This window comes from Artemia franciscana, chromosome 9 (assembly GCF_032884065.1).
Source record: "Artemia franciscana chromosome 9, ASM3288406v1, whole genome shotgun sequence".
NCBI lineage: Eukaryota > Metazoa > Arthropoda > Branchiopoda > Anostraca > Artemiidae > Artemia > Artemia franciscana.
In genome coordinates this window covers 11,861,603-12,149,960 of record NC_088871.1, presented here as the reverse complement: position 1 = coordinate 12,149,960, position 288,358 = coordinate 11,861,603, and the positions used below count along the sequence as shown (strand labels likewise).

The 288,358-nt window shown below is 35.5% G+C and overlaps 1 protein-coding gene across 1 annotated transcript; it reads left to right on the top strand.

The window, feature by feature from the left end:
• The first annotated feature begins 58,122 nt into the window (after positions 1–58,122).
• Positions 58,123–281,865, top strand: LOC136031004 (FERM domain-containing protein 5-like). The gene is made up of 10 exons (XM_065710166.1): positions 58,123–58,285; positions 71,652–71,756; positions 78,656–78,698; positions 108,148–108,327; positions 117,184–117,437; positions 146,742–146,909; positions 226,077–226,165; positions 236,954–237,177; positions 276,397–276,603; positions 281,206–281,865. The coding sequence occupies exons 1-10, from the start codon at positions 58,217–58,219 to the stop codon at positions 281,829–281,831; spliced, it is 1,965 nt and encodes a 654-aa protein (XP_065566238.1). The 5' UTR covers positions 58,123–58,216; the 3' UTR covers positions 281,832–281,865.
• The last annotated feature ends 6,493 nt before the right edge of the window (positions 281,866–288,358 follow it).

The following is a 288,358-nucleotide window of genomic DNA, read 5'->3' as shown; positions in this document are numbered from 1 at the left end:
GGTCAATTAAAAAGGGCACTAGAACTTTTCATTTCCGTTAGAATGAGCCCTCTCGCAACATTCTAGGACAACTGGGTCGATACGATCACCCCTGGAAAAAAAAAACAAACAAATAAACACGCATCCGTGATCTGCCTTCTGGCAAAAAATATAAAATTCCACATTTTTGTAGATAGGAGCTTGAAACTTCTACAGTAGGGTTCTCTAATACACTGAATCTGATGGTGTAATTTTCGTTAAGATTCAATGACTTTTAGGGGGTGTTTCCCCCTATTTTCTAAAATAACGCAAATTTTCTCAGGCTCGTAACTTTTGATGGGTAAAATTAAACTTGATGAAACTTATATATTTAAAATCAGCATTAAAATGCGATTCTTTTGATGTAGCTATTGGTACCAAAATTCCATTTTTTAGAGTTTTGGTTACTATTGAGCCGGGTCGCTCCTTACTACAGTTCGTTGTCACGAACTGTTTGAAAGGCCATAGCCTATTAAATCTAAGACCAGCAGAAGTAAATTCCTATAGTAATTGAAACTAAGAACGACAGAAATTACCATTCAAGAATTAATGAAACCCAAAACGAGCAGAAATTAAATAAACAATCATAAAGGCACTAATATAAATGAATAAATATTGAATAATACAAACCAAGCTTAGAACGAACAAAAATCACTACAAACAAGGGTTTGGTAACTGTCCCCTTCCTTGACTGTAAAGGTCTGAAGCCTACTCTGTCATTAGCGCTTTACTAAAAACTATATGTCTCTTTAACTATCCTGAAAAGAACTAATAAAATTAAAGTGAATAAATAATATATATAACAATATTGAATTGCTGAAAGCTCATCAGTTCACGATTTTATTTCACTGTATTTTTTGTGTTCAACGTTGTAATAAGTACAAAAGAAAACATTTGTAATATAATTCGTGCAAGACCGGATTGTTATGATGTATACAGCTGCTTCATTTCACGAAAATTTAGGGGGAGGCCAATTTGTCATTTGTTCTACGAAATACCAAAGAAAGCCTTTTTAAATGAAAATACTCCAAAATAGATATATTTCAAAATCTAGGATTCACATGCCCCCATCCCTCCCCACAATTGAAGCCACTGGATGTTTGTATTGTAATCAAGCTTTTTTTTTCTTTTTTTTCTACTGATAAAGATCGCTCTTTAACTACCGTCCGTAACTATAAACGGCTTAAACAGAACAAGGGGAGTCCATTTCCAGAAATCGCGTAAACCAGGTGGAGCGTGCCAAGCCTGGTGAAAGTGTGCCAAGCATGGCGGGAACAGTATCAAGCGTGGCAGAAACTATAGCAAGCTTGGTGGAATTTGGCAGCACACGTGGCATTTTGAAATCTACACCAAGTGACAGAAGGTGGGCACTCCTTCGAAACAAACATAGGCCATTGGCAAATTCCAACGTTTACTAACCTATTACCTTTCAAACGTTTGAACTGAAAATTATACTGTCTTCACTGTCGGTGAAACCCTACATTGTTTAGAAAATACGCCTAAATGAACAAATTTTCCAAATAAAAAAGCATTAAAAAAAAACCATTTGAAAATTTGCAGGGACGCCAATTCACGGAAACTTGGGGGTGAGGAGGATTAACAAAAGATACCAAAAAGGTTATTTCAAAATCTTGGTGAAGCCAGTTTTGCTGTAATTTTCTATTTTTTTCAATAAATACCAAAAACTACCCCCATGCCCCTGATAGAACGAGAAAAGAGTAAGCAGGTTATTGAGGGGAACAGGTGTCTCACTCATATTGTGAAGAATTTCAGCCAGTTCTAAGTTTTAATATTGTTCTTTAAGTTGATGATAAAAAAAACTTTTACGTCACGCTAGCATCATTCATGTAAAAGTTACCCGATTCCGGAAACCTCTTAGTTTTTTTTTTTTTTTTTTTTTTTCTACCTTTTAAACCAGCGAATTAAGCCAGGAATGTTATTTCTGACAATAAAAACGAGCTTTATTGTTCGTTTAAGTCTGTTGAATTTCACTTCTTTGTTTGTCAATAAAACGAGAGAGAGAGAGAGAGAAAGAGGGGGAGGGAGAGAGAGAGGAAGGGGCAGAGACCCAAACATAATAGAGATAATTGTTCAAAATGCAAATTGTACAATCATGAAATTACAAGAAATGGATTGAACATTCACTACATCCGTTTTCCGCTTTCTTTCAACAACTCTTTAAAAACCGCAGCAGAAAGCGTCGAATTCTTTGCAGTGTAAGAAAATCACTACAATTTCTAAGATTAACATTACTCCCAAAACAACTACAATTTTGTTTGTTCCTATCTAGATAGTGAGTTACTTTTAAGGCAGCATTCAAAATAAAATTTGCGTAATATGCGTGCTTAAAGCAGTGAAACAGCTCCAAATAAAAGATTAATGGAAACAGAGACAAGGTTTTGTAGGAAAACAGCTGAGGGGACTAAAAAATGATGATGACCCTAGTGCCACAATCTTCATTATTATCCTTCTCTCACCCCCTCCCCCACCCATACACAGTTTTACTGATAGAATACCCCCTCCCTTATCCCACCAAATTACCTAGAAGAGTTATCTCATTACATCTAAGGCTATGAAGTTGCTTATATCAGCAAAGGCTATCCGATCTACAGTTCTTCATTAATATAGCCCGAATCCTTCATTTCACAACTCATGATATATACATTTCCAAAAATACTTAAATGCGAACCAGTTATTGTCAAGCTATGCAAAACTAATTACTCAAGAAAATAACTGTTCTCTGAGATAGAACAAAACCATAAAAATCGAAGGCAAAATTACAGCTAGACTTGTCAAGTAGCAAAATATTGCCAGAAAACAAAAATCAATCTTAAGCGTCTTGGCGCCCCTTTTTTCATCGTCTTCCTCAGTGGCGACGTCACAATTTTTTTCCCCTTAGTTCTGTGCCCGGAGAAGGATTGGCTTATGCTTTTTTTGCGTCTTCTTTTTTTCGACCAGTCTCGTCTGCATATGTTTTTTGCTTAGTTTTTCTCCGGGCTCTTTGCAGAGTTGGCAGGCCATAACTGATTAAGCCTAATTCAACTTGAAAGCTATGTATCTTGCAAATGAGTTTTTATGTCTAATCACTCATGTGGTTATTGACATGATTGTGTAATTCTAACTTATACGATTAAGACATTTATATTACTGAATGATGCAGAAAGATGAATATCACCAAAGATAGTATATTTTGACAATAGGGGACACTCCGTTTCCGAATTTGTAGCGTAAAATAAAATCTTGCTCGAAATTATTCCCAGGGCCATATCCAGGTTTTTGTTCGGTTAAGGGTTAAGAATTTTTTACATGCATTTCCAAGACCAATTTACTAATCAGGTTGAGTTTCTTAAGAAACCCAGTCTTTTCAACTGCATTTTAACCATCCATTCACGAATTAGAGAGACATTTCACGGGGGAGGGGGGGTCAAAAATCAATAACCCAATCCCTCTGGATATGGTCTTGCCCGGACCATATAATCTCACTTGTCGATAAAACTCAAATCATGTAGGACTACAAAGTTAATATTTAAAGCATAGTTGTTGCGCTGCCTAAGTAAAGAACCATGTTGGCACAATGTATTATTTATTTTTGTTTAGACATGCACTTCGTATCGAAAGGAGCTGTCGTAGAAACTTCAAAAAGGGCTCATTCTATTGGAAATTGAAAGGACTAGTGCTCTTTTTAATAGTCAAAAGTGATTGCAGGGCAACTAACCCCCTCTCACGCCTACCATTTCTGCAAACACATTAAACCAAAATTTTGAGATAGCAATATGGTTCAACATAGTTGAGAGATCCGGAAATTATTTCTTTGAGGGTGAACTCCCTCCCCAGAGCCCCCAGGGCAAGGGTTGTAAGTTATGCCCTGGGGGAATATAAGCATTTTATAGAAGGTGTTATTTTAGAAACTTCAAAAAAGGCTCATTCGATTGGAAATTGAGAGAGCTAGGGCCCTTTTTAATAATCGAAATTGATTGGAGGGCAACTAACCCCTCTCTCACGTCCACCATTTTCCTAAAACATCCAATCAAAATTTTGAGATAGCCATTTTGTTAAACATAGCTAAAAGGCTAGGAAATTATGTCTCTGAAGATGACCCCCCCCCCAAGTCCTCAAGGGCAAAGGTTGTAATTTATGCCCTGGGGGCATATATGGTTTTTATAGAAAATATTGTCGTAGAAACTTCAAAAGGATTGTCGTGGAAACTTCAAAAGGATTCATTTGAATGGAAATTGAGAGGACTAATACCCTTATAAATAGTCAAAGGTAATCGGAGAGCGAATCCCCCCCCCTGGCCATCATTTCCCTAAACACTTTTTGTCATCATTTTGATATAGCCATTTTGGTTAACGTAGTTGAAAGGTCTGGAAATTGGGTCTTTGAGGATGACATCCCCCTTCACAACCCTCAGGACAAGGGTTGTAAGTTATGCCCTTGGGGCATATAAGGTTTTTATAGAAAGCGTTATCGCAGAAACTTCAAAAAGGGTTCATTCGATTGGAAACTGAAAGAGCTAGTGTCCTTTTCAAGAGTCAAAAGTGGTTGGAGAGCAACTAACCCCCTCCCACACTCACCATTTCCCCAAACACATTCAATCGAAATTTTGAGATAACCTTTTCGTCAAACGTAGTTGACAGGTCCGGAAATCATGTCTTTGAGGATGATGCCCTCCCAGAATCTTCAAGGGTAGAGGTTGTAATTTATGCCCTCGGGGAATATAAAGTTTTCATAGAAAGTGTTGTCGTAGAAACTTCAAAAAGGGCTAATTTGATTGGAAATTGAGAGGGCTAGTGCCCTTATTAATAGTCGAATTTGATCAGAGGGCGAATGCTTCCCTCACGCCCATCATTTCCCCAAACACTTCCAATCAAAATGATGATACAGCCGTTTTGTTTAATGTAGTTGAAAGGTCTGGAAATTGTGTCTTTGAGGATGGCATCCCCCCACAGCCCTAAGGACGAGGGTTGTAAGTTATGCCCTTGGGACATATAAGGTTTTTATAGAAAGCGTTATCGTAGAAACTTCAAAAAGGGTTCATTCGATTGGAAACTGAAAGAGCTAGTGTCCTTTTCAAGAGTCAAAAGTGATTAAAGAGCAACTAACCCCTCTCCCACGCCAACCATTTCCCCAAACACTTCCAATCACAATTTTGAAATTGTTATTTTGTTCAACGTAGTTGAAGGGTCCAGAAATTATGTCCTTGAGGATAACAAATCCCCCCGAGCCCTCAGGGCAAGTGTTGTAGGTTATACCCTGGGGGTATATAGTTTTTTTTTACAGAAAGCTTGGTCACATAAACTTCGGAAGGGGCTCATTGGATTGATAATCAGAAGTTCTAGCGCTATTTAAGAGTCAAAGTGATCGGAGGGCAGCTACCCCACACACACACAAGTATTGTTCCGAAATGCATCTAATATAAATTTTGAGAGAGCCATTTTATTCAAAACAGTCTAAATATCATATAACAAGGCTTTTAGGTTTGAAACAAACCCCAGAGCCGATGGGCAGGGGTTGTAAGTTATGCCCAGGGGGTTTTTAAGGTTTTTATGAAAGGGCTGGCTGTAGAAACTTTAGGGGAGGCTCATTTGATTAAAAGTTGGAATTTCTAGTTCTCTTTTAAGAGTCAAAGTAATGGAGAGCAGCTAACCTTCCCCCTTCCGACAACCCATCTTAACCAAACGAATCTGATTAAAATTGTGAGACAGCAATTTTGCTCAAAATTATCCAAAGAACTAAAACAATGCCTCTAAGGTTAACACAACCACCAGTGCCCTCGGTTTAGGGTTGTAAATCATGGCCTAGGGTCATATAAGGTTTGTATGTAATGGGTGGCCGCATAAACTTGAGAAGGGGCTCATTTGATTTTAAATTGAAAGTTGTAATGTCCTTTTTTAAGAGTCAAAGTGATTTGAGAGCACCCCCCCCCCCAAAAAAACTCATCATTTCCCCAAAGACATCCAATCAAAATTTGGAGGTATAAATTTTGTTTATTGTAGTAGCAGAGTCGTAAAATTATGACTTTCAGGAAGACATCCCTGCCACCATAGCTCTCAGGGCAAGGAATGCAAGTTATGCCCCAGGGGCATGTACGGTTTTTTATAGAAAGGGTGCTTGTATATACTTCGGAGGGGACTCATTGGATTAGTATTCTGAATTTTTAGTGCCCTTTTTAAGAGTTAAAGTGATGAAAAGGCAGTTAGCCCCCCAGCCCCAACCCCAAAAAACGTCGTGTTTTCCCGAAATACATCGAATAAAAAATCTGAGACAGCCACTTTATTAAAAATAGGCCAAAGATCCTATAATAAAAAACCCATTGCATAAATAACATTGCAATAAATAACCCGAGTCAAACTAAAAAAGAGCAGGAATTAACATGAGTAGGGTTCAAAACCCCTATGCTTTCTAAAAGCCGGGATATAATTTGCATTTTAAGGAAAAAATTCTTTTTAATGTTTTCACTTTTATAACTTTAAGAAGTCAAAAATTAATTAAGATTTTAAGGATAAAATATAAGCATATGTATATTTAACTTACAATGCACATTCATTTGAATTTTTTCAGTAAAGCGCAAATTATATTCTGGCTTTTAGAAAGCATTAAATAAAAAAAAACTAATTTTTTTAGCTGAAAGTAAGGAGCGACATTAAAACTTAAAAGAACAGAAATTACTCCGTATATGAAATGGGTTGTCCCCTCCGCAATCCCTCACTCTTTACGCTAAAGCTTTTAATTGTTTTAAAAAGTAGAATTGTGGCAAAGAGTCAAACTTTAGCGTAAAGAGCGAGGGATTGCGGAGGGGACAACCCATTTCATATACGGAGTAATTTCTGTTCGTTTTAAGTTTTAATGTCGCTCCTTACTTTCAGCTAAAAAAATTAGTTTTTTTTATTTAATTTCTGAACGTTTTTGAATTAATGCATGTTTGGTTTTGGCTCTCCGCACATAAATTATTAAAATGAAATTTGTATATTAATTCTTTTTTTGGCTAAATGGCTTTCTCTTAGTTTTGATCAGATGATTTTGAAAAATAAGGGGTGGAGAAGGAGGCCTAGTTGCCCTCCAATTTTTCGGTTACTTAAAAAGGCAACTAGAACTTTTAATTTTTAACGAACGTTTTTATTGGTAAAAAATACACGTAACTTAAGAATTAACTTACGTAACAAACTTTCATAACCTTATATTTTTATTATTTATACGAGGGGGTTTGTACCCTCGTTAATACCTCGCTCTTTACACTTTATCGTAAGTTTTGTCCCAATTCTTTAAGAATGACCCCTGAATCAGAAAGGCCGTAGAATAAATAGTTGAAATTACTAAAAATAAAAATACTTTAGCATGAAGAGCAAGGTATTTATCTCCTCCTTTAATACCTCGCTCTTTATGCTAAATTATTTTTAGAACCCCTCATATGCGTAATAATCTCTGTTCATTTTAAGTTTCAATGCTACTTCTTCCTTTCATTTGAAAAAACGTTTTCATGTTTATTTTCCTTTGTTTTCTTATAGTAATGCTAGAGAATCCTGCACCCTTTTCATTGAATTTTTCTTCCCCCATGACAGACTCCTCCAAGGAAAGATCCTCCAACATAACCCCCTCTCCTCAGCTCCATCCCAAAACAAAATAAAATCCCCCTGTAAACGTCTGTACACTTCCCAATAACCATTACTATATGTAAACACTGGTCAAAGTTTGTAACTTGCAGACCCTCCCCCGGGGATTGTGGGGGAGTAGGTCATCCCCAAAGACATAGTTGTTATAGTTTTCAACTATGCTGAACAAAATGGCTGTCTCGAAATTTTGATCCGTTGACTTTGGGAAAAAAATGAGCGTGGGAGGGGGCCTAGATGCCCTCCAATTTTTTGGTCACTTAAAAAGGGCACTAGAACTTTTCATTTCCGTTAGAATGAGCCCTCTTGCGACATTCTAGGATCACTTGGTCGATACGATGACCCTTGGGAAAAAAAAAAACAACAAATAAACACGCACCCGTGATTTGTCTTCTGGCAAAAAAACAAAATTCCACATTTTTGTAGATAGGAGCTTGAAACTTCTACAGTAGGGTTCTCTGATACGCTGAATCTGATGGTGTAATTTTCGTTAAGATCCTACGACTTTTAGGGGGTGTTTTCCCCCTATTTTCCTAAATAAGGCAAATTTTCTCAGGCTCGTAACTTTTAATGGGTAAGGCTAAACTTGATGAAACTTGTATATTTAAAATCAGCATTAAAATGCGATTCTTTTGATGTAGCTATTGATATCAAAATTCAATTTTTTAGAGTTTTGGTTACTATTGAGCCGGGTCGCTCCTTACTACAGTTCGTTACCACGAACTGTTTGATAGGGGTTTTGAACCCTAGTCATGTTAATTTCTGCTCGTTTTGAGTTTGACTCGGATTATTTATCACAATTTCTGTCCGTTTTGAGATTCCAGGAACTGTTGAAATTTTTCACCAACGCAGAAGAGGAGGCCAATAGGCTACGCTCGTTGTACAACCATCTGGTTTTACGGTAGGTAATAGCATGAGCGGACATTCATATTTTTGTGGAAAGGTTCCGGGGCGAAAGCTTGTCCAGAAAAGCAACGGCAAAGGTTCAGCTAGTTCAGCACTAGAGGATTTGAGGACAACATTTGGTATGTTGTCAGGACCTGTGGCCTTGGTCACGTCAAGATCCCACAAAATACCAAGGATCTTAGGAGCAGAAAAATTCACTCAGGGCAGGACAGTATTGGTTTGGCCGTAGGTAGTAACTAATTGAAACTCCAAAAAAAGAGTTTTGATAACAAAATATGCTTCAAGAGAATCGGCTTTCAATGGTGATTTCAGATATATAAAAGCTTGTATGTTTGAAATTTGCTATTGAAACTTAATATTTTGAGATACTTTCAATAATTTTGAAAAGTAAGCCCCTCCCCCCCCCCCACACACACACATAAAACACACAGTGATCTTGATAAAATATAAAAATTACATTATATCAGCAAATCCTGCTACCAACACTTGAAGCCCCTATCTACAAAAATTACAGAATTCTGTATTTTTTCCTGAGATGGATGGTCATAGATGCATGTCTTTTCTTTTCTTTTTTCAGGGGACAAAAGCGGTCACAAATTATTAGCAGAGGGCTCGCTCAAACGGGAATTTAAAACACTAGAGCAGCTTTAAGAAATAAAAGAGACAAGCCATACAGTAAAAATATGTAAATAAACACCCAGTTCCAGATGAGAAACTAACACAGGGTGGCACATTTGGCCCTAAAAATATATGCAGTATATAGAAAATTAACCATTATTATGGAGTGTTTATCCAATAGAACTGAGGGATATAGAGCATTACATAGCTGTATACAAACTGAATGGATTTTTATGGTAAGGAAGGGGGTTACCTAAGGTCTAAGACAGGGTGTTTTCGGGCCAAATTCTCTATCAGTAGTGCTTCAAGGGTGTTTTCTATCAGTAGTGCTAATCTATCAGTATTGCTTTTTATCAGAAGTGCTGATAGAAATAATATATCAGTAATGATATATTAACTGATATATCAGATAATATATCAGTAGTGCTTTCTATCAGTAACTTTCTAACAGTAGCTTTCTATCAGTAGTGCTTCAAGTTATTGTGAAAGTGGTTTACCACTGACCTTTCTTCATTTGGAGATATATACTTCATTGAGGCATACATTATGGGTAATGACAGGGATGGGCAACTCCAACTGCAAATCTGATTGATACAATCAGGTATATTTACCTATATGTATATTTACATTTAGGTATAAATTTTGCTTATTTTTATTCATGTCTTTTAGTTTTACTGCTGATGATGAACAATGTATATGTGTTCGAAATATCCAGTTAAATAATTTTATATTTCACCGTCAATAAAAAGGTATCATCCCTATTTTGAACTGTTTTACTTTCGTCATGGAAAGGCATTGTGGTCTTCGAAGTTATCTAATATTTATCGTTTTTAAAAGACTCATTTAAAGGTAAGTTGCACTCTTCAGACACACAACCTTCTGCAATAGCACATGGCAATCTTAGCCGAGTACATTGACTTTTATCAAGATACATTTTAACAGGTAATTATTAATCAGTAGTAATTAGCACATATTTAGAAATCAGTATAAGCAATTTCATGAGAAATCTGCAATATATATATATCCTCTTAAACTTTTTTTTAATGCAATCCGTCTTGGCTGAAGACTATAATTGAAATAAATATTTCATAAGCTTATTTGGAAAATGAAAGAACTACGATTTAATTTACTTTAATTCTAGACAACTTTCGAAACTAAATAACTCCAAAACTACTGAACACTATGGGCATCATTTGTTATGGGACAGGAGGGAGGGGCAATTGCCCCTCCCAGACCTAAGGTTACCTCCCAGACACAAGTTTGCCCCACTAGCTGAGTTTCTTCAAAAATAATTCAAGCATCCAGAGAAACGGGTCAGTTTTCTTTAGTAAATCTTTGCCTTTAAAATAGCTCTAGTTTTTAATTGTTTTAAAAAGTAGAATTGTGACAAGGAGTCAAACTTTAGTGTAAAGAGCAGGGCATTGAGGAGGAGAAACTCCTTTCATGTATGGAATACTTTTTCTATTTGTTTTAAGTTTTAATGTTGCTCCTTACTTGCAGTTAAAAAAACTTTTTTACTTAATTGCATCCTAGCCCCCATCCCATAATGGAGATACATATAGCCCTGGGGTATGTAGATTAGAAATGTTTGCTGATACTGCTGTTAAATTTTTGTAGAAGTCTAGGAGATACTCTAATAAAAAAAGCAGTGGGCTACTATTTGATTCCCAAACTGATACTCTTTTCAAATATCATATTTGCTGGTAAATTTTTTATTGTTCATATTATTGACTTACAAATAAAGTCAACATACCACTCAATGCATTTTTTAAGGTCTTTATGAATATAATAATTGCTTCTATTGCAAATTTAAGCCCTTTTAGAGCTCTTTAAAATGACAAATATTTCTAGTTTTAAAAAAGGATTAAAACATTGGTTTCAAACTTAAAACAAACAATCTAACCTTTAAAACAAACAAAATTTGCAATAGAAGCAAATATTATATTTGCAGAGAAAAAAAAGGCATTGAGTGGTATGTTAACTTTATTTATAAGTCACTAATATGAACAATGAAAAATTTATCTATTGCTACCCTAACAATGCACCTCATACCATTGATTGTCCTAGATATAGTCATAAATAACATAGCCCAAATCTCCATTGTTTTTCAATGCTTGATAAGTCAAATGTTTTTGTTACTGGGCTTAGTTTCCATAGGATTCTCAGTGCTATTGTCTTAATGCAAGAGAGTTTAGATCAATTGGATAATTTAAAAATATGGAAGAAAACATGACAATCTGATTTATACAACAATGCTGCACACACTAAAGGAAAAATTCAATTAACTTGTGTGTCCTTTTAGTTTTAGGAATATATATACAAGATTCCCTTACTGACATAAACTACTGGTCTGTAAACTCATGGAGGGAATTCTTAGAGATGGCATCATTGAACATGTACTGGAAAATAAGCTGATCAACCCCAGCCAATTTGGCTTTCTACCAAGAAAGGGAACCATGACTGCACTTCTTGAAGCTTTAAATGACTGGACAGAAGCCTTGGAGAGTGGAAAGTCTGTTCTTACTGTATTCTTTGATGTGGAAAAGGCCTTTGACTCAGTCCCCCGCTCTGAATTACTAAACCAGCTCAAAATCTTCAACCTGGCACCCTCCATTACCACCTGGATAGAGGATCTCCTCAAAAGCCAATCCCAGCAAACAAGAATCAATGGGATTTTCTCTGAGCAAAGTCACATAGAAAGCAGTGCCATCCAGGGCAGCACCCTTGGACCCACACTGTTCCTACTCCACATAAACTCTGCCACCACAGGGCTAAGCAGCCCCCACAAATCTATGCAGAGGACACAAAAGATCTACTGTATGTACAACAGCCAAGACTATGTAGACATCCTGCAAAGAGACATCAACATTTTCACTTCAAACCTTTCAAATCTTGACCTCAAACTCAACATCATGAGCTGCAAAGTAATGTGGATTGGAAGTCCAAAAGACAGCTGCCCCCCTCGTCTAATGATTCAAGACAAGCTGGGCTAGACACACACTATACCAGTCAAAGACAAGGAAAAAGACCTTGGCATCATCATTGATGACAAGCTCAAATTTCACCTCCAAACCAACTCAGCAGTCAATAAAGCTAATGGGGTACTGTCATTGATCCACCAATCCTTCAAGTACTTCAGCAGTACGACACTCACCCAGCTGTACAAAACTCTAGTCTGGCTGATCATTGAATATGGAAACATAGCCTGGGGGCCATCCTACAACAGGGAATGCACAGCAATGGAAAAGGTTCAATGTAGAGCAACCAGAATGATGCCAGATCTAAAAGGGAAGCCATGCAAAGCCTGCCTAAAAACTCTTGAGCTATCAAGTCTGTTGTACAAACATAAGCAAGGAAATGTCATCCAGTTGTTCAAGATGAAAGCCAAAACAGAAAATCTGCCCTCCAAAATGTTCTTCAGGAGAACAGCTATAAACCAAACCACAGGCCACTCTATATTAGAAACCCAGGTTACAACAATCTGCAAAGTAAAGCCTAATATAAGCACAAGTGTAGCATAGCGAAACATAAGCTAAAGCATATGCACAACATAGCAAGCAGGAGGATGTTACATCTCCTTTCTTCTGGACACTTTAACATGACAACAAAACTTAGCCAAAATCTTCCATTTACGTGTATCCACCCTTTCTTCCCCAAAAAGGGAAAAGAAAGGAAATAAAAACAAAAAAGAAACAAAAAAAAACAACAACAATGACAACTTATAAATTAAGCCTTTTTGGAGGTTTGATTATTCTCCCAAGATGTGTCATGGCGGGTGGTGGTACTTTGTCCTGAATGTGGCTACTGACTTTTGGGCTTGACCCTGGGGCTTGAATAAGGACAGTTGGGGGTGGGCTTTTTAACGGGGTTGAGAACGCGTTTGGAGATGATGTGGAACTCAACTGTGGTACCCCATTTGAGTTGGTATGCTGATATTGTTCTAGATCTGTGTCATCTGGGGACATTCTCAGGTATTTTCGGTTTCAACGATATGCTTTCATATCTTGAGTTTGCATGACGTATGTGCAAACTCAAGATAGATACTTTTGCGAAATGGTTCATTTTGTTGCACTTGCTGTAAATTTTCCCTTTTGTGGGACATTTGTGCATGGGTGAATAATCCCCACCACACAAATAGCAATCTTGTCTTCTCGCCATGTTGGGTCTGGCAGGTCCTTTGGATTGTTTGTTATACTGGACAAAGTCGATTTTCTGCTTGATTTGTATTTTGTGGTTGGATGTCGCTGCTGTTGACATCAACTTTAGTTGTGCCTGGGTTTCTGTGTGGGCTCGAGCAGTAGTGATTGCTTGGGGAAGAGTTAGTGTTGGTCCCATCTGCAGTAGTTTTTCACGTATCTTTGGTGACTTAACTCCACAGATAAGTCTATCTCGTACCATTTCATCACGGATTGCAGCACTGTACTTGCAATCATGAACCAAAAGTTTTAGATCTGTCACATACTGTTCCACAGTTTCAATGTTGTTCTGATCCTGTTTGTGGAAAACATAACATGAGAAGATTGGATTTGCAGATGGACTAAAGTATTCATTGAACTTTTGTGTATACACTGCAATACAGTTTTTTCAGCCTTGGTGAGAGACCAGGTGCTGAAGGTGTCCCGTCCTTTCTCACCAAGCCATATTAGTAAAAATGCACATTGAACATTCTATGTCTTTCCACTCAAGGGGCCTGCAAACATGAGTGTTGCATGGCTTTTGAATCTATTCCAAGCTGGATTCCATTTTTCTGACACCATGTAGAAATTTCCATCTCATCAATTGTTAAGCAGTATATTAGAAACCCAGGTTACAACAATCTGCAAAGTAAAGCATAATATAAGCACAAGCATAGCATAGCAAAACATAAGCTAAAGCATATGCACAACATAGCAAGCAGGAGGATGTTACACCTGTGCAAACTTTTTCTCAGTGCAAGGAGTCTACACATGGAACAACCTGTCTGAACATGCCATCAAAGCACCAAACATCAATAGCTTCGAAAACAGAGTGGACATGTCCTGGGAGAAACACAACAACAAATTCAATGCATTTGCTGAGTGGTCAACATAACTTAAAAATCAACCAACTACAAACCCATCAAGCAAACAGAGGGCACCAAACAGGCAGGTCAACTGCCAGATGGCACTGAACAACTTTAAGTATGTAAACTATAAGAACAAGGAACCCACTAGCCTTTTCACTCACAAAAGCACCCTACCCCCTCATAATAGTCTTATATATAGCTTTAATTAATATATTTTCTGTTTGTTTTGCATCTGTTGATGCTTTGTTTTCTCTGTGAACTGGTTCTATGACCAGTTAAAACTATTAGACCTAGCCTTAATTTCAAAGAATTTTAGTTCTGTTTAGCATCAAATATTACCTTAAATGGTCTATGGATAACAATCAAAGCAACAATGTGTTTAATAGAAACATTCTGTGATTTATAATTGGTAAAATTCTAGTTGATTGACTTCTTGCTATCTCAGAAATGGGTTAGGAAAATAAAACTTTCAGGGATGGGTCTACAGGCTAAAGTATGTCCTGGGAGGGTATTTTGAAGTATCTACCTCTACTCCTTCTCCCTCTAGAGGGCCCTGACCTTTGATGGCCTTCAAAAATATGCATGTTATAAAAGTGAAACCTTGCAAAATAGATCTTCTGCTTAAATGAAGTACAACAAAATTGTTTTCAGCTTCACAACTTTGCTCAATCCCAATTTATAAGGTTTCAAATATATACAAATACATTTCCTAAATTTTGAAAACAAAACATTAATATGGCTCAGAATTCTACTCAAATAATAGGAATTGTATTTTCAGAACTAAAGGCAGAGAAAAAGCAAATGGTAACTGAAAATTAAAGTAAAATGTTTCAATAGGTATAGACCTGTTATGTAGGCAAATTTCAGGGCTCTCTAGAGGGAGAAGTGGAGGTGGGTACTTTAAAATACCTTCCTGGGATATACTTTAGCCTGTAGGCCCATCTCCAAAAGTTTCATTTTCCTAACCTAACCCCTTTCTGAGATAGCAAGAAGTCACTCAACTAGAATTTTACCATTGGTAAAATTCTAGTCAATTGACTTCTTGCTATCTTGGAAAGGGTTTAGGTTAGGAAAATAAAACTTTCAAAGATGGGTCTACAGGCTAAAATATGTCCCGGGGAGATAATTTAAAGTACCCACATCTACTCCTTCTCCCTCTAGAGGGCCCTGAAATTTGCCTACATGACAGGTCTATACCTATTGAAATTTTGACAAAACAATATTTAACCTTAATTTTCAGTTACTAGTTGCTTTTTCTCTGCTTTTAGGTCTGAATGTGCAATTCCTGTTATTTGAGTTGAATTTTGAGCCACATCAATATTTTTTTCAAAATTTAGGAAATGTATTTGCATATCTTTAAAACCTTATAAAATGGGATTGAGCAAAGTTATGAAGCTGAAAAAAATTTTGTTGTACTTCAATTAAGCAGATGATCTATTTTGCAAGGTCATCAAAGCTCAGAGCCCTCTAGAGGGAGAAGGAGTGGAGGTAAGCACTTCAGAATACCTTCCCAGGACAAACTTTAGCCTGTAGACTCATCCTGAAAGTTTCTTTTTCCTAACCTAAACCCTTTCTGAGATGGCAAGAAGTCAATTAGCTAAAATTTTACCCTATTTTTACCATAGTATTTTCTTCAGAATGTAGTTTTCTCTAAAAGACTTAATTATTTCTTTAACTCAATATGTTGGCATTATGAAAATCAGCAAACTTTTGTAGATAGCCTAGGGTTAAATCTGGCCTCTTTAGGGATGGAGGGAGGACGCATGCAACATCAGTAATTGTTGTATTTGGAAAGAGCATTAGATGGATAACATATTGGTATAGCCAAGCCCTTTTTCTTCCTTTTTTCTATCTGATTCCTAGGTGAAAATTGCCTAAGCTTAAACCAACAATTGCCTTAGGCCTAGTAACAGCCCCTATATGTGGAAACCACTTTGAATGGTAGGCTACAATACTTCATTATTATAGTGTCTAGTCTAGTTCAGAAAAGTAATCCTGGCACAAGGTTAGCCCACCAAGCCCAAGGAGAAACAAAGGTCATACCATGCAAATTGATAGTACAGGTTGTATTATTTCCTCTATCCAGAACAACAACACTTGTTGGAGCAGCCATACTCGATGTGGAATACATGGTGCCTCTAGACGTATTGTTCAGACAAGTACCTCAAAAACAGGCCTCTCCAAAGTCTCCTGTTTTTTGCATGTCAAAATTCACCGCTCAATCGGTTTTTATCTGCCACCTATTTTCAAATTTTAATAGAGGCCATAGTGGGACAAAGGTGTAAGACTCCGTTCACACACATATTATACTTTTCAAACCAGCCAAACGAGCCGATTTACCAACTATAAGGATTGCTGTGTAAGTTTTTAGAAGTAGAATTTGTAATTTCTTCAGTTAATATTTTCTTTTCTCACAGAAGGCACAGTATGATTTCCTCATTAATAGTTCTGTATTCCCACTCTCCAAAAAGAAAACTATAAAATCTCTAGAATGGTTTTGAAACACTTTAAAATACTTACTATTATCATTTCTTAAAGTTAACCAAAAACTTTGCCCCCACCTTCCAGTGGCAAATAAACACCATTAATTGAGGATACCAAATGAATCTTCAACACTTCTTCAAGAATTCAGTTGCAAAGAAACAGCTCAGTCACTAGGACTGACGTTATAGGGTGATCTTTCCCTTGCGTGTACGTAGGATTAAAAATAGCCTAGTGTATTTTTCATAGATAGTAGGTGGTAGCAAATATGTCATAGTAATAAATGATAAGTAAAAAGCCAAAAAAGAAAAGACGCAAAAAAGGTTTCGCGAAAGAATACTCTTGGGATTTACGATGAAGAGCTTGAAATTAATTTAAAAAATAGATCGATCAAACTAAAAGAACACCATTAGAATTGCTAGGGTTATAAAATCCTTAGCTGCAGATTTCCCTTCCTTCATCCTGGAAACTAGAGAAAATCATATTTTACTTACTTTTATTTGTAATGGCTGCGGGGGCAGACGCTGACGCTTCTACCGGCACCTAGAAGGTTCCACATGGTTGACTCCCATTTGTTTCAATGTTATGCCGGCTGTTTAATAAACCAAAGCCAGTAGTTCTGTCAAGCCCGACCTAGCCTTAAAAATCTGCAAATGGGATTGAGGCTGTTTTTTTTACAGTTCCATTAATTCTTGTAAATTCCTGGCAAAGGAGCAGCCAGAAGCACTTGCTTGATCATGTAATACAGTCTTCTCAGGAAATGGCCGGTCTAACGTAATCTTCTCTATTTGACAATCATGGTGGGGGGCTCGATGTTAAAGCAGCGGTGGCGCACTTCAGATTTTGGAATTTTGTTATAACATCAAATCCTCAGGATATTATGGAGACAAGAGTGGTCAAAGACGTATATATGTTGGAAGTAAAGTACCTTCAGTGGCCAAGCCTCGACTGCATAGATGAAAAAAAATCTAATAGCCGTTTTATTCATACAAATTTTTGTCTTCATGCCGATCACCTGCTGGTAACCACAAATGAAAGCAAACCTGTGAAAAAATATCTCAGGCTTGACGATCTGCACATCAAGGCAACAGCCTCCACTAGAGTCGATTAGTGCGCTAAGATTAGTGAAACTATCGACCTTTTCCATTTTCAGTTTGTACATTACAAGCTGATAATTCAACATAGTAGGCCTTCACCAGCCTTATGAATTCAACCAGCGTACCATCCTCTATCATGATTCACCAAAGGCTTTTTCAGGCTACTGAGTTGAAAGCAGCCACAAAATGCAAAAACTGGTTAATTATAAGAAGACCTTAGCGTTCGCACTGTTTGAGAATAAGAGGTAGAACTAAGATCTGGTTAGTGCACCTTCTCCCTTTTTGATATCCTCGTTGATTTCACTTTCCACTCATCACTAGCTCCTCGAACCTTTTTCAGTAAAATCATCACAAATACTTCGGTAGAAATATCAATGAGTGATATTCCTTGGTAGTTGCGACTGTCCCATTTATCTACTATTATTACAACTACTAGCAACTCACCACAGTGACAAGCATCATGAGGCCAACACAGCTAAGCACGCTCCTCCTGCATCCCAATCCATTCAGAGCCTCCCTCTTTACACCATTTTCAAGAAGTTCCCATTTCTTTTAAATCTTTTTTTGTTGCATCCTCCCACCCCAGGCGATGACGACCTGCTTTCCGTTTAACCCTAAAACAGTTGGCTGAAAAGGAAAATCTACGGCAGTCTTTCATCCTTCATTTGCAAAAGGCTCCCTATCCATTTCAACATTTCTTTCATTATAGCCCTAGAGAGCTGCATTGAACCAAACTTTTTCGTAAGGCCTACTGTTTGAAATACGATCAGTCAGCCGAGTACGCAGAACAATCCATAGGCAATTTCTCTGGAAAACATCTAGTAAATCTTCATCCACTTTTTGGAGCGCCCATGCTTCAGAGCCACATTTGACTTCTGTCATCATTGTACCTTCCAATATTCTAATCTTGGTTTACAGACTTATTTTCCCATTCTTCCAAACCTTTTTAATTGTGAAAACACACCCAAAGCCTTGCCTATTCTATTTTTAACATCTTCACTGCTCCCACCTTCTTTATTAATAATACTACCAAGGTAAGTGCAGCAGTCCACTTGATTAATCTTTTCGCTACCAAACGTCACCTTTTCATCTTCACTTATTCCTAGCCATAGTAACTTAGTCTTCTTGATATTAATTTTCAAACCTATTCTAGCACACTGAACTCGCAAAACCTCTAAGAGTTCCTTCATTTCACTCACACTTTTATTTAGGATGCTTAAATCGTCAGCATAGTCTAAGGAGAGTTTTTCCTCGCCATTTAATTCCGTGGTCTCCGATTGCCTTTCCTCTGCTCCTCAAGACAAAGTCCATCAAAATGATCCATATAAAGGGGGATAGAACACAACCCTACTTAGCTCCTGATTTAATACAAAACCAGCTGCTAACCTCATTTCCAACCTTAACCACAGCAGTATCATTCTCGTACATATCAATAGTCACTTTAATGTATTTGTCTGGTATACCATATAAGGAAAATTGCTAAGGCTCTTCTATCAACAGAATCGAACACTTGCTCATAATCTATAAAACTTCTCAATTATTAACTTAAGAGTAAAAATTTGGTCGACACAACCTCTCCGCACTGCTCTTCTCTTAGAACTTTGTCTATACCATCACTCAGTCTAAAGAGCATCATATTACTCTGTAATTTGCTACCTACATAGACTAAACAAAAACCTCGATAATTACAATACTCACTCTTATTATCATTCTTATACAGTGATTTAATATAGGTTTTCCTAAAATCGTTAGGTACTTCCCCTTTGTCAAAAATCCTATTCATAATCTTCAATAGCATATTTATACTATGCCGTCTAGCTGCATCTTCCAGATCCTCAGAAATTTTATCAATGGCATCCACTTCACACCTCCTTAGTTGATATTTTAATGATTCCTCCGTTTTCTTTACATTCCTCTTGTTTTCATATGATCTATCGATCAGATGATTCTTGTACAAACTATTTAATAGACATTAAGTTTTTCACTAAAATTCCTAGCTGCAGTCTTAACTTTCTTCCCTAAGACACCATCAGCAACTTCACAAATTATTTTCCTAAAATTATTCCAACCATCTTCCACATTGTCAAATTTTAAACTCTCAAGTTTAGTATTCAAATGATCCTGCTAAGTTTCTCTCAAATTATCCCCTTTTTAAACCCCGGGATTATTACTATACCAACCAATCAGACAAAAAAAATCTTCTTCTCCCGTACTGAAGAGAAGTTCTGGTTGATCCGCTATAAGTATTGCGATAACTTGTAGGCCTCAGGAGGGAGACCATCTTCGCCAGGTGACTTATTGTTTTTCATCATGTTGATAGCGTTTAGTATTTCTGAAGTCCAGGGTGGTATTATTAAAAACAATAGACGATCGTCAAAATGACGCCATTAAAAATTAAGCAACAACTGAAAAGTAAATAACAACTATTAATCTCAAGAACAGCGAAGTAAATGTTTAGAGTAGCCAGGTTCATAGGAATTAAAGAACCAAAAAAATAAATTAGTAGTTCAAAAAGGGAAAAAAGCCCAGTCAGATACAAAAGGAATAAAGAAAAGTATAGCCGATGGGAGGTATTGTGTATGCATCCCTTTTATGTTTATTGAGTACATGTGGGATTATTCTAGCTACCATTTACCTGCCACTTACCCTCTTAATCATTTTAACGCAGAGTTAAAAGTTCTTTATTAATATTTGCATTAGATTAATTTTGTTTTCATGTTCCATTTTGTCTATTGCGCTTTTAATTTTCCTGGTTTGTTTACTATATTTAGCGTTTGTGGTTTCAGGACTTATTTAGAGAATATAGGAAGGGTTTGAGTGGTATTTTTAGGGAGCATGACATATGTTAACAGTGAAAATTAGTAATTTCTTCAGATCCACAAGTCTTCAGCGTGAAACCTTCCAAATGAAGGATATGTAAATGATTAATTAATATACGGATAATTGGAAAATAAGGAAGATATGGATACTAAAATATGAATAATTTGTAAATGCCCTTGACAGGAAAGACCCATAAAACACTTTGCAGAACAGAATTTGATGAAGCAGAACTAAAAGACTCCGCTAGTAAAAACAACTGCCATATTCCATAAAAATTTACCATAAATGATGTATTAACCCAGTGGGTGGTAGCCCTGAGTGTCTTCTTCTTTTTCATGTTGTGGATAAGTAGTGAGATGGTTTCGTATAAACTCATCACCAAAAACAAATTTCAAGCCCTGTAGTGTGTTGCTGCGGCTGAATTTGAACTCTGTTCCCATATTGCCAAGCTGAAATCAAATCCACTGCGATGCTACAGGACATCCCTGAGTGTTACGGATTGTGGCACAAAGTGTATTCATCTAAGCTAGCCTATCTTGACTATCGTGTCCAGCAAAAGAATTTGTTTTGGTTTTTCAATCTTGATCCAACATAATCAAGATTTGGCAGCCAAAGCCTTAATCATCGGTATCCGGTCATACTTGACTTCTTTTTTTTTTGTATTAATTTTTGTACTGAACGTCATTGTGCTTATATACTGTCAAGAGTGGATATGAAGTACACCAACGCTAAGATAACCAAGAGCTTGAAATTGGACTTGCTCAAATTGGATTCTGAATCACTTACATACGTTTATTGAGTCTACCTCATTGATGGCTTATATCTGTAAAGTTTATATGTTTCATTCTCTTTTGTCCCAACCAAAACAATGATAAGGAACTAGAAGGCATCTAATAAAAGTAGGCATTCTTGTTGTATGTTGCAATGTTTATGCCACAAATAATCGGAGCCATGGCGTAGTTCACCGTTGTCTGTCCCAATTGGGGAAATGTTCCAATCAAACTTGTGGTAGCCTAAGTGATTTATATTGGTTTAACCTAGGTTTACCATAGGAAAAAAGTTTAAAGTGTTGTACTCGGTGTGTTGCCTATTGCGCGGTGTCCTAGATCCAAAACGTTTTAATTTTGAAATGCACTCAGTTTAATTTTAACAGATCGGAAATTTTAATAAACATGACATCAACATCCGGGTGACTGGCGGAATAAAAATTCGTTCTTCGGTACCTATTGTGGCTCATTTTGATCTGGGCAGTGACTTGCTAGTTTTGACACACAAACAATCAAAAAGTTTCTGAAATCGTGGATATCCCGTGGTAGCAGAGTGGATTGATACTCTGTTTGACAGTTCGGTTCCAGCTGCCACATGTCTGGGTGACAGGTTTGCTACCTGTCCTTGTAAAGTAACCCCAGTAACTGAAGCGTCTGTTTGACACCCTATGCGCAGTCAGTTAGTATAGAGGATCTTTATCCTTCTTTTTCAAATCAAGAAAGTCAATTGCCAGCTTTAATATTCAAAAAAATAAAATAGATGGCGCCACATTATCTCCAAAGAAAAAGTATACCTGGGATCCTCACTTGCTATGGTTCTTATGCTACGAAATCTTAAGTCAACAATATAGACAGGAGAAATACAGAAGAAATATTTATTGATGTACTACCTCCACCCTCACCTACCCAGAAATTAAAATATAAAGTAAAAAGGATTACAATTTTCCTTATCCTATGAAGCATCCCTGGCTGCTCTCGGAAAGAGAAAAAGCTTGAGGATTTCCAAGAGACTTCACCTCTCGGAATCCAAGTTGCTAAATTACTAGGTCTAAAAACTAAGGAGCAGAGGAGTTCCTCAAATGCAGAAGTATTCTACCCTGCCATGCTATTTTGTTTATTCGATTTCCTCAGGCAACAGAATCAGCACTCCCACCGTCGATTTTAGATCCCAAGGAAAACCGTTTTGGCTACTGAAGACTCCATGTTAGCACGAATCTAATATGGCAGATTCCCAAACAGCCGTCCAAGTAAACAAAACCAGGAATCAAACTTATAGAACTGAAAACGAGTGATTTAACTGAGAAGCAATTTTTTCAATTTTATTCATTACCACAAATTAAGCTTGAAATTTCATAAAATTTACATTGGTCTAGAATAGCTGAAATTATTCAATTGGAAAAAAGAATTTTAGAATTCTTTCATTATTTCAAATATCTCCGATCGAACAGATTTTTGACAAAAATTCGAGTTGCCATGAAGTGTGTTTCAGACAGATGTTATGAAGAAAACGACTCCTCTCGAAGGATTTCATTTAAGAAGGGAAAATAAGAACTCCAAATTGTACGCATATTATTCCTCTTTGCACCTCTATGATAGCAACTTAACCATAATTTAGTTACAACTAATGCTAGCAACACTCTACAGCACCAAGCCACCTAAAGCAAAATAGCCAGGCACGTTCCTCCTCTACCCCATCATATTAAAAAAAATTTTCTTTATCCTTTCGCATGAGCTTCATTCCAATTTCATTTATATCCTGCCTAATATCCTCTGCTTACCACGATCTGCTTTAAGTTAGTCCCCATATGAATGTCCAGGAATCACACTTTAGTTAAGTAAATTAAATAAAATTTATTTTTTTTTTTAATTGAAAGTAAGGAGCGACATTAAAACTTAAAATGAACAGAAATTACTTCGTATATGCAAGGAGCTGCTTCCTCATCAACGCCCCGTTCTTTGCGCTAAAGTTTGACTCTTTCTGTCAACTTTTCTTTTTAAAACAGTAAAAAGCTTTAGCGTAAAGAGCGGGGCGTTGATGAGGAAGCAGCCCCTTTCATATACGAAGTAATTTCTGTTCGTATTAAGTTTTAATGTTGCTCCTTACTTTCAGTTAAAAAAAACTTGTTTTTTTATTTAATTTCTTAACGTTTTGAATCAATGCATGTTTTGATTTTGGCTCTTCGCAGAGGAATAATTAAAACAAAATTTGCATATTTTTTTTTTTTTTTGGCCAAATGGCTTTCTAATAGTTTTGATCGAATGATTTCGAGAAAAAGTGGGAGAGGAAGCCTAGCTGCCCTCCGATTTTTTGCTTACTTAAAAAGGCAACTAGAACTTTAAATTTTTTACGAATGTTTTTATTAGGAAATGATATACGTAACTTATAAATAAGCTTACGTAACCATGTTTTGTATTCTCATGTTTTTATTACGTATATGAGGGGGTTCACCCCCTCGTCAGTACCTCGTTCTTTACACTAAAGCTTATATTTTGTCCCAATTCATTAAGAATGACCCCTGAATCACAAAAGCCGTAGAATAAATAATTGAAATTACTAAAAATACTTTAGCGTAAAAAGCGAGGTATTAGAAGGAGGTGAGCCCTCATATGCGTAACAGTTTCTGTTCTTTTTAAGTTTTAATGATGCTCCTTACTTCCAGTTGAAAAAAAAACTTTTTCATACTTATTTTTTCATTGTTTTTTTTTAACAATGCTAGAAAATCCTGCACTCCCTTCATGGAAATTCTCTTCCCCCATGACAAATTCCTCAATGGAAAGTTCCCCCAACATATCCCCCTCTTCTCAACCCCTCCCCCAACCAAACAATCCCCCTGAAAACGTCTGTACAGTTTCCAATAAACATTACTATATGTAAGCACTGGTCAAAGTTTGTAACTTGTAGCCCCTCCCACGGGGAATGTGGGGGAGTAAGTCGTCCCCAAAGACATAGTTATAAGGTTGTTCGACTATGCTAAATTTAAATGGCTATCTCAGAATTTTGATCCGTTGACCTTGGGAAAATAATTAGCGTGGGAAAGGGGCCTAGGTGCCCTCCAATTTTTTCGGTCACTTAAAAAGGGCATTAGAACTTTTCATTTCCGTTAGAATGAGCCCTCTTGCAACATTCTAGAACCACTGAGTTGATACTATCACCCCTGGGAAAAACAACAAACAAACAAATAAACACGCATCCGTGATCTGCCTTCTGGCAAAAAATACAAAATTCCAACTTTTTGTAGATAGGAGCTTGAAAATTCTACAATAGAGTTTTCTAATACGTTGAATCTGATGATGTGATTTTTGTTAAGATTCTATGACTTTTAGGGGGCGTTTCCCCCTATTTTCTAAAATAAGGCAAATTTTCTCAGGCTCGTAACTTTTGATGGGTAAAACTTAACTTTAAAATCAGAATTAAAAAACAATTTCTATTGATGTAGCTATTTGTATCAAAATTTCATTTTTAGAGTTTTGGTTACAATTGAGTCGGATCACTCCTTACTACAGTTCGTTACCACGAACTGTTTGATATATATTTTCTAGTCTTTCTCATAAATTTAGTTAAATATGATAGCAGTGTGCCTATAGCCTCTCCTAACTCAAGAGAGGCCCACCTAAAAAATAAAAGGAAAAACATCATTTTCATCAGATATACCGCTTAGGTATTTTCGATTTGTCAATAGGAAATCGGCTGCTTTTTATATCAAACACAAGAATAAAAGAAAATAATTTTTGAATAATCTTTTCTCCGTTTCTCGAATGGGTTCCTATCTCTAAAAAAAAGGTATATCAGAAACGAGGGAATAAAGTTTTCTTTAGTCCTTTCAAAAGAGCTATTTATTCTAATTAACGGCCTTTGTGATTCAGGGGTCATTCTGAAGGATTTGGGACCAAATTCAAACTTTAGAGTAAAGAGCGAAGTATTGACGAGGGGAGAGTCCCCTCATATACGCAATAATTTCTGTGTTTTAATGTTGCTCCTTACCTTCAGTTGAAAAAACTTGTTTTATATTTATCATTTACTTAAGGTAATTACCACTAGGCAAGGTCATATTGAGGGTCTATGTTTAGATTTTTCCCCATTTTTATTTTGGGAAAGGGGTTACAAAAATAGCATACAAAACGCAGCAAAATTTCACGGTAACATATATATTGTATATAATATAGTATATACTATGTTATATGTTTTACCATAGAAGATCATATATTAGACAAGATTGTCTTATTAAATTTCTCCTGATCTAGGGTTCTTAGGTAAGTTCAAATTGTGTTATATTTTCATTCAGAACTGACTATTCTTTTAGAGTGCTTTCAAATCTTAGATGGGAGAAGGGTAATTTTTTTTTGTATCAATTTTTTCAGTGAAAATATCAAAAGTGGTATTTTCAATGAAATATAAAAAAAAATGATTTTTAGAAATCCGTTAGAGGAGTATTTTGGGAAGTGAGGTCATTGCCCCTCCTCCTGAAATCTGCGTAGCTGGGTGACTTTCCCACTTTTCTAATAATGTAACCACAGTTCCCTTTTCTGGCATAATCCGCTATGCTTTCTTAATTACCAGTGTTAAAAACTAAAAGGTTGTAACTTAAACAATGGGTCATGACAGACTAATTCTGTTACTATTGGCTTGTTTCTGTGCAAAAAAGTATTTTATTTTGTTTCTTAATTTTCTAGAAGTTCCTGTTACCTTTTTTTTTATTATATTTAAAACCAGTGAAGCGAAAAATATGTTTTATAAAAAGAAACGTGAAGGCACGTATGCTAGAAAATTTCTAGGTACTTGAGGTATGACAAATTAGCATTCGTGGCTTGGGATCAATTACTTAATATTTTGTGGTATATTATCAGCGAGATTATAAGAATACATTGCGCAGTTTACTTTCAGTCCCAATGAAGACAGTTTTTATTTATTGTATAGCTGCTATTGTTTTGAGTATTTTTAATGACTATTATCAATTTGTTTGCATGAACTTGAGGTCGTATATATATATATATATATATATATATATATATATATATATATATATATATATAATTATATATATATATATATATACTAGCTGTTGGGGTGGCGCTTCGCGCCACCCAACACCTAGCATTACGGGAAAAACCGATTAGCGTATTCATAGGAGTCTGAGTATCCCCAAGAAAGTTCGTCGGGTAGGTCATGTTTACCTCCGACAAGGTTAGTTTTGAACTAATAAGTATAAAAAAAGAAAATATATCAAATTTAAAACCCCATAGAAGCGATCCAATACTAAGTTGGTTCGTTTTGTAGACGATTGTCGGAATGGATTCTATGGAAGCAACTGAATTTAGGTTTTGGTAAACCAAAAACCTAACAAAGACTCTCTAATAGTATTTAGTCTAGTAGTTATAGTTTTTAGTTTTTATATTTTTTAGTTTTTTTTCTTTTTTTGGATAAAAATTGCATTAAATTACATTACATTAAAAATGCAATAATTAAATTACAATAAAATTGCAGCAAAATAAAATTACATTAAAATTGTAATAAGGAAGCTTTCATTTCAGTATTTTGCAAAAGCAAAAATTGCGGCTCTTATCAAATTATATTAAACTGTTTAAAGAGTAAAAAACTGGTAATTGCAAAAATATTTGAATATATTTTGACAATGAATTAAAGCAATTCAAAATTTTAAAAAAGAAAACCAAAATTTTGGAGCTTAGTAGATATTATTCTTATAAACTGGATTTGTTTTAGTAATCAAATATCTTTGAAAAAACCGCAATATGAAAAGACAGCAAATTGTCTGCGGTTAGAATATGCAGCTTTTGTCCATTTGTCCGTCTGAACTAATAAAAAATAAAATAAAATAAAAAATAATAAAAAAATGTAATTTTTTTAAAAAACTAAAAAAAAGTAAAAAAAGGAAAAAACTGAAATAAACTAAAAAAAAGAAATAGGACAACAGGTTTCAGTTCTTCTCCATTTTCTCTATCACTCTATATTAATCATATATTCGATAATACAATCTAAATAAGTAGTTACCGTAGCACATTGGCTTTGATACCCTCTTTCGAAGTTAAAGGATGTAGGTTCAAGTCAATTTGCGGTAACCTAGATCCGGTGTTTCCTCTTGGTGTGCTCTTTTTGATGTCATTGTAGAATTAGTGGTACTTTCTCTTTGAGCCGCAAACATTTATATTGAATAAGACATCATGTTTTATATGACATCATGTATTAATATGAAAGCGTCCTTATATTGCAATGACGTCATTATGGACATGACTTTATATGTAGATTTTTTTTTACTTTTTTTTATTTTTTATTTTTTAAATTTCTTATCTATTTTGATTTTTAATTTTTCTTTTTCTTTTTTTGTTTATTTATTTTTTAGATTTTTTTCTTTTTTTAATTTTTTTAGATTTTTTTCCTTTTTCTTAATTTTTTTATTTTTTGTATTCGAATGAGAGCATTAAAGCCAATGTACTGCGGTAACTATTAATAAGGATTGTATTATTGACTAGCTGTTGGGGAGGCGCTTCGCCCCCCCCCCTCAAGCCCCCCGCGCGCGTAAGTCGTTACCCGCCATATTAGTTACGCGCCATTGTAGTTGTGTCCCTGTGTACCACCTATGAATATAGATAGCATGTGTTTTGAACTACGTAAAACTTGCGAATATACAACATTCTTGGCTTTCCCATTGTCTGTGCATATACAAAGCCGTATGTACTAATAATGACGTCATATACAAACGCTCTTTTTACAAACAAACAAACATGCATACACACAACTCGTTTTTATATAGATAGATAGATAGATAGATACAATACAAATTAACTGCGTAAAAACTTGCGAATATACAACATTCTTCGCTGTCAAATTGTCGCTGCACATAAATAGATTGTCAGGTTTACCGACCCTCGAACACGCAACGTACAATTGTCCATGGGAAAAACAATCAGTATTAAGATCTATACCACATTTTTCTATTGATTGACCTTGAGCTTTGTTAATGGTGATGGCAAATGCTAATCGAATTGGGAATTGCAATCTTTTAAATTGAAAAGGCAGATCCGTTGGAATCATGGGATTGCGAGGAATAAGAACAGCCTCACCCTTAAAAGGCCCTGTCAAGATTGTGGCCTCTATTAGGTTTTCCATTGTTTTTATTACGGCAAGTCGCGTGCCATTGCAAAGCTTTGGTGGGTTGATATTTCTTAAAAGTATTATTGCTACGCCTATTTTTAGTTGTAGCACGTGTGGTGGAAACCCTGAAAGATCTATGGAATTTAAAAATTCAGATGGATAATTAACCGCTTCATTTGGTTCCAAAACTGTGTCGACTGACTTGTAAAGGACTGCCTGGTCTCGAATCTTGATCAAAACAATATTGTTGATTTCGTGGACGTCTACATTTTTGGGAGCGGGAATCGCTCTTTCACTTAGCCATTTATTATTTTTATAATTTTTTAGAATAATCGGAAATACCTTTTCAATCAATTCATTTTTGGACGTCACTAAATTACAGAAATCAGCAGGTAGTTGTATAAGTCCTGAAATTGAGTCTACTGGGAGCTTTCCGTTTCCAATTGCCAGCAATTGATCTGAAAATGTTTGACCAGAGTCATCGTTTTGCAATCGGACACGCATATTTGTAGTTAATTTTAATATTTTTACGTGTGCCCATAAATTAGAATTTTTAAGGCAAGCATTCATTTCGTCTGCAGGAGTTAAACTACGTAAAAATTTCCCGCAAGCAATATTAATGTGCTGCCAAAGGGTTTCGACTTCCCTCTCAAATCTTTCAAGCATTGATCCAGAGCCTCGAGCGATTTTTTGTGTGCCATTGTGCACTCATCCCAAATAATAAGTTTGCATTGCTGCAATACTTTACCCATCCCAGATGATTTGGAAATATTGCACGTGGGAGTTTCTGTAGAATGCAAATTCAGAGGCAATTTCAAAGCGGAATGAGCAGTTCATCCAACAGGCAGCAATGTTGTGGCTATTCCGGACGACGCAATTGCCAACGCTATATCATTTTTTGATCGAATTGATGCCAGAATCAGTTTTATCACAAACGTTTTACCAGTACCTCCTGGCACATCCAAAAAGAAAATTTCTCCAACGTTGTTATCGACACAATGCATTATCGTATCATAAATGTCTTTTTGTTCCGACGTTAACTTGGAAATATTATTTTGTACATACGACAATAGATCACTCGTACTGTAACTTTGTTCACGATCCAATTCTATACATGTCGAAACAGCAGCGATACGGTTAGGTGAAGGCATTCCCAAATCCTGAAGAGGTTTGTTTGCCGTACGTACGCACAAATCTTCTATAATAACTAAAGTGTAGTTATAAATTTCTGATGTAAAATCAAAAGTCATATCTGACGTCTCTAACTGTTTTCGATGGAGTATATCTTCGGACATTTTTGACTTATATTTTTCCCATAACTCTGTTGGAGCTGATGGAGAGCAAGTTGTTAAAATGATGCCAAACAATGCACGAATTTGACTTGGGGTTGACGTTTCGCACGCGTCATTGATGCAGTTATCCCAGTGTTGGTCATTCTCCAATAAAATCAGAGCTTGGCATGCACTACGGTAAGTGTCATGTATAGTACCGTTTACAGTTCTCAAATACTCAAAGGATGTCGGACCGGGTACATTCACCAAAAGCAGGCGTAGAAAGAAGCATTCATGTTGATTTGGGTGAACGGTGTAGAGTCTTCCTATCGTGGTATCTTTGAAGATGGTAGGCTGGCCGTCGACTGACTTACCCTGTTTTCGACGTTCAAATACTTTATTTTTAGTATTCCACGTGTAATACGAAGGCACTTCAGTATACAGCAGTTTTTTTGCAAAAGAATCATTTTTGCAAAGCGAAAAAAAGCTGTTAATTTTGTATCCGGTGGATTCAGGGCTCTTTGTTGCACGTTGGTTTCCGAGAAATAAACACGTTGACCATTCTGTAAATGTACCGCTAAGTGAACAACAGCTGGACTACGTTCATGTATCGGAAATGAGAGAATTCGCCAAACGGCTTCATTACTGCTTATGTATCTTCCAGCCTGATATTGTACGATTTCGTCGAAATCTTTGATTTCGGGCTGCAAGCCAAAAACTGCCAAGTCACTGACTTTGTTGACGTATTTACATATGTATTTGATTGCCTTTACGGAGTTACAGTATTCAACGTTTAGGTGTGCATTAAATGTTTTTGATAATAATGGGGAATATGGAACAACCCACTGGTTATCTACTTCGATGGTGGTACCGTTACGCTTCTTTATTATTGCTGTTTTACCGCCATCTTCAGTAGATCTTCTTCTATATTGTGGGTAACCATCATTGCCAGTAATTGTGTTGGATACTAAAAGTCGAAGATATTGCTTTGTGCACCTTCCTTTGGACATGCATGGTGAATTTTCGTTCAGTGAACCGCAAGGTCCATGTATCATATTTTTTACAACAATATCATGTCACCCCTTATCGACATTTTTATCAGGTATTTCAGCGGAAATCACATCATCAATTTCGTTCGAAGTAATTTTTTTATGTAGCCAGATTAGTATATGTGCATGTGGCAAACCTCGTTTTTGCCATTCCACTGAGTACATCCAGCATCGCACTGACCCAAACACTTCAAGTTTTACTATGTAGTTTATCAGTGATTTCAACTTTTGCCGGAAGACACGGGCCGTAATGTCATGCCTATGAACCGCCGATTGTCCTTGAAGTAAAAGCTGCAGTATCTCGTCCCAAGATTGATTACATGTAAATGTAATAAACAAATCTGGACGACCATAGAGACGAACATACGCAATAGCATCTTGAGCTTATTCATGCATATGACGGGGACTGCCAGCATATGACGAAGGTAAAATTGTTAATGTTTCAACGTTTGTGGTATTACCGTCATTTATAACTGCATCTCGCAAATGAATGTATTCAGAGCGGAGCTTGGTCTGATTCAGGCGGATATATAGCAAACGTTCTGATTCAATTTTAGCGTACATATTAACGACAAATTGGTGAAACAATTCACGGCATTTTAAAATATAATTTTCTTCATCCTGCCGAATCATTAGTCTATAGGAATAATAATGCATTGCACTGCATTTCTTATTCATTTCTTTGTTAGTGGCTGGATTCATCAATTTAATATTAAAGTTATAGCCGTCGGCTCCATCCCAAAAAATGATAAGATATTGTAGGGCATCGTAGCATCGATGAGTTTCAGCAATTCTTAACAACTGAGCGTTTCGCTTATGAAGAATAATATCTCAAGGTAAAAAACTGATCACCGACCATAACGATTGCCACTTCGTCGATAGTTGGAGCATTGTATCTACGCACATGTTGGCCAGGAGGCGTTTTGTCAGCGGAAATAACAATTTTATGCATATCAGTAGGCATCAAATCGATGGCTGTTTTGAACAGACGCACTAAATTATTATTTTCGTGGAAAAGATGTTGCAATTGGGAAACGATTGTCCTTTCAACGTTGGGAGAAATTTCGCAACGTGCATTCAATTCAGAATTTCTATCACTGATGAAGTACAATTGTAAAAATTTATGATTCTCGCCTGAGAATGGTAGAAGGGACCCTGCTCTATTGTAAATTTGCCCTTTTACTTTGAAAGTAGACATAAATTGATCTGGATTTTCGATTTGGGCTCCAAACGACGTCATTTGGAAACATGAGTTGTATTTTCTGATTTGTGACAAAAAACGCTTAGATTCTGACGTAGTTCCAGTAAGGAAAGTCTTCAATGGCTCTGGTGGTGCAGCCAATAGAGGAAGTTTAATTTTTCCTGAGGCGCAACACGTTCCCATTGTTTCACCATTGAATTTCAAGGCCTTGCAATAGGGACAAATTTTAGACATTGTCTCGATTTGAACACATCTACTCAAGCTATAATCATCGACTGGGCTGTACCTGAATGCCAGGCGATAACTTTCAGGTTGCTCTGATTCCTCGGCACGCTTTCTTTTCTTACTTTCTCTATCAGCAGCAAGGAAAAAACAGGCAAGGAAACAGGCTTGAGGCTGATAGAGAAGAAAAGAACAGAAAGCGTGCCGAGGAACTACCAGAGCAACGCGGAAGCAGACTTGCTGCTAAAAGAGAAATTGAAAAAAGAAGGCGTGCCGAGGAATTACAAGAACAGCAAGAAATCAGGCTTGCTGCTGATAGAGAAAGTAAGAAAAGAAAGTGTGCCGAGGAATCACAAGAACAGCAAGAAATCAGGCTTGCTGCTGATAGAGAAAGTAAGAAAAGAAAGCGTGCCGAGGAATCAGAGCAACCTGAAAGTTATCGCCTGGCATTCAGGTACAACCCAGTCGATGATTATAGCTTGAGTAGATGTGTTCAAATCGGGACAATGTCTAAAATTTGTCCCTATTGCAAGGCCTTGAAATTCAATGGTGAAACAATGGGAATGTGTTGCGCCTCAGGAAAAGTTAAACTTCCTCTATTGGCTGCACCACCAGAGCCATTGAAGACGAATGAATGCTTGCCTGAAAAATTCTAATTTATGGGCACACGTAAAAATATTAAAATTAACTACAAATATGCGTGTCCGATTGCAAAACGATGACTCTGGTCAAACATTTTCAGATCAATTGCTGACAATTGGAAACGGAAAGCTCCCAGTAGACTCAATTTCAGGACGTATACAACTACCTGCTGATTTCTGTAATTTAGTGACATCCAAAAATGAATTGATTGAAAAAGTATTTCCAAATATTCTAAAAAATTATAAAAATAATAAATGGCTAAGTGAAAGAGCGATTCTCGCACCCAAAAATATAGACGTCCACGAAATCAACAATATTGTTTTGACCAAGATTCGAGACCAAGCAGTCCTTTACAAGTCAGTCGACACAGTTTTGGAACCAAATGAAGCGGTTAATTATCCATCTGAATTTTTAAATTCCATAGATCTTTCAGGGTTTCCACCACACGTGCTACAACTAAAAATAGGCGTACCAATAATACTTTTAAGAAATATAAACCCACCAAAGCTTTGCAATGGCACTCGACTTGCCGTAAAAAAAACAATGGAAAACCTAATAGAGGCCACAATCTTGACAGGACCTTTTGAGGGTGAGGCTGTTCTTATTCCTCGCATTCCCATGATTCCAACGGATCTGCCTTTTCAATTTAAAAGATTGCAATTCCCAATTCGATTAGCATTTGCAATCACCATTAACAAAGCTCAAGGTCAATCATTAGAAAAATGTGGTATAGATCTTAATACTGATTGTTTTTCCCATGGACAATTGTACGTTGCATGTTCGAGGGTCGGTAAACCTGACAATCTATTTATATGCAGCGACAATTGGACAGCGAAGAATGTTGTATATTCGCAAGTTTTACGCAGTTAATTTGTATTGTATCTATCTATCTATCTATCTATATAAAAACGAGTTGTGTGTATGCATGTTTGTTTGTTTGTAAAAAGAGCGTTTGCATATGATGTCATTATTAGTACATACGGCTTTGTATATGCAGAGACAATGGGAAAGCCAAGAATGTTGTATATTCGCAATTTTTACGTAGTTTAACTCCTGCAGACGAAATGAATGCTTGCCTAAAAAATTCTAATTTATGGGCAGTAGTAAAAATATTAAAATTAACTACAAATATGCGTGTCCGATTGCAAAACGATGACTCTGGTCAAACAGTAGACTCAATTTCAGGACGTATACAACTACTTGCTGATTTCTGTAAATTAGTGACGTCCAAAAATGAATTGATTGAAAAAGTATTTCCGAATATTCTAAAAAATTATAAAAATAATAAATGGCTAAGTGAAAGAGCGATTCTCGCACCCAAAAATATAGACGTCCACGAAATCAACAATATTGTTTTGACCAAGATTCGAGACCAGGCAGTCCTGTACAAGTCAGTCGACACAGTTTTGGAACCAAATGAAGCGGTTAATTATCCATCTGAATTTTTAAATTCCATAGATCCTTCAGGGTTTCCACCACACGTGCTACAACTAAAAATAGGCGTACCAATAATACTTTTAAGAAATATCAACCCACCAAAGCTTTGCAATGGCACGCGACTTGCCGTAAAAAAACAATGGAAAACCTAATAGAGGCCACAATCTTGACAGGGCCTTATGAGGGTGAGGCTGTTCTTATTCCTCGCATTCCCATGATTCCAACGGATCTGCTTTTTCAATTTAAAAGATTGCAATTCCCAATTCGATTAGTATTTGCAATAACCATTAACAAAGCTCAAGGTCAATCATTAGAAAAATGTGGTATAGATCTTAATGCTGATTGTTTTTCCCATGGACAATTGTACGTTGCATGTTCGAGGGTCGGTAAACCTGACATTGTATTTATATGCAGCGACAATTGGACAGCGAAGAATGTTGTATATTCGCAAGTTCTACGCAGTTAATTTGTATTGTATCTATCTATCTATCTATCTATATAAAAACGAGTTGTGTGGATGCATGTTTGTTTGTTTGTAAAAAGAGCGTTTGCATATGACGTCATTATTAGTACATACGGCTTTGTATATGCACAGACAATGGGAAAGCCAAGAATGTTGTTTATTCGCAATTTTTACGTAGTTTGAAACACATATATAAATCTATCTATATTCACAGGTGGGACACAGGGACACAACTACAATGGCGCATAACTAATATGGCGTGTAACGACTTACGCGCGTGGGGGGGCTTGGGGGGGCGCGAAGCGCCCCACCAACTAGGTGTTGGGGTGGCGCGAAGCGCCACCCCAACAGCTAGTATATATATATATATATATATATATATATATATATATCTTCTATATATATAAAAATAAGTTGTCTGTGGATGGATGGATGTGTCAGGTGACGTCACCTGAAAAAACTGGATCAGGTGACGTCAAAACTGAAAAAACTAAAAAAAGGCAAAAACTACAAAAAAAACTAAAAACTAATAAAAAAAATAAAAAAGCTAAAAAACTAAAAAAACTATAAAGGTAAAAACCAATAAAAAACTAAAAAAAAAACTGAAAAAACTAAAAAAAGGCAAAAACTACAAAAAAAACTAAAAACTAATAAAAAAAGTAAAAAAGCTAAAAAACTAAAAAAACTAAAAAAACTAAAAAAAGGTAAAAAACTAAAAAAAATAAAAAATAAAAAAAAACTAAAAAAAAGGAAAAAACTGAAAAATAAGCTAAAATAAAGGTAAAAACCAATAAAAAACTAAAAAAAAAAAAGGAAAAAACTAATAAATGACGACACTCAAAGAGAAAGCGACCAGGACAAAAGGAATGTTCGATTAGCAATCAACAAAGCACCGGGACACAGGGAGTATAAATGACGACCAGGACATAAGTAAAAAAAAAAAACTATCTATATATATAAAAATAAGTTGTCTGTGGATCTGTGGATCGTGGATCAGGTGACGTCACCTGAAAAAACTGGATCAGGTGACGTCAAAACTGAAAAAACTAAAAAAAGGCAAAAACTACAAAAAAAACTAAAAACTAATAAAAAAAATAAAAAAGCTAAAAAACTAAAAAAACTAAAAAAAGGCAAAAACTACAAAAAAAACTAAAAACTAATAAAAAAGCTAAAAAACTAAAAAAACTAAAAAAAAGGCAAAAACTACAAAAAAACTAAAAACTAATAAAAAAAATAAAAAAGCTAAAAAACTAAAAAAACTAAAAAAACTAAAAAAACGTAAAAAACTAAAAAAACTAAAAACTAAAAAAAAACTAAAAAAGGTAAAAACTAAAAGAACTAAAAAAGGAAAAAATAAATGACGACACTCAAAGAGAAAGCGACCAGGACAAAAGGAATGTTCGATTAGCAATCAACAAAGCACCGGGACACAGGGAGTATAAATGACGACCAGGACACAAGTAAAAAAAAAAATTAACAAAACTAAAAAGAAGGTAAAAACTACAAAAAAACTAAAAAGAAAAAAAAACTAAAAACTAATAAAAAAACTAAAAAATCTAAAAATCTAAATAAACTAAAAAAGAAAAAAAAAAGGAAAAAAATAAAGGAGAAAAACAAAACTAGAAAACGAATGTATATACAGACCGGTACACCGGGATACAAATGACGACCGGGACACAGGGAATATAAATGACGACCGGGACACAGGGACACAACTACAACGGGGACACCGGGGGAAACAGGGGGATATAAATGACGACCGGGACAAAAAAACTAAAAAGAAAAAAAAACTAAAAACTAATAAAAAAACTAAAAAATCTAAAAATCTAAATAAGCTAAAAAAGAAAAAAAAAAGGAAAAAAATAAAGGAGAAAAAATAAACTAAAAAACGAATGTATATACAGACCGGGACACCGGGATACAAATGACGACCGGGACCCGGGACACAGGGAATATAAATGACGACCGGGACACAGGGACACAACTACAACGGGGACACCGGGGGAAACAGGGGGATGTAAATGACGACCGGGACACCGGGACAGGGAATGGTCGATTAGCAATCACCATCAACAAAGCTCAAGGGCAATCATTAGAATCATGAGGTATAGATCTGAATACAGATTGTTTTCCCATGGACCATTATATGTTGCATGTTCAAGAGTCGGTAAACCTGACAATCTATTTATATGCAAAGACAATGGGACAGCAAAGAATGTTGTATATTCGCAAGTTTTACGTAGTTAAAACCATATATATATATCTATCTATATTCACAGGTGGGACATAGGGACACAACTACAATGGCGCGTAACTATTATGGCGCGTAACGACTTACGCGCGCGGGGGGGCTTGGGGGGGGGCGCGAAGCGCCCCCACCAACTAGGTGTTGGGGTTACCCAACAGCTAGTATATATATAAAAATAAGTTGTCTGTGTGTGGATCTGTGGATGGATCAGGTGACGTCACCTGAAAAAACTGGATCAGGTGACAAAACTGAAAACTGAAAAAACTAAAAAAAGGCAAAAACTACAAAAAAAACTAAAAACTAATAAAAAAAATAAAAAAGCTAAAAAACTAAAAAAACTAAAAAAAGGCAAAAACTACAAAAAAAACTAAAAACTAATAAAAAAGCTAAAAAACTAAAAAAACTAAAATAAGGCAAAAACTACAAAAAAAAACTAAAAACTAATAAAAAAAATAAAAAAGCTAAAAAACTAAAAAAACTAAAAAAACTAAAAAAAGGTAAAAAACTAAAAAAACTAAAAACTAAAAAAAAACTAAAAAAGAGGAAAAAACTGAAATATAAGCTAAAATAAAGGTAAAAACCAATAAAAAACTAAAAAAAAAACTGAAAAAACTAAAAAAAGGCAAAAACTACAAAAAAAAAACTAAAAACTAATAAAAAAAGTAAAAAAGCTAAAAAACTAAAAAAACTAAAAAAACTAAAAAAAGGTAAAAAACTAAAAAAACTAAAAACTAAAAAAAAACTAAAAAAGAGGAAAAAACTGAAATATAAGCTAAAATAAAGGTAAAAACCAATAAAAAACTAAAAAAAAAACTGAAAAAACTAAAAAAAGGCAAAAACTACAAAAAAAAAACTAAAAACTAATAAAAAAAGTAAAAAAGCTAAAAAACTAAAAAAACTAAAAAAAACTAAAAAAAGGTAAAAAACTAAAAAAAATAAAAAATAAAAAAAACCAAAAAAAAGGAAAAAACTGAAAAATAAGCTAAAATAAAGGTAAAAACCAATAAAAAACTAAAAAGAAAAAAAGGAAAAACTAAAAAAAATTTTCATCTAAAAAACTAAAAAAAACTAAAAAAGGTAAAAACTAAAAGAACTAAAAAAGAAAAAAATAAATGACGACACTCAAAGAGAAAGCGACCAGGACAAAAGGAATGTTCGATTAGCAATCAACAAAGCACCGGGACACAGGGAGTATAAATGACGACCAGGACATAAGTAAAAAAAAAAAACTAACAAAACTAAAAAGAAGGTAAAAACTACAAAAAAACTAAAAAGAAAAAAACTAAAAAAAGGCAAAAACTACAAAAAAACTAAAAACTAATAAAAAAGCTAAAAAACTAAAAAAACTTAAAAAAGGCAAAAACTACAAAAAAAAACTAAAAACTAATAAAAAAAATAAAAAAGCTAAAAAACTAAAAAACCTAAAAAAACTAAAAAAAGGTAAAAAGCTAAAAAAACTAAAAACTAAAAAAAACTAAAAAAAAGGAAAAAACTGAAAAATAAGCTAAAATAAAGGTAAAAACCAATAAAAAACTAAGAAAAAACTGAAAAAACTAAAAAAAGGCAAAAACTACAAAAAAAACTAAAAACTAATAAAAAAAGTAAAAAATCTAAAAAACTAAAAAAACTAAAAAAACTAAAAAAAGGTAAAAAACTAAAAAAAATAAAAAATAAAAAAAAACTAAAAAAAAGGAAAAAACTGAAAAATAAGCTAAAATAAAGGTAAAAACCAATAAAAAACTAAAAAGAAAAAAAGGAAAAAACTAAAAAAAATTTTCATCTAAAAAACTAAAAAAAACTAAAAAAGGTAAAAACTAAAAGAACTAAAAAAGAAAAAAATAAATGACGACACTCAAAGAGAAAGCGACCAGGACAAAAGGAATGTTCGATTAGCAATCAACAAAGCACCGGGACACAGGGAGTATAAATGACGACCAGGACATAAGTAAAAAAAAAACTAACAAAACTAAAAAGAAGGTAAAAACTACAAAAAAAGAAAAAAAAACTAAAAACTAATAAAAAAACTAAAAAATCTAAAAATCTAAATAAACTAAAAAAGAAAAAAAAAGGAAAAAAATAAAGGAGAAAAACAAAACTAAAAAACGAATGTATATACAGACCGGGACACCGGGATACAAATGACGACCGGGACACAGGGAATATAAATGACGACCGGGACACAGGGACACAACTACAACGGGGACACCGGGGGAAACAGGGGGATATAAATGACGACCGGGACACCGGGACAGGGAATGGTCGATTAGCAATCACCATCAACAAAGCTCAAGGGCAATCATTAGAATCATGAGGTATAGATCTGAATACAGATTGTTTTCCCATGGACCATTATATGTTGCATGTTCAAGAGTCGGTAAACCTGACAATCTATTTATATGCAAAGACAATGGGACAGCAAAGAATGTTGTATATTCGCAAGTTTTACGTAGTTAAAACCATATATATATATATATATATATATATATATATATATATATATATATATATATATATATATATATATATATATCTATATTCACAGGTGGGACATAGGGACACAACTACAATGGCGCGTAACTATTATGGCGCGTAACGACTTACGCGCGCGGGGGGGCTTGGGGGGGGCGCGAAGCGCCCCCACCAACTAGGTGTTGGGGTGGCGCGAAGCGCCACCCCAACAGCTAGTATATATATATATATAAATGTACTGTCCGTCTGTCCGGTAGAATTGTTTGATAATAAGCATATAGTTCAGGTTCAGAAAACCGTTATTTAGGTTTTTACATTGATTGTAATCTTTCGTGGAAACGCCACAGTGATGTTGTCAAACAGTTCGTGGTAACAAACTGTAGTAAGGAGCGACCCGGCTCAATAGTAACCGAAAACTCTAAAAAATGGAATTTTGATACCAATAGTTACATCAAAAGGATTGCATTTTAATGCTGATTTTGAATACATAAGTTTCATCAAGATTAGTTTGACCTATAAAAGTTACGAGCCTGAGAAAATTTGCCCCTTTTTTTGAAAATATGGCGAACACCCCTTAAAAGTCATACGATCTTAACAAAAATCACACCATCACATTCAGCGTATCAGAGAACCATATTGTAGAAGTTTCAAGCCCCCATCTACAAAAATGTGCAATTTCGCAGTTTTTGCCAGAAGACAAATCACGGATGCGTGTTTATTTGTTTTTTTGTTTTTTTCCCCGGGGTGATCCTATCGACTCAGTGGTCCTATAATGTCGCGGAAGGGCTCATTCTAACGGAGATTAAAAGTTATAGTTCTTTTTAAATGACCTTTTTAAGGCACCTAGGCCCCCTCCCACGCTCATTTTTTGTGGGAGGGTCTGCAAGTTACAAACTTTGACCTGTGTTTACATATAGTAATGGTTACTGGGGAGTGTACAGACGTTTTAGGGGGATTTTTTTTTAGTAGGGGGAGTTGAGGGGGGGGGTCATGTGGGAGGATCTTTCCATGGAGGAACATCTCATGGGGGAAGAGACTTCCAATGGAGAAGACACATGATTTTCTAGCATTATTTAAGAAAACAATGAAAAAATAAATATGAAAAGTTTTTTCTTCTGAAAGTGAGGAGCAGAATTGAAACTGAAAACGAACAGACAGTATTACGCATATGTTGGGTTTACATCCTCGTAACGCCTCGCTCTTTACGCTAAACTATTTTTAGTAATTTCAACTATTTTTTCTACGGCCTTTGATCATTCTTAGATTCAGATTCCTAGATTTCAATTGCTCTGATTCAGGGGTCATTCTTAAGGAATTGGGACAAAATTTAAGCTTTAGTGTGAAGAGTGAGATATCAAAGAGGGGCGAGCCCCTTCATATACGCAATAAAAAACATACGAATATAGAAGTTTGCTACATAAGTTAATTCGTAAGTTACGTATATTTTTTACTCATGAAAACGTTCGTAAAACATTAAAAGTTATAGTTGCCTTTTTAAGTAATCGAAAAATTGAGGGCAACTAGGCCTCCTCCCTCGCTCCTTTTTTCTCAAAATTTTCCGATTAAAACCATGAAAAAGCCATTTAGCCAAAAAAATTAATATACAAATTTCGTTCTAATTATTTATGTGCGGAGAGCCAAGATCAAAACATGCATTAATTCAAAAACGTCCAGAAATAAAAAAAAACAATTTTTTTAAATGAAAGTAAGGAGCGACATTAAAACTTAAAACGAACAGAAATTACTCCGTATATGAAAGATGCTTCTCCTCCTCAACGCCCCGCTCTTTACGCTGAAGCTTTTTACTGTTTTAAAATGTAGAGTTAAGAGAAAGAGTCAAACTTTAGCGTAAAGAGCAGGGTGTTGAGGAGGAAAAGCCCCTTTCATATACGGAGTAATTTCTGTTCGTTTTAAGTTTTAATGTTGCTCTTTACTTTCATTTAAAAAACTTGTTTTTTTTGTTTATTGCAACAAAGACTGCCCGTGGCCTTTGAGCAATTTAACTTTTTAAAAGTTTTTTACCTCCGAGAGTCTTATTGCTTTTATACCACACTCTGAATCATTCATATGTTTCGCACGTCTGCATGCTATGGACAAGCAATTTTTATGTGAATTTTAAACGTGTTCAGATTCTTCAAAATACAACAATTCGTCTTATTGGTGGAAATGTTGGTGGAGATGAACACAACACCACAGCATGGTTCAAAAATTTGCAAGTGCTGAATGTAGGACAGCTACGGGAGTACCAGGTTGGAATCTTTACTAATCAATGGTAGAATAATGCAAATTCAAAAGTTTTTCATGATTACTTTAGTGAAAATAGCACCCTTAGCTGAACTTTTCGAAGTTTTCGGATAATTTTTATTGCATAATTTTATTTCTGTGCGCTCAAATTTTATATTTATTTATGTGCACTCAATATATGTGTGATAATTTTATTTATGTGCACTCAAAAACACTCAGTTCTATGACGTCAGCGACTATAAATTACACAGCCACCGAATCTAGGGCAGTAGATCGTAATAAATTGTATCCGTATCAATGTGTTTAACTAACACAGGTCAACTGCATTAATTTAGGTTGGAACCGAGTTTCAAGTTCAATTAAATCACAAAACAAGTGTTACCACTCTGAAATCAAAATCAATAATGAACCTGTTCGCATATAGCATTCATTCAGTGAACATTCCTTCAGTTCGCATTCATTCAGTGAACATCTTAAACCGGATTTACTCTCACAAAGTTTTTGATAAAACAAGAATGCATTCGAGGTAAATACTCCTACTTTGCGTTGGACCGTTCATTTAGCGTTCAGCAAGGTTAATTTGCTGTCGAATGTTTTTTTGATAGATTCTGATGCCAAAACTACTCAAAGAGGTAATTAAAGGAGTTTTATGTGGTAGTATATTTCTACAGTCTATTTTTCTTTGAGTTCAGTTACTATTTTATATCATGGGAGGAAAGAGGAAGAAGGATAAATCTGACGAGTCTTTTCTCACATCCAGTCCTATGGAAGGAATCTCATTGAAATCACTAGCTGATAGTTTGAGTCTAGTTTTACAGACTGTTAAAGAAAGTTCAACTACGGTAATTGAGCTGAATGTTAATTTTAAAGGATTAGAACAGGGGATTTCTAAGATCGAAGAATCTGTATTGGAATCGAAATTGGAGGTGGAAGGTATTAAGCCTAAAGTGATCAGCATGGAGGTAGAAACCAAAGATTTGAAGAACCACATTTCAGCGCTGTTTGATGAAAATTCTTTACTGAAATCGTAGTTATCTAGCCTAAAGCATACAATGATGAAGCTGGAAAGTAAAGAAACAGATAAAAAACATTCTAGTATGGAACGTGACAGCGAATGATACTGTAAACGCTAAGGCGATTTTCGATAGCATAATTTCGTCATGCCTTGGAATTCTTGAGGGACCCAAATACACGATAGCTGATGTTAAGCCTCAAAAATAGCTGATAAAGGTTATCATGGAGAACAGGGAGCTGAAAGTGGCAGTTCTAAAACAGGCTCGAAATCTTCGTGGAAAAACTATCATGGGCAATCATAATGTTTTTTTATCCGATGATTCTCCCCCGTCTGTTCATGAAGTTCGAAAAAAACTTTTAGCTATCCGAACCAGTATTCGTGAAAAAACAGGTTTTGAAACTTGCATTACGAGATCCATACCACCATCTCTATGTATTCGTCGCCTTAAGGAAGGGCCAGTGGAAATGTTTTTGATTGATGAAATCCCACCGGACATTAGTAGCCTGATTCAAACGCAACGACAGCGAAGGCAAGGAAATGGCCGGGGCAATTCTATGGACTGGATTACATGAGTGAATATTTTTTTTTCTTTTTTTGTTTAGTGAGTTTGTGGAAGCCCGGACACTTTATGTGTTTTGATAGGAAAAAAGTATTACTTGAATTATTTGTTGAGTTAGTTTGGTCCGATGCAATAAAAATAGTAATAGTGACTTATGCTACAACAAACATTGTGTCTTTTTTATTGTATTGTTATCTGTTTTTGTTTTTTTGCACCAACAGTAGTGTTAGAACAAACCCATTTATTGTGAATTTTAGTGCCTTTACTTTTCAGTGGGGGAAGCATGGGGGAGGGGTACTCCTTGGCGTGAGGCCAATGCATGATAATGGTTTGAGTGATATTATTATTATGTTTATGAACGAATGGTTTATATTATCAGAGCTTATTATTTGTTTATTTCTTAGTTTTTCCTTTCTTTCTCTTTCCCTGGTTTTTCTTATTTATCCTTACCTTGAATATATAATCATTATTTATCCATACCTTGATTATATTACGCTAAAGTTTGACTCTTTCTCTTAACTCTACTTTTTAAAACAGTAAAAACTTTAGCGTAAAGAGCGGGGCGCTGATGAGGAAGCAGCCCCTTTCATATACCAAGTAACTTCTGTTCGTTTTAAGTTTTAATGTGGCTCCTTACTTTTCGTTAAGAAAATTTGTTTTTTTTAATTCAATTTCTGAACGTTTTTGGATCAATGCATGTTTTGATTTTGGCTCTTAGGAGATGAATCATTAAAACAAAATTTGCATATTTATTTTTTTTGGCTAAATGGCTTTCTCATAGTTTTGATCGAATAATTTTGAGAAAAAAGAAGTGGGGGAGGAGGCCTAGTTGCCCTCCGATTTTTTGGTTACTTAAAAAGGCAACTAGAACTTTTAATTTTTTTACGATTGTTTTTACTAGTAAAAGATATACGTAACTTACAAATTAGCTTACGTAACGAACTTCTGTATTCTCATGTTTTTATTACGTATATGAAGAGGTTCACCCCCTCGCTCTTTACACTAAAGTTTAAATGTTGTCCCAATTTCTTAAGAATGAACCCTGAATCACAAAAGCCGTAGAATAAATAGTTGAAAATACTAAAAATACTTTAGCGTAAAGAGCGAGGTATTAGAAGGAGGTGAGCCCATCATATGCGTAATAATTTCTGTTCGTTTTAAGTTTTAATGCTTCTCCTTACTTTCAGTTGAAAAACTTTTTCATATTTATTTTTTCATTGTTTTTTTTAACAATGCTGGAAAATCCTGCGCTCCCTTCATGAAAATTTTCTTCCCCTTGACATATTCCTCCATGGAAAGTTCTCCCAACATATCTCCCTCTTCTCAACCCCTCCCCCAACCAAAAAATCCCCCTGAAAACGTCAGTACACTTCCAAATAACCATCACTATATGTAAGCACTGGTCAAAGTTTGTAACTTGTGGCCCCTCCCACGGGGACTGTGGGGGAGTAAGTCGTCCCCAAAGACATAGTTATAAAAATTTTTGACTACGCTAAATAAAATGGCTATCTCAGAATTTTGGTTTGGTGACTTTGGGAAAATAATTAGCGTGGGAGGGGGCCTAGGTGCCCTCCAATTTTTTTGGTCGCTTAAAAAGGCCACTAGAACCTTTCATTTCCATTAGAATGAGCCCTTTCGCAAGATTCTAGGACCACTGGGTTGATACGATCAGCCCTGGGGAAAAAAAAAACAACAAACAAACAAAAAAATAAACACGCATCCGTGATCTGCCTTCGGCAAAAAATACAAAATTCCACATTTTTGTAGATAGGACCTTGAAACTTCTACAATAGGGTTCTCTGATACGCTGAATTTCATGGTGTGATTTTCGTTAAGATTCTATGACTTTTAGTGGTTGTTTCCCACTATTTTCTAAAATAAGGCAAATTTTCTTGGGCTCGTAACTTTTGATGGGTAAGACTAAACTTGATGAAACTTATATATTTAAAATCAGCATTAAAATGCAATTCTTTTGATGTCGCTATTGATATCAAAATTCCATTTTTTACAGTTTTGGTTGTTATTGAGCCGGGTCGCTCCTTACTACAGTTTGTTGCCACGAACTGTTTGATATTGCTGATCGTCTTGCATATAACGTCCGAAATGATTTGAGCAGAAATGTGGAAGGAATCTTTGAATCCCTTTTATTGAGATTAATTTAATGCGTAAGTATTTAGTTGTGGGTTTGGTTTATAGGTCCCCCAGTGGATTTATTCCTCCGTTTTTGAAAATTCTGGAAGAAGTTTTGGACTCAGTCCAAACCTGCTGGATCAAATTTCTGCTTCAACTATTGATTTTTTGTCAATGATGCTATCTTTGAGAACTCTACCTTCAGTTTGTATACCAACCCGAGTTACTGAAACACAAGCGTCTCTTATTGACAGTATTTTTTCGTCACTAGATGTCTCAAATAATATGGTGCTGGTTAGTGATATTTCTGATCATTTTCCCGCTATTTCCCGATATAAGAGTGCTGATCAAGCGCAGCGTATAGCATCACCATCTAATCTCCCATTTTTCCGTTATGGTAATACTGAGCTAAGTCTACTTAATTCTCGTCTGGCTGATGTACCATGGGGTAGTTTGGTTTCTGATTCATATTTTAACCACTCTTTTGATTCCTTTTGTGATTAAGTTAAAGAAGGAATCCTAGAAATTTGCAATCAGAGTCAGCGCCCCATAATTCGAAAAAGATAGCACCACTGAATCCATGGATGACTTCAGGTCTCCATAAAAGCTGGAAAAGGAAAAATTATTTGTGGAAGCTTTTCAAGGCTTCATTTATCTGTAGCTCATCACGAACGATGCAAGGCCTATAGGAGTATATTTAATTCTCTGTGTCGGAAAGCAAAGTCAGTATTATCATAGGAGATTTTCTGAATGTGGGAAGGATGTTAGGAAGACATGGTATTTAATTAATTCAGTTCTTAGACCTACTCCCCCTCTGCCTTCAGTTACATCAATGCTGATAATCGATGGTAGAACCGTCCAAGGAGATGTAGATGTTCAGCTAGAGCTTACCTCTTATTTTGCTAATATAGGAAAGGTAACTGCTTCCACTGCAAGCTCTGCAACTTCTCGTTGCAATTTCATAGCCTTTCTTGGACCCTCATGTTTGAAGTCGATGGTCTTGAATTCTATTTCTGAATTTGAGGTAGCTCGTATCGTGAATGCTCTTAAAGGATCATCCTCTTCAGGACCAGATAAAATCCCCCTACAAGGGTTATCCGTGCCATTCTGCCTGCTATTCTGTCACCATAGACTAAGCTCGTCAATCTGTCTTTCGAGAAAGGATTTTTTCCTGAATCTTTCAAGCGGGCTAAGGTTATAGTACTCTATAAAGATGGCTCTCGGAGTGATCCTGCTAATTATAGGTCAATTTCTCTCCTATCTGTTTTCAGCAAAATTTTCGAGAAGGCTATGCTATCCAGGCTTCTTAGTTTTCTGGATGCAAAGGATTTTTTGCATGGTTTCCAGTTTGGATTCCGAGAGGGTCACTCTATGGAGCATGCTTGCGCAGCTTTATCTAATTTCATTCATTCGGCAATAGATTCTGGTCATATCCCGGCAGCTTTATTTTTGAATGTTCGTAAAGCTTTTGATTCCTTGACTCATCGGATTCTTCTTTGGAAACTATCGCATATTGGTATAAGATCCGACGCTTATTCTTGGTTTGCTTCATATCTTCCTGCTAGGCTTATTTCAATTGTTCCACTTTTCCGGAGCCCTTCTGAAGTATATTATGGCGTTCCTCAGGGATCTGTTCTTGGTCCCATTTTATTTCTGATTTATGCTAATGATCTGATTTCGGTTGTAAAAAACACCGGGCCTCTGGCATGCTGCAAGCTGTGTCATCCTGATGCTCAATCGTGTTCCAATGTTTCTTCTAAAAAAGATTTTCTTGTTGCGTTTGCTGATGATACCACTCTTGGGACGATTGGGAGGACGGAATGTGATATCAAATATAATCTTGTAGCATTATTCGAGAGAGTTATTTCATGGTTTAATGCTAATTACTTGGTCTTGAATGTTGGTAAATCACATTTTCTTATTTTTTCTCGAATTGGTATAGCTTTCCCTCAGCTTACACACCTTCAGATGTCACAAGGCTCCTTGTGTAGACCAGAGAATTGGGTGGTCTGGTTTCTTGGTATCCTACTTGATGAGAACCTAACCATGTAGCCATGATCAGGGTTAAGGTCTCACGGAGTTTGGGTATCATTCAAAAACTTAGATACACATTTCCTGGATCTATTCTGAAACTTCTTTTTTCTGTCTTGTCCAGTCATATTTTTCTTATTGCCCCATTGTATGGAAGTCTACTTTTCCGTCTACGCTGCGGTCACTTTCCGTCATGTATAATAAAGCACGGTGTCTGGTTATGGACACCAACCATTCTTCACCAACATCGCTCTTAAGTCTACGGTCTATTTACATTATTTCTTGTGCTTCTTTTGTCTTTGATCAACTTCACGGCAATCTTCCAAAATCTCTTCGGGAAACTACTATGTTTATTTCTGATTCAGCTCCATATATCCTTCGTTCTTCAAATAATATCCACATTCCGCCTACCCCTACTGTTCGATCAGATTTCACTCCCCACATTGCTTGTCAACAGGTCTGGAATTTACTATCTTCTTCAGTGCAGAAATGCCACTCGTTTGGGACTTTTAAAAGGATTCTTAAGGATCATTTAATAAAGAATCAAATAGAATGATATTTTTTTTTTTCCTCTGAGGAGTTGATGTCCCCAGTGTTCTGTTCGTGGTGTGTGGTTGTCGTCTCTGCACTTGACTCCAAGGCCTCAGGTATGTTCTCTATGTTTTTTTTCTCTCCTTCTAGTTGTTTTTTATATTGTATCCCCCATAAATATAATGCCTATATTGAATTTATTGCTTGTATATTATGTTTTTGTTCTTTTCCCCCTTGTATCCGTGGCCATGGAGCCTTTCGAGGGGAATTAAGTGTATTGTGATTAGATTTTGAATTGTATTTTGTATTGTCTTTTATTTAATATTAATAAGCCTCTCTCTCTATCTCTTATAGAGGGCGTGTTCTGATTCAGTTTATCTTTCTCACTCGATAAATTCTTGAAAATTTCATCTTCTTACCCTTAGGTATGGTTGTAATAGCAGTCACAGTAGTATTACTGATATTAATAGTTATAGTATTAAATAGCGGCAGTACTACTAGTAGCAGAAGTAATAACCTATTGCCTTTTGGTTAGTCGAACATCCAACTTGTGAAATCCTGTAAGTTTCAATACAATTAGACCTCGCTATGACATTGCTGATATGTCCTTTTGATAACCTGTATGTTCATATACATCTTAAAATTTTCATCTCAATGCTCTTAGCCCTACAAGTAGTTCAAATACAGAAGGGAGAATAATGAGGACTTTTTTTCCCAAGACAGTGAATGAACAAAACCTATTTGAATATTTCAGCCCTATATCTAAAGGCCGTCTTCAGCATTGAAAATAATAAACAGTAACACACTTATAATAAAAGTTCTTGGTTAGAAATCTATTTTTTAAAAATAGCCTGGCATCATTACTTCTTAACGAAAAGTTTAGCCAAGACTGTGTGATAAAAGCTAACATTATACAAGCTAAAAAGGTTCATTCATTTAACTAACTGTATTTATTAAAAATTGGAATAATTTCTTATTGCGATGCTCGCCTTCTCTGCAGCTAGTCTTGTAGTTCTTTTGGGATTGGGATTCTTTTTATTGGTTCCTATTTTTGTTTTATTTTGAATTAAATTATTTTCTATGATTAATTTTGTGTACATAGGGTTGAGTGTGTATTCACCATAGTCTCTATTTAGGGATGTATTAATATTTAAGTTTTGTTTGATTTCGATTGCCTCGCGGACAGTTTGCTTGATTCCTAGGTCATTGCTAATTAGAATTGTTTCGTCAAATAGAACATAATGGCTTGGATTTTCAAAAATAGGATTGCTTAAAGCTGAATCGAAAGATATAGAACTATTTTAAGATTTTAATGCTTTTTCAATACTTTCTTTGTGTTGCGGGTATTCAGAAGAACGGATACCCAAAACATACTCAAAAGTTTGGTGTTTGGGGGGGGGGGGTTTACATTGGAAGAACCTGTCAACAGCTGGAAAATACAAACGCAAAATTTCAGTTTACAATTCTCTAAAATGTATCAATTTCTACATTTTAGTAAAGGAGGCAATTAATAAAGGACAAGAATAAAAATGATATCACTTCTTCTTTGTCTCTCCAGGGTTTTCCTGGAACATTTAGTTCTTTTTCCGATGAGTTTTTATTCTTTTTGTGTGGTTTTCTGGCCCAACCTAAAATGTGGCATAAGCCTTGGGGCTCCTTTGCCCCATGAATTTACAGATGTTAGTGTCTAACTATTGAAAACAAAAAAGGCCTTGATCTTTTCCGTCAAATCAGTACTTTTAGTGATAGGAAAAACTTTCAAGGCGACCGGTAAAAATAAGAGGCCATATTTTTGGGAGACTTTTGGTCCTAACGTTGGTTTTGTTTGTACATCGGATCCTTTTGGATCAAAGTCTTAAACGTTAGTTTCAAAATGAACAGAAATAAACTGAATTTGGTCTCTTCCGAAGCCCCTGGACACCATTCCCTAACCCCACAAGAATTCGAAGTCTCTTTAGTCCAGAAAAATGCATAGAAGTTTTGTGCTGGTCTAAATGCTGATTTGACGCCAAGAGCGGTCTGGTTGCGCTAAAATACATTAAGACTTTTTTTTTAATTATCGCCTTTTTATTATTTAGAATTTTATTATATTTTTATGTTTATTGTTTTATTTTTTATTATATTATATATTTTACATATCATATATTTTCATATATGTTGTATATTTTTTTTTTTTTATTATTTTTATTGTATTTTATTTTTTATTATTGTTACAGAAGCCTACAAACCACTGTGAATTACTGCAAACCTGTAAATAGGTTTTTGCATAAAGTATAAAATAAATTCAAGAGGCATCAAAAACGAAAATTTAGGAAAGAGTAAAAGTCAAAATTTACGACTTCAAAACTGACTATTTAATTTGTTGGAAATTAAATGGATTTTATTTAGAGAAAGCTAATGATTTTTTTCTACAAGTATTTATGGTGAAACGACTTTTCCAGTACTAAAAGTTGTTTTGTGACAAACTTACAATTTTATTACGTGCCTAGAACAAACTTCTAAATTTCACTCCAGAGAAATAATTAGTTTATATTTAAGTAGAACAAACTCTACCACCTAGGCCATACAAAAATTACACATAAAAAGTAGCCTAAAATAACCCTAAATAGACGATAAAAAGAACCATACGGAAAAAGTAGCCTAAATTAACCCTAAATAGACGATAAAAAGAACCATACGGAAAAAGTAGCCTAAAAAAGAAGCCTTGATTGATAAATAATCCGTATCCTCTATTGAATAAAACCACATTCTCACTATAGCAGTAGGCAATTTGAATGACGGAAACCTGATTGAGTATGTCATTATCAGCACTAGTTTGTGCACTAATTTTAGAATACAGTTTATTTTATTTTCCACCGGATTAAATATGAAAAAGGGAAAATTATGTAAGCTTGTATTTTTACCAATTTAGAAGTCTTCTCCAGTCATAAAAACTATGAGTGGGAGTTTAATCTTGTCCAGTTCACTAAATTACACATGGGATGAATCGCTGGGGTTCCTGTGGAGCCCCATAAGTTTTTTCGACAAGTTTGACGGTAGTTTGGGCTGGGCACACCTTTAAAGTAGATAGAATAGAATATATTTATTCACTACAATAGCCGGAGCTAGCATTAGTGTGTCATGACAATAACAATTGGTACCTTCAAAAACACTCACAGGAAAATTTAATCAAACATTATATTATTCAAACACGTATTAATCAAACATTAATTTTTTATTTATTTAAGAATTAACGACGCTTCTTGACTACTAAGGTCCCTGCGTCGGCTCTGCAATGCATTCCTGCAGCGTGATTCGATCTCTGGGTCCCGTATTACCAAGCTAAGGTCAAATCCACTGCGCCACCACAAGACTAATCAAACATTAAATATTAGTCATGTCAATATTATGAAAATGACGGGTAAAATATGGAACAAATGATTTACGATATCTCTTAGTACTACGGGCTGAGCAAGTCAGTACCTGTGGACAATTCTTTTTTATTTGTCGGAGTCTAGTAACTGGTCCTTCCGTTGGGTTCTCAAGGCTGGGTAGTAGACGATAATGAATAGGGAGTTCAAACAATTGATTCCAAATCTATATGTTAAGCCATGTCTACGACTATCAAGTGAGTCCAAATTGAGCTGTTTCAGTGCATCATCGTATTTTGAGTAGTTTTGTCCAAGTATAATTTTTACAGCTCTTTCTTGTATCGTCTTAAGTCTATCAGTTTGATCTTTTTTCAATTCCAGATGCCAAGCAGGACATGCATACTCAAGAGAAGGTCCAACATAGCTGCACTATACAGGCTTTAAAACCTCAGTTGGCATACCAAGTCTTTTTAGGTTGGAAAATGAATGCAAAAGCGAGGCGCCTTTTTTTGTCAGATAGTCAACGTGCGAATTCCATCTTAAATCATCGCCCAAAAGTATCCCAAGTATTTTAAAAGCTTTCTTTGTCGGCAGTAAGGAATTATGAGAAAAGTACTTGTTACCCTTTAGGAAGGAAAACTTCATATGAGAGCTCTTAGTTTCACTGACCGTCAGTTTTACCTTTCCTAATTCAGCTTTTAGATCATGATAGATTTCGAGAAAGTCAGACTGTTCAGTAGTCGGAGGGCTTAGTCGCAGTGATAAAACAGTCAAATAATCAGCAAATTTAAAATGCTCACCAATTGTTGTTAAAATACGGTTAAAAACAATAAGAAAAGCAAGCGGGCCTAATTTAGTCCCTTGTGGTGAACCACAAAATATATTTACAAATTCAGATTGCCCATGATCAGGGAGTTGGACACACTGAGATCTTTCAAAAAGAAAACTAGCGAGTCTTCTTACAACAAATGGAAATAAAGAGGCTGTCAAGCTTTCCTGTTTCTTTGATACCGTTCATGAAAATTCAATTAATCTGACATTAAAATGAATAACTTTTGTTTTCCTTTTTTTAAAAAGGGGACTCTGAAGTTGACAAATTCTCAAATGTTGAAGAAGCTTAATTTATTAGAAACTATTACTTTAATAACAAAAATCCATAGCCAGCCACTAAAAAAAGAGCACAAATACAAAAAATTAGTAATTCTGAATGTCGATTTGCTCTAGAAGCACTACTAGTCAGGTGTTTACTGATGTTTTCTAAAATTTCATCTGTTCCTTGTTCTGTAATTTCCGGTTCAGTATAACTTATATTTCCCAGCTCGTTGCCACTAATAACAGATGGGAGCCGTGGATCATCATTATTATTTGAAAGACCAGGATTGCAAGGCCAGTTTTCGTCGTCGTCTGTGACAGCTACAATCAGAGAGGCTTTAGGATTTGCCTGAGCAGGTAAAGCAATTTCAAAATAGGAAAATCCATATTTGAAGTTTTCTTTCAGTTCCACTTTAAATTTTCCTTCAGTACCATTTTCCTTCATGTTCAATCTCTGTTCATCAGTTAAAACTGAAAACGCTGTATTCGGTAGTTGATTTATTGTTACTTGCAAATTGTGTCCATCATAACTTACGCAATAAAGCAAATACTGAAAGGGTATTGCCGAATTTCCAGTTATATCAGACGGGTTTTCACCATTTTGTGGTTCTACATACGTGTTATACGGATCTGAAGAGGTATATCCCCTTGTTTTAACAGTTAATGGATTGTTAGGCTTCAAGATAATGTCTATATTACTTTCAGAAAATTCATCGAGTTTAGCAGAAACGACGAGGCCATTTTCATCTGGAGATGCAGCAAATAAAATTTCAAATTTTGTTTTTGGTTCCTCAGCCTTAAGTAAAGGGTAGTTAGGTCGAACTATTGTATGTGCTGATCGAATCATCGCCAATCGAATATGACGACATGCCAGACAATTAAATAAAATATCAGTTGCTGCATGGTTTTCTTCATTTAGCGTCGACAGTTGTACTTTCCTTGGATCCTGTGAAGCTTCTGCCATAAAAAAGGCGCTTTCCCCTTTTTCTGCCATCCTTTCAATGAAAAAATGAACGTCTTGATCCTTAAAGTGAAATTCGACTCGTTCCATGTACTCCTTGTACATGCCTGGCCTAAGACTGTTATACATACTCGTTGTCAGTATTGTAAAAGACTTTTCGGCCTTCCGCCCAAATTTGTTGACAGATATATTACTTTGCATGGCTGACTCAATGTGAGAGTAAAGGTTTTGGGAGGCATCAGAGCCTTTTTCAGGCCGTCTTTGACGAAATTTGGCTTCAACAAAAGACCTTGGTTTCGGGAAATTGTTGCCCATCACTATTTGTGCCTCGCTGAAAGTTCCAGGATCTGTTATTCCTCCTAAGTGAAACACGAGTTTACGATCTCCAGCTAGGAGATCCTGATCTATCTCTATATCCACCTTCTTGTCAGGTCCAACTCGTAGGCAACCAAGGGTTGTAGATATGTTGACTAGTAGTAAGCTAAGTGCTATTAATTTCAGCATTATTGTAAAGCTGTTTCTTATCCCAAGAATGCATGCACGTCAAAATGCACGTTTTTACCACAAAACTTACTGAACGTTCGACAATATTAGATGTTTAAAAAAGAATTTCTAAGCCTTCCTGCCATTTAAAGACAAATCAAGGAATTTTTTTTCGCATTTATTGTAATTTTTGTTTTGACAGCTAAATAACACTATTTGGATTTTACGTTTTCCTCATATTCTGAAATATGCTTCACATGTGCGTCTGCACAATTCTTTCAATGGTTTTTGTTTGTAGGAGGGCTGCTCCACATTTCGAAACTCTAACGATAAGTGCAAAATCATCTTCAAGAATATAACAAGAAAATTCAATAATCGTTTGTTACCATGACACATATCTATGAAATTGTGGAAGCTTTACGTTTTGGGTAAAGAGTAATAGCACTGAAAACGGAATCTTGGCTAGGTAAAAAAAAGCGGCAGAAACTATGACAATCCTAACGTTTACCATAGTTAGTCCAACAAAAAGAGCCTATAAGAAAAACCGAAAGAATGGGAGCCATCAGCGTTTTTAGGCTTGGTACACATTATAAAATAAAACTAAGTTAAATCATGAAAAAAAATTAACAAATACAGAAAACTCCAAGCATTTGACAAAGTTTGTAATAAGAAACTTTTGATTTTAAACGCCGAATTAAGTTTAGAAAAACAGTCTTCGAATCATGGCTGTCCCCAAAGGGGAAAACTAATAAAGAATGAGCCTGAGTCCATAGTATCCACGGATCGTAAAAACAAGTTTAAGAAAAAACGTCTCATAATGTATAAGGAAGCTGCCAAGTCTTGTTAGGTTGGGAATATGGTAATAATAGAACTTTAACCGGTCATTTTATTACTTAAAAAGTATAGGGTAATAGTCATAATAGTGTGTGCCGTTGTAGGACCTACTGAAGGAAATAGCAATGACTCAGATGAGTTTTACTTACAGTTACAGGAACAAATCGACATCCATAAAGCTGAAATTTCGGTAGGGTAAATATCCTCCAGGAAGCTATGACGTTGGTAGACTCCAAGATGAAAATTTGAGAGAAACGTTACGGGAACAGTTGAATATTAAACAGAATAATTTAAAATTTGACAATGTAGAAGATGGACGGAATGATTTTGAAGTTAGGATGGTGTCTTAGGTAAGAAAGTTTGGAATGAAGCAAGGAATATTGGTGAAAATTCTGTATGTTTAATAGAGAAGAGAAGGGGGTTGTACAAGAATTGTCTAAGCGATAGAACACATGAAAATAAGAGGAATGCAAAGAAAGTGAAAAAGCATTAAAATATGAATCAAGGAGGGTGTAGCGGAGGCAATGGATAAAACTGCTGAAGAACCAGCTATAGTACATAACAGTAAAATATCTTACTTACATGTTCATAAGGTAAGAAAGAGAGGTCAACTTGAACTTGTCCTAGTTAAAGATAGGAACTGGGCCACATTTAGCGATAAGAAGAGAGCTAAAGAGAGACAGGCAGAACATTTTGAGAATGTGCTAAACCGTAATAGAGTTAGTTACAGGAAAAGATAGGCTATAGAGGAAAATGAAAAAGTTTATGACACCTTGGATGAAATTGGAAGTACTAAAAGGATTGAAAAATAATAAGGTTCCAGATGGTGATAGTGTGGTAAATGAGTTTCTTAAATGTGGTAGATATGAGGCTATAAGTTACTGAAGATTATGAATAAGATTTTTGAAAAAGGAGAAGTGCTTAGCGATTTTAGGAAAACCCTAACTAGGCCTCTGCATAAAAAATGTGATAAGAGTAAGTGTGGTAATTATAGAGGCATTAGCCTGGTCTCTGTAAATAGTAAATTGTTTAGCATGACGATATTGTTTATACATATAGATGCAGTAGACAAAGTTTTAAGAGAATAATAGTGCGGTTTTAGTTAGGGTAGAGGATGTGTCAACCAAAATTTCACTCTTAGATTGATAATTGAGAAGTACCTAAGTAATGAAACACCTTTAGTCCTCAGTTTTATAGAATATGAGCAAGAATATGAGCAAGATATTGTTCCAAGTCTTGATCCGTCACGATGTCTACGATTGAAAAGGATAAAGTTCAAACGGCTGCAAAGTCAATTTAGTTCCTTCTTTCGATATTCTTTTGTTATTGTTGTTTTTCAACGCTGAGGAATAGCCTTTCATCATGTGATTACTGATCGCGTTCTTCTTTGAACATAACGTTTTAAAAGCTTCAATAGGCTGACAACTTCAGCATTTAACCGATAGCAAAGAAACAAAACCAAAGTGTTTCTCTCGCAACACTTTATTCGGCGAAGCCGGACAAAGGTTGCCGCAACACTTCACGTTGCTCAGGCAACGTAGGTCTAGTTAAGCTTTCTTTTAAGCTTAATCAATTGATTTGAAGCTTTCAAGGAACATTTAGGCGGATGTTAAACTAAATGAAAACAAAATATGAGCATGCAGAATGCCAGAAAAGGGGACAGAGCAATATCTCAAGAGTGGAACTGTTAAATCAGACCTTTTGCAGCACAAGTCCTTAGGACTTTCTTTTTGCTTCAATAGTTTAATAGTGTTGTCATTTTTTTTGTGGATAAAAATAAAACCTACCTACCTACCTTTAAGGGTAAGTTGTGGTGGATTTTGAACCTGCTAGAAGACACTACATGTATTTCTTTAATACTACCTTTGTGATTACTGTAACTAATGACACTAATGTGAAACTTTCAGGGAACATTTAAGGAGTTTCAATTTAACAAAAAGACTATATACATGCAGGTTTGCAAAAAGGTATATAAGACATATCATAGGCTGTGCTGCGCTATATTAGCTAGTAATATCACCGACACTTTTAAAAGAGCTAATTTGTTTGGAAATTAAAAGTTTTAGCGCCCTTTCTAACAGTCAAAAGTGATTGGAGGGTGACATAGAAATAGCAACCGAAAAGATATAAATATTATTTCCCTTTTCCATGAAAAAGATTATGTCAATAAAAAATGAATGGAAATCAATTTAATTTTATTTTCAGAAAACAGGTTTTCAAAAGAAAAGTAATTTGGACTAAAAATGAGCACAATAGTCTACAAATGGTAGAACTACCACAGATCACTATCAGTAAATAAATAAGTCCCAAAACAAACAGAAACTACATCAAACAAACGAGTCAACCTCAAAACGGGCAGAAATTAACATAGGTAGGGCTAACAACCCCCATGCCATCTCAAGACCAGAACATAATTTGCACACTGTTGAAACAAAATGAATGTACATTTTCAGTTTAATATACATAAGCTGATATTTATTCCTAAGAGTCTTTATAATTTCCAATTTATGTAAATTAAGAAGTGTATTTTTTTAAGTACAAATTACCTTCTGGTCTTAAGGAGACTTTGGGTTTGTCAATCCCACTTTTGTTTATTTTTTCTTGTTTTGAGTTTGACATGGTCATTTATTTAATGTCTGTTAATTTTATTGCTACTACTGCTAATACCAACTCCGCAGCACCAAGCCGCCTGAGGCCAACACAGCTACGTGCGCTCCTACTCTATCCCAATCTATTCAAAGCCTACCTCTTTACACTCCCCTAGGAAGCTGTAATTTTCCTTAAGATCTTTCTTCATGGCATCCTCTCATCCCAACCACGGACGACCTGCTTTCTGTTTAGCCCTAGACGGTAAGCCGAAAAGTACAATCTTTGACAATATGTCATCCTTCATCCGCAGAACATGGCCTACCCATCTCAGCCTTTCTCTCATTGTAGCCCTAGAGAGTGGGCCTTATTTATTCCTTGATAGTGATTTGTGGAAGTTTTACGATCATTAGATTTTTCTGTTTTATTTCTGCTCATTTTTGGTATAATCGTGTTCTTTATTTTTCTTTGAAAAACCTTAATTTAATGACTCGAAAGCTCGATTTTGTTTTGTCCTTGATGTTAATGATAATAATTACCCTACTTGAAACTAAATTTCAAAATGTAGCTTAATCCTACAAAATATGAACACATCAAAATACAGCATCAAAATGTAGCTAAACTAGAAGTTTTTTTTTGAATAAGTATTAAAACACATTGTAAATATCTTCTGGAGGATATGTTTCGATATTTCTTTCATATCTTTCGAGTTATTTCTCTGGAATCCTAACTTAAAAGACCAATTTTACCGCCTTCTGATTTAGCAAATGATTTTGCGCAGGTTCCAGTAACAGGGAAAAGGACGATCGAAGAATATTTCCCTAGTTTGAAGCTTGAAGTGTCCTGAAATGTTTTAAAATATCATCACTAGATCACGGGGAAATTTTGGGATAATCTGAGTTGATATACAAATATGTGGCTTTTTAGTGGAAATGTCGAGTTCCAAGTGTAATATTAGATTATTGGATGATGAGGAAGAGATTATAATTGTTGATTATCAGGTCAGCTTTTAGTTCTATCTGCCAAAAAATATCCTGAAGGTGGAAAAAAATGCCTTGCATTTAAACAGATTCTTGCCTGCTATTTTGCTTGTTCTTACAGTCCATTCAGAAGCTACCCTAATAATTGGGCAGTGGAGTTTTTATTATTTATAATAAATTTTGATGCTTGTATGATATACCCACTACCGCTCAAGTTGTTCATGCATTGACGCAGTGTAAACCAGTTTTTTTTGCTATTTTCTTTCACCTTAGTGTAAGAAAAGACAAAACGAAGTGATAGAATAGATTGGAAATATATAGTTTGGGCTATATATTAGAATGAAGTCAGAAATAATCGTCGCTAACACATTTTGCATGCAGACCCGCTGCACTTTACCGTACCACCTCCCCCTATTGTGCAAATATATCTTATTTGGGTCATACTTAGGCATATTTTATTAGGATTAACCTAACTTCACTTCTTGAGTGGTAGTGGATATGTCATACAAGTATCTAAATTTATATTAATTGATAATTGAATTTATTTAATTTAATTAATTAATCTAATTTCTCATATTTTTTATTAATTATTTAGTCCAAAGATCGGAAATTCTACATAGAAAATTGCTCTTCCAAGGCAGTAATGGGGTCATTAATATTAAATTTCCTTGACAAAAATTACAAGGTTCGTGTGGGGAAAGCAAAAGATATTTCATGGAATAAAATAAGACTGAACGAAGTTTCGACTTCTCTGAATTTGTTTAATAGTTTCCAGAAAGATGTAATGTACAGATAATTTGGTAAGGCAACGGAATTGAGAAATTACGAAAGAAGACGATGACTGAAGCCTATACCGTTGCTGTTAATGCTTTTTTTTTCTTTGCCTTGATACCATTATCAGCGATGTGTAGCTTGGTTATAGTTTGAGATGGTAATTTGAAAATTCAGCGATTCTTCCCAGGATGGGAATCGGGAAATAAAAAAGAAATTTTTTTTCTGAAGAACCAAATACCTAAGAATCTTTTGGGTAAGAAATAGAATTAGTTTGTTTCTAAAGTGAAATCCTGAATTGAACTTCTTATGGATCATGTAATGTCAGCCTACTCCAGAATGTCAGCCCCAATCTCGTCAGATCTCTTTGAGACCTGCGATGAATGCTGTCCTGAAAATCGTAAATTCAATTAAGATCAAATTTTCGATTTTGACTGAGTTCTTTGATATTTCTAATGAATTTCTAATGAATAAAAAGCTGGGGCTCCAAAGTAAGCTGAAACAAGAACAGATGAGGGATTAGAGTCACTGGTAGGAGAAGGGAGGGATGTTTTCATGAATCTTTTTGTTTGTATCTCAGGTAGACTTGACTGGAAGCGAAAGCAAACATTCAAGTGACTTTTTCTTCTTTTTTGGGGTTTTGGGCTACCAGACTTATCGCAATCTCAGGGGGGAACGGGGAGCCCCTGATTAGGGATTTAGACCGAATTAGCTGGAAATGGTAAACAATTTTATCAAATGAAGCAATCGGGGTAAGTTTATCGAAAGTTCGAAAAATTTGCCTGCATAATTCAACACTCATTCCAGAAATAGCAGTCTCTATCGTCACATTTACGCCTCAGTCTCCCTCCCTTCGTACTCAATTCTCATCAATGGTTGATTTTTAATGTCAAATCATGCAAGTTTGCAAAAAAAAAAACACAAGAAAATCATTTTTTTTTCATCACCCAGGGCTATGCTCAGGCATTGTGGGTGGAGGCGTATCTTTCATACAATCATTTCAAGTATAATTTTTGAAGAGAATGTCGAATGGCGAATCGAAAAGTATTCAGCTTTCAAATTGATTAAACATTCGGTGGTACTTGTATGATATAAACCCGACTTAATATTCTTCTAATAAGTGTCTCTGACGCTCAATCCTAACTAAATATACCTGATTTTGATAAAATATAACACTTTAGAAACAATTTTGGGCTATATATTTGCAAATTAGGGAGTGGGGGGTAAAATCCTGGGGGTCTGCATGCCTGATGTGTTAGGCACCGTTATTCCGCATATTATGTAGTAAGAAGTATTTTCTAACTTCACACTGTCTAAATTTTTTACCCCACCCCCTCCTATTATGCAAGTATATAGCCCACATTACGTATTTTCCATCTATTCTGACACTTCTCTTTGTCTTGTCTCACGCTAAGCTGAAAGAAACTAACGAAAAAAAGAACGGTTCTACAATGCGTAAATGAATGAACAACCTGAGTGGTCGACGGTATATCATATAAGCACCCTTTAGGTATACTTACCACCAACGTGATTAGGCCAATACAAAAGAGAAACATGACAGATATTTCGGACTTCACCTATCCCTCGGTCAGCGTCCGTCTTTACTGCTTAAATAAGGTAATTTGATCTTAAACAATAAAGATAATAAAGATTATTTGCGATATACAATTTATGACCTGTACATTGTCTTGAAAAAAAAACAAAACAAAAACAAACACTTACGCAACTGATTCAATTATTGGCAAAACGAGTGAAAGCACTATTTTTTTTCTGATTTTTTTTTACTTACGTATTTTGCTTTTCTATTTTACGTATTTCGCGTAATTAGTCTGTTGTATTTTGATTTTCAAGTTTCAGGTCATCAGCATATATGGTGATTTGTATATGATAATATTTTAATAATTTAAATATTAAGAATTATGTATTTTAATTAAGCACTGAAGACAGAGCGTAAATTAATAATATCTTGACAATTCAAATATAATACTACAGTAAAAACTTTGTTAACATAATGTAAATTTTTATAGGAATTATTTACTTTAATTAAGCACTGAAAACAGAATATAATTATCAGAGGTAAAGAACTACAACTGCATCATTGACTATATTAAAATTTTGACGAAACTAGATGAAAAGTAAGAATTATTTTCTTATCTATGAATTAGGGAAGGGGGGGGGGGGTCAGTATCCGACTGAACCTGAGCCAACTCTACTAATAAGTAGATCTAACAGAAGATGTTGTCGATCCTCAACCAAACTTGGTGAGGAGTAAGAATAAGAACCCTGGTTTTAGGGGAGTTCCAGGTTTATCCAGCCTCTGTAAAAAGGGTCCTATATTATCTCAGAATATTTACCAAAAAAGGCTTCTGAATATTGATCTTTCTGTTACTAGAATAAAATATTGAAGGGGGAGAAGGGTTTTAAATTCTTGTTGTAGAGACATTTAGCAAAAGGTGCTATTGGTTGTGAACTCAACTGTGGGTAATTCTAAGTGAGAGTTTTAGCTGGGCATTTTTGATGGGCTGAAATAACCCATCATTTCTGGGTGAAGAGGTAAGGGAGTCCTTATAATCTAGGCAATGGATCACCTCTCAGAAAAGATGTCTTGATCTCAACAAAACTTTGTCGGAAGTGAGTAAGAGTCGTAGATGTGCCATTTGGGGTCAAATCTGGATGTGATATTTTTTGGGACAAGAAAAGGAAACAGTCCAATAAAATTTTGTCACTAGGACATCCAGCAGTAATTGTTGAGATATTGACAAAACTTCGTCGTAAGTACGAGTAAGTTTTCAGATCAAAACATCATGCATAAGAAGTATTAGCATCCAACTGAACCTGACCGAAAGTAAATTAAGGCTCCTAGCTGTATCTTTCGGGGAGTCCTTCCTGATCTATATCTATGAATTAGGGAAGGGGGGGGGGTCAGTATCCGACTGAACCTGAGCCAACTCTACTAATAAGTAGATCTAACAGAAGATGTTGTCGATCCTCAACCAAACTTGGTGAGGAGTAAGAATAAGAACCCTGGTTTTAGGGGAGTTCCAGGTTTATCCAGCCTCTGTAAAAAGGGTCCTATATTATCGACTGTCAGAATATTTACCAAAAAAGGCTTCTGAATATTGATCTTTCTGTTACTAGAATAGAATATTGAAGGGGGAGGAGGGTTTTAAATTCTTGTTGTAGAGACATTTAGCAAAAGGTGCTATTGGTTGTGAACTCAACTGTGGGTAATTCTAAGTGAGAGTTTTAGCTGGGCATTTTTGATGTGCTGAAATAACCCATCATTTCTGGGTGAAGAGGTAAGGGAGTCCTTATAATCGAGGCAATGGATCACCTCTCAGAAAAGATGTCTTGATCTCAACAAAACTTTGTCGGAAGTGAGTAAGAGTCGTAGATGTGCCATTTGGGGTCAAATCTGGATGTGATATTTTTTGGGACAAGAAAAGGAAACAGTCCAATAAAATTTTGTCACTAGGACATCCAGCAGTAATTGTTGAGATATTGACAAAACTTCGTCGTAAGTACGAGTAAGTTTTCAGATCAAAACATCATGCATAAGAAGTATGAGCATCCAACTGAACCTGACCGAAAGTAAATTAAGGCTCCTTGCTGTATCTTTTGGGGAGTCCTTCCTGACTGTGGTCTGCTTAGGAGGAGGAAATCACTAAATCTTTGTCATCATTATTTCTATTAGGGTTGGTTGTTCAGTCCAGACAAAGTTGGTTGGTAGTAAGAGAGGGCGCCCTAGTTTTCAGGTGCTAGGGCCCGGTCAAACCCACCTGGAGAAGTGCGCACTTAAGTTCTTGTAATTTATAAATTTACCAGAATGGTTTGCTACCCCCTGATGAATCTCACTAAGAAAACAGAACTTGATTATATATTTTGGGGACCAGTAGCAAGCTCAACTCTATTGGGGAAGGAAAAATAGGCCCAAAATTTTTATCTGCAGAACAACGACTTGGCATGGCTCTGGGATCTCAACCAGTCTTAGGAAGATGCAACATTTAATACACAATTCTGCCTTTTGAAGTCAGGGAGCTGTTCGAGTAACATGGGAGAGGAGGAAAGTAGTGATAGGGGCAATACTCCGGAGTATACAGCCTGAGGCTCTGAAGAATACACCCTAAACCTCATTTTCATATACCATAAAGATCTTTTGTATTCCTTAACATTCAGACAATTACAATTACGTGAATAATTTTTTATTTGGGTTGAATGAAACTCGTCTTATGACACGCACTTGGGTAAAGTAAGCTAGATACATTTTCTAAAACAAATCGAATTTTAATGATTCAAAAAGCGATAAATCTACTGCCCTTTTTTCTTGTAACACGCGCTTGGGATGCTATTTTGTTTCGTAAGAATTAAGAAGTTTTTAAGAGTTCAATTAAAGCAAATGCATGGGAGGTGATTGGGAGGTCACTTTATCAAAAGTAACATCCAGGCATTTATTAGCTGCATTTTCAGATACCACTTGGGATGCTTGATCAGCAAAGCAGTCTCAGTGAAAAGCAAAGCTAGCATAACTCTTTTTCAGAATAGTGTAAAAATTATTTCATTTCACTTGTTGATAGATTCCTCTAATATTTCTTGCCACTAATTTTCGATGTAATTGGTTAAAATCTAGTCTTCGTTGGTGGTGATTTGATACAAATTGAACAATAGTTTCACCTGGGACTGAGACTTTTATTGAACAATAGTTTCACCTGGGACTGAGACTTTTAGACCTGTGTGAACGGAAAGCTTTTGCCAAGTCGTAATTGTATTCGCGACTAGGATGGACTAAGCCCTGTGTGAATGGCCAGTTATTGTTATCAGGTCATCATTTATAAGAGATATCAGCTTTCAACTGATCCTGACTGAAAGTAAGAGTAAGGTTCCTTGCTGTATTTTTTGGGGAGTCCTTCCTGACTGTGACCTGCTTTGGAAGAGGATATCACTAAATCCTTGTCATCGAAACATCTATCAGGGCTGGCTGTTCGGTCCAGACAAAGTTGGTTGGTAGCAAGAGAGGGCGTCCTAGTTTTACTTTTCAGGCGCCAGTGCCCAGTCAAACCCGCCTGAGGAAGTGCGTACTTAAGTACTTGTCATTTGTAAATTTACCAGGATGGTTTGCTACACCCTGGCAAATCTCAGTGAGAAACGGAGCTTTATCATATATTTTGGGGAACAGGAGCTATCTCAAATTAATTGGGGAGGGGAAAGTAGCTCCTAAATCTTCATCGATAGAACAATGACTTGGATGAGCTCTGGGATCTCAGCCAGTCTTAGGATGTTGCAATATTTGATGCACCATTCTGCCTTTTGCAGTCAGGGGGATATTCAAGCAACACAGGAGAGAAGGATGGGGATCATAGTTTCTTGTTAGGAGTAACCATAACCAAATTCAGAGGAGAAAAAGACCTAGTGTCTTCATTTTGTCTTTGTAGAGTCCAAGTTTATAGTGATCTTTCTGGTGGACAGAGGAAGGGAGTCCCAAAAATTCCATCATCAACATATTTACCAGTAAAGGACATTGGATCTTAAGTAAACTTAATGGAAAGTACGATTAACAAAATGGCTGATACACAAACATACAAATTTCAGCTGTTTTTAGTCAGTGCCTAAATCAACTTTCACACTGGAATGGGTCCCTCAATTTTCTTTTGTGATAAGGCTAAAACTTCTCACAAGATGCAAAAGAACTTGGTAAGAAGTCAGAGCTAGTTTTCTATTTTGGCTTTCTGGCGTCTAGAGTCAATCCTACATTTATGGGAAAGAGGGAAGGTAGATAATCAGGGCACCTCACAGAAGGGGCTGTAAAGTTTTCACAAAACGTGTTGGATAGTAATGGTTGGTTTTCGGGTAATGCATTTTGGGAGCCCAAGCCCGATCCGATCTTTACATGTAGAAAGAGCAATAGAACCTGTCCATCAGAACGTATGCCAAAAATGTTGCTTAGCTTCAACTAAACTTAGAGAAAAATACCGCCTAGTCATTTGATTTCTCTTTTTGGTATCCATAACTAATCAAACAGTTCGTGGCAACGAACTGTAGTAAGGAGCGACCCAACTCTATTATAACCAATACTCTAAAAACAGAATTTTGATACCAATAGGTACATCAAAAGAATCGCATTTTACTGCTGATTTTAAATATGTAACTTTCATCAAGTTTAGTCTTACCCATCAAAAGTAAAGAGCCTGAGAAAATTTGCCTTATTATAGAAAATAGGAGAAAACACCCCTAAAAGTCATAGAATCTTAATGAAAATCACACCGTCGGATTCAGCGTATCAGAGAACCCTATTTTAGAAGTTTCAAGCTCCTATCTACAAAAATGTGTAATTTTGTATTTTTTGCTAGAAGACAGATCACAGATGCGTATTTATTTGTTTTTATGTTTTTTTGTTGTTTTTTGTTGTTTTTTTCAGGGGTGATTCTGTCGACCCAGTGGTCCTAGAATGTCGTAAGAGGAATCATTCTAACGGAAATTATAAGCTAGTGCCTTTTCTAAGTAAAATAAATTGGAGGGCACCTAGGCCCCCTCCCATGCTCATTTTTCACTAAAGTCACCGAAACAAAATTCTCAGATGGCCATTTCATTCAACATAGTCGAGAAACCTAATAACTATGTCTTTGGGGACGACTTACTCCCCCACAGTTCCGTGGGAGGGGCTTCAAGTTACAAACTTTTACCAGTGTTTACATATGGTAATGGTTATTGGGAAGTGTTCAGACGTTTTCAGGGGGATTTGTTGGTTGAGGGGGGGGGGGGGTGAATTGAATTGAAAAGGTTTACGTCGGGGATCCTTCCAGGGAGGAATTGCCATGGAGGAAGAGAATTTTCATTTAGCATTGTTTAAAAAAAAAACAATAAAAAGTAAATATGAAAAAGTTTTTTCAACTGAAAGTAAGGATCAGCATTAAAAATTAAAACGAATAGAAATTGTTATGCACATGAGGGGTTCACCTCTTAATACCTCGCTCCTTACGCTAAAGTATTTTTAGTAATTTCAACTATTTATTCTACGGCCTTTGTGATTCAGGGGGGATTCTTAAGGAATTGAAACAAAATTTAAGCTTCAGTGTAAAGAGCGAGGCATTGGCGGGGGGACAAACCCCCTTATATACGTAATAAAAACATACGAATATAGAAGTTCGTCACATAAGTTAATTGGTAAGTTACTTATATTTTTACTAGTAAAAACACTCATAAAAGTTAAAAGTTCTAGTTGCCTTTTTAAGTAACCAAAACATTGGAAGGCAACTAGGCCTCCTCCTCTGCTCTTTTTTTCTCAAAATCGTCCGATCAAAAGTATGAGAATGCCATTTAGCCAAAATAAAAATTAAAATGCAAATTTGGTTTAATTATTCTTGTGCGGAGAGCCAAAATCAAAACATGCATTAATTTAAAAGCGTTTAAAAAGTAGAGTTGAGAGAAAGCCAAATTTTAAAGTAAAGAGCGGGACTTTGAGGAGGACTTGACTTACTTGACTTAAGTCTCCTGCCGGGCACTGCTCGGCGTAGAGAGTGACGTCTGCCTCCTCCACCCACTTCGGTCCATGGCGAGTATTTGCTCTTCGCCCTGTCTGATGTTTGCCATCGTCAAGAACTCGGACAGGCTGTCGGACCAACGTTTCTTCGGTTGGCCGCGAGGTCGCTTCAAACCGACTTTGATATGGTCAAAATTGTAGATCGTCTTTGTAGGTAGATGTGGTGGCATTCGAAGCAGATGCCCGAACCATCGTAAGGTTCGCTCGGCTGCTTGAGTCGAAAACCAAGACTTCTCTGTGAGCTGCAGAAGCTTTTCATTGCTGACGAAGTCGGACCATCGTAGGCCCTCAATCCTCCTCAGGCTCTTTGCATGAAATACGTCTATTTTCTTGAGGGTTGCAGCTGATGCTTGCCATGTCTCAGCTCTGTAAAGCATCACAGAGCCGACTAGAGCGTTGAAGATCCGCAGTTTCGTTTTGCGACTGATGTTTGGTTTTCGCCAGAGGTGACGATTCAGTCTACCCATGACAGAAGACGCTTTAGATAATCTCACCTGCAGCTCGGGGAGAAGTGACCCATTTGAAGAAATTACAGAGCCCAGGTAGGTGAAGTCTTTAAAAATCTCGATGCTAGTGGTGCTGTCCAGGCTAACTGGAGAGTTAACAGCAGGAAAAGACGGGTCTATGGCCATAATTTTAGTTTTATTCCAGTTTATATGCAGTCCTACTTTGGCAGCCTCTTCTCGCAGAATTCGGAGTGCTTCCAGCAGCTGCTCCATGGAGTCCGCCAAAATGGCCAAGTCATCGGCAAAATCAACAGCTGTGATTGTATGATCTCCAAATTTGAGCCCACAGCTGAGACGTGAAGTGGTTTTGTCATAACGTAATCTATGATGACAATGAAGAGCTCTGGGGCCACTGCAAATCCTTGGCGCACCTCTGTCGTGATTTGAAAGAACGGGCTGCGCCGACCATTTACTTGTACACAGCTCTCCGTCCCATGGTGCAGCGCCTTGAGAAGTCTGCAATATTTCTCGGGTAGGCCAGTCAACTCTAGAATCCACCAAAGAGCTTTTCGATCGACTGAGTCAAATGCAGCACGGAAGTCAACGAAGGCAATAAATACTTTCTGTCGGAACTCTGTGGTCTTCTCTACTATTTGTCGAATCGTGAAAATCTGCTCGATGGTTGAACGATCCGACATAAAACCAGCTTGCTCCGGTCGCCGGATTTTTCGAATGATGCTCCGGCATCGATCCAGCAGGACCATTGAAAACAGTTTGCCAGGGACTGACAGTAGGGTTATTCCCCGGTAGTTGGAGCAGTCGCTTCTTGAGCCTTTTCTCTTCCATAAGGGGATGATGACACCCTTCCGCCAATCCTCGGGAATTATCTCTGTTTGCCAGATTGTAGAGAACAGGGTGTGTAGAAACAGGAGCATTGCAGGACCTCCATATTTTAGCAGCTCTGAATTTAAGCCACAGATACCAGCAGCTTTATTATTCTTGAGTCTTTTTACTGCATGCCCAATTTCTGAGGGGCTGAAAGGCTCATCTGGAGGAACATCTATTCCAGGTCTTTGACTGCAAGGTTGGCTGGGACTATCATTAGGAGGCACAGACGGACCAGTATTGTTGAAGAGTGAACAGAAGTGGTCCTTCCACCGCTCAAGACAAGAACCTTCGTCAGAAAGAAGTGCACCATCCCTGGACCGGACAGGACCCAAGGTGGGAGTTTTATTTTCAGTGAGATCTCGGAGATCCTTGAATAGGCTGCCCATGTCTTTCTTTTGGGCAGCCTATTCAAGCATCTCCGAGATCTCACTGAAAATAAAGGAGGGAACATCCCCTTTCATATACGGAGCAATTTCTTTTCGTTTTAAGTTTTAATGTCGCTCCTTACTTTCAGTTAAAAAAACTGATTTTTTTTTTTAATTAATCACATATATGGGTAAATTCCATTCATCTGAGTATGCATCAAAAGAATTTGTCAAATCTCGCCCTTGCTGAATTGGCTTATTTTCTAGTTATGCAATTTCATTATGTGATATTAGTTGAAACTCTGTAGGGAAGGATGAAGAGAAGGGGAAGGTCCTAAGCCCAATTCGAAAGTAGGTCAACTTCTTTCCAAAAGTGGGACGCCAATTTTTGAATGAATTTTAAGGATATTTTATTTCATAAGAAACGGTAGGTTTCTCCAAAGGGTACCCCTATTAAGTATGGCAGTGAAGGGGACAGGTACCACTTCTTTTATTTGCTAGACTTATTCGTATTCTTATATCATTTAGAACTCTATAGGGAAGGATGAAAAGAAGGGGCAGGGCCCTGAACCCTAGTCAAAAGTAGGTTAGCTTCTTTCCAAAAGTGGGCTTTGTATGGGCCAAAGCGGGCTTTTTATCTTGATGTCTTAGAATTTAAATAAGATTTTTTGAATGGATTTTAAGGATATTTTATTCACTAAGAAACGAAACCTAAGTGTACCCCTATTAATTATGACAGTAAAGGGAACGGGTAGCACTACTTTTGTTTGCAAAACTTATTCATATTAAGATTTAATCTTATTTTGTTCTGTTGTTGATACAGCCTGTTAAACATAGAATTATGCTCTTGACTTTACAAAACTAAGGGGCGTCAGCCCTTCTCTTGCTTTTTATAATTTCTGTTTGCTTTGAGTTTCAACTGATTACTCGTTTTTATTTTGGTTGGTTTACTCATTTATAGTGATTTCGGCTCGTTTTAAGTTTGAATTATTAAATTTCTGCTATTCTTGATTTTGTTTCTGCTTTTATTTTTTTTTAATGTTCATTAAGATTCTATGACTTTTAGGGGGTTTTCCTCTTTTTTGAAAATAAGGCAAATTTTAATGGGTGAGACTAAACTTTATAAAACTTATATATTTGAAATCGGCATAAAAACCAAATTCTTTTTATCTTTCTATTGGTATCAAAATTCCATTTCTTAGAGTTACGATTACTATTGAGCCGGGTCGATCTTTACTTACAGTTCGTTACCGCGATCTGTTCGATTAATTTAAAGAACTTTTTCCACAAAGCAAGTTTTTCAAAGTAACTTAAAGATGTCCGTTAAACCAAAAAATGAGCAGATATACATTCAAGTTATATTCCAAGCATAAAGCTAGAACAAATCGCCATCAATAAATAAATGAAATTAAAATAAGTAAAATTTGTAATAAATAACCGAGTCAAACTCAAAACGAGCAAAAATTAACTTGAGTAGTGCTGACCTATGCCTTGTCAAGACCAGAACATAGTTTGCACTTTACTGAAAAAAAAACAACCATGGATTTCTGGTTTAATATACATGTACTGATCTTTATTGCTTAATGTAGCCAAATATATAATGTTGATAATTTTTTGTTTAAGTAAAAATGTGAAACGTTTAAACTATATTTTTTTTAGTAAGAAAAGCAATGTAGCAAATCGTTCTTTACTCTTTATTTATAATTTACTGAAAACAAAATTTATTTAAAAATTTTTCATTTTTTGGACTTTAATAAATAAAAAAAAGAGATTATTATGTATGTATATTGTACACATTGATAGGATGAAAACTTCTTGATATGCATGTACACTACCTTTGACAAAGGCGAATATTGACCGGTCATTTATTATAAGAATCTTATTTGTATTTATTTGTTGTTGTAACTACCTGTTTGTATAAATAAATGCGTGTGAAGTCATTTATTAAAAATAAATGTATTTTGTTTACAGAAATTCTTTGTTCTGAAATTATATTCGAAGTGACGTCGTGGCCGGAAATTTTAAAACTGATCAGTGAAATAAAAGAAGAATATTTAACACTAGTGTCTTGTGATTTAGCACTACCCTTACTCCAAATCCACAATTCACCGTCCACTTACCCCCAAGTATTCCCTAAAAGTTTCAATTTATTACCCAGAGTCATTCCCAAGATATTGTATATATAGCATTTAAAAAACCTGGTGCTATATAATGCCTTTTGATCTATCTTGTTACTTAACGGTGCATAAATCAAAAGTCTCAATAAGAATATATAAGCCAAAACAATCATTTATATAAGAATCAGAGAATAAATTTCTTCGCCCTTTCTTGCTAAATTAGAATTACGCTTGCCCTACTCTCCTAGCTTCCTTCCTCCAACACTGCCCGAAAGTCGTTCTATCCCCCAAGCTGTTACCAAGGTATGACAGACATGTTTCTTGTACCTCATTACATTTACTGTCTTTTGATTTACCTCCAACCATCCCCCTGCCTACTACGTCAAAGTGATAGATTCATGACCCTTCTATCCATCAATATCTTCTAGAAGTTTCAATTTGATCCATTGGGCCATTCCCAAAATACTTTAGATAATTTGAAACATCATGATTTTGTATTACTCAGATGCGTGTGTTGATTCCACGTTACACCAAGATTAAGAAACTCTCAGAATCTCCATCGGCAAACAGTCCGTAAGAGCTAACTTGAAATACAAGTAACTAGGATCAAAAAGCTTGTTGCATCATTTCAGGACCTCCTCACTCCCCACAAAATGAAGGATAGTCTTTGCCTTGAGAATCGTCTCCAGATTAATCAGACACCCAGGATCAAATACCCCTCCCCTTTTCCATTAAACAATCTATGTGTAGCCAATGGGCAGGTCACATAATTTATGGTCCTTTTTCAAGGGGTTCTGAGGGTCATGCCATTTTTAGATATATTTGTTGAACCTTTCGGCTGTTTCAAAATAAAATATTTTATTTGAATATAAAACGAGCGTGTCTTAAGGCTATGGGGGTGCGATAACTCCTCCAAAGTTTCATATACATGACTAATCGCCTAGAGAATCGTCTCCAGATCTAACCAGACAACCAGGATTAAAAACCCTCCCTTTTCCATTGCAAAATCTATGTGTTACCAATGGGCAGCTCGCATAATTTTTGGTCCCTTTTCAGAGGGTTCTGAGGGTCATGCCATTTTTCGATATATTTGTTGAACCTTTCGGCTATTTTGAACAAAATAGCTACATCAAGATTTTAATGTGGTTTCATTAAGGCTATGGTGGTTTGGTAACTTCTCCAAAGTTTCATATACATAACTTTTTAACTTCCTTCAAACTTCTTAGTTTTTTTTTAACTATATACATTTTTAATATTTTATTTTAGCCACGCTCAAAGGGTCAATTCCTATTGGATTACGTTTGCCGAGAACTGGGAGTTATTGAGAAGGATTATTTTGGAATTAGATACGTTGATACCAGAGGACAGAGGGTAAGTGTAGTTGAGGGTAAGTGAGGTAATGAGGGTAAGTGTGGGTAAGTCTAATTGACTCTTCCTTAATCTGTATAAATTATTCCCATGGATTGTGGAGGTTACGTCAACAAGACCTTTTAACGCTTTTCAACAAAATGACCATACAAAATTTGAACTCAAGGTTGCAGGAGTTTCAGGTGGTTGGTAACAGAAAAGGACACGGGCTGGAGACTTTATACCCTTGAATAGGTTGTGGTCCTTCAAAACGATGCTACTAAATATATGAAAGGGATTTTTCCTCCTCAACGCCCTGCTCTTTACGCTAAAGTTTGACTCTTTCTCTTAACTTTACATTTTAAAACAGTAAAAAACTTTAGCGTAAAGAGCGGGGCGTTGAGGAGGAAAATCCCCTCTCATATACGGAGTAATTTCTGTTCGTTTTAAGTTTTAATGTCGCTCCTTACTTTCAGTTAAAAAATATTGTTTTGGCTCTTCGCTCATAAATAATTAAAACGAAATTTGCATATTAATTTTTTTGGCTTAAAGGCTTTCTCACAGTTTTAATCGGAGGAATTTTGAGAAAAAAGAAGTGGAGGAGGAGGTGCCATCCGATTTTTTATTACTTAAAACGGCAATTCGAACTTTTAATTTTTATCGAACGTTTTCATTAGTAAAAAATATACGTAACTTACGAATTACCTTACGTAACGAACTTCTATATTCATATGTTTTTATTACCTATATGAGGGGGTTTACCCCCTCGTCAATGCTTCGCTCTTTACACTAAAGCTTAAATTTTGTCCCAATTCCTTAAGAATGACCCCTGAATCACAAAGGCCTTAGAATAAATAGTTGAAATTGTTAAAAATACTTTAGCGTAAAGAGCGAGGTATTACAAGGAGGTAAACATCTCATATGCGCAATAGTTTCTGTTCGTTTTAAGTTTTAATAATTCTCCTTGCTTTCAGTAGAAAAAACTTTTCATATTTATTTTTTCATTGTTTTTTGAAATAATGTTAGAAAATCCTTAAAAAATCCTAAAAAACCCTTCATTGAAATTCTCTTCCCCCATGACGAATTCCTCCATGGAAAGTTCTTCCCACTTAAATTCCCTTCAAATCTCCCCCCCCCCAAAAAAAAAACAACAAAAAATCCCCCTGAACTGAATACATCTTTACACCTCCCAATAATCATTACTATTTGTAAACACTGGTCAAAGTTTGTAACTTGCAGCCCCTCCCACGGGGGCTGTGGGGGAGTAAGTTGTCCCCAAAGACATATTTATTAAATCTTTCGACTATGTTGAATAAAATGGCTATCTCAGAATTTTGATCCGGTGACTTTGGGGGAAAAATGAGAGTTGGAGGAGGCCTAGGCGCCCTCCAATATTTTTGGTCACTCAAAAAAGGCACTAAAACTTTTAATTTCCGTTAGTATGAGCCCCCTCGTGATATTCCAGTACCACTGAGTCGATACGATCACCCCTGGGAAAAAAAAAGACAAATAAACACGCATCCGTGATCTGTCTTCCAGCAAAAAAAGCAAAATTCCACATTTTTGTAGATAGGAGCTTGAAACTTCTACAATAGGGTTCTCTGATACGCTGAATCTGATGGTGTGATTTCCGTTAAAACTGTATGACCTTCAAGGGGTGTTTCCCCCTATTTTCTAAAATAAGGCAAATTTTCTCAGGTTCTTAATATTTCATGGGTAAGACTAAACTTGATGAAACTTATATATTTAAATCAGTATTAATATGCAATTCTTTTGATGTAACTATTGGTATCAAAATTTTATTTTTTAGAGTTTTGGTTACTATTGAGCCGGGTCGCTCCTTACTCAAGTTCGTTACTGCGCACTGTTCGATCAAATTTTCAAAGAAAATTAAATAAGAATTTTCAGCTAGGTATCATGCTTATTCGTTGTTCTGGGTTTTATGAATAGCTAAGGATATGCGGACAATGAGAATCCGTAAACATTAGGGTTTTGTTGTTTTTTTGGGGGGGGGATAAATGGGTCCAAATTTCCTCACTCAGCATTTATTCCTAATCTGTAAGAGAAGTACAAAGAAATTTCGATTGGTCCTGCATTAGCAAGCTTCAAGAATTATATTTTCAAATCCATCTCCATTAATCGTCCATTAGGCTTGCAAATTGTATCCATAATTCTTAATCAGTTTGTAACATTCACAAAATATTGCTTTTAAGATATGAAAGATTCTTGTGAAAAATATGTATTGTTTAATGAGTGCTTTTAGTTCTGTAAATATTGATTGTTCTTAGTTCTACGCCAGTTTTGCCAAAATGGAAGGTGGGAATTTTACTTTCTCGAGCCCAAATTATGCCTTTTTTTGAGAAGAACTATGCTACAGTTTTGTTCTTTTTCCCAGATTTCTGAAACTAGTTTATCAGTTGTGTATTAACATTTAATCTTGTGAAAGACAAGTCGAATACTGTATTAGTTTAATAAAGGCTCTGAATAAAATATAATCAGACAATATTCTATTTCTAACTCACAAAGGGAACTAAAGCAGGATATATACAAAGAAAAGAAAAATGCAAACACACTGACTAAATCTAGAATAGAAACAACTGAGGTTGTTTTCTAAGTGGTTGACAGACTGAAAACATAGTGTCTAAGCTCATCATAGAAATTTTAATTCATATCCAACATAACTGAGTACATATAACTGAAAAACGCAGTACACATAACTGAGGTTTTTCAATTTTACTTTCGGACTTATCTTCTTGAAAGGTCAAGGGGCTTCATATTGGTTTTCAGAATTGTAAAGTCTCATCTGAATCTCTGTAGGGACATATTTGCAGCAAACCGTACCGTCTGTTCTTAGTCGTGATTTTATGACCTGGAGAGCCTCAATGCTCTCTTTTTTTCAACTGTTTCCGCTTTAATTTGTGTCTAGAAGTCACTTATCCAAGAAAAAATTCTTTCCGAGTCTGCGATCGAATATGATAGTAGAGCAACTTTTCGGTGAGTTCTGCCAAAGCAGGAAAAACTCTTTCGTCAGTAAAGTTTCTCGTTTCGGGTATAATCTACAATGATTTTGCTCAAATCTTCAATGAGAGTTCAGGGCAATCACCATTTAATTATTAATTGGTTAATAGTAACGAGCCACAGTAAGAAGCGGCTCTATCCAATAGGGACCGAAACTCTAAAAACTAAATTTTGTCAACAATATGATACATCGAAAGAATTGACCTATTGGCTTTTTGCAGATTCCAAAATATAAAATTCGTTATGTCTAATGTTACCTATTAAAAGTTAAGAGTCTAAAAAAAAACTGCATTTTTTGCAAAAAAGGGAAAATACAAGGAATCTTAATGAAAATCGCTCCATCAGATCAAACAGTTCGTGGTAACGAACTGTAGTAAGGAGCGACCCGGCTCAATAGTAAACGAAACTCTAAAAATCGGAATTTTGATGCTAAGAGATATATCAAAAGAATCGAATTTTCACGCTGATTCTAAAAATTTAAGTTTCAATTAATTTAGTCTTTGTCATCAAAAGTTACGAGGCTGAGAAAATTTGCCTTATTTTGGAAAATAGGGGGAAACATCCCCTAAAAGTCATAAAATCTTAACGAAAATCACACCATCGCATTTGGCGTATCAGAGAACCCTGTAGCAAAAATTTCAAGCTCCTATCTATAAAAAATGTGGAATTTCGTATTTTTTGCCAGAAGACAAATCACGGGTGCGTGTTTATTTGTTTGTTTTTTGTTTTTTTTTCCCAGGGGTCATCGTATCGACCAAGTGGTTCTAGAATGTCACAAGAGGGTTCATTCTTACGGAAATGAAAAGTTCTAGTGCCCTTTTTAAATGATCAAAAAATTGGAGGGCACCTAGGCCCCCTCCCACGCTAATTTTTTTCCAAAAGTCAACGGATTAAAATTTTGAGATAGCCATTTTGTTCCGCATAGTCGAAAACCATAATAACTATGTCTTTGAGAATGACTTACTCCCCCACAATCCCTGGGGGAGGGGCTGCAAGTTACAAACTTTGACCAGTGTTTACATATAGTATTATATATTTTACATATATTTACATATGGTTATTGAGAAATGTACAGACGTTTTCAGGGGTATTTTTTGGTTTGCGGGGTGAGGTTGATGGGAGGGGGATATGTGGGAGGATCTTTCCTTGGAGGAATATGTCATGGGGGAAGAAAAATTCAAAAGAAAAGGGCGCAGGATTTTCTAGCATTACTATAAAAAAAAAACAATGTAAAAAAAAACACGAAAACGTTTTTTCAATTGAAAGTAAGGAATAGCATTTAAATTTAAAACGAACAGAGATTATTACGCATATGAGGGGTTCTAAAAATACTTTAGCATAAAGAGTGAGGTATTTAGGAGGAGATAAATACCTCGCTCTTTATGCTAATGTATTTTTAGTAATTTCAACTATTTATTCTACGGCCTTTTTGATTCAGGGGTCATTCTTAAAGAATTGGGACAAAACTTACGATTTAGTGTAAGGAGCGAGGTATTAACGAGGGTAAAAACCCACTCGTACACATAATAAAAATATAAGAATATAAAAGTTTGTTACATAAGTTAATTCTCTAGTTATGCATATTTTTTACTAATAAAAACGTTCGTTAAAAATTAAAAGTTCTAGTAGCCTTTTTAAGTAACCGAAAAATTGGTGGGCAGTTATGCCTCCTTCCCCACCCCTCATTTCTCAAAATCGTCTGATCAAAACTAAGAGAAAGCCATTTAGCCAAAAGAAAAATTAATATACAAATTTCATTTCAATAATTTATGTGCGGAGAACCAAAATCAAACATGCATTAATTCAAAAACGTTCAGAAATTAAATAAAAAAACTAGTTTTTTTTTAACTGAAAGTAAGGAGCAACATTAAAACTTAAAACGAACAGAAATTATTCCGTATATGAAATGGGTTGTCCCCTCCACAATCCCTCGCTCTTTACGCTAAAGTTTGACTCTTTGCCAAAATTCTACTTTTTAAAACAATTAAAAACTTTAGCGCAAAGAGCGGGGTGTAGAGGAGGAAAAGCCCCTTTCATATACGGAATAATTTCTGTTCGTTTTAAGTTTTAATGTCGCTCCTTACTTTCAGTTAAAGAAACTAGTTTTTTTTTTATTTAATTTATCAAAGAACGCTGCTGTAGAAGTTTCAAGCTACCATCTGCAAAAATGAGGAGTTTGTATTTTTTATTTATTTTTTCTTTATTGTCGTTATTTTTTTTTACCACAATAGTCACGGTTGCCAGTTTATTTGTTCTTGCTTTTTTCACCAGGGTAATCATATTGAACAAGGGTACTAGAAAATCGAGTAAGGGCACATTCGAAAAGAAACTAAAAGTTCTATTGCCATTTTTGAGTAAGCAAAAAGATTGAAGGGCAACTAGATCCCTCCGTGCTCCTTTTTCCCATAGTCTTCCCATTAAAATTTTGAGAGAGCCCTATGTTCAGCATTGTTAAAAGGCCACATAGCCATGCCTCTGGAGATGCCATATCTCACAACAACCCCTGGGGAAAAGGCTGTAAGTTATAAATTTTCCCATTGTTGACATATAGTATTTTTTTTTGGGGGGGGGGAATTAAACAGAAATTTATCAGGTAGGATTATTTTCCTTCAGGGGGGAGGGGATATTTCCCACGGGAAGAACTTTTTGTGGGAGGATAGCTTACAAGAATGAGCTTTCAAGGGTAAGTTTTACAATGGACAATTTTTAAGAATTTCTTTACTCTTTTTATTATTATTTGTCTTACTTTCTTGGCCAACTCAATTTTTCATATGTAGATGTTTTGGGAGCATTGTCCAGGGATATTTTTTTAAAATGGGTTGGAATTGTATGGGAGATTTTCTGAAGGGGGTATTTTCTACCAAAGAGATTCTCCATGAGGGAGTTTTCTGTGTGAAATTTTTCTTGAGACAATTTTTTGCGGGAGAAACTTTCCATATGGGGAGGTGGAGGAGATTTGGATTTCATAAAATTTTCTACACGGAGTAGAATTTCCAGCATGAATTGAAAACAATAAGAATTTAAAGGATAAATTGTCTTTTATACAAATAAAAGTAGACTAAGAAGACCTTTACAGGTGGAATAGTCCGACAAAAATATTTTGGGGGGATTTTTGAGCGAGAATTGAATTGCCAGTTGAGCAGCATTCTACGCGAGTAGAATTTCCCATGGAGGGATTTTAAAGAGAGGAATCATCAATGAAGGGTGGTGGGGGGGCAGATTCCCGTAATTTTTTAAAAACATTTTGAAATTAAACATAAAAGACAGCTTTTTTAACTACAAGTAATGGGCAAGATAAAAACTTTAGACGAACAGAAAAATTCTGTATACAAGGGGAGTGGGGTGGGGTTTCCCCTCCTCAATACCTTGAACTTTATGCTAAATTTTGAATTTTTGTCCTAATTCTTTAAGAACGACTCCTACAACACAAAGTCCGTTTAATCAGAATAAAAAACATTTTTTCAAATACTAAAAAACTTTAGCGGGAAGAGTGGAGCATTGAGAAGGGAGCGGTCCTCCTTATATATGGCTTAATTTCTTTTTGTCCTAAGTTTTAATGTTGCTCCTTACTAACAGGTGTATAGCTTTTTTAGTTGATAACCATTCAAGGACAGGTTTCTATTTTAAGACCTCCCTAAACTTTCATTTTGGGTCTTAAGGAATTCAGTTTTTCAAAGTACCAGAAAAAAATCAGTTGTCAGCGTAATAGCAGATAAAAGCAATGCATAATTTATTTTTTAAAATTATTAATTAAAAGAAAACATATAGAAGCTTGAAAAGTCTGCTTTCCTTTCAGATTCACGAGATTCCTGTCAAGAATACTGAATATTTTAGAACACAACATACCGTTTTCAACTCAACACTATAATTTCAAGCATAATCTATTTTTCTCTTTTTTCTTTCAGCGATGGATGGATCTTACAAGGTCAATTTCGAGACAAGTGAAAGGTAAATTTCTTTTGTTCTTAATCTAGATTTTGGAATGTTTTTTTACAACAGTGTTAGAACAATTGTTATGAATTATATAAAAATAAATAAAGCCCTTAAACATCGTCTGATAATTATTGCCTTGTTATGGCCATTGCAGGAGGCCACGGCCAGTCCTGAGACTCATTAGGAGGCCACGCCCAGTCCTAAGTCCTAGTCGGTATCAGTGTGTATTTTTCCCAGGTAATTTAGTATTTTCTTTTCGTATTTTTTTTTTTTTTTGTATTTTAGTAGTTCTCTTATGTATTTTTCTTTAGTTTGTGGAATACCATGTATAGGTTTACACACATAATAAAATCATATCATATCATGCTTTTTCTTCTTTTTGTTTGGTTATTCGGTGACGTTACTGCATTATACCCTTACTGGTGAGTGACTTGTGACTGGTGACGTTACTGCTATCAAACAGTTCGTGGTAACGAACTGTAGTAAGGAGCCACCAGGCCCAATAGTAACCGAAACTCTAAGAAATGGAATTTTGATACCATTAGGTACATCAAAAGAATGACATTTTAATGCTGATTTTAAATATATAAGTTTCATCAAGATTAGTCTTACCCATCAAAAGTTACGAGCCTGAGAAAATTTGCCTCATTTTAGAAAATAGTAGGAAACACCCCCTAAAAGTAATACGATCTTAACGAAAATCACATCATCAGATTTAACGTATTAGAGAACCTTATTGTAGAAGTGTCAAGCCCCTATTTACAAAAATGTGGAATTTTGCATTTTTTGCCAGAAGACAAATCACGGATGCGTGATAATTTGTTTTTCAGGGGTGATCGTATCGACCCAGTGGTGCTAGAATGTTGTGCGAGGGGTCATTCTAACGGAAACTAAAAGTTATAGTGACCTTTTTAAAGTAACTGAAAAAATTGGAGGGAATCTAGGGCCCCTCCCACGCTTATTTTTTCCCCAAAGTCAATGGATCAAAATTTTGAGATAGCCATTCTGTTTAGCATAGTCCAAAAATCTAATAACAATGTCTTTGGGGACGACTTACTCCCAGACAGTCCAAGGGGGAGGGGGCTTCAAGCCCCAATCACGGATGCATGTTTATTTGTTGTTTTTTTTTCCCAGGGGTGATCCTATCGACTCAGTGGTCCTAGAATGTCGCAAAAGGGCTCATTCTAACGGAAATTAAAAGTTATAGTGCCCTTTTAAGTGACAAAAAATTTGAGGGCATCTAGGCCCTCTCCCACGCTCATTTTTTCCCCCAAAGTCACCGGATCAAATTTCTGAGATAGCCATTTTATTCACCATAGTCGAAAAACGCAATAACTATGTCTTTGGGGACGACTTACTCCCCCGCAGTCTCCGTGGGAGGGACTGCAAGTTACAAACTTTGACCTGTATGTACATATAGTAATGGTTACTGGGAAGTGTACAGACGTTTTCAGGGGTATTTTTTTGGTTTGGGGGGATATATGAGGGGGAAGGTTACCGGGGAGGATCTTTCCATGGAGGAACGTCTCATGGGGGAAGAGACTTTCAATGGAGGGGGCGCAGGATTTTATAGTATTATTTAAAAAAACAATGAAAAAATAAATAGGAAAATTTTTCTACTGAAAGTGAGAAGCAGCATTAAAACTTAAAACGAACAAAAGCTATTACGCATATGAGGGGTTTACATCCTTGTAATACCTCGCTCTTTACGCTAAAGTATTTTTAGTAATTTCAACTATTTATTCTACGACCTTTGTGATTCAGGGGTCATTCTTAAGGAATTGGGACAAAATTTAAACTTTAATGTAAAGAGCGAGGTATCGAAGAGGGGTGAGACCCCTCATATACGCAATAAAAACATACGAATATAATGTTCATAATCCGTAAACATAATGTTTACGGATTCTCATTGTCCGCATATCCTTAGCTATTCATAAAACCCAGAACAACGAATAAGCATGATACCTAGCTGAAAATTCTTATTTAATTTTCTTTGAAAATTTGATCGAACAGTGCGCAGTAACGAACTGTAGTAAGGAGCGACCCGGCTCAATAGTAACCAAAACTCTAAAAAATGAAATTTTGATACCAATAGTTACATCAAAAGAATTGCATATTAATACTGATTTAAATATATAAGTTTCATCAAGTTTAGTCTTACCCATGAAATATTAAGAACCTGAGAAAATTTGCCTTATTTTAGAAAATAGGGGGAAACACCCCTTGAAGGTCATACAGTTTTAACGGAAATCACACCATCAGATTCAGCGTACCAGAGAACCCTATTGTAGAAGTTTCAAGCTTCTATCTACAAAAATGTGGAATTTTGCTTTTTTTTGCTGGAAGACAGATCACGGATGCGTGTTTATTTGTCTTTTTTTCCCAGGGGTGATCTTATCGACTCAGTGGTACTGGAATATCACGAGAGGGCTCATTCTAACGGAAATTAAAAGTTCTAGTGCCTTTTTTGAGTGACCAAAAATATTGGAGGGCACCTAGACCTCCTCCAACTCTCATTTTCCCCCCAAAGTCACCGGATCAAAATTCTGAGATACTCATTTTATTCAACATACTCGAAAAACTTAATAAATATGTCTTTGGGGACGACTTACTCCCCCACAGTCCCCGTGGGAGGGGCTGCAAGTTACAAACTTTGACCTGGAAAGTTTTTTCCTGTTTTAAAATGTAGAGTTAATAAAAAGAATCAAACTTTAGCGTAAAGAGCTGGGCGTTGAAAAGGAAAAGCCCCATTCAAATACGGAGTAATTTCTGTTCGTTTTAAGTTTTCATGTCGCTCCTTACTTTCATTTAAAAAAACTTGTTTTTTTTTATTTAATCCTAGATCTTGAGGGACATTAGATTGAGCGCTGGCGAAGTTGAAACTTAAAGGACCAAAATTGTTGCTTGACTCTTTATCTAACATATCTTAAATAAAAAAAACAAGTTGTTAACTGAAAGTAAGGAGCGACAGTAAAACTTAAAACGAACATAAATTACTCCGTATATAAAAGGGGCTTTTCCCTCTTATTTAAGTTTTAATGTCGCTCCTTACTTTCAGTTAAAAAACTTGTTTTTTTCATTTAATTTCTGAACGTTTTTGAATTAATACAGTTTTTGATTTCGGCTGTCTGCACATGAACAATTAAAACGCAATTTGCATTTTAGGGAGCATTTGGGGGAAGAGGCATACTTGCCCTCCAATCTTTTGGTTACTTAAAAAGGTAACTAGAACTTCTAATTTTTTACGAAGGTTTTTTTAGTAGAAAATATACATAACTTACGAATTAACTTACGTAACGAACTTCTGTATTTGTATATTTTTATTACGTGTATGAGGGGATTTGCCCCCTCGTTAATACCTCGCTCTTTACGCTAAAGCTTAAATTTTGCGCCAATTCATTAAGAAAGACCCCTGGATCACAAAGGCTATCTATAGAATAAATAGTTGAAATTACTAAAAATACTTTAGCGTAAAGAGCGAGGTATCCAGGAGGAGATGAATCCCATATATGCGTAATAATTTCTGTTTGCTCAAAGTTTTAATGCTGCTCTATACATTCAGTTGAAAAAACTTTTCCATATGAGTTTTTTCATTGTTTTTTTTTTTAATAGTGCTAGAATATTCTGCGCCCCCTTTATGGAAATTACCTTCCCCCATGACAAATTCCTCCACGGAAAGATCCTCTCACGTGACCGCCTCCCCTCAATCCCCCTTCCAACCAAAAAATCCCCCTGAAATCGTCTGTACACTTCCCAATAACCATTACTACACTTAAACATTGGTCAAATTTTTTAACCTGCAGCCCCTCCCCCTTGGACTGTCTGGGAGTAAGTTGTCCCCAAAGACATTGTTATTAGATTTTTGGACTGTGCTAAACAGAATGGCTATCTCCAAATTTTGATCCATTGACTTTGGGAAAAAAATAAGCGTGGGAGGGGCCCTAGATTCCCTCCAATTTTTTCAGTCACTTTAAAAAGGGCACTATAGATTTCAGTTTCCGTTAGAATGACCCCTTGCACAACATTCTAGCCCCACTGGGTCGACACGATCACCCCTGAAAAAACGCACCCGTGATCGGTCTTCTGGCAAAAAAATACGAAATTCCACATTTTGTAGATTGGAGCTTGAAACTTCTACAATAGGGTTCTCTGATACGTTGAATACGATGGTGTGATTTTCGTTAAGATTCTATGACTCTTTAGGGGGTGTTTCCCCCTATTTTCCAAAATAGGCAAATTTTCTCAGGCTCTTAACTTTTGATGAGTAAGACTAAATTTGATTAAACTTATATATCTATAATTGTCATAAAAATCCAACTCTTTCATCTATTAGTATCAAAATTCCTTGTTTTAGAGATTTGTTTACTATGGTATTTTGGTATTTGGCCAGTTAACAACAGGTTGAATTAAGCCGGATTAACCGTGTAGTTTCGGAATATATTATAAGTGAAAAATGGCTTTTTTCTGGATATTAAGAAGCTGTTTGGCAAGTTTTTTTTTTTATCAATTATTTTAACTGGTGAAAGGAACAGTCTTTTGGCTTGATTATTATTCTGATTTTGACAGTGATTTGGATTGAGTGAAAGGATTGCTTTTAGTTGTTTAAAGTAACACAAATAGGCAAGCAGAAGAGGGGCAGTTCCCCGTCGCAAGCGCCGTTGTACCTGTGGGGAGAATCTCCCTTAAACTGCAGGGGTTAGGTGAACGGGGACTGACGATTCCCTTGCTTATCCCTTGTTATTCCCTTGTTTTTGTTGACCTATGCTCCACCCCCGACTATTCTGATTGGACATTGATTACGCTAGTGTTGGCTCTCGACAGGAGAAGTCACATTTGATTTTTCCCGTGTAAAACCGGTTTGTGATGGGCGATAACCTAGTGCGGAATGCAGTATTGAATTTTATCTCAAGAGCTATGATAGCAGGTTTGAAAACAAATGTTTTTACAAGGAGAGGGCACGAGTTTTTCAGCAGTTAAGCGATTTTAGAAGTGAAGGAAAGTATCTATCGCAAGTCGGACTTCGGGGAACGTGTAATAAACCATGTAAAGGACGAGGACAACTTACTGGACGTTGCGAAGATGTTCGCTCGCTGTATCCCGCTCCTCCCCCACCCCTTTTCCCCAAAATCTCCTGGTCAAAACTAAGAAAAAGCCCCTTAGCCAAAACGAAATTAAAATAAAACGAAATTAAAATGCACGAGTTTTTCAGCAGTTAAGTGATTTTAGAAGTGAAGGAAAGTATCTATCGCAAGTCGGACTTCAGGGAACGTGTAATAAAACATGTAAAGAACGAGGACAACTTACTGGACGTTGCGAATATATTCGCTCGCTGTGTCCCGATCCTCCCCCACCCCTTTTCCCCAAAATCTCCTGGTCAAAACTAAGAAAAAGCCACTTAGCCAAAACGAAATTAAAATGCAAATTGCGTTTTATTTGTTCATGTGCGGACAGCCGAAATCAAAAACTGTATTAATTCAAAAACGTTCAGAAATTAAATGAAAAAAAAAACAAGTTCCCGCCTACAATGAAGTGATCGCTGCTTGTGTAGTGTCCACCGTCAACGAGATGAATCGCAAGTTCAGTGGCCTGCTTGGCCGTTTGAACTAGAAACCACCGTGAAACCACCAGAAACTACCTTGGCCTGAAGGCAACCTTGTTGCTGCTCAAGCTAATGAGACGACCTTTTCTCCCCCGTCTTACTCAGTTGTCTTGAAAAAGCCTCTTCCTACTGTTGTTACCACAGAAGAAAGGAAAAACTTCCTGTAAACAATCAAGAGAGATAAAACTCTAAAAAAGAAAACTTAAAACGAGACGACGGCCAGTAGAATTAAAAGACTAAAACAACGCGGATATTTCGCCTGTATAAAACAAGGCGTCTTCAGCACAAGATAGAAAGTTAAAAGAAAACTAATTTAAAAACAAATAAAAACCACCACCAAATATAATAAATACAATTTGTCGCTACTTATCCACGTAGGGAAAAGCAGCTATGCGAGTTACTTCAATGAGAATCAAAGAGCAACTGAGGAAAATTTATGAAAATTGAAACTTAGTTAATTATTCTGTTGCGAAATAATCCTTTTGTAAGCTAACATTGAAGCAACTCTTTTTGGTCTAGTGGGTAATCTTGTCCCCTGGTGATTGTGTAAAATTTTAATTCCCCCATCGACTATTGGTTCATTTTTTAAAAGAATATCATAAATTGGGTCAATATTTAAATTCCCTGTGTCTCTATTTATTGAAATATTAGCAAATATATGTTTTTTAATTTCTATAGCCTCCCTCGCCCACTGAGAAAAACCTCTATCATTAGAAATAGCTGTAGCCTCATCAAATTGTATAAAATGTTCAGGATAAAAGAATGTGTGTTCAGCTAGAGCCGAAACAAAAGTTTCGGGAGGCTTTCTTAGTTGTAGGGTTTTTTCAATCGAGTAGCGATGCTCAATAAATCTTTCAGTAAATTGTTGGTGAGTTCTACCAAAATAAAACTTTCCACAGGAACAAGGAATTTTATATACTCCACTAACTAAATCCCCCCGGGTTAAATCATTCCCAGAATTAAGAAAACTACCTAATGGTCTCACTGATTGGAAACAAGTATCAATGTTATGTTTACCCAAAATTCTTTTAAGCATCTCCCCCAAAGTAGGTACATAAGGTAAAGAAATGAAACGTTTCGGTAAGTCCAATTCTGTGCACTGTAAAACCCAAATTTTGTGTTTAATGCGTTCTATTTCTTATTATTTTATAAATGAATTTAATCGGGTAACTATCAAGGAGGCACACTCGTGCCTCTATAAAGAGGCGACACACGACAATGTTAAGCGATCTTCGGTTACAGTGGTCGCAGAGGGATGGGGAGGAATGCATTTTGTAGCCCGAGCTCTAACTAAGAAACCTGCAAAATTTCATCCCCCTCCAACTTTTCCTTCATGGGGAAAATCTGGCTGAAAGTTGTGACCCGTCAACCCCAGCCCCCCTTTAACGTTGTCCGATCGGGCTGAAATTCACAAGTTAAGTTCCCCTAGGGCCCAGGAGCTTATCCGCGAAATTTCAGCTTGATCCGATAACTCCTTCCCTGTTTTCCAGAAACCACGCATAGCCACTTAAAATTCATTTTCTTTTTTTTTCTCGACGCCTACAGGTCACATCCGACATCAGATCTGGGTGTACGAGGACTAATTCGATGCGGAGTTCTCCGAATAAGTGCCCTTCAAAGTTTCGTAGGAAAATCTTAACCCCCCGAAAGTTTCGCCTCTTCTAATTCCTGTACGTTTTAAGGTTCGACTTTGGGATGCAGCCTCTTTAACTCTTTAAGAAAACGAAGTTTTTTTCATATTATTACAAAATAAAACATCCCTCAAATATAACAACTCAGAATCTAAAAACTCCCGGGAACAAATTCTGAAAGCTCTATCCACCAGTGCAATCACAACCCCTCGTTTCACTGAGATAGGGTGGCAAGAGTGAAAGTTCAAATACCTATCATTGTGGGTAGGCTTTCTATAAACTGAAAAAAGTAAATGGAACTCACTTTTGATCAATAAGATATCCAGAAAAGGTAGTTTATCAACTTACTGACGAATATTTGTGGTGATGCTTTGAATGATGACGATTTTGAACTCCGTCGAGGGAAGTACGAATGGCGCCTCGCAACTAAGAACAAACCTATAGCAGCAGTACTAGCAACATCTATTAGCGAAAATTTGCCTGAAACACTGGCAAGCGTTAAAACTCCCATTTTCATCGATATGATCAATTTTGTCCCAGCTCATATTAATGGTGACGCGCTTAAGAGAATTATACCAATTTGTGAAAAAGCTGATCAATGTGGCAAAACCAGACCCTTCAAATTACCCTTCAAATTATACTTCTCATCCCGCCAGCATCTGAACCACGCCATGAAAAACTCTCGTAAAATTGACTTGGAGTGGTACCCCATCGAGTAATTTATCTTTCTTCCAAAGTGTTGTTTTAACTGCCAGAATTTTTATCATATTTCTGCTACCTATTCTAACCAGCAAATTTGCTCTCGATGCGGAGAAGAAGGTCATGGCTCTAGCCCCGACCAGTCCTGTGGAAACCCTTTTAGCATGCGCCCTCTGCAAATCAAAACGCCACACTTGCCCTTCATTCAAGTACCCCACAATAATAAAAATCGTCAGTGAGCTGAAGTGGCCCAATGTCTAATAGCCCAGCCTGTGTCAAAATTACGTCATGGAACATGAACGGAGGAGTCCCCAACAAACTTGCCATAATTCAAAAATACTGTGCAGACTGTGACATTATGTTTATACAAGAATACATGTTCTCTCCTAACAATATTTCTTTCCTAAAGTTCTCGCACGAATTTACTTTTTACTTCGAGCCCACAAACATTCGGTCTTTCGGAGACCCCTCCGGTGGCTTGGTGATTATTTGTCTCCCGTATATTGAAAGTAAGGAGTTATTTACCGTATGATCACTTCTTGGCTGTATCTTAACGTAGTATCGCATTCTTCAACATATATCTTCCTACAAACTACCATGGTGATAAATCAGAGCGAAAGCTTATGAACGCAGTTCGCAAACTAGCGAAGTGCCTGAAGTCTGTGACCCAGAAAGATTTGCAATGCGTAGTCATGGGTGACATCAACTGCAACCTGCTTGACAGCACGTGTTCCCGTAGTCAGCTTCTAAACGGCGTCTTTGATGACAAAATTATCATCCTCCCAAAAAAGAGTGATTATTCCTTTGTTCAAAACTCACGGTCTGTTTCAAACATTGACCACACGGCCTGCTCTAAGAATATTAACGGAGGTGTAACTGCTCGAAAACACGCTGTATTCGCTGGGCACTCTTTGATGACAAACTTATCATCCTCCCAAAACACAGTGATAAATCCTTCGTTCACAACTCTTGGTCCGTTTCAAACATTGACCACACGGCCTGCTCTAAGAATATTAAAGGAAGTGGAACTGTTCTATACAACATTCGCTGTTCCATTGTCTGTGCATATAAATATATTGTCCAGTATACCGACTCTTGAGCATACAACATATAATTGTCCATGAGAAAAACAATCAGTATTAAGATCTATACCACATTTTTATAATGATTACCCTTGAGCTTTGTTGATGGTGATTGCAAATGCTAATCGAATTGGGAATTGCAATCTTTTAAATTGAAAAGGCAGATCCGTTGGAATAATGGGAAAGCGAGAAATAAGAACAGCCTCACCCTCGGAAGGCCCTGTCACGATTGTTGCCTCTTTTACGTTTTACATTGTTTATCTTATGGCAAGTTGCGTGACGTTGCAAAGCATTGGTGGGTTAATTTTTTGCAGCAGTATTATTGGTACGCCTATTTTTAGTTGTAGCACGTGTGGTGGAAACCATGGGAGATTCTCACTATATGGATTCTCATTGTCCCTTGTATTCTAACCGCAGACAATTTGCTGTTTTTTCGTAATGCAGTTTTTTCAAAGATATTTGATTATTAAAGCAAATCCAAATTATAACAATAATTTCTACTAAGCTTCAAACTTCTGATTTTCTTTTGTAAGGTTTTTGAATTGCTCTGATCTATTGTCAAAATATCTTCAAATATTTTTGCAATTACCAGTTTTTTTACTCTTTAAACAGTTTAATATAATTTAATAAGAGCCTCTATTTTCGCTTTTGCAAACTGCGAAAATAAAAGCTTCCTTACATTACAAAATATTTATTACAATTTCAATGTAATTTTATTTTACTGCACTTTTATTATAATTTAATTATTGTAATGTAGATTGGATCTAGAAACTTCTACGGTAGGGCTCGCTGATGTAATGAATCTAATAAGGCTATTTTCGCTGCACCGCTTGCTTTTTTGGGGGTGTTTGCAACAGGTTGTAACACCCCTGCTACGCGTTGCCTTAGCGCTACGCACCCTAGCAACATGTATACAAGGTAATAATTTCGAACTAAGTAAAACTTACGGATATTCAACATATGTACATATAACGGATATGTGGTAATTTTAACTGCGTAAAACTTGTGAATATACAACATTCTTCGCTGTTCCATTGTCCGTGCATATAAAGAGATTGTCCGGTTTACCGACTCTTGAGCATGCAAAATATAATTGCCCATGCGAAAAACAATCCGTATTAAGTTCTATACCACATTTTTCTAATTATTCCCCTTGAGCTTTGTTGATGGTGATTGCATATGCTAATAGAACTCGGAATTGCAATATTTGAAATTGAAAAGGCAGATCCGTTGAAATCATGGGAATGCGAGGAATAAGAACAACCTCACCCTCGGAAGACCCTGTCAAGATTGTTGCCTCGATTGCGTTTTCCATTGTTTTTTTTTGCACAAGTCGGTGCCGGTGGAAAGCTTTGGTGAATTAATATTTCACAAAAGTATTATTGGAACGCCCATTTTTAGCTGAAATCTCCTGCAAGCAATATTAATGTGCTGCCAAAGGGTTTGTAATTTCCTCGCAAATCCTGTAAGGATCGGTCAAGAGCTTCGAGCGATTTTCTGTGTACCATTGTGCACTCGTCCCAAACAATAACTTTGCATTGCTGCAATATTTTACCCATCCCAGATGATTTGGAAATGCTGCACGTGGGTGTTTCTGTAGATTGCATATTCAGAGGCAATTTCAAAACGGAATGAGCAGTTCTACCACCGGGCAACAACGTTGCGGCTATTCCGGACGACGCAAGGGCCAACGCTATGTCATTTTTGGATCAAAATGATGCCAGAAACAATCTTATTAGAAATGTTTTGCCAATACCACCTGACGCATCCAAGAAGAATATTCCTCCAACTTGATTATCGACACGATATATTATCTGATCATAAATGCCTTTTTGTTCAGGCGTTAACTTAGAAATATTTGTTTGTATATACGTCAATAGATCAATCGTGTTGTAACTTTGTTCACGATCCAATTCTACAAATGTAGAAATAGCAGCAGCACAATTATGTGAAGACATTTCCAAATGCTTGAGAAGTTTGTTTGCCATAGATAAGCATAAATCTTCAATCATAACTAAAGTGACGTTATAAATTTCTGTTGTAAAATTCAAGGTTATATCTGACCTCTCTAACCGTGTTAAGTGGAGTATGTCCTTGGCCATTTGTGATTTGTATTTCTCCCATAACTCTTCAGGAGATGAAGGAGAGCAAGTTGTCAAAATTATTCCAAATAATGCAAGAATGTTACTTGGAGTTGACGTTTTGCACGCGTAATTGATGCAGTTATCCTAGTGTTGGTTGTTTTCCAATAAACTCAGAGCTTGGCATGCACTACGGTAGGTGTCATGTATAGTCCCGTTTACAGTTCTAAAATGCTCAAAAGACGTCGGGCTGGGTACATTAAACAAAAGCAGCTGGATAAAGAAGCATTCATCTTGATTTGGGTGAATGGTGAAGAGTCTTCCTTTCGTGGTCTCTTTGAAGATCCTAGCTTGGCCGTCGACTGACTCACCTCGTTTTCGACCTTCAAATGATTTCTTATTAGCATTCCACGTGTAATACGAAGGCACTTCAGAATACAGCAGGCAAAAGAATCATTTTGACATACTGCGAAGAAAGCAGTTTATGTTGTAAGCGGTGGATTCAGGGCTTGTTGTTGCACGTTGGTCCGAAAAGTAAAAAAGTTGACCATTCTGTAACTGTACCGTTAAATGAACAACAGCTGGTCTTCATTCTTGTATCGGAAACGGAAGAATTTGCCACAGAGCTTCATTACTGCTTATGTCTCCCAGTCTGATATTGTTACCATGTCGCTACCTTTGTTGACGTATTTACTTGTGACGTATTTACTTGTGTATTTGATTGCCTTTATGGAATTGCAATATTACACGTTTATATGCACATTGTATGTTTTTGATAATAAAGGTGAATATGGAATAACCCAAAGGTTATCTTCTTTGATGTAACGGTTAGGCAACTTTATGATTGCTTATTTTCCGCCATCTTCGGTAGACCTACTTCTATCAATATGATATCCATCAATGCTGGTAATTGTGTTAGGTACTAAAATTCGAAAATATTGATTTGTGCACCTTCCTCAGTCCATGCATAGTGAATTTTCATTCAGTTCACCGCAAGGTGTATGTATCGTATTTTTTACCACAATGTCATATAAGCCCCTATCGACATCTACATCAGGCATTTCAGAGGAAATCACATCGTCAATTTCACTATCAGTAATTTTATTAACTAAGCATATTAGTATATGTGCGTGTGGCAATCTTTGCTTTTGCCATTCCACTGAGTACAACCGACATCGCACTGGCCCAAAAAATTTAAGTTTTACTATGAAATTTATCAGTGATTTCAACTTTTGCCGGAAGACACGGGCCGTAATTTCATGTCTATGAACCAGCGATTGTCCAGGAAGTAATAGTTGCTGTATCTCGTCCCAAGATGGATTACATGTAAATGTAATAAATATATCTCGATGACCATAGAGACGAACATACGCAAAGGCATCTTGAGCATACTCATGCAGACGACGCGGACTGCCAGTATATGACGAAGGTAAAATCGTTACTCTTCGAGTGTTAGTGGTATTACCGTCATTTACAAATGCATCTCGAAATGAATGTTTTGTTCAGAGCAGAGCTTGGTCTGATTCAGACGGAGCAAACTTTCTGATTCAATATTTGCATAGATATCAACGATGTATTGGTGAAACAGTTGACGGCATTTAACAATAGAATTCTCTTCATCCTGACGAATCATTAATCTATAGGCATAATAGTTCATTGTGCTGTATTTCTTATCCGTTTCTTTGTTAGTGGCTAGATTTATCAATTTAATATTAATATGATAGCCTTCGGCTTAATCCCAAAAAATGATAGGATATTGTAGGGTATCGTAGCATCGATGAGTTTCAGCATTTTTCGTCAACTGAGCATTTAGCCTATGAAGAAATAATATCTCGCGGTAAGAACTGATCACCGAACATAACGATTGACACTTCGTTGATGCTTGGAGCATTGTGTCTGAGCACATTTTTACCAGTAGGCGATTTGTCAGGGTAAATAACAATTTTATGAGTATCAAATATGAGTTTTATTTCCTGATGTTTGATACAAAACTCTTCGATTTAGACGCATACCCAGTAAGCAAAGTTTTCAATGGCTCTGGTGGGTTCAGCCAGCTGAGGAAGCTTAACTTTTCCTAAGGCGCAACACATTCCCATTGTTTCACCATTAAATTTCAAAGCCTTGCAGCAAGGACATATCTCAGACATAGTCCCGATTTGAATATCTTGACTGAAGCCATAATCATCGGAAGAGTTGAATGTCAGTTGAAGTATTGAAGTATATGAAGAGTTGAAGTATTTGAATGCCAGTTGATCATACACGCATTGCTTTTGTAATACAGTGACACGCCTTCTTTTTTTACTACCTACTGTCAGCCGCAAGCCTTGTTATGCGCTGCTCTCGTGGTTTCTCGATATACCTTCGGTTTTTTGCTATATCTATCAGCCACAAGTCTGGTTTCGTGTTGCTCTAGTAGTTCATCGACACGCCTTCTTTTTTTACTTTCTCTTTCAGGATCAAGTCTGGTTTCGCGTTACTCTCGTTTCTCCTCGACACGGCTTCATTTTTTACTATCTCTATCAGCGGTAAGCCTGGTTTTGCGTTGCTCTGGCAGCTCCTTGACACGCCTTAATTTTTTACTTTCTCTGTCAACTGCAAGTCGGGTTTCGCGCTGCTCTTGTGGTTCCCTGACACGCCTTCGTTGACGTAAATTGGACATTCCTAATCTAGTCCTTTCTCTTTGAGCCGTAAGCCTGGTTTTGTGTTGCTCCAGTGTTTCATCCTGGTGTTCAATTTTTGGTAACATATCAGGATAATTTCTTTTTGACATTAATTGACAATTTGACAATTTTTTGCAGCAAGCATTCTAAACTTCAACAATTTCTACAAAACTTCAATCTTTTGGTTTTCTGTCTTAAGGTTTTCGAATTGCTTTAATCCATTGTCAAAATATATTGAAATATTTGTGGAATCACCAGTTTTTTACATTTTAAGCATTTTAATAATAATTTCTTTTTGACATTAACTGACAGTTTGACAAATTTTCTTTTAGCAGAAACTTCAACAATTTCTACTTAGCTTCAAACTTTTGGTTCTCTGTTTTAAGGTTTTCGAATTACTTTAATCTATTGTCAAAATATATTGAAATTTTTGTGCAATCACAAGTTTTTTACGTTTTAAGCAGTTTAATAAAATTTTAAAAGGGCCTCAATTTTTTTGAATACTTATTATTCAAAAAAAGTATTATTGAATACTTGGTTAATATTGAGTGGTAGAGAAAATAGAAAAGAACTAAAGTTTATGTTTTTGGTTTTTATATATGATTGCCATTGAGCTTGGTTTTTTCTTTTTTTCTTTTTTTCCTTTTTTATTTTTTCCTCTTCTTCAGTTGTTCTTTTTTTAGTTTTGCTTTTCTTTTTTTTTTAGTTTTTCCTTTTTTCTAGTTTTTTTTCCAATAGCTTTTGTCTTTTTTTCGTTTTAGTTTTTTTCTTATTTTTCTTTTTTCTTTTTTTTGTGTTTTTTTCTCATTTAGTTTTTTCTTTTTCTTATATTTTTGTAGTTTTTTCTTTATTTAGTTTTTTTTTTGTTTTACTTTTTTATTTTTTATTTTTTTTTGTATTTTTAAGTTTTTCCTCTTTTTCTTTTTTTTTTCTTTTTTTAATTTCTTGTTTTTTTCTTTTTTTAGTTTTTTAGTTTTTTAAGTTTTTTCTTTCAATTTTTTTAGTTTTTTTACCTTATTTAGTTTTTTTAGTTTTTTTCTTCTTTTTCAAGGTTTTCTTTTTCTTCTTTTTTTAGTTTTTCTTTTTCTATTTTTTACTTTTTTAATTTTTCTTTTTTTCTTTTTTAGTTTTTTTTTCATTTTTAGTTATTTTCCTTTTATAGTTTTTTCTCTTTTTTTCTTTTTTTTCTTTTTAGTTTTTATAGTTTTTTTCTTATTTCTTTTTAGTTTTTTACCTTTTTTATTTTTTTTAGTTTTCTTTTTCTTCTTTATTGTTTAGTTTTTTCCTTTTTTATGGAAGATTGTGTAACGGACAGACGGACAGACGGCCACTACATTTTTATATATATAGATATGGATTTTAGGGCAGTACATTTTTATTCCTTTTTTTATTTTTCATTTTTTCAGAATTTCTCTTTTTTAGTTTTTTCTTTTTTAGTTTTTTATTTATTTTTTTTACTTTTTCTTATTTTAGTTTTTGCTTTTTTAGTTTTTTTTATTTTTCCTCTTTTTTTCCTTTTTCTCTCGTTTTTTTTGCTTTTTCTTTTTTTTCTTTTTGTTTTTATTTTTTTAGTTTATTTTCTTTTTTTAGTTTTTTTAGTTTTTTACCTTTTTTATTTTTTTATTTTCTTAGTTTTCTTTTTCTTCTTTAATTTTTGGTGTTTTTCCATTTTTTTAGTTTTTCCTCTATTTGTGTTTTTTTAGTGTTTTTCCTTTTTCAGTTTTTTGTATTTTTGTAGTGTTTCTTTTTGTTTTAGTCTTTTTATGAATGCTTGCCTGAAAAATTCTAATTTATGGGCACACGTAAAGACATTAAAATTAACTACAAATATGCGTGTCCGATCGCAAAACGATGACTCGGGTCAAACATTTTCAGATCTATTGCTGGCAATTGGAAACGGAAAGCTCCCAGTAGACTCAATTTTAGGACGTATACAACTGCCTGCTGAATTATGTAATTTAGTGACGTCCAAAATTGAATTGGTTGAAAGGTATTTCCGAATATTCTAATCAATTATAAGAATCATAAATGGCTAAGTGAACGAGCGATTCTGGCAGACAAGAATAAAGACGTCTACGAAATCAGCAATATTATTTTGACCAAGATCCGAGACCAGACAGTCCTTTACAAGTCAGTAGACACAGTTCTGGAACCAAATGAAGCAGTTAATTATCCATCTGAATTTTAAATTCCCTGGATCTTCCAGGGCTTCTACCAAACGTGCTACAACTAAAAATAGGCGTACCAATAATACTGTTACGATATATCAACCCACCAAAGCTTTGCAATGGCACGCGACTTGCCGTAAAAAAAACAATGGAAAGTGTAATAGAGGCAACAATCTTGACAGGGCCTTTTCAGGGCGAGGCTGTTCTTATTCCTCGCATTCCCATGATTCCTACGGATCCGCCTTTTCAATTTAAAACACTGCAATTCCCAATTCGATTAGCATTTGCAATCACCATCAACAAAGCTCAAGGGCAACAATTAGAAAAATTCGGTATAGGTCTTAATACAGATTTTTTTCCAATGGACAATTGTAAGTTGCATGTTCGAGGGTTGGTAACCTGACAATCTATTTATATGCGCACAGACAATGGGATAGCGAAGAAGAAAAGACCAAGTTCCGCTCTGAACAATACATTCATTTGTGAGATGCAGTTGTAAATGACGGTAATACCACAAACGTTGGAAGATTAACGATTTTAGCTTCGTCATATGCTGGCAGTCCCCGTCATATGCATGAATATGCTCAAGATGCTATTGCGTATGTTTGTCTCTATGGTCGTTCAGATTTATTTATTACATTTACATGTAATCAATCTTGGGACGAGATACAGCAGCTTTTACTTCAATGACAATCGGCGGTTCATAGACATGACATTACGGCCCGTATCTCCCGATAAAAGTTTAAATTACTGATAAACTACATAGTAAAACTTGAAGTGTTTGGGTCAGTACGATGCTGGATGTACTCAGTGGAATGGCAAAAACGAGGTTTGTCACACGCACATATACTAATCTGGCTACATAATAAAATTACGTCTAACGAAATTGATGATGTGATTTCCACTGAAATACCTGATGAAAATGTCGATGATATGATATTGTTGTAAAAAATGTGATGCATGGACCTTGCGGTGCATTGAACGAAAATTCACCATGCGTGGCCGAAGGAAGGTGCACAAAGCAATATCCTCGAATTTTAGTATCCAACACAATTACTGGAAATGATGGTTACCCACAATATAGAAGAAGATCTACTGAAGACGGCGGTAAAACAGGAATAATAAAGAAGCGTAACGGTACCACCATCGAAGTATATAACCAGTGGGTTGTTTAATATTCCCCATTATTGTCAAAAACATTTATTGTCACACATAAACGTTGAATACTGTAACTCCGTAAAGGTAATCAAATACATATGTAAATACGTCAACAAAGGCAATGACATGGCAGTTTTTGGCTTGCAGTCCGAAATCGAAGATATCGACGAAATCGTAAAATATCAAGCTGGAAGATACATAAGCAGTAATGAAGCTGTTTGGCGAATTCTTTCATTTCCGATACATGAACGTAGTCCAGCTGTTGTTCACTTAGCGGTACATTTACAGAATGGTCAATGTGTTTATTTCTCGGACCCCAACGTGCAACAAAGAGCCCTGAATCCACCGGATACAAAGTTAACTGCTTTCTTTTCGCTATGCAAAAATGATTCCTTTGCAAAAAAACTGCTGTATACTGAGGTGTCTTCGTATTACATGTTGAATTTTAAAAATAAAGTATTTGAACGTCGAAAACAGCGTAAGTCAGTCGATGGCCAACCTACCACCTTCAAAGATACCACGATAGGACGACTCTACACCGTTCACCCCAATCAACATGAATGCTTCTTTCTACGCCTGCTTTTGGTGAATGTACCCGGTCCGACGTCCTTTGAGTATTTGAGAACTGTAAACGGTACTATACATGACACTTACCGTAGTGCATGCCAAGCTCTGAATTTACTGGAGAATGACCAACACTGGGATCACTGCATCAATGACGCCTGCGAAACGTCAAATCCAAGTCAAATTCGTGCATTGTTTGGCATCATACTAACAACTTGCTCTCCATCAGCTCCTACAGAGTCATGGGAAAAATATAAATCAAAAATCTCCGAAGATATACTCCATCGAAAACGGTTAGAGATGTCAGATATGACTTTTGATTTTACATCGAAAATTTATTACTACACTTTAGTTATTATAGAAGATTTGTGCGTATGTATGGCAAACAAACCTCTTCAGGATTTGGGAATGCCTTCACCTAATCGTACCGCTGCTGTTTCGACATGTGTAGAATTGGATCGTGAACAAAGTTACAGTACGAGTGATATAATGTCGTATCTACAAAATAACATTTCCAAGTTAACGCCAGAACAAAAAGACATATATGATACGATAATACATTGTGTCGATAACAACGTTGGAGAAATTTTCTTTTTGGATGCGCCAGGAGGTACTGGTAAAACGTTTATGATAAAACTGATTCTATTATCAATTCGATCAAAAAATGATATAGCGTTGGCAATTGCGTCGTCCGGAATAGCCGCAACGTTGCTGCCTGGTGGAAGAACTGCTTATTCCGCTTTGAAATTGCCTTTGAATTTGCATTCTACAGAAACTCCCACGTGCAATATTTCCAAATCATCTGGGATGGGCAAAGTATTGCAGCAATGCAAACTTACTATTTGGGACGAGTGTACAATGGCACACAAAAAATCGCTCGAGGCTCTGGATCAATGTATGAAAGATTTGCGAGGGAATTCAAAACCTTTTGGCAGCACATTAATATTGCTTGCGGGAGATTTCAGGCAAACATTACCTATAATACCTAGATCAACCCCTGCAGACGAAATGAATGCTTGCCTGAAAAATTCTAATTTATGGGCACACGTAAAAACATTAAAATTAACGACAAATATGCTTGTTCGATTGCAAAACGATGACTCTGGTCAAACAATTTCAGATCAATTACTGGCAATTGGAAACGGAAAGATCCCAGTAGACTCAATTTTAGGACGTATACAACTGCCTGCTGAATTCTGTTATTTAGTGACGTCCAAAATTGAATTGGTTGAAAAGGTATTTCCGAATATTCTAAACAATTATAAAAATAATAAATGGCTAAGTGAAAGAGTGATTCTTGCACCCAAAAATATAGACGTCCACAAAATCAAAAATATTGTTTTGACCAAGATTCGAGACCTGGCAGTCCTTTACAAGTCAGTCGACACAGTTTTGGAACCAAATGAGGTGGTTAATTATCCATCTGAATTTTTAAATTCCGTGGATCTTTCAGGGTTTCCACCACACGTGCTACAACTAAAAATAGGCGTACCAATAATATTGTTAAGAAATATCAACCCACCAAAGCTTTGCCATGGCACACGACTTGCCGTAAAAAAACAATGGAAAACGTAATAGAGGCCACACTCTTGACAGGGCCTTTTGAGGGTGATGCTGTTCTTATTTCTCGCATCCCCTTGATTCCAACGGATCTGTTTTTTTCAATTTAAAAGATTTCAATTCCCAATTCGATTAGCATTTGCAATCACCATCAACAAAGCTCAATGTCAACCATTAGAAAAATGTGGTATTGATCTTAATACTGATTGTTTTTTCCATGGACAATTGTACGTTGCATGTTCGAGGGTCGGTAAACCCGACAATCTATTTATATGCAGCGACAATTGGACAGCGAAGAATGTTGTATATTCGCAAGTTTTACACAGTTAATTTGTATTGTATCTATCTATCTATCTATCTATGTAAAAACGAGTTGTGTGTATGCATGTTTGTTTGTTTGTAAAAAGAGCGTTTGCATATGACTTCGTTATTAGTGCATAAGGCTTTGTATATGCACGGACAATGGGAAAGCCAAGAATGTTGTATATTCGCAAGTTTTACGTAGTTCAAAACACATGCTATCTATATTCATACGTGGTACACAGGGACACAAATACAATGGCGCGTAACTAATATGGCGCGTAACGACTTACGCGCGTGGGGGGGCTTGAGGGGGAGGGCGAAGCGCCACCCCAACAGCTAGTCAATAGTACAATCCTTATTAATAGTTACCGCAGTACATTGGCTTTAATGCTCTCATTCGAATACAAAAAATAAAAAAATTAAGAAAAAGGAAAAAAATCTAAAAAAATTAAAAAAAGGAAAAAATCTAAAAAATAAATAAACAAAAAAAATAAAAGAAAAATTAAAAATCAAAATAGATAAGAAATTAAAAAAATAAAAAAAAAAATAAAAAAAAATCTACATATAAAGTCATTTCCATAATGACGTCATTGCAATATAAGGACGCTTTCATATTAATACATGATGTCATATAAAATATGATGTCTTATTCAATATAAATGTTTGCGGCTCAAAGAGAAAGTACCACTAATCCTACAATGACATCAAAAAGAGCACACCAAGAGGAAACACCGGAGAAACGCAAAACGTGATATTTAGCTCAAAGAGAACATTTACGACAAGAATATTGAAGAAATCTACATTACCGCAAATTGACTTGAACCTACATTCTTTAACTTCGAAAGAGGGTATCAAAGCCAATGTGCTACGGTAACTACTTATTTAGATTGTATTATCGAATATATGATTAATATAGAGTGATAGAGAAAATGGAGAAGAACTGAAACCTGTTGTCCTATTTCTCTTTTTTGTTTATTTCAGTTTTTTCCTTTTTTTACTTTTTTAAAAAAATTACATTTTTTTATTATTTTTTATTTTATTTTATTTTTTATTAGTTCAGACGGACAAATGGACAAAAGCTGCATATTCTAACCGCAGACAATTTGCTGTCTTTTCATATTGCAGTTTTTTCAAAGATATTTGATTACTAAAACAAATCCAGTTTATAAGAATAATATCTACTAAGCTCCAAAATTTTGGTTTTCTTTTTTAAAATTTTGAATTGCTTTAATTCATTGTCAAAATATATTCAAATATTTTTGCAATTACCAGTTTCTTACTCTTTAAACAGTTTAATATAATTTGATAAGAGCCTCAATTTTTGCTTTTGCAAAATACTGAAATGAAAGCTTTCTTATATTGCAAAATATTTTATTACAATTTTAATGTAATTTTATTTTGCTGCAATTTTATTGTAATTTAATTATTGCATTTCTAATGTAATGTAATTTAATGCAATTTTTATCCAAAAAAAGAAAAAAAAAATTAAAAAATATAAAAACTAAAAACTATAACTACTAGACTAAATACTATTAGAGAGTCTTTGTTAGGTTTTTGGTTTACCAAAACCTAAATTCAGTTGCTTCCATAGAATCCATTCCGACAATTGTCTAGAAAACGAACCAACTTAGTGTTGGATCACTTCTATGGGGTTTTAAATTTGATATATTTCCTTTTTTTATGCTTATTAGTTCAAAACTAACCTTGTCGGAGGTAAACATGACTTACCCGACGAACTTTCTTGGGGATACTCAGACTCCTGTGAATACGCTAATTGGTTTTTCCCGTAATGCTTACATGTCTTTTTGGTAACATCAGAATCCGAGTGAGACCTAGTTTTTGTCGCTTCGTCAAATTTTTGCATTAACTTTTCCTCTTGTTGTTCTTCTTTTAATTTGAGTTGTCTGGCTACCTGAGCTGCAGATTTTGACAGAGCTTTTGGAGATCCAGTTTTGTGAACTTTCCTTCAAAGTTTTTCTCGAAGCGCCAACCCTTCTGATCAGGTCATTTACTGTCGTAGTCCAGCTGGTTGTTGCATCATTTGTTTTTGTTTCAGTTCTGTTGGGGATTCCAAAGAGTAAAATCTTTTAAAATCTTCTGCTGGTGCAGGCTTTAAAAATCAAGTAAACTCCAGTCTTTGGTTCTTTAGATCTGTTGGTACTTGGGCCACAAGTGTAATCCCCACTCTCCAGAAATCCTTCATTTGCGTCTTCCTCGCAGTCTTGGGTGTGACTTCACCAACATTCCGGACAAGTTAGTAATTTTATTCCTGAGGTAAGTTCGATTCGGTGTATTCGCCTGTTCCTCCATTTGCAAATTCTTTGGTGGATGAACTATTGGGCTGATGGCTTCTGTAATGGTGGAGGGATTGAATGCTGGAGAAATTGGTGAACTCCGTTTAGTTGGAAAGAAATGTGCCTCTGGATCCTCGTCTCCAGATTTGACATCACTCGATTCGGCTGGATCTGACAAGTCTTCTTTCGGGTTGTATTGTTTCAGGAATTCCATCCAAGTGGGTGCTAGATACTCCTTTAATTCTTCCCATTTGTTATGATTGTTCAAAAGATCTAAGAAATGATACGGCTGATGCTTTAGAACCGGGGCTGCCATTTCATAATTATCCAAATAATTTTCCAGAACAGGTTTCACTTTCTATGGCTTGGGATAGAAACCAGGTTTGATGCGGTTATGGTGTACTATTACCTCTGTTTGTTTCTCTGAACGCCTCAAGATATATGTTAAATTGTTGGAAAGAGCCTTTATCACTCGGAAATGTCCATCCTATTTTTATTATAGCTTTTTTGGTCCTTCCAAATTTAGTTTTTGAACTCAGACTATATCTCCTATTTTATATTTCCTTGTATTTTTTATTCTACGATCATATTTGTCTTTTTGTTTACCTTAGCTTTTTTTAAGTTTTGAGCTACCTGTTCCATTGCCTTTTTAATTCTCATAGTCATTTCTTGTTTGTACTGACCCAGATTAGAGTATAAGCGCTCATTACCTATAGACTCCATACAAGTCTTGGGATCCCCCAAGTGCTTTATGAAAAACGGTGATTCTCCTGCAGTAGCAGAATAAGCGGTATTTATTGTGAATACTAACAACGGTAGGTGATCGTCTCAATGATTTGGTTCTTGCTTGGAATGAATACCGAACATGAATGCAAGCTCATGGTTTTTAACTATCTACTTTCCCATTACACATGCCCATATAAGCTGGTGCACACCAGCTCTTCATATTAAGGTAGCTGGTGACTTCGTCTAATAGTTTGGCCTGAAAACAAGGCCCATTCTCGGTTAGAACGGTCTTGGGAAAAATATCGTGTTCAGAAAGTAAGCGAGGGACCAGAGTTTTCGCAATGGTGCTTGCTTTTTTATTGGACACAGGGTAAGTGCATAAAAACGAGTTGAAATGGTCAAAGATGGTAAGAATTCATCTGTTTCCTCTAGCTGACACTGGAAGTCCATCACCTGATCACCAGATGTTAATTGACATCAAGTCTCCAAATCTGGATGATACTCCATAAGTCCCCAATTCTGCTCTTGGCATTTTCTGCGGTGATTTGTGTTTTGCGCAATCGTCGCAGCTCTGAGTAAATTCTAATGTTTGGAAAATAGAAATTTTCCTCGATTCTACCCATGGTTTTTGCTTCTCCCATATGGCAACCATTGGGCACATGTGAAAAATAAATGACTACTCCATTCAGACTCTTTGGTATAAATGGTATTAATCGGGTGTCATTTTGCCTATACGTCTGTAATGGCCTGTAGTACCTTCCTAAGACAATTTTGTCCTCGTCTAGTTCGTAATGATTTATGTCCTTCATATGATGCATGTAATGTTCAGGTAATTCCTGACCCTCCGCTATAAATATTTTCATTGATGAGCAATAATCATCTTTGTCCTGATGAAGTGTTATGTTTCTTATCAAAAAGATGGTGCTATCCTCCTGCATTTCGGCTATAGTCAGAGATTATTCTAATTTTTCTTATGGATTTCGAGACAGAAAATCTGGCAATATGCTACTACGCCCTTTGATGTCGATTGGAGTATAGTCAAAAGCTTGAAGATGAAGCACCCATCATGTTAACTTTGCGGAGTTAACCTTGTTAATCATTATGATTCTGAATGTCGCACCAGAATTCGTGATGGAGACAAAGGTTACAGAGGATATGGATCCCAGAGGCAGGACAATCAGCCAAATTGTTAACCCAGAGGAGAACAATCCAGAGAGTCTCCTTGAGGAAGGGGCAAATGACGATTTTTCAGACCATTTAGCGCTAACAGGAACATCCCAGGACCAAGGAAGATATACACACATGGAAGAGGTGGAGGACATTTTGTTAGAGAATTCATCCCTAGAAACCAAGGAATGGATAAGGCAAATGCAGCAGAAGAGTCATGGAACGATGCTACACCCAGCTCATTCTGGCCAAACTACATATCAGAAAACGATCATTGGGTGAGTTTAAACGAAAAGCCCAGTCTTTGAGGGTCGAAAAGGCTGCGAGTCACATTAGACCCTTGTACAGTCTTCAATGTTGCAATTTCAATAATTCTACAAATTTATCCATAGTTCGTTGTTTTAGTATGGAATGTCTTAAAAATGTACCTTGTTTTATTGATACGGGGGTTCCGACTTCAATGATCAGAAAGTAAGTAGGAGACTACCGTCAAATATACAAAATACAATTAAAAAATGTCCGAATAGCCTACCATCAGTCACAGGTCATCAGTTGAGAATTTTTTTGGGAATGCCATCTAAAACTTTATACAAATAAAGAAGGGATCATCGTGCGGATGATTATTTGCAGGAAACTGCCGTTTCCATGCATACTAGGGGTAGACGCACTTCGGAAATATGGTGAAATTTGGAATCTGAATAGTAATGAAATCAAAATCGCTAGCCCCACAATAAAGAGGGATTTTAGTTGCACAACTTTGCAAGATACTAATCCTTGCCAAAAGTATGAATTCAATAATCAGGTAAAAATAGAGGCAGGGACTTGCAGGGACTAAAACCTATTCAGGTTTTAGCACCGACAAATACTGAACCCAGTCAGTGAATTACAGCTTTAGTAGGAGGCTATACACTAGAGAAATATCTTTCTACTGTTGGTCGAAAGTTGGACCATAGAAAAAGGGACAGCGTACTTGAAAGTGTCCAATTTGAGAAATCAAAAGGTCAAGATTTCAAAAATTAAGCTAGGAGTAGCAGAACCGATTTCTCATGAAAATATCAGGTCACTTGAAAATTCCAAGTTATGGGTGAATAGCATACAGGATACATCTTTCAATATTCCGTGGTTAAAGCAGGAGGAATATGAAATGACAAAAACTAAATTCTTGGCACAGTTTGACCTTAAACATTTTTCGCACAGCACCATGCAGCAAGTAGTTGAGATTTTGTGTGAATACAAATGGACTTTCACCAGGCGTAAGTCTAAGTATGGCTTGACACATTTGATTACACACAAAATACCCACAGAAGGCCCAGCGGTTAGAAATCAACCATACAGACACTGTATCATCTACGATCGTGGCTGGACGAACAAATTAAAGACTTGGAAACACAAGGGGTCATCAAAGAAGCTGTTAGCGAATAGTGTTTTCTATTGATTATTGTGCGAAAGAAAGATAATATGTGGCGATATTGTGTGGATTTTAGAGCCTTGAACGCTGTTACAGTGAAAGATGTAATGAAATTCCCCGCAGAGATTTCATTTTGGACTCACTATTAGGATCTAAGTTCTACAGTAGTTTCTATCTGGCAAATAGCACTAGATCTGAAACCAACCATAAGGCAACCGTCATATTGGAGGATGGTAGGACATTCAAATTTCAGCGGATGCCTTTTGCTTTGGCTTTCAGTCCAAATTGTTTCAGCAGACTCATGAATTTAGTTCTGAAAGAGAACCACCAGGAAAAGTTCTCTCAAACCAATGCCAAAAAGAAAACAGACACACTGAATTATTTGGATGATGTCATTTTGTTCACTGAAACAGTTGAAAGTCATTTGGATGGACTAAAACGAATTTTGGGAATACTCGAGAGAGCATGTTTGAATGTAATCCCAAAAACTACAAATGAAACTGATGAAACTACAAATGAAATGAAAATTACAAATGATGGTCGTCTTAGGGATCATTTCTCTAAACCCAGATAAACTAGAAATTATCAAGCAAATAAAGCCTCCAAAGAATCAAAAAACTTGTAGAGCAGTAAGTGGATTATTAAGCTATTTCTGGCGCTATGTTCAAAACTAGGCTACTCTCGCTAAACCTCTTACCGACCTCCTTAAGAAATCTGGAAATTTCGAATGTCTTCCAGCAGCAGTAGAATCCCTTTTAAAACTGAAACAGGAATTGTTAAAAGCTCCTGTGTTAGAACTTCCCAGCTTCCCAACCTTTCTCTTGATTTTTGCTTACAAACGGAAGCATTGTCAGTAGGTAAGGGAGCCGTGCTCTTCAATATTAATCTTAATTGAAAGGAATCGATTATTCAATATGCTATTCGTGCTTTAACTGAGGCTGAAAGAAAGTATTCCACAATTGAACGAGAATGTTTAACTGTCTTCGTGTATATGAAGCATTTTCGACAATTTCTCTTGGCGAAAAAATCTACTTTGAGGGTAGACCAAAAATTGTTAATTTGGTTTCATACCATGCAAAACAGCTCCGCAATGTTAACACGATGGGTGCTTCGTTTTCAAGCATTCGATCATACTCCAATCGACATCAAAGGGCGTAGTAGCATATTGCCAGATTTTCTGTCTCGATTTCCATAAGAAAAATCAGAACAATATCTGACTATAACCAAAATGCAAGAGGATAGCGCCATTCTTTCGATAAGAAACATAGCACTTCATCAGGACAAAGATGATTATTGCTCATCAATGAAAATATTTATAGCGGAGGGTAAGGAATTACCTGAACACTACATGCATCATATGAAGGACATAGATCATTACAAACTAGACGAAGACAAAAATGTCTTGGGAAGGCACTACAGGCTATTAGACGATAGGCAAAATGACACCCAATTAATACCATTTATACCAAAGAGTCTTAATGGAGTAGTCATTTATTTCTCACATATGGTCAATGGTTGCTATATGGGAGAAGCAAAAACCATGGGTAGAATCGAGGGAAATTTCTATTTTCCAAACATTAGAATTTACTCAGATTAGGCTTTCCATAGTAATAGCAGGTGATCTCCTGTCTTTTCAGATTTGTCCTTTGGTCTCCTCTTTGGCCTTTAGTATGAAATCGCTTCCCATTGTCATTTGACTCCTCCCATCTGGGCCGACAAAATTTTCTACACCTGTCCTGCTGAGTTTCCTTCAAAAATCTTACTGGTTTCCTACCCCGATCCTTGTTATGCTCTCCTACTGTTATATCTATCAACATTTGTTTAAATTTTTCATTGTTTTATCTATTTGTATTTCTCTTTCTATGAGCCTTATGGCTTCTTCTGGTGATTCTGGTTTTTGAGAAAGTAAAAGTCTAATTAATTTTTTCGGCAATCCCTATGTAAGGAGCAACCTGGCTCAATACTAACCGAAACTCTAAAAAACGGAATTTTCATACCAATAGATACATGAAAAGAATCATATTCTTATGATGATTTCAACTATATATGTTTACTTTTATCCATCAAAAGTTACGAGCCTGAGAAAATTCGGCCTATTTTCAAAAAAAGGGAGAAACACCCCCTAAAAGTCATAGAGCCATAATGAAAATCACACCGTCAGATTCAGCGTATAAGATAACCCTGTTGAAGAGGTTTCAAGCTCTTATTTGCAAAAATACGGAGTTTTTTTTTACCAGAATAAAGATCTTGGATGCGTGTTTATTTTTTTTTTTTTATTGTTTTGGTTGTTTTTTAGTTACCCCAGGGGTTTTCGTGTCGACTCGGTGCTCCTAGAATATCGCGAGAAGCCTCATATGAATAGAAATTCTAAGTTCTAGTGCTCTTTTTAAGCGACCAAAAAAATTGGAGGTCAACTATGCCATCTCCAACGCTCATCGCTTTCTAAAGTTACCAGATCAAAATTTTGAGATAGCCATTTTGTTCAGCATAGTCGAAAAATCTAATAACTATGTCTTTGAGGATGAATTAATCCCCCACAGTTCCCGGGGGAAGGGATGCAAGCTATGAACTTCGCTCATTCTTTACGTATAGTATTGGTTATTGTGAAGTATACAGACGTTTTCAGGGGAGATTTTTTTGGGTGGGAGGTTGGGGGGCTACGTCGCAGCATCTTTTTATGGAGGAATTTTTCATGGGGAAGTTAATTTTTCCATGAAGGGGGTGCTGGATTCCCCTTCACTATTTAAAAAACGAGCAGAAATTAAATAAAAAAACAAATTTTTTCAACAGAAAGTAAGGAGCAACATCAAAACTTAAAACGAACTGAAATTACTGCACATATGAGGGGGTTTGCCCTCTCGCCAATACCTCAATCTTTACTGTAAGTTTTTTTAGTACTATCAAAAGAGCTATTTATTCTAATTAAACGGCTTTTGTGATTCAGGGGTCATTATTAAAGAATTGGAACAATATTCAAACTTTAGTGTAAATAGTGAGGTTTTGACGAACGGGTCATCCTCCTCATATATGTTATAATTTCTCTTCGTTTTCAGTTTTAGTGCTGCTTCTTACTTTCAGTTGCAAACATGTCTCCATGATGTTATGGTAGCCTGATAGCCCTGGTAGAAAAAAAGGAGCAAAAGGAGACGCATCAGTGCTGTTTGTTTAACAAAGTGGAGATCAACTTTGCTAATTAACTAATTTTGGTAATTAACTAATGGTAATTAACCACTTTGGTAATTAACTAATACAAGGTTTAATCGAGCATTCTGATTCCAATGATGATCTTTTTAATTCAATATAACGCCATTTTTGAGGGGTTTCAGGCTTTTATCGAAATCGCCATAAATTTGTTTTCCCAATAGACTTTAACTCTTGAGATTAATAGTTACCATTTCTGAACCATCGTCAGATGGCATATTTTTTTGTGGTAGTTTTTTTTTAATGTGTTTTTCATATTATTGTTACTATGGCTTGTCGTTCGCTCTTTGCCAGGTTGCGACTACTGCTACAATCATGATTGCTCAATGCCACTGTGTGGCCACGGAATTTGACATAAACCAACTGTTTAACAAGATGATTTTTATTCGATTTATTTTTAAGGTTATTTTTTTAATAGTTCCCAATCAATGAATACTAATGTTTGTCATTATTTCGAAAGGGGCAAGAAAATGAGATAGTGAGAGAAAAATTGGCAGAAGAGGATGATGAAAAAAAGAAAGCAAGAGAGAGAACAGAAATAGAAAGATAAGAAAGACAAAGACAGAGAAGACTTGGTTAAATAGTAATAATGACAGAGATATAGTTTTTGACAGAGAGAAAGAGGCAGACAAAGACACAGAGGGAGAGAGAAAGCCAAAAAGATATTCCGAATTTTAATTCTCTGCTTTCTTTAAGCATGGACCAACCACTTGTTTTCTATAATTAGTTGTACCAATGATTTTTAATTATTGTGTTTATATCGATTTATTATTGGATTCCATTATAGATTTTTCAATTTTATATTCGATTTACTTTTCAACGTCATCCTTCACTTACGCCAGAAGATGTTTTTTTTTGTTATATACATTCAAATCGGTGAATACCCATTTTTGTTATGATTTCGAAAGAGAGAAAAGAGGGAGAGAGAGAGAGAGAGAGAGAGAAAGGGGAAGAAGGAGATATAGGGGGAGAGAAAACAAAAAGAAAAGAAGTGAGCAAGGAAAGAGAGATATATTTCAAGAAAGAAATCTAAGGAAAGAAAGAGAGGGGTGGGTAAATGGAGATAAATTGTGTGTGAGTGTTTATGTCTGAGTGTGTTTGTGTGTATGTGTCTGTTTGAGAGAGACAGGGATTCAGAAGTTTTAATTCTCTGCTTTCTTTAGACATGGATCCAGTCGTCGTTTGCTTTAGGATTAAATATTATCCCCCGGAGCCATTTCGGTTGAGGGATGAAACACGGCACCAAATTTATTTGCAACTGAAAAGAGATTTACAACATGGACGCCTTTACAGTCCCGGTCCTGGACAGGAAATGGCCTTACTTGCTGCCTTATGTGTACAGAGTATGTACAATATACTATATTTATAACTTTTTATTTGCTACCATGCTATTTTGTCCTTGCTATATTTCAAATTTAATGGTGAAAGGAGAATAAAAAAAACTTATATTTTTATATTGTTGACTTTTAATAAATCTTAAAGCTCGTGCATACCAAATTATCAACCTCATTCTTCCAATTATGTGAGGACTCGACTACTCGACTACTCATATTCGACTACTTGACTCGTAAGTGAAGTGCTACTCGACTTTCTCATATTCGACTTCGGCTCCAGAACACCTTGAAACACAAATTCTTAAAGCACCAAGGAAAGTGAAAATGAAATTTGAATGTTTGAATCGGTTAATTGGAAACCATTTATATCTTGAAAAATTAATAAAAATTGGCAACTAACTTTTTGAAAACCTCCAAATGCATTTATGTGGTTTTAGGCTGTAGCGGTTTTTGGCTATAGCAGTTTTTGGCCTTATTTAGAAATCCAAAGACGAATTAAAAATCTACAACAACAAAAATTAGCTGAAGGTTTTTTTTTAAACTGTCTTTGGTATTACAGATTGCTAAAATTTCAATTTTTAGGAACAAAAACTGTTGCTGAATTTGACTAATTAGTTTCTCTTATTTGTTTTCATGGTTTAGCCTGACAACAGTGTTAGGAAATGTATTATTGTCCTAAAAACTTCATTACATTTAAATAACCAGAAGAAAAACCATAGCAGTATTTTGGTAGCAGTACGCCTAAGATGGGTTCAGACCGAATCATTGTTTTTATTTTGATATTCTTGGTTCGGTAAGAACATGCTGTTACTTTAAATTAATTAAAAAAAAATTCCAAGAAAGAAGTTTTCAAAGAAAAGTAAAGGCCATATTAAACTTAAGACCAGCAAATACAAATATCTGTTAAAATTCAAACTAGAAACATCAAGAAATTACTATTAAAGAATAAATGAAACCCAAACCAAACAGAAATTCAATAAAAAATCATAGCAAACAAACATACAACAAGTACCAATATAAATGAATAAATTACAAGGAATTAATATTAAAGAACAAATAACTCAAAACGAACAGAAATGAAATAAACAATCATAGAAAACAAACATACAATAGGTACAAATACAAATGAATAAATGAATCTTAAGACGAGTGAATCCTATGTTGAATAAACAAATCAAGCTAGAAACGAATAAAAATCACTATAAACAAGAGCGCGGGTTTTCTCTCCTTCTCTTACTGTAAAATTATAAACCTACTAAGTGATAGGCGCTTTACTGAAAATGAATTATATTAAAAATATTTTCTTGTGTACTTGTTACAACATTGAAAACAAACCTAAAAATTAGATTTAAATATAGAGTTAAAAATTAGGGTTAAAAATCATTTTGAAATGATGAGCTTTCAGCAATTAATACCATTAAATATCAAATATTCATTTTAATTCTATTACTTATTTCCATGAGTGTCCAAGACAAATTTAGTGTCACTGCAAACAAGAGTTTGAATACTGCACCCTTCCTTAGCTGTAAAAGCCTAAAGCCTACTGCGTCAATGGCGCTTCATTGAAAACAAATTATATTAAAAATATTTCCTTTTTTAGTTAAAAAAAAGTCATCATTGAAAATGAAAATGAAAATTACAGCGAAATAAAATCTTGAACTGATTATCTTTCAACAATTGATTTCATTATATATCAAATATTCTGTTTGATTTTATTCCTGCTTTCCAAGACTGTTCAAGACACATATAGTTTTCAGTAAAGCGCCAATGACGCAGAAAGTTTTGGACTTCTACAGTGAGAAAAGAAGGCAAAACCCACGCTATTGTTTGTGGTGATTTTTGTTCGTTTCAAGCTTGATTTGTATATTCAACTTAGGTTTCAATCGTCTTAATATTTATTTATTCATTTATATTAGTACCTATTATATGTCTGTTTACTATGATTGTTTATTTGATTTCTGTTCGTTTTGGGTTTCATTTATTCTTTAATAGTAATACTTTTTGTATGTTTTCTTGCCATGACTGTTTATTTAATTTCTGTTCTTTGGGGGTTTCATTTATTCTTTAATAGTAATTTCTTGTCATTTCTAGTTTGAATTTTAACAGGTATTTGTATCTGCTTATCTTAAGTTTAATATGGACTTTACTTTTCTTTGAAAAACTTTTTTTTCAGAAAGTTTTTTTACTTTAATTTTTGTTCGTTTTCTATTGTAAAAAGTTTCAAATTCTTAGAAAATACCTTATTTAAAAATAATTTTTTTTCAACAGCAAACTTTCATCAAAATATCAAAACTAGTATCAAAGCACCAAATTATAAAAAAAAAACAGCAAGCATCTAAGTAAACAAGGTATTAAGGTAAACAAAGTATCGATGTAACAATAAGCAAGCTTCGTAGCTCAGAGCCCTTTTCCTGGGGCTGGGAGAGCGAGAGGGTTCAAAACTGGTAGCAAATTTATTGTTTTGAACAAGATGGCCACCTCAAAATTTTGCCGAGATGCCCTTTTGGAAAGTGGGGCGTGGGCTAATGGCCCATTGATCACTTTTGACTCTTATGAAAAGGACTAAAATTTTCAATTTCTGATCAAATGAGACCCTTCCAAAGTTAATGCGGACTCCCCTTCCACAAAAAACTTATTTTCTAAAAATCGAAAACTTGCACAAGCTCCAATCCTTTCCCTGGGGGCTATGAAGGATTTCTCAACCCCTAAATATAGCAATTTGAATTTAGGACTATTTTGAACAAAACGGCTATTTCAAAATATTTATAGGATGCATTTGAGGAAAAAGACACAGGGGGGAGGGAGATTGTTACTTTTTGATCATTTTTGATTCTTAAAAAGGGTAAATAAGTTTCAATTTACGATCAATGAGCTTCTTCTAAAGTGTATGCGACCACACCTTCCATAGAAGCTTTATATTTTAACGATGGGCTGCTAGTAGAGCTCGCAGCCCTTTCCCCCTGCGCTGGGGGGGATTCAAACCCGTAACCATAGCTATTTTACATTTGGACGAATTTGAACAAAATGGCTAATACAAAATGTTGATCGAAAAACTTATAAAAAAGGCGTAGGGGGGGGGGGGGTTGCCTACCGTCTGATTACTCTTGAATTTTAAAAAGAGAGCTAGAACTTACAATTTAAATCGAACGAGGCTTATCTGAAGTCTATACGATTACAACAGCTTGCCAGTTGGAAGTTCCATGAAATACTTTGCGAATTTGAATTAAAGAGCTTGCTTTCTCATGCCGCAACCAAAGAAAGACCAAAGAGGAGCAAGGGCAAGTAAGGGAGAAACTGTTGGACTATTATATAAATGAGAACGTCGAGCTCTACTTAGATAAGAAACGTTTGAAGCCAGGGATGCATACGCAGCCTGTATCTTGCTGGCATAATTTTTAATTGCCAGATTTACAGTTTCTTTCAAATTTAGTCCAATAGGCATGCCCAGGTAAGCAAGGTTGCTTGTCAAAGGAACCTCAGAGATGGATAGACTTTTTGAGTTTCTATTCCCTTTATAGTTGAATCGTAGAACAACTGTTTTATCAGCATTAAAGATCAAACCAATGTGTTCGTACTATTCTTGGAGAAAGTCAAAGGTTGAAGAGCATCCTTAAAAAGTGCAGGAAAGGTTTAGTAGGTCATCCGCAAACGTAACTAGCGAAAGATCAATTTCTTTGAAGATAAATGTAGAGTTCAACTTATCCTGAGCACCAGTAACGCAATTATTAAACAAAACTGGAGAAGTCAGAGCTCCTTGGCGTACACCTTTTAGAATCGGAAATAGTTGAATACCATCTTTAATTCCAGCCTTCAGATTTCTACACATGTATCTTAAACAAGTAATTACCGCATCATCAGTACCTTTCAAAAAGGCCTCCAGCAAAACCTGCGAAAATATGCACGAGTCAAAAGCTCTTGCACCATCGGGTGCCCATAAGACCAAAAAATCACCTCTTTCTTCAATTAAATAAAAAAAAATAGTTTTTTTTTAACTGAAAGTAAGGAGCAACATTAAAACTTAAAACGAACAGAAATTACTCCGTGTATGAAAGGGGCTGTTCCCTTCTCAACGCCTCGCTCTTTACGCTAAAGTTTGACTCTTTTTTCTCAATTCTACTTTATTAAACAGTAAAAAACTTTAGCGTAAAGAGTGGGGAGTCGAGGAACAGTTGAAAATGTAATTGAAAGTATGGACATAATTAGAAGCCAGTTACTTGAAAAAAACATCTTTCCATACTAAAAATGGCTCACAAAATTTGAGCGCCAATATATTTAACTTATGGACTTTAAGAACTTTAGTTCAATTTCACTTTCTGGAGCACATGTCACATAAATACTCGTCAGGAGTGTCACATCCAGGAAATCCTTGATGTGCCCATAATGCACAAGAAGTGTACCGATACCACATCTCTCCATCTTTCCCTGTGTCTTCACAAGAGAAACTGGTTCCTTTACCCATATTTGTCAAAAAAAGCTCACTTTTTGATTCTTCTTCACAAATGTTTTCCTCATCGATCGATTCGCTTTTTTTTTCTTGAAGTAGGATTTTCATCGGTGTTGAAGTCAAGATCTGAGAATGTTGCTTTAGTCTCGCTCCTTTTCTTGGTTCATCAGCACAACTACTGCATCCAGGTAGAGGTGAAATCTCTTATATAGACACATCAATTTCTTTGTTAGGCTGAATATGAACTTTTTTAAATTGGGCTGAGGATTCTAAGTTTTGTTCAGTCATGACTTCTCCCTGTGTTTTTGAGCCCACTTGATGCTTTTGCAATCGTAGCAACTGGTGAATAGACCTTGTTGAATATATCTGCTACATTGCAAGGGATAATTTTTACTAAGTTCCTGATTGTCATGAGCAAATCACATTCCCTTTTGTAAGCAGCGTTCAAGGCTGAGTAAAATACTACATCCAGAAGCTGAAGCCTATGTGATGTATGGGGCGACAGCAACACTATAACAATCCCTTTCTCCCTACAAATATCCTAAGCCTCAGATGAGCAATGAGTAGAATGGTTGTCCAGAATGAGAAGCATTTTGTTGTCATTACTGACATGAGTAAACTGAGCAAAGTATTTTAACCAAATAACGAACAGTTCTTCATTGATCCTGCCTGTCTTAGAGCATGAGTAAACTGATCCAGGTGGTACGTTTTTTTTCTAAGAGCGGAGACATACGAGATCGAGGAAAAATAAACATAGATGGAGCATAAAGCCCCCTCAACTCATTGAACACGCAACTGTAATGTTTTTGTCCCTTCCCCAACTTGTTATAGAGCCCACAGGTTTTTCGCCCCGTTCTGCCAGTATTAGACCGGGGTCCTGCACAGTACTTCCTCTTTGAAGAAGAAGAAGAAGAAGAAGAAGAAGATAAGATTTATTCATCACGAAAACCACATACAATATTACATTTTACTATTTCCCCAGAGGCTCTTTGGCCTGTAAAAAAGGGGAAAATAAACGAGCCACTTACTCAGAGAAGAAATAAAAATTAAATAATCACTTACTCACAGAGAGAAGAGCAAAAAGGAGAAGAGAGGAAAATATAAATAAAATGAAAAACTATAGAAAACAAAACTAAATAGACTAATAGATTGAACAGACTAAATTAATTATGTAGATCTGTAGATAAAATAGACTCCAATGAAATAATAAGGAAATATATATGCATACATACACGCATAAACACATATAAAAAGAGATAAAATAATTTCTAAGAAACCAATGAATTTTTAATAGTTTTTTTGAAGAAACCGAATGAGTGGCACCTTCGAGCTGATTCGGGCAACTTATTCCATACAATATAACTCGCAATTAAAGGATTAAAGTCTGATCTTACACAAGGAGTAAAAGGAACTTGAATATGATTTTCGGTATTGCGAAGATTATAATTATTCTGATCAGAGATGAAAGATGGCTGAACACTTAGGGGAAGGGGAGGTCACTATGAAGGTGAGAAAAAGTAAAACATGCACACGAAAGAATATACAGTGACTCGAGATCAAGTAATGGGATTACTCTTGAACGGCTAGTTTCCTTAATGAGGTTTCTAGCTTTATTATAAACCTTAGAAAGTGGTTTTAACAGTGAAGGAAAGGTTGACATCCATACTATTGGACAGTAGGAAACGTAAGATCGGATCAAGGAGTGAAAAAGGATTTCCAAAATTGATCCAGGGAAAATATGTTTGAGTTTCCTTAAAATACCAAGACTCCTGCATATCTTCATTTTAATCAAATCAATGTGACGCTTGAAAGACAAGTTTTCATCAACAAGAATGCCCAAAAAAACGAACATATCGATCTTTAGATCCGTGAATTATCCCATTTGGCTGATGAATTTCTGATAACTTGGGATAAATCTGAGAAACGTGCGAAAATATCAAAAAAATTGGATTTTGAATAATTTAGGGTAAGAAAATTAGCATCAAGCCATGAAATTACTCTCTCAAACAAGTATTCCAAGTTTAATCGAAGCTCGGATTCACAGTTCCCCGAAGTGCCGAGTGTGCTATCATCAGCAAAACAAACAAGGACATCAGAAGATGGCGAACTATAGCTGGCACTATGGGCAAGGGAAGGTTTAGGATGACAGAGTCTACAGCAATGAATAGGTTTCTGCTTTTTTACTGCGTAAAAAAGATCATTTATATAAATCAAAAATAGCACTGGCCCTAAAACTGATCCCTGAGGGACGCCAAAATTCACTTGTGATTGACAGAAATTAAATTGTGGATTGACAGAAATTAACCTATCATTCAAACAAGATTGAAACCAAGAAAATACATTATATATATATATATATATATATATATATATATATATATATATATATATATATATATATATATATATATATATATATATAATGTATTATATATTATATATTATATATTATATATATTAACTATATATATAGTTAAGCATGACCCGCCCCCCCGCCCAAAAAAAAACAACAAAAACTAAAAGGCTTACCGTGCTTTTTACCAGAATTCCCTGGGATTTCAAAACTACCTATGTTACATATACAGATGACAAGAATTAGGGAGCCGACTTTCTTCATAACATCTAAACCTCCCTGTTTAAGCATGATTAGATACCTTAGTTTGATATCCATCAGCCTTTCCAGGCTTTTCTGTGATGACAAAACTCCACGGAACTCCTATCTCGCACATGGATCACATTTTTTATATGCTCCCCGTAAGCATGATTTGGATACTAAGTTTTCATTTTCTTTAAGTTTTGTCGTTAGCCGGCATCTAATTTCAAGTAGGTTTGTCACTGAACATATTTTAGAAAACGGCCTTATTTCCTTACATCCTATTAGAGCGGTCATAGCTCTGCGTCAATCTTCTTCTTGTCTCAAGCTTTATGAACATGTAGAGTCTCACAAAATATGACAAAACCCAAAAGTTTATTAAAAATGAAAAAAAAAAACTAAACTCACCGATTTATGGAATAACCTCTCTGCAACAATTTCCAAGAAATCTAGAATATTCCTCATAATGTCCCTTACTACTACCCTGGGTTTAAAATTTAATTTACTTTTTTTTGCGATTATGATTCAATATTAGTTTATGCGAAAAATCGAAAAAATGTGACAAAATGTATTTGTAACACTTTCAGACAAGAGCAAAAACTTCAAATTCCTAAAATTAAGGTCTATCAAAGATCTTATTAACCTAACTGATGCTTCAGATTGAGGCTTAGGACTTATTACGTTAAATATAATTTTCTGATATGCCAATTTAAAAAAAGACTGGTTTTAGAATATTTCTTATTCTATACCAGGTAACTGACATACTAGCCTACTTCTAAATTACCTCCCCAGCCAATTTCTTCTAGGACTTCCTCCCAACCTTTTGTGACTATGTTTTGGTTTTATTCTACTTTTGATTCTTTGAATACATCACAGGGTGTTTTCTTATACTCTAAATCAATCTCCCCTGTGTATGCGTTGAGCGAGAGACTATTATTCCCATATTAAATCAAGACTTAGTCTTGAGAAGACGGGCTTGCTGAGTTGACCAGTCTAGGAGCTGCAATCTGATTTTATACCAAGGGCAATTCCATGGATAGTCTTGAGGTTTAACCTTGTTGATTAATGTAGTCTGAAATAAGTCTTAGACTAAGTAATGAAGCTTTTTTTATAGCAGAAGCCATTTCTTGGAGTTTCTTTTCCAGCTTCAACATGCTCTTTACCCTGTTTATTTTCCCCTGTTTATCATGATCTCTTTCTATAGTTGCTTTTCCGGCTTCACCATGCAATTTACGGTTAAAGTTAAAGTTGATCGACTTCGAAGCTTTTTGAAATATCATTGAAACTAATAGCGACATTTATTGAAACTAAGATACAATCCGCAAAGAAACGTAAGCGGTTGTTTTTCACGTAAGTACACAGAAGTGGGAGCATGGAGCCACTGAGCAGTAGATCGAGTCACGCCAAACTCATCAACCTCAATCAGATATCGAAGGAGGTGGCCGAATGGTAATGCAAGTAGTATGCTCTCAGACAAGTACTAGTTCTTATCTTATCAAGAGAGAGAGAACTATAAAAATAGCCTAAGCGTATGAGAGCCTCGTTTTGAACTATGAACTGAAGAGGTACTTTATTCCACGATAAGCTTCAAACATGTATTTTGGCTTGTTTTTTGCACATTCTAGATGAATGTCTTAACCTTTTATTAATTAAAAAAATAATAATAAGAAAATAAAAATTAAAAAAAAACCTAGGTACTTCGAAGTCCATTAGTTCCTTAGTCATTAAGGCAATTCTACCAATTGAACTACTTCTGGTTCTCACTGCTACAAAAAAATGAAAAACAAGTTGATATCCAACTCTGTTTCTAATGAGGGTAATTTTTTAGTTGAGCTCGGGGACTTTGACCCTGAGCTCCATCCCAATGGCTACATATCAGGTATGCGTTTGCTCCTCCAACAATCAGAAAAACTAGAAGAAAAAATTGCAGAAATTCACCAAGGTGCCTCGACGCCAACGCCGAATGGAATTACAACTTCTACCCCAAACGTCAATGGATTGACTGCTCACCAAGCTCAAATTGCTCTGCTAAGGCGTAGTTGTGTATTAGATACGTATGGAGTAGACCCTCACGCAGTAAAGGTATACCATTACTTTTGATTTCTTCTTTCTATATATTTCATGATTATTGTATTTTTAAATTCCGAGGAATAGTGTGTTATTCTTCACCGTCCGAATCAATTCTTATTTCTGTCATTTCAAATGGTATTCAGTGTATTGCTGTCAAACGCATTACCTTCATTTAGGGAAGATTGGAGAGCTCTTCCTAATAAGCGTTCAAAGTAGAGACACCAACATTTTTGGGGGAGGAGCAAACTGCTCTCTCATAGATTTTTATCCCCTCCCCTCGATTTTCAGAAATATATTGTTTGTCCTGTTTTCGTTGAAAAAATAAATAATAAAAATTGCCTCCCCCCTCTTCGTAGATTAAAAAAAATAATTTTACCTTATTTTCATTTATAAAGATTGAAAAAAAAACTATATCCTCATTCTATATTGAAAAAAAAAACTATTTCCTCATTCTACATTTTTGTGAATTGCATCTTTAGTTGAAGAACCCTTAGCCCGAGCAAATTTTTTAGAAAAAGGTGAATTCCTAAGCAATTGAAGATTCCAACTTAAAAAGAGAAAAAAACTTCTTTTCATCTATATATATATATATATATATATATATATATATATATATATATATATATATATATATATATATATATATATATATATATATCTATATATATAAAAATAAGTTGTCTGTCTGTGTGTCTGTCTGTGGATCAGGTGACGTCATGTTTCTGTGTTGACTGACGTCATGAAATTAGTTGTCGTCATTTTTGCTTTGACGGTGACGTCATTCAAGATATTTAAGACATATGTTCACGTAGAAATCTATTAATGTTTAAGTTTACAATGACTGATGAACTTACCATGGCAAAAGCCGATGAAGATGCTCAAAGAGTCTATGTCAAAAAACTTGCTGCTGATAGAGAAAGTCAGAAAAGAAAGCGTGCCGAGGAACTACCAGAGCAACGCGAAAGCAGACTTGCTGCTAAAAGAGAAAGTGAAAAAAGAAGGCGTGCCGAGGAATCAAAAGAACAGCAAGGAAACAGGCTTGAGGCTGATAGATAAAGAAAGAACAGAAAGCGTGCCGAGGAACTACCAGAGCAACGCGGAAGCAGACTTGCTGCTAAAAGAGAAATTGAAAAAAGAAGGCGTGTCGAGGAATTACAAGAACAGCAAGAAATCAGGCTTGCTGCTGATAGAGAAAGTAAGAAAAGAAAGCGTGCCGAGGAATCACAAGAACAGCAAGAAATCAGGCTTGCTGCTGATAGAGAAAGTAAGAAAAGAAAGCGTGCCGAGGAATCAGAGCAACCTGAAAGTTATCGCCTAGCATTCAGGTACAGCCCAGTCGATGATTATAGCTTGAGTAGATGTGTTCAAATCGGGACAATGTCTAAAATTTGTCCCTATTGCCAGGCCTTGAAATTCAATGGTGAAACAATGGGAATGTGTTGCGCCTCAGGAAAAGTTAAACTTCCTCTATTGGCTGCACCACCAGAGCCATTGAAGATATTCCTTACTGGAACTACGTCAGAATCTAAGCGTTTTTTGTCAAAAATCAGAAAATACAACTCATGTTTCCAAATGACGTTGTTTGGAGCCCAAATCGAAAATCCAGATCAATTTATGTCTACTTTCAAAGTAAAAGGGCAAATTTATCATAGAGCAGGGTCCCTTCTACCATTCTCAGGCGAGAATCATAAATTTTTACAATTGTACTTCATCAGTGATAGAAATTCTGAATTGAATGCACGTTGCGAAATTTCTCCCAACGTTGAAAGGACAATCCTTTCCCAATTGCAACATCTTTTCCACGAAAATAATAATTTAGTGCGTCTGTTCAAAACAGCCATCGATTTGATGCCTACTGATACGCATAAAATTGTTATTTCCGCTGACAAAACGCCTCCTGGCCAACATGTGCGTAGATACAATGCTCCAACTATCGACGAAGTCGCAATCGTTATGGTCGGTGATCAGTTCTTACCTCGAGATATTATTCTTCATAAGCGAAACGCTCAGTTGTTAAGAATTGCTGAAACTCATCGATGCTACGATGCCCTACAATATTCTATCATTTTTTGGGATGGAGCCGACTGCTTTCACTTTAATATTAAATTGATGAATCCAGCCACTAACAAAGAAATGAATAAGAAATGCAGTGCAATGCATTATTATTCCTATAGACTAATGGTTCGGCAGGATGAAGAAAATTATATTTTAAAATGCCGTGAATTGTTTCACCAATTCGTCGTTGATATGTATGCTAAAATTGAATCAGAACGTTTGCTATATATCCGCCTGAATCAGACCAAGCTCCGCTCTGAACAATACATTCATTTGCGAGATGCAGTTATAAATGACGGTAATACCACAAACGTTGGAAGATTAACAATTTTACCTTCGTCATATGCTGGCAGTCCCCGTCATATGCATGAATATGCTCAAGATGCTATTGCGTATGTTCGTCTCTATGGTCGTCCAGATTTATTTATTACATTTACATGTAATCAATCTTGGGACGAGATACTGCAGCTTTTACTTCAAGGACAATCGGCGGTTCATAGGCATGACATTACGGCCCGTGTCTTCCGTCAAAAGTTGAAATCACTGATAAACTACATTGTAAAACTTGAAGTGTTTGGGTCAGTGCGATGCTGGATGTACTCAGTGGAATGGCAAAAACGAGGTTTGCCACACGCACATATACTAATCTGGCTACATAAAAAAATTACTTCGAACGAAATTGATGATGTGATTTCCGCTGAAATACCTGATAAAAATATCGATAAGGGGTTACATGATATTATTGTAAAAAATATGATACATGGACCTTGCGGTGCACTGAACGAAAATTCACCATGCATGGCCAAAGGAAGGTGCACAAAGCAATATCCTCGACTTTTAGTATCAAACACAATTACTGGCAATGATGGTTACCCACAATATAGAAGAAGATCTACTGAAGATGGCGGTAAAACAGCAATAATAAAGAAGCGTAACGGTACCACCATCGAAGTAGATAACCAGTGGGTTGTTCCATATTCCCCATTATTATCAAAAACATTTAATGCACACATAAACGTTGAATACTGTAACTCCGTAAATGCAATCAAATACATATACATGGCAGTTTTTGGCTTGCAGCCCGAAATCAAAGATTTCGATGAAATCGTACAATATCAGGCTGGAAGATACATAAGCAGTAATGAAGCTGTTTGGCGAATTCTTTCATTTCCGATACATGAACGTAGTCCAGCTGTTGTTCACTTAGCGGTACATTTACAGAATGGTCAACGTGTTTATTTCACGGAAACCAACGTGCAACAAAGAGTCCTGAATCCACCGGATACAACATTAACAGCTTTTTTTCGCTTTGCAAAAATGATTCTTTTGCAAAAAACTGCTGTATACTGAAGTGCCTTCGTATTACACGTGGAATACTAAAAATAAAGTATTTGAACGTCGAAAACAGGGTAAGTCAGTCGACGGCCAACCTACCATCTTCAAAGATACCACGATAGGAAGACTCTACACCGTTCACCCCAATCAACATGAATGCTTCTTTCTACGCCTGCTTTTGATGAGTGTACCCGGTCCGACATCCTTTGAGTACTTGAGGACTGTAAATGGTCCTATACATGACACTTACCGTAGTGCATGCCAAGCTCTGAATTTATTGGAGAATGACCAACACTGGGATAACTGCATCAATGATGCGTGCGAAACGTCAACCCCAAGTCAAATTCGTGCATTGTTTGGCATCATTTTAACAACTTGCTCTCCATCAGCTCCTACAGAGTTATGGGAAAAATATAAGTCAAAAATGTCCGAAGATATACTCCATCGAAAACAGTTAGAGACGTCAGATATGACTTTTGATTTTACATCAGAAATTTATAACTACACTTTAGTTGTTATAGAAGATTTGTGCGTACGTTTGGCAAACAAACCTCTTCAGGATTTGGGAATGCCTTCACCTAACCGTATCGCTGCTGTTTCGACATGTGTAGAATTGGATGTGATCTATTACGAGTGATCTATTTTCGTATGTACAAAATAACATTTCCAAGTTAACGTCGGAACAAAAAGACATTTATGATACGATAATGCATTGTGTCGATAACAACGTTGGAGAAATTTTCTTTTTGGATGCGCCAGGAGGTACTGGTAAAACGTTTGTGATAAAACTGATTCTGGCATCAATTCGATCAAAAAATGATATAGCGTTGGCAATTGCGTCGTCCGGAATAGCCGCAACATTGCTGCCTGGTGGAAGAACTGCTCATTCCGCTTTGAAATTGCCTCTGAACTTGCATTCTACAGGAACTCCCACGTGCAATATTTCCAAATCATCTGGGATGGGTAAAGTATTGCAGCAAAGCAAACTAATTATTTGGGATGAGTGCACAATGGCACACAAAAAATCGCTCGAGGCTCTGGATCAATGCTTGAAAGATTTGCGAGGGAAGTCGAACCCTTTGGCAGCACATTAATATTGCTTGCGGGAGATTTCAGGCAAACATTACCTATAATACCTAGATCAACTCCTGCAGACGAAATGAATGCTTGCCTGAAGAATTCTAATTTATGGGCACACGTAAAAACATTAAAATTAACTACAAATATGCGTGTCCGATTGCAAAACGATGACTCTGGTCAAACATTTTCAGATCAATTGCTGGCAATGGGAAACGGAAAGCTCCCAGTAGACTCAATTTCAGGACGTATACAACTACCTGCTGATTTATGTAATTTAGTGACGTCCAAAAATGAATTGATTGAAAAAGTATTTCCGAATATTCTAAAAAATCATAAAAATAATAAATGGCTAAGTGAAAGAGCGATTCTCGCACCCAAAAATATAGACGTCCACGAAATCAACAATATTGTTTTGACCAAGATTCGAGACCAGGCAGTCCTTTACAAGTCAGTCGACACAGTTTTGGAACCAAATGAAGCGGTTAATTATCCATCTGAATTTTTAAATTCTATAGATCTTTCAGGGTTTCCACCACACGTGCTACAACTAAAAATAGGCGTACCAATAATACTTTTAAGAAATATAAACCCACCAAAGCTTTGCAATGGCACTCGACTTGCCGTAAAAAAAACAATGGAAAACCTAATAGAGGCCACAATCTTGACAGGGCCTTTTGAGGGTGCGGCTGTTCTTATTCCTCGCATTCCCATGATTCCAACGGATCTGCCTTTTCAATTTAAAAGATTGCAATTCCCAATTCGATTAGCATTTGCAATCACCATTAACAAAGCTCAAGGTCAATCATTAGAAAAATGTGGTATAGATCTTAATACTGATTGTTTTTCCCATGGACAATTGTACGTTGCATGTTCGAGGGTCGGTAAACCTGACAATCTATTTATATACAGCGACAATTGGACAGCGAAGAATGTTGTATATTCGCAAGTTTTACGCAGTTAATTTGTATTTTGGAACCAAATGAAGCGGTTAATTATCCATCTGAATTTTTAAATTCCATAGATCCTTCAGAGTTTCCACCACACGTGCTACAACTAAAAATAGGCTTACCAATAATACTTTTAAGAAATATCAACCCACCAAAGCTTTGCAATGGCACGCGCCTTGCCGTAAAAAAAAACAATGGAAAACCTAATAGAGGCCACAATCTTGACAGGGCCTTATGAGGGTGAGGCTGTTCTTATTCCTCGCATTCCCATGATTCCAACGGATCTGCTTTTTCAATTTAAAAGATTGCAATTCCCAATTCGATTAGCATTTGCAACCACCATCAACAAAGCTCAAGGGCAGTCACTAGAAAAATGCGGTATAGATCTTAATACAGATTGCTTTACCAATGTACAATTGTATGTTGCATCTTTGAGGGTCGGTAAACCTGACCATCTATTTATACGCCCAGACAATGGGACAGCGAAGACTGTTGTATATTCACAAGTTTTACGTAGTTAATTTGTAATGTATCTATCAATCTATCTATCTATATAAAAACGAGTTGTGTGTATGCATGTTTGTTTGTTTGTAAAAAGAGCGTTTGCATATGACGTCATTATTAGTACATACGGCTTTGTATATGGTCAGACAATGGGAAAGCCAAGAATGTTGTATATTCGCAATTTTTACGTAGTTTGAAACACATATATAAATCTATCTATATTCACAGGTGGGACACAGGGACACAACTACAATGGCGCGTAACTAATATGGCGCGTAACGACTTACGCGCGCGGGGGCGCTTGGGGGGGGGGCGCGAAGCGCCCCACCAACTAGGTGTTGGGGTGGCGCGAAGCGCCACCCCAACAGCTAGTATATATATATATATATATATATATATATATATATATATATATATATATATATTATATATATATATATATATATATCTAAAAATAAGTTGTCTGTCTGTGTGTCTGTCTGTCAGGTGACCTCATGTTTTTTTGTCGACTGACGTCATGAAGTTAGTTGTCGTCATTTTTGCTATGACGGTGACGTCATTAAAGATATTTAATCATGAAGTTAGTTGTCGTCATTTTTGCTATGACGGTGACGTCATTAAAGATATTTAAGACATATATGTTCACGTAGAAATCTATTAATGTTTAAGTTTAAAATGACTGATGAACTTACAATGGCAAAAGCCGATGAAGATGCTCAAAGAGTCTATGCCAAAAAACTTGCTGCTGATAGAGAAAGTCAGAAAAGAAAGCGTGCCGAGGAATCAAAAGAACAGCAAGGAAACAGGCTTGAGGCTGATAGAGAAAGAAAGAACAGAAAGCGTGCCGAGGAATCAAAAGAACAGCAAGGAAACAGGCTTGAGGTTGATAGAGAAAGAAAGAACAGAAAGCGTGCCGCGGAACTACCAGAGCAACGCGAAAGCAGACTTGCTGCTAAAAGTCAAAGTGAAAAAAGAAGGCATGCCGAGGAATCACAAGAACAGCAAGAAACCAGGCTTGCTGCTGATAGAGAAAGTAAGAAAAGAAAGCGTGCCGAGGAATCAGAGCAACCTGAAAGTTATCGCCTGGCATTCAGGTACAGCCCAGTCGATGATTATAGCTTGAGTAGATGTGTTCAAATCGGGACAATGTCTAAAATTTGTCCCTATTGCCAGGCCTTGAAATTCAATGGTGAAACAATGGGAATGTGTTGCGCCTCAGGAAAAGTTAAACTTCCTCTATTGGCTGCACCACCAGAGCCATTGAAGAATTTCCTTACTGGAACTACGTCAGAATCTAAGCGTTTTTTGTCAAAAATCAGAAAATACAACTCATGTTTCCAAATGACGTTGTTTGGAGCCCAAATCGAAAATCCAGATCAATTTATGTCTACTTTCAAAGTAAAAGGGCAAATTTATCATAGAGCAGGGTCCCTTCTACCATTCTCAGGCGAGAATCATAAATTTTTACAATTGTACTTCATCAGTGATAGAAATTCTGAATTGAATGCACGTTGCGAAATTTCTCCCAACGTTGAAAGGACAATCGTTTCCCAATTGCAACATCTTTTCCACGAAAATAATAATTTAGTGTGTCTGTTCAAAACAGCCATCGATTTGATGCCTACTGATACGCATAAAATTGTTATTTCCGCTGACAAAACGCCTCCTGGCCAACATGTGCGTAGATATAATGCTCCAACTATCGACGAAGTCGCAATCGTTATGGTCGGTGATCAGTTTTTACCTCGAGATATTATTCTTCATAAGCGAAACGCTCAGTTGTTAAGAATTGCTGAAACTCATCGATGCTACGATGCCCTACAATATCCTATCATTTTTTGGGATGGAGCCGAGGGCTATCACTTTAATATTAAATTGATGAATCCAGCCACTAACAAAGAAATGAATAAGAAATGCAGTGCAATGCATTATTATTCCTATAGACTAATGGTTCGGCAGGATGAAGAAAATTATATTTTAAAATGCCGTGAATTGTTTCACCAATTCGTCGTTGATATGTATGCTAAAATTGAATCAGAACGTTTGCTATATATCCGCCTGAATCAGACCAAGCTCCGCTCTGAACAATACATTCCTTTGCGAGATGCAGTTATAAATGACGGTAATACCACAAACGTTGGAAGATTAACAATTTTACCTTCGTCATATGCTGGCAGTCCCCGTCATATGCATGAATATGCTCAAGATACTATTGCGTATGTTCGTCTCTATGGTCGTCCAGATTTATTTATTACATTTACATGTAATCAATCTTGGGACGAGATACTGCAGCTTTTACTTCAAGGACAATCGGCGGTTCATAGACATGACATTAAAGCCCGTGTCTTCCGGCAAAAGTTGAAATCACTGATAAACTACATAGTAAAACTTGAAGTGTTTGGGTCAGTGCGATGCTGGATGTACTCAGTGGAATGGCAAGAACGAGGTTTGCCGCACGCACATATACTAATCTGGCTACATAAAAAAATTACTTCGAACGAAATTGATGATGTGATTTCCGCTGAAATACCTGATAAAAATGTCGATAAGGGGTTACTTGATATTATTGTAAAAAATATGATACATGGACCTTGCGGTGCACTGAACGAAAATTCACCATGCATGGGCCAAAGGAAGGTGCACAAAGCAATATCCTCGACTTTTAGTATCAAACACAATTACTGGGAATGATGGTTACCCACAATATAGAAGAAGATCTACTGAAGATGGCGGTAAAACAGCAATAATAAAGAAGCGTAACGGTACCACCATCGAAGTAGATAACCAGTGGGTTGTTCCATATTCCCCATTATTATCAAAAACATTTAATGCACACATAAACGTTGAATACTGTAACTCCGTAAAGGCAATCAAATACATATGTAAATACGTCAACAAAGGCAGTGACATGGCAGTTTTTGGCTTGCAGCCCGAAATCAAAGATTTCGACGAAATCGTACAATATCAGCCTGGAATATACATAAGCAGTAATGAAGCTGTTTGGCGAATTCTTTTATTTCCGATACATGAACGTAGTCCAGCTGTTGTTCACTTAGCGGTACATTTACAGAATGGTCAACGTGTTTATTTCACGGAAACCAACGTGCAACAAAGAGCCCTGAATCCACCGGATACAACATTAACAACTTTTTTTTCGCTTTGCAAAAATGATTCTTTTGCAAAAAAACTGCTGTATACTGAAGTGCCTTCGTATTACACGTGAAATACTAAAAATAAAGTATTTGAACGTCGAAAACAGGGTAAGTCAGTCGACGGCCAACCTACCATCTTCAAAGATACCACGATAGGAAGACTCTACACCGTTCACCCCAATTAACATGAATGCTTCTTTCTACGCCTGCTTTTGGTGAATGTACCCGGTCCGACATCCTTTGAGTATTTGAGAACTTTAAACGGTACTATAGATGACACTTACCGTAGTGCATGCCAAGCTCTGAATTTATTGGAGAATGACCAACACTGGGATAACTGCATCAATGACGCGTGCGAAACGTCAACCCCAAGTCAAATTCGTGCATTGTTTGGCATCATTTTAACAACTTGCTCTCCATCAGCTCCTACAGAGTTATGGGAAAAATATAAGTCAAAAATGTCCGAAGATATACTCCATCGAAAACAGTTAGAGACGTCAGATATGACTTTTGATTTTACATCAGAAATTTATAACTACACTTTAGTTATTATAGAAGATTTGTGCGTACGTATGGCAAACAAACCTCTTCAGGATTTGGGAATGCCTTCACCTAACCGTATCGCTGCTGTTTCAACATGTGTAGAATTGGATGTGATCTATTACGAGTGATCTATTTTCGTATGTACAAAAAAACATTTCCAAGTTAACGTCGGAACAAAAAGACATTTATGATACGATAATGCATTGTGTCGATAACAACGTTGGAGAAATTTTCTTTTTGGATGCGCCAGGAGGTACTGGTAAAACGTTTGTGATAAAACTGATTTTGGCATCAATTCGATCAAAAAATGATATAGCGTTGGCAATTGCGTCGTCCGGAATAGCCGCAACATTGCTGCCTGGTGGAAGAACTGCTCATTCCGCTATGAAATTGCCTCTGAATTTGCATTCTACAGAAACTCCCACGTGCAATATTTCCAAATCATCTGGGATGGGTAAAGTATTGCAGCATGCAAACTTATTATTTGGGATGAGTGCACAATGGCACACAAAAAATCGCTCGAGGCTCTGGATCAATGCTTGAAAGATTTGAAAGGGAAGTCGAAACCCTTTGGCAGCACATTAATATTGCTTGCGGAAGATTTCAGGCAAACATTACCTATAATACCTAGATCAACTCCTGCAGACGAAATGAATGCTTGCCTGAAAAATTTTTAATTTATGGGCACACGTAAAAATATTAAAATTAACTACAAATATGTGTGTCCGATTGCAAAATGATGACTCTGGTCAAACATTTTCAGATCAATTGCTGGCAATTGGAAACGAAAAGCTCCCAGTAGACTCAATTTCAGGACGTATACAACTACCTGCTGATTTCTGTAATTTAGTGACGTCCAAAAATGAATTAATTGAAAAAGTATTTCCGAATATTCTAAAAAATTATAAAAATAATAACTGGCTAAGTGAAAGAGCGATTCTCGCACCCAAAAATATAGACGTCCACGAAATCAACAATATTGTTTTGACCAAGATTCGAGACCAGGCAGTCCTTTACAAGTCAGTCGACACAGTTTTGGAACCAAATGAAGCGGTTAATTATCCATCTGAATTTTTAAATTCCATAGATCTTTCATTTATTTTCTTTCACACTTCAGGCTTTGAACAGCCCCCAAAAGGCTAAAATTCAACTCACTCTAGCCTAAAATTATCAATAGTGGTTAATTATCAATCAACAGTGGAAAAAAAGAATAGACAACGTCTATAGTCAGGTCTGTTGAAATGTAGAAGATCTCTTTCGATTCTAATCCGCAAAGTTTAATTTGATGTGTCTGGTCTAATCCTTTAAATTTCCATGAAGTTACTTTTCCTTTTCAACTGTTTTTCTAAAAATCACAAGACACTGATTAATGCGATGGACATTTTACCTTCTAGGCTAACATTTCCTTGGCAAAGGGAATTAGTAAAGTCCATTGAGAAAATTAGGTCTTCGGTTTCTTAAGAAACTCGTAACATCCTTTTATATATAATTTCTAGATCTTAAAATACATTAAATTTCTCCGGCTTTTTGAAGAATCGCTTCGCAAGACAATTGATTTATAGAAGAAGGGAGAGCAAATCTAGAATTGTTTTCTAGACTAGTTTTTGCATAGTTAATTTCTAATAGATATACCAGATATTGTCTCTTGATGTACTTCTTGATAGTATAGATTCTGGGTAATTTAATATATTTCCCATTCAGCACATTAGAACCCACAGTTTTATAGCTTTAATAAAACAATTTTAATCAAATAGTTACCTGTACTGTAGTTTCGTAATTGAGTTGTTTATGGCATAGTTTCTATTACATATCATTTTAGAATAATGCTTTTAAAAAGCTTTTATTTATATAACCCTTATTATCGAAGGTTATAAGCTGATTTAAAAGTTTCTGAAGAGAGGATCTACTGAGTGAAATTGTTCTTCTTACCCAAGAAAATGGAGATTGTAACTTCTAATACAATTATAATTGTTGTTACCACAAATGTTTTAATCTTCTGAGTTGAAAGTCTAAACAATGGATGTCTATAATTGTCTTAACAATTCAAATTGTTGTTTATTATGAGATGCTGTAATATTCTGAGTATGTAAATTCGTCAGTAATCTTCTTATTATAGATAATAGCATGAGCTCAAACCCTTCTAATTCCTTTATGGAAATAGAGGATTATAGAACAATTCAACAAAAAGGAATATTAAAATATACAATAACCTTAAAATCAAAATCTAAGAAAATTGTATCGTTAAATTTAAAATAGTTGCTAAAACACACATAAGTAGTCATAAAAAAAAATTTCAAAAATACTTATCTTCCAAAAAATCCTGTACGTGCTTTGACTTCGACTCATTTGTTGCGTGTTTATTTTTGTAAGTTTGGAACTTTTTTTAAATTTTAGTTTACAACTGTTTTTAATCTTTATGTCTTAGGTCATGGGGCTTTTGAATCTCGTTTTTTGTCTTTTTTCATAGTAACATATCGTGCCCCTCAGGGCCATATCGTACCTTAATCTTTCTTCTTTATCAATAAAATGCTGTGGCTACTTTAGGCCACACTGGGGCTACATTGGACCTAAATGTTTCTTCTTTATCAATTAAATGCTGTGGTTGCCAGTGTCGCAAAATTTTGAAAATGTATGTCCCTAGAATAATTTTTTCTAACAAGAAGTTGATTGAAAGATCCATGGAGACTTTTCAGAATAATAAGTTTTTGCCAAAAATCTTGTTTTTTAGTCTTAGACACCCAGTAAATTTTATTACTTTTAAAATACCACATGTATCTTTTGTTCGCTCCAACGAATCTTTTTTTATATCATGAAATTTTCAATTTTTTACGATTTATTGAATAGCCAGAGTAATTTGCCTTCAGAAGAAAAAAAAAATGTTTCTTGACCTATAATGGGCATCTAAAACAAGTAATATTACCCATGACAAATTTTTAACCACGTGATTCCCACCGTTGCGCAGGCCCTACCAGTGAGGCATGGCAATATTTTGGTGGGTCATGGGCGGAACTTGCACCCTTCGACCGACTAAACTTTAAAGCCTTAATTTTGAAAAAAAACCTTTTTCATGTGAATGACGTCACATTCAAATGCTTTTAAAGAACAAAAAAGAGACATGATAGTATTGCAATGACGTTATCTATATATATAAAAATAAGTTGTTTGTCTGTTGACTGACGTCATGTTTGTGTGTCGACTGACGTCATTATAAGGATTGAGCTGTATGTCGTCATGAAGTTGTTTGTCGACTGACGTCATGTTTGTCGACTGACGAAATTACAGACCGGGACACCGGGACACAAATGACGACCGGGACACAGGAAATATAAATGACGACCGGGACACTCAAAGAGAAATTACAGACCGGGACACCGGGACACAGGGAATGTAAATGACGACCAGGACACTCAAAGAGAAATTACAGACTGGGACACCGTGACTCAAATGACGACCGGGACACAGGGAATATAAACGACGACCGGGACACAGGGACACAACTACAACATGGACGCCAGAGGGCACAGGGGGATATATAAATGACGACGGAGACACAGGGAATGTTCGATTAGTAATTACCATCAACAAAGCTCAAGGACAATCATTAGAATAATGAGGTATAGATCTGAATACGGACTTTTTTTCCCATGGACAATTATATGTTGCATGTTCAAGAGTCGGTAAACCTGACAATCTACATATATTCACAGACAATGGGACAGCGAAGAATGTTGTATATTGGCAAGTTTTACATAGTTAAAAACATATATATATCTATCTATATTCACAGGTGGGACACAGGGACACAACTACAATGGCGCGTAACTAATATGGCGCGTAACGACTTACGCGCACGGGGGGGCTTTGGGGGGCACGAAGTGCCACCCCAACAGCTAGTACATTATGTAAAATATGTTCAGACAATATTTTTATGAGTATAAAATATACCTGGAGGACGATCCCCCCCAAAAAAACGCCAAGTTAATTACCTTTTAATCTGACTTCAGGGGAACACGCGTAAAAGAGCATCAGAATTTTGAAATGCCTAGGTGAGGCAATGCCCGGAATCGGCTGGGACTCACTACTTTAATCCATTTGACCTTATTTTGAACGTACTATGCGATTCTCGCCTACAAGCTATTCTCGCCTACAGGCTATTCTCGATTACCCGGATGGAAACAAATGTTTCATAGTTTCAAACCCATACAAAAAGGAAGCATTAGGCCTATCAACGAGAAAAGATGACCAGAGCTTATAAGCTTGTTGTTAGGGGGGTAAAGGGACTCAATGTATACTTTCACTCATTCAGTGAATCATAAGTAACCCCAGTTAAAAAGAGGCCAACATGCAACGGAAGCAGCAGTGAGGCTGCTAAATCAACGGATGGTAGACTTTAGAGTGATTGTCGGAAGTCCGCACTAGAAGAGTTTTAAATTGGTAAGGTTGTAATTGACGGCATAGGATTGAAAAATCTAATATCAAGAAAACTCTACCAAAGTAGTTTTCTCACCACCAGCCTTCATAATCTAGGCTCTGGTAGAATTCGAAGTTTCATAATTCGGGAATCTTTATCTTTTGAAACATCATTTCGTTTGGATCTGTTCAAAAGGCAATATGGTTCTTTTTTTTATAAATGTTTTTGTTTTCTTTTATTTTTCTTCTTTTTAATATACTTGCTTTGACGTATTGTCCTTTGTTTTTCTTCATTTATCTATATTGATTGATTTTTTTCGTTTTTTTATATTTGTTCCGATATTTAATTTTTTATAGTTTCCTTTTTTAAATTTTGAAACCTGTGATGCTTATATCCTAAGGAACAGCATTATAAGATCTCCTTAACAAAGTCTTCTTCACTGTAGCTATGGGGCTACCAAATGTCAAAATCAAGACATTTTTTGGAGGAAGACAGGTGGGACGAAAATTGGCTTACACCCCTGATAATTCTTTTATTTTGCCCTCTTTGCCTAAGGTACTTGCCCCACAAGTTTCAAGCAAAATTGAATATTTTCTGTAAGTGTACGAGAAGAAACGTCAGCCTTTAAAAATTATTGTTTTCATGTCCCATTTGCCGAAGGTACTTGTCCCATAAATTTCAAGCCCATCGGTGAAAAGACATCCAACAGAGCATCGTGTCGTAAAGTCTTTTCTAACATAGACTAACTTAATCCATCCCACCTCCAGACAATTTCCACTTCATACTCAAGGATGAGTGCAAATCATCCATATTCTGTCCCATGAAAAAAAATTACGTATAGTTTTACATATATTTTTTTGTTTTCTTTTTTTCTTTTTTATTAACTTACTTTTATGTATTGTCCTTTGATATTTTAAATTTTTCTATATTTATTGTCTTTTGTTTTAATTTGTTCCAATATTTAATTTTTTATATAATTTCTGTTTTTTAGTTTTGAAACCTGTGATGCTTATCAAACAGTTCGTAGTAACAAACTGTAGTTAGGAGCGACCCGGCTCAATAGTAACCGAAACTCTAAAAAATGGAATATTGATACCAATAGTCACGTCAAAAGAATCGCATTTTAATGCAGATTTTAAATATATAATTCTCATCAAGATCGATTAAACCTATCAAAAGCTACGAGCCTGAGAATATTTACCTCATGTTAGAAAATAGGGGAAAACACCCCCTAAAAGTCATACAATCTTAACGAAAATCACACCATCACATTCAGCGTATCAGAGAACCTTATTGTAGAAGTTTACTCTTGAGGAATTAGGACAAAATCTAAGCTTTAGTATTAAGAGCGAGGTATCGATGAGGTTTGAACTCCCTCATATACGCAATAAAAACATACAAATATAGAAGGTCGTTCAGTAAGTTAATTCGTAAGTTACGTATGTTTTTACCAATGAAAATGTTTGTAAAAATTGAAAGTTCTAGTTGCTTTTTTAAGTAATCAAAATCTTGGAGGGCAACTAGGCCTCCTCCCTCATTCCTTTTTTCTCAAAATCTTCCGATTAATTACAATTAATGAATAATCAAATTTCTATTTAATTATTTATGTGCGGAGAGCCAAGATCAAAATATGCATTAATTCAAAAACGCCAAGAAATTCAGTAAAAAAACAAGTTTTTTTTTAAATGAAAGTAAGAAGCAACATTAAAACGAACAGAAATTACTCCGTATATGAAAGGGGATTTTCCTCCTCAATGCCCCGCTCTTTACGCTAAAGTTTCTTACTGTTTTAAAAATAGAGTTAAGAGAAAGAGTCAAACTTTAGCGTAAAGAGCGGGGGGTAGAGGAGGAAAAACCTCTTTTGTATACGGAGTAATTTCTGTTCATTTTAAGTTTTAATGTTGCTCCTTACTTTCATTTAAAAAAACTTGTTTTTTTATTTAATATCCAAAGGAACAGGGGATTTCTTTTGTGCATATATATAAGACTAAGATCCTATTTTGTCCCATGAAAAAATTGTGCATTGCTTTTTAAAATTTATTAGCATATTTTTTTTTTTTTTTTTTGCAGAGGAAAGGGAGAATAGCAAAAAATTTCAAAAATTTAGAATATATTTTTTTTGGAGGGGGGCGTACCCCAAGGTCCATATAATAAGGTTTGCAGCTTAAGCTATCTCTGAACACCACGAAGATTATACCTTTTCCACTTCTTCACAGCAACCAGAAAAATGCCCGCATAAAAAAAAACGAAAAAAACCCAAAAGAATTAAAGTGTTCCTCCCTCAACTCAGTTATTCTTGAGCTTTTCTTATCAGAAATAGACATGAGGAAGAAGTGTATCTGTAAAATTCCGTCTCGGTTAATATACGATCCAACCTCCTGCTAGCTTTCTTTTTTTATTACCTGAAATCTAAAAGCATACAGGTCTCTTGAATTACTTTTCAGATATGTTATTTAAAAAACTCTTTCCATCTTTTTTAACCAAAATTTTATAATGATGTGGCACTAATGTATATTTAATTTGTATCTCTCTTTTTGCTTTCTTTTCTATTTCGCTTTTATACCAAACAACTGCAAACCTCAATTGTAAGTAAACTATTCTTTATCACAGGGATCAACAAAACAAACAAAAATATTTATTAAGCGATTCAGGGACTCTTGTTTAACAAACATATTTGTCTCTTAGACTCAGTAAATATAGAAACAATTTAAAAGAGATATCAAACGAAGATGCATAAGTTTTGTCCTGAGAGTAAAACTGAAAAAGACCGCACGAGGGCCATGCTAGGAATTAAATTGAGGAAGGGCTGTCAGTTTTAAAAGGAGAGGGGTTGAGGATGGCCGTAAGGTTGGTTATTGCTATAAAAACGGCTGCAATCTGGTATTGCGGAATCATTTTGGTTCTCCAGGACTACACGCAGAATATCGCAGTAATGTTGATTTGAAATCAACCTTGTTCCCATGTTTATTAAGTTAAGGTTACAAACGTTCTCCAATTCCAAATTTGCTGTTAGTTTTCTAAGGAATTCACAATTCTGTATCTCTTGATACAAAAACACACACATACACACACACACACACACACACACACATATATATATATCTATCTATCTATATAAAAATAAGTTGTCTGTCTGTCTGTGGATGTGTGGATCAGGTGACGTCACCTGAAAAAACTGGATCAGGTGACGTCAAAAAAAAAAAAAAGGCAAAAACTACAAAAAAAACTAAAAACTAATAAAAAAAATAAAAAAGCTAAAAAACTAAAAAAAACTAAAAAAAAGGCAAAAACTACAAAAAAAACTAAAAACTAATAAAAAAGCTAAAAAACTAAAAAAACTAAAAAAAAAGGCAAAAACTACAAAAAAAACTAAAAACTAATAAAAAAAATAAAAAAGCTAAAAAACTAAAAAAACTAAAAAAACTAAAAAAAGGTAAAAAACTAAAAAAACTAAAAACTAAAAAAAACTAAAAAAAAGGAAAAAACTGAAAAATAAGCTAAAATAAAGGTAAAAACCAATAAAAAACTAAAAAAAAAACTGAAAAAACTAAAAAAAGGCAAAAACTACAAAAAAAAACTAAAAACTAATAAAAAAAGTAAAAAAGCTAAAAAACTAAAAAAACTAAAAAAACTAAAAAAAGGTAAAAAACTAAAAAAAATAAAAAATAAAAAAAAACTAAAAAAAGGAAAAAACTGAAAAATAAGCTAAAATAAAGGTAAAAACCAATAAAAAACTAAAAAGAAAAAAAGGAAAAAACTAAAAAAAATTTTCATCTAAAAAACTAAAAAAAACTAAAAAAGGTAAAAACTAAAAGAACTAAAAAAGAAAAAAATAAATGACGACACTCAAAGAGAAAGCGACCAGGACAAAAGGAATGTTCGATTAGCAATCAACAAAGCAACGGGACACAGGGAGTATAAATGACGACCAGGACATAAGTAAAAAAAAAAAACTATCTATATATATAAAAATAAGTTGTCTGTGGATCTGTGGATCGTGGATCAGGTGACGTCACCTGAAAAAACTGGATCAGGTGACGTCAAAACTGAAAAAACTAAAAAAAGGCAAAAACTACAAAAAAAACTAAAAACTAATAAAAAAAATAAAAAAGCTAAAAAACTAAAAAAACTAAAAAAAGGCAAAAACTACAAAAAAAACTAAAAACTAATAAAAAAGCTAAAAAACTAAAAAAACTAAAAAAAAGGCAAAAACTACAAAAAAAACTAAAAACTAATAAAAAAAATAAAAAAGCTAAAAAACTAAAAAAACTAAAAAAACTAAAAAAAGGTAAAAAACTAAAAAAACTAAAAACTAAAAAAAACTAAAAAAAGGAAAAAACTGAAAAATAAGCTAAAATAAAGGTAAAAACCAATAAAAAACTAAAAAAAAACTGAAAAAACTAAAAAAAGGCAAAAACTACAAAAAAACTAAAAACTAATAAAAAAAAGTAAAAAAGCTAAAAAACTAAAAAAAACTAAAAAAACTAAAAAAACTAAAAAAAGGTAAAAAACTAAAAAAAATAAAAAATAAAAAAAAAATAAAAAAAAAGGAAAAAACTAAAAAAAAAGGAAAAAACTGAAAAATAAGCTAACATAAAGGTAAAAACCAATAAAAAACTAAAAAGAAAAAAAGGAGAAAACTAAAAAAAATTGTCATCTAAAAAACTAAAAAAAACTAAAAAAGGTAAAAACTAAAAGAACTAAAAAAGAAAAAAATAAATGACGACACTCAAAGAGAAAGCGACCAGGACAAAAGGAATGTTCGATTAGCAATCAACAAAGCACCGGGACACAGGGAGTAAAAAAAATTAACAAAACTAAAAAGAAGGTAAAAACTACAAAAAAACTAAAAAGAAAAAAAAACTAAAAACTAATAAAAAAACTAAAAAATCTAAAAATCTAAATAAACTAAAAAGAGCTAAAAAAGAAAAAAAAGGGAGAAAAACAAAACTAAAAAACGAATGTATATACAGACCGGGACACCGGGATACAAATGACGACCGGGACACAGGGAATATAAATGACGACCGGGACACAGGGACACAACTACAACGGGGACACCGGGGGAAACAGGGGGATGTAAATGACGACCGGGACACCGGGACAGGGAATGGTCGATTAGCAATCACCATCAACAAAGCTCAAGGGCAATCATTAGAATCATGAGGTATAGATCTGAATACAGATTGTTTTCCCATGGACCATTATATGTTGCATGTTCAAGAGTCGGTAAACCTGACAATCTATTTATATGCAAAGACAATGGGACAGCAAAGAATGTTGTATATTCGCAAGTTTTACGTAGTTAAAACCATATATATATATATATATATATATATATATATATATATATATATATATATATATATATATATATATATATATATATATATATATATCTATCTATATTCACAGGTGGGACATAGGGACACAACTACAATGGCGCGTAACTATTATGGCGCGTAACGACTTACGCGCGCGGGGGGGCTTGGGGGGGGCGCGAAGCGCCCCCACCAACTAGGTGTTGGGGTGGCGCGAAGCGCCACCCCAACAGCTAGTATATATATATATATATATATATATATATATATATATATATATATATATATATATATATATATATATATATATATATATATATATATATATATATATATATATATATATATATATATATATATATATATATATATATATATATATATATATATATGGAGACCATCCAACACTTGACACTCAGATTAGATTTTCACAAAACTAGAATTTTTACAATTTTTCTCACATTCTTCACAAACTTTGCTTAAAAAAAAATATCTAAAACCTCATGGACTTTGGACTCGTTCCATGTGAAAGCTTGTACAAGTATGCTCTGGAAAACCATAGAACGGATGGGGATGGTCGAGTTTTCCCATTGAGGTTTGTAAAAACACCATCATTTCGTTACGCCTGTGTCTGTAGGTAAGGGTAAGTTACTTAAGTATGCTTTGAAGGGAAAGATGGGCAAACTTAATCACATAGTGACCTGGACTATCAAAAAGTTCGTGGTAACAAACTGTGAGTAAGGAGTGACCCGGCTCAATGGTAACTGGAACTCTAAAAAACAAAATTTTGATGCCAACAGATTTATTAAAAAAAAAATTTATGCTGATTTCAAATATATAAGTTTTATCAAGTTTAATCTTGATAATAAGCCTGACAATATATGCCTCATTTTTGAAAAAGTGGAACCCCTTACCCCTAAAAGTCATAGAATCTTACTGAAAATCACACTATCAGATTCAGCGTATGAGGAAACCCTACTGTAGAAGTTTCAAGCTCCTATCTGTGTGTATTGTATTTTTTTTTGCCAGAAGAAAGATCACGGATGCGTGTTTATCTGTTTTTTGTTTGTTTGTTAACATTTTCTTCCCAGGGGTAATGGTATCGACCCAGTGGTCCCAGAATACCACGATAGGCCTCATTGGAACGAAAATTAAAAGTTCTAATGTCCTTTTTACGTGGCCGAAAATTGGAGGGCAACTAGCCCCCTCCCGCACCCATTTTTTTCCAAAGTCACCCGATTAAAATTTTGAGATAGCCATTAAAATTTTGAGTTAACCATTTAAAAATCTATTAGCTATGTCTTTGAGTATGACTTAATTCCCCAGACTCCCAGGGGAAGGGCTGTAAGTTGTGAATTTTACCCATTGTTCACATATATTATTGGTTATTGGGAGGTATACAGACATTATCGGAGAGAATTTTTTTCTGGTGGGGGGCCGGGGGAGAAGGTTATATGGGAGGATCTTTTCATGGAGGAATTTTTCATTGGGGAAGTTAATTTTCCATGAAGTGGGGGCCGAATATCCCAACATTATTTAAAAAAGTATCAGAAATTAAACATATACTTTTTACAACCGAAAATAAGGAGCAACATTGAAACTTAAAGCGAAGAGTAATTATTACGCATAGCCTCTGAGGGGGTTCATCCCGTCATCAATACCCCACTCTTTACGTTTAAAGTTTTGTTAGTATTTGCAAAATAGCTATATATTCTAATTAAACGGCCTTTGCAATTCAGGGGTCATTCTTAAAGAATTAAAGCACAACTCTAACTCTAGCATAAAAAGCGAGGCATTGACAAGGTGGAGAACCCCCTCATACACGTAATAACTACTGTTTGTTTTAAGTTTTAACGTTACTCCTTACTTTCAGTTGAAAAAACTTGTTTTTAATTTTATATGATAAAAAGGTCCCTGGATAAACCTCAGTAGCAGTAAATTGTACCTTTTCCTATGATTTTTGTATATGATTAAATAAAAAAAAACAATTAAAAAAAAAAATTAAATATGAAAGGGGCTTTTCTTTCTCAACCCCCCGCTCTTTACGCTAATTTTGACTCTTTCTCTTAACTCTACATTTTAAAACAGTAAAAAAACTTTAGCGTAAAGAGCGGGGCGTTTAGAAGGAAAAGCCCCTTTCATATACGGAGTAATTTCTGTTCGTTTTAAGTTTTAATGTCGCTCCTTACTTTCATTTAAAAAAAACTTGTTTTTTTTTTATTTAAGTTTTGAACGTTTTTGAATCAATGCATGTTTTGATTTTGGCTCTCCGCAGAGGAATAATTAAAACGAAATTTGTATATATTTTTTTTTTTTTTTGGCTAAATGGCTTTCTCATAATTTTGATCGAATTATTTTGAGAAAAAAAGAGTGGGGGAGGAAGCCTAGTTGCCCTCCGATTTTCGGTTAATTAAAAAGGCAACTAGAACTTTTAATTTTTTACGAATCTTTTTATAAGTAAAAGATATACGTAACTTATAAATTAGCTTACGTAAAGAACTTTTGTATTATTATGTTTTTATTACATATATGAGGGGGTTCGCCCCCTCGTCAGTATCTCGCTCTTTACACTAAAGCTTAAATTTTGTCCCAATTCATTAAGAATGACCCCTGAATCACAAAAGCCGTAGAAAAAATAGTTGAAAATACTAAAAATATTTTAGCGTAAAGAGCGAGGTATTAGGAGGAGGTGAGCCCCTCATAAGGGAAATAATTTTTGTTTGTTTTAAGTTTTAATGCTGCTGCTTACTTCCAGGTGAAAAAAACTTTTTCATTGTTTTTTTTTTAAGTAATGCTAGCAAATCCTGCACTCCCTTTATAGAAAATTTCTTCCCTCTTGACAAATTCCTCGATGAACAGTTCCCCCAGCATATCCCCCTCTTCTCAACCCCTGTCTCCAATAAAAAAAATCCTCCTGAAAACGCCTGTACACTTCCCAATAACCATTACTATATGTAAGCACTGGACAAAGTTTTGAACTTGTAACCCCTCCCACGGGGACTGTGGGGGAGTAAGTCGTCCCCAAAGACATAGTTATGAGGTTTTTTGACTACGCTGAATAGAATGGCTATCTCAGAATTTTGAAACGTTGACTTTGGGAAAATAATTAGCGTGGGAGGGGGCCTAGGTGCCCTCCAATTTTTTTGGTCATTTAAAAAGGGCACTAGAACTTTTCATTTCCGTTAGAATGAGCCCTCTTGCAACATTCTAGGACTACTGGGTCGATACGATGACCCCTGGAAAAAACAAAAACAAAAAAAAACAACAAATAAACACGCATCCGTGATCTGCCTTCTGGCAAAAAATATAAAATTCCACATTTTTATAGATAGGAGCTTGAAACTTCTACAGTAGGGTTCTCTAATACGCTGAATCTGATAGTGTGATTTTCGTTAAGATTCTGTGACTTTTAGGGGGTTTTTCCCCCAATTTTCTAAAATAACGCAAATTTACTCAGGCTCGTAACTTTTGATGGGTATAACTAAACTTGATGAAACTTATATATTTAAAATCAGCATTAAAATGCAATTCTTTTGATGTAGCTATTGGTACCAAAATTCCATGTTTTAGACTTTTGGTTACTATTGAGCCGGGTCGCTCTTTACTACAGTTCGTTACCACGAACTGTTTGATAGAAGAATTCCGCTGAGAAAGTTGATGTAGATTATGACGGCTTTTGTCAAAACGCTAGTTATACAACTTGTTTTGAAGTCCATTACGCAAAATTTCTGACAATTATTAAAAATAAAAATGTATATTTATTTTTAGATGAAAGAAGTTTTTGTTCTCTTCTTAAGTTAGAATATTTAATTGCTTTAGATATTACCTTTTTCTGAAATTATGCTTGGGTTAAGGGTCCTTGAACTAAAGACGCAATTCACATCAATTAACTAAAGATGCATGCAATACATATATATATATATATATATATATATATATATATATATATATATATATATATATATATATATATATATATATATATATATGTATACTAGCTGTGTGGGGCGCTTCGCGCCCCCCCAAGCCCCCCGCGCGCGTAAGTCGTTACGCGCCATATTAGTTACGCGCCATTGTAGTTGTGTCCCTGTGTCCCACCTGTGAATAGAGATAGATATATATATATATATAAATATATATATATATATATATATATATATATATATATATATATATATATATATATATATATATATATATATATATATATATATATATATATATATATGTTTTTAACTACGTAAAACATGCGAATATACAACATTCTTTGCTGTCCCATTGTCTATGCATATAAATAGATTGTCAGGTTTACTGACTCTTGTACATGCAACATATAATTGTCCATGGGAAAAACAATCCGTATTCAGATCTATACCTCATTATTCTAATGATTTGTCCCTGTGTCCCGGTCGTCATTTATATTCCCTGTGTCCCGGTCGTCATTTGTGTCCCGGTGTCCCAGTTTGTAATTTCTCTTTGAGTGTCCCGGTCGTCATTTATATTCCCTGTGTCCCGGTGTCCCGGTCGTCATTTGTGTCCCGGTGTCCCGGTCTGTAATTTCTATTCAAACAATCCCTGTGTCCCGGTCGTCATTTATATTTCCGCCTGTGCCCCCGGCGTCCCCGTTGTAGTTGTATCCCTGTGTCCCGGTCGCCATTTATATTCCCTTGTCCCGGTCGTGATTTGTGTCCGGGTGTCCCAGTTTGTAATTTCTCTTTGAGGTTCCCGGTCGTCATTTATATTCCCTGTGTGTCCCAGTCGTCATTTGTGTCCCGGTGTCCCGGTATGTAATTTCATCAGTTGACAAACATGACGTCAGTCGACAAACAACTTCATGACGCATACAGCTCAATCCTTAAAATGAGGTCAGTCGACAAACATGAGGTAAATCGACACACAAACATGACGTTACTCGACACACACACACACACACAGACAACTTATTTATATATATATATATATATATATATATATATATATATATATATATATATATATATATATATATATATATATATATATATATATATATATATATATATATATATATTTACTAGCTGTTGGGGTGGCGCTTCGCGCCACCCCAACACCTAGTTGGTGGGGCGCTTAGCCCCCCCCAAGCCCCCCCGCGCGCGTAAGTCGTTACGCGCCATATTAGTTACGCGCCATTGTAGTTGTGTCCCTGTGTCCCACCTGTGAATATAGATAGATTTATATATGTGTTTCAAACTACGTAAAAATTGCGAATATACAACATTCTTCGCTTTCCCATTCTCTGTGCATATACAAAGCCGTATGTACTAATAATGACCTCATATACAAACGCTCTTTTTACAAACAAACAAACATGCATACACACAACTCGTTTTTATATAGATAGATAGATAGATAGATACAATACAAATTAACTGCGTAAAACTTGCGAATATACAACATTCTTCGCTGTCCAATTGTCCTTGCATATAAATAGATTGTCAGGTTTACCGACCCTCGAACATGCAACGTACAAATGTCCATGGGAAAAACAATCAGTATTAAGATCTATACCACATTTTTGTGTGTCATGTTTGTGTGTCGACTGACGTCATGTTTTTCGACTGACGAAATTAAAGATCGGGACACAAATGACGACCGGGACATCTATATCTATATATATAAAAATAAGTTGTCTGTCTTAGTGTCTGTCTGTCAGGTGACGTCATGTTTCTGTGTCGACTGACGTCATGAAGTTAGTTGTCGTCATTTTTGCTATGAAGGTGACGTCATTAAAGATATTTAATCATGAAGTTAGTTGTCGTCATTTTTGCTATGACGGTGACGTCATTAAAGATATTTAAGACATATATGTTCACGTAGAAATCTATTAATGTTTAAGTTTAAAATGACTGATGAACTTACAATGGCAAAAGCCGATGAAGATGCTCAAAGAGTCTATGCCAAAAAACTTGCTGCAGATAGAGAAAGTCAGAAAAGAAAGCGTGCCGAGGAATCAAAAGAACAGCAAGGAAACAGGCTTGAGGCTGATTGAGAAAGAAAGAACAGAAAGCGTGCCGAGGAATCAAAAGAACAGCAAGGAAACAGGCTTGAGGCTGATAGAGAAAGAAAGAACAGAAAGCGTGCCGAGGAACTACCAGAGCAACGCGAAAGCAGACTTGCTGCTAAAAGAGAAAGTGAAAAAAGAAGGCGTGCCGAGGAATCACAAGAACAGCAAGAAATCAGGCTTGCTGCTGATAGAGAAAGTAAGAAAAGAAAGCGTGCCGAGGAATCACAAGAACAGCAAGAAATCAGGCTTGCTGCTGATAGAGAAAGTAAGAAAAGAAAGCAAGACATTTATGATACGATAATGCATTGTGTCGATAACAACGTTGGAGAAATTTTCTTTTTGGATGCGCCAGGAGGTACTGGTAAAACGTTTGTGATAAAACTGATTCTGGCATCAATTCGATCAAAAAATGATATAGCGTTGGCAATTGCGTCGTCCGGAATAGCCGCAACATTGCTGCCTGGTGGAAGAACTGCTCATTCCGCTTTGAAATTGCCTCTGAATTTGCATTCTACAGAAACTCCCACGTGCAATATTTCCAAATCATCTGGGATGGGTAAAGTATTGCAGCAATGCGAACTTATTATTTGGGATGAGTGCACAATGGCACACAAAAAATCGCTCGAGGCTCTGGATCAATGCTTGAAAGATTTGTGAGGGAAATCGAAACCCTTTGGCAACACATTAACATTGCTTGCGGGAGATTTCAGGCAAACATTACCTATAATACCTAGATCAACTCCTGCAGACGAAATGAATGCTTGCCTGAAAAATTCTAATTTATGGGCACACGTAAAAATATTAAAATTAACTACAAATATGCGTGTCCGATTGCAAAACGATGACTCTGGTCAAACATTTTCAGATCAATTGCTGGCAATTGGGAACGGAAAGCTCCCAGTAGACTCAATTTCAGGACTTATACAACTACCTGCTGATTTCTGTAATTTAGTGACGTCCAAAAATGAATTGATTGAAAAAGTATTTCCGAATATTCTAAAAAATTATAAAAATAATAAATGGCTAAGTGAAAGAGCAATTCTCGCACCCAAAAATATAGACGTCCACGAAATCAACAATATTGTTTTGACCAAGATTCGAGACCAGGCAGTCCTTTACAAGTCAGTCGACACAGTTTCGGAACCAAATGAAGCGGTTAATTATCCATCTGAACTTTTAAATTCCATAGATCTTTCAGGGTTTCCACCACACGTGCTACAACTAAAAATAGGCGTACCAATAATACTTTTAAGAAATATCAACCCACCAAAGCTTTGCAATGGCACGCGACTTGCCGTAAAAAAACAATGGAAAACCTAATAGAGGCCACAATCTTGACAGGGCCTTTTGAGGGTGAGGCTGTTCTTATTCCTCGCATTCCCATGATTCCAACGGATCTGCTTTTTCAATTTAAAAGATTGCAATTCCCAATTCGATTAGCATTTGCAATCACCATTAACAAAGCTCAAGGTCAATCATTAGAAAAATGTGGTATAGATCTTAATACTGATTGTTTTTCCCATGGACAATTGTACGTTGCATGTTCGAGGGTCAGTAAACCTGACAATCTATTTATATGCAAGGACAATTGGACAGCGAAGAATGTTGTATATTCGCAAGTTTTACGCAGTTAATTTGTATTGTATCTATCTATCTATCTATCTATATAAAAACGAGCTGTGTGTATGCATGTCTGTTTGTTTGTAAAAAGAGCGTTTGCATATGACGTCATTACTAGCGAAGCGCCACTCCAACAGCTAGTTTATATATATATATATATAGATATGTTAATATCTTCAACTAATATTAAGTACTATACACGTAATTTTCCTCTTCTGACGCAGTTGCTGTTGCAGGTATGGGAATGTGGGGGCAGATGCCCCTCCCCTGTTTTTATGAAATCTGACATAAAATTATTTTGTTTTATATTTTTCGGCTCTTATTAAGGTATATTGCCCCCCAGATTATGAGGCCTGAAACCGCTACTGCCTTTGGGTGGTGATCTAACCATTAACCCCTGCTTATATTTACCGACGGTTCTGAAATTGTTATTATTAGCATTCTTTTTCGAGTAGTTTTACCTTAAAGATGATTTCTTTCATCTAGTTTATATTATACTCAAGAGAACCAGGGTTGCAGTCAGGGGCGTAGCTCCGAAATTTTATTTGGCTGACAAGAAGGGTATTCATCGCAAGAGTCAAGGGGCATAGGCTATATAATAATTTTTCTCCAAATTATTGGAGGAACAACTACCCCCCTACCTCTGAAACAGCGCGACTGGTTGCAGTTGTGGCTGCAACCTAGTAAAGAGACAATTACAGCCTATAGTAGGCGGAAGTTTAACAACACATTAAAAAAAAACTGTCCAGTGAGAAAAATAATTTATTTAATGGTGATCCACGAATGATAACTATTACATAAACTTTGCAAAATTAATACGAAAACGAATTTTCATGAATTTTGATAACGAGCTCGCAACTCCTTAAAAATGGCAGCAAAAATAAAATATATTTTTACACCATGGCAAAAATCCATGCACTGAAAAATTTGAGCCCCTTACTTTGAAGAACAAAAATAAAATGTTTTTTTCTTTATTAAAGATAATGTGTTTGATGGGTAGCTAATTTTTTTTTGTTTTGATTTTTCCTGTTGTTTTTTTTTTTTTTTTTTTTTGCCTGAGCAAGCAAGCTACCGTAAGGTCTTATAAGAATGTTTTATAGCTCATTGAAAAGTGACTAGTCCTATATCCGTGTTTTTCTTATAAATATAGATCAGGATGAAAGGACACGTTTCAAGTTAAAGGTGGGGTTAAAGGTCATGTTAGATGGGGCATTTAAGTTTTTCTTCCAGTGAATTTAAATTAATATTTTGCCTGTAATTCATTTTTCGAGTAATTTTATCAAAAATTTGTTATCTTTCATCGAATGTAAATTAAATTTTAATAAATGTAAATCAAGAGTACAGCCTTGTGCTTTAAGTTAAAGCTGAGCTTAAAGGTGACATTGACGAAAAGATGTTAGTTTTCTTCAATGAATGGAGACTATGGTTTGAAAGCTATGAATTCAAAAATATTTCCTCAGTCATCCAGCTAAACTTCATGTTGAACTTGTAATAGTTTTAGCTTAAAAGTTCTGTAAAAATTTGCACGCATGGAAAATCGAGTCACAAGATTAAAAACGAAAAAAAGTTTTTCATAATAATTCTAGGGAGACTTTAGACATAAAAACTGTCAAATCGTTCGTGGTACCGACTGTAAGTAAGGAGTGACGCGGCTCAATAGCACCCGAAACTTTAATAACCGAAATTTTTATATCAATGGATATAATAAAAATTTGATCATTATGCTGATTCCAAATACACAGATTTAATTAAGTTTAGTGTTGCCCATCAAAGGCTGTAAGTCTGAAGAAATTTGTCTTTATTTTCGAAAAAGGGGGGGGAACACCCCTTAAAAGTCAACAAATCACAATGAAAATCACACTATCAGACTCAGCATATCAGCCTCATTACAGTATATGCAAAAATGTGGAATTTTCTATTTTTGCTAGAAGGAAGATCACGGATGCGTGTTTATTCGTTTGTTTTTCTCAGGGGTGATCGTATCGACTCTATGGTTAATTGTCAATCAATGGGTAATTGCCCCGAGTAAATTTTCACCGTCATTATTGTCTCTAGATGATATTTTCGTGGGAAGTAGGGAAGTAGGAAGCCCCCCCCCCTCAATACCTCACTCTTTGCGTTAAAGTTAGAAATTGTCCCAATTCACTGAAGAGTGACTCCTGGAACACAAGGGTTGTTTAATTAGAACAATAAGAAGCTTTTTAAAAGTGCTAAAAACTTCAGAAGTTCCAAATTTCGTCAAACGACTCCTCAACCCATAAGAGGAGTGATTCACTCTTTTTAATAATTTCTTTTTTATTATTAGGACCAAGCAGGCAATCAGCTATACCTTGGTGTAAACCATACCGGTGTTTTGACATTCCATGGAGGACGCAAACAGCACCATTTCCGTTGGTGCGAAATAACGAAGCTCAACTACGAAGGAAAAATGTTTATTGTTCACTTTGCTATTGCTGAGGATTCTAGAACCAAGGTATTTGAAAAATAATTTGATTAAGAGTGTGAGAAACTGATAATAGTTGTAAAGAGTATGTAAAATTAGCTGAAGTGGGTATGTAAAAGTATATAAAGAGCATTAAGAGCTGATAATGAGTATGAGAAACTGATAAAACTTGTAAATAGTTTGTAAAGTATCCAGGAGTATATATGTAAGAGAATGCAAAGAGCAATTAGAGTTTGTAAGGGCCATTGGAAACTAATAAGAATATGTGCAGAGTAGTTAAAGTATGTAGGACTATGCATGTAAGAGTGAGTAAAGAATATTAAAAGCTTGTAACAAGTGTTGGAATAGTTTGTAAAGCATGTAGGAGTAATTATGAAAGAGAAGGTGAAAAATATTAAGGCTTTGTAAAGAGTATGGGAAACGGATAGGAATTTTTAAAGAATATGTAAAGTATGTAGAAGTATGTATGTAAGAGCAAGCCAGGAGCATTAAGAGCTTTTAAGGGGCATCGGAACTATTAAGGATCTGTAAAGAGTAGGTAAAGTATATAGGACTATGCATGTAAGAGTGAGTAAAGAGTATTAAAAGCTTGTAACGAGTATGGGAATGGTTTGTATTTAGGAGCATGCATGAAAGAGAAGGTAAAAAATATTAAGAGTTTGTAAAGAGTATGGGAAACGGATAGGAATTTGTAAAGAATATGTAAAGCATGTGGGAGCATGTATGTAATAAAGTATAAAGTATAAAGACTTTGCAAAGAATAAGTAAAGTAGGAACGAGAATTTCTGTAATAGTATTTAAAGAAAATTAAGAGCTTGTAAAGAGTTGGTAAAGAGTATGTATTTGTATGTAGAAGTGGATAGGCTATGAAAGAGTAGGCCTATGTAAAGATTATTAAGAGTTTGTAAAAAACATTGAACGTAAAAAGTTTGTGAAGAGTATGCAAAGTATGTAAGAGCATGTAAGTAAGATTATGTAAAGAATATTTAAAAAAACGTAAAGAGCATGGAAATAAGATATTGTAAAAAGCATTGATAATATGTACGAATATGTCTGTAATAAGTAAAGAGTATTAAGAGTTTTTAAGTAGCATAGGGAACTGAATGGGAAATTGGAATATGAAAACTTATACCGAGTGTTGAATTTACTGAAAATTTAATCGTATGTTCTTCGGAATGGGGGTTCAAGTACCGTATCACCGATAATTCCGTTTGGAACGAGGGTAATTTGTGTGGCTCCGTAAGCTTAACGAGAGTCGACTCAGCTCCAAATGTTTGGCTAGAGAAATACAGCAAAGGTAAACAGGTTGGGTGCATGAAAGCACAGGAGTGCTGCCCCCCCCCCCCCGGCTCATAATAGCACTTCTTGGCTGGAGAGCCAAAGAACAGATATCAGAACTACCGGTAGGGACTGTGAAGTACTGGGTCGTATCTTTTACCCTTTACGTTTTGACACTTCACGGTATTTTATATTAAAACATACTGTGGGATACATGTGTGCTATTCTGATTTAAAGCACAGGAAGGCTGGCCCTCAGCTCCTTATTACACTTTACGGCTGAAGGGTCAAAGAAAGGATACCAGCACTGCCGGTAGGGACTGTAAAGTATAGTGCCGTATCCTTTACCTCTTTTACGAAAGTAAAACAGTTCAAAATAGGCATGATACCTTTTTATTGACAGTGAATAGATATAAAATTATTTAACTGGATATTTCGAACACATATACAGTGTTCATCATCAGCAGTCTGATGATGAATGCTGATGATGAACACTGTATATGTGTTCAAAATATCCAGTTAAATAATTTTATATCTATTCATATCATCCCTATTTTGAACTGTTTTACTTTCGTCATGGAAAGGCAGTGTGGTCTTCGAAGTTATTTACCTCTTTTAAGTCCTGACCCTTTATGATGTTTTATGTTAATATAGACTTATGTTATGTACGATTAAAATTTTGATAGTGTTAAAGATTGAAGTTATATCCTTGACACAACAGTATCTCGTCAAAGAAACAGTGATATAAATATATACACATATATGTAACCTTCTATATAAACATAGTTATTTTACTGTTTAGGCAAAACAGGGTCTTATAACTGTTTTATCCAAAACAGGTACGGTAGTGCAAAACTTAAAAAAAAAAAAAAAACTAGAAAAAGAAAGAAAAGTACCACTTAGATGATACGTGGCTCTTTGACTTAATTCTGCAACGCTAGAATACATTTTTTTTTCTTTGGAGACATGTTTTATTTCCATCTCGCATCATTTTCCAATACTCTTTGAATGAAACATCTAAATTAGTCCCGTTTGTTCTTTTGATCGATTACACTATTATAGTTGACTCTTTTATTACTTATTACTTATTATCTTTTATTATCTTTTATACTTATAGTTGACTCTTTTATTCTTGTGATTGTTTTATTGAGCTTCTGTCCTTTGTAAAGTAGTTATAACATCACCAATTGTGTTGCCAATAGCAAACTGGAATTTGTATTGTTAATTATACTAACAATGCTATCAGACCACGTCCATGCGTAGACAGGGGCACCAAAGGGGGAGACGGTTAGAGGACGATTTTCTCCAATTGATGTTTTCCCCTTAGATTAAAAAATATACCTGTTGTGGTATTTATATTAAAAAAAATAAAAAAAGCAACAAAATTGTAAAGGATAAAGGAAGAAAATTTTTTCCAGAGATGAAAAATGATTTTACAGCTGTTCTTATGTTATTAAAAAAGAGTCACTTGTTAGCCTACTTGGACAGTAACTCATGCTGCCAGTACTCCCGTTAGAATCAGAAGTAGTCAGGAGAATGAAATCTGATTGAAGAAAGTGACTAGAATGGTAAAAAATAAGAGATGAAATAGTTCTAAAGGCTACAGGAACGTCTAAAAATAATAAAAAAGACAAAAATAATAAAATATAAAGAAAGTTCAAATCTAGCTGCTGTAAATTAACAGAAATATTGGTGTCATGAATAAGGTTCCTTACTTTGTTATATATCTTAGAGAGTGGTATCAAGAGGGAAGAAAAAGTTAGTATCATTAAAGTAGGCTAATAAGAGATAGATTCAATGAAACAATGTAGCAAAATCTTTTAAATTGACGTTTGAAAAATTCGTTTGAGCTTTCTCAGAACAGCTGGTATAATAAAATATTTTTTGAAAAGAATAATAATTTTATCTGATTTAGACAACGCACAAAACTTCTGCCTCAAGTCTTCATGCTCGTCCACTTTCCTCTCCTGTTGTCTATTTATAGTTGTGCCAAATTTAAAGTTGTCTGATCATATCTCAATTATGAGAATTTATTTCTAAATATCATGTTAAAATTATCTGACCAAAACATAACAGAAACATTTTGGTGTTTTGCTTATCTCATTGAGAAACTAAATCTCTCGTGGAATAAACTTATGATTAAAGTCCTTGGATTTTCTAAATAAAAAAGTTTGTTTGTTCAAACCATCGTTTATCTGGGAATAATAGTTTAGACCAAGAGTCAAAGAAGGAAAAAAAATGAAAGTATATTTAGCAAAGGATAAAAGTTTCATTCCAAGTAATCCCTGCTCATAATCAAAAACTTTAGTTTTTCTCATTTTTCTTAGAAGATTTTTAATGTCATATTTCACGAAGTTTATTATTTATTGCTGTTATAGATTAAATGAGCTGCAACGTGAGTCTTTTTTTTCATATGCCATTTATTGGTTTCACAGAAGTCGATGAAAGAGCAAAGTAGCCTTAAAGTGTACAATTTGGGACTAAACTAGATGCCTCGCCCTAAAACAATTGGTAACTCTGGAAATAAACTTTAAAATTCAAAATACTTTTGTCGGTAAAAGCCTTTCTGGATATTCAAAAATCAATAGTTCAAAGAAGTTTGGAAAATTGTACTAGATGTGTTTTTTTCAATGAATTATTATTTCACAAATAATAAAATAAATACGACAAATCGGTAAGCGAATGAGAAATCAAAAAGAGATAAGTGCAAACTCTTTCCCAGTACCTTAAAAGCAATTGTCTGGAACGTTAAAATAGAAGCTGCGGTGGGGAAATTGGACACAAAAGAAAAAAAAATATAAAATCTATCTAATTGACATTGGCCTTGTCTGCGAAAAAAAGAATTAGTTGAAAAATATATTTCGGGCTAAAGTGGACGAGAAAAATTTCGGCAACACTGAGATTAAACATTTAGGGTTGAAAGTAAAATTGTATCAGTAAAAATTATCTCGAATGCTAAAAATTATTACAGAAACTTTAATTTTTATAGAAGTATCTCTTACTCATGGATGATAGTAGGGTTAGTTGCTCTGCTTCGTACCACATTTCCCTATGAAGCAGGTGCAATCCCTTTTTGGTAGGTAGTTTCTGACAGATTGAATATGGAACATACTGAAAAATTTCATTGCAGGGTAGTAGGGCATACTGACACACCCTTTTCGGAGATAAGGGAATATGACAGCACTCTTTTGAGAGATAGGACATTCCTTGCGACACCGTATTGGACCATCCTCACCCAGTTGTATGGGACCCTTTTTCACGATATTATGTAAACTATTTTTCACACCCTTTGTCTTGCATTTAAACATATGTGTTCCCTTAACCTGAGAGGCAGTCCTTTAACCTAGTTCAAGACACACGCAATGATTTCTAACAGACTATTTGCCTCTCTGGGAGAAAAACCCCTTACTACGAAACCGCATGGAAAAAATGTTCTGCTAGCAGATATTTCGTTCCAAAAATTTCAGGAACTCATGTTTACTCGTGGTTACTAAAAATTTGTATATTAATCTCTTAGCATCGTTGATAAATTTTGGCCAGTTTGAAAAAGTTTGTTGTGTTTTGACATGGACAAGATTGTTGAGTTTCTCAGCGACTCGGATCATATTTTTAGAAAATATAGATTTGGATTCAATCTGTGGTAACGAAGCCCCTGCAATACAAAAAGGACGTATTGATTCATCTGAAGCTAGCCAAAGTGAGTTATTTGGCGCTGCAACTAACGGAATTAATAGCGCTTCATTGGATATACCTTATTCAACTACCCCAATTCACGTCGACCCAAATATTAAGATAAAAGAGACCCCAGTGACGAGGGAAAATATAAAACCATATCGGTGTAAAGTTTGTGAAAAACTTCTGCTGTTTCTGTTATTTACTTAAATGTGAACTTACACAGGAGAAAAACCTTACGCCTGCAAGGTCGTTACTAAACAATTTTCTGACAATTCAAATTTTAAAAGTCATTAGAGGATTCATACCGGCGAAAACCTATCTGCGAGTAATGTATTGTAAAATATTTTCCCGGAGTTATACCGTTTCTGCTCATATGAGAGTTCACACTAGTATAAGCTGCATACTGTATACATTGTTCTCCCCTTCCTGAAAATCACCCTCGCATTCTTGGTTATTTTTCATTTTTTTTTATTTGTCTTTTAACGCAAACTTGTTTCCAACGTATATCAAAAAGCGTACGCAGTATCTTTTCCGGCTGGGTGCCTAAGACACCAGATTGGGGTGTGTTTTAGACCATGGGACTTGACCTAGAAGAGGAGAGGTGTCTATCTCAGAGGACTGTAGCAAATTTGCCGTCTTCTGTTAGAGTGAAATTTTACAACCAATCCTGAACATTTCGGCGTGTGGTTGGGAAGGGGGCTGCCTTCCAAGTTACTTTCTCGTTTTTCATGCTCTAAATGCTCCTATGGATATGGCTACAAGAAACAACGGACATCTTTAGATGCTCCATGGAAGGGATAAGAGTAGGTGCTCTAAACAGAGTGAGACGGGTTTGGAGAGTTGCCCAGTTTATCAACCCAAAAGGGCTTGAACTTACGCCACCTCTGCAACAGTTGTAGCTGTAGTTGTGGGAGTCTATATCCAGTCCTGCTTTCTGTGCCTCTAATACTGTCTTCAATTCTATCCCCGTGCCTCCTACCATGCATTAACTCCTTTGGTGTACATGAAGTGACTGAATGCCTACCCCCTTGTTATTTTACAATTTTCAGGGATCCTCAAGAATTCTTTGTCAGTTTCTTTGACAAAGTTTCAGCTAAGGATAGCTTTTAGAGAAATTTTATTTTCACTCTGCTATCGTAAGAAATTGAATTGCTTCCTTCGTATTACAAAAGAGGTTGAACCGAGATTGTTTCTTTGAAAACTTTTCCGCCTCCAACAAATTGAACGTAACTTTTTAACCAGTATTATTCAATTTTTCTTTAAAAACTTTCTTCAAATAAAACGAAATTATTTCAAAGTGTGGATACCAATGAAAGGAAGCATGATAATCTGATTAATAGAAACATTATGCGCATAAAAAAGAAAAAATATCATTGTTTTATTGCTTTCTTTTGGTTTTTAATATGCCCTTGGGCTATATCTGGAACCATCAAGGGGAGGGGTACTTTATAAAAAAAAAACACCATAATATTTGGAAACAGCATGACATAAAAAATGGTGCTGCTCTTTTTGTTGTATGGGGTTTCCTTGAAAGAGCTGCTCCGATCCAATTGCACTATATATATATATATATATATATATATATATATATATATACTAGCTGTTGGGGTGGCGCTTCGCGCCACCCCAACACCTAGTTGGTGGGGGCGCTTCGCGCCCCCCCCAAGCCCCCCCGCGCGCGTAAGTCGTTACGCGCCATAATAGTTACGCGCCATTGTAGTTGTGTCCCTATGTCCCACCTGTGAATATAGATAGATATATATATATATATATATATATATATATATATATATATATATATATATATATATATATATATATATATATATATATATATATATATATATATATATATATATATATATATATATATATATATATATATATATATATATATATATATATATACATATACATATGGTTTTAACTACGTAAAACTTGCGAATATACAACATTCTTTGCTGTCCCATTGTCTTTGCATATAAATAGATTGTCAGGTTTACCGACTCTTGAACATGCAACATATAATGGTCCATGGGAAAACAATCTGTATTCAGATCTATACCTCATGATTCTAATGATTGCCCTTGAGCTTTGTTGATGGTGATTGCTAATCGACCATTCCCTGTCCCGGTGTCCCGGTCGTCATTTACATCCCCCTGTTTCCCCCGGTGTCCCCGTTGTAGTTGTGTCCCTGTGTCCCGGTCGTCATTTATATTCCCTGTGTCCCGGTCGTCATTTGTATCCCGGTGTCCCGGTCTGTATATACATTCGTTTTTTAGTTTTGTTTTTCTCCTTTATTTTTTTCCTTTTTTTTCTTTTTTAGCTTATTTAGATTTTTAGATTTTTTAGTTTTTTTATTAGTTTTTAGTTTTTTTTCTTTTTAGTTTTTTTGTCCCGGTCGTCATTTATATCCCCCTGTTTCCCCCGGTGTCCCCGTTGTAGTTGTGTCCCTGTGTCCCGGTCGTCATTTATATTCCCTGTGTCCCGGTCGTCATTTGTATCCCGGTGTACCGGTCTGTATATACATTCGTTTTTTAGTTTTGTTTTTCTCCTTTATTTTTTTCCTTTTTTTTTCTTTTTAGTTTATTTAGATTTTTAGATTTTTTAGTTTTTTTATTAGTTTTTAGTTTTTTTTTCTTTTTAGTTTTTTTGTAGTTTTTAACTTCTTTTTAGTTTTGTTAATTTTTTTTTTTTACTTATGTCCTGGTCGTCATTTATACTCCCTGTGTCCCGGTGCTTTGTTGATTGCTAATCGAACATTCCTTTTGTCCTGGTCGCTTTCTCTTTGAGTGTCGTCATTTATTTTTTTCTTTTTTAGTTCTTTTAGTTTTTACCTTTTTTAGTTTTTTTTAGTTTTTTAGATGAAAATTTTTTTTAGTTTTTTCCTTTTTTTTCTTTTTAGTTTTTTATTGGTTTTTACCTTTATGTTAGCTTATTTTTCAGTTTTTTCCTTTTTTTTTAGTTTTTTTTATTTTTTATTTTTTTTAGTTTTTTACCTTTTTTTAGTTTTTTTAGTTTTTTTAGTTTTTTTAGTTTTTTAGCTTTTTTACTTTTTTTATTAGTTTTTAGTTTTTTGTAGTTTTTGCCTTTTTTTAGTTTTTTCAGTTTTTTTTTTAGTTTTTTATTGGTTTTTACCTTTATTTTAGCTTATTTTTCAGTTTTTTCCTTTTTTTTAGTTTTATTTAGTTTTTAGTTTTTTTAGTTTTTTACCTTTTTTTAGTTTTTTTTAGTTTTTTTAGTTTTTTAGCTTTTTTATTTTTTTTATTAGTTTTTAGTTTTTTTTGTAGTTTTTGCCTTTTTTTTAGTTTTTTTAGTTTTTTAGCTTTTTTATTAGTTTTTAGTTTTTTTTGTAGTTTTTGCCTTTTTTTAGTTTTTTTAGTTTTTTAGCTTTTTTATTTTTTTTATTAGTTTTTAGTTTTTTTTGTAGTTTTTGCCTTTTTTTAGTTTTTTCAGTTTTGACGTCACCTGATCCAGTTTTTTCAGGTGACGTCACCTGATCCACGATCCACAGATCCACAGACAACTTATTTTTATATATATAGATAGTTTTTTTTTTTTTACTTATGTCCTGGTCGTCATTTATACTCCCTGTGTCCCGGTGCTTTGTTGATTGCTAATCGAACATTCCTTTTGTCCTGGTCGCTTTCTCTTTGAGTTTCGTAGTTTTTTAGCTTTTTTACTTTTTTTATTAGTTTTTAGTTTTTTTTTGTAGTTTTTGCCTTTTTTTAGTTTTTTCAGTTTTTTTTTTGGTTTTTATTGGTTTTTACCTTTATTTTAGCTTATTTTTCAGTTTTTTCCTTTTTTTTAGTTTTTTTTAGTTTTTAGTTTTTTTCGTTTTTTACCTTTTTTTTAGTTTTTTTAGTTTTTTTAGTTTTTTAGCTTTTTTATTTTTTTATTAGTTTTTAGTTTTTTTTGTAGTTTTTGCCTTTTTTTATTTTTTTTTAGTTTTTTAGCTTTTTTATTTTTTTTATTAGTTTTTAGTTTTTTTTTGTAGTTTTTGCCTTTTTTAGTTTTTTCAGTTTTGACGTCACCTGATCCAGTTTTTTCAGGTGACGTCACCTGATCCACACATCCACAGACAGACAACTTATTTTTATATATATAGAAGATATATATATATATATATATATATATATCTATATATATAAAAATAAGTTGTCTGTGGATGGATGGATGGATGGATGTGTGGATGGATGTGTCAGGTGACGTCACCTGAAAAAACTGGATTAGGTGACGTCAAAACTGAAAAAACTAAAAAAAGGCAAAAACTACAAAAAAAACTAAAAACTAATAAAAAAAATAAAAAAGCTAAAAAACTAAAAAAACTATAAAGGTAAAAGTTTTTTTATTAGTTTTTAGTTTTTATTTCTTTTTAGTTTTTTTGTCCCGGTCGTCATTTATATCCCCCTGTTTCCCCCGGTGTCCCCGTTGTAGTTGTGTCCCTGTGTCCCGGTCGTTATTTATATTCCCTGTGTCCCGGTCGTCATTTGTATCCCGGTGTACCGGTCTGTATATACATTCGTTTTTTAGTTTTGTTTTTCTCCTTTATTTTTTTCCTTTTTTTTTCTTTTTTAGTTTATTTAGATTTTTAGATTTTTTAGTTTTTTTATTAGTTTTTAGTTTTTTTTTCTTTTTAGTTTTTTTGTAGTTTTTACCTTCTTTTTAGTTTTGTTAATTTTTTTTTTTACTTGTGTCCTGGTCGTCATTTATACTCCCTGTGTCCCGGTGCTTTGTTGATTGCTAATCGAACATTCCTTTTGTCCTGGTCGCTTTCTCTTTGAGTGTCGTCATTTATTTTTTTCTTTTTTAGTTCTTTTAGTTTTTACCTTTTTTAGTTTTTTTTTAGTTTTTAGTTTTTTTAGTTTTTTACCTTTTTTTAGTTTTTTTAGTTTTTTAGCTTTTTTATTTTTTTTATTAGTTTTTAGTTTTTTTGTAGTTTTTGCCTTTTTTTTTAGTTTTTTGTCCTGGTCGCTTTCTCTTTGAGTGTCGTCATTTATTAGTTTTTTCCTTTTTTTTTTTTAGTTTTTTATTGGTTTTTACCTTTATTTTAGCTTATTTTTCAGTTTTTTCCTTTTTTTTAGTTTTTTTTTATTTTTTATTTTTTTTAGTTTTTTACCTTTTTTTAGTTTTTTTAGTTTTTTTAGTTTTTTAGCTTTTTTACTTTTTTTATTAGTTTTTAGTTTTTTTTTGTAGTTTTTGCCTTTTTTTAGTTTTTTCAGTTTTTTTTTTAGTTTTTTATTGGTTTTTACCTTTATAGTTTTTTTAGTTTTTTAGCTTTTTTATTTTTTTTATTAGTTTTTAGTTTTTTTTGTAGTTTTTGCCTTTTTTTAGTTTTTTCAGTTTTGACGTCACCTAATCCAGTTTTTTCAGGTGACGTCACCTGACACATCCATCCACACATCCATCCATCCATCCATCCACAGACAACTTATTTTTATATATATAGATATATATATATATATATATATATATAAGTGCACCCCCCATCAAATTCAATATAGACAATTCCATCCTCGCTGAGAATACCTCCTCCCTGTAAAAATACTTGAGGACGATTCAGCCTGAAAAACTCGCAACCTTTCACTTGGATAAAACTCTAATCTTTAATCGGTTTCTTGTTCACTCCTGAAATGCCCCCTTTCGTTTAAAATTTTTCTTGGAAATCAAATAACACGGAAAAAAGCCCCTGGATAATTCACCCGGAACACATGAAAAATTTAGCAAAGAGAATGTAAGACAATTAAAAAGAATTTCGTATAGTAATTCAGTCAGAGCCCCCCAGTGTTATATTCCCCCTAGAATGTTTAATCCCCCAGAAATTTATTTCTCCAAGGAAGATTCTCCCTATAGAAATCCACCCCAAGCACACCCCACCCAAAAAAAGTCTACATACTTCCCAAAAACAAATTCTATGCGTAAACAATGGACAAATTTCATAACTTACTGGCCTCTCCCCACGGACTGTGGGAGGTCATTTTACCCTAAAGACATAATGTTTGGTCTTTCAACTATAATGAACAAAATAGCTATCTCAAAATTTTGATCCGATAATTTAGGGGGTAAACGGGCATGGGAGGGGATCCAGTTGCCCTCCGATCTTTTTGATTACTTAAAAAGGGCACTAGAACTTTTAATTTTTGTTTGAAAGCACCCTCTCCCAATCTTATAGGACCATTATTTCGGTACGATAACCACTAGAAAAAAATAAACAAACAAAAAAGAAGTAGACACGCATCCGTGATCTGTCTTCTGGCAAAAATATCAAAATTCCACATTGTTGTAGATAGGAGCTTGAAACTTCTACAGTAGGCTGAATCTGAAGGTGTGATTTTCGGTAAGATTCCTTTAATTCTAAGGGTGTTTCTCCTCTATTTCAAAAATCAGGCATTCTTAGGCTTGTAACTTTTGATGGGTAACACTAAACTTGATGAATCTTATATATTCGGAATCAGCATAATAAATTGATCCTTTTGATGTATCTATTGATATTAAAATTTTGTTTTGCAGAATTCCGGTTACTATTGAGCCAAACAGTTTGATACTAGAGGTTTCAACTTGAAAATATTGACAACAATTTTTGACAGGAAAACTGGGGTCTGGAGGTAACAGTCCCCCCCCTGCCTCATAGAAAATTACACCCCTGTTTGTTAACCGTGAGCTTCCTCAGCTAATCATAGCAATCAGTGGGCTGGATCTCTGACTTATCCTCTTTAAAAACAAATCATCAGATAAAGAATTTCACTCAATAGCTGGTAACCGAATTTCATAATTGAAAGTAGATATTAGCTCCACATCACTCTTCAAGTTTGTAGTTGGTGTTTGGTAGGACTGCAACCTCCTTTACTAACCCTATTCCGAATAATCTAGAGCTGTGTCAGATTCGGGAGCTGTATTATAATGCGGGAAGCTATTTATGGCAGTAGCTTTTATTAAGGACCTATAGATGATTAAATAAATGAAAAAACAAGTTTTTGCAACTGAAAGTGAGGTGCAACATCAAAACTTGACACGAACAGGAGTTATCTATCTATATAAAAATAAGTTGTCTGTGTGTGTGTGTGTGCGTGTCGAGTGACGTCATGACTGTGTGTCGACTGACGTCATGTTTGTTGATTGACGAAATTACACACCGGGACATCGGGACACAAATGACGACCGGGACACCGGGACATAGGGAATATAAATGACGACCGGGACACTCAAAGACAAAGCGACCGGGACACAAGGAATGTTCGATTAGCAATCACCATCAACAAAGCACCGGGACACAAATGACGACCGGGACAAAAGAAATATAAATGACGACCAGGGCACTCAAAGAGAAATTACAGACCGGGACGCCGGAACACAAATGACGACCGGGACAAAAATGACGACCGGGACACTGGGACATAGGGAATATAAATGACGACCGCGACACTCAAAGAGAAATTACAGACTGGGACACCGGGACACAAATGACGACCGGGACACAAGGAAACAACAACAACGGGGACGCCGGGGGCACAGGGGGATATATAAATCACGACAGGGACATAGGGAATGTTCGATTAGCAATCACCATCAACAAAGCTCAAGGGCCATCATTAGAATAATGAGGTATAGATCTGAATACATATTGTTTTTCCCATGGACAATTATATGTTGCATGTTCAAGAGTCGGTAAACCTGACAATCTATTTATATGCACAGACAATGGGACAGCCAAGAATGTTGTACATTCGTAAGTTGTATGTAGTTGAAAATATATATATATCTATCTATATTCACAGGTAGGACACAGGGACACAACTACAATGTTGCGTAACTAATATGGCGCGTAACGACTTGCGCGCAAGGGGGGGGGCTTGGGAGGGGGGCGCGAAGCGCCCCCACCAACTAGGTGTTGGGGTGGCGCGAAGCCCCACCCCAACAGGTAGTTACGTATAAAAGGGAGTTTGCCCCTAGTTAATACCTTGCTCTTTAGGATGAAGTTCGAATTTCGTTACAGTTCTTTAAGAAAAATTTAATTTAATTTCTAATATTTCTTTAAAACCGAAAAAACTTCCCTCCCAACGGCCATTTTTTTTCTTTTGGACCCAACATAGGTCGTTCCGAAACTGAATTAAAAATGGAAACAAACAAGCTTCGGAAAACAAGTCTTGTCATTATTGTTGGACACAATTTTCTCAGATTTTACTTTTGGTTGTTATTACGTATAACAAAGGGAGTTGCCCCTTCTTCAGAATCTCGCTTTTTATGCTTAAGTTGTTGTGACTTTGTAAACAGCTTATTATTCAATTTAAATGGTCCTTGTGTGTCAGGAATCATTCTTAAATAATTGTAACAAAAAGTAAAACATTAGTGTAAAGAGTGAGATACTGAGAGGGGGGCCACCCCATCAAACACGTGATAATTTCTGTTCGTTTTAAACTTTGATATTTTTTCTTACTTTCAGTTGAAAAGAAACTACAAACAAATTATTATTTATATCGCCCATTATTTAACAAAATTCAAACTTTACCGGAAAGAGTGAGGAATTGACGAGGGTGTGAATTCCCTCATATACGTAATATGAGGGGTATCGTCCCCTCGTCAATACCTTGCTCTTTACGCTTAAGTACGAATTTTGTTCCAGTTCTTTAAGAATGACCCCTGAATTACAAAGGCCGTTTAATTAGAATAAATAGCTCTTTTGAAATTACTAAAAATACTGTAGGGTAAAGAGTGAGGTATTGACAAGGGGGTAACCCCCCCCCCTATATACGTAATAATTCTTATTCGTTTTAAGTTTTAATGTAGATCCTTACTTTCAGTTTTAAAAAAACGTTTTTTTCATTTAATTTATGATTATTTTTAAATAATGCTGGCAAATCCTGCTCTCCCTTCATGTAAATTCTCTTCCCCCATGAAGATATCCTCTATGCAAAGGTCTTCCCATGTAAGAAATCCCCCAACCCCCAGAAAAAATCCCCCCACCCTTTCTCAGAAGAAAATCCCCCCTGATAAGGTCTGTATACTTCCCAATAACCAATATTATATGTAAACAATGGGCCAAGTTCATAATTTGAAGCCCTTCCCCCAGGGACTGTGGGGGATTAAGTCGTCCTCCAAGACATAGTTATTAGATTTTTCGACTATCCTGAATAAAACGGCTATCTCAAAATTTTGATTCGATGACTCCGGAAAGAAATAAACGTGGGAGTGGGTCTAGTTGCCCTCCAATTCCTTGTTTATTTGAAAAGGGCACTAGAACTTTTAATTGCCGTTCAAATTTGCCCTCTTGCGACATTCTAGGACCACTTTATCGATACGATAACCCCTGGGGAAAAAACAAATAAACACGCATCCATAATCTTTCTTCTGGCAAAAAATACAAAATTCTATATTTTTCAGATAGGATCTTGATGCTTCTACGATAGGATTCTCTGATAAACTGAATCGGATGGTGTGATTTTCATTAAGATTATATTACCATTAGGGGTCTTTTCACCTTTTTTCGAAAATAAGGCAAATTTTCTCAGGCTCGCAACTTTTGATGGTGTAGAACTAAACTTGATGTAGCTTATATATTTAAAATCACCATACAAATTAAATCCTTTTGATGTATGTATTGGTTATCATAATAACATTTTTTAGAGTATCGGCTAGTATTTAACCGTGTCGCTCTTTACTCACAGTTTGTGACCAAAAACTGTTTGTTTGGCTGAACTTGGTGGTAGAAGACTTCTGGAGGAAATAATGACTCCCAGTTTTCTAGTGCAAGAAGATTAGATGAGATTGAGTTGAGTTGTCTAAGATAGCTTAGGATTACATATCCAGGGGGTGAATTCCATCAAATCTCTTGATGGTTTCATTCTTAAAAAAAAATAAAATGGAATGGCGCAGTGGCAACATAGATTGGGACACGGTTTGTTCTGTTTTATACTGAATCGAGGTTCATTATTCTTGGAGAAGCAAGATCTGAGAGAGAAAAGTGGAGTAAAAAAATAAGAAATAACGGATAACTAGGTAAACTCCAAATAAGCTATATGTATAAAAAAAAAACTCATTTAGACTGGTGATGTTTATTTTAATCCCCTTATCGTATGTATTCTAAAACTAATAAGTCTATGATTTCACGGAGCAATAAAAGTTTGTAGTCGTCGTTAGCCTTACATTCTAAGCACCTGTTTGGTGTTTAGATCATTTGGTGCTTAGATTACTGGTGCTTAGAACCTACTTCATTTGCAATTACATCAGATTTTCATGTAGCTAATTCTTTTAATGTCTGGATAAGTGAGAAATAAATCGAAAAAAGTTTTCTACTTTCACGTCAGATTAAAAGTTTTCTTTAGAAAGCTAAAGCTAATTTGTACAAGTCTGTTCGTCCCTCAGGCTAATCTTGGAAATAGTCCTGAGTGAAGAAAAGTGTAAATTAGATAATTTCTAATCTTATTGAGAGGAGAATCAGGAGCTAAAGAAAAACTTTAGTGCGGAAAAATATTAAATTCAGGGTATCTAATTTAAATATAGTCTTTGCTGTAAGCGTAATGAGTGAAAGGTTCTTTACTAGCATAATCTCTACTTATTAAGAATGAGTGAAAGGATCCATCTTTAATCTTTAAGATACATTACACATTAACTAGCTTCTAAGATTACACAGTGATATTACCTATATAGCCTGACTATTTTAAAACTAACTACTATCAAAAATGTAATAGCAAAATATCGAATCTTATTAAACGAAATAGTTCAAGATATATATATATATATTTCTAATTATCTGTGAGTTTTTTGTCAAAATGGAGCAATAATTTTTATTTTGAAAATAGATTACTGCCAATTTTCTACTATGAAAAACGATTTATATAGTTTACAACTTTGGGTTAATTCGTTTAGGCCATCAATTCTGGAAAAATATTTTTTCTTAAGAATGACGTCACAATAGTTATAATAAGTTTGACCAAAAATGAGCGTTTATAAATTATTTAAAAAACACATTAAATTTAATTTAGTTGTCAATAGTATAGAACTATTTTTCAGGATGAACTTTCAAAAATGATTGGCTAATAAAATGAGATTAAAGTTGCTCTGTGAAAGAGATTAAAAAAAAATCTTTCTTTTCATCGAGCGAAGCTTGGTTCCCATGTATCTATATATATCTTCTATATATATATATATATATATATATATATATATATATATATATATATATATATATATATATATATATATATATATATATATATATATATATATATATATATATATATATATATATATATATATATATAAATAAGTTGTCTGTCTGTGTGTCTGTCTGTGGATCAGGTGACGTCATGTTTCTGTGTTGACTGACGTCATGAAATTAGTTGTAGTTATTTTTGCTTTGACGGTGACGTCATTCAAGATATTTAAGACATATGTTCACGTAGAAATCTATTAATGTTTAAGTTTACAATGACTGATGAACTTACCATGGCAAAAGCCGATGAAGATGCTCAAAGAGTCTATGCCAAAAAACTTGCTGCTGATAGAGAAAGTCAGAAAAGAAAGCGTGCCGAGGAACTACCAGAGCAACGCGAAAGCATACTTGCTGCTAAAAGAGAAAGTGAAAAAAGAAGGCGTGCCGAGGAATCAAAAGAACAGCAAGGAAACAGGCTTGAGGCTGATAGAGAAAGAAAGAACAGAAAGCGTGCCGAGGAATCAAAAGAACAGCAAGGAAACAGGCTTGAGGCTGATAGAGAAAAAAAGAACAGAAAGCGTGCCGAGGAACTACCAGAGCAACGCGGAAGCAGACTTGCCGCTAAAAGAGAAAGTGAAAAAAGAAGGCGTGCCGAGGAATTACAAGAACAGCAAGAAATCAGGCTTGCTGCTAATAGAGAAAGTAAGAAAAGAAAGCGTGCCGAGGAATCACAAGAACAGCAAGAAATCAGGCTTGCTGCTGATAGAGAAAGTAAGAAAAGAAAGCGTGCCGAGGAATCAGAGCAACCTGAAAGTTACCGCCTGGCATTCAGGTACAACCCAGTCGATGATTATAGCTTGAGTAGATGTGTTCAAATCGGGACAATGTCTAAAATTTGTCCCTATTGCAAGGCCTTGAAATTCAATGGTGAAACAATGGGAATGTGTTGCGCCTCAGGAAAAGTTAAACTTCCTCTATTAGCTGTACCACCAGAGCCATTGAAGACTTTCCTTACTGGAACCACGTCAAAATCTAAGCGTTTTTTGTCAAAAATCAGAAACTCATGTTTCCATATGACGTCGTTTGGAGCCCAAATCGAAAATCCAGATCAATTTATGTCTACTTTCAAAGTAAAAGGGCAAATTTATCATAGAGCAGGGTCCCTTCTACCATTCTCAGGCGAGAATCATAAATTTTTACAATTATACTTCATCAGTGATAGAAATTCTGAATTGAATGCACGTTGCGAAATTTCTCCCAACGTTGAAAGGACAATCGTTTCCCAATTGCAACATCTTTTTCACGAAAATAATAATTTAGTGCGTCTGTTCAAAACAGCCATCGATTTGATGCCTACTGATACGCATAAAATTGTTATTTCCGCTGACAAAACGCCTCCTGGCCAACATGTGCGTAGATACAATGCTCCAACTATCGACGAAGTGGCAATCGTTATGGTCGGTGATCAGTTTTTACCTCGAGATATTATTCTTCATAAGCGAAACGCTCAGTTGTTAAGAATTGCTGAAACTCATCGATGCTACGATGCCCTACAATATCCTATCATTTTTTGGGATGGAGCCGACGGCTATCACTTTAATATTAAATTGATGAATCCAGCCACTAACAAAGAAATGAATAAGAAATGCAGGGCAATGCATTATTATTCCGATAGACTAATGATTCGGCAGGATGAAGAAAATTATATTTTAAAATGCCGTGAATTGTTTCACCAATTCGTCGTTGATATGTATGCTAAAATTGAATCAGAACGTTTGCTATATATCCGCCTGAATCAGACCAAGCTCCGCTCTGAACAATACATTCATTTGCGAGATGCAGTTATAAATGACGGTAATACCACAAACGTTGGAAGATTAACAATTTTACCTTCGTCATATGCTGGCAGTCCCCGTCATATGCATGAATATGCTCAAGATGCTATTGCGTATGTTCGTCTCTATGGTCGTCCAGATTTATTTATTACATTTACATGTAATCAATCTTGGGACGAGATACTGCAGCTTTTACTTCAAGGACAATCGGCGGTTCATAGGCATGACATTACGGCCCGTGTCTTTCGGCAAAAGTTGAAATCACTGATAAACTACATTGTAAAACTTGAAGTGTTTGGGTCAGTGCGATGCTGGATGTACTCAGTGGAATGGCAAAAACGAGGTTTGCCACACGCACATATACTAATCTGGCTACATAAAAAAATTACTTCGAACGAAATTGATGATGTGATTTCCGCTGAAATACCTGATAAAAATGTCGATAAGGGGTTACATGATATTATTGTAAAAAATATGATACATGGACCTTGCGGTGCACTGAACGAAAATTCACCATGCATGGCCAAAGGAATGTGCACAAAGCAATATCGTCGACTTTTAGTATCAAACACAATTACTGGCAATGATGGTTACCCACAATATAGAAGAAGATCTACTGAAGATGGCGGTACCCACAATATAGAAGAAGATCTACTGAAGATGGCGGTAAAACAGCAATAATAAAGAAGCGTAACGGTACCACCATCGAAGTAGATAACCAGTGGGTTGTTCCATATTCCCCATTATTATCAAAAACATTTAATGCACACATAAACGTTGAATACTGTAACTCCGTAAAGGCAATCAAATACATATGTAAATACGTCAACAAAGGCAGTGACATGGCAGTTTTTGGCTTGCAGCCCGAAATCAAAGATTTCGATGAAATCGTACAATATCAGGCTGGAAGATACATAAGCAGTAATGAAGCTGTTTGGCGAATTCTTTCATTTCCGATACATGAACGTAGTCCAGCTGTTGTTCACTTAGCGGTACATTTACAGAATGGTCAACGTGTTTATTTCACGGAAACCAACGTGCAACAAAGAGTCCTGAATCCACCGCATACAACATTAACAGCTTTTTTTTCGCTTTGCAAAAATGATTCTTTTGCAAAAAAACTGCTGTATACTGAAGTGCCTTCGTATTACACGTGGAATACTAAAAATAAAGTATTTGAACGTCGAAAACAGGGTAAGTCAGTCGACGGCCAACCTACCATCTTCAAAGATACCACGATAGGAAGACTCTACACCGTTCACCCCAATCAACATGAATGCTTCTTTCTACGCCTGCTTTTGGTGAATGTACCCGGTCCGACATCCTTTGAGTATTTGAGGACTGTAAATGGTATATACATGACACTTACCGTAGTGCATGCCAAGCTCTGAATTTATTGGAGAATGACCAACACTGGGATAACTGCATCAATGACGCGTGCGAAACGTCAACCCCAAGTCAAATTCGTGCATTGTTTGGCATCATTTTAACAACTTGCTCTCCATCAGCTCCTACAGAGTTATGGGAAAAATATAAGTCAAAAATTTCCGAAGATATGCTCCATCGAAAACAGTTAGAGACGTCAGATATGACTTTTGATTTTACATCAGAAATTTATAACTACACTTTAGTTGTTATAGAAGATTTGTGCGTACGTTTGGCAAACAAACCTCTTCAGGATTTGGGAATGCCTTCACCTAACCGTATCGCTGCTGTTTCGACATGTGTAGAATTGGATCGTGAACAAAGTTACAGTACGAGTGATCTATTGTCGTATGTACAAAATAACATTTCCAAGTTAACGACGGAACAAAAAGACATTTATGATACGATAATGCATTGTGTCGATAACAACGTTGGAGAAATTTTCTTTTTGGATGCGCCAGGAGGTACTGGTAAAACGTTTGTGATAAAACTGATTCTGGCATCAATTCGATCAAAAAATGATATAGCATTGGCAATTGCGTCGTCCGGAATAGCCGCAACATTGCTGCCTGGTGGAAGAACTGCTCATTCCGCTTTGAAATTGCCTCTGAACTTGCATTCTACAGAAACTCCCACGTGCAATATTTCCAAATCATCTGGGATGGGTAAAGTATTGCAGCAATGCAAACTTATTATTTGGGATGAGTGCACAATGGCACACAAAAAATCGCTCGAGGCTCTGGATCAATGCTTGAAAGATTTGCGAGGGAAGTCGAAACCCTTTGGCAGCACATTAATATTGCTTGCCGGAGATTTCAGGCAAACATTACCTATAATACCTAGATCAACTCCTGCAGACGAAATGAATGCTTGCCTGAAAAATTCTAATTTATGGGCACACGTAAAAACATTAAAATTAACTACAAATATGCGTGTCCGATTGCAAAACGATGACTCTGGTCAAACATTTTCAGATCAATTGCTGGCAATGGGAAACGGAAAGCTCCCAGTAGACTCAATTTCAGGACGTATACAACTACCTGCTGATTTCTGTAATTTAGTGACGTCCAAAATGAATTGATTGAAAAAGTATTTCCGAATATTCAAAAAAATTATAAAAATAATAAATGGCTAAGTGAAAGAGCGATTCTCGCACCCAAAAATATAGACGTCCACGAAATCAACAATATTGTTTTGACCAAGATTCGAGACCAGGCAGTCCTTTACAAGTCAGTCGACACAGTTTTGGAACCAAATGAAGCGGTTAATTATCCATCTGAATTTTTAAATTCCATAGATCTTTCAGGGTTTCCACCACACGTGCTACAACTAAAAATAGGTGTACCAATAATACTTTTAAGAAATATAAACCCACCAAAGCTTTGCAATGGCACTCGACTTGCCGTAAAAAAAAAACAATGGAAAACCTAATAGAGGCCACAATCTTGACAGGGCCTTTTGAGGGTGAGGCTGTTCTTATTCCTCGCATTCCCATGATTCCAACGGATCTGCCTTTTCAATTTAAAAGATTGCAATTCCCAATTCGATTAGCATTTGCAATCACCATTAACAAAGCTCAAGGTCAATCATTAGAAAAATGTGGTATAGATCTTAATACTGATTGTTTTTCCCATGGACAATTGTACGTTGCATGTTCGAGGGTCGGTAAACCTGACAATCTATTTATATGCAGCGACAATTGGACAGCGAAGAATGTTGTATATTCGCAAGTTTTACGCAGTTAATTTGTATTTTGGAACCAAATGAAGCGGTTAATTATCCATCTGAATTTTTAAATTCCATACATCCTTCAGGGTTTCCACCACACGTGCTACAACTAAAAATAGGCGCACCAATAATACTTTTAAGAAATATAACGTAAAACTTACGTAGTTTGACCAGAGTCATCGTTTTGCAATCGGACACGCATATTTGTAGTTAATTTTAATATTTTTACGTGTGCCTATAAATTAGAATTTTTTAGGCAAGCATTCATTTCGTCTGCAGGAGTTAAACTACGTAAAAATTGTGAATATACAACATTCTTGGCTTTCCCATTGTCTCTGCATATACAAAGCCGTATGTACTAATAATGACATCATATGCAAACGCTCTTTTTACAAACAAACAAACATGCATACATACAACTCGTTTTTATATAGATAGATAGATAGATAGATAGATAAAATACAAATTAACTGCGTAAAACTTGCGAATATACAACATTCTTCGCTGTCCAATTGTCGCTGCATATAAATAGATTGTCAGGTTTACCGACCCTCGAACATGCAACGTACAATTGTCAATGGGAAAAACAATCAGTATTAAGATCTATACCACATTTTTCTAATGATTGACCTTGAGCTTTGTAATGGTGATTGCAAATGCTAATCGAATTGGGAATTGCAATCTTTTAAATTGAAAAGGCAGATCCGTTGGAATCTTGGGAATGCGAGGAATAAGAACAGCCTCACCCTCAAAAGGCCCTGTCAAGATTGTGGCCTCTATTAGGTTTTCCATTGTTTTTTTTACGGCAGGTCGAGTGCCATAGCAAAGCTTTGGTGGGTTTATATTTCTTAAAAGTATTATTGGTAGGCCTATTTTTAGTTGTAGCACGTGTGGTGGAAACCCTGAGAATAATATCTCGAGGTAAAAACTGATCACCGACCATAACGATGGCCACTTCGTCGATAGTTGGAGCATTGTATCTACGCACATGTTGGCCAGGAGGCGTTTTGTCAGCGGAAATAACAATTTTATGCGTATAAGTAGGCATCAAATCGATGGCTGTTTTGAACAGACGCACTAAATTATTATTTTCGTGGAAAAGATGTTGTAATTGGGAAACGATTGTCCTTTCAATGTTGGGAGAAATTTCGCAACGTGCATTCAATTCAGAATTTCTATCACTGATGAAGTACAATTGTAAAAATTTATGATTCTCGCCTGAGAATGGTAGAAGAGACCCTGCTCTATGATAAATTTGCCCTTTTACTTTGAAAGTAGACATAAATTGATCTGGATTTTCAATTTGGGCTCCAAACGAAGTCATTTGGAAACATGAGTTGTATTTTCTGATTCATTTATATTCCTTATGTCCCGGTGTCCCGGTCGTCATTTATATCCCCCTGTTTTATATCCCGCTTATTTTTCAGTTTTTTCCTTTTTTTAGTTTTTTTTTTTACTTTTTTAGTTCTTTTAGTTTTTACGTTTTTTAGTTTTTTTTAGTTTTTTAGATGAATTTTTTTTAGTTTTTACCTTTTTTTCTTTTTAGTTTTTTATTGGTTTTTACCTTTTTTTAGCTTTTTATCTTTTTTATGTTTTTTTTTATTTTTAATTTTATTAGTATTCTTTTTCTCTTCTATTTTTCATTTTTCCTTTTTTTTTTAGTTTTTTTTTAGTTTTTAGTTTTAAGTTTTTTCCTTTTTTTAGTTTCTTTAGTTTTTTTAGTTTTTCGGCTTTTTTATTTTTTTATTAGTTTTTAGTTTTTTTTGTAGTTTTTGCCTTTTTTTAGTTTTTTCAGTTTTTTTTTAGTTTTTAGTTTTTTACCTTTTTTAGCCTAACCAGGATTTGAACCTGGGACCTTCATTCTCCGTTCTGACACCCTCTCTCACCGAGTGACTACTCCAGCATGTTCATTTTGGTGTTTTAAATGGTATATTATTAACCAAATTAATGTGTTTTACAATATACTAAGCATCGTCATAACAAAAATGACGGCAACTAATTTCATGACGTCAGCCGAAACATGACGTCACCTGATCCACAGATCCACAGATCCACAGACAGACAGACAACTTATTTTTATATAGATAGATATACAAAAATAAGTTGTATGTATGCATGTTTGTTTGTTTGTGGGTTTGCATGTAACGTCATTATAAATATATAAGGCTTTGTATATGACGTCATTATAAGATGACGCTACAGACCGGGACACCGGGACACTAATAACGACCCAGACACAGGGAATATAAATGACGACCGGGACACTCAAAGAGAAATTACAGACTGGGACACCGGGACGCAAATGACGACGGGGACACAGGGAATATAAATGACGACCGCGACACAGGGACACAACTACAACGGGGACTCCGGGGGGCACAGGGGGGATATATAAATAAGGCCGGGACACAGGGAATGTTCGATTAGAAATCACCATCAACAAAGCTCAAGGACAATCATTAGAAAAATGCGGTATAGATCTCAATATGGATTGTTCTTCCCATGGACGATTATATTTTGCATGTCCAAGAGTCGGTAAACCTGACAATCTATTTATTTGAACAGACAATGGGAAAGCGAAAAATATTGTATATTCGAAAATTTTACGTAGTTAAAAACATATATATATATCTATCTATATTCACAGGTGGGACACAGGGACACAACTAAAATGGCACGTAACGAATATGGCGCGTAATGGCTTACGCGTGCGGGAGGGCTTGGAAGGCGCGAAGCGCCCTCACCAGCTTGGTGAGTGTTATCTAACTAGCTCACCAGCTAGTTATATGATAATATAAACAAAAATTGCACACTTGAGTAGTATCGCATAGATGGGTCAACACTCCACGTCTGAGGCTCTAAAAGAATTAGATCCGAATGACCTACTTACATGACCATTGTACACAAGATACATCATTAGCATAATCCAGCCAGAATCTCATTTATATATACTTGTTTGGGCATGATTAACAAGGTAAAGTAAACCGTACGCATTTTATAATACGAATCAAAAAGCGACAAATCCGCTACCCCTTTTTTATGACAAGCTCTTGGGTAAAGTAAACCGGCTAAAATTCATTCCCCCATGAATCAATGGCTAAAACATTTTGTTTGAAGATACTAATGGTCATCCATGCCACACCTCCAGGGACCTCTAATACCTCTCCCCCAACTTTTTGCCCAGCCTCCCTTTTTTCAGAACTTCCATTTTTTCACTTAAAATCTTTTTTAACTTTTTTCTCATGTCTTAAAATCACATAGAATATAATTTAAAAAAAATAAAAATCACTTATGATATTTTCAATACACGGAATGAAGAATTAGAAAAATAATAGAAAAATATTATAAGAAAAATAATGTTTGCCGTAAATTTTTCTTTTACTAAGAATTTTCCGGGACTTAGAATTTGCCTGGTTACTGGCAGTACCTAGTTTATTGTATGTTTTCAACAGCGTTTTTTATACATTTGAAGGATAAACACTTGCATCATATTTCAAAAAAGTGAAGATAGAATCCATCCAATGAAGGGGTCGCATATGATAGTTGGATATGTGATTGAAACTCTTCCGGAGATATCACTGCTCAAAGAGAATGCAAACATAACAGTATTAGTTGATGACAGAGGCAAGCTTCTTTCTATTGTGGGTTGTAACACTTTACCTGTTGATACATCTTATCGTCATCTTTTTGGTATTAGAATTCAAATGAAAGCAAAATGAAAAAAGGAATGCCTACTGCTGCACTTGTGTCATAATGCATATCTTGTCTATGTGCCAAACCCTTCAAACTATGTAAAAATAATGTGATAAAATACAGTGAAATCGAAAGCAAAATAAAAACGCATTGGCAGTCAATATAACAAAGGGGTATAAAAATGAATTGATGAAAAAATCACTTGTGAACATTATTACTACCATTGATGGTGTACAAAAATATATAGTCAATGAAACCCATAATACCACTGATAAAATAGGTGATGTGATTTTAGCTGAAACCATGTTAAAACTCGTGTATGACCTCAAAAAAGAATAAGTGTCAGTTCAAGAGAAAATATAATAAAGCATTGTATGGAATATATTCAAAGCATTTGTTCTTATTTTTATAAGGGTATTCTACACGTCGTTTTTTAATAAAAACATTTTATGCATTACTTTGTTATGTTTCCATTCTTTTTAAGGGTACGCTAGCAAGTCAAAATATTTAAAATGTTTATTAAAAAGTCAGATATATGAGAAAAGGAATTTTTTAGAGACATAGACACTACTAGCGGGCCTATAAGGGGTATATTAGAAACTGGGCTTATACGAAGGCCTGAAAGAGATGAACTGGATTTTTTTCAAAATCCACACAGACAAGCAAACACCCGTTGGTAAACATAGGCACAGAGAGAAAAAGACAAAACGCCTAAAAAACACACAAACAGCCGCAAAAACGTAAAAAGACAGACACTGGGACAAAAAACATCCACTCAGACACACAGGCACACTGAGAGAGACAAGCAAACACACAGTCAGCCGCACAAAAAGAAAAAGACAAAAACATCTACAAACGCACAGAGTAAAACAAACAAAGACAGTCATGGGAACAAGCAAATGTCCGATCAGACACATAGGCACAGAGAGCGAGCCAGAGAGAGAGAGAGAGAGAGAGAGAGAGAGAGATAGAGAAAAAACACAAACTCAGTCATACAAACACACAAAGACATACATGGAGGCAATAAATCATCCGCTGAAATACAAAGGCACAGTAAGCAAGACAAGAAAACAACCAGTCGAACACACAGATAAGAGAGAGAGGGGGAGAGAGAGAGAAAGAGATAGAACACTTACAAACACACACAGAGTAAAACACACAAACAACTAAAGATGGACACGGGGACAATCAAACATACACTCATACAGGCAGGCACAGAGAGAGAGAAAGACAAAAACACGTACAAACATACAGTGTAGACACAAAAATACACAAAGAGAAACAAGCAAACATCCGCTCAGACACAAAGGTAAAGAGAGTGAAAATTCAGACACATGGACACACATAGACAGACACGGGGATAAGCCAACACCCATTCAAACACATGGACATAGAGAGAAAGAGAGAGAAAAGCAAACAGCAACTCAGACACACAGGCAGAAAGAGAGAGAAAAAAACAACTACAAACACAAAGAGCCTGACACACAAAGACAGACACGGGGACAAGCACACATCCGCTCAGACAGACAGGCATAGACAGAGACAGAGAGATGGAGAGACAAAAACAAATACAAACATATAGATTCAGATACAAAAACACACGAAGAGAAACAAGCAAACACCCACTCAAACACACAGACACACAAAGACAGACACGAGCACAAGCACACATCCGCTTGGTCAGACAGGAACAGAGAGAGACAAAGAGAGGGAGAGACAAAAACACATACAAACACATAGAGTCAGACGCACAAACACACGAAGAGAAACAAGCAAACACCTGCTCAGAATCACAGGCACAGAGATTAAGAGAAACCAAAAACATATACAAAACACAGATTCAAACAAAAAAAGACGCGGGGACAAGCTAACAACTGCCCAAACGCATAGTCACAGAGAGACATAGACAAACAAACAGCTACTCAGAAATACAGGAACATAGAGAGAGAGCGAGAGAGAGGGAGAAAGACAAGAATATCTACAAAAACACAGAATCAGACACAAAATCACAAAATCAGACACACAGGCACAGTAGGAGTGACAAGCAAACAGGCAGTCAGACAAAAAGACACAGACAGATACTGGCAATCACTTACAAAAACACTGATTCAGACACACCAACACACAAAGATAGACAGAGATACAAGCAAATAGCCGCCCAGACACACAGTTGCAGAGAGAGACAAAAAAACATACAAACACAAAGACTCGGACACACAGACGCACAAAGACAGACATGAGCACAAGCAAACACCTGATCAGACATACAGGCACAGAGAGAAAGAGAGACAGATCACATACAAGCACACAGAGTCAGACCGACAAACACGCACAAAGACAGATATGGGGGAAAGCAAGCATCCACTAAGATAAACAGGCACAGAAAGAGAGACAAAAATCACGTACAAACACATAAACAAACAAAGAGAAATATGCCCGCTCAGACCCGTTCACACACACAGGCCCAGAGAGTGAGAAAGACATAATCATATAAAAACGCACAGATTCAAACATACAAACAGACAAATATAGACCCAGGAACAAGCAAACACCCGCCCAGACAAATAGGCACCGAGAGAGAGAGAGAGAGACAAGCAAATAAACCGTCGGATACACAGGCACAGAGAGAGAAAACGATAAAGAAACCATCAAACACACAGAATCAGACACACAAACACAAAAGGAGAAACAAGGTAACAAGCAAACATCAACTCTGACATACAGACACAGTTACAGAGACCAGCAAAAAGGCAGTCAGACAAACAAGTATATAGATACAGAGAGGCAAAATATCTAAAAACACAAAGAGTCAAACACACATAGACAGAAACGTGGACAAACAAACGTCTGCTCAGGCACAAATGCGCAGAGAAAGAGAGGGATAGAGAGAGAGAAACAGAGTCGGACATATAAACCCGGAACGCTAACCCACGCTAACCTAACCTAAATAAATCTAACTTGAAAATAGATAACTTAATGAATTTTAACCTCACGCTCATGTATCCTTTATGTATTTGTGTGTCTAACACTGTGTATTTGTAGGTGTTTGCTTGTCTCTTTCTCTCTCTATGCCTCTGCATTATTGTGGATGTTTGCTTGTTTCTTTCACTGTGCCTCTGCGTCTAAGCAGGTATTTGTATGTTTTTTCTGTATTTGTGTGATTGTATGTCTAACTCTGTGTGTTTGTATGCGTTTTTGTCTCTCTGTGTGCTTGTGTGTCCGAACAGATGTTTGCCTATTACCTTGTCTGTGTTTTGTGTGATTATGTGTCTGACTCTGCATTTTTGTAGATATTTTTGTCTCTCCCTCCCTCTGTCTCTCTCTCTCTTTCTCTCTCTCTCTTTCTCTCTCTCTCTCTCTTTCTCTCTCTGCATGCGTGTCTGATCAGTTGTTTACTTGTCTGTGAGAATTTATTTGAAAAATACAACTCATCTCTGTCTGTCTTTGGTAAAAGCACTTTTAACCTATTTCAGATTGCAATATACCCCCTATGAGCCCGCTAGTAGTTATGTCTCAGAAAATTCCTTGTCTTACATCTCCAACTTCTTAATAAAGATTCCAAACGTTCAACTTGCTAGCATACCCTGAAAAATAGTGGAAACATAACTAAGTTCTACCTAAAATATTTTTATTGAAATAAAGACATCTAGAATATTATCATAAAAATATAAATGATTATTTTGTATACATTCCATAAAATACTTAAATGTGTTTTCTCTTGACATGACAATTTTTCCATTCTGGGGTCATACACGAGTTTTAACATGGTCTCGGTTACAATCGCATCACGCATTTCAGCATCGGTATTATCGGGTTCACTGACTATTTCTGTTGGTATACAGTCAATGGTAATAATAGTGTTCACATGCGCTTTGTTTTTTCATCAATTCATTTTTATAAACTGTTGTTAAATGGTCTGCCAATGCCATTTTCATTTTATTTTCCATTTCATTGTCTATTGTCACATTACTATTACACAGTTTGCAGTTTTGGCACACAGACATGATATGCCTTATGGCATTAGTGCAACAATAGGTATTTCTTTTTCGCTTTGATTTCATTTGAATACTAACACCAGAAAGATAGCGATATGACCTGTCAAGATGTAACGTCTTACCACCCGCAGTAGGAATAAGCTGGCCTTCGTCATCAAATAACAGGTTGAGGTTTTTATTCTCTTTGAGCACTAACACCTCTGGTAAAGCTACTCTCATATATCCACCATCATAATAGGTGAATTTTTTCCTGTCTTCAAAGGATTCGAATCTCTCATTGTCATGACAACCCACGCGTAAATTGCCAATAATGTTATCATTAGTAGTTTTTCATAGTTCAAACATTTGTCTATGACAGCATTTAACTTAACTATAACTTTATCATGTACATACACTTTCTTTGATTGTTTCATCTTCACTTTTTTTAAAAATATAATGTAGGTGTTTATCCATCCATTGTATAAATAGTGCTGCATTAAAACATACAATAAACTAGGTATTGCCAATAACAAGCCAAATTCTAAGTCCCGAAAAATTCTAAGCGAAAATGTCGCTCCAAACCGTTTTTCTTATGGGAAAAATTACGACTAGCATATCTATATTATAATCATTTCGTGTTTTGAAATGGAAAAAAGTTGAAAATTCTCTAAGTAAAAAAATATAGAATAAATTTAAAGTCCAAAGAGGGCAAAACTTTGTGGAGGGGTATTGTGGGTCCAATGGAGGTGGGACATGGATGACCATAATTTCTTTCTTAAAAAAGTGGCGTAGTAATTGATTCATTTGGGAACACAATTGCGTCAGTTTATTTTACGCAAGCGCGTTTTATAAGAAAAAGGAGTAGCAGAATGTCGCTATTTGACTCATTTAAATTCGTGTTTAAAATGCACCCAGTTCACATACCTTGTGAATCAAGCCAAGACAAGTATATGTAAATAACATTCTGGCTAAATTATGCTAATTATGTATCTCTTGTACTATGCTCATGTAAGTAGGTCAATCAGATCAAGTTTCATCAGAGCCTCAGGTGTAGAGTCTGAACCCATCTGCGCTATACTGCTCAAGTGTTCAAGCTGTAAAAGTTTCATGAAGGACCGGATAATGGGATCTACATTGTTACGACTTTTCTTTTAGATTATTAACTAAAAAAAACAAGTTTTTTTAACTGAAAGTAAGGAGTAACATTAAAACTCAAAATGAACAGAAACTATTCAGTACAAATATTATCCCCATAGGAAATTTAACGAAGCTGATAGGGAGTGTAAAATTGGAGCAACTAGTCCCTCAATATTGTACTACGTGCCCTTGGGTCTTACACAGTTCTATAATGCACCTGTAATGGTATAGCACACCTGTACGTTACGTAATAGGGTTTGTTTACTTTTGCTTGTTACATCATTGAGATTGATTTTCTTTGATTGTTACGTAATAAGTTTTGTTTAATTTTGGTTGTTGCATAATAAGGTTTTTTACTTGTGCAAATCATGAGCAGAAGCTTTGTTATGTAATAGGACTTGTTAGAGTCCACTAGTCAAGCGGGGAAGTCCCGGCTGTAAAAAAAATTGATCGTGGTCTAATATCTACATGTGAAGAGGAAGCGATCTTACGTGACTTTGTTTGGCTCCGATGGACCTATATAATCCGACAAAGATGTCTCTGAACGTCAATGATGAATGAGTTGTTAGATTTCCTCAGTATTGAAAAAGATTCCAGTGAGTCAACTTCGAGGATAATATTCTTTAGTAATGGATGCTTTTACTTTATTCGATACTGAAGGCACTTGCATGGGTGAAATGAAACCTAGAGTGCCTAATGCTGTAGCACAAATTACAATAGGCTGCCAACTAACTCCATAATGGGACAAGATGTTTGCGCGATCTGTAATATCATTAAGCAAATTCAAGTCGGAAGAACAGTGCTCATTTGCAACAAAAGTGAATATAACGCATATAAAAAGATTACAAGAGGTATTAAATGTATTAATGAAATATAATGAAGACAATAATTTGAATCGATCTAAGAAAAGAGTGTGTTTGCTGCTAGTGAGAAAGAATTCTTGTTAGTCTATGATCGGTAGTTAGAGTGTCTAGATTAAAAATGAATAAAGTGGACGGACAGAAAATTATACTAAATCTTGTTACTTTGGAAAAATGGTTAGTTCCAGATGAAAATTTTCAAAGATTGTCAATACAGAAGAGAATATTCACTAAGAGAATTATTGACGTTATAATTAAAAATGTGTCTCAGTCTTCGGATTATTGTCTGATGCTCAGGTGTCGTTGCCCCAAGGCATTTAGTCTATTTATTGATATATTAATCGAAACAAAACAAAATGCTACTGCGAATCTGTTTTGAGATTACCCATAGTTTCAGTTACTCCTCCATTTTCTCTAGTGATCCAACAAGCGATCAGCATTTGTGACTAGTAATAGCGACGAAAGTTCATTTTATTGATTGTGAGTCGCTTTCTTTTTAGAAGTGAGACAGTCTAAACTAAAAAAATAATTTAAACCTGTCAATTATTTTTGTATACATTGAGCAGCTGGTCCTCCTGTGAAAATGGTACTATTATTGATGTCCATAATGAAAAGTGTAGATTATGCAGTTCTTGTAAATTGCATAGAGGACATAGAGTGCAAATTAAAGACTGTTATTCCTGTCTTGAAGGTATTCATTATGATAAATGTGATCAGTGGTAAAATACTTACCCTGGATTGACTGCAAAAAACACCAAACGTGATTTCAGTTTATTTTTAAGAGACTGGTATCATCATGGTTTTAAATTATATTGAGAGGAAGAGCCTGGTCTACGCTATAGTTTCTAGAATAATAAGAGAGTCTGGTTTTTACGACATTGCTTTGAAGATACTGACTACTATAATTATAAACCTACTGGTTTTTATTTGGCTGTTAAAGAAAGTGATTCCTCATATAAGAATATTGTGTGCGATATTGCTTCAAATAAGAAAATTGAAACACTCAATTTATAAGAATTAGCCATCTAGAGAATACTGTTTACATGCTCTGCGTTTTTTGACAGTTACAATGAAAAGAAACTACCACCCGCTTGAATAAACCGTTTTCTTTCAAATCTTTTCCTTTCTTTTAGAAAGCTAGGGCATGTAACAGTGAACAATTTTGTTTTGTCCGTTGCCTAACTACTCCTGGCAGTTGAACATTACCTACAGTAAAATTTAAGCAAAGCTTAGATAGGTATTAATGATTTTATTTTCAATGCCGTGTTTGAGTATAGTCTTCCTAAGCCGTGGTTTTGCATTACCTAAGACAGAAGATAAATGTATGTTTTCATGTAGTTTCTTCAATGCCATGACGGCAACTAATGATCTTTTTTACTATTAATGGGTATATTTACCTTAATTTCAATGTCACAAATAACCGTGACCACACGTTACTCTTCGAGTGTGTTTTGATTCATATCCCATAGAACAGTGGTTCCCAACCTTTTTCGGTCCACGTACCCCTAGTCAAGGCCCAAAAGGTTTGCGTACCCCTTTCTTGAGAATCGTTGTTTCACTTTTTTCTTAACTAAAATCAGATTTTTCAAAAACACGAGATTTATTGTCCAATATGACGGTGCTTAAATGTACGTACAAAATCAATGAGAAACTTGAGGCTGCTTTTTTGCTAAAATATTATCAAATCTTGGCTCGATGTCACTAACGGCAATTATAAGGTCATTTTGTACACTCAGTCTGTTTCTGTGTTTGGTTTTGATCAATGGCATTGCCGAAAATGACACTTCACAAAGGTAAGTGGATCCGAATGGTAACAAAGCAGACATGGCGATTTCACTTAGTTCCTTGTATTCTCCTTTCACCTCCAGCCAAAACTGGGAAACAGTTACATTTTGGAATTTCAGTTCTAAGGCGCGATCACTGGCAAGTTCGATCAGATTCTCTGTAAGCTTGTCACTAAGACCGGAGCTTGAGGTCACGTCTTCAACAAATGGATTTTGGATCCAATCCTGCGTTCTATCTTGGTTCATAATCGATGGGAAATATGACACAAGTTCATCTCGCAACTTTGTCAGATGCTCCCGAATACAATCACAGATTGTGTTGAGGTTATCAATTTCACTATCGTCCGCAAACTTGTCAAGGGTCGGGAAGACACGAACGCTGTTTCTTTGAACCTTTTTAAGCCAGAACTCCAATTTCTTGATGAAAGCACACATCTTCGAATTCAGGGAGAGTTCGTCCGTCCGGAAACCTTGCATTGACAGATTCAAGTCATTCAGTTTGTCGAAAATATCCGCAAGATAGGACAGCCTGCAGACCCAGTCCTGGATTTCAAAAAGTGAACTGAATGCAGATTTTTGCTCCAGAAGAAACATATGAACTTCTTGTCGAAGTTCGAAAAGTCTGTTTAAAATCTTCCCACGAGACAACCAGCGAACTTCTGTGTGCAGAAGTAAATGTTGATGTTCTGAACCCATCTCTTGGCACAGCAACTTGAATATTCTTGAGTTCAGTGGTCGGGCTTTGATGAAGTTGATCACTTTTACAGCCTCGTTGAGGGTCTCGTGCAGATGTGCGTTCATCCTTTTCGATGCAAGAGCTTGCCTGTGAATGATGCAGTGCAACCACTTCACCTTTGGATTTTTCTTCCTTATCCAGGCCATGAGCCCATTATTCTTCCCTGTTAGGGCGGCAGCTCCATCACTGCAAACTGATAGACACCAGTCCCACAAGATGCCCCCTTCTGCGAAGAATTTGTCAATCACCTTGAATAGTTCTTCTCCTGTTGTTCTTGACTGTAGGTTTTGACAAAACAGAATATTTTCTCTTATGTCAGAACAATCTTGATATTGAACAAAGACGATCACCTGGGCTTCACCTGACACATCCGTGCTTTCGTCAAGCTGTAACGCAAACATCTTCGTCAACTTTATTTGCTCAATAACCTGCATGACAATATCGCTTGCAATGTCTTCTATCCTTCTTGAAATGGTATTGTTCGACACAGGTATAGACTGAAGGGCAGTAGCAGTTTTCGTGTCAAACATTATTTCACTGACTTTCACTAGGTCTGGTAATATCAGACATTCGGCGATGGTGTGCGGTTTTTTCTGTTTCGCAACTAAATATGAAACAGCATACGAAGCCCTGAGAGCCTTTGAAGAAACTGATGCCACTTTTGCAATTTCCAAACAGTTACTAGCGAATGCTTCTTGTTTACGCTTGAAAAACTCTATGGGCTTACCGACATGAGAAGGGTGCACAGTACTGAGATGCCGGTTCATATGCGCAGGTTTCATGGAACTGTTGGCCAAGACTTGACCACAAAGAACGCACTTTGCATTCACTGGATCAGACTTTGTCGCACTAAATCCGAGCCCTAGGTATTCTGACAAATATCGACGCACTTTGACCGATGATTCGTCATATTTCTTCTTCTTAGGTGCAGGTTCAGAGTTTTGGGTACCATCATTCGGCTTCTTGTTATTCCTGATCAGGAATCTATCCATCTTTGTTTGCAACCACAATTCACGAACTTTGTGTTTCAACAGATGACAAGATACTGAACCCGCTGAGTTTAAATCGAGACCTTACGGCTATGGAGAAAAATTAGCGGGTTACTGAAAGCGAAAGTTTTGAAAATGAGTCTGAAATTACGTACAATGGGTTATGTTATCTGATTTTGAGGGAAATGTTGGAACTGAGTCAGAAACAAGTTTTAAAGATGTAGACTAAATTAATTTTGGGACCTTCGCGTACCCCCTGCGAGGGTTTCGCGTGCCCCCTGGGGTACGCGTACCACCGGTTGGGAACCACTGCCATAGAATGTAACCATAGGGTTTATTCGTGGCTTTATAGTATGCTGAGGGTAAATATTTTGCATCACCGCAATATTTTTGCTTGTTCAAATTTATAAGTGATCTTGAATCGCAAACAACCCTATAGATGATATAGTAGGTACAATTCAAAGCGAGGATTCTCATACATTTACTCTAATGAAAGACATTGTGGAGAACAATTGTTACAGAAGCTTTTCATGATGACCGCATTGTTAATAATTGTAACATGTCCCTTGACTATTCTTCAATGGATTCAGCTAAACTGTCAATAATCAACCACGATTTTGGTCCAATAATATTTAACATACCATTTCCACCTATGAATTTTATGATTGGTGCAATAGTTTTTATTTTACGATAGGACACTTGTCACACACTATAGCAATAATAGAAATTTTTCGAATGCTCTAGATACATTTTACCACGATTTTGAATTGTTTTCGTTAAAAGTTTTGCTTTGCCAGACGATGAATGTCCGCAAAAAATTAGCTGAATGGATTTTTAAGTTGATACATTTTACTCTTCTTTCTGTCAAAATACAACTAACCGAATTTTACTTCAATCTCTTGAATAAATAGTAAAAAAAAAGTATTCATGGTTTTTCTAATATATAAATAAATACGCTGCAAATTTTTAAAACATATTCATATTAAATTATTATTTGGACATATTTACATGGGCGGTGAAAAAAAACACAAAATGCACACCCCCATCCTCAACCAAAGACATATTGTAGGGACTCAATGAAGCCCTAGGCACCGGTCGGTTTATGCAATGGAAAATAAAACCCTTTACCAAGTCACAAATCTCCACTGGTATTTCACCATCAATTTTGAAAAACCATGATTGTGATCCATTCCCCTTCACGGAAGTTGCTTCTACCCGAAAAAATAAGATTGCTTAAATGATCATGGTCGAGGACTGACAATTCCCCAATATCCTCAACACACTTCTTATGCAAACCCAAAACAAAGCTTTATTTTTCATAGCGAACTCATTCTTCGGTGATAGAGTCACTGGATTGTTCACGTTGTGCTGCTGAGAAATTGACTTAATGGATGTTTTAATAAGTGCAACAGTAGCTGCGCGTACACAATTATCCCCCCAAATGTGTCAAATACCTCTACCAATTGCCTGGTATTACTCGAGTCTCTTTGCGCATGGGCATAAGAGACCACATGTGCTTAACCGCAAGATGTCATTGTCACCTGATACCGTCTTAACAAACTGGTACCCAAAATGGTTACCTTGCCACATTTGATGTTTTATGTTTGACTGTTGATGGAATCTTGAAAGACACATGGGACAATAGTGGTATGTCCCATGACGCTTTCTACCCTCACTTAAAACCCAACTAACTTTGGGGATAGGAAACAAATTTTTAATTGCATCAGGGTCTTTGGCAGGCTCGTAAAGAAACCATACCAAGTATTTTACCAATTGAGTGGACAGAGTCCATGCTGAATAAAAAAATCCCCTTTTTATGTTTAAGTTCTCCGTCTTTATACTCTCTATCGCACTGTAACGCTGACATATAACCCCTTTAAACATTTAAAATCTACTTTCGAAAACTTTGCCCCATCCCCAGCCCAATTGACTTCAAAATTGTTCAAATGTGTCTTACTAAATCCTTACTAACATCTTACTAAAATATAACATCGAACTTACTAACATCTTGGGCTTACGCCCAGCAAAAAGGACTGAATACTTGAACTACTCGAAGTCTGTATTGAAACGAAAATGTTGAACAACCTTTCCCTTTAAATCTGCATAATATTTTACACCTTTCTCCCCTCCTTCCACCTTTTAAATCATTTTTTAATTTAGTTTCGTTAACATATATACTTCTCTCAACAAAACTATTGAGCCACTCCTATTTTTATAATGACTATCTATCCTATTAAAAATACTTCCTACCCAATCTGACAAACGCTCTCAAAATTGTGTATGTCTGGGTGAAGCGTCTTCATCTCTGTTCGCAGGTAATGAGAGTAAAACTCACCCATATTTTCATTTGAATTTTTTGTGAGATGGATGCTTTAACACTGTCCCGCCCTCCAGAATTTTTTTTTAATAGCTGCCCGAATCTTGCTGACATTGGAGGGAGCTATGTCTATTGGATCCGTATGGATACTAATACTTGAAATGGTATTAAATGGGTCTGCAACTTAAGCTCTAAAATCATAAATATTGGGCAACGCGGTATCAGCTAAATAGAAGTCAGGTAAAATGGGGGGTGAACCGCTTTCACTTTGCCCTGCTCCCCTCATCGTGCTCACTTTGGGTACTATAAACTATGCCATCTAAATCAAAAATAGGAAGAGCTATATTAACAGGGGTCACCCCCACACTTGAACCCCACTGACGTTCAGTATTCTCTGGGGCCTGTTTCAATTTTATTAGCGATTTAATGTATTCATAGAGGTTGTCTGCCCCTTCAGATGTTGGTATGTAAACCTAGAAAATAGTAGGAGCTTATTAGCTCATTCAAAGACTATTGATTTCATCCTGAGAAAGAATTTATATTAGGCTGAAAGAAAATGTATTAGTCTTTCATTGTGACCCTTCGGGTGTATTGAGAGCTAACTACCAGCTAAAAATTTATGAGTCGGAAAGCATTCCTTATATGGACCCTTTTGGACCCATATACCCCACTAAGGGCTAAGAATTTAAGAGGTAGAAATTACCACATAAATATGGGTGAGTTATCCTCCTTTAGTTTTTAGATAGTGTAATGTTCTAAAGAGTTTTAGAAATACATACGGAACGGTTGTTGGTGTCCAGTGGTGCTTCTTCTTCACCAAAGAAATCGGTCAGAAAACCTTGGATCGATGCAGGCATTTCTAGAACATCTTAAAAAAGAATGAAAATTGATATTGCCCCTGAAACACTTATGATTTTATGCTGTAAAAAGACTTTATATCAGGCTGGTAAAGAGTATTAATCTTATACTAAAAATCCCTATCTTAGAGACAACAGTAACACGCAACTAAATTTTTGTTCATTTACTTAGGTTTTCTTGAAGAATAAGAAGGGAGCAAAATTTCAAAATGGCCTCCAGGGAATCATAGCGTTAAAACACATTATAGTTAATCTCCAGGAGAATTCATTTCCTTTGGGATCAATGGGGCTACTCAAAGCCCCCTCAAAACTATCGACGGGACCGCTATATTAAGTTTAAAAAGAATGCGTTACTTTTTAAAGATGGGAGAGAGCATCAATGTTCTAATAGATTGAGAAATTTATCTCGCAGATAAATTCATTTTTTAGCAATAAGGTATGGTGAAAAGTCCCTCAAAGCCCTCCCCCTGAAAAACTATCAAAAAGGACCTTTTATTAACCTAATAAGAATGGATTATTTAAAAAAAAAATAAAGGATAAAGATCCTCCAGAGCCATTGTTGGCGCACAGGGTGTCTAATCGACGTTTCAGTTGCTGGGTGTTTTTACAGGAACAAGTAGCAAGCTTGTCGCCCAACCTTGCTGCGGCGGGGATCGAACCCTGGGCCCCGTATTGCCAAGAAGAGCACCAATTCACTGTGCTACAACAGGTTAATTATTTTTAAGATCCTAGTTATTTCTTTATGCTGAAAAAAATTAATCTTTATTAAAAATCAATAATTTGATTAAAATCAGAATCGTGCAAAGCCATCGCGTTCTCCTCATGTTTGGGGGCTGAAGGGGGCGTATTCCCCCTATTTTATGTGAGGGCATGGACGGGCCAGAATTTTCGGCACACATGATGACTGTTGGTCTTGAAGTTACCGTAGTAGGGGCCACATCTCCGCCTGCCCTTACCTTCTTTGCGGACGGAGTTTCTTGGTCCAAGTTTTTCTTAAATAGTAACAGAATTTTGGATTTTCATGAAGTAAATAGGTTAAAAATCATAGTTAACCATTAAATTTGTCTCTAATTGATCAAACCCTTTGCCCTAATAGCCCCGACGCCTGCTTACTTTCCCCCCTTCCTTATCATTGTCAGAAACCTTTCGTCAAATCTATACCTGCTCTCCAGCTTAAATTGTCAGGTTTAAATTGCAAGTATTTAAGCTTAGAAATAGTTTTCACGCCCCATGAGGATAAAAGAAAACTTTTTTCAAAGAATTATATAGAAAAAGGTTTAAAAAATAGTATTATTCAGCTTCCTCAGAATTTTACTGACGGTAAAAATTCCAGGTCAGGTAAGCTTTTTCAGTGAATTTTAATCCCTGCGAACTAGTTAGATTTCGCAATACCTGTCAAAGGGTTAAAGTTCGTGACCTTTAGTAAAATTATTACAAAGCATTTCAGTAGGCGAGAGATAATCCTATGGTCATAATCATCAAATCATATAGACTCATTAATTATTTTTGGAAATTTTTACTTATAAGCGAGCAGAAGAGGGGAGGTTTTCTGTAGCAAGCGTCGTTGTACCTGCCGAGAGTGTGTCTCCCTTAAATTGCGGGGAATAGATAGCAGGAGCCTACGCTTCCCTCGCTTATTGGCATTTTGAGCTTCTGAAATTTAGCAAACTACCATTCAGCCTTAGTGCGGTTAAGACGTGTTTTACCCATGGTTATGTTTTTGATTCGGAATTGGATTAACAGACTATTTTCATGAAAATGGACTCTGAATCGGATACGGACTGCTTTGTTTATGCCCCGGTTCTGAGCTTTCTGCAGTATAGTAATGAAAAAAGTTCGTAGGTAGACTGCCAATCCCAGCATAGTTGAAAAAAAACAATAAAGGCAAGAGAACTCCCTCCGTAACAACTTTTTCATCTTAGCTTCGTAGCCCCTCCCTACTAGAGTTAATTTATGGATACTTCCACTTCTTTTTACTGGCTTAATGCGGTACACAGGTGATAAGTATATAAACGATGCCTGATGACTCCACTAAATACAAGATCAAGAACATACCTATTTACACCTTAATTACAACCAATGTACATCATAACCTCCTGAAATGAAATAATCAATCACCTTGTGCCAGTGTAGTGGAACAGGCCGAGTCATCGCGATCAGAATTTCTCTGGTTCAATCCCTCGTGGCGCAAGGAGGCGGTAATATATAGCAAATTTTCTAAGACGTCAATTTTTGCTTATGCTGGTCAGATTACGTAGTTTATACTTTCCCTTTTCACAGATTAAATAAAAAAAAGCTAATTTTTTTAGCTGAAAGTAAGGAGCGACATTAAAACTTAAAACGAACAGAAATTACTCCGTATATGAAATGGGTTGTCCCCTCCGCAATCCCTCGCTCTTTACGCTAAAGCTTTTAATTGTTTTAAAAAGTAGAATTGTTGCAAAGAGTCAAACTTTGTCGCTCCTTACTTTCAGCTTAAAAAAATTAGTTTTTTTTTATTTAATTTCTGAACGTTTTTGAATTAATGCATGTTTGGTTTTGGCTCTCCGCACATAAATTATTAAAATGAAATTTGTATATTAATTCTTTTTTTGGCTAAATGGCTTTCTCTTAGTTTTGATCAGACGATTTTGAGAAATAAGGGGTGGAGAAAGAGGCCTAGTTGCCCACCAAATTTTCGGTTACTTAAAAAGGCAACTAGAACTTTTAATTTTAACGAACGTTTTTATTAGTAAAAAATATGCGTAACTTAAGAATTAACTTACGTAACAAACTTTCATAACCTTATATTTTTATTATGTATACGAGGGGGTTTGTACCCTCGTTAATACCTCGCTCTTTACACTAAATCGTAAGTTTTGTCCCAATTCTTTAAGAATAACCCCTGAATCAGAAAGGCCGTAGAATAAATAGTTGAAATTACTAAAAATACTTTAGCATAAAGAGCAAGGTATTTATATCTTCCTAAATACCTCGCTCTTTATGCTAAAGTATTTTTAGAACCCCTCATATGCGTAATAATCTCTGTTCGTTTTAAGTTTCAATGCTACTTCTTCCTTTCATTTGAAAAAACGTTTTCATGTTTATTTTTCATTGTTTTCTTATAGTAATGCTAGAGAATCCTGCGCCCTTTTCATTGAATTTTTCTTCCCCCATGACAGATTCCTCCAAGGAAAGATCCTCCAACATAGCCCCCTCTCCTCAGCCCCACCCCCAAATAAAATAAAATCCCCCTGAAAACGTCTGTACACTTCCCAATAACCATTACTATATGTAAACACTGGTCAAAGTTTGTAACTTGCAGCCCCTCCCCCAGGGATTGTGGGGGAGTAAGTCATCCCCAAAGACATAGTTATTATGTTTTTCGACTATGCTGAAAAAAATGGCTATCTCAAAATTTTGATCCGTTGACTTTGGGAAAAAAAGAGCGTGGGAGGGGGCCTAGATGCCCTCCAAATTTTTTGGTCACTTAAAAAGGGCACTAGAACTTTTCATTTCCGTTAGAATGAGCCCTCTTGCGACATTCTAGGACCACTTGGTCGATACGATGACCCCTGGGGAAAAAAAACAACAAAAAAACAAACAAATAAACACTCACCCGTGATTTGTCTTCTGGCAAAAAATACAAAATTCCACATTTTTGTAGATAGGAGCTTGAAACTTCTACGGTAGGGTTCTCTGATACGCTGAATCTGATGGTGTCATTTTCGTTAAGATCCTACGACCTTTAGGGGGTGTTTCCCCCTATTTTCATAAATAAGGCAAATTTTCTCAGGCTCGTAACTTTTGATGGGTAGGACTAAACTTGATAAAACTTATATATTTAAAATCAGCATTAAAATGCGATTCTTTTGATGTAGCTATTGATATCAAAATTCAATTCTTTAGAGTTTTGGTAACTATTGAGCCGGGTCGCTCCTTACTACAGTTCGTTACCACGAACTGTTTGACAAGCTCTAGTCCATGTAATCTTTATTTCGCAGTAAGTCGGTAATGGAGTTCTCTGGTTCATTGAATCAGACCATAATGAAATTCATGTAAATGGAATTTTTAAAGAGAGTCGATTCTTGTCATTCATTAAGTAACAAAACAAGTTTCTTAACCGAAGGTAGGGATCAACACCAAAACCCAAAACGGACAGAAGCCATTCCGCATGTGAAGGGGTTGCCCCGTCCCAAAACACCTCGCTCCACATGCAAAACTATTTTTTTAGCACTTTAAAAAATAAATATTCTTATTTTTATTAAACGGCCCTTGTATTCAAGAGTCATTCTGAAGAAAAAAAAAACGAAAAAAAACGGGACAAACAGTCAAACTGTAGTGTAAAGCGCAAAGTATTGAGGAGGGGTATTATACTGCTACAAATATAGCCATAATATAGCAAAATATAGCCAAATATCGGCACATTATTAACACACTGCTACTAATGTCGACAGCATAGATAAGATTTTTGGCGAATTGCATTAAGTTCTATTTTTCAGTTCAACTAGAAGAGGTATAAAACTAAATTGAACGCTACTATTTGTGTTAAGATTTGTAAAAGGATGTTCTCCAGCACAAAAATAGCAGGACAAACTATATATTCCTGAAGAAAAACCGAAAATATTTAAATTAGTAGCCTGTTTTCTTTTTCCTGAAAAAGACTATGTCAGTATGAAACCAACAGAAATTAATTAAAAAAAACTTTTCGACGAAACAAGTTTTTCAAAAAATGTAAAGAACTCCATTAAACCAAAAATGAGCGAAAATAGAATCAAATGATCTATCAAGCGTAAAACTGCCATAAATCAGCATCGAAAAATAAATGAAACTCATAACAAACACAATTTACAATAATTAACCCAGTCAAACTCGAAACGAGCAGAAATTAACATGAGTAGGGCTCAAAACCCCCTATGCCTTCCCAAGGCTAGAACATAATTTTCACATTGCTGAAAAAAATGCAGATAAATGTGTATTGTCAGTTTAATGTATATATGCTGATATTTATTCCTCAAATGTAAATAATATTAGATTTATTAAAGTTCTAAGAGTGAACTTATTTAGGGCTTTCAGTAAATTGCAAATTATGTTCTGGCCTTAGGGAGGCATAGGGGTTTTGAATAATGCCAAATATAATAGTTCCCTTAAAATTCTGATTGAGTGTGTTTTAGGGAATGATAGGCTTGTGGAGAGGGGCTGGTTACCCTCCATTTACTTTTGACTTTTAAAAAGAGCACTGGATCTTCCAACTTCCAAGTGAATGAGCCCATCCGATCCGAAGTTCATACGAACAACCATTTCAAATTAAAACCTTATATGCCTAGGGCATAACTTACAACCCTTGCCCCTAGGCTCTGGAGGGTTGTATCCACCCTAAAGGCATTGTTATATGCTATTTGAACTGTTGCAAACAAAATGGCTATCTCACAGTTTTGATGGGATGTATTTAGGGGAAAGAGGATGTCAGGGGGGACTAGTTGCCCCCATCAGTTTAGACTCTTTGAAAGAAACTAGAACCTTAAATTTCCGATCAAATGATCCTCCACTAAAGTTCTCACAACCACCCCTTCCATAAAAAGCTTATATATCCCGGGGCGTAACTCTAAAACCCTTGCTCCTAGACTCTGTTTTTTTTTTACCCCAAAAGTCTTGTTTTGTCATATTTAGACAATTTTTGAACAAATTGCTATCTCAGAATTTCCATTGGATAAATTTGGAAAAATAGACCGAAAGGGGGAGGGGTAGTTACCCTCCGATCACTTTGACTCATAAAGTGGGCACTAGAACTTCTGATTTCCAATCCAATGAGCCACCTCCCAAGATCACCCTTTCCATTAAAACTTTAATACCCTGAGGCATTACTTACAACCCTTGCCCTGAGGGCTGTGGGGGGCCGTTGTCATCTTTAAATACATTGTGATTGGACCTTCCAACTACACTTGAAAAAATTGTCATTACAGAATGTTTTTTAGATGTGTTAGGGAAAATGATGAGCATAAACGTGGGGAGGGGGCTAGTTGCCCTTCAATCACTTTTGATTATTACAAAGAGCACTAGGTGTTGTAGTTTTTTATCGAATGGGCCTCTTTCAAAGTTTCTACGACAACTCCTTCACGAAGTGTCTTGCTTTAATACCAAAAAAGAGGCGATGTAGTTGCCCTCCGATTAACTCTAATGAAAGGTACAAGAACTTCTTATTGCCTGTCTAATGGGCCCCCTTTGAAGCTAACAACCTTATATTCCACTAACTGTTTTCGTCCAAATTCCTTATATTCCGGACATAACTAAGAACTATTGTCCTTAGGTCCTTGGGGGAGAGGATCTCATTCTCGAAGACATAATTTCCGGGTCTTTCAACTACTTGAACAAATTCTGTCAAAAAATTTTGATTGTATGTGTTTGGAGAAATGATAGGCTCGAGGGGAAGGCCAGTTTGCCCTCTAATCGCTTTCGACAGCTAAAATGGACACTTTCAGCCCTTTCAATCTCCAACAAATGAGCCAATTCTGAAGTTTCTACGACGATTTCTTCTATACAGAGTGCTCTGGTCTAAAAGAAAAAAAAATAGCTTTTGCCCACATCGGCCATTGTGCCACATTGTATTCAATTGTTCTGACTTCGATAATCTCTGTTCATTTTTATTTTCAATGCTACTTAATACTCTCAGTTTAAAAAAAAAGTGTACCTGTGTATTGTTCAGAACAAACTCAATAAGTGAATTTAGGTTCTTTCGTGAAACAAACTACAATGCAGGTACATTGTATGAGAAAATTTGGTTTCATAGCCACAAAGACAAAACTGAAAGACAAAAGGTTCGGTTAGGTTAGGCTACAATTCTAAATTGTAATCTTGCAATTTTCCTAATCTATATATATATATATATATATATATATATATATATATATATATATATATATATATATATATATATATATATCTACATATATTAAAATAAGTTGTCTGTGTGTGTGTGTGTGTCGAGTGACGTCATGTTTGTGTGTCGACTGACGTCATGTTTGTTGATTGACGAAATTACACACCGGGAGATCGGGACACAAATGACGACCGGGACACCGGGACATCTGTATATATAAAAATAAGTTGTTTGTGTGTCTGTGTGTCGAGTGACGTCATGTTTTGTTGATTGACGAAATTACACATGGGGACATCGGGACACAAATGACGACCGGGACACCGGGACATAGGGAATATAAATGACGACCGGGACACTCAAAGACAAAGCGACCGGGACACAAGGAATGTTCGATTAGCAATCACCATCAACAAAGCACCGGGACACAAATGACGACCGGGAGACAGGGAATATAAATGACGACCAGGACACTCAAAGAGAAATTACAGACCGGGACACCGGAACACAAATGACGACCGGGACAAAAATGACGACCGGGACACCGGGACAAAGGGAATATAAATGACGACCGTGACACTCAAAGAGAAATTACAGACTGGGACACCGGGACACAAATGACGACCGGGACACAGGGAAACAACAACAACGGGGACGCCAGGGGGCACAGGGGGATATATAAATGACGACAGGGACACAGGGAAAGTTCGATTAGCAATCACCATCAGCAAAGCTCAAGGGCAATCGTTAGAATAATGAGGTACAGATCTGAATACAGATTGTTTTTCCCATGGACAATTATATGTTGCATGTTCAAGAGTCGGTAAACATGACAATCTATTTATATGCACAGACAATGGGACAGCCAAGAATGTTGTACATTCGCAAGTTTTACGTAGTTAAAAATATATATATATATATATATATATATATATATATATATATCTATCTATATTCACAGGTGGGACACAGGGACACAACTACAATTGCGCATAACTAATATGGCGCCTAACGACTTGCGTGCGCGGGGGGGCTTGGGGGGGCACGAAACGCCCCCACCAAATAGATGTTGCTCCCAACAGCTAGTCTATATCTATAAAAAAAAGTTGTCTGTGTGTGTGTGTGTCGAGTGACGTCATTTTTGTGTGTCGACTGACGTCATGTTTGTCGACTGACGTCATTATAAGGATTGAGCTGTATGCGTCATGAAGTTGTTTGTCAACTGACGTCATGTTTGTCAACTGATGAAATTACATACCAGGACACCGGGACACAAATGACAACCGGGACACAGGAAATATAAATGACAGCCGAGAACCTCAAAGAGAAATTACAGACTGGGACACCCGGACACAAATCACGACCGGGACACGGGGAATATAAATGACCACCGGGACACAGGGACACAACTACAACGGGGACGGCGGGGGCACAGGCGGGATATATAAATGACGACCGGGACACAGGGATTATTCGAATAGAAATTACAGACCGGGACACCGGGACACAAATGACGACCGGGACACAGGGAACACAAATGACGACCGGGACACTCAAAGAGAAATTACAAACTGGGACACTGGGACACAAATGACGACCGGGACACAGGAAATATAAATGACGACCGGGACACAGGGACACATCATTAGAATAATGAGATATAGATCTGAATACGGATTGTTTTTCCCATGGACAATTATATGTTGCATGTTCAAGAGTCAGTATACCTGATAATCTATTTATATGCACAGACAATGGGACAGCGAAGAATGTTGTATATTCGCATGTTTTACGTAGTTAAATATATATAATATATATATATATATATATATATATATATATATATATATATATATATATATATATATATATATATATATATATATATATATATATATATATATATATATATATAAAGGTAAAGGTAAAGGATACGGCATTAGACTTTACAGTCCGTACCGGCGGTGCTGATCTCCGTTTCTTGGCCCTTCAGCCAGGAAGTGCAATGGGGGGTTGGGGGCCAGCCATCCTGTGCTTTCGCACACCCTTCCTGTTTACCTTCCCCAGATTTCTCCAGGTACCCATTTAGAGCTGGGTCGACTCTGGCTAAGCTTACAGAGTCACGCCACTGACCCCCGTCCCAAACTGAAGAATTGGGTACACTGGGATTCGAACCCGCGTCCTCTCAGACAAGGGATCCCAAATCCAGCGCACCAACCCACTCGGCCAGGACGGCTCATATATATATATATATATATATATATATATATATATATATATATATATATATATATATATATATATATATATATATATATATATATATATATATATATATATATATATATATATATATATATATAAAAATAAGTTGTCTGTCTGTCTGTCTGTGGATCAGGTGACGTCATTTTTCTGTGTCGGCTGACGTCATGAAATTAGTTGTCGTCATTTTTGTTATGACGATGCTTAGTATATTGTAAAACACATTAATTTGGTTAATAATATACCATTTAAAACACCAAAATGAACATGCTGGAGTAGTCACTCGGTGAGAGAGGGTGTCAGAACGGAGAATGAAGGTCCCAGGTTCAAATCCTGGTTAGGCTAAAAAAGGTAAAAAACTAAAAACTAAAAAAAAAACTGAAAAAACTAAAAAAAGGGAAAAACTACAAAAAAAAAAACTAAAAACTAATAAAAAAAAATAAAAAGGCTAAAAAACTAAAAAACTAAAAAAACTAAAAAAAAGGTAAAAAACTAAAAAACTAAAAACTAAAAAAAAAAACTAAAAAAAAGGAAAAAACTGAAAAATAGAAGAGAAAAAGAAAACTAATAAAATTAAGAATAAAAATAAAAAAAAATAAAAAAGATAAAAACTAAAAAAAAAGTAAAAAGAAAAAACGAAAAAAAAACTAAAAAAGCTAAAAAAAAAGGTAAAAACCAATAGAAAACTAAAAAGAAAAAAAGGAAAAAAACTAAAAAAAATTTTCATCTAAAAAACTAAAAAAAACTAAAAAAGGTAAGAACTAAAAAAGAAAAAAATAAATGACGACACTCAAAGAGAAAGCGACCGGGACAAAAGGAATGTTCGATTAGCAATCAACAAAGCACCGGGACACAGGGAGTATAAATGACGACCGGGACACCGGGACAGGGAATGGTCGATTAGCAATCACCATCAACAAAGCTCAAGGGCAATCATTAGAATCATGAGGTATAGATCTGAATACGGATTGTTTTCCCATGGACCATTATATGTTGCATGTTCAAGAGTCGGTAAACCTGACAATCTATTTATATGCACAGACAATGGGACAGCAAAGAATGTTGTATATTCGCAAGTTTTACGTAGTTAAAAACATATATATAATATATCTATCTATATTCACAGGTGGGACATCTGTATACTAGCAACAGCTAGTATATATATATATATATATATATATATATATATATATATATATATATATATATATATATATATATATATATATATATATATATATATATATATATATATATAATATATATATATATATATATATATATATATATATATATATATATATTATATATATATATATATATATATATATATATAATATATATATATATATATATATATATATATATATATATATATATATATTATATATATATATATATATATATATATATATTCTATATATATACTAGATTTTGGGGTGGCGCTTCACGCCACCCCAACACCTAGTTGGTGGGGGCGCTTCGCGCCCCCCCCCATTCCCCCCACGCGCGTAAGTCGTTACGTGCAATATTAGTTACGTGCCATTGTAGTTGTGTCCCTGTGTCCCACCTGTGAATATAGATAAAAGAGAAAAGATGTCTCTTTTCGTTATAGATATATATATGTTTTTAACTACGTAAAACTTGCGAATATACAACATTCTTCGATGTCCCATTGTCTGTGCATATAAATAGATTGTCAGGTTTACCGACTCTTGAACATGCAACATAAAATTGTCCATGGGAAAAACAATCCGTATTCAGATCTATACCTCATTATTCTAATGATTGCCTTTGAGCTTTTTTGATGGTGATTGCTAATCAAACATTCCCTGTGTCCCGCTTGTCAATTACATTCCCAGTATCCCGATCGTCATTTGTGTCCCAGTGCCCCAGTCTGTAATTTCTCTTTGAGCGTCCCGTTAGTCATTTATATTCCCTGTGTCCCGGTCGTCATTTGTGTCCCGTTGTCCCGGTCTGTAATTTATCTTTGAGTGTCCCGGTCGTCATTTATATCTCCCGGTTTTTATTTGTGTCCCAGTGTCCCAGTCTGTAATTTCTCTTTGAATGTCCCGGTCGTCATTTATATTCCCTGTGTCCCGGCTTTTAGTTTTCTTTTTCTCCTTTATTTTTCAGTTTTTAGTTTCTTTTAGTTTTTTTTATTAGTTTTTTTTTCTTTTTAGTTTTTTTTGTAGTTTTTACCTTTTTTTAGTTTTTTTAGTTTTTTTAGTTTTTTTAGTTTTTTTTTCTTTTTTAGTTTTTAGTATTTTTACCTTTTTTTCAGTTTTTTTTAGTATTTTCTTTTTAGTTTTTTTTGTAGTTTTTACCTTTTTTAGTTTTTTTCTTCTTTTGTATTAATGCTAAAGCCAAGGTTCAAGCCTGAAGTCTTTCGGACCTAGAACCTGAGACAGAACGCTTTACCAACTCAGCTACTTCGGCTTGAATACATTCGGTTTGAGCAGCTTCCTCGGGTGTTGCCATTGTAGGTTCTTCAGTCATTTTACAATTAGAAATTTCTCTTTCAACGATCTTCTTACAATTAAAAATTTGTCTTTGAACGATATTCTTAAATACCTGTTTCCTGGTCGTCGTCATTTATATTCCCTGTGTCCCGGTCGTCATTTGTGTCCCGGTATCCCAGTCTGTAATTTCTCTTTGAGTGTCCCGGTCGTCATTTATATTCCCTCTGTCCCGGTCGTCATTTGTGTACCGGTCTGTAATTTCTCTTTGAGTGTTTGTTCTTTTTAGTTTTTTTTAGTTTTTTACCTTTTTTCTTTTTTCAGTTTTCTTTTTCTTCTTTATTTTTCAGCGTCACTATGAACCGGGACACAGGGAATATAAATGACGACCAGGACACAGGTATTTAAGAATATCGTTCAAAGACAAATTTTTAATTGTAAGAAGATCGTTGAAAGAGAAATTTCTAATTGTAAAATGACTGAAGTCAGTGTTGGTAAAGCGTTATGTTTCAGGTTCTAGGTCCGAGAGGCTCCAGGTTTGAACCTTGGCTTTAGCATTAATAGAAAAGAAGAAAAAAACTAAAAAAGGTAAAGCCTAAAAAAAAACTAAGAAGAAAATACTAAAAAACTAAAAAAGCTAAAAAACTAAAAAAAAAACACAAAAAAGGTAAAAATATAAAAAATAAAAAAAAATAAAAAAAAACTAAAAAAAGGTAAAACCTACAAAAAAAAATAAAAAGAAAAAAAAACTAAAAACTAATAAAAAAATCTAAAAAAAAACTAAAAACTGAAAAAGAAAAAAAACTAAAAAAAGGAAAAAAACTGGAAAATAAAGGAGAAAAAGAAAACTAAAAGCCGGGACAAGGGAATATAAATGATGACCGGGACACTCAAAGAGCAATTACAGACTGGGACACAAGTAACGACCGGGAGATATAAATGACGACCGGGACACTGAAAGATAAATTACAGACCGGGACACCGGGACACAAATGACGACCGGGACACAGGGAATGTTCGATTAACAATCATCATCAACAAAGCTCAGGGGCAATCAATAGAGGGATTTGGGTGGGGGAGGGGCTGGAAATCTTGAAAAACACTTTGAGTGGAGTGATCGGGATGAAACTTGGTGTGAAGAATAAGCACAAGTCCTTGATACGTGTTTGACATAACCGAAATGGATTCGCTCTCCTTGGGGGAGTTGGAGGGGTGTTAACTTGGAAAAATTACAAAAATTGAGGTAATTTTAACTTAAGAGCGGATGACCGTTCGTGAGGTATTTTGAATTTGATATTAAGAAGGAACTCATATCGCGGATCTCTTATTTTAAACCCCGACTAGTTCTGGTGACATTGGGTGAGAGTTGGAGGGGGGAGCCGGAAATATTGGAAAACTTATAGAGTGGAGAGATCGGGATGACACTTGGTGGGTAGAATAAGCAAATGTCGTAGATACGTGATTGACGAAACGGGACTGGATCCACTCTCTTTGGGGTAGTTAGGGGGATCAGTGCGTTGGGGAGTTCGGTACTTCTGGACGTGCTTGGACAATAAAAATTGGTAGGCATGTCAGGGACCTGCACAAATTGACTTGATAAAGTTGATTTCCCCGATTCAACCATCAGAGGGGGGGCTGAAGGGAGAGGAAAAATTAGAAAAATGAGGTATTTTTAACTTGTGAGTGGGTGATCGGATCTTAATGAATTTTGATATTTAAAAGGATCTTGTGTCTCAGAGCTCTTATTTTAAATGCCAACCAACATTAAGCCTCTGATTTTTCTTTTAAATGAATCTATTGATTTTTACAATTTTGCTAGAGCTCATGCCATATGAGCTCTTGGCTCTTCGGACCTCGTCACAAGTGCCATAAGAGCTCTTATCTCTTGTTTTATTCCTTTCTTCTCAGAAGATTTTCGACTTAGTCTCATGGTTTTTGCCACTTCATGGTATGAAAACTGCTGCTAAAAATAGATAGGTTGCAACTTCTGCCGTATTGTCTTCTAGTATATTTAAGTGTGTGCTTGCATCGTGCCTGCGTCCCCTTAAAGTTCTGTTTCTTACGGTAATATTGGTTTGTCTTCTGTTGCATATGCAGACGACGTTCTTCTTGTTGCCCGGAATTGCTGTGGTGTGCTTTCCAATTTTACTATATTAACCAATAAGCTATCTAAGATTGGACTGTCAGTTAATGCGTCTAAATGCAGGTTTATTTGTTCTAATAGCCCTTGGACGGTCGCTCCATTCGTTGCTGGGACTGCAATTCTGCCATGTTCTTCTTTAGTTAGTTGGCTTGGTCTGTGTTTTGGTCAAACACTTTCCACTACCTTTTCATCCTTAGTGAATCAAGCGGTGAAAAACCTACGCCTCGCTTACGGAAAAATATCCCCAAACAAAAGCCGGTACAACCGCAACAGTTTGTGCATGACTTATAACGCTTATTGCGCCCCTGTGTTTTTGTTTTTATCAGGCTTGGCTAATCTGTTTCGTAAGAAAAATCTCCATACTCTACGTGTGGCTCATTTCAGATATTACAAAATTATCCTCCGGCTTCCTAGATGGCACCAAAACAGACAAATAATTGCTCGATTTGATTTAATAGATATGCCTTCTTGTATTCGGTCTTCTGGTGATGATTTATGGAAAAAGACTATCTGCTTTATTCACGTTTACGACCCTCTGCAGCCTTTTTTCCATATTGATATTGGTTTATTAGTCTATGTTGTCTTTTGTTAGTTTGAATTTTTTTTCTTGCTGTTTATCGTTTTTGTTTTTGTTTATTTATAATACTCCGTACTTTGTGTTTTTTCATACTTTTACGGATAAGAAAGTTCAATCATTGATTGATTCATTCATTCTGCAGTTTGACCAGCTGTACGGAATGCGTCTGGATCAGCGGAATTGCTTCAGGCTTGTGATTTTATAATATATGTTTGTAGGGAGTTTTACTGACCATCTGAATTGACTACACACCACGTGGCTTGCTTGAGTGAAAACCAGCCAAAGAATATAGATGCCATACATTTTCATAGCGAGTCTGAAATTTAACTTGAAAACTTGAGGCAGTTTCCTTGTAAAGGTGCCGAGGGCGAGACATGCCATCAATTGATTTTTGATAATTGAGCTTTACTTTCTCTTGTTAAAAAAGTCTGCAACTGACTCACTTGGCTCCTTACTTTTAAATTTGAGTTTTTTTTTGTTGCTAAGGTTTTTATTTATTGAATCAGAGAATGAACTACTTTATTACCTTTTATCTGTTTTAAAGCCAATCCAAAGTTTATTGTTCTATTTTCAATATTTTTCCACCATTCCGACATGTTTCAGAATAACCTTGTATTTTTTCAAACATGCCAGATTTGACTGAAAACTAATCGCCAGAAGTTCAACTCTATGTGCACTGTATTAATCCTATCATGTGATCTGTCTGATCCAATCAGAAGTTTTTTGACTGCACTTAATTGGTTTGATAGTCTTTTTCTTTCAAGCCGTTGTGTTGAAAATTGGTTCAGATTATTTTTTGGGCTTCGTTGGTTGTCTACCAGCCAAACAAGGGAATATTTTTTTTTATCATTCCCACATGTTTCAGATTAACCGTGTATTTTTTCAAACGTGCCAGATCTGACTGAACACTATTCACCAGAAGGTCAACTCTACGTGCACTGTGTTAATCCTGTCATGTGATATTTTTGATCCAATCAGGAGTTTTTTGACTGCACTTAATTGTTTTGAGAGTCTTTTTCTTTCAAGCCGTTGCTTTGAAAATTGGTTCATATTACTTTTTGGAATTCGTTGGGTATGTACCAGCCAAACAATGGAAAACAACACTTTCAATATTTGTTCCATCATTCCCACATGTTTCAGAATAACCCTGTATTTTTTTAAACGTGCCAGATTTGATTGAACGCTAATCGCCAGAAGTTCAACTCTACCTACACTGTGTTAATCCTGTCATGTGATACGTCTAACCCAATCAAGAGTTTTTTGACCGCACTTAAATATTTTGATAGTCTTTTCCTTTCAAGCCGTTGTGTTGAAAATTGGTTAAGTTTATTTTCTTGGACTTCATTGGGTGTGTACCAGCCGAAAAAGGGAAACAGTTAAAAACGATAAAACGGAAATTCTGGTTCTTGATTAAGATTTCCAAGAGAGGAATGACAGGGGACATTTCATAGGCAAGGGAAGGGGCTAAGAAGCCATTTACATAGAATAAATACTTGAAGTAGTAATTTTTCCTCTCCCTTCAGCCCCCCCCCCTCTGATGGTTGAATCGGGGAAATCAACTTTATCAAGGCAATTTGTGCAGGTCCCTGACATGCCTACCAATTTTTATTGTCCAAGCACGTCCAGAAGTACCGAACTCCCCAACGCACTGATCCCCCTAACTACCCCAAAGAGAGTGGATCCAGTCCCGTTTCGTCAATCACGTATCTACGACATTTGCTTATTCTACCCACCAAGTGTCATCCCGATCTCTCCACTCTAAAAGTTTTCCAATATTTCCGGCTCCCCCCTCCAACTCTCACCCAATGTCACCAGAACTAGTCGGGGTTTAAAATAAGAGATCCGCGATATGAGTTCCTTCTTAATATCAAATTCAAAATACCTCACGAACGGTCATCCGCTCTTAAGTTAAAATTACCTCAATTTTTGTAATTTTTCCAAGTTAACACCCCCTCCAACTCCCCCAAGGAGAGCGAATCCATTTCGGTTATGTCAAACACGTATCAAGGACTTGTGCTTATTCTTCACACCAAGTTTCATCCCGATCACTCCACTCAAAGTGTTTTCCAAGATTTCCAGCCCCTCCCCCACCCAAATCCCCCCAACGACACTGGATCTGATCGGGATTTAAAACATGAGATCCGATATACTAGATCCTTCTAATAGGAAATTTCATCCGATGAAATTTAAGATCCGATCACTCCTTCGTAAGTTAAAAATACCTCGTTTTTTCTATTTTTTCAGAATTAACCCTCCCCCCAACTCTCCAAAAGAGAGTAAATTTATTCTGTTTATGTCAATCACGTATCTAGGACTTGTGCTTATTTTTCCCACTAATTTTCATCCAGATCCCTCCATTTTAAGCATTTTCCAAGATTTTAGGTTTCCCCCTCCAATGTCACCTGATCCGGGTCGGAATTTAATGTAAGAGCTCTGAGACATGATATCCTCCTAAATATCAAATTTAATTAAGATCCGATCTAATTTTTCCAAATTAAACGTCCTCCCACTCCCCCCCCCAGATAGTCAAATCAGAGAAACAACTATTTCAAATGTAATCTGGTCTGGTCCCTGATACGCCTGCCAAATTTCATCGTCCTAGCTTATCTGGAAGTGCAAGACCGGGACTGACAGACCAACAGACCTACAGAATTTGTGATCACTGTATGTCACTTGGTAAATACTAAGTGCCATAAAAAGTAATTTTTCTCTGTGAATGGAATATTTGGTTGAAGGTTGGTTTCAGTATGACTTATTTAGGAAAAGGGTTATTTCCAGGCTTTGATCAAGCCATGGGTGGAAGTAGTTATAGGCCCTACTAAACTGAAGGAAAACTCGAATTTCTTAAGACTTGAAACCCCCTCCCCCTCGCCCTATTTTAGCTAGGGCTTGTGATATCAGAGCTCGATATGAGCCCTGATTCTAGTCATCTTTGGTCTAGCTTTCATTTGGATCTGTTGCTCCATTCGCAAGTTATACTAAATCAAACCAAAAGCTTCAGTGAGATCCATCAATCTCTCGCAAGCTACACTGAATTAAATAAAAACTCAACTTTTAATTAAGCTTGGGTCTCCATCCCAGAACTCAATGTATACCAGACTCTTAGGCATCTTTATTCAATTTTCATCGAAATTCATCTCCATATGCAAGTTACAGTGAATTAAATAAAAAACTTGAATTTTTATAACACTTAAAAGCCCCATCGCCCTAATTAAGCTCAATTTTAAATTCAAATAGTTCAATTTCAATACAAATCTGACTGGCGGTTCTCTCGCTATACTCGATTGCACAGACGGGCGGACAGACAGACAGATCTAAAAAACCTATCTTGATGGATATTTTCCACTATCCAAAAAGTTGATGATACCTGGATGATGATATGCCGTTGTTTTCCTTTTTTGGATACAATTAGCCAACATGGCTACCTAAGACATTGCAAAATCCGTCCGTCCGTCTGTCTGTCTGTCTGTCCGTCTGTGTAATCACGTATAGGGGGAGAAACTGTGGTTGGATTTGGATGAAAATTTTGATGGCCATATTTGATGCCAAGGATCATGAGACACATCAAGTTGAAAGATGAAGACCCTAGCTCAAATAAAATAGGGGGAGAGGGCTTTACCTGCTAAAAACAGTTTTTCGTTTAATTCAGAGTAACTTGCAACTGGAGTGATGGATCTGAATTAAAATTGAACCAAAGAAGCCTAAGAACATGACACTTATCAAGTTTTGAGATAAGAACCCTAGCTCAAATTTAACAAGGGGGAGGGGGTTTTAATTCCTGAAAAACTTAATTTTTCTGTTTAATTTAGTATAACTTGCAAATGGAGTAACGGATCCGAATGAAAACTAGACCAAAGATGCCTAAGATCAGGGCTAATATCAAGTTCTGGTACCACAAAGCTTATCTCAAATAGGGCGAGGGGGAGAGGGTTTCGTGTCTTAAGAAAGTTGAGTTTTCCTTTAATTTAGTAAGGCCTATAGTTTGTGAATAGAGTGACAAATTTGAAGTCAGATTCGTCTGAATACCTGAATTTGCTGGAAGGAATTTGACGAAATACCACTGCATTGGATCCAACTAGAATTGCCTAGACTTGTTTATTGCAGACAACATTTAGATGGGCAAAGATTCATAGCTTCAGTAGTTTTACCAATACTATGGTCCTGAAGATGATGAAATTGTAGAAATCTGGTTCAGTTGACGAGATGACAAAACTTAAACACTAATGTCAGAAATATAAGCCCAAAATGACTACAGTATGCAACATTTAGCACAAAACAAGGAATTTTAGCTCACTGTCGACCAGTGAACTGTGAAATAATATCAATTCTCTTTATTATATAACTTTTAAACAAAAATTAAACCAAGTGTTAATCATACTATAATTTTTTTTCCATCAAAAACAAATACATTATTTCATATCCAAAAATAGGGCATGGAGCTATATCTGTGTTTACTCTAAATCCAAAGGGTGATGTTTTCTTGTACATTGCCAAAGCACAGACACACAAAAGCTACATCTGAGCTTGCTCTCAATCTAAAGGTGATGTTTTTTTGTATATTGCCAAAGCCCACACACACAAAATTTTCGTGTTAAAGGTAAAGTATTTGAAAAACAAGTACATTAAAAGTAACTTAAGTAATAAGTATTTCGTAATCTTACTTAAGTATCAAGTAATAAATACACCCTAGAGTTTTTACTTAAGTGCTGGTACAAGTAATGGAAAATTTTACTTAAGTGGTACTTCAAGTAAAAGTACTTCAAGTAAGTGACAGTACTGGATGAAACTACCTGCGATGAAACTATCTATGAGGGAGGGGTTGGGTTTCAGGTTTTTATCCATTATTGCGATTTATAGCAGGTTAAATTTGGGTAAAAGAACCTTATTTTCTTGAGGGGTTTATACAAAAAGCCTTACCCTTTGGTATCTTTGAAACATATCCTTTTTTTAAACTCGAGTTATGTCACTTTCAAAATCTTACTTAAAACTGATGGGGAAGCTCATTCGAGAGTGGGTTTTTATACCCCCCAGGAACAAAGGTAATTACACAGATACCACTAGAAGAATAGGTAGACATTGTTCCATGAAAATCAAAAGCGGATGACGTGAAGCTTCTGTTTCCTTGGAAATAGCGCGAAATCTTTGATTTATCATGAATAACAAACCCGTGCTCCTAGAAAAATCAATAGAACTCTAGACTCTATAACAGCTCTGGTCCTAGATGTGACGGAAAATCCTTTGTTTGCAGACAACAAAAGGCTATGTGTTAGTGAAGTACGAAAATATTTTTGTACAGCCAGGACTTCCCCGCTTGACTAGCGGACTCTAACAGTTCCTATTACGTAACAATTGAAGAAATCATTTGCATAAGTCAACAAACCCTATTACATAACAATCAAAGAAAATCACTCTCTATTATGTAACAAGCAAAAGTGAACAAACCCTAATACGTAACCTACAGGTGTAATATACCATTACAGGTGCGTGTAGCTCCAATTGTACACCCCTATGTGCCCGGTTAAAGTGCCTATTGAGATACTACTCGTATATGAAAGGAATTGTCCCATTCTCAACGCATCACTCTTTACGCTAAACATTGGTTCTTTGTCTTAACTATGCTTATTAAAACAACAGAACTTTAGCCTAAAGAGCAAGACGTTGAGGAGGGGACAGCCCCTTTCATATACGGAATAATTTCTGTTCGTTTTAGGTTTTAATGTTGCTCCTTACTTTCAGCTAAAAAAATTGCTTTTTATTTAATTTTGAACATTTATCAACTAATGCAGGTTCGAATTTGGCTTATCGCACATTAAAATTAAAACCAATTTTTTATATTAATTTTGGCAGATTTATTCTGTATGTGAAGGGTTGTCCCCGCCTCACTATCTTGCTTTTTATACTAAAGCTATTAGCACTTTTAAAAAAGCTTTCTATTCTAATTAAACGGCCCATGTGCATCGGGAAACTCCTCCATGGAAATGTCAACCAAAGTAAATTGCACCCGTCCCTCCGTCAAATTTCCTCCAGGGAGTTTCATCCTCACTAAGAATCCCTCTTCCCTATAAAATTGCTTGCAAACGATTCAGCCTGAAAAATTCTCCTTAGAATTCTTTCATCTGAATAAGACTTTAATCTCTAATTGGTATCTCAATCACTCCAGACTTTCTCCATCCATGGAAAATATTTCCTGGAAATGAAAACACGCGGAAAAAAGCCCCTGGATGTTTCCCCCGGACATCTCCACACGAAAAATCTGGTAAAGAGGATGTAAGACAATTAAAAAGAATTTCGTATAATAATTCTGTCAAATCCCCCCTTTGTAACATTTTCCCTGGAATATTCATTCGCCAGACATTTCCCTCCCCAAGGAAGATTTTTCTGATAGAATTCCATCCCCAGCACAATCCTCTCCCCCCCCCCACGCAAAAAAATTGTGTATATACTTCCCAATAACAAATACTATAAGAAAATAAGGGGCGAATGTCGTAACATACAGGCCTCTCCCCATGGACTGTGGGGGGTGATTTTCCACCTAAGGACATAATTATTTGATCTTTCAACTATAATGGACAAAATGTCTATCTCAAAATTATGATCAGAAACTTTGGGAAAAAATGGGCGTGGGAGGGGGCCCGGTTGCCCTTCAATTTTTTGGTCATTTAAAAAGGACACTAGAACTTCTAATTTAAATTCGAATGCATCCTCTCCCGATCTTTTACATCTACTGTTTCGATTCAATCACCCCTGGGAAAAAGAATAAAAATAAACATAAAGACGCATTGGTGATCTCTCTTTTGGCAAAAATAACAAAATTCCACTTTTTTGCAAATAGGAGTTTTGAAAATCTGCTGTAGGGCTCTCTGGAACGCTGTGTGCTTTTCGTTAAGATTCCTTTAGTTTCAGGAGATGTGTTTACTCCCCTCTCTTCCCTCCTATTTCAAAATCAGGCAGATTTTCTCAGAATAGTAACTTTTGATAGGTAGATCAAAACTTGATGATTTTTATAGATATGGAATATGCATTATAAGATAATCCTTTTGATGTATCTATTTATATTAATATTCCTTTTTTAGGGTTTTGGTTACTATTGAGCCTAGTCAATCCCTGCTTTCAGTTCGTTACCACGAATCGCCTTATACGAATGCGAATGGCAATAACCATTAGTACAGTACATCCGTTTACAAAATCCAAATCAACCTGCTCGTGGTACAACACTGTTAGTGAAAAGCGATCCATACCAGTAGTAGCCAAACTTGCTACCAATTATGCAAGGGAAAAATTCTCCCCAGGTGTTCCAAATTTTCTTGAATTTCTAAGCCATTCTTATTCAAGTTATCAAATAAATTTGTTGGTTTACCATTAACCCCTCCCCCACGAAGGTTTTTCTAGTGTTTAGCCAAACCCACAAAATCTCTTGGGTACTTACCTGTATTGGAGCTGTACAACTTGACTAATGTTTTTAATTAGAATAGTTTTATCCCAAATTTCATAATTAAGAAAATAATGCTCTACTGAATCCTCAACCCAACTTTCTAATTTTTTTAAATTTGTTACAAAGAATTTTTGCTTTATTAGCACAATTCTCAAAAAACTAGCCCAGCATGACAACGCTGTCTGTGATTAAGAGGTTGAAACATAATACTTGTAGTTTAGAAAGAGAAAGACTGCATTATATCTCTCTTAGCATCGGAAATCGATTCCATAGTAACAGGAAAAGCAACATGCCATGTTTTTTTCTTGCTCAATTGACATAATTACTTCGTTTTGCTGAAAATGAAGTCATGTTTTTATAGCACAAGGGCGTAGTCAGACTTTATTTAGAACGATGCAAGACTTGTTTTCGATTTAGGTGCTGCTGTGTCAATACCAAGGTGAAGATAATTGTGTTGCGAGAGCAACACTTTGGTTTTTCCCCGTTATTTTTTTCCTATGCCGCCGATCTGAGCTTATTCCTGGAAACGGGTAAGGGTCTAACCTCTGCGGTTTTTACGGGAAGTGTAGACCTCAGGCCGGATTGATGAATATGAAATTACATTTTGGAAAGCTCCACAGAACTCTTGCCTGGGGCCAAAAAGGATGGCTGTTGCTTGTCCACGAGTCAGAGCCTATGGTGTGCAAAGTGAAGTGGAGTTATATAGCCTATGTCAGAAAGGAGTATCTGCAAGTGTGCAGCCAAGCTTTCGTTTCATCAAACTATGTTTATGCTTTCGAGTGGAAAGCTCCGTTCTAGCAGGCAAGCAGGCAGGCACCACTTTGAAATTGAAGATGGGTAAGAATCTATAAGTGTTAAATATATGCGGCAGTTACCCGGCTCCACAGCCAATATATCTTCTTTGAGTGATAAATAGAAAAATTTACAGAAGCAAAAATGTGGCATTTTCCCACGGGTCCGAAAGTGCTCCTATCTATTGTTTCTACCCATTTCTGTTCGTGATTTCAGCTGAGTTTATCATTCGGTCTTTCAGACTTGGGATTGCGGTAGAGAAATAGCACCAGATGTGAGTAATAAACTTTAAAAGTTCTCACATTGCTAAAGAAATAGGAGCCTATCCTTTGCTCCTTTCTAAGTGGTGACGTTAGAAAGTTGACCTACGGCAAGAAAAATAAACTTTTGAAGGAAAGACAGATAGATTTTTTTCGCAATCGATGGCTCTTGATGAGCTGATCAAGGTATATGATATCCATTTTTTGGTACAAAAATTCCTTCATGAGGTATACCAGTTTGAAAGTTTCAAGGGGTTGACAACTTCAGTAGTAAGGTACACACTGAAACGAAATCCAGGCCGATACAAATTTAGTAAAACCAATTTGGTTCCAGTTGTAAGACATGTAGGAGACTTGTAAGTAATAATCTGCTGCTAGGCTACAGTCAACTTCAGCAATGAGGGGTTTGCAACTATGCAAGGTGGTGTACCCTTTTATTTGTTTCCGGTGAACTTGATGCCTATCACGGGAGAGGAAATTATAAGTAAGAATCGGTTCACTTTGGGCGAGAAACGGCTGTTAGCTCATAATCATCTTCGGGAATAAGGGGTTTGCCACTTTTGCTAGTTGATATACCTATTATTTGTTTCCGGTGTATTTGATGATTAAACCAATTTGGTTTCAGTGGTAAGACATGTAGGGGACTTGTAATTAATAATCGGCTATTGTGCTACAATCATCTTCAGTGATTAGGGGTTTGCAACTTTTGCTAGTTGGTGTACCCATTTATTTGTTTCCGGTGAACTTGATGTCTATCACGGGAGAGGGACTTGTAAGTAAGAATCCGTTAACTTTGGGCTAGAAATTTGTGCGAATTGATGTACATTGTATTCGATCTCTTTAAATCTGACAGAATTAAGTGTTTACGCTACGGGTACAAACGATAACGTAAAACAATGAGGTAGTTTCGTAATAATTAGTGTCACCTATGATATTTTAATCCTGAAAAGTTACGGATAGCTTTATAATACCAAGTAGATTATATAGGAAATTGTTCCAAGTTTTCATCCGTCACAATGTCTACGATTGAAAAGGATAAAGTTCAACTGGCTGCAAAGCCAATTTAGTCCCTTCTTTCGATATTATTTTGAGTTGTTGTTCTTTCAACGCTGAGAAATAGCCTTTGGTCATGTGATAACTGACTGCGTTCTTGTTTGAACATACCGTTTTAAAAAAGTTCGATAGGCTGACAACTTCATCATTTAACCGACAGTGAAGAAACAAGCGCAAACGAGAATATAAAACAATGGGATAGTTTCGTAATAATTAATAGAATGCCATCTATGGTATTTTGATCCTGAAAAGTTAGGGATAGCTTTATAAAACCAACTAGATTATATTGGATATTGTTCCGAGTTTTCATCCGTCACGATGTCTACGATTGAAAAGGATAAAATTCAACTGGCTGCAAAGTCAATTTAGTCCCTTTTTCCGATACTATTAAGTTGTTGTTTTTTCAACGCTGAGGAATAGCCTTTGATCATGTTATTACTGATCGATAGCGAAGAAGCAAAACCGAAGTGTTGCTCTCGCAACACTTTAGTCGGCAAAGCCGGACAAAGGTTGCCGCAACACTTCACGTTCCCCGGGCAGCGTAGGTCTAGTTAACCTTACCTTTGTATTGAGCCAAATTTATTTTTTTTCCTCAAGGCTTGTGTTTAAAAAGACAAGGTTTATACATCCCCGTGTTATGCCCGGGGCCCGAGACATACTTGGTAGATTTACCGCGCTTTATTTTAACTTTGTTTTTTTATGTTTTTTTTTTACCAATCATTTCTTAGGGGTGTATAGGATAGTACAAATTATGACGTACAAATTGGGCGTTAAAAAAAGCTTAGTAAACAAACGTTGATGGCAGTAAAGACATCAAGGTCACTACAGGTCACTACAGTAAACCATCACGGCAAAATAAACAATCGTTCGCCTTTGCCCAGATGGTAACCTATGGAACTAAATGGAAATGTAGGCCTACGCACTCGGCGGCTTTTAACGCCGGTGATTGCTGACGAGACAGTGTGACGAGACAGTGTGCAGAGGGCATAGACAAAAAAAAAGTAATAAATGGATTTCTTTTCCTGGGAAGGGAGAGGGTAATTGTAAAAAGAAATTCAAACTTTGTTCCAATTCTTTGAGAATGACCCCTCAATCCCAAAGAGTTTAGTTAGAATAAATAGCTATTTTGAAAGTACCAAAAAACTTTAATGTAAAAAGTGAGGTATTGACGGGAGGGCAAACCCCCTCATATACATAATAAGTTCTGTTCGTTTTAATTTTTAAGGTTCTCCTTACTTTCAGTTGAAAAAACTTTTTTTAATTTGTTTTTATTTTTTATTTGATATCTTATCGTTTTCAAATAATACTGGGAAATCCGGTGCCCCTTCATGGATTTATCCCTTCTCCTGTGAAAAACTTCCTCCATGGAAAGGTCTTCCCACGTAACCTTCTCCCTCTGACCCCTCCGCCGCCAGAAAAAATACCCCCTGAAATTTCTGCATACTTTCCAATAGCTAATAATATATGTAAACAACGGGTAAAGTTCACAACTTGCAGCCCTTCGCCGGGGACTGTGGGTGATTACGTCATCCTCAAAGACATAGTTACTAGATTTTTCGACTATGATGAACAAAATAGCTATCTTGAAATTTTGATCGGGTGACTATGGGAAAAACTTGAGCGTGGGAGGGGGCCTAGTTACCCTACAATATTTTTGTCACTTAAAAAGGACGCTAGAACGTTTAATTTCCGTTCGATTCAGCCCTCTGTCTATATTCTAGGACCACTGGAGCAAAAATTAACATGGGTATTGCTGATAACCCCTATGCCTTCTCAAAACCAGAACACGATTTGCGTTTTACTGAAAACAAAATACTTTTGAAATATTTTCACCTTTATTACTTTCATCAATGAAAAACTATAAAAACCTTAACGAAGAAATGTCAGTATATGTCAATTTAAATGGCAATCCATGGTCATTTGTTTGTTTGTTTTTTGCAGTAAAGTACAAGTTATTTTCTGGTCTTGGGAAGGCATAGGGGTTACCAGCCCTACTCATGTTAGGTTTTGCTTCTTTTTTTTTTGACTCGGTTGTCTATTGTAATTTCTGTTCGTTTTGAGTTTCCTTTATTTACTGATAGTGATTTTTTGGTAGTTATACGCTTGGAAGACTATTTGACTTTATTTTTGCTAGTTCTTGGCTTAATGGAGCTCTTTACTTTTCTTTGAAAAACTTGTCATTTAAAAATTCTTTTGAATTAATTTCAAATAAAAAGCGAGGAATTTTCCTGAGTTGTGCAAACTGCTTCCCCTCCCTGCCATCAATTTAGACTGAAATACTAAAATTGAAAAACAATTACAAATAAGTTGTGACTAATAGAAAAATCTGACCATGTTTGTGCGCCAAGCACGACAAGTTATTTTGAGCAAGCTTAAATAAGTAAACAAAACCTTTTATTCAAAGTTTGGCCAGTCCAAATCCCCCCTTTGCAAAAAATTAGTCGTCCACTTTAAAAAATGACTTGACCCGATGGCTCGTGCCGTTCCTGTTAGACATTAAATAAAAAAAAGTTTTTTTTTAACTGAAAGTAAGGAGCGACGTTAAAACTTAAAACGAACAGAAATTACTCCGTATATGAAATGGGTTGTCCCCTCCGCAATCCCTGGCTCTTTACGTTAAAGTTTTTAATTGTTTTAAAAAGTAGAACTGTGGCAAAGAGCCAAACCTTAGCGTAAAGAGCGAGGGATTGTGAAGGGGTCAACCCATTTCATATACGGAGTAATTTCTGTTCGTTTTAAGTTTTAATGTCACTCTTTACTTTCAGTTGAAAAAACTAGTTTTTTTTATTTAATTTCTGAACGTTTTTGAATTAATGCATGTTTGATTTTGGCTCTCCGTACATAAATTATTAAATTAAATTTGCATATTAATTCTTTTTTTTAGCTAAATGGCTTTCTTTTGGTTTTGATCTGACGATTATGAGAAATAAGGGTTGGGGAAGAAGGCCTAGTTGCCCTCCAATTTTTCGGTTACTTAAAAAGCCGACTAGAACTTTTAATTTTTAACGAACGTTTTTATTAGTAAAAAATATACGTAACTTAAGAATTAACTTACGCAACAAACTTTTATATTTTTATATTTTTGATTATATATATGAGGGGGGTTTGTCTCCTCGTTAATACCTCGCTCTTCACACTAAATCTTAAGTTTTGTCCCAATTCTTTAAGAGTGACCCCTGAATCAGAAAGGCCGTAGAATAAATAATTGAGGCTACTAAAAATACTTTAGCATAAAGAGCGAAGTATTTATCTTCTCCTAAATACCTCGCTCTTTATGCTAAAGTATTTTTAGAACCCCACATATGTGTAGTAATCTCTGTTCGTTTTAAGTTTCAATGCTACTCCTTACTTTCAATTGAAAAAACTTTTTCATGTTTATATTTTCTTTGTTTTTTTTTAATATTAATGCTAGAAAATCCCTTCATTGAGTTTCTCTTCCCCCATGAAATATTCCTTCAAGGAAAGATCCTCCCACATAGCCCCCTCCCCTCAACCCCACATTCAAACCAAAAAAATCCCCCTGAAAACGTCGATACACTTCCCAATAACCATTACTGTATGTAAACATTGGTCAAAGTTTGTAACTTGCAGCTTCTCCCGCAGAGACTGTGGGGGAGTAAGTCATCCCCAAAGACATAGTTATTATGGTTTTAGACTATGCGGAACAAAATGGCTATCTCAAAATTTTGATCCGTTGACTTTGGAAAAAATGAGCATGGGAGGGGACCTAGGTGCCCTCTAATTCTTTCGGTCATTTAAAAAGGGCACTAGAACTTTTCCTTTCCGTTAGAATGAGCCCTCTTGCAATACTTTAGGACCACTTGGTCGATACGATGAACCCTAGGAAAAAAAAACAAAAAAAAACAAATAAACACGCACCCGTGATCTGTCTTCTGGCAAAAAATACGAAATTCTACTTTTTTGTAGATTGGACCTTGAATTTTTTTTTTTTTTAGGGTTCTCTGATACGCTGAATGCGATGGTGGAATTTTCGTTAAGATCCTGTGACTTTTAGGGGGTGTTTACCCCTATTTTCCAAAATAGGGCAAAATTTCTCAAGCTCGTAACCTTTGATGACAAAGACTAAATTTGATGAAACTTATATATTTAAAATCAGCATAGAAATCTGATTCTTGTAATATATCTGTTAGCATCGAAGTTTCGTTTTTTAGAGTTTCGTTTACTATTGAGCCGGGACGCTCCTTATTACAGTTCGTTACCTTACTCGTTACTGTTTGATTTGGGGTATCTTATGTATAGTAAGGTGGAGGTGGGAGCAGTGGCGGAACAAATATTCTCAGAGATACATGCCATTTTGAGAGTAGCAAACCCCTCGAAAAAAAATTCAGATTGTATAAATGTCGGAATTGAAATCTCTATTCCAAATTTCAGTTAATGTGACCCAAATAATTTGTTTTGCCCCTGAGTGTAGTTACGAAATCTTTGTGTCAACAATCCGAAGAGATAAATTAGTTCCCATAGAACTGACCCTTTTGTCATTTGCAATGGTTAATTCTATTTGTTTGTTATTTAGTATTGCCAAGGATACAGATCATAGGGATCCCAAAATAATCATCCATAGAAAACAACGGATACTCTTCAAATTGATAAGGCTCATGATTGTCTGTCACGCAGATTTACTTGTTTTTCTTAAGCTTTTTTCCTTTTGAAGGGATAATCTATGATAGGCTTTTGTAAAATAAGACAATTTTCTCTAAAAGCAAACAATGTAATATGCTTATTAAAATTAACTAAGAAGCAAAACAAGAGTTTTACAATGTTTATTCCATTACAATGTTTGGGAACGTTGGGTCGCGAGTTCTTAGTATTTGACATTATTCCTTCGGTTGGACATTATTGTCAAGGGTGGACCTGGGGTAGTTTTTAAAGGCACGTGCCCCTCTCCCTACCGCAGGTAAAAATTGGACTAATTGCAAGATGAAGAGGCGAAATATACCGACAGGGGAGCCAAATTTTCATAGGTAACTAATCAGGAAATTTGGTATGGAAAAGTTTTTATTGAATAATACCACATAGAGCTTATTTCTGTCCTTTAGTCGATATTTAAAAAATAATAAGACATTGATTTTAACTCATTCTTCTAAAGTTGATTTTCACACTTCCAATATCAACGCTACCTAGCTAGGTTCTGATAAGGCCTGAAGGCCGCAAGTCACTTCCACAGCCAGATTTAATGTCGTCTGGTCAATAAAGTACCTCCGTTCTGGTGAATGTTGGTTCCCATGTGTCTGGGACTAGATTTTTTAAATTTAATAAATAATAATTAAGTTGGAGCAAATTATATAGAATAGAATTTTTGACTGTTTGGAAGTGAGAGAATTTATTTTGCAAGGAGATGTTAAAAATAATAATAGAAGGATTGAAAAATAATAAGGTCACTGTTGGTAATAGCATGGCAGATGAACTTTTGAAATGTGGTGGTCGTAAAATTAGAGAGAATGCACTGAAAATGTAAATGGGATTTTTTTAAAAGGAGAAAGTACTGAATGTAAAAAAAATATTAATTAAAAGTCTTTATAAAAAAGGGGATAAAAGTGAGGATGGTAATTACAGAGTTGTTAGCTTAATTCCTGCAGGGATTAAAGCACCTAGTCTGATGATCCTTACAAGATTAAGAAAAGCTGAAGAAAAAGTTTTAAAAGATGAGAGCTGTGGCTTTATAAAGGGGGTATAAAGGGGGGATGCACTGACCAAGTTTTTACTCTTAGATTAAAAATTCAAAAGTATCTATATCATCAGGCCCCTTTGGTCATCGAATTTAAAGATTATAAATAGGCATTTAGTTCAGCTGACAGAAAGTTTTAGTGAGAGTCTTACCCTTGTGTGGTATCCAAGATAATAAACTTTCAGTATTTAGTGCTGTGCACACGAATAAAACTGCTTGCGGTTAAGGTTATTAGTTGGGTTAGTGCAGAACAAGGGTTTAAGCTGGCTGTGTCCCATCCCTCTTTATGTTGGTTATTCTGATAGAGTTTGTTTAAGGAACATGGTAAATGCTATTTGGGAGCATGATACCCCATTTGCAGGTAAAATTCCCTCAGGCTAACATTATAAAGATGGTTTGAATGTCCTAAATAAAATATTAGCAAAATACAGGTGTTTTTGGCGGTATATAGAATTCAAGGAGCAAAAATAGGTCTGAAAATGATAAGAATATGTTAAAATATATGACTATGTTAAGAAAACTAGGTTGCTTAGACAAGGAATAAACAAGGGGAAATAGATGATGTTAAGTAACGAGAAAATCTGCCAAGTGGGTAGCTTCACTTGCTTGATTAAAATTGTTTTGAAAAGAGTGAGGATGTAGTGACGATGTAGGAAGTAGAATAGTCAAGGCGCACGGTGTTTTTGTTGTTATTGCTTTTTTGTTTTGTTTTTGAAAAAAATTTTGATGAATAGAAACAAAAGCCTGTTAACCAAGATTAAAATGTTGGAAGCCATGCTAATGACCACAGCCAAGTATGGCTTTGAAACGTGTGCGCTCCGAAAAACGGTGAAGGATTTATTAGACGTTTCTCAGAGCAGTTTTCTACGCGTAGTTATGAACTTCATTTAGGCACATAGCTTGAAAGGCATAAAATATGTTTTTTATGTCAATGATTAGGTTTGATATCCCAAAGTTTGCTGGAACCATGATAAAAGACCCTAAGGATGGCATTCCGAGTTGCGTCAGACGATCCAGAGTCTTAGCCTTAGCATTTAAGAAACAGCAGTAAATTGGGAAATTTTTCTTTACTAAATAAGGAAATGTATCACTGAGCCTACTTAGCGAATAGAGGAGAGGGGCTTAGGTAATAAAAATCGTTTTTATAATTATAATTTTCGAATGTCTTGCCTATTTTTTTTTTAACCAATTTTCTCCCAAAAAGTATGATCTGTCGCCAAAAAATTCTTGCTTTTTGTAATAGAGCCTAGTACTTGTTTCTTTCTTAATATTCTATTAAGTGACGGGTTCATAAGGAGACTATACAACCTCCGTATACAGCTAAGCAGTTATTGAGCCTCCTTATGTATCGTACAGGCTCTTGTGGTCTCTTAATGAGCTTAATAAGCCTTATACATTTTTACTTCTTCATATTTGATTAAGTGACGGGTTCATAAGGAGACCCTATGACCTCCGTATGCAGTTTCACACTTACTGAGCCTCCGTATGTATCATACAGTCTCATTAGGTAATGAGTTTAACGAACCTATTATTTATTTCCTTCTTCATGTTTCATTTAGCGACTTGCTCATACAGAGATCATATAACCTCCGTATACAGCTACGCAGTTATTGAGCCTCCTAATGTATCGTACAGGCTCATATAGTCTCTTAATGAGCTTAAAGAGCCTTATACTTTTTTATTTCTTCATATCTCATTAAGCAATGCCCTAAAAAGACATTAAATTATACCTTTTTTTATCATAAAATTGAGAACTTAAAAAATTAGATTCTGTAAGAATATTTCTAAGCCTTCTTACTAATTTCTAAGCTAATTCCTTCTGGTCTCTGGCTTTTCTTTTGGCTTTTCATTTCTATGCACAAGACGTTTAAACGCCTAGTTAGCTAGATAAAAACTTTGAATCTTAAATTCTTATTCCTGTTAAAGTAACTAGGCTAAACAGAATTATATAGCGGTAAAGCTCTAAATGAGGGGCTTTTTTCTATCTTGGAAAGGTGAAGCATTATTTACCAAACCAAACCACTTTCCAAGCTAGAGAAAAGCCCCTCATTTAGAGCTTTACCGATATATAATTCTGTTTAGCCGAAAAGAGAAAAGCCCCTCATTTAGAGCTTTACCGATATATAATTCTGTTTAGCCGAAAAGAGAAAAGACCCTCATTTAGAGCTTTACCGATATATAATTCCGTTTAGCCGAAAAGAGAAAAGCCCCTCATTTATAGCTTTACCGATATATAATTCTGTTTAGCCGAAAAGAGAAAAGCCCCTCATTTATAGCTTAACCGATATATAATTCTGTTTAGCCGAAAAGAGAAAAGCCCCTCATTTAGAGCTTTACCGATATATAATTCTGTTTAGCCGAAAAGAGAAAAGCCCCTCATTTATAGCTTTACCGATATATAATTCTGTTTAGCCGAAAAGAGAAAAGCCCCTCATTTATAGCTTTATCCGATATATAATTCTGTTTAGCCGAAAAGAGAAAAGCCCCTCATTTAGAGCTTTACCGATATATAATTCTGTTTAGCCGAAAAGAGAAAAGCCCCTCATTTAGAGCTTTACCGATATATAATTCTGTTTAGCCGAAAAGAGAAAAGACCCTCATTTAGAGCTTTACCGATATATAATTCTGTTTAGCCGAAAAGAGAAAAGCCCGTCATTTATAGCTTTACCGATATATAATTCTGTTTAGCCAAAAAGAGAAAAGCCCCTCATTTATAGCTTAACCGATATATAATTCTGTTTAGCCGAAAAGAGAAAAGCCCCTCATTTAGAGCTTTACCGATATATAATTCTGTTTAGCCGAAAAGAGAAAAGCCCCTCATTTATAGCTTTACCGATGTATAATTCTGTTTAGCCGAAAAGAGAAAAGCCCCTCATTTATAGCTTTACCGATATATAATTCTGTTTAGCCGAAAAGAGAAAGGCCCCTCATTTATAGCTTTACCGATATATAATTCTGTTTAGCCGAAAAGAGAAAAGCCCCTCATTTATAGCTTTACCGATATATAATTCTGTTTAGCCGAAAAGAGAAAAGCCCCTCATTTAGAGCTTTACCGATATATAATTCTGTTTAGCCGAAAAGAGAAAAGCCCCTCATTTATAGCTTTACCGATATATAATTCTGTTTAGCTGAAAAGAGAAAAGCCCCTCATTTGTAGCTTTACCGATATATAATTCTGTTTAGCCGAAAAGAGAAAAGCCCCTCATTTATAGCTTTACCGATATATAATTCTGTTTAGCCGCAAAGAGAAAAGCCCCTCATTTATAGCTTTACCGATATATAATTCTGTTTAGCCGAAAAGAGAAAAGCCCCTCATTTAGAGCTTTATCGATATATAATTCTCTTTAGCCTAGTTACTTTAACAGGAATAAGAATTTAAGATTCAAAGTTTTTATCTAGCTAACTAGGCGTTTAAACGTCTTGTGCATAGAAATGAAAAGCCAAAAGAAAAGCCAGAGACCAGAAGGAATTAGCTTAGAAATTAGTAAGAAGGCTTAGAAATATTCTTACAGAATCTAATTTTTTAAGTTCTCAATTTTATGATTGAATAAAGCCGATCATTTTGAATTTTATCTTTAAATTTGAAAAAAAGTCCTGCTTATAGGCTACGAAAATTAAATCGCAAGTAACCCGAAGGTGTTTTTTTGTGGCTCAGTATTGCGCACTAAACCTCTTATTCGTTAAGATTTATTGTTCCCTGAAAGAGCTTTCTCAAGTTATTTTTCTGCTCTCCTATGGCTGTAATGTATCAACGAAAGACGAAAACTGTATTATTCCATATCTGAGGCTCAGTACTATCCACTTACCAAATCGAATTTTTGAAACTTGGTGGAGAGAATCTTTAAGACTAAAACCGTTGAAAACCGTTGGCTGAAAACCGTTGAAAAAAGTAGCATTTTCCCCTTTTGTAAACAAGTTTAGATCCTTTTTTAAGAAAAAGTCAAAGTAATATCCTAATTCTTGGAAGATACGGGGATAGGTGTAAAACCCAAAAATTTTAAGATTTATAAAAACACAAAAAAAGTTTTTCAAAGAAAACTAAAGATCTAAATAATAATTTAATTACAAAATGAACAAAAATTCCTAATTAATAAATAAACGAACATAAACTATGGGCAGCGCAATAGCACTGCCTAAGCAAAGAGCGATGTGAGCACGATGCACTACTAATTTTTTTATTTCCTTAGACCAGGGCACTTTGCATAGAAGGAGTTGTTGTAGAAACTTCAAAAGGGGCTCATTAGATCGGAATTGAAATGACTGGTGCCTTTTTAAATGTCAAAAGTGATTAGAGGGCAACCCATCCCCCCCCCCCCCTACTGCCTATCATTTAACCAAACACATCAAATCAAAATTTCGAGATACCTATTTTTCAGCACAGTTCAAAGGTCCAGGAATTATATCTTTGAAGATGATAACTCCCAAAACCCTGAGGGCAAGGTTTGTAAGTTATGCCCTGGGGGCATATATGGTTTTTAATAGAAAGGGTGGTTGTATAAACCTCGGAGAGGGATCATTGGATTGGTAATCTGAAATTATAGTGTCATTTTTCAGAGTCAACATGATTGGATGGCAGCTCCCCCCCCCCCACGCGTCGTATTCTCTTGAAATGCATCTGACAGAAATTTTGAGATAGCCATTTGTTCAAAAATAGTCAAAAGCTCATAGGCAGCATAATTGTGCTGCTAAGCGATGCGGGCCCAATGTATTATTATTATTATTATTTCTTTTTTTTTATTTAAATTTTTTTACACCAGGGCATTTTATATAGAAGAAGTTGTCTTAAAAACTTCTAAGGGGGCTCATTCGATTGGAAATTGCAAGTTATATTGCCCTATGTAATAGTCGAAAGTTACTGGAGGGCAACGATCCCCCCTCCCCTCACGATCCTATTGCCCCAACTACATGCAATCAAAATTTTAAGGTGGCCATTTTTTTCAGCGTAATGGAATGGTCCAGCAATTATTTAAAGACTGAAAGCCCCCAGAGCCCTCAGGGCAACGGTTTTGAGGTGGCTATTTTGTTCAGCGTAGTGGAATGGTCCAGTAATTGTTTAGATTGAAGATTGAACCAAAGATTGAAACCCCCAGAGCCCTCACGGCAAGGGTTGTCAGTTAAGCCCTGGGGGCATATAAGGTTTCAAACAGTTCGTGGTAACGAACTGTAGTAAGGAGCGACCCAGCTCAATAGTAACCGTTTTGTTTTGTTTTTTCCCAGGGTGATCGTATCGATTGAGTGGTCCTAGAATGTTGCGAGAGGGCTCATTCTAACGGAAATTATAAGTTCTAATGCCCTTTTTAAGTGACCAAAAAATTGGAGGGCCCCGCAGTCCCCGTGGGAGGGGCTGCAATTTACAAACTTTGACCTGTGTTTACATATATTAATGGTTACTGGGAAGTGTACAGACGTTCTCAGGGGGATTGCTTTGGTTTGGGGGGGACGAGTTGAGGGTGGGGGGTTACGTGGAAGGATATCTTCATGGAGAAACTGCTCATGGGGGAAGAGAATCTCAATGAAGGGGGCGCAGGGTTTTCTAGCATTATTGAAAAAACAATGAAAAAATAAATATGGAAAGTTTTTTCTACTGAAAGTAAGGAGCAGCATTAAAACTTAAAACGAACAAAAATTGTTACGCATATGAGGGGTTTACCTCCTCGTTATATCTCATTCTTTACGCTAAAGTATTTTTAGTAATTTCAACTATTTATTCTACGGCCTTTGTGATTCAGATGTCATTCTCAAGGAATTGGGACAAAATTTAAGCTTTAGTGTAAAAGAGCTAGGTATCGATGAGGGTTGAACCCCCTTATATACGCAATAAAAACATACGAATATAGAAGTTCGTTACGTAAGTTAATTCGTAAGTTATGTATATTTTTTACCAATGAAAACGTTTGTAAAAAATTAAAAGTTCTAGTTGCTTTTCTAAGTAATCAAAAATTGGAGGGTCTCCTAACTAGGAACTAGGCCTCCTCCCTCGCTCCTTTTTTCTCAAAATCTTCCCAAAAGTTTTCAAAATTGCAGTTAACTAATATGCAAATTTGTTTTAATTATTTATGTCTGGAGAGCCAAGATCAAAACATGCATTAATTCAAAAACGTCCAGAAATTAAATAAAAAAAAAGTTTTTTTAAATGAAAGTAAGGAGCAACATTAAAACTTAAAACGAACAGAAATTACTACGTATATCAAAGGGGCTTTTCCTCCTCAACGCCCCGCTCTTTACGCTAAAGTTTCTTACTGTTTTAAAAATAGAGTTAAGACAAAGAGTCAAACTTTAGCGTAAAGAGTGGGGCGTTGAGGAGGAAAAGCCCCTTTCATATACGGAATAATTTCTGTTCGTTTTAAGTTTTAATGTTGCTCCTTACTTTCATTTAAAAAACTTGTTTTTTATTTAATTAATTGAAAAGGTGGTTGTATAAACATCGGAGAAAACTCATTGGATTTGCAATCTGAACTTAAAGTACCATTTTTAAGATTCGACGTGATCGGATGGCAGCTACCCCCCCCCCCCAACGTGTCGTACTCTCGTGAAATGCATCTGATAGAAATTTTTAGATAGCCATTTGTTCAAAAAATAGTCAAAAGTTCATAAGCAGTGCAATTGTGCTGCCTAAGTAAAGAGCGATGCGGGGACAATGTATTATTATTTCTTTTTTATTTTAATTTATTTTTAATTTTTACTTATTTTTTAGACCAGGGCATTTTTTATAGAAGGAGTTGTCTTAGAAATTTCAATAGGGTCTCATTCGATTGGAAAATGCAAGTTAAAATGCTATCTAATAGTCGAAAGTTTTTGGAGGGCAACCAGTACCCTTTCCCTCACGATCCTACTCCCCAGATCCATCCAATCAAACTTTTGAGGTGATCATTTTGTTCAGCGTAGTGGAATGGCCCAGTAGTTATTTAGAGATTGAAACCCTCCAGAGCCAAGGGTAAGGGTTGTAAGTTATACCCTGGGGCCATATAAGGTTCTTATGGGAAGGGTAGTCGTATAAAATTGGAGGGGGCTCACTTGATTGTAGATTGAAAGTTATAATGCCCTTTTTAATGGTTGAAAATGATTGGAGGCCATCATTTCTTCGCCTATCATTTCTCCACACACATCCAATCAAAATTTTGAGACAGCCATTTTGTTAAACAAATTTGAAAAGTCCATTAATTATGTCTTTGGTGATGACAAACCCCCCCCCCCCCCCAAGACCCTCAGGGCATGGACTATAAGTTATATCAGTCGCCCATTGTTAACATTATACATTTTTATGGAAAGGGTTGACATATAAACCTCGGATAGGCCTCATTCAATTGAAAATCAGAAGTCCTAGTGTCCTTTTAAGAGTATAAAGTGATAGGAGGGCAGCAAGCCCCATCCAAAGTCTTCTTTTCCCCAATGCATCCGATAAAAATGTCGAGACTGCCATTTTGTTCAATATAGTCAAAAAATCATATAAAACGACCTTCAGGTTAGAAATTTGGTTTCTAACCTGGTTTGGCTCTTTCTCTTAACTCTACTTTTTAAAACAGTAAAAAAAAACTTTAGCGTAAAGAGCAGGACGTTGATTAAGCAGCCCTTTTCATATACGAATTAATTTTTGCTCGTTTTAAGTTTTAATGTCGCTCCTTACTTTCAGTTAAAAAAAACTTGTTTCTTTTAGTTAATTTTCTGAACGTTTTTGAATCAATGCATGTTTTGATTTTGGCTCTCCGCAGATGAAAAATTAAAACCAAATTTGTTTTTTGCTAAATGGCTTTCTCATAGTTTTGACCGAATGATTTTGAGAAAAAAAGGAGTGGGGGAGGAAGCCTAGCTGCCCTCCGGTTTTCTAACTTAAAAAGGAAACTAGAACTTTTAATTTTTGCGAATGTTTTTGTTAGTAAAAGATATACGTAACTTATAAATTAGCTTACGTAACGAACTTTTGTATTCTCATGTTTTTATTACATATATGAGGGGTTCACCCCCTCTTCAGTACCTCGCTCTTTACACTAAAGCTTAAATTTTGTCCCAATTCATTAAGAATGACCCCTGAATCACAAAAGCCGTAGAATAAATAGTTGAAATTACTAGAAATACTTTAGCGTAAAGAGCGAAGTATTAGGAGGAGGTGAGCCCCTCATATGCGTAATAATTTCTGTTTGTCTTAAGTTTTAATGCTGCTCCTTTCTTCCAGTTGAAAAAACTTTTTCATACTTTTATTTTTTCATATTTTTTTTTAAATAATGCTAGAAAGTCCTGCGCTCCTTTCATGGAAATTTTCTTCCCCATGACAAATTCCTCGATGGAAAGTTCCCCAAACATATCCCCCAACAAATCCCCCTCTTCTCAACCCCTCCCCCCAAACAAAAAATCCCTCTGAAAACGTCTGTACACTTCCCAATAACCATTACTATATGTAAGCACTGGTCAAAGTTTGTAACTTGTAGCCCCTCCCACGGGGACAGTGTGGGAGTAAGTGGTCCCCAAAGAAATATTTATAAGGTTTTTCGACTACGCTAAATAAAATGGCTATCTCAGAATTTCGAGCCGTTGACTTTAGGAAAATAATTAGCGTGGGAGGGGGCCTAGGTGCCCTCCAATTTTTTCGGTTACTTAAAAAGGGCACTGGAACTTTTCGTTTCCGTTAGAATGAGCCTTCTCGCAACATTCTAGGACCACTGGATAGATACGATCACTCCTGGAAAAAAAAACAAAAAAAGAAAAAACAAACAAACAAATAAACACGCAACCGTAATCTGCCTGCTGGCAAAAATTCCAAATTCCACATTTTTGTAGATAGGAGCTTGAAACTTCTACATTAGGGTTCTGTGATAATCTGAATCTGATGGTGTGATTTTCGTTAAGATTCTATGACTTTTAGGGGATGTTTCTCTCTATTTTCTAAAATAAGGCAAATTTTCTCAGGCTCGTAACTTTTGATGGGTAAGATCTAAACTTGATGTAAATAATATACTTAAAATCAGCATTAAATTACGATTCTTTTGATGTAGCTATTGGTATCAAAATTCCATTTTTTAGAGTTTTGGTTACTATTGAACCGGGTCGCTCCTTACTACAGTTCGTTACCACGAACTGTTTGAGAACTCTTAAAGCAGAAAATCAGAGAAGCTCTGGAAATTGCTAAAAATAAACCAGCCATCAATAAAGACAATGGTGAGTTTCACATTAGCGAAATTTGCGAACCCATCACCCACAGACTGAAACTCACAAAAAAACTCCACCCCTCTTCTACAGGCCCAACCTCTTTAAGATATACTAGGATAGCGGCCATCAATGCCTCTACCGAAATTCGGGCCATGGCACAATAATAATTCAAAGTTTGGCTCATTATTAGCGTTGTTCAGTATTTTTAGTTTTGTTTATTTAGTGATTTTATTTTCTGGCAAGAAATTTGAATTTAACCTGATGATGACAGGGACAGGTCCTTTCGAAATCACCGTTTGAAAAAATCAATCACGTGACATCCACAGCTTAGGTAAGCTCATTACCATCTATCATTATTATGATCGTGATTTGTGGTAGTTTTACGCTTAGAAGGTTATTTGACTTTATTTCTCCTAATTTTTGGCTTAGTCGAACCATTCACTTTTCTCTGAAAAACTTGTTTTGTGGAAAAAGCTTTTTAATCAATTATAACAAATAATAAAGTCAAATTTAAAGCGAACAAAATTTACCACAAAATGTAACGCCCCCTATGCCTTCCAAAGGTCAGAACGTTATTTACACTTCACTGGAAACAATTTTTATTCCGAGCGGTGTGTTTTTTAGTCAAAACATCAACAATTAGGAAGAAATAAGACAACAACAACCAATATTAATGAAAAGAGCTACTCAGCTATATTTATTTATTTATCTATTCATCCAATAGCTTGTAAGCTAAAAGCTTGTAAGCATAACATACAAAATGAAAATTAAAAAAAAAATCAAAAAGTGCCAACTGCTACACTGTGACACTAGTGGCACTGTAAAAAGAGGTGTTTACTAACTCAGTCTTATAACTAGGAACGGTACAAGCAGTGAAACAACTATCAGTTAATGAGTTCCAAAGTTTTATTGATTTATTTACAAAAGACATCTCACCTATTTTGGATTTGGGTGCGGGGGGGAGGAGTACAATTTCAATGCGTTTTGCCTGGTTGACATATAATGGCTTCTTTGCAAGAAATTTTCTGAATCCAAATTTACAATGCCGTTTACAATACTATAGACGCTAAGAAGATCAGAGCGCTTCCGACGGAAGTGAAGACTCGGCAATCCTAACGCCTCTAAACGTTTTGAATACTAGAAACGATTTGAATTTGTCAGTAGATTAACAAATTAATATATAAGGAAATTAATTCCTGAATGTCTCTAGAATCTTCCAATTATTAGCGTTAAAAAAGAGAGAACGCTTAAAATGTATTATGTTTGTTCAAGGTAAATGTTTGAAAATAACGGTTTCAAAAGTATGAATATATTCAAGATGGGTTCAGCGGGGGAAAACTGTTTCTATTTTCATGCTCTTGGTACTCTTGGAAAAAGCACGTATTCCAAATTCCAAATACTATTCTTCAATTATTGAGTGAAACACATCTATTTCTTTTTTTAGTTAACCACACAGTATAAGTAATGACTATCGTATTTTTTTTCCTTGTAAGTACTGCTAATACTACTAACACTACTACTACTATTACTACTACTACTACTATTACTACTACTACTACTACTACTACTACTACTACTACTACTACTACTACTACTACTACTACTACTACTACTACTACTACCACTACTACTACTACTACTACTACTACTACTACTACTGACATCTCACTGTAGCACCAAGCTGCCTGATGCCACCACAGCTACCTTCCACCCTTGTCCATCCAAATTTACCCAAAGCCTTCGCCTTTACGCCTCCCTAGAATTCTCAATCTCCCTTAAATCTTTCCCTATAGGATCCTCCCACCCCATTTCGGGACGACGTGTTTCTCATTTGGCCCTAGATAGTTGGCAGACAAGAACGATCTTTGGCAATTTGCCATCAGACCTTTCAAAAAAGTGATTGTTTTATATGTATTTTGCAACTACCACAAGAGAGTAATAATTCAAATTCCCCTCCCTTTTGTCTCTTTAGGGATGACCAAGACGGTATTTTCAAAAAAAAAATATGCATTGCTTCTGTGCCTAACGTCCACAATTGGTGTCTGTTGAAAATGGGCTCCGTTAAATGTCGAAGCCGACCGAAAAGAGATACGTCACACTGCTAAAGAAATTCGTTACATAGTATTAAAGTAAAACAATATTCTAAATAAAAAATGATTTTAGGGTATGTTCAGGATTTTTCAAGCTATTTATTGATTTATTTATAACCCATAGCGTACAATTGCAATGATGTTGTAGTAAAAACAAGAAAAAGAATATTTGAGAAAAATAAAGAAAAAAGCCGGAAATCGATAAGACGGAAACAATAGCCATAAGCCATAAGACGCATAAGCATACTTGGAAGTTTTTTTATGCCGTTTCTCCGACTTTAAAGCTATTTCAGATAGTATAGCTATATTACATTCTATAAATTTTTTTACTTTATAACTTAACCAAAGCTTTCAGACACAGATATAATACAAAAAGTTACTTGTTTCCAAGGACTGCCTTCATTTGATTTATTGTTGTCTGAAAATTAGAGCTTCCAGGTGAGGAAAAATCATTTATTTTTTTGAGGAAACTTACTGATGCGGTGAAGTAGAAAATTGGAAAACGTTAGCGAAGAAGAGATCATTGGAAAGATTATTTGCTGTGAAAAACGGTCAAATATATTTTTTATTTTCCTGTAATAGTTTCCAGGTAATTTATTTAATTTGAAATAAGATAATACTATAATTTTGTGTTGTAATTCGTAAGTTTTTATTACTTCTTCATTGCCGAATGGTTTACATGCCAAACTCACAAGCGAAGAGTCGCTGGTTTGATCATCGTGGTGGCTATAGTTTGGTTTCGGGTGAAGGAGAAGAATCTAGGGAAAAACACGGGAAGTGTTGGATGGATGAATTGCCCCAGCCCATGCATAGCACTCCCAGACGAGGGCAAAGTATCAGGAGATCGGCATTTGCGCTACGCGGAGCTTACTGTCCCGTGTGTAAAAGGTTTTTAATCGAAATGTTACGATCGATAAATTTATTGTTATTACCAATATATACCAATTATATAATTTCATTACTTAATTTTGTTTTAAAACTTTATGTTTGACTTTCTGTTTTTAATATTTCAGAAAAAGCACACAGTGGGGTTTAAGTGTACGAGTTCATCGACTTGTAGACACCTTTGGAGGTTGGCCGTTGAGCACAGGCTATTTTTCACGTAAGTGTAGTAACTTTCATAAACAGAATCTTTTTTAATATTTTTAAATAAGAAATTAATGTTCATGCTTTAATCAGACAAAAAAAAGAGATGTTACTACCCTTTATTTCAATTTAAAAAACTATGTTTGTATTCCGTTGCTTTAATTTTCTGACGTAATTTTTTTCTGAAGAAAAGTGCATATTTTTTAATTTTTTGATAGAGAACATGCCTTTAAAAATCTTATTGGTTTAAAAATCACTTAAAGCTGGATGTGAAGACAATGAAGCCAATTTGATTGGCCTCAGGCAAAGCCAAACTAGACCTAAGTTAACCGAGCAACGTGAAGTGTTGCGGCAACCTTTGTCCGGCTTCGCCGACTAAACTGTTGCGAGAACAACAATTTGGTTTTGTTTCTTCGCTATCGATCAGTAATCACATGAGCAAAGGCTACTCCTCAGCATTGAAAAAACAACAACAAAATAGTATCGAAAGAAGGGACTAAATTGACTTTGCAGCCAGTTGAACTTTATCCTTTTCAATCGTAGATATCGTGACGGATGAAAACTTGGAACAATATCTTATATAATCTAGTTGGTATTATAAAGCTATCCGTAACTTTTCAGGATTAAAATACCATAGGTGACACTAATTATTACGAAACTACCTCATTTTTTTACGTTATTGTTTGTACCCATTCTGTAAACACTTAATTCTGTCAGATTTAAATAGATCGAATACAATGTGCACCAATTTGCACAAATATCCAGCCCAAAGTGAACAGATTCTTACTTACAAGTCCCTCTCCCGTGATAGACATCAAGTTCACCGGAATCAAATAAATGGGTTACCAACTAGCAAAAGTTTCAAACCCCTCATCACTGAAGATGATTGTAGCCAAAAATCTGATTATTACTTGCAAGTCCCCTACATGTCTTACCGCTTGAACCAAATTGGTTTAACCATCAAATACACCGGAAACAAATAATAGGTACACCAGCTAGAAAAAGTGGCAAACCCCTCATTGCCGAAGATGATTATGAGCTAACAGCCGTTTCTCGCCCAAAGTGAACCGATTCTTACTTATAAGTCCCTCTCCCGTGATAGGCATCAAGTTCACCGGAAACAAATAAAAGGGTACACCAACTAGCATACTGGCAAACCCCTCATCGCTGAAGTTGACTTTAGCCTAACAGCAAATTAATACTTACAAGTCCCCTACATGTCTTACCACTGGAACCAAATTGGCTTTACCATCAAATACACTGGAAACAAATAATAGATACACGAACTCGCAAAAGTTGCTAACCCCTCATTGCCAAAGGTGATTATTATCTAACAGCCGACTGTTGCTTACAAGTCCGCTATATGTCTCACAATTTGTATCGGCCTAGATTTCGTTTCAGTGTGTACCGTACGACTGAAGTTGTCAACCCCTTGAAACTTTCAAACTGGTATACCTCTTGAAGGAATTCTTGTACCAAAATATGGATGTTATATACTTTGATCAGCTTATCAAGAGCTATCGATTGCCGTCGAAAAAATTTATCTGTCTTAGTTCAAAACTTAATTATTTTTTTTTTGCTGTAGGCCAACTTTCAAACGTCACCACTTAGAAAGAAGCAAAGGATAAGCTCCAATTTCCTTAGCAATGAGAGAACTTTTAAAATTTTAAAGGCACATCTGATACCATTTCTCTACCGCAATCCCAAGTCCGAAAAACCGAAGCTTGGCTGCACAACTTCAGACACTCCAATCTGAAATAGGCTATATAACTTCACTTCACTTCGCACACCATAGGCTCTGGCTCGTGGGCAAGCAAACACCATCTTTTCTGGCCCCAGGCAAGAGTTCTGCGGAGCTTTCCAAAATTTAATGTCATATTTATCAATCTGACCTGAGGTCCACACTTTCTGTAAAAACTGCACAGGTTAGACCCTTACCAGTTTCCAGGAATAAGCTCAGTTCGGCGGCATAGGAAAAAACAAAAAAAAAACAAAAAAAACGGACAAAACCAAAGTGTTGCTCTCGCAACACAATTAACTGATTTCACTTGACTAGCCTAATGTCTTCCAAACCTGATTGGCTCTTTGCAATAAATAAAATTAAAAATTAAAAGTTTTCACTGAAAGTAAGGATCAATATTAAAACTTAAAAAGAAGAGAAAATATTCCGTATATGACGGGGGCTGTCCCTCCTTAATCCCTCACTTCTTACACTAGATTTTTTTGTATTTTAAAAAAGTTTCTTATTCTAACTGAACAGCCCTAATGATTCAGGAATCGTTGAAAGAACTCAGACAAAAAGTCAAACTTTAAGGTAAAGATCAATAGCATAATTTTTGTTTGTTTTAAGTTTTAACGATACTGCTTACATTCAGTTCAAAAAACTCACTTTTTTGTTTAAATTCTGATTGCTTTTTTGAACAAAGCTAGTAAATGTGCCTCTCCCCCACCTCGGAAAACCCTCCCTCAGAAAATTCTCTCATTGAAAATTACTCCATTGTAAAAATCCCCCTGAAATTTTCCCCCGAAAATTCTCTCATCGCTGAAAATCCCGCAGAAAAACTCCTATGGCCGACTTCGCCTGGGAAATTCCTTTAACTTTCATTTAGCAAAAAAAGATGTTTTTATATAATTTCTGATCGTTTTTCAAGTAAACCCAAAATTACCACCAATTACCAATTATTAAGAAACTTATATGGTAGACCGTTAATTCACTTTGGTTCACTTTGCTCTCAGCTAACTATGAATTTTATTTGTCAGAGCATTAGTGGTCAATAGTTCCTTTTTCGATTTCTTTGCTTAGAAACTTCATACTTCTGTTGTTTTTTTTGTTTTTTTTTTTTTTGTTTTTTTTAACTTGTGGACTATTCCTGTTGGCTTCAAAAAATTTATTTCCTTATATTCACATATGAAATACTAATTAATGGTTTAAAAATTGGACTTTAAAACTAACAGGGAAAAACTTAGCGAAAGTTAACCCCAATAACCGCGAGGCACCTAATCCTGGCTAAATTTTTCAATATAATCGCTTTCAATAGGCTCGATATGCAAATTAAACGCTCTCAGATATCGCCGATCAAACAGTTCGTGGTAACGAACTGTAGTAAGTAGCGACCCGGCTCAATAGTAAACGAAACTCTAAAAAAAGGAACTTTATACTAAATGATACATCGAAAGAATCGGGTTTTCATTCTGATTTTAAATATAAAAGTTTCATCAAATTTAGTCTTTGTCATCAAAAGTTACGAGCCTGAGAAAATTTGCCTTATTTCGGAAAATAGGGGAAAACATCCCCTAAAAGTCATAGAATCTTAAGGAAAATCACAACATCACATTCAGCGTACCAGATAACCCTATTCTAAAAATTTCAAGCTCCTATCTACAAAAGGTGGAATTTCGTAGTTTTTGCCAGAAGACAGGTCACGGGTGCGTGTTTATTTGTTTTTATGGCACTTGGTATTAACCAACTGACATATAGCAATCGCCAATTCTGTCGGTCTGTCTATCGGTCCCGGTTTTCCTACTTTAGGCAATTCCAGGTAAGCTAGGACGATGAAATTTGGCAGGCGTATCAGGGACCGGATCACATTAAATTACAAATAATCGTTTTCCCAATTTGAACTTCTGGGGGGAGTGGGGGGCCCGTTAATTCGGAAAAAATAGAAAAATTGAACTATTTTTAACTTACGAACGGTTGATCAGATCTTGATGAAATTTGATATTTGGAAGGATATCGTGTCTCAGAGCTGTTGTTTAAAATTCCGACCGGATCTGTAGACATTGGGGGGGGAGGGGGAAACCTAAAATCTTGGAAAACACTTAGAGTGGAGGGATCGGGATGAAACTTGGTGGGAAAAATAAGCACAAGTCCTAGATACATGATTGACATAACCGGAACGGATCTGCGCTATTTGGGGTATGGGGGGGGGGGGGTAATTCTGAAAAATTGGAAAAAATGAGGTATTTTTAACTTACGAACGGGTGATCAGATCTCAATGAAATTTGATATTTAGAAGGATATCGTGTCTCGGAGCTGTTACTTTAAATCCCAACCGGATCTGCTGACGTTTGGGGGGAGTTGGGAGGGGGAAACCTAAAATCTTGGAAAACGCTTATAGTGGAGGGATCGGGATGAAACTTGGTGGGAAAAATAAGCACAAGTCCTAGATACATAATTGACATAACCGGAAAGGATCCGCTCTCTTTGGGGTAGTTGAGGGGGGGGGGGGTAGTTCTGAAAAATTAGAAAAAATGAGGTATTTTAACTTACGAACGGGTGATGGGATCTCAATGAAATTCAGGTGGATATCGTGTCTTAGAGCTCTGCTGACATTATAAATACATCATCAAAAATGAGGTATTTTTAACTGACGAACGGGTGATCCGATCTCAATGAAATTTGATATTTAGAAGGAAATCGTGTCTCAAAGCGGTTATTTTAAATCCCAACCGGATCTGCTGACGTTGGGGGGGGGGGAGTTTGGAGGGGGAAACCTAAAATCTTGGAAAACACTTAGAGTGGAGGGATCGGGATGAAACTTGGTGGGAAAAATAAGCACAAGTCCTAGATACATGATTGACATAACTGGAATGGATCCGCTCTCTTTGGGGTAGTTTGGGGGGGTGGGTTAATTCTGAAAAATTAGAAAAAATGGGGTATGTTTAACTTACGAACAGGTGATCAGATCTCAATGAAATTTCATATTTAGAAGGATATCGTGTCCCAAAGCGCTTATTTTAAATCCCGACCGGATCTGGTGACATTGGACGGATTTTGGGGTGGGGGAACCTATAATAATGGAAAACGCTTAGATTGGAGGGATCGGGATGAAACTTGGTGGGAAAAATAGGCGGAAGTCTTAGATACGTGATTTGCATAATCGGAATTGACCCGCTCTATTGGGGGGGGGTTATTCTGAAAAATTAGAAAAAATGACGTATTTTTAACTTTTTAACTATTTTTACGAAGGAGTGATCGGATCTTCATGAAACTTCATATTTAGAAGGACCTCGTAACTCAGATCTATTATTTTAAATCTCAACCGGATCCAGTGTCATTCGGGGGAGCAATTGGGGGGACCGGAAATCTTAGAAAATACTTAAAGCGGAGAGATCAGGATGAAACTGGATGGGAAGAATAAAACCTGTCTAAGATACGTGACTGACATACCCGGACCGGATCTGCTGTCTTTGGTGGAGTTGGGGAGGGGTAGTTTTGAAAATTGAGGTATTTGTAACTTAAGAAGTGTAACCAGAGCTTAATGGAATTTGATATTTAGAAGGATCTTAGGCTTTAAAGCTCTAATTTTAAATTCCGACCAGATCCTGTGACATTGGGGGGAGTTGAAAGGGGGAAACCGGAATTCTTGGAAAACGTGAAAATTGGGGTATTTTTATCTTACGAATAGGTGATCGGAACCTAATGAAATTTGATATTTAGAAGGAATTCATGTCTCAGAGCTCTTATTTCAAATCCCGACCAGATCTTTTGACATTGGGGGTGTTGGAGGGGAAAATCTCGGAAAACACTTGGAGTGGAGGAATCGGGATGAAGCTTGGTGGATAGAATAAGCAAATGTCCTTGATACGTGATTGACGTAACTGTACTGGATTCGCTCACTTTGGGGGAGTTGGAGTGAGGGGCTCAGTGATTTGGCGAGTTTGGTGCTTCTGGACGTGCTAGGACGATGAAAATTGGTAGGCGTGTCAAGAAGCTGCACAAATTGACTTGATAAAGTCGTTTTCCCAGATTCGACCATCTGGGGGCTAAAGGGAGCGGAAAAATTAGAAAAAATTAGGTATTTATAACTTACGAGTGGGTGATCGGATCTTAATGAATTTTGATATTTAGAAGGACATCGCGACTCAGAGCTCTTATTTTAAACCCTGACCGGCATTAAGCTTGTTAGAGCTCATACCATATAAGGTCTTGGCTCTTAGCTCTTCTTGCCTCGTCAAAAGTGCCATATGAGCTCTTAGCTCTTGTTTTGTTTTTGTTTTTTGTTTTTTTTTCCCAGGGGTCATCATATCAACCAAGTGGTCCTAGAATGTCGCAATAGGGCTCATTCTAACGGAAATGAAAAGCTCTAGTGCTCTTTTTAAGTTACCAAAAAAATTGGAGGGTACCTAGGCCCCCTCCCACGCTCATTTTTACCCAAAGTCAACGGATCAAAATTTTGAGATAGCCATTTTGTTTAGCATAGTTAAAAACTATAATGACTTTGTCTTTGGGGATGACTAACTCCCCCACAGTCCTTGGGGGAGGGGCTGCAAGATACAAACTTTGACCATTGTTTACATACAGTAATCGTTATTGGGAAGTGTACTCTGATAATAGCATTAAGATAAAGTTAAAACAGAGCTGGGTTACGAGTACAGTGTTTAGCACGGTACGAATAATCGTCAAAAAATATTCAAATCTATAAAAAAAAATAATAGTCAAAAAATAAAGAATAGAGTCATTCGCTGATTTTTGGATATCCGTCTGATTGACCGCATTTCAAACAATTAGCTGTACGAAATATGTGGTTCTATCCCACTTTCTAGGGCCATAATGAGAGAAAGTTGAGATAACTTGAACACGTTCTTTAGATGAAAGACTACAGATTGCCAAAGATCGTCCTTCTCAGCCAACCATCTAGGGCCAAACGAAAAACTGGTCAGCCCCTATTAGGGTGGGAGGATGTGGTTAAGAAAATATTTAAGGGAAACTAGGAATTTGTGGGAGGGTGTAAATAGGGAGGCTTTGGATAGATTTAGACGGAGGAAGAGATTGAATAGCTGTGTTGATATGAGGTGGCTTGGTTCTACAGTGAATTGTTAGTAGTAGTAGCAGCAGCGGTAGCAGTAGCTACTTTTAGTATTATCTATTGAGAACTGTCAAATAAAAACATTGTTTAATGTTCCACGAAAGAAGAAGATACTGCGGAATGTTTTCGATGAATAATTTACATTAAAAATTAAGTTTCTATAAGCTAGCTGGGGTGCTTAATTCACAAGACCTTGTCTAGTCAAGCGAGGTGTTTGTCGTCTTCTCTTGATAATTTTTACGAATGCTCATAAGTTAACCATTTTTTCATCCTTTTTGTCATTGTTATTGTAGCCATCCATGCCATTACTTTTGCATTATTCATTTGTCATCTTTTATTGCCCTCGTTATTATTATTATTCCATTTTTATGTTTACGGGTTTGTTCCCACTTTGAAACATTTTGAAAGATTATATAGCACATTACAAAAATGTTAAGAGGGTTTTTAATGAAATTTTTTTTTAGTGAAGCTGTTATTGTCAAAAATTTGAAGGTCCCAAATTTGCTCAAAAAAAAGAAATACGCTTAACCCTTCCTTTTTTGTAACATTATGATTAGCAGTACCGTCAGCTGTTTCAGGATATGTCGTTGTCTTGGCAATTTCGAAATTTTGTTATTTTTCAACTTTTTCAATGAAAATTATCAAAGAATTTTTTTTCAAAATCTAAAGATTCAAGTGCTCCCTGTTTTGTTTTTGTATTTATGGCTGTTTTGTCGAGTGGATACATTTTGAAAGATTGTAGTGCCTTTTCCAAAATTTATAAAATAATTTTTATTGTTTTGTTGAAGCTGTTTTTGTCAAAGATTAGTCTTTGAAGATCATAAACTTATTCAAAAACAGAAACGCTCAACAGTTTCTTTTCTTTTTTTGGTTGCTGATTAGAGTATCATCAGCTGTTTCAGGATATTTTATTAGTCTTGTTAATTTCCGTATATCTTTTTTTGTCCCTACGAAACGAATTGTTTAACGACACTTCTTTGAACGTAATCTCTGCTAAAAGACGGCTTCAGTTAGCAGTGGCGTCAATTCACGATAAGGGGGGGGGTACTTTTAAAATCTAAGAGGGTCCAAATTGGTTGATTTTAATTTATAAAAAAAATAAGGCATTTTTTGAATAAAAATACCAAAAAAAGTATTTTCAAAATCCAAAAGGGTGAAAAATCTAGGGGGCCTAATACCGCCCCACCAACAATAGTTGCTACTGCCAATTAGCAACTGACCACAGGAAGAGACCTCTCAGCAAATGGTTGTGCCTGCAAATTTCATAACAAAGGTGACTATCGCAAGTGAGGTTTTATCAAGTTGCCTCCGTCACATAAACCCAGCATGATCTTGCTGAAAATACTTTCTGATGGAAGGTAAAGCTTATACTTTTAGAAAATTGGCAAAGTTCCAAAAGTTATGAGCTCCTGAAATGAATGAAGGAAATCTAAAAGGCCATCAGAACGCGAAAACATGGTTTCAAAACATAGAGGGTGGAAAGACATAAGTGTATAATGTCCCTTCCAAAACGAAAAGAACATATCAGCCATAGGTATTAACATAAAGTGGCCGAGTGGACATAAAGTCCTGGCCGAGTGGGTTGGTGCACTGGATTCGGGGTCCTTTGTCTGAGAGGACGCGGGTTCGAATCCCAGTGTACCCAATTCTTCAGTTTGGGACGGGGGTCAGTGGCGTGACTCTGTAAGTTTAGCCAGAGTCGACCCAGCTCTAAATGGATACCTGGAGAAAAATGGGGAAGGTAAACAGGAAGGGAAGAACAGGATGGCTGGCCCCCTACCCTCATTGCACTTCCTGGCTGAAGGGCCAAGAAACGGAGATTAGCACCGCCGGTGGGGACTGTAAAGTCTAATTCCGTATCCTTTACCTTTTTACCTTATTAAAATAAGTGTTGAAGTGTATACAATTATAATGCTGTCCAACGGTATATTACAGCTTCCTGGGAGAATGTTTACCTCTATTGGATTAATAATTATGAAGAGCTGAGCATTAAAGTGATCAAAGTCACTTTTTATCACAAGCCTTGTGACACACAATATTCAACTATAAGAATATCCAACTCTAAATAGACTCATGATTTTTCATTAGCTTGTTTATAGGCTTGTGTGGTCATGTGAACCAAAATAAAGCGAACTGAATTAGTTTTGCCACGATGCTTTTGAATCCTCAGATACACAACATGTTTATGAGACAGCCCATTCGGAACTTAAGTTAATAAAAAGATGGGTTCTGCTAATTGGGTTGGGTCCCGTCAACGGTTGACGAATAAAGAGCTTGAAGATGACTGATTTTCTGGAGAATAATTATTTCACTATGTTCAAGTTATCAAATCAAAAGAAGTACGTCGAGTGGAAATAAAGGCGGGAAATGTAGCAATTTGTCTCCTTTAAAAGTGATACAAGGATTCCGATTAAGTTGCCATGCCAGGAGTTTTCTGAAGCGAATGAGGGAGATGTGAATAATTTTCTGAACTAGACTTTCTCAGAGTAAGAAATCTGAACTTAAAATGAAAAATTAGATAAGAATCATGTGGTGTGAAATGATGTATCAGAACTTTTTGGGTTAGATTTTGAATTTTATAATGAGTTCCCTGCATGATAACTCCCATTTAGCTAAAGTACAAAGACCCGATTAAAATATCACCATCAAATTCAGCAAATCAGATTGCACCATCAAATTCAGTATGTTGGGAAAACCGTAAGCAGAGGTGTCAAGTTCGTATTTACAAAAACGATGTTTCGTAACGTTTTTGAGATAAAGGGTAAAGGGTGTATATTTATTGTTTGTACTTTACATGGGTAAGCATATTGAACTAGAAGTAGCATAAATGAAAGAGGGATTATTTCCAGCAAGGTTGATGGTTCAAGGCCATTTTAAAGCAATTTAAGAGATGTCGCCACAGCAAATTAGCAATTTTGGCTGCTTCGGCTATTTGGGGTTCCTTGTTATGATTTTTACATTTGTCTTCTGTGTTTTCAGTAAAGTTCTAATTTTCTATAATCCTAGAAACACAGGGAAATATCACCAGTTGGTTTATTTGCACTAGTTTTATTGATATATGTTAGATAGGCTGTGACGTAATAATAATTGTTCGTTTTAGGTTTCAATTTCGCTCTTCACTTCCCTTAGAAAAACTTTGTTAGGGTAAAGGCTTGGATAAAGGATAAAGGATAAAGGGTGGGTAATGGCTAGGTAAAGGTTAGAGGTAAAGCTTGTGGTAAAGGTTAGAGTAAAGGCTTTGTTAGGGTAAAACTTTGTTAGTATCTATTGTTTTGTACTTTCCATAGGTGAAAATATTGAACTGGTAGTAATATAAATGAAAGAGGGATTAAACAAGGTTGATGGTTCTACGGCCTTTGGAGCCGGTTCTACGGCCTTTGGAGCCGGTTCTACGGCCTTTGGTTCTGCGGCCTACGGTTCTACGGCCTACAGTTCTACGCCGTTTGGTTCTACGGCCTTTGCCTTTCATTGAAAAGCAACATTTAAATGCTACTACTTCCCAGTCACAGATGTCAAAACATTGCGTGGTGGCCTATTCGAGGCAAAATATGTACCGAGTTTGCTTAAAATAAATGCTAATTGTAGATATCATTGAGTTCATAATTTTGAGATTTAGTTAATATATGTATAGTAGTGATTTGCTGCCACAAAAAGCAACAACTTAGGAAGGATGAATTCTGTAAGAATTGTTTTTTTCAAAATAAGAATTTGAAAGCTGACTTAAGCACTCGGGCAAAATAAAGTCAGATTAAATGACACTTTTTTCGAAGTCTCTCTTTGGAATTAACAGACGCTTCGAAAAATTACCTAAGCCTAAGTCAAGCTAAGTTAAAGATAGCTTTCTATTTTTTTTTAACAACAAAAAAAAATTATATTACATTACATTACAAAAATAAATACTTTATTTGTAAATTTAAACAATTCAAAAACCTTAAATTAAGACAATTAAGAGGATTAAATCGAATGCTAAACAAAGTAAAAATTCTGATTTTTAGGTTAAGCTCTTCAGCTGAAATTCCTACTGTAGTTACTGGGGGAAGTTTTTTTTCACGAGGATCGAGAGTTCGATATTCAGGACGAGTGGAAAGAGAGTTAAGCGAAGATTTAGCCCTATGGGCAAATCGAAGTCAAAATAGAGGATACAGAGGTAGAATAAAAGCTCCTCCTTTATCTAAAAGGGCTATGACAGATCCAATGATCGTGAGACAAGGATCAAAAGGTAAGATCTATATTTATGTCATTCGTTTTGTCAACTTAGCCCTGTGGGCAAACCGAAGTTAATATCAGGGATAAAAGAATGCTAAAAGGTATTCATTTAGCTAAAAGGGATAAGATCGTGAGACACGGGTCAATGAGTAAGACTAATTTATCTGTCATTCATATTGTTAACATAGCCCTTTGGGCAAACTCAAGTTAAGATCAGAAATACAAAGGAAGAAAAACAGCTTTCCCTTTATCTAAAAGGCACTATGACAGATCCAATGATCGTGAGACAAGGGTCAATAGGTAAGATTTATTTTTCTTTCGTACTTTTTGTTAACTCAGCCCTCTTGGCAAACCGAATTCAAAATAAGGGACACAGAGGAAGAATAAAGTCTCCTCCAAAAATTCCTTCTTTATGTAAAAGGGCTATGACCGAACTCGTTGTCGTAAGATATGGGCAAGAGGTAAGATATATTTGTCTGTTATGTATTTTATTATCATTTTGGTTGTAGCTGAAATGGAGTAAAAATGGAATGCAGTAGAATTTGGATGCAGCAACTAAAAATCGGACATAGGAACTCCATTGAAGGGGTCACTACATTAATAATAATGTGAGAGTTCATGTCCTTGGTTTGGAAGTGTTTATAAATTTAATTTTCCATAATCTTAGTGTAATAAAATAAAATTATATTTAAAGTTTAAATTTGTATTTAAAAGTTGGCGGGAAAACATTACAGGGGATTTGTGAGGGCCATGGTCACCAGCACGTATCAACTAGGTAGAGCTTACTTCCAAATACCGAGAGCCGGTAAGACTGGAAAGTAATAAGGGAATCATTTATATAATAGTTCTTTATTTACAACTATAACAGTTAATTATTTATACATAGTTCTCTTTATGGACACTATAGATCATAATACGCCCGTTGCATGCCATCTTCTTGGAGTCTCCGTTGTTTGACCTGAGGCGATTTTCACAAGGATGAGGGCTGGATGAAGGCCATCCATTTATGTGAACTTGTTTTTTTTGCGCTGAATTCATTCATAAAAGTATGTACTTATTTCCATCCTCCTTTAATCCATCCTCTGGTGAGTCTAGTTGGGAGCTTTAGCTACATTCTACCTAGTCGTCCATTTACATGAACTTGTGTTTTAGCAATGAATTTATTCAACAAAAGCATGTACTTATTTCCATCCTCCTTTAATCCATCCTCTGGTGGGTCTAGTTGGGAGCTCTAGTTCAGTTCTACCTAGTCATCCACTTACGTGAACTTGTGTTTTTGCACTGAATTTATTCAATAAAAGTATTCACTTGTTTCTATCCTTCTTTAATCCATCTTCCATTTAATCCATCGTCTGGTGAGTCTAGTTGGGAGCTCTAGCTTCATTCTACCTAGTCATCCATTTACGTGAACTTGTGTTTTTGTGCTGAATTTATTCAACAAAAGTATGTACTTATTTTCATCCTCCTTTAATCCATCTTCCTTTAATCCATCGTCTGGCGAGTCTAGTTGGGAGCTCTAGCTCCATTCTACCTAGTCATCCATTTACATGAACTTGTGTTTTTGCACTGAATTTATTCAACAAAAGCATGTACTTATTTCCATCCTCCTTTAATCCATCCTCTGGTGAGCCTAGTTGGGAGCTCTAGTTCAATTCTACCTAGTCATCCATTTACATGAACTTGTGTTTTAGCAATGAATTAATTTAACAAAAGCATGTACTTATTTCCATCCTCCTTTAATCCATCCTCTGGTGAGCCTAATTGGGAGCTCAAGTTTAATTCTACCTAGTCATCCATTTACGTGAACTTGTATTTATTCAATAAAAGTATGCACTTATTTCTGGTGAGCCTAGTTGGGAGCTCTAGTTCAATCCTATCTTGAAAATAGAGAACAGCTAGATAAAGAATTACCCTTTTTTTTAACAAGAAGTTGACTATCAGTCTTGTGAAAATTGTCCCTCGGAGGAATGACTTTCCTGGGCATCACCTTTGCAACACCTTCAAAATCTTACAAGCTCTAAATAATCTTTAAGCTTAATCTGGCCAGATGAAATCTAACTTAATCAGTTAGATCAAGGAATCCATCTTTTTGTTGGCCAAATGGTTATGTTTAAGGGCAAGAAAGATGAGCATGAGCTCGACTGTCAATCTTGTGATAATTTTCCCTCGGAGGAATGACTTTACTGGGCATCTCCTTAGCAATACCTTAAATATCTTGGAAGCTTCAAAAAATCTTTAAGTTTATATTAGCCAGATGAAATCTAACTTAATCAGTTAGATCAAGGAGTACGCCGTTTTGTTGAACACATGTTTGTTTTCAAGGGCATAAAACGCGACCCTTGAGTTTAACTGTCATTCTTGTGAACATTGTCCCTTGGAAGAATGACTTTCCTGGCCATCACCTTAGCAATACCTTAAATATCTTGGAAGCTTCAAATAATCTCTAAATTTGGCAACATAAAACTAAAAAAAAGAAAATCAGCATATAACCGACAATTATTTTTATTAATTGCAAAATGTCTGTAAAGTACCTTGGTTCCTCTGGAACACAACGATATTATCTTTATTAAGCAGAGCCCAAAGAAAAATTAAACACATCATGTAGCTTGAATATTGTAATATAAGCTTTAATGTTCTTTGGTAGATCGAATCAAGATTACTGATTTTCTGTTGCTTACAGAGCTTATGCATGTCCTTGCAGCTACCTTCAATATTCCTTATTCAATATTCCTGCAGACTCATGTCCTGCAGCTATATGAGCTCCTTGCAGCTACCTTCAATATTCCTTATTCAATATTCAATATTCAATATTCAAATATTCCTGCAGACTCATGTCCTGCAGCTATATGAGCTCCTTGCAGCTACCTTCAATATTCCTTATTCAATATTCAATATTCAAATATTCCTGCAGACTCATGTCCTGCAGCTATATGAGTTCCTTGCAGCTACCTTCAATTTTGGTAAAACCCAAGTTAAAATGAGAGGAGAAGTTGATGAAGCAAGTAGGACAATAATTTCAACCTAGGTAATATAGCAAGGGAATAGCAAAGCATAGGATATAATAAGTTGTCTATCATATAATTGATGCATACAAGAAAAGATGTTGAACCAGCTTTGGGATTTCTGCCCCGTTTACGGTTGCAAAGATTGATTTTTTATATCCCAAAATTTCAATAATTGCTACAAATACAAATTAATATTTATTTTGCCGATTTAATTTTTGATTCAACACAACAACAACAAATTTAATAAACCGAACAAGGCGGCCCATATTGAGTTACCTAGGAGATAGCAGACCTTAAACTTTGGGGATGAAAAGTATTTGGCAAAATTCTAAAAATATGAAGAATGTTATCCAGAAAAGTGTTATGTTTTCCTTAAATGTAACGAAATTTATTTCTTTCTCTAATTTCAGTCTTCTTTTTGGAGGAGGAGGCTGAACTATCTTCAACTATAGTTTATTCGTTCTAGAAACGGACCGCAGAAACACAAAAGATGGTAAACTTCGTAAACTTAACTGATCTTGTTTTTGTTCTATTTCTTCTTTAACAAGCGAAACATAAATCTATCTTACCTGGAACCTTATTCCAAGTGACTGTAAGAATCGATCACACGTCTATTTCAAATAAAATTAGAGATACATAATTTCGTTAGGGTCAGCAAGAAATTTCTGCTGAATAGGCGCCCAAAAACATCCACGTCCGTTCTAACAGAGAGTCAACAGTAGATTACACTAGTAAATAAATCGCTGAGGATTTGGCATTGGTTATGAAGGTTATTTATTCGTGCCGAAAACCAATCGTTTGAATAAGATTCTTGTTGTAAAATATATCTTAGTGTCTACGAGTACAACAAGTACAGAACTTCCTTAAAGTTGACATCTACTGGGAAGCGTTGTGAAGTAACTAAGGACTTAATAGCTTATAAATCCATCATCTTAATAAAATTTCAATCGCATCCATCTCTTTTTCACTCTATCAATATTTTCAATATTTTTGAATCTTATTAATATAATTAGTAACATCAATTATAATAACGATGCAGATTGAATATCGAAGATGTCAATAGATAACTTCGAAGACCACACTGCCTTTCCATGACGAAAGTAAAACAGTTCAAAATAGGGATGATACCTTTTTATTGACAGTGAAATATAAAAATTCAAATATACAGTGTTCATCATCAGCAGTAAAACTGGTTACTGCTGATGATGAACACTGTATATGTGTTCGAAATATCCAGTTAAATAATTTTTATATTTCACGTCAATAAAAAGGTATCATCCCTATTTTGAACTGTTTTACTTTCGAAGATGTCAATGATAACAATGATACGTCAAAATAATTTTTTGGCTATCAATTAATAAATAAAAATTGGCTATCAATATTTTCAATATTTTGAAATCTTAATAATATAATTAGTAATGTCAATGATAATAATGGTGCGGATTGAATATCAAACATGTCAATTATAGCAATGATACCTCAAAAGGAAGCCTTGACAAAAACACCGCAATTTCATGAGTTAAAAACTGGAAACCCCTTGCCCTCGGCTGAGGGGCTAGTCATTCAAATCGAATGTGGAAACACAAAATATCCATGAATACTCCAAAATAAGCCATACTCCAAAAATAAGGAATACTCCAAAATAAGTGAAGCTGAAGAGATTTTTAAAAGTTGTCAGCCCTTTGTTATGACTTTCATGAATTTCATTGCCTATATTTACTTCACGGGCTGTATTTTCTTCTATTTGCCAAGATACAGTGTGGTTAACAGAATTAAACTCAATTGACATCCCTCCTTCGCAAGTCACAGACTTGAGAGTCTTTATTGATATTTCAGAAGTATTTTTTCAAATCATTTTTTATTTAGATTCCCCTATCCCCATCCCTAACAGGGCAGAAATCTAATTTTGCGTACTGACTATTTCCTCTCTTTTAAGCTGTAAGCTAATTTCATACAACCAACGCAATTTATTAAGGTTGCTATTAGTATCTCTGTATAAATATTTATGTTCTATCTATGTAACTCCTGATTGGCTTTCCGATGCTGTTATGACTCCATAATTTCTGGCTAATCGTTGCTAAAGCCGGAAATATCCAGGGAGTCATTAAGATAGTAACATCGCTCCTCTTCACGAATATCTATTGATTTTTGCAAAAACCTCGTTGGTCAATTCCATGTGTACTTTACTTTTTATTGTTTTTTTTAATATTCAGTAATCCAATAGGAAAACACATTATTTGAATATATTAATGGTTAAATAATGGTATATAAAAAATATGTTAAATAATGGTTAGATAAAAAATATTAATCGAAGAGTAAGTGCGAAACATGTACTAACATCAAAAAATGAAAATACTTCCGATTGTTTCTCAGATTTTTTTTCAATCGTTTATTTGCATGCGCAAATAAACAAATCGTGCGCAAACAAATTGTGTGCAAACAAACGATGTGCAAATAAATGATTTACAATCGTTTATTAGCAAGTTATTTGCATGTGAAAATAACATCTTGTGAGGGAGAGATGTTTGAGAACACAACTTAAAAATACATAAAAAGTACTTGAATTTGATACAAAAATAAGGAATTGTTAGATTGGAATTGCTGCTTTAAATAAATACAGTGACCTAACATGCAAGCTGCTATCGAGACTTAAGATGCCTTAGGGTACTGGGTACCAAAATCAGAAAGCTTACTACTATGGGTAAAGATTTGAAGAAGCACTGACCAGGGTACAATAGGCCCGATTTTAGTGAGAACCCACCTTTATTAAATTTAACTTAGTTTATTTTGTTTTTAAATTTACATTTTCAAAGTTCGCATTTTTTTTTCAGTTAAACAAAATACTTTTTTAATTTCTCTGTTTGTTGCGTCCAGTTTCTTTTTAACTAGAAGAAACTATTGTTGAGTTATTAAAAGACCCTTTATTTAATAAACCGTTCGTATCAACCAACAATATGTAAAAAAAAAAGGTAAGGTCATTAGCAACTGCAATATTGAAAACGGTTCTGATGTTAATACCTAATATTGTCGCTGTCTTAAGCAGTGCAGTAGCACTGTCAAAGTAAAGATCGAAGTGTGTTCAATGTATCATTTTTACATCAACTTCATACACAAGGGGTGTCCGTAGAAAACTGAAGGTAATGAGCCCACTTCCCATAACATTTTTGCTACGCAAAGTTCCCCTCCCCTTTCCTAACCCCTCAAGACACCTGGTCAAAATTTGAAAATATAAATTGTTCAAAATAGCCAAAAGTCTCAGCAAACGTACTTCCTGAGATGACCAGACTTCCGTAACCCCTGGGGTAAGGGCCGTAAGTTATGCAAGTTGTCCATTTGTTCTTGATTTTCGTTTTTGAATGAGCTCTTACTGATGTTCGCTAGATCAGGATTCCCATTGTTTCCCAAAAAGTAAGAAAAGTAACAGGTATCTGATAAACTGAAAAAACGACGTATGCGCCGGATTTTTCAATTATTTACACTACTTATGACTGACTTAAAGGGTGACCCTAATGCTTCGAAGGGGGATTGAAACGGGGGGCAGCAAATAATTTTACCTAAGGTCATGAAAACAGCGTGACCAAACTTTTTAGAATGGTTGTGGAGGTGAAGTTGAGAGATTCAGGTACCGTTGGAGAAAAGAAGGGAGGCAATGGAAATTCCGATTTAGTGTTGGGGGAAGGTAAAGGAGTTAAGCATTTATTTAAAAGCTTTTGACAAAAGTAGTGTTTTATGCTCTATATTCCTATGGGATTTAGAGTTTATGCTCGGTTAAGAAGTGAGATAAATAAAATACATTATATGCTGCTAAGTTGTAAAAATGGCGTACTTAAAAAACTGTGTCAATCCAAAGCAAACAAAAATTGATTTATTTAGAAACATTTCTCGAAAAAAAATTTTCAGAGAAATAACCTATGTTAAAACCAAAAGAGAAATAGGGTCATGAAATAATTCAAACTCAAACCAACAAAAATTACTATCAATGAGCTGAGACCTAGTCAAACGGAAATTAAAATAAATAATCAAGTCAAGGCTAAAAAAAAAACAGGAAGTACCACAACCAGGAGTAGGGCTTACGACCCAAAGGCTTCAATCCGTCAGATAGTCATTTGCTTTTTTGAAAACAAACTATGTTCTAAGCATTTTATCTACTATAATATATCAGAAATCGCTCTGACTTCCAGGAATGAACATTATTGCATATTACACAACCAGTCCCATTTCAACTGTTTTTCTTCATTTTCTAATTTCATCGTTTTCTCATTTCTCTCAATTTTCTCAGAAATTACTGTGACTTCCAGGAATGAACATTATTGCATATTAAACAACCAGTCCACTTTCAACTGTTTTTCTCAGTAATCTTGGTTAACATGGCGAATTCCCTTTTTTCTGTTGATGTTGTTAACATTTCGAAAATGAAACCAAACTGCTTAAGATATATGTCGTTTCTAATGAAAGTCAAGTTACGTTCAAGCTGTTTGAAGTACCAACGATCATAAGAATGAAACAGTTTCTTTTAAGTTTGTTAGTGGAATTGTACACAACCATACACGTTTGAAAAAAAAAGGGAAAATCCGGGAGCTCAACTTTTAATGCGAAACCTGTTCAATGCTGGCATGCAATTTTTACACTTGGCGGGAGCCAAGTTTAAAAATAAAGCATGGGTGTGAAAAATCAGCAGAAAATGAGCGAAATAAATTCATAATTTATTCATTGTGTATTCAGCGTTACGTTTACTGGTTGCTGAAGCAAATGAGAGATGCTGCCAGCCATTAATTGGCAGTAAGTAAGTATCTATTCGTGAGTAAACCAAACAAGGTATTTCACACTATATGCTAAACTAAAACTACATGAAAAAGAAAACACCAAAAAAAAACACTAATCTAATCTTAATGTCACAAATGAAGAAAAATGATTACACAGTCAATGATCACCAACTACGAAATTTCTAATCTCCCAGTTCTGTTTAAAAAAAAAACAATAACAAGGTTTCTAACATCCTTATTACTCAATACCAAATTCAAACTAAAAGGAAAGCTAAGAGCTAATTCAGATAAACACAAAGACAAAAACATTCTCTGGGTATAATAAAAAGGATATTCAAATAAAAGATGGCTGCAAGTTTCAAGAATTTTGCAGCAATGGCACAAGCTAGAAGGAACTTTACCAATTCTATGGAGGAAACCATTAAGACGACAATGGCCGGTAATAAATTGTGTCAACTGGTATCTTGGCTCAAAAGAAGAAGCAGCAATTCAATCATTTGGACTTGAAAAGAAACAGCTTGGCCAATAACTAATTGAGTTTTGAAAATCCCTATACCACATTTCATATAACTTAGATTTGAGTAACTGACGGTTTAAAATAAAGTTATTATCAAAAATACTTGGTCCAAACAATTCAGAAAGAACTTCATCTGTAAAAATATTATGAAGAGATGATCTTTGAGCTAAAGGGAAAGAATATGGAGTAAACATTGGCCAATTTTGAGGGCGGCCTTTGCGAGCATACCTTAATGCAGTCAGTTCATAAGCTCTAATATGAATACACACCAGGCTGTTAATACTTCTGACTGTGCACTACGAAACGATTTGGAGATTGTCAACATCGAAATTCTTTGAGCTGATTTTATTTTTCTCAGAATATGTTTTTTCTTAAGAGCAGCAATCCAAACTGGAACAGCATATAAAATTGTACTTTCTACAACCGACTTGTACAGTTTCCTCAATGCAAAAGGTTTTAGGCCCCATGTTGTTTTTGCCACACATAAAAGACGAGGTGAATCTTATTTAGCTAAATTAATTCTACCAACAACATATCACCACCAAATTTCAGAGTAATTTTTGGAGCTTTAAGCTTATTTGTAAACAAAACAGCTTCAGTTTTGTTTTTATCAAATTCAAGTTTATTTTTAGCCGCCCACTCCTCAAAATTTGTAAACACTTTCTGAGCTATTTCTTCCAGTTGACCAATGCTTTCTGAACTTATTATCATAAAAATATCATCTGCTTAAGCTTGTATAATACAATTTTTGTCAATTTTCTCACTCAAAAGATCATTTATATTAATTAGCCATAAAAATGGAGATAAAATTCCACCCTGAGGACATGATTTTTCCAGAGCCCTTGAAACTTCATTTTGATATGTAACTACACGTTCATTAAAATAACTATGAACTAATTTTATCAAACTTCCCGGACATTCTTTTTCTATCAATTTTTTAATTATTCCTGGATGCCAAGCGTTATCAAAAGCCCCTTTAATGTCGAAAAAATATATAAAGTAAATTTCTTTTTTAAATTATTATTTTCAACAACAGTGACAAAATTATCTACTGCATCAACTGTACTTTTCCCCTTACCAAGTCCAAACTGCAAAGTAGAAATCCAATTCTTTTCAGAACTTAAATTGTTCAGTTTATGCATTATTACTTTTTCAAATACTCTACCTAAATTCGAAAGTAAACTAATAGGGCGATAAGAACGGGGACTCCCATCATTTTTCTTTCCTTTTTTCAAAATAATTATCACATTAGCTTTTTTCCATTCCTTAGGAAAATAACACAAATTTAACATGCATTTATGATTTTTAGAAAAGACGGTGTTATCACATTAATATTTTTTTCAAAACAAGATTTAAGATTCCATCTGGACCTGGAGCTTTCATTGGTTTCAAAGAATCAATAGCATCTTTTAAAACATCAGCATTAATTTCATCTACTCCAGAAGTAACATTTTGAAGGAAATATTGAACTTGTTGTCTCACATCAGAATGGAACATATTATCATTAACACTATTATCTTTTTGGAGCCACTTTGCAAAAGTTCATCACCTGTTTCGTTCAGTGATGAAGTTCTGCTACCATCATCTTTTAACACATGCATAGGCTGTTCATCACCTGCTTCGTTCAGTGATGAAGTTCTGCTAAAATCATCTTTTAACACATGCACAGGCTAAATACATCCGCCATCTGACCGACATATCTTGTGAATAGTTTGCCATGGATCAAAGCTATCTATTTCTTCACAAAACTTTTTCCAATCTTCTCTCTTAGCTCTTACAATTTCATATTTATAATCTTTAGGGGAATTTTTCATATTCACTTCACTTTCCAAATCATCTAGAACTTTATAAATTCTCAAATTCCTTCTATAAATGTGCCTTAATCTTGTCAATTCCGGATTCCACCACCTAGCATACTTTTTTGATCTTTTACTACCAAACCTGGGGTCGAATCAGCTGTGGCGTCAGAAAATAGCTTTCTAAAACTTTCAACAGACACATCTATCTCTTGTATAGACGACACAGGAAGCGAATACACATCATCTATTCTACTAAGTAAAACTGAACAAAATATTCCCCAATCTCTTTTACTATAATCATACTTTTGAGGGAAAGTTTCTACACCTTGCACAGCATCTAACACTATTACAAAAGAAATATAAAAATGATCAGACAATGACGGCGAATCCGAAAGAATCATCCATTCCTTAGCAAACTGAACTAGATTGGAACCTACAGCTGTGGACTCAGGCCTAGAAGAGCCGACGTAATACATCGGCACATCTGGGTCATTTATAACAACTAAATTCTTATTAGCAAAAAAATCTTCTAATTCTTTTCCTCTTCGATCACTATTGCAACTTGTCATCCTAATCGGGCTTTTAGCATTAAAGCCACCACCAACAACATGATTACTATGATTGCTTAACCCATCAGTCACAGCTAATACATCAAATACTGACTGAATTGATGGGGGACAATATATTGACGAAACAACAACTTTATGACTTGGCAAATAAATAGACACAGTTACACATTCATTAGACGAATCATCATAATTAATATCTGCACGATAACATTTTTTAATTAAAACAGCTGCACTAAAAAACCTTCTATCGTAATCAATGTTTGAGAAACAACCGTATTCTCTTGGAATACACGAAAGCTTTCCGAATTTATTAACATAGGGTTCCGGCAGCAGAACAACATCTGGCTTTCTTTCTGCAAGGGTTTGTTGTAACTGCACCATTGCATGGAAAGAATGCTGCAAGTTAATCTGGATGAAAGACAATGATTTATTCACATCATTTACACTGCCTGATTGCAACATTATTGACTCTCGACATACAGAATCCTGTCTTTCAGTTTTGCTATAATCTTTTGTGCAGTTGGGCACTTTTTAATTTCGTACGACGCATGCGGGCTTCCAATGGTCTTGCTATGGTGACAAGCACAGCACGATGGGCGATCAGAAAATGATTTTGGGCAATCATCAAATGAATGGTTACCCATGCAAAAAGAGCAGCACTGCATGCCTCTGCACTCAGTTGCTCGGTGGCCATAAAGGCAGCAATTTGAACACTTTATTAGGAACACATAATCTTAACAGCCTTTCAACAAGAAGCCAAGTTTCACGTGACCATTTAATAGGATGGACCTGCGGAGTTTCGGGCTAACTTCAAGTACGACATTAGCACGGTTTCCATCTTTCCACAACACTGTGACAACTTTCAGTAGCTCACCATGATCAACCATGTCTTTTACATTATCGCTGCTTCGCAAGAACTCTGTGAGGAACGAATTGGCATCTTCACACTCCGTGACGTCGTATACGATTATTCTCGGTATCCTTTTCTTCACTTGTACAGCTTTATATTTTGTAACCTCTACTTTCTTGTTAAATGCAGAAACTGCCTCTTCTGCATCGGACTCGGAACCCAGTTCCGTTAATTTTTCCATTCTTCGCAGGTACTGTCTTTTCCACAATAAAATTTTTACTGTCTTTGTCGATAGCCTGGTAAAAACCTTTGTTCAGCTTTTGTAAATCATTTCGGCCCAGACGTTTATCACTATTTTTGTCATATTCTACGGGTTCAAGAATGACCGAACAAACGTTTGGGCCACGTATGGCAGATGCAAACGAACGGGATGAGGTCGGCTGTGCAACCCCAATCATAGAAATGGGTGTTTTATTTAGGTCTCCAATATGTTCTTGCAGTTTCACAATTGTTTGCAGGTGGCGATTCTCTTTAAGAGGTAGTTCTGAGTTCTCTTCTATAGCATTCTGATGTAGAACGAGGATCCGGTCGCATATTTCTTTGACATTGTCCTTCCCACCAGGGACTTTTTTTACATTTCCGAAAACTTCTTTCAGCAGACCTAATAACATAGAGACACTTTTTTGTTGTTTGACGGGACAAAGAATTTCGTCATCATTTTGATTAGCCGCATCAATGCCCGTAGCCATTGCTATGATGGAGCTAGGGGGCGAAGAGTGTTTTAGTTTTTATTTCACTGTTACTTTAAAGGTTCTGAGAAAAGAGGACAAGTAGCTTCGCTCTTATTCGTAAGCCATGATTAGACAACGCAATATTTTGATTTCATTTCACCTAATTCAAATTTCATTTCACCTAATACAAATTCTCAAAAAGTCTAAGAATATTAAGGTAAGACTCTGGGAAAATCTGGAGGGGATGTAAAATTAAATCAAAACACACTCTATGCAGGATGGTTTGCAAAAAGGTGCAACAGCAATATCTAAGGAACAGCTAAGGATATTAAGTTGAAACTTTCAAGGCATGTCGAGAGGGGTGTCGAAGAGGTATCAGAAAGCCATCCCCCCTCCCTTACTGAAAATGAATATTATGAAAAATATTTTCTCTTAGATTTACAACATTGAAATATAAAATTTACTGTGAAATAAAATTTGGAATTGCTGAGTTTTCTGGAATCAGTATCATCAACATTCAGTTTATTTTCATTTGTCCTTTTCAGTCTTCTTGTTTAATATTTTGAAAAACAAAAGCACACTATTCAAGAAGCATATGGTTTTCATCAAATGACCCAACAAGCTTTAAATTTTTACCGTAGGGGAGGGGGAGGGGGGCAGTGGCCAAATTCCTTTTTATAGAAATTTTAGTTCGTTTTAACTTTGATCGTATTCAGACTTATCTGTATTATACTACCTGTTATCTTTACGTTTGCTATAATCGTGTTTTTTCATGTCTGTTCATTTCAGGTTTCGTTTTTTTTTTTACAGTAATTTCTAGTCATTTTGAGTTAGAATTATCATAGGAATTGATTCTATTGGTTTTAAGTTTAATATTGCCCTCTAATTTTCTTTGAAAAACTTTGAACTTTAAAATTGCTTTTTAATTTTCTTTGGGATTATTGCCAAAAATCATTCGCTAAACAGTTATCAAAGGAGAATCATTAGTGTAACGGAGATAAAAGAGATCAAAGATGCATTGCCCTGTTAATTCCCCCTTCAAGAGCAGCTTAGCTTTGACTTTTATTTTGACTTTGATTTTCATTTACATAATAAAAAAAAATATAAACTTTAACAGATAAAAATCACTACGCTAGGGAAAAATTTAAATTTTGCTAACGCGTAGCGACTAACTACATAAACATTCCTAAAGACATCCTAAAATAAAAAAAGTAATAAAAAAACATAAATAAATGTTTCTAGAAGCATCCTACACTAATTAAAACGATAATGAAAGGAACAAAACTAATAAAAATTAAAAGTTAATGGTTAATACTAATTATTTCAGAAAATAGTCTCTTAGGATACAAAGGTTAAAACGGGTAAAACTTTCAGTAAAATTGGGAAAAAATTCTATGAAAATACTAATAAATGTTTGAATATTTCGGCCTCATATCCGTAAGCTTTTATGAACGTGGAAAGAAAAGGAAAATAAGAGATTAAGTTAGACTAAACGAATTAACGAATGTTAGAAAATAACAAAAAAAGTTAATAAAAACACATGAACTTTAATTGAAGAAAAATATAAATGTGAGCCCCTATCATTTTATCTTTTCTTTGTAAAGTGTTTGTGTGTTTTTCTCATCCTTTTATGTTATTTTCTAGCATGAGTTAATTTGTTTAATCTAGTTTTATTTCTTGTTTTCCCTGTTCTGAAACTAAAATATTCCGACGTTTATTAGTATTTGTAAGAGATTTGTTTTTGAAGTTTCGCTACCTTAATTAAAAGCTTTACTCGTTTTTATATTTCTATTTCATTTTAAGCATTATCTCAGAAGTGTGAAGATATTGTAACAATCTTTTGGCGTGGCAGAAACGATAAGAAAAACTCATTAAGTTTGATTATTAAGTTTGAATTGAATTGAACTTGAATTTATTAAAAAAAAAGCAAGAAATATATAAGTATTTAACAAAATCCACAGTATTTTACGCACAAAAACAATAAAATACTTCAACTTATTCTCCCCTGTAAGGCTCTGAGGCTCGAGTCAACTTAAATAATTATTTATCAAAAGTGATTTAAATACTAGAAATTAAATTGCCTTAGAAAAGGGTATCCCCCCTAAAAAATTATACGATCTTGATGATTGTTGCAAATCTGGCATTTTTCTTGCCAAGGAGGATCCCGAATTAACTTTCTCACTTTCTATTTACTAGGGGGGGGGCTTATAAAACCAGAAGTCAGATGTATTTGGAACAGAGCTGGTTGATATAAAGTTCATCCTCTGACCCTTTTTTGTAACAAAAGAGATCATGGCATATCAAATTATCGTTTACGGCTATTTTACGCCACAAACGCAAATTTTGGACCCAAAAACGGCCAGCTCAGCCAGATGAGAAGTTAGAGATAACCAAGCATTATTGCAGTATTTTAACATCTCCCGTCTTTTAAGGTCATGCCCCTTTGTGCAGATTACACTTATAAAAATACCTATATAGAACATTAGGGAAACCTAAAATGACATCAGAATTGAAAAATTCTATTTACTTACTACCCCCTTTTCCCTTTATTTTCAATTATGTGTTATATTATTATAATACTACAAATGGTGTTTTAGCCCTTTGACTTTGCCTAGTTTGGTGATAGGATACTAAGTGATGGAATCTTCCAATTCAGGTGTCATTTTGGTCACCCAGACTGGAATTAACAGGAAACGAACCAGAAAATATTGCCGAAATTTATATTCGAGATCCCTTTTCCCCTTTTTTTCTCTGAAAAAGCGGGTATTTCGGTACGGCTGATTTTGGGTATAATATTAAGCGAATTTTTCTGAACATTTTGGTGCCAAAAACACTCCTATTTTTCAAATAACGGGTCAAAACCGTATTTGTACTGGACTGTAAAATCAAAACAGTTCTAAGGATATATATATATATATATATATATATATATATATATATATATATATATATATATATATATATATATATATATATATATATATATATATATATAGTATGTATATATATATATATATATATATATATATATATATATATATATATATATATATATATATATATATATATATATATATATATATATATATATATTTATCAAACAGTTCGTGGTAACGAACTGTAGTAAGGAGCGACCCGGCTCAATAGTAACCAAAACTCTAAAAAATGGAATTTTGATACCAATAGCTACATCAAAAGAATCGCATTTTAATGCTGGTTTTAAATATATAAGTTTCATCAAGTTTAGTCTTACCCATCAAAAGTTACGAGCCTGAGAAAATTTGCGTTATTTTAGAAAATAGGGGGAAACATCCCCTAAAAGTCATGGAATTCACACCATCAGATTCAGCGTATCAGAGAACCCTACTGTAGAAGTTTCGAGCTCCTATCTACAAAAATGTGGAATTTTGCATTTTTTGCCACAAGGCAGATCACGGATGCATGTTTTTTTTTTTTTTTTTTTTTTTTTTTTTTTCCAGGGGTGACCGTATCGACCCAGTTGTCCTAGAGTGTTGCAAGAGGGCTCATTCTAACGGAAATGAAAACTTCTAGTGCCCTTTTTAAGTGACCAAAAAAATTGGAGGGCACCTAGGCCCCCTCCCACGTTAATTATTTTCCCAGAGTCAACGGATCAAAATTCTGAGATAGCCATTTTATTCAGTGTAGTCGAAAATCCTTATAACTATGTCTTTGGGGACGAATTACTCCCCCACAGTCCCCGTGGGAGGGGCAACAAGTTACAAACTTTGACCTGTGCTTACATATTATAATGGTTATTGGGAAGTATACAGGCGTTTTCAGGAGGATTTTTTTGGTTGGGGGAGGGGTTGAGAAGAGAGGGATATGCTGGGGGCACTTTCTATCGAGAATTTGTCATGGGAGAAAAAAATTTCCATGAAGGGAGAGCAGGATTTACTAGCATTATTTAAAAAAAAAAAACAATTAAAAAATAAATGTGAAAAAGCTTTTTCAGCTGGAAGTAAGGAACAGCAATAAAACTTAAAACAACAGAAATTATTACCCATATGAGAGGCTCACCTCCTTCTAATACCTCGCTCTTTACGCTAAAGTATTTTTAGTAATTTCAACTATTTATTCTACGGCTTTTGTGATTCAGGGGTCATTCTTAATGAATTGATTACTTACAACAACATGATTACTATGATTGCTTAACCCATCAGTCACAGCTAATACATCAAATACTGACTGAATTGATGGGGGACAATATATTGACGAAACAACAACTTTATGACTTGGCAAATAAATAGACACAGTTAGACATTCATTAGACGAATCATCATAATTAATATCTGCACGATAACATTTTTTAATTAAAACAGCAGCACTAAAAAACCTTCTATCGTAATCAATGTTTGAGAAACAACCGTATTCTCTTGGAATACACGAAAGCTTTCCGAATTTATTAACATAGGGTTCCGGCAGCAGAACAACATCTGGCTTTCTTTCTGCAAGGGTTTGTTGTAACTGCACCATTGCATGGAAAGAAAGCTGCAAGTTAATCTAGATGAAAGACAATGATTTATTCACATCATTTACACTGCCTGATTGCAACATTATTGACCCTCGACATACAGAATCCTGTATTTCAGTTTTGCTATAATCTTTTGTGCAGTTGGGCACTTTTTAATTTCGTACGACGCTTGCGGGCTTCCAATGGTCTTGCTATGGTAACAAGCACAGCACGATGGGCGATCAGAAAATGATTTTGGGCAATCATCAAATGAATGGTTACCCATGCAAAAAGAGCAGCACTGCATGCCTCTGCACTCAGTTGCTCGGTGGCCATAAAGGCAGCAATTTGAACACTTTATTAGGAACACATAATCTTAACAGCCTTTAAACAAGAAGCCAAGTTCCACGTGACCATTTAATAGGATGGACCTGCGGAGTTTCGGGCTAACTTCAAGTACGACATTAGCACGGTTTACATCTTTCCACAACACTGTGACAACTTTCAGTAGCTCACCATGATCAACCATGTCTTTTACATTATCGCTGCTTCGCAAGAACTCTGTGAGGAACGAATCGGCATCTTCACACTCCGTGACGTCGTATACGATTATTCTCGGTATCCTTTTCTTCACTTGCACAGCTTTATATTTTGTAACCTCTACTTTCTTGTTAAATGCAGAAATTGCCTCTTCTGCATCGGACTCGGAAGCCAGTTCAAATTTAATTTTTCCATTCTTCGCAGGTACTGTCTTTTCCACAGCAAAATTTTTACTGTCTTTGTCGATAGCCTGGTAAAAACCTTTGTTCAGCTTTTGTAAATCATTTCGGCCCAGACGTTTATCACTATTTTTGTCATATTCTACGGGTTCAAGAATGACCGAATAAACGTTTGGGCCACGTATGGCAGATGCAAACGAACGGGATGAGGTCGGCTGTGCAACCCCAATCATAGAAATGGGTGTTTTATTTAGGTCTCCAATATGTTCTTGCAGTTTCACAATTGTTTGCAGGTGGCGATTCTCTTTAAGAGGTAGTTCTGAGTTCTCTTCTATAGCATTCTGATGTAGAACGAGGATCCGGTCGCATATTTCTTTGACATTGTCCTTCCCACCAGGGACTTTTTTTACATTTCCGAAAACTTCTTTCAGCAGACCTAATAACATAGAGACACTTTTTTGTTGTTTGACGGGACAAAGAATTTCGTCATCATTTTGATTAGCCGCATCAATGCCCGTAGCCATTGCTATGATGGAGCTAGGGGGCGAAGAGTGTTTTCGTTTTTATTTCACTGTTACTTTAAAGGTTCTGAGAAAAGAGGACAAGTAGCTTCGCTCTTATTCGTAAGCCATGATTAGACAACGCAATATTTTGATTTCATTTCACCTAATTCAAATTTCATTTCACCTAATACAAATTCTCAAAAAGTCTAAGAATATTAAGGTAAGACTCTGGGAAAATCTGGAGGGGATGTAAAATTAAATCAAAACACACTCTATGCAGGATGGTTTGCAAAAAGGTGCAACAGCAATATCTAAGGAACAGCTAAGGATATTAAGTTGAAACTTTCAAGACATGTCGAGAGGGGTGTCGAAGAGGTATCAGAAAGCCATCCCCCCTCCCTTACTGAAAATGAATATTATGAAAAATATTTTCTCTTAGATTTACAACATTGAAATATAAAATTTACTGTGAAATAAAATTTGGAATTGCTGAGTTTTCTGGAATCAGTATCATCAACATTCAGTTTATTTTCATTTGTCCTTTTCAGTCTTCTTGTTTAATATTTTGAAAAACAAAAGCACACTATTCAAGAAGCATATGGTTTTCATCAAATGACCCAACAAGCTTTAAATTTTTACCGTAGGGGAGGGGGAGGGGGGCAGTGGCCAAATTCCTTTTTATAGAAATTTTAGTTCGTTTTAACTTTGATCGTATTAAGACTTATCTGTATTATACTACCTGTTATCTTTACGTTTGCTATAATCGTGTTTTTTCATGTCTGTTCATTTCATGTTTCGTTTTTTTTTACAGTAATTTCTAGTCGTTTTGAGTTATAATTATCATAGGAATTGATTCTATTGGTCTTAAGTTTAATATTGCCCTCTAATTTTCTCTGAAAAACTTTGAACTTTAAAATTGCTTTTTAATTTTCTTTGGGATTATTGCCAAAAATCATTCGCTAAACAGTTATCAAAGGAGAATCATTAGTGTAACGGAGATAAAGGAGATCAAAGATGCATTGCCCTGTTAATTCCCCCTTCAAGAGCAGCTTAGCTTTGACATTTATTTTGACTTTGATTTTCATTTACATAATAAGAAAAAATATAAACTATAACAGATATAAATCACTACGCTAGGGAAAAATTTAAATTTTGCTAACGCGTAGCGATTAACTACATAAACATTCCTAAAGACATCCTAAAATAAAAAAAAAAGTAATAAAAAAACATAAATAAATGTTTCTAGAAGCATCCTACACTAATTAAAACGATAATGAAAGGAAAAAAACTAATAAAAATTAAAAGCTAATGGTTAATACTAATTATTTCAGAAAATAGTTTCTTAGGATACACTGCCTTTCTGTTTATGCTTGAAATGAAAGAAAGGTTAAACGGGTAAAACTTTCAGTAAAATTGGGAAAAAATTCTATGAAAATACTAATAAATGTTTGAATATTTCGGCCTCATATCCGTAAGCTTTTATGAACGTGGAAAGAAAAGGAAAATAAGAGATTAAGTTAGACTAAACGAATTAACGAATGTTAGAAAATAACAAAAAAAGTTAATAAAAACACATGAACTTTAATTGAAGAAAAATATAAATGTGAGCCCCTATCATTTTATCTTTTCTTTGTAAAGTGTTTGTGTGTTTTTCTCATCCTTTTATGTTATTTTCTAGCATGAGTTAATTTGTTTAATCTAGTTTTATTTCTTGTTTTCCCCGTTCTGAAACTAAAATATTCCGACGTTTATTAGTATTTGTAAAAGATTTGTTTTTGAAGTTTTGCTACCTTAATTAAAAGCTTTTTTCGTTTTTATATTTCTATTTCATTTTAAGCATTATCTCAGAAGTGTGAAGATATTGTAACAATCTTTTGGCGTGGCAGAAACGATAAGAAAAACTCATTAAGTTTGGTTATTAAGTTTGAATTGAATTGAAAAACAAAATACTTCAACTTATTCTCCCCTGTAAGGCTCTGAGGCTCGAGTCAACTTAAATAATAATTTATCAAAAGCGATTTAAATACTAGAAATTAAATTGCCTTAGAAAAGGGTATCCCCCCTAAAAAATTATACGATCTTGATGATTGTTGCAAATCTGGCATTTTTCTTGACAAGGAGGGTCCCGAATTATGGTATTTAAACTTTTTCACTTTCTATTTGCTAGGGGGGGGCTTATAGAACCAGAAGTCGGATGTATTTGGAACAGAGCTGGTTGATATAAAGTTTCGAATCCTCTGACCCTTTTTTGTTGACACAAGAGATCATGGCATATCAAATTATCGTTTACGGCTATTTTACGCCACAAACGCCAATTTTGTACCCCAAAGCGGCCAGCTCAGCCAGATGAGAAGTTAGAGATAACCAAGCATTATTGCAGTATTTTAACATCTCCCGTCTTTTAAGGTCATGCCCCTTTGTGCAGGTTACACTTATAAAAATATCTATATAGAACATTAGGGAAACCTAAAATGACATCAGAATTGAAAAATTCTATTTACTTACTACCCCCTTTTCCCTTTATTTTCAATTATGTGTTATATTATTATAATACTACAAATGGTGTTTTAGCCCTTTGACTTTGCCTAGTTTGGTGATAGGATACTAAGTGATGGAATCTTCCAATTCAGGTGTCATTTTGGTCACCCAGACTGGAATTAACACGAAACGAACCAGAAAATATTGCCGAAATTTATATTCGAGATCCCTTTTCCCCCTTTTTCTCTGAAAAAGGGGGTATTTCGGCACGGCTGATTTTGGGTATAATATTAAGCGAATTTTTCTGAACATTTTGGTGCCAACACTCCTATTTTTCAAATAACGGGTCAAAACCGTATTTGTACCGGACTGTAAAGTCAAAACTGTTCTAAGGCAAATGTATATATATATATATATATATATATATATATATATATATATATATATATATATATATATATATATATATATATATATATATATATATATTTATTTATATATATATATATATTTATATATATATATATATATATATATATACATATATATATATATATATATATATATATATATATATATATATATATATATATATATATATATATATATATATATATATATATATATATTGATATCTTCTAATTGATATCTTATCTCGATAGATATTTGTCTGTTAGAGCCCTTCTGGTACTGGTATGAACAGTCATCTAACATTTTTGTCAACTTGGGAATTAAATCTTCCTGTTCGGTTTAGATGATTCCAAAAATTTGCAGCATTTTGTAAAAGCTTCATTGATTATTCGTAGTTCAGATCTATGATGTCACAAAAGATGGTTGTTTAGCGCTGCACGGAATCACTTTCTTTATTTGTTTAATATCCACTTTTCTGCACCAATCTTGCTCCACGCTCTCACAAATCCATCTCTTTAGTGTCACTTCTGAGCAGCTTTGAAAAATAAGGATGAAACGCTCCAGTTTGTAGCATGTCAGTGATGCCCTTGCATTAGCTGTATTATTTTCCATTTAATCACCTGTGATTAAAAAGTGCCCTAGAGCCCATATCAGAGTAATTCGATTTTCATTACATGCTAGTTTGTTTAATGCTTTATAACATTCCGACTCACTTGTTGTTCACTCTTCATGTCTTATTCACTCTTCACTTGTCACTCTTCACTCTTCACTCCTCACTTGTTCACTCTTCCCAGCCTTGAAGCATGCCTGGTTATCAATGAAAATATAATGCATATCCCTAAGGTCTCTTATTTACTTCTTCAATTCTAAGTATTTCAGCCTGGAAGACTTTGGCAAATTCTAATTTGAACGGTATGTATTATTAATTAAGCTAGATTACTGAAAACAATAGTGGTCGTGAGTTTAATTAGTAACCAAAACCTTTTTGTATATTAGTACCTTATTCTGATTTTCAATTTATCACTTCCCAACTATCAGCCTAGACGGGCTAATAAACTCACATTTTCCATGATTTTTAATAGTGTTATTAAATTTGACAAATGCAAAATATGCTTTAAACAAAAATCACTTATATTTTCTTTAGTTAAAATCCAAAGTTTATGTTTTGTTCTTAATACGAAGGGGCATGTGTCACGAATGCGCACACGAAAAAGTCTGAATAAAATACTAATCTGGGTTGCATCGGAAGCTAGCAATCTGTTAAGAGACGATCCCGTCCCATTCTTAGAAATAAAACAGCGAATAACTTTTGAAAACAGTGTCAGATCAAAACAAAAAGCGTACTATTAAAACTATCTTGTCCAAAACTCCTATAAGGGTAACCTACAGTAGCTTAAACAACAAGGAAAATCTATTGGCCTGAAAAAATACATAAATAGATGTAGTCACGAAATTTCGCATCGACAGTATGTTTATTCTGTTTTTTTTTTTTTTTGTTTTTTTTTTCTGAGCAGCTAGTGCTGGAACATAAAAGAAATCCGTTTAACGACTCATTTTAAAGGAAAGTGTCGTATTTAGAAACCTTCTGTAATTAAAAAACAGTTTTTAGTAAAAACACATTTAATTTAGAAAAAACTTGAATTTTCATCTACAAGATTGATTAATGACGTCATAATCGTAGGTAGTAACCATATATGATGTGAAAAGTGAATGCAATATTGTTATGTTAGCTATACTAAAAATATGACTAATCTATATCTATCTATATATATAAAAATAAGTTGTCTGTCTGTCTGTCTGTGGATCAGGTGACGTCATGTTTCTGTGTCGGCTGACGTCATGAAATTAGTTGTCGTCATTTTTGCTTTGACGGTGACGTCATTAACGGTATTTAAGACATTTGTTCACGGAAAAATGTTTAATTGTAAAATGACTGAAGAACCTACAATGGGGACGTCGGGGGCACAGGCGGGATATATAAATGACGACCGGAACACAGGGATTGTTCGAATAGAAATTACAGACCGGGACACCGGGACACAAATGACGACCGGGACACCGGGACACAGGGAATATAAATGACGACGGGGACACTCAAAGAGAAAGTACAAACTGGGACACCGGGACACAAATGACGACCGGGACACAGGGAATATAAATGACGACCGGGACACAGGGACACATCATTAGAATAATGAGGTATAGATCTGAATACGGATTGTTTTTCCCATGGACAATTATATGTTGCATGTTCAAGAGTCAGTAAACCTGACAATCTATTTATATGCACAGACAATGGGACAGCGAAGAATGTTGTATATTCGCATGTTTTACGTAGTTAAAAACATATATTTATATCTATCTCTATTCACAGGTGGGACACAGGGACACAACTACAATGGCGCGTAACTAATATGGCGCGTAACGACTTACGCGCGCGGGGGGGCTTGGGGGGGCGCGAAGCGCCCCACCAACTAGGTGTTGGGGTGGCGCGAAGCGCCACCCCAACAGCTAGTATATATATAAAAATAGGTTGTTTGTGTGTTGTGTGTTGACTGACGTCATGCATGTTTGTCGACTGACGTCATTATAAGGATTGAGCATTATGCCGTCATGAAGGTGTTTGTCGACTCACGTCATGTTTGTCGACTGACGAAATTACAGAACGGGACACTGGGACACAAATGACGACCGGGACACAGGAAATATAAATGAAGACCGGGACACTCAAAGAGAAATTACAGACTGGGACATCGGGATAGAAATAACGACCGGGACACAGGGAATATAAATGACGACCGGTATACAGGGACAAAACTACAACGGGGACGTCGGGGGGCACAGGGGGGATATATAAATGACGACCGGGACACAGGGAATATTCGATTAGCAATCACCATCAACAAAGCTCAAGGACAAGAGGTATAGATCTGAATACAGATTGTTTTTCCCATGGACAACCGGGACACAAATGAAGACCGGGACGCAGGGAATATAAATGACGACCGGGACACTCAAAGAGAAATTACAGACTGGGACACCGGGACACAAATGACGACCGGGACACAGGGAATATAAATGACGACCGGGACACAGGGACACAACTACAACGGGGACGCCGGGAGGACAGGGGGGATATATAAATGACGACGGGGACACAGTGAATATTCGATTAGCAATCACCATCAACAAAGCTCAAGGGCAATCATTAGAATAATGAGGTATAGATCTGAATACGGATTGTTTTTCCCATGGACAATTATATATTGCATGTTCAAGAGTCGACAAACCTGACAATCTATTTATATGCACAGATAATGGGACAGCGACAAATGTTTGTAAGTTTTACGTAGTTAAAAACACATATATGTATATATATATATATATATATATATATATATATATATATATATATATATATATATATATATATATATATATATATATATATATATATATATATATATATATATATATATATATATATATGTATATATATATATATATATATATATATATATATATATATATATATATATATATATATTCGGAGGTTCGACAAATGATGATGCAGCGCCATTTATTTTGAATTGTGTTTCTAATAGAGCGGATTTTTGTTTTGTTTTTTGTTTTTTTTCGTAGGCATGTATTTTGGGGGTGATACCTGACACGGGGATGCCATGGATATTCTGTGGTAGCCACAACACTTGGCTATATTCTGGGCTATATTCACTTGGCTAAATAAATTGCTAATATTCGATTAGCAATCACCATCAACAAAGCTCAAGGACAAGAGGTATAGATCTGAATACAGATTGTTTTTCCCATGGACAACCGGGACACAAATGAAGACCGGGACGCAGGGAATATAAATGACGACCGGGACACTCAAAGAGAAATTACAGACTGGGACACAGGGAATATAAATGACGACCGGGACACAGGGACACAACTACAACGGGGACGCCGGGAGGACAGGGGGGATATATAAATGACGACGGGAACACAGTGAATATTCGATTAGCAATCACCATCAACAAAGCTCAAGGGCGATCATTAGAATAATGAGGTATAGATCTGAATACGGATTGTTTTTCCCATGGACAATTATATATTGCATGTTCAAGAGTCGACAAACCTGACAATCTATTTATATGCACAGATAATGGGACAGCGACAAATGTTTGCAAGTTTTACGTAGTTAAAAACACATATATGTATATATATATATATGTATATATATATGTATATATATATATATATATATATATATTATATATATATATATATATATATATATATATATATATATATATATATATATATATATATATATATATATATATATATATATATATATATATTCGGAGGTTCGACAAATGATGATGCAGCGCCATTTATTTTGAATTGTGTTTCTAATAGAGCGGATTTTTGTTGTTTTTCTTGGTTTTCTTTCGTAGGCATGTATTTTGGGGGTGATACCTGACACGGGGATGCCATGGATATTCTGTGGTAGCCACAACACTTGGCTGGGTAGAGAATTTAAAGTGGCGAAACCCTATAGGCAAGTGTATTCTCCTGATGAGCCCTTGTGTTGGGTTGTTGCCTCTGAATTATTTGTCTTTATTATTTTTTCTATTGTTTGGTAAATGACGACATATACTTATTGACGACATGACTGCCTGTCCATGGACTATTCTTTATGGTTGATTGTGTATGGCTATGCTGTTTGACCTATGTGATTGTATGGATGAGTAGGGTTAAGGCCTCATTCAAGTGCTGGTCTATAGTAATCACTAATTTAGGAAAACAGTCTTCCTTTTCTCCTTCTGTCTCGTTTTTTTTTATGTGTTTGTGCTGTTGCATTGGTGATTTCTCTTTTCATGATATACATATATATATATATATATATATATATATATATATATATATATATATATATATATATATATATATATATATATATATATATATATATATATATATATATTTATATATATATATATATATATATATATATATATATATATATATATATATATATATATATATATATATATATAAGATTCGTTAAGTTTAGTGTCACCCATCAAAAGCTGCAAGCCTGAGAAAATTTACCTGATTTCGAAAAACGGGGGAAACACCACCTAAAAGTCAAATAATCTGAATGAAAATCCCACCATCAGATTCAGTGTATCAGAGAACCCTACTGTATTAGTTTTAAGCTTTTATCTAGAAAATATAGAATTTCGTTTTTTTTTGTCAGAAGAAATATCACGGGTGCGTGTTTGATTGTTTTTTGTATTTTTTCCCAGGGGTGATCGCATCGAACCAATAGTCCTAAAATAAAATAAAAAAAGGTTCATTCCAATGGAAATTAAAAGTTCTAGTGCCCTTTTTAAATGCCCAAAAATAGTAGAAAGCAGCTGGCTCCCCTCCCGTTCAACTTTTTTCCTAAAAGTCATCTGATAAAAAAAAATTAGGTAGACATTTTGTTCAGAATAGGTGAAAACCCCAATAACAATGAATTTAAGGATAACACAATCCCCCCCACAGCCTCTAGGTAAGCGATTGTAAGTCATGGAATTTGTTTTTGGGGAGGGGGTGAATTTTCTGCGGGGGATAGTTTTGACAGGGATAATTTCCGATGGGGAGGGAAATTCTAGGGGATGAACTTTCCAATGAAAGTTTTACACTGGCAAATTTGTCAGAATTCCTATGAGAAATTCTTTTTATTTGTCTTACTTTATTTTTACCGAATAAATTTAACATCTGGAGATATTAAGAGGAATTATCCGGGGGAAATATTTACCGGGTTGAAATTGTTTAGAGTATCTTTCCATGTAGGGGGATTTTCCACGGGAAACGTTCTCCATGGGGAAATTTTCTACAGGATCAATTCCCCAAGGGAATTTGTGCACGAGTACCTTACCACTAGGAGGCGGGGGAAGGGGTTTGTGGGAAGAATTTTACGTGGAGGGAAAATTAAGGCTTGATTTTATAAAAAGAATTAAAGTCTTTTTTAAATGAAAATGGGCTAAGAAAAAAAATCCAGCCAGAATTGACAGAAGAAATTTTCTGAGGGTAATTATCAGCTAGAATGGGATTGTCTGGGGGAAATTTTCCTGATTGGTAGTTTCTAGAGGGGAACTATCCAGAGGAAGTTTTGCACAGGGGAAAACTTTGCAAAAAATGATATGCAAATTTTGTTTTGATTTTTCTTGTACGGTGAGCCAAATTCGAACCTCTATTAGTTAAAAAACGTTCAGAAATGAAATTAGAAAACATGTTTTTAACTGTAAGTAAGGAGCGACATTAAAATTTAAAAAGAACAGAAATTATTCTGTATATGAAAGGGGCTTCCCCATCCTCAGTTCCTCACTCTTTGCACTAAGTTTGACTCTTTGTCACAACTCTACTTTTTAAAGTAATAAAAAACTAGCAAAAAAGCAATATATTAAGGAGGGGACAGCCACTTTCATATACGAAATAACTTCTGTTCGTTGTAAATTTTAATGTCGCTCCTTACTGTCAGTTTGAAAAAAAAAATTATTTGTTACCTTAAGGGACTAATGTGATTTTGTATGACCTTTATGTCTCTGGAATCAAGAGGCTGTGTAAAGGTTTTTCCTATATTGATTGACCTCAGTGTTCCTCTGTGACCTCAGTGTTCACACTCACTTGTTTTGACCTTCTTCAAACAAACAAATTTTGTTTTGGGCCATAAAATGGAAGAATTCACTACTTTGCTGAAAAATTCATTTTGTTTTAACTTAAAAGATAGCTGGAACTTTCAATTTCTGGTAAAATGAATCCTCTTCCGATATTATATTATTAATGGCTCGAAAAAATCGCTGCTGAAAAAAATGCACAAATAAGCAGGCATATTTTTTTGGGATTTTTTTTTTAATGTGAAATTTCGATTTTTTTCAATTGATTGCTTAAATTATCTACTACGGGTTATCGGGTTTACCTAATTTGATGGTTTTAATTTTGTCAACATTGCTCCACTTTTTCTTTGGGGGAGGGGTCCTTTTCATCTATTTTTAAAAATTTTGTTATGCAAATAACTTTTAAATTTAAGAATTTTTTTGGTATTTGAGATTAAACAGGCCGTAGTAACGAACTGTAAGCAAGGAGTGACTTGGCTCAACAGTAACCAAACCTCAAAAAAGGGAATTTTGATAAGAATTATTACATCGAAATAATTTTGCTAATTCATACTGATTAAAATATGTAAAATTCATTATGTTTCATGAACAAGCCTGAGAAAATTTACCTTATTTTCAAAAAAGGGGAGAAATCCCCCCAAGATGTCAAGCGGGCTTAATGAAAATCACACCATTAGCTAGATTACTCTACTATAGAGGTTTCAACCTCCAATCCATAAAATGTGGAATTTTGTGTTTTTTGGCAGAAGAAAGATCACGCATACGAGTTTGTTCGGGATTTTTTCCAGGGGTAATCGTCTGAAACCATTGGTCCTAGAATGTTGGGAGAGGGCTCATTTGAACAGAGATTAAAAGTTGAAGTGACCATCTTAAGTGGCCAAAAATATAAAACGACAACTAGCCCCCTTCTTCGCACGCTCCTTTTTCCATAATGATATGCAATAAAAATTATGAGATAGCCATTTGGATCGGGGCTTTTGAATTATTCAATAGCTGTTTCTCTATGACCCGATTGCCTATGGTGAAAGGGAGGTAAGTTACGGAATTTGTCCATGTTTATAAAGAGTATTTGTTATTGGAAATGTGCGGAAAAATTTCTGGGTAATTTTATGGAGGGATCTCCTACGGGGCGAATTTTCCGAGGAGAGAAAATTTTCAGGGATTAATTTTCCAGGGAGAAATTTTACACGGAGGGAAGGGTTGTAAGTTATGCATTTTGCCCATGTATACATATAGTCTTTGTTGCTGGAGTTGTAAGGAAATGTTTCTGGGGAATTTTCTGGAGGGTGGCAGAATTATCCGAGATATTATTCAGGGGGGAGAGAATTATTCAGGGGGAGGGTAAATTACAGGAGAAATTTTACACGGGGGAAGGGGTGCAAATTAAACAGTTTGACCATTGTTTACATATAGTATTTATTATTAGGAATACTACGAATTTTTTGGGGGGGTGGGTGGATTTTTTAAGGGAGGGATTGTCCGAGGGGAGGAACTTTTACGAGGAAAATTTTCTATGGATGGAAGATTTTTCGGTATGATTTACAAAACGATCAAAAATCAAATAAGAAGTAAGAACAAGTTTTTTTTCAATTGAAAGTAAGGAGTAACATTGAAACTTAGAACAGACAAAGCTATCCTGTATGTGAGGGGGACTGGCTTTAACTCAGTCCTCACTCTTTATGCTAAAGTCGTAAAGTTCTTTGTGAACCCTTTTTATTCCGATCTCTTGTGGTCTTTTTTTTTTTGCAGCCTTTCTTAAAAAGGTATGACAAAACGTCAAATATTGGTGTAAAGAGCAGGACCGAGGAAAAGGCAGTCCACCTCGTATATGGAATAATTTTTGCCTGTTTCGAGTTTCAATGTTGCTCCACACTTTCTTTTGAAAATTAATTTTTTTATATAATGATTATGAATAGACAAATACCAAGAACTGTCTAAACCTCACAAACTCATGCCCTTTTTACTGTCTTTATGTCGGGAAAGAGAAATCGCGAGACTATAAAATCATTCAGGTTTCGAGCTTCATTTAAAGAATTACACTTTCATCAGAATAGCTAAAAAAACATAATCACCTGTATATAAAATATTTAACAAAAATAAAAGAACTAACGGAAACAATTTCAAACCAGAGAAAATCCATCACCCAATCAAAACATTATTCTTTTTCTTTTAATTCCAAATAAGAAAATATCCTGACCCTAAACTAACAATATTTAGACTAAAAAGCTTTTTATCACAGTTATTTTTATTTTAGACAGCAATTAGTATTTGTTACAATTATGATAATTCTCAAAAGCAATTCCAAGACTTCCCTACTCCATAGGAAATCCATGACACGATATAGACCTTCCTGAGTATTTACTTACTGACTAATCGCCTGTCCTTTCTGGTGGAGGGCTTTTTCTCCAGTGAATAAACTTTATTACTACATAAAAGTTTCCGCTGATATTCATTACAAAAATGTAAGAATTATTATACTTGATTCAGGAGATAGAAATGTTATTTTCGTAATTCTTTTTGCAAACCTGGATCTCTGGAGTATTTCGTGTTCTGTAAATTAACTGGAGGATAGTCCTTAAATTTATACATTTTATTTCTCAGTTGAAACTAATATATTTTTGTGAAGGAAATTGCCTACTTCAGATGAAACTCTCAAGGGTATGATTTTAAGCTTAGAAAAAATATACTTGTTGACAAATTAAACGGGAAATTTATTGTGTTTTTTTTCTCATAGAATGGAATTAACCGTAGTAGGCCAGTTTTATTCCTTACTTTTAAACTCTGAAATTCTGAAATACTAGCTTTATACCATGCACATATTCAGGGGCCTCCAGACAAGTTCAACCCCTCCCTCACCCTTCACCATGAAATCGTAAATTTCTCAAACTCAAAGGGACTTCTTAGAGAAATTAAACTGCTCTTTATGTTGTTCCAGTGCCCTACCAGTGGTAAAAAAAAAAAGAAAAAAGAGGACACTTTATTGTTACTAATGCAAAAAAGTAATTTCCCATGTAGTTCAAGATAGGGGACTGTAACTGTCCTGCAGGGGGTTTTCGACAATGAAAAGTATTTTAGGGGGTTTTTATTTCGATTCAACACTATTTTCAGGGTTTTCAGGCTATTTTTCAAAAACCTCGTAATTTTATTTTCGTAATAAACTTTCGCCATAGAGTTTAATCAAAATAATAGTTCATTAAGTCTAAACCAGAAACAAATTGTAAGTTTTTCTTGCTTGAATTTTTTCCTTTCAAATATTGTTTTTAAATTTTTTGGTTACTATGGGCTGTGGTTCGTTCGTTACTGAGTTGCCCCCCTTCTGGAGCAACCATAATCATCGAAAAAATTTTCGAACTAATGTCTTTCCCACCAGAAAAGAATCCATCGTAACTGTCTGGTTCAGAGTCAGAATCTGAACTTCTTTTTTCAACTAATTTTCAATAAATCCTCACCTTCTTATTGAAATAGTATTCATTTTTGCTTATAATAACAACAAAAATTATATTATAAGACGAATGAGGCCATACACAGTGTTCTATAGTACACATCATAATATCACAACTAAAAAATAATAATATTTCCCAACTCCCAAAAATGCTGCTGGCACCCTGCCAGAGTCTGTGCCATATCCTCCAGTCTTATATTTCTAAGGTAATAATAAAGGAGATAGCACATATCCTCGTCTAATATTCAAATAGGGAAAATTACATGTAGTATGGGTGGTCTTAAGAGAGTTTTAAGTGAATGAAAATATATTTTTTATTCGTGGCCTTTTCACCCCCTACTTTCTGCAAGCTACGATTATGCGAAAAGCGGAACTTGAATGACGTATTTACTTTGTGGAAAAGCACAAAAATACATGGAAAGTGGCAAGCAGAACAATCATAGCAATTTATTGGTTATTACACATAAGAAAACTGTCTGGTGATAAAAAAAAAACTCTTATTATAGTATGGTGCAAAATGTTCGGAAATTCTGGAATTTTAACTTTTACTTCGATGAATCTTCTGTTGGTAAAAGTTTTTTTGAAGCCTAACTTGCATGAATTTTAAAAAAGAGCCTTACACCTCAGCAAAATGTTTTTGGATAGAAATCAAAAGTCTGCAATAGAATCAGCATGGTGAAGGACTCAATGGAGAAGACTTATAGTCTCCATTTGAACAAGAAGGGAAATCACTTTTTTTTGGATGGGAAGCATTGATATGTTATAGTGCTTTCTCTTTCTCTTCCCAGGTGATAATATTGAACCAGTGGCCTTATTATGTTGGGAGAGGGTTCGTTAAAAAGGAATGTCGTATCTAATTATCTCTTAAGTAAGATCGGACCCCAGCAAGGTGGCGTTATCTGTCATTTTGTTCCATCGAACAATTTGGTCAAAACACTATCATAATTCCAGAAATTAAAAATTCAGACATAACTAGTCAATTTTTCATGGTATAAAATTTACAAACTTCAGTTGAGTTGCGTTTTCTGCTACTTTTGTCGCAAAACATCAATTTTTGCCCCCTAAGCAATCAAAATGTCTGATTATTGGAATTCTAAGATATTCCATCAATTTTTCATGGTATAAATTCCTAAAATATGTTTTGAACGCATCTTGACAAACCACAGAAAAGTGGCTTTTTTGTCGTTTTGAGTTAAGAACCTCAGTTTTTGCCCATCAACGGTAAAAATACCAGTAAATGAAAATACTAATAGGTACAATCACTTTCCCATGGTCTAAAACACCAAAATTAGGCTTTAATCTCTCCCCTCCCAACCTTAAATCCTGAAAAAAAGGATTTTTCATTGTAATCTGTTACATGCGATTCCTTCTGTGACAATTTCCATAAGCCAACTATTTTCTTTTCTGCCACCTTCCGTCCTTTCTCCAAAAATTCCAAAATCCCCCCATATTTGGAAAAATACCTTTTGATGTTTTCCTTTCTAAATGCATTTTCATAGAGAAAATCGAAGAACAATAAAGCTCCCCTCCTATATTTATATCCCTCCTATAAAACATTTAAATGTTCCTTCTCCCACCTAATTGCAGTAAATTCACGCCACTGGCTGAGTTATGAGATTGGAGCTTTCAGGAATTAAATCAAAAAATACGAGAGAAGCTGGTGGCTTTTCGATTCTCCGCTCTTTGCGCCTCAAATTTCATAGTTCTATGCTAAAAGTATTTAATAGTTCAAGGATGTAGTTATTCGGTAACCAACTAGGATTGGAAAAAAGTTGTTTCTTATTTAAAATAACAACCAAATAAAAATAATAATATAACAAAATAAAATATAACAAAAATAAAACTACTCCGATTATAAAGGATATTTGGTTTTGATTGAATTGAATTTTATTTCAAATTTTACTGAATTAATTTACTTTATTTATTGTTAGATGAAGCCAAACTACCTTGGCTGAGTCTTTCTTCTTTCTCTTTAGTTTTGAATCTACATTGTTAAAATCCTTTAATCGTAGTGAGCTTTCTCCGAATTATCTTTACGTTCACCATGGGACATACTTTTGGACGCTTCTTCTCAGCCAGTTGAAAAGTAAACTAGCAAAACTAATTTATAATATTATTTTTTTAAACTTATCCAGAAAAAAGAAGACAAGTAAAAATTCATATTAAAATCTAAGACGAGCAGAAATGGTCATTTCATAATTCAAACTTAAAAGGGACACGAATTACTCTGAAAGAATCAATAAAAAATCTTAAACAAGCAGAAACTGAAATAAATAATGCATTATGTATAACATATATAGTTAGATAAGGGTGGGGAAGGATAGAAGCAGGAATTTCGGGCTGGTTATAGTTTCTATTTTAGGTAGTGTTTTGGCCTTCGTTTTGGCAGGAACGGAAGATAATGTGTCAACACTTTATACTTAATTTCTGATTTTAATATTTAGTCTTTTGCTCCTTAAATCAAAATATTTATGGGAAAGAAGTTTCTGAAGTCACTCTCCTGGGCAGGTTGACTTCGAACGGCCTAGGGTTCGTAAGGTGCTTGATTCTTAACAGAATGCCATTAGAGTAATTTTAAATTTCTGGAGTTTGAGTTCTTTCATTGTAGACCTAGATCATGTTCTAGTATTAGATCCAGTTGGTTTATTTCCATTCAAATGGTACTGATTGATGAAGGGCATCAAATTAGCGTTAGTAACGTTCAACAGGAAACCCAAGGCCAGTATTTTTTGCGTTACTACCTCGAGAGTTGCTTGCAATGAAGTAACATGTTCTGTCTTTTTGAAAGAATATCAAATTAAAGACGAGATGTTTGAGATTTATCACTTTGGCTTTAATAACCGTATTCTCGGCTTCAAGAGCCCTATTTCCCTTTTTCAGCTCGGAATTCTCTTTTCCTAAGATCTGAATCCCTCTTTTCCAGATTGAGAATCTTCATCATAAGCTCGGTATGCTTATGATCCAAGTACTGCTTCAGGGAAGACATCCTAAATTCATTTACTAGCTTTCCCAACATAGTCTAATTATCAAATCAAAAATCCACAGAACATATTCTTACTGGTAAAGGCCCCGTATTACTGAAATAAATCTAGAGGGGCGCAAGTTCAAACTGCTGACGAAAGTCCTATATGCTCCTCCTCCATCCCAATATATTCAAAGCCTCCCTCTTTACACCCTCCCAGGAAGTTCCCGTTTCCTTTGAATATTTCTTTATGACATCCTCCCACCCCAGACGAGGACGACCTGCTTTCTGTTTAACCCTAAACGGTTGGCCAAAAACGCCAATCTTCAGCAATCTATCATCCTTCATCCGCAGAACGTGCCCTACCCATCTCAGCGTTTTTTTCATTAGAGCCCTAGAAAGCGGGAATGAACCACATTTTTCGTACAGTTTTGTTTATGACGTCTTCCTACCCCAGACGAGGACGACCTGCTTTCCGTTTAGCCCCAGGCGGTTAGCCAAAAACGACAATCTTCGGCAATCTGTCATTCTTCATCCGCAGAACGTGCCCTAGCCATCTCAACCTTTCTTTCATTACAGTCCTAGAAAGCGGGATTGAACCACATTTTTGTACAGCCTACTATTTGAAATACGGTCAGTCAGCCGGGTGCCCAGAACAATCTGTAGGTCATTTCTCTGAAAAACATCTAGTAAATCTTCATCCGCTTTTCGGAGCGCCCATGCTTCAGAGCCATACTTGACCACTGTCATCACTGTACCTTCCAATATTGAACATTCTAATCCAATATTCTAATAGCATCCACTGATCCAAACAATCCTTGTTTTAAAACAAAAAATGGTTTAAATAAACCTGAAAACCGTTTTCATAGCAATGTAATTTATAATTTTTTTTTCTTCCTCCCACGTTTGCTGAGTTAGGTTCCGTGTAATTTTCAGCCCAGTAAATTACTTGTGTTATTTGTATGCGCGACTGAAATTATCCCTGGCTTGTTCTATAGAGTACGTGCTTTCTGTAATTTTAACAGTAAATAAAGCATTTATTGCAATATGAAACAATGCTAAAAAAAATGTAAGCTACGACCTACTAGCTTTTGACAGTTATTTTCTTCTCTTAGAATATTTTAGATGTCTTTTAAACAAGTGGGAGTAAAGTTAAGTTATAACCCAATTTAATTTTTATTCTACGTGACGTTTTAAGTACGTCAGTGTGCTACTTGTCAATGAACGTAAAGTTAAAAAAGGACCCTTATCATATAATTGAACGTCCAAAAAATGAAAGTTTGAAAGGAAATCCCTAAATTTTTGTTCGTCAAAGGAGTCTATTGTTTACAAGTATATCTTAAAGACTATTTTGATTTTTTTAAGTTATTGTTTGCTTGCGTACTTTGTGCTTTCGCCTAAAAGAGCTTGTTGCTTGTAAGCAAACTGTTAAATTTGCTGAGACCACATTCAAAATGAAGTCTCACTCTGTTTGTTCTGTCCCTTCAGTAGCAGGAAACAATAGAAGAGAAAATCAAACAGTTCGTGGTAACGAACTGTAGTAAGCAGCGACCCGGCTCAATAGTAACCGATACTGTAAAAAAATTTTGATACCACTAGTTACATCAAAAGAATGGCACTTTAATACTGATTTTTAATATATAAGTTTCATCAAGTTTAATCATACGTATCAAAAGTTACGAGCCTGAGAAAATTTGCCTTATTTTAGAAAATAGGGGAAACACTCCCTAAAAGTCATATAATCTTAACGAAAACCACACCATCACGATTAGCGTATCAGTGAACCACACTGTGGAAGTTTCAAGCTCCTATCTACAAAAATGTGGATATTCGTATTTTTTTTTTCCAGAAGACCGATCACGGGTGCGTGTTTATTTGTTTGTTTGTTTTTTCCCCAGGGGTGATCGTATCGACCCAGTGGTCCTAGAATGTTAGAAGAGGGCTCGTTCTAACGGGAATTAAAGGCTGTAATGCCCTTTTTAAGTGATCAAAAAATTGGTGGGCACCTAGGCCCCCTCCCACGCTCATTTTATCCCCAAAGTCACCGAATCAAAATTCTGAGATAGCCATTTTATTCACCGTAGTCGAAAAACCTAACAACTATGTCTTTAGGGACGACTTACACCCCCGCAGTCCCCGTGGGGGGGGGGGGCTACAAGTTACAAACTTTGACCAGTGTCAAAACCATGACCAGAGCCAAAATCAAAACATGCATTAATTCAAAAACGTTCAGAAATTAAATAAGAAAAACAAGTTTTCTTAACTGAAAGTAAGGAGCGACATTAAAACTTAAAACGAACAGAAATTACTCCGTATATGAAAGGGGCTTTTTCTCCTCAACTCCCCGCTCTTTACGCTAAAGTTTTTTAATGTTTTAAAAAGTAGAGTTAAGAGAAAGAGTCAAACTTTAGCATAAACAGCGGAGCGTTGTGTGTAACACAAATCATAGATGTGTGTTTATTTGGTTTTTGGTATGTTTTCCCCAAGAGTAATTGTATCGACCCCATTGTCATAGAATGTCTATAGAAGCTTCATTCGAAAGAAAATTAAAAGCGCTAGTGCCCTTTTTAAGTGACTGAAAATACTAGAGGGTAACTATCCCCCTCCCACGCCCCTTTTTCTTAAAATCGTACGATCAAGGTTTGACATAGCCACTTTGTTCAGTCCCAATAAAACTCTCCGATATTTTTGGAGAAAAAAGAAACCCCACAGCCCCTGGGGAAAGGTCTTTCAGTTATAAATTTACCTCTTGTTTACGTACTGTATTTCTTACTGGGCAGTATGTATACATTTTTGGGTGGGGGGACAAATTTTCTGCTGGGGGGGGGATTTTACATGGGGAGAATTCTCCGTAGGAAGAATTTTCCATGGGAAGGAAAGTTTCCAGAGGGTTAAGTTTTTCAGAGGAAGTTTCCAAGGGGTGAGTTATATTGGGGAGGGGGAATTTGCGAGAATACCTATTCGAAATTCTTCTTGTGTCTTGCTTTCTCTTTGCCGACTCAATCTTATGTCTGGAGAAGTTGAGAGTAATTGTTGGGGGAAATTTTTCGCCAGAATTTAATTGTCTAGAAGATATATCCCTGGGGAGGAGGGATTTTCCCATGAAGGTGGAGCCAGATTTTCTGGCATTATTTAAATAATGATTAGAAATTAAATTTTAAAAAGCAAGTTTTTAACTGAAAGTAAAGAGCAACATTAAAACTTAAAATGGACAGAAATTATAACATATATGGAGGAGGATTACTCCCTCCTCAACACCCTGCTCTTTACGCTAAAGTTTGAATTGTGTCCCAATTCTTGAAAAACAACTCCTGAAACACGAAGTTCATTTAGTTTTAAGAAGCATATTAAAAGTACTAATGCACTTTAGCGTGAAGGGCGAGGTGTTGGGGAGGGGGGAAACGCCATAATATACGTAATAATTTCTTTTCGTTTTAAGTTTTAATGTTCTTTCTTACTTTCAGTTCGAAAAATTAGTTTTTTTTTATTTAATCAAACTTAAAATGAACAAGAATCACCATAAATAAGAGTGGGGCTTCCGCCCCCATATACCTCTAAATACAGCAGCGTTATTTTGCTTCACTGAAAACGAACTGTATTTGAAACATTTTACTTGATTTTTTTCAACTGCTTGAGAAATAGAATATAAGATTATAGTTTAAATCTTAGGCAAAATTGGAGTATTTAGTCAAAACGTTTGACCAGGAGCAATTCTGAGCAACAATCCTTTAACAACACTTTTACTATAAAGGCTGGGGGTTTGGAATGGGGATTTTTAATTCGAGTATCGCATATTAATACAAACAGAGTTTTTGTTTTTGTCTTTGTTGGGGTTCCCTTGCCCTGACCATGTGGCCTGTAATTTTTAATTGGATAAGTGAAATGAGAAATCAAATACTTGCGCTAACAACAGAAGCAACCAAATTTTTACTCGTATTATTCTCATTGATGTCCTCTTTGTCCACTCTAATCACGCCTAAAATTTAAGACCAATCGGAGAAATGCAGTGTTTGGCCCATTTTTGTCGCAAGGGGAGGGGGGGGTAGGAACCAAAACAACCTAATTTTTCGAAGTATTTTCTCCTCTCGGATTTGTTTTGTCCTATATAAATGCCCAGTAAGTTTCAAGCCAGTCCAAGAACAGACAAATTTTAACCTTTCCGGGCGTCAGAAATTAGTTCAACCAATCTCTTTTCGAAGATTCTTCATACTCGTTGAGCCGTCTAGTTATTGTCCACATGTTCTGTAGCATCCCAGCCAATCGATAAAGAATTCATTTTCAAATATTCTCGCGTCATGAACTTTTACTACCGTTTTCGCCCTTTTTTTGTCTTCATTCTGCGGGCTAAGGGTGCCTCCCTTGGTTTAACATCCCACATCCCAAGTAATTCATCCCGTACGTTCCGTGTTGCTCAGTGTTGCCAAAGCTCAGTGTTGCCATTTGTTATTTTCCGTAGTTTTATTCTTGGCTAGTTGTGGGTGTAGTAAATCGATACATCCTAACGGTATAATTGGTACAAGCCGACAAAATTTTTTGCCCTTATCGTATGTCCTGAGTCAATACAGTCAAAACCAAATTTTTTGGTTTTAATCAATTAAAAAAAATTGTTCAATTTTGGCAGCACTGCAATCCCTATTCCCATAAACTAAAGAATATAATTTTCAAGCCGATCAGAGTGACAAGATTTTGACTCCTTTTTTGGCTTTACGAATCTTGTCTTCCGGCCTGGTATGTTCAAAGATGAAACCAACACAGTCAAAACCGGCTATAATTGCACCGAATCGGCAATACCGGTCTGGTATAACCAAATCCAATAGCTACTTTCATTCTGGACTACAAAAAAAGATATTATGAATTCTGGTTGATAGAAAGATCTAAAGCTTTATGGCTTTTTATCGGACGACATAAAATTGTGTTTCAGGGTTATATTAGTAAAGGGGCCTCTATAAGCTGTTTTTCGATTTGTCTCACTAATTCATTATACACTCCACATGAATTAATTCTCACTCCACTGGGGCTAATAATGCAGAAAAATTTAGGTGGATCGGCAACAGATAATTTGTTAGCTACAAAATTATGAAAACTACTTTTAAATATTCTTAAGTACTTATGGTATTACTAAAAGCGCGTCACTTTACTTTACTTTATTAGAAATAAAATTAAAATTACATTTTCGGTTCTATTTAAATTTTTACTTTCCTTGCGAACGGATTCTTTTTCTCTGAAAATTTTCACAGTCAGATTTATCGAAATTCCAATCCCAGCCTTCAACTTTAAATTGGTCAATAGAGAAACAATGGGTTCATTTACGATTTGATTGATTAGTTTTATGTCTTTTCAGTTTCTGACGGCGTTCCTAACAGTGACACAGAAGGAACTTTGACAAACGAGGGGGAAAAAAGTGAATTAAGAAGTGATATTGAAGAGTCAGTTTATGCTGAAGCAGAAGATCTTTTGGATCAGTTAAGAGGAAGCCATGTCAGGCACCTATCTGTGCCAGTTTGCGATGACAGGTCGTCAGCTGGAACAAGATCACTAGCTTCTTTAGGTGAGATAGGTTCTATCACTGTCTTAGCTCTATGACTATCTACTTTGGTTCTACTGGCCTAGGAATGACGCATGGACGGATAATAGACAGACATATCTATGAACAAATGAACTAACATCATTTTTATACAATCCTAATAAGGGGTGGGTTAATGCCATAATTGCCTCTCACTCAATTGGACTATCTGTCTTGGCTTTTTCTACAATTAGCCATGACTTGATGCCCACAACTATTCCATTTTAATTCCAAAAACAGCGACGAGGACCACACTGTCTTTGTGTATCAAATACAAAGTTGAAACAATAGGGAAAATATTTTCAAGACGGTGGAAATCAATTTTGTGAATATTTCGGCCCTATTCCAAGGGCCATCTTCAGCATAATACGAGAAAGAGAGAGAGAAAATACGTATATATAAATAAACTTACATTAAAATGAGAGAATTAAGACTAATTATGTTTTTTAAAACATTCCTGGTTGTCCTGGTTGAACTTCGTTGAAGTAAGGATGCTAGGGCTGTTTTAAAAAACCTTTTTTTAAAACATTATATACATAAGATGAATAGGATGTCCATTAATAATCAATTAAGATGACGATTAAAGGAGTTTCATGATTCATAGTCGTAGATCTAAATCATTAATCATTAAATCATTAATCTCCATAATCCTAATTTCTCATTAATCTCCATTATTAATCCATAATAACATTAATCTCTAAGCCTAAGCGTGAAAATTTACTCAGCAAAACACAGACCATGATAGCTCTCCGAAAAACACTAGGTACTTCCCGTGTTTTTAAAATCATTTAAAATATAATCTTGTCTTTTATCTCATAATATTCTGTGTGTATCTCTAACTTCCTAGCTAAAAGACTGTTTTATGTGACAACTGACTACCAGATGTTGCTTATTATTAATATTAGCGCGTTAAGAGTCTTAGGCTATATTTGAAAGTAAATTTGACGGGTAAATAAAAAAAATACTTTTGCATGCTGACCAATAATCTGTGTAGTGCAGCTACCAATCTACTGATTCACTGCTTTCGGCCGGGAGTCCATTGCGTTTTTGGAATCATCGGTTTTCCTCCAGAATTTTTCAGGTGCCCATTTAGAGCTTGGCTGGCTCTGTCAGAGATTACATAGTCACCCTGCTAATCCCCGTTCCAAACCAAGCAATCCACGACACCAGGACTCGAACCCGTACCCTTACAGACAAAGGATTTCAATTCCAGTGATCCAGCCACTCGGATATTCCAGAAAGTTTCATTTAGCTTCCACTATAAATTTCTGAATTAGCAAAAATTGAATTTGACACCCTACTCGTAACTTTAACCATGTGTTCTTCCCGTTTGATACTCTCACAGCTTGTCACTTTTTGCTTGGGACTCTTCTTGTAAATTTCTATCGTTATTTTGAACAAGTATGTTTGGTACTTGCATGATATACCCCCCTGCAGCTCAAGTTTTTAATGCATTGTACTCACTGTAAACCGGCTTCTTTCGTCATTTTTTTTCAACTTGGTGTGAGAAAAGACAAAGTGAACTGACAGAATAGATGGGAAGTGTATAATTTTGGTTATATATTTTCGCAGGAGGGGGGCGCTGGGGATAAAGTATTTGTACAGTGTGAAATCAGAAAACAATTCTTACTTCATAATGTCAGGATAATTGTAGCTAACATTTTGCATGCAGGGCCACTGTAATTTACCCCACCCCCTAATGTGCAAATACATAGCCCAAATTTGTTTCCAAAGTATTATATTTTTATCCTACTTAGGTATATTTTATTAGGATAAACCTAACTTTAGTACTTGAGCTGCAAGGGGTATATCATACAAGTACCGTATTTCTTTAATGAAGACCTTGTTGTCTTTCTAGATCCCACTATGAAAAATACAGGACTCTGGGATTTGATCCTAGTTGCCACAAGGCCAACAGGAAGGGAACCCTTCTATTAGACAAATTCCTTGGAAATATCTATGAACGCTCTATTTACAATAAATGAAACAGGAGGAAATGTTTGTTTTTCTTATTTATGATGAAATGCCTTAACCATTAGTCATTTTAGGATAATTTATCTAACCGTTTTATTTTTACACGGAAAAGAAAGTAGATAATTACAATTTTCTAACTAGCTTTCTGTTGGGAAAATGCAAGATTCATCATACTTAGGAAAATTAAATGAACACCATTGTTGTCAAGTATTTCCTAGTTAGACCAAACTTTCGATGCGGAAAACTTTTATGTTAGCGCATCTTACATCCTGCAGATTTAGTATTATCTTTGGAAAGAAAATATGACCATAGTTACGAATAACGTTTGCGCGTGGTTTTTAAAATGCTAGTATACAGAATTAAAATAATATTATTAATGTTCTTAAATTCAAATCATACCTATATTTTGGCTGCAATAATTCAAAATACACTAAATCAGACATTTTCTTTTAAACTAAATAAGTTGCACTGATTGATCCGCTCTGTTTTTTTGTTGTTTTTTTTTTTTTCTCACTTTAAGTGAAGGATGAATGAATGAAGATCCTTCAGAGCCATTACTGACGCATAGGGCTTTGAATAGACGAATCAGTTGTTTAGCCTTTTTTATGGGCGAGTAGCCACCCTACCACCACCCAACCAGGGTTGATACCTCCACTGATTTATAATTTTTTTAGTGATTTTTTATACTGCCCAAACAAAAAATTGCTGAATCAGCACAAAAGTCACTAGATTATTGAAGATTATCATTATTTATCACTAAAAAGTCACTAAAATCTAGTGTTATTTTCACCGAGTGGCAATCCTGCGCCCAACCTTACCGTAGTGAGGTCAAATATTCTCAAATTATGAAAATATTTAATTCTCTTATGAGTTACGAAAATATTTCAGATTATGAAAATATTCAGATTTATTAGAGTAAATCTCAGATTTACTCTCTTAAATCTGGAAATTCTAGTTTTTTCTAAAATACATAAACTATTTTTTAATATAATTTTTTAGGAGGTGAAGCTATTGACCCTAAATATATTTTTGTCACACTTTTAACATTCAATTCTAGTTTTTTCTAAAATATACAAAATATTTTTTAGTATAAATTTTTAGGAGATGAGGCTATTGACCCCATATATATGTTTGTCACACTTTTAACATTAAAAAAATCCTTTTACAACCAACTGGTTATTAACAACCGTCAAAAACTGAAACACATTTTTCAGATTTTTCTGCCCTTCTGTCATAACTTTTTAACCTGCTCAGAGGAACTGTCAGTACTAAAACAAATCAAACAGTTCGTTGTAACGAACTGTAGTAAGGATTTAACAATTATGCTCTTCAGTTTTCATACATGGGTGTGCTAAATTGTACAGCCAAAGTTCACCGATTACTGAAATATGTTATTTATCATAGCATAATATTACATAGAATGATATATATTTTATATAGAAATATATAGTTATACGATAAATAATATGTGTATATTGATAATAATGTTTTATGTAGAAATTTAACTTAATAATGTTATGTTTACTAGCCACACATTTTGAAGAAATAGTTGTAATAAGGAATAAAACTGTAATGAAAAAGTTATTTTACCAAACTGGAAGACAGCTTTTTTCGTTTTTAATGTATACTTTCTTGTTAACATTGACCATTGGAGAGGTCTCTTAACTCTCACGTAAGCTAAATCAGGACTTTTTGATGTCACTGGTCTTAAAAAGATAAGAGAAAAATAAAGTAACCCTGGTGTCCGAGGAAAGGCCTTCGTTTCCTCAAAACTTCGGGAAAGAAAAAACTTTTAAGGTTTAATCATTATTTCAACTATAACTGAACCTAAAAACATCAAAAATGAAAGCTACATTTTTTTTAATTATCCGTTTTGTAACGGCACATATTTTCCTGGGTCCTGGGATGAAGGGGTTCAAATTTACTAAAAGGACATTCAAAACAGTACGGCAAACTTTCTTCATCAGTTATAGTCAATTTCTTCGTATTTTAAAACATTTTCTTTTCATGGTTGTGACTTGTTTCTTAGTAGATTCAGTTACTTTTTACAGTTATTTAGATTAAAAAACCTTAAATGGAATTTGAAAATGTAATTTTACCTTTCATCAGAAGTTTTAGTATTGAATATACAATTATTTAGATGTATTAAATACGGATATGAATATCTGAGGCTTGACCTCAGACTGTTGGTTGTTGATCCTTGACCCTATTGTCGATCCTTGACCCTACTGTTGATTGTTGATCCTTGACCTATTGACCCTATTGATCCTTGACCCACTATTGTTGATTGTTGATCCTTGGTCAAATAATGAATGCAGAAGAGGAGGCCCCTGAAGCCTTGTCCTACCTAAAATATTGATATTCTTATAATTTTCTTTGAATATTTTCCTACATTTTCGAATTATTTAATCTATTTTTAGCTTTTTATTTGCATTTACATCCTCACCCTACCATGATATGATATGCTTACGCTTTAGATACTTAAAAGCACAATTAATTACTTATTGTTTCTGCTTAATTACTACTACTTAATTGATCACTTAACAGAATTAATTATTTAAGGGTCCCTTCCATGAAGAAGAAAATGTGTCAAACTAATTATGATACTTTCAGGATTGGATGATTATGGACAGCCTATTGACTACAGCGATACTGCAAGCTCGCGCATTGACTATCACCAGATTAGAGATAGTTTTGAGCAGTCATCGTCTGGAAGTCAAGCAGAATCGACCAGCTCATACCATTTTCTGAGCCAAAGAGACTATGAAGAATACTACGGACATCGTTATCGATACGATCGATATTATGAACCCCAACCTCGATCCCATTCACTCGATCATCGACTACAAAGACGTTTAGCAATGAGAACAGATCTTGTCGAGAAAGCAGATAGTGTTGAAACAGTGTTGACAGTTGTAGAAAACTCAAAACCAATGGAAGCTAAGCCAAAAAATAGGAAAGAAAGGATGATGTCTCAGTTTAAGACTTTTTGGAACAGTAAATTTAACAAACTGTCTGCAAAAATGCGCAAAAAAACATGCAACCCTGCAAAGATTTTTATTCCTGCGTTTATGTCTATTGCTATGTCTTTGGCAGCAATGGTGGTTATTGTGTTTGAAACTGAAAACGAATTCTTCGCTAGTGCGCGTCGAGTGCCTGAGCTGGTGATTTTGCGGAGGGAATACTATGAACCTGCAAAGGATTATATTGTAGAAAAATGGCGTAGCATTTTTAGGTAGCATATATAGCTATTAGAAATGTATAAACTTTTTACTTATTCAAATACGGTTTTATATGGGAGTACTAAACAGCACTACGGCTTGGTGCTGAGGTGAGCTGTTAGTAGTAGTAGTAGTAGTACTAATCAGTTGAGTTGGGGTTTTAAAGTGTGTCGTGTTACAATTTTTTCGCGACTTATATGTACAGTCCATTCCCACAGTTTGTGAGATCTCATTGGCTAAGCGCGGCAAAATGGGAACACGTGGGATGACGAAAAAAACGAGGTAAACTACGACGAGCAATAAAAAAAGGAAATTGAAAATATTTATGGGGAAATCTCTGCTCATTCATCCTCCAACCACGAATAAGAACATACAATTTAGATAAAAGTCCATAACACAATATAAAGAGGAAAGCCTTAAAACAAAAATTAAAATAAAAGAATTTTTCAAGCAACGGTGAAAAGCAACTTTTATTTATGTATTATTACGTATTTTTATTCCTGTACTTATGACGGCCCGAATGGAGGTCTTAGTCAAAAGTTTTGCATTTCGCCCTTTTTTTCGCTGTCTGTGATATATCTCGTCTTGTAACGATGTAGCAACATTTCTTCCTTTTGGATATGGTTTTTTCTTGGTCCTTTTTAGGCCCCTAACCCCCCATTACCAGAGAAAATTCTTGATGTTTTTTTCCTAGAAATTACTCCTGAAATTTTTGCACCAATGGATTAAATGTCAATTTCAACAATCTTTTTGGAAGTTGAATTTCATGAATGTCTTTTCAACTAAATTCAAATTAATATAAAAAATCGATTTGGTAAGTTTTTCTTCCTTTTTACTGTTTAATGGTTCAAGACTACGAATCAAATATACTAAATAACCTCGCTCAATAATTATCTCAGTGTGCTTATTATTTCTTGTAATTTGATATTCTTGCGACTTAAATATTTTTTCTTGTGATTTATTTTATTTTCCTGTGTTTTATTTCTAGTGATATGTTAATTTTACCGGGGGTGCCATAGAGAGGGGGGTTTAAATTTCCCTAGTTTTTGTCTTCCCCCCCCCCCCGTAGAATCTGACAAGTAACATTTGTCGTTTTCATTGAAACAAACGAAAAAAAAATTGTCCCAAATGCGTTTAAAAAAAAACCTATATTCTTATCGTCAATTTAAAGAAAAAACCTATATTCTTATCGTCAATTTAAAAAAAAGTAAAAACATCTTCCCTCCTCCCCTCACCTGTACTTTCGTAAATTGGCACCCCTAAGTTTGCTTATGAATTGAAATTTTTGTCTCAGTACCTTCTGCACGCCTGTATATAGAAAATTGCGCACAATTTTTCATATGTCTGTGATTCTTAGTTTCCTAAGAAATTTGCTCAAAATAAAAGCAGACATTTCTTCTTCTTACGTTTTCCTCGCAGAATTTATCTTCTAACGAGTTGTCAATTCGGCTGTACAAAATCGAAACACATTCCTAGAAAAATAAATTGATTTTAAATCAGATATATAACACGGTTATTAGCAATGCTGTATTGATTGTTGATTGTTTGTTGTATTGATGAAAAATCCTGCCACACAGCCATTGGAAATGCCTCAAAAGCCTAAAGAATGATGTCAGTGTACCTTAATATCTTCAGAATTACAGTGCCTGTATTTACTTATCACCTGTAAAGGAGGAAAAAGACCAAAACTTCATTTAAATATTCAGAGAAAAAAAAGACCATCCCTCGGCAAAAAATAAACTATCTCGTATCAATCAAAACTAAAATTATCAAAAACAAAAAATAAGAGTCGAAATACTAAACCTGCTATCTCTCAATATAAAAATCCCGTCATGTGGTCTTTAGAAATGTCTCAAAAGGATTCAGAATGACATCACTAAAGTCCGACTTGTCCAGAAGTTTACTGCCTTTATTTACTTTTCGTCTCTAAAAAAGAGGGAGGAAATGCATGGAAGGCCGTATCCAGCGGGAGGGGAGTAGAGGGTTGGACCCCTCTGGAAATGTTTGCCCCCTCCCCCCTGAAACATGTAAAAACGTAACAAAAATGTTTATAAACAAACTATCTATGCATTTTTCAGGGTATTTTGTGCAACTCGCCCCCCCCCCCCCCCGAAAAAATCCTTGTACAAAACATCCCCGAAAAAAAACCTGGATATGACCATGCATAAGCGTCATTTAAACACTCAGAGAGAAGAAAGAGATCATCACTGAGCAAAAAATAAACTGACTCCAGTCAAATAAAGCTAAAATAAAACAAAACCAAACAAAAAACTAAAAAGGACTAAAAAAATCTAAAGATTACTAAACAAAAATAAATGGAAAATAAAATTGGAAGAAGCAAATTTTTGTTCTAATACCAAGGAAATCTTAATAAAGCATTTTTTGTTGGTCACTTAAATTCCACAGAGAAGCACAAGCCTTTGCAATAATTGTAATAGAGCGAATAGATATCTTATTACATGGGAAATACGAGTTAATCAGAATAGTTGATTCAACACTGATCGCTAATAATAATTCATCATGATGATAAAGGACACGGGCGGGAAAATATGCATTACAATTAAAGCTCCATGGCAGATCCCCTGACGAAGGGGACCAGTTACCCTGGCAGCGGTTAAAAATGCTATGTGATTTGGACTTCGGTGCAGAAAATTAAGGCTAGTGGTTGTCAAAATGCGAAAATGTAAACAAATGTCAAAACAAACAAATGTTGTCAAAATGTAAACAAACTAGATCGTACTTAGCGCATAGTTAATCAATGAAATTGTTTCTGTCCTTAGTTCCGTTTATTTGTAAGATTAAATAAAAAAAACAAGTTTTTTCAACTGAAAGTAAGGAGCGACATTAAAACTTAAAACGAACAGAAATTACTTCGTATATGAAAGGGGCTGCTTCCTCATCAACGCCCCGCTCTTTACGCTAAAGTTTGACTCTTTCTCTCAACTCTTCTTTTTAAAACAGTAAAAAACTTACTTCTTACTCTAACTTAAGATTCTATGACTTTTAGGGGGTGTTCCCCCCTATTTTCTAAAATAACGCAAATTTTCTCAGGCTCGTAACTTTTGATGCGTAAGACTAAACCTGATGAAACTTATATATTTAAAATCAGCATTAAAATGAGATTCTTTTGATGTAGCTATTGGTATCAAAATTCCATTTTTTAGAGTTTTGGTTTCTGTTGAGCCGGGTCGCTCCTTACTACAGTTCGTTACCACGAACTGTTTGATATCACAGAGCACTGAAAAATCATTGACGTGGATTCTGGATCTTTTTGAGTCTCTCTTGCAAAACAGGACAAGCAAGCTGTAAGATGGGTAATTTTTACTTGCAGTTACCACATCTAAGGGAGGGGGCAGTACATGATTTATCTTTAGTAGAGATGCGCGCTCCAGTACAATGGGCACATTGGAGCTTCTTAAGCGAACAAGCGTGTAGACTGCGGTCGGGGAGCCGACATTTAAAACAGAATTTGGGCAATTCCTAACATCAGTAGATCCAAAAGAATTCATAGCCAAGCTTCACTCCTTCCTTTAAAAAACTGATTGAGAATGAGAGTCCATGAACTCGAGCTAACCAACAGAGTTGAGCCAGTTCTCTCAGCATTTATAATGCCATATTGAGTGGAGTGTATCAGTGTCTTCTCCTGTAAGTAACCCTCATATAATTGCAAGAAAGGCTTAGAAAGCACGTTGCTTTGCTTTGTAGCACTTTGTTGAAAAAAAAAATAGTTTAAATGTTTTCACATTTCTTATTTGAATAAATAAAAATTATTAAAACTTTAAGGAATAAATATCAGTATATGTATATTAAACTGATAATCCACGGTCTTTTTTTAGTAGAGTACAAATTATGTTCTAATCTTGAGAAGGTATGGGGATTTTCCGCACTGCTCGTGTTGATTTTTGCTTGTTTTGAGTTTGACTCAGCTATTTATTGCAATTTTTGTTCGTTTTTCGTTTCATTTATTTATTGATAGTGGTTTATGGTAGTTTTACGCTTGGAAAATCATTTGACTTCATTTCTCCTCTTTTTGACTTAATGAAGCTCTTTACTTTCTTTGAAAAACTTTTGTGAAAAAATCTTTTTTTTAATTAATTAACGGTAAACACTTACTTCACACAGGATTGCGTGGCCCCTAAACAGGTACGCCTCTTTGGTTAATTTCAAAATATTTGCCTGATACTGAATGAGTCCCGGCCCCTGGTTCCAAGTAGGGATAAATCCACGGCGCTATAACAGAAGTAGAAGGATAAGACAGATAAGGAAAAGCTCAGAATGTGACCTGCCTAGGGAGGAAAAGGCCCTATCAGTTAAGTGGGTAGAATAGTCTTTTGGGTGTTTTTTTGTGCAAAGGCCCTTATTTTCTGTCAATCAATCAATGTATTTAATCAGCTTGTAAGTGATTAAAGTCTCTCCATGATCCTTCAACCACAAGAGGGAGGGAGTAGTACAAAAAAAAAATTGAATTTATCAGGTGGGTTTCATTCTGTGCCTTTCTCCCGATTAGTCAAGAGCTCTTAATAATCTAAAAATTAATAATCTTAACTAATCTAATAATTATTTAAGGTTTTCGTTACTTAGTAAGTATCTTTAGTATTCTTTTTATTGTCTTCTTTAACTATTATCTAACATTTGATCACTTTTACCACAAAAAATCCAACCGTGACGTATCCCGCAATACCCCAACCATTTCGTGCCACAGCTTTAACTTCCCTCCTTTAAATGGATGTTCCAGATAGTCCAAGACTTAAATATTTTAGGACTTAAAACAGTTGCAGGCACTCCAACATCCTTAGTTCACCTTACAATGCTGGAACTGACTCGCGCCGGGAGGACATACCACTAATACTACTACCACCAAGTCACTGCAGCACCAGTCCGCCTTCTGCCAACGCAGCTGCGCATTCGTCTTCTCAAACCCAATTTATTCAAAACTTCGTTCTTTACTCCCTCTCAGGAAGTTGCAATTTCCTTCAAGTCCTTCCCTGTGACCAATTTCGACTGCATTTTGGCGCTATCTGCTTTTCATGAACCTAGATGCCTGGCCATATATCACAACTGGAGAAGCTTGACCTGGAGAAGAATTATGACTTGAAAAAGGATTTCATATCAGTTGCTGTTCCACCGACGCATCTGGTTTTTTTTCTGTCTCACTAAAGTTTTTAATAGGGTGTCTTTACATTCTATCTTAAGATTATTTAGTTTTATGTATTTAATTTTATTTGAAATTTATTTAATTTAATATTCAACTTGCAGATTATTTTAGAATTCCACAAAAACTAAGCGTACACTTCAATTATAACCAACTTTTCGCAGCTACTGCATGCAGCCCGCCTGACATGGTTAAGAGTTATATATGAAAAGTAACAAGATTTTAATTATTTCTCTGTCTCTATTTATTGTCAGAATCAACACTTGGAAAACTTAAAATTTTATAATTATTTTTTATAACTATTTTTTTTACTTTTTATATTTTCTTTACATTTTATACTATATTTTTTATATAACGGAACATTAAAACTATGCAAATGTATCTGTTTAGGTCCAGATAAATTTGTAGTCAAGTTTTTTTTTACTTGACTAGTATTTTTTATTTCCTTCATGTTAGTATTACCTTAATATCCTTACCTTCAGTAGTAGCAATATCAGCTGTTCTTGTAGCAGTAGTAATAGTACCATTTGTAGTAGTATGCACATAATATCTTTTGGTTTGTTCAGCATCGAGCCACAGCCAGCAAGGCATTTCGCAACTAGTATGTTCATAAATATAGACCAAAAGTGTGTATAGGTTATAGGCAGATACTTCTCAGTAGAATACCAAGGACAAAAACAAAGCCAAAAATTTAAATTTGACACGGCTTTATACCCGTAAAAACTCAAACATTACAATTTATGTTTATTTTTATCATATTATTATTTTTATTATATTACTTTTACTATATTTTATATTTTATTTATTATATTTTTATATATTTTTGTTATGTTTTATTATATTTTTTTATTATTATATAATTACATTTATTATATTTTTTTAATATTTATTATATTATATATTTATCTTCATTATATTACCTTTAGAGAGAAGCTACACCTTTTTAAAGTATTTGGTGTCACAAATTTTTATCTTAGCCTTTTCTGAATTCATCGGAATATTCAATGGTGTAATGAAGGTGACATACTGAAATATAAATTTTGATGCTAAGATACATAACTGCCATCTACATTCCACTTATTTGAGAAAATGTAATTATATACTGTTTTGAAATTTGTATTCTAAACATTGCATTTCAGACCAGTAGTGTCAATTAGAAACAAAGGGCGTTTGAACCCACTAGCCTCCCCCCTTCCCCTAGATTCAAAAAACGCATATTCTGTTTGTATTTTCGTTGAATAATGCCACTTTCAGGTATTTTTATTGAAAAACTGAACAAAACCACTCCCTCCAAGTTTTCAAAAATATATTCTGCCCCCTTCCCATCTATATTTTCCTAAATTGATGAGACTGCATGAAACATAAATGTTGTTCTCAAGATTCTGACTACCCT

Excerpts from the sequence above, each read along its gene's own strand:
- LOC136031004 (XM_065710166.1), top strand. The coding sequence starts at position 58,217 with ATGTCGAGTTCCAAGTGTAATATTAGATTATTGGATGATGAGGAAGAG. Across the intron at positions 117,438-146,741 it reads TAGACCCTCACGCAGTAAAG|GACCAAGCAGGCAATCAGCT; the intron begins GTATACCATTAC and ends TTTTATTATTAG. Across the intron at positions 276,604-281,205 it reads AAGATCACTAGCTTCTTTAG|GATTGGATGATTATGGACAG; the intron begins GTGAGATAGGTT and ends TGATACTTTCAG.